The sequence below is a fragment of the Schistocerca gregaria genome, chromosome 11, assembly GCF_023897955.1.
Source record: "Schistocerca gregaria isolate iqSchGreg1 chromosome 11, iqSchGreg1.2, whole genome shotgun sequence".
Lineage (NCBI taxonomy): Eukaryota > Metazoa > Arthropoda > Insecta > Orthoptera > Acrididae > Schistocerca > Schistocerca gregaria.
Genome location: NC_064930.1, coordinates 66,573,613 through 66,817,405, shown reverse-complemented (window position 1 = coordinate 66,817,405; position 243,793 = coordinate 66,573,613). Strand labels below are relative to the sequence as shown.

At 41.6% G+C, this 243,793-nt stretch overlaps 2 protein-coding genes across 5 annotated transcripts; one reads left to right on the top strand and one right to left on the bottom strand.

Annotated features, from left to right (window-relative positions):
• Positions 1-224: 224 nt before the first annotated feature.
• On the bottom strand, positions 225-16,510 carry LOC126295107 (superoxide dismutase [Cu-Zn]). The gene is made up of 4 exons (XM_049987364.1): positions 16,057-16,510; positions 15,882-15,978; positions 7,780-7,967; positions 225-1,433 (listed from the first exon to the last, which is right to left on the bottom strand). Exons 1-4 carry the CDS (start codon positions 16,123-16,125, stop codon positions 1,323-1,325), a joined length of 465 nt encoding a protein of 154 aa, XP_049843321.1. The 5' UTR covers positions 16,126-16,510; the 3' UTR covers positions 225-1,322.
• A 433-nt stretch (positions 16,511-16,943) lies between these two features.
• On the top strand, positions 16,944-172,996 carry LOC126295106 (coiled-coil domain-containing protein 50). Of its 4 annotated transcripts, XM_049987362.1 has the most exons (10): positions 16,948-17,199; positions 98,191-98,253; positions 139,907-140,036; positions 141,825-141,939; positions 150,010-150,143; positions 154,029-154,218; positions 154,606-154,740; positions 161,789-161,997; positions 168,537-168,685; positions 171,882-172,996. In XM_049987362.1, exons 1-10 carry the CDS (start codon positions 17,112-17,114, stop codon positions 172,025-172,027), a joined length of 1,359 nt encoding a protein of 452 aa, XP_049843319.1. In that variant the 5' UTR covers positions 16,948-17,111; the 3' UTR covers positions 172,028-172,996. The 4 variants fall into 4 exon arrangements, with proteins under 4 accessions (XP_049843320.1, XP_049843319.1, XP_049843317.1 ...); XM_049987363.1 differs by lacking the exon at positions 98,191-98,253 and having other exon boundaries at positions 16,944-17,199; XM_049987360.1 differs by lacking the exons at positions 16,948-17,199; positions 98,191-98,253 and adding an exon at positions 132,891-133,788.
• The last annotated feature ends 70,797 nt before the right edge of the window (positions 172,997-243,793 follow it).

The window sequence follows — 243,793 nt, the reverse complement described above, 5'->3', positions numbered from 1 at the left end:
GAACATCCAAGCAATTTCAGGCCGGAAATTCCACAGGAACCAATTTCTTCACGAAGGCATCTTCACAGTACTAAAAGTTTTTGACAAGTTCAAAAACTTTAAATCAACCAGTCTCCCTCAATCCACCACATCGATTATATCCCATCTAATACGGTGAGTATTGTTTATCACAATCAATATTTTCTTTATTTCAGATAGTATTCGGTCATAAAAACAGCACAGACTGCTTTGAGCAATATAGTTTATTGGTTCATTATAGGTATCTTTTACAGGAACACAGGTTTTATACATCTTAAGCAAACAGCAGTCTCATTGAAGGAATGGCTGGAGGCCCACACCAGATGAGCTGATGTGTGAACACAAAACATCTTCACTGGCTTTATTTCATTCAAACTCAACATTCTCTGATAACAGCCAGAACCAATGAAACCCTCTCTACCTACACAATAACCAACAAAGTCAATATATTGTTCCCGATATCAAATCATTTATACCTGAACATAAGGCATAAAGAGTTACAAAAAAAAAATTGGATACAAAATAAAGAATCATACAACCGGCTTACATACTATAACCCAGCACTATACAACAAATGAGGAATTTAACAACTCACAAAAGTTATAAAATGATCAGGCACATGAGCCACTGAGTTTATTCGACTCAGTGTGATGACACAGAAGGCACCTCAGGAATGAAATAGAAACTATTTTCCGAAGAGGAACCATTAGCTGGCAACAGAGATAACTAAAACAAACCACACTTATTGCAGGACAAGCTTTGCCAATTTCCATTATCTTCTCTCCAACTTTGGGAACTCAGTGTGGCTCCGAGCAGCAACAACATACATCAGGTACACACGTTCAGTTCATATGGCACAACAGCCGTAAAATTCTTTAATTTTGTTTATATATGATATGCTGCACTAAAACATATAACCCCAACTTTGTTGCTAGTATCTTTGGTGGCTTGTCACCAAAGATATAAATAGGAGGAGGAAAAGCAGCATTTTAATATTTCCTATTACTAGTGTATCTCATGTAAAGAACGGCTTTTGTGAAATCTTGCCACGAATGATTGCTTAAACTAAGTAGTGTGGCAAAGAGCAGGGTGCCTCACAGATCCAACACAATGCTACACACAGGAAGACTAAACTGACATTTACAGCCAAGTTTTGAAGCAGAGAAACAACAACAACAAAAGAATAAACAGAGTGAAGGTCATGTGCCTGACAGACTCAATTCCCCCCTCAGCTAGACATCAGAGGGCTACAGTTTGGCAGCCACCACACTTGCTTCCTCTGAGAGGGGGACATCCGGACACCTTCATGCCTTCGCAATGCCGATCACCCCACAGGCAACACGTGCCCCGGCATTGCCAGTCGTCTTGCTCAGCTCGTGCCCCCCACGTCCCAGGTCGTCAGGATCAGCATGCACCTAAAAACCACAAGGAAAAATATTTAAGGAACAACATGCACAAGAAATAAATGTTGCAAGCAACTCTTTCTTATTGCCAAAAAACAACACAAAACAGCTGTACAAAAGTGCTAGTAATTTTTAAACTGAAATTACTACTACTATTTATTCTGTTGAAAATGACCCTGCTGGTTGTTTGTTAATCAGAAATGTACAAAGTGCAAAATTAAACTGGCCTGGTAAATGTAAGACTGGCACAGAATTATTCTTTTTTAGTGAACAGAACTGTAGCACAGAACACGTTGGAAGCCACAATTTGAAAACACAAATCTGTTGCCGTCACCTATCTGCACATGTGCATCTCCTACATACTCGGAACAGAGTACTCTGCTGTGCAATTATATTTGCGTGAGAGGTGCAGACCTGTTTCGTGCCCAGTTAAACAAAACGCAAAGTGGCGCTCACAACAAAACAGCGCAAGTTCATTGTCTAGTGTTATGCAAAGCCCAATTTGTGGAAAACTTGCTGAACTGTATGACAACAGTTTAAGACCAAGTTGATTGGGGAAATCGACAAATCTGCAATGCAAAACTTAGTGGAAATGTGGTGCAAAACTGAATCTGTAGTGAATAGAAATTAACTATCTGAATAGAGACAACAACAGGAAAGAGTGTCAGAGTGCAGGAAAATATGAAACAGTCCGACAAAATCTCTACATTATGTGTGCAACTGGGAATTTACAAGTCATGTCTAAACATTCCCAGAGAGTACCTGCATATGTATCTTTACAAATGCACTGCTGTGCAAGACAGAGTGTCTGGTAGAACTTGCGCACGCCGAGTTCTGCTGGTTGTTTCCGAGTGAATTTGAATTGGGACTTAAGATTCCTCAGTTTTTCATATCTTCCAATGAGCCTTGATTCAGTCTGTTAGTGTAGGTGAAGTTACATAACTTGCACCATTACACATACTAACTGGTATTTCCAGAAACTGCTTAATCGACATGTGGATCAACTCACAGGACATTAACGACTGTACGTATACTTTCTGCGAGACTGAGTAAAAACGCACACTGCCCTGACAACCTTGTCACAAGTGCATGAGGGGTGTGAGGAGAGGTGCAATTGCCTGGCCACTTCAATTGCATACATATCTCCTGGTGATTTCTACCTGTGCGCCAAATTGAAGTGACAGGTGCACTCAATCCTCTCACAATGAGAGAGCTACACCACCACCCTCCAGCAGAGCTGTTACACGTTCTAACATATTTGATCAGTCTAGCACAGTGTGCACTGACATCAACGATGGCCATATTCAGCATCTATTATGTTCACCAACAAGTGACAAGCCCAAGCTGGTCATCTTTGAAATATTTTTGCTTTGCCAACCACGTACAAGCAATCTGATTACGCCACAGCAGAGCATGGATTGCAAATGTAGCAAATTTTTTTCTCTAATAACTACTGGTCAGAAATTTAATATCACCAAACTACAGCCACAAAATGATAATCAGCAAAGAGCACAGTGAAATATTTCAGTATGTGGACATGTTCAGGTATGTCTAGCTGTGCTGTTTTGTTCAACTGTGTTAATTCTGTACTTTCAGAGGTAAAAAAAATAATGATTTTAGAAAAAGTGTTTTAAAATGTGATTCCTGTTTTCCTTACCTCAGTTTACACCAACCATCAGAAATGGTGAAAACTTGTGGCCTTTGCATTTCATTATTAACAATATTAAATCAGACAGTATCGTATCTACTATCTTACTGCAGTACATCTTGTTACCTCAACAAATTAATACTGTATCTGTAGCGTGGCCGATTCAGTCAAATTTTATCCAGTTAATATCACAGAAAATTCCCATCTAATGCAACCAGCCATGCATAGTAATTTAAAGTTTGCTTAGGTTTAACTGTTCACCTACAACCATTACCTTCAACGAATTTAATTGGGAACTGCACAACAATGCTGTCAGTGTGAACACAGCTTCTCAATATACACTTCCCCTCCTGTTATTTGGAAAATTTTGTTGAATTCTATGATTAACATTTTCACTTTTAAAATCTTTTGGATCACTTAGTAGCTGTTACTAATCACTTGCCATCAAATACGGGAACAGACAAGGTTTGATCTAATACCATTACACTTTGACCCTGTTGGCACCCAAAGAACAGTGGATGGCATTGTCCATATCAAGTCAGACAGGCTAGTAAAAAAATAATCTTACCTTCCTAGCCTCTGACAATTTAGCAGGTGTTAAAATGAAGGACTAAGTAAGGAACATATTTTTGTCTGCCCCCCCCCCCCCAATTAAAAAAATAAATTAATTAATTCCTGTTCCGAGATAGCCCTCCAAAGGCAACACTGCATATACCATTTTGAAGATGTGAATTTTTGGAAAAAAAAATTTAAAATACTGTATCATCTCTGGAACAGTTCTAGATATTTTGTTGGGTTTTTTATTTGAAAGATAATTGCTTTACAATTACAAAGAACACTTCCATCTGGAGATATTAGTCAAAGTTCTGAACATTTTATAGTTTATGGAATTTCAGAAATCCCAATCCATAAATTTGTTTTTGTTTCTATTGGTTAGTACCATATATTTCTACATTACTTGAAAAGAAGAGCTTCCACTTTTAGGTTGAACAAGTTTTCTAAACAATTGAAATTTCTGCGATACATAAAACCAGTTTTATTACCACATAATAACATAACAGCCTCAAAAATCTTAACCTAGCCTTATTTAACATAATTTTAGTTCTGTTAGAAGAGTAGAAGACTTCTGCCAAGCATTTTAAATGGTTCCAAAATGCATGTAAAAGGTCCAAAGACAGATGCTTCAATTCCTACAACTTCTGTGCACTCTGTTTTGTACAGAAATTAGCCAGGCAATGAACTAAAACTGTGTTCCATTGCTTCAGTATCTTCCTTTGGTATAGAGTGATGCCTTCAGTTGAACCAACAGAAACTGGAGCAATGACGATGTTCAAAACATTGGGAACAGGAAGTGAGCACTGTTGACATTGTCACTGTCCTCCAGCTGGAAACCTATATCCAATTTCATTTAACTCTTAACTGGTATCTATAATCTCTGCAATCCACCAGTCACAGTCATACAGACACCACAAACATCCCACTTCTCAGTTTGTGAATCTGGTCATCATTGTGCTGTTCCTGAGGTGTTGGCTGAATGAAATTTCTTCTTTCTTACTCTTTGAAGTGTATGCAGTATGAGTTCACCCATCACTTTGAGTCTAAAAATCCATTTCTCAATTCCTTCCACGGGAGTAGTTAGTTTGGACCATTCTTTTATTTCCTCTTTGGATAAAAGAATGAGGGCTGTGGCTGTGTAAGATTTCACAACTCTTGTAAAATCCTCAACATTCTGAGCCACAGCTGTATTTGCTCTGGAAAGATCATGTTTCCAAGGATGGTGCTTCAGCAGGCCTCCTACACCATCACAAGGCCCCTTCCCGTGACCAGTAGCACTGTATACTCAGTCAATTGGCACAAGCAACTTACTCAATTCAAACAGCTGGTAACAGTTTTTAAAGTGACTAGGAGCACCATCAGAAATAATGATGACCTTCTCTGCCCCTGTTTGGAGTGGGAGGATTTTGTGCATTGCTAGCAAAGCATGTGCCGAGTCCTGTCCTGTGTCATCAATTATAACTGCAACACCTGTAATCTTGTTTTGGAAATATGTCACTCCTGTAAAAAATTGAAACCTGGTCATTAATCCACTGACACCCTTTTACGTCTTGTGGGAGAATTACAGCCCAGTTCTCACCAAAATCACAGTGAAGCACTAAACATAGTTCTTCAGTTTATACACACCCTTTCACTTCTGCAATGTGTTGTTGCTATTTCTTCAGATGTTGGTGTGTTACTGCTTTCACTGACCATTTACGAAGTTCATCAATGAAACTGTCAAAGGCAACAGTTTTCTTTATTCGTTTATATTCCTCCCATGTCGCATATGTAATTTCTGCAGTTATCTGCAAAGGCTTCCAGGTCAAGTGTCTTAAAGACAGGCCTCCCTTTCCAAGTCAGTCACCACATTCGTGAAACAAACCAGTCTCTTGCTTCGCATGCCCAACTAATATGTCATCTGTCACATGCTCCAGTAAGTTCCTAAAAGTTACCACACAAAGGTCAAAATTCAAGCAGTACCCACATATGCAGACATCTCTAGGTGGGTGTCGAACTACCCACTTACGTCTTGGTGTACAAAATTTTTATCTTCCAATATGTGAAGTTGTATAGTTGCTCTTATAAATTGCAAAAGTTTCTATATTACTGCTAGTCATGCGCCTCTTCACTTTCACAACTTTCTGACCTTCAACTGTTACGGTTATAGTTTCTTTTCGTTGGCACTCTGGTGGGGGAAAAAAAAAAAAAAAAAAAAAAATTAGCTCTGAGCACTATGGGACTTAACATCTTAGGTCATCAGTCCCCTAGAACTTAGAACTACTTAAACCTAACTAATCTAAGGACATCACACACATCCATGCCCGAGGCAGGATTCGAACCTGCGACCGTAGCAGTCCCGCGGTTCCGGACTGCAGCACTAGAATCGCACGACCACCGCAAAATGACCATTATTTGAACCTGAGCTGCTTCTACAGGATGACCATAATAGGGGTCTGGTCTCCCAAACACTTTTACAGATCTCACATTTCTTAATTTGTCTACCATGTACTTTGATACTGATGGAATGTGGTTCAAAATTTTTTCTTTGAAAATGTCTCTGGAATAATAGTTAAAACCAGCACCTTTCTCACTGTAGGATGCACAATATTCAACAACTGAATAGATATTTGTGAAAAATTCCTGAAGAGGTGCAACAGTATTTTGCTTCATTTTCTTCTGAAGATGGAATATCTACTTTGAAGAGAGTGATCAGTTTTGTTGTACTGTATTGATCCATAGCTTAATTTCTCTGCACTTTCTTGATGCATAGGGCTTGTGACTCAGCTTCACTGATCATGGTTTTTTAACAGGACTAACACCTACCTCTGTAGTTGACTGAATCAGAGGTATTTAATTCTTCCTCTACTGATGCAAAATCAGTATCATCTGCACCATGGGAAGCTTCACCTTTTTTCAGATACTATCGCCGTTCTTCTGTCAAAAGATTTAGAACACAAAAAGTCGTCACTGGAAACATCTTCACTTTGAAGCGGACTTTTTACCTGAACAAAGTCTGTTTTTGTTTGTCTTATATATCACACTTATATGGATATGCAAATAGTCAGCACATTTCACTCTCCTGTGGCCCCAGTCAGAAGACATTTCAAACTGTCCTTTTCACAAAACACACTGCAACTGTCGACTGGCTAATTCCTCATGAAAACCCAGAACTCATTGGGTGGTCTCAGATTTCTTAGAAGCCTCTTCAGTAATCAAATTATTATTGAAGCTGAGCAAATACAATACAGAAACCTGCAATGAACAACCATGACAAAGAAACTGACAAGAAACTACAATAAAGTTTAAGAATGCTTGAATCCCTAGCAGCTAGACCACCTCACCCCTCAAAAAATGGTCATATTAAAGGATGTGCATAACAGTAATCCTATATCGTCTAGATATTTAAGATATTCTTTGCACAATGGCAATTTTGTTTGTTGTTTCAAGTTGCAAGTGTCAAAGCTGCATTTAGTTTCACTGGAGTCTTACTTGATTTATACTCTGGGAGGAGTGGGGGAGAGAACCTAATCTCTCCAAAAGGAGAGAAAACACACACACACACACACACACACACAATATTTTGAAATCTGGTAGTATGTATCAAAATAAGAAGAAATGTTCAGTAAACAGGGGCTCTAGAAAGCATACCTGAAAGAGCTATGAACACTTCCATATTCACTACTGTTAAACATCTCTTCTTCCGCAACCTCTTTCACTTCATCTGCCATTTCCAGTGTGGAACACACTTCCACTGTACCAGTAAGTGCAAAAATAAAAACATATGATTATTTCATACACTCACCATGAGCTGGTTCCATTAGAACTCTCATGTGCTGCATTCAGACATAAGTGAATCCAGTTTACACTGACATGTTTACTGCATGCTGTATCCATGGACAATAGAGAAATACGTCCTTATTTGTTTACTGTATTCTGCAGGGTATCCATAATAGCAAACAGTTTGCAGCAGAAGAGTGTTTCATACAAAGAAGAAAATTTGCTCCTCTCAAGGTACGCATTTAGCTCGCATTTACTGGATTTTTTTGTCTTCCCAAAATATAAAATATTTTAACATAATCTATAAACATATAACTTTACACTGCTGCTTTTCTCTCTCAGCACTATTTATGATTTTGAAAAGTTTTAGGACCAACAATCTCAATTTAATCTTACCACTAGAGTGCGGCCAATGACGTTGTGATCTCCAGTCAGTGAGATGACCTTGTCAGTGATGTTGACTTTGGCAACTCCGTCTCCACCTGCCTCTACGTTGCCCAGATCACCAACATGGCGGTCAGCGTCCTCGGGACCAGCGTGGTCCTTGCTGTGGGGGTTGAAATGTGCACCAGCACTCATGCATCCTGAAACCATTTGCAATGGAAGCTAATGCCAGTGTCCAGATGTTGGGCAAAAATCTGAAGTCACACGTATGAGGAAATGAAAATGATGCTGGTTTACTGAAAAGTATCTAACAAAAAATAAATCAGAAGGTGGGAAGGAGAGGGGGAGAATCTCTACAATTTAAGCTTTTTGATGCTTGCTTCACCGTTCCAACAATCGAGCTCAGAACTCCACGTGCATTATGTGGGGCTTCAAAAGTAACTTACACTATCGTTTCACGCTAAGTCTGTTCCACAACAAAAAAGGCGCATTCTCTCCACAGATTACAAGTTCTGGGTGTCCTGAAGACAACAGTTCTGTTGCAGTATGAATAACAGATGCACCACAGTAAAATTCTTGTGGGCGAAATGTCTAAATTGCACACAGATCAAATTCAGCGTCACGTCCTGCTGTAATGAAATGGTACCAAAATGTTGATTAAGTCCGCACAGACAAGGGTGGTGGTGATCAGAAAGACCAGATTTTGCACCAAGCAGTTTCCGCCTTTTAGGTAAGCTGAAAATTTTCCATTTCTGCACAACTTCAATCTCTCTTACTAAAGGCACTTTATTAGGAAAATAAACTGCAAACAGTAACAGGTTTGAAGGCCAAACAGCAACTTACATGGGGTATAAAGGACCAAGCTATAGCGTCTTAAGTCCTCCCGCAAACAAGTCTCAAGGTAAAACAACTCCCAAAATTAGTTCAAGATAGTAGTAGGGCATAAAAGTAATAGGGGAAAAAACAATGAAAGAGGAAATGAAGGAGAAAATGAAGGAAGCAAACAAAGAGCAGAAAACGTACACCACAAGGAAAAGCAGAGGAAGGTATCAAAATCATTGAGGAGATGGCCTGGGCTGGCTGATCACAAGAATAAAAAAGGATTAGCCACCCACTCCGCACCACACTAAAATTACCAGCCTAAGAAACAAGGTAAGATGAACACACAGCAAAAATATGAACATCAAGGCAAACAAAATGCAAAGAAATAGTGACAAAGAAATAACATGGAGGGAGGATGGAGGCATTTAAAAGAAGGCTAGATGCCCATCCTTATATTGCATGATAAAAACTACCATCACAAATAAAACATAAAACAATCGGCCATTGAGACATTGTCAGCCAGCATCGCAGGTAGGATGCTGAGAAGATTAAAAGCCCACCGCAGAGCGGCTATAATTTGACAGCCCAACAAAATGTTGACGACTGTCATAGGGGAACCACAGCGACACCAAGTGGATCCTCACGACACAGAAGGTGACCATGTGTTAGCCACATATTGCAAATACGGAGCCGGCAGAAGACAACAGAGCCCCTGCAAGTGACTCGCATGGATGACCACCACACACTCTGCGTCACCTTGGTACCGTGGAGTTTATTTAGTGTACTGAGAGTGCACTACCAGATAGCGAAAACTTTGCAGCAGAAGACTGATCGCAAATCAGCCTCCAGCAGGCCAAACTCCAGAATTGGTCTACTTGTTACATGTGTGGCCAGGCAGTCAGCACGTTCACTGCCTTTTATCCCGGCATGTCCTGGGGTCCAAATGAAGGTCACTGAACATCCACTTTTACCAAGGGTACAAACAGACTCCTCGATAGTCATTACCAAAGGACGTCGAGGGAAGCAGTGGTAGAGAGATTTTAAGTTGCGTAAGGAGTTGCTACAGATGAAGGAGCAGATATAGGCAAGAGCGTATCTATCACGCTACCAATTCAGCAGTGAAAACACTGCGGCTATCTGGCAAGGAGCACTGCTCAGTATGTCAAATGTGAACCGCAGCAAAACCATCAAGACCGTCTACATTTGATCCATCGGTGCAGACTATTTCTGAGCCCTAGAACAAGAGAAAAATTGCCAGTAGAGTTCCTCAGGTGGAACCGAGCCTTTTCGGCCTTGCAATAGGTCCAGCTGAAGCCGTGGCCAGGGTATGGACCATGGAGGTGTACATAAATTGATTCGCAGGAAAGGTGCTAGAGGGGAAGCGCCAAGTTCAGTAAAGAAGCAACTTTACACAGCTGTCAAAGGGATTCCCAGTTCTAGGCTGCTGTTGTGGGAGAAGGAGTGCCATGTTAGGGAAAATAAGACGGTAATTTGGATGGCGACACAAACTATGAATGTGGTCAGAATAATTTGCAAGCAATAGTTGCTGCTGGAGGCATAATGGAGGAACGCCAGATTCTACGAGGAGGCTGTTCACTGGGCTCATTTGGAAACTTCCTGTCGCAAGCCAAACTCCAAATTGGTGGACAAGGTCCACCAGACGCAGTGTGATGCTGAAACATAGACCCCCCCCCCCCCCATAGTCAATACATGACTGTATGAGGACATTGTATAGCTCCAGCAGTGTAGAATGATCAGCATCCCAGTCCGTGTGGCTCAAGCATCGAATAATAAAGATGCCGCCAGCACTTGTCCTTAAGCTGATTAAGATGGGGAATCCAAGTTACACGGACATCTAAGACGATGTCCCAAAAATACAAGTCTCCACTACATCAAGGAGCTGGTCATCAAGGTAAAGTTCTTGATGGGGCGAACAGGACAAATAAGTGCACAATGCAAGTCTTGACAGCCAAAAACAAAGCCGTGAGTGAGAGCCCACGACTGCCTTCCATATAGCTCCCTACAACTAGCGTTCAGCCACACCAATAGAGGAGGAACAAAAGGAAATACAAAAATCTTCGCCATACAGGACGGGAGATACTGAGGACCCTACTGCTAATGCGAGACCACTGACTGCAATTAAAGGGTGGGACACTCAGGACAGAATGCTTTGGGACCCCATTCTCTTGTATATGGAATGCACTATGGGAAGCACAGACGAACTCAAAGTGCAGAGTTTGAAAATGTTCTGTATAAAAATTGGGAGCAGGCCCTGGAGACGCAACTCGTGCAAAGTAGTGAGGATATGAAGTCGCCAAGTGGTATTGCAGGTCTTTGCCAGGAAAAAAAAAAAGAAAAGAAAAACAAGAAGAAGGGGAGGGAGAGAGAGAGAGAGAGAGAGAGAGAGAGAGAGAGAGAGAGAGAGAGAGAGAGCGAGCAATAAAGTGTTGTGACTGGGAAAAGGCTGATCGAATGGCAGACTCCAGGTGGACCATGTTGTCGATGGTGGAGTGCCCTTTGCAAAAACTGCCCTGGGACCGAGCCAGAAGAGCTCAATACCCTGGGAGCCAACCCAACTGCCAGCTCACCATACATTTCAGCAGCTTGCACAGAATGTTTGTGAGGCTGATAACTATCATCAACATCTAGTGGGTTCTTCTCAGGCTTTAGACTGGAACGATGATCATTTCTCACCATGCGATGGGAATTAGTCATTGCTCCAGATGCAGTTTTAGATGGCAAGGAGAGGGTGCTGGTAAGCTGCCGACAGATGTGTACGCATTTAGGAATGGATGCGGTCTGGGCCAGGGGATGTGTCAGGACAGTCGGCAAGGTCACTGAGAAATTCCCACTCACTGAAGGAAGCATCGTACAACTCGGGGTAGCACAAATCAGAAGAATGGTGGTGGTGTTCCGCCCACCGTTTGTCGAGACGAAAGGCGGGGCGGTAATTCTGAGATGCAGATGTGGGAGCGTAGTGCTTGGCGACACACACTGCAATTACACCTGGATCAGCAGATACAGTTCCATGTGTAGTAATTCCAGGTACACCTAGAGGCACCTGTTAGCCATAAAGTCATTGGAGCTTGGTCCAAACCTGGAAAGAAGAGGTTTGTGTGCCAGTGATGGAGACATGGTAGTCCCAACACTCCTGCTTCTGTCATCTGGTGACTAGGCTGACCTGGGCACAGACCCGTTTGAAGGCAATGCGGTTCTCCAGCAATGAGTGGCACTTATGACATTGGAGGGCCCACCTACTGTGTGTAATGGCCACAGTGACTTCCGCAGACAGTCAAGAACTGACTTCTATCGGGGGCAACCTGATGAACACGAGATTGCCAATTCAACTACAGCAACAATGGTAGTAGTGATGTTCAGGATCATCTCATTGATGTTACCAAGCAACTGAGAATAAACAGTGGTAGCAGAGGTGAAAGCATCTCTTGTCAGCCTTGGGAAGATACTATCTGGGCAAGTGTCGAGATTAAGAATCCTGGGGTAAGGACAGAGAGTGGAAAGTGGTCATTACCACGCAAGTCATCGTGTGCTCTCTAGGGATAGATGGCAGAAGCCAAGAAAAGCAAACAGAGATAAATGGTCGAGTATGTGCCATGGGCCACACTGAAATGTGTGGGAGCACCTGTCTTTAGGATGCAAAGATAGAGTTAATACTTGGGGTGATTCATCACCACCTGAAGGGAGGTACATGTTACAGATGCTAATTTCCAGTGTTGTCCTCACCCTAACAGCCACAGCTTCAAAAAGGTGTTTGAAGAGACACAGGTTTACTACAGAGGTAAGAACAAAGATACTAACTCCAACTGATTGCCAGTCAAATGCAGGGGCAATTTTTGTAGTATCCCAGATAGCCACAAAGGGGTGTCCACTTAGCAGGAAACCAGGTTTCCTGAAGGACAATGAAAAGAGTAGGTGTAACACGTGAAAGTTGACAACTCAGCCTGGTGAGAAAAAAAAAAAAACGCCAAAGTTCCACTGGAGAATGACGCTTTCTGTCATCGGGGAAGTCACGAAGTGACCAAGGAGGCAAATTACACCTCAGCATCACCTGATGCCACTGGCTGAGTGTAATCATCCAGTACTTTTGCATTGGCGAGACATAGGTCCTCAGGGGGTGCCAGAATCTCGGACAAACAGCCATGGGGGAGTGGTGGTGCAGGAGCGACTGGAGGCTCCCGTTTGTTAGCCGACTATTTCTTTGATGGTTTGTGCCCTCTCGCCGCTCCTTAGGGGCTTGCTAGGAGGGCTTCTAAGAAGTAGCTTTATTAACATTAACAGTGGAAGATCAAGCCCTTCGACCAGCTGCTAGTGGCTCTTTCAGCCACTGGCTGAGGTCCACTTGACGTGTGTGTGTGTGTGTGTGTGTGTGTGTGTGTGTGTGTGTGTGGGAGCTGGAGGTGACTGTCCAGGGTCTTTTACTCCATTACTCCATAACTTTCCACTCCTTTCGGAGTATTGGGCAGTCAGGTGAGCAGAGGGATGTACTCTCCACAGTTGGCATGCATTGCTGTCTCTACATGTGGCACTATATGCACCAGAAGGACATGTGCCTGAATTTCCAGCACTTAAAGCACCACAAAGGGGAGAGAGATAAGGTTTGACATCACAGTCGTATACCACCTTTACCTTTTCAGGTAGCAAATCATCCTCAAACGCCAAGATGAAGGCACTGGTAGCAACCCTATTTTCTTTAGGTCCCCTATAGACGCACCGGAGGAAGTGAACATCTGTCGTTTCAAATTGGCACATAGCATTTAGCTAGACATCCAACTGCAACAGAAGGTCGCATTGAAAAAAATTCCCTGGACCATGTTCAGCCTTTATGGTGAATGACTGATTAGAATGCCCAGGACTGGGTTGAAGATGCCATCTGAACCGAAGCCAACCCACTGTGCATTTTGGACAGCACTGTCACTTGCCCAAAATTATCCTTCAAATGATTTGGTCAATTTCATTGCAGGTGATCCACCTGACGCCAGCCACTCTGGTAAGGAGCTTTCCCCACAGGCGGCACCCAGCCAGAGCAAAGGCCACCTGGCATGATGGTCGTTGCCAGGAGTCCTGATGCCCAAAGAACATGGACATCTACTCCTTGGCATATGTGGGGAGTTCGCAGCTCTGGCGGCAACAGTGCATCCCTCTGTTGTAAGGGGGTTATCACTAAATGGGTACATGACAGCCCCACCACAACAAGCTGGCCCAAGAAATCCCGTATTTTCTTAGGGCAAAAGAGGGCAGTGGACTATGGAAGTAGATGATGTATTCTTAAGGTGTCCTTGCCCAGATAACTGGATTGTAGATGGAGTTCCAGATCCAGGACAATATCAGGTGCAGATGGACTAATTGCACACTGGATGTATGGCGCCCATCCTCAAATGTCCCACACTTCGAATAATTTTGAAGGAGATTTAGGTCAAACCCTGAAAGGGGATCATAACTGAGTCGGTCAAAAAGTGGGAGACCCCTTTTAGTCGCCTCTTATGGCAGGCAGGAATACCCCGGACCCACAACTGAATGAGAACACTACATGTGAACATTTAGTTTTAGCGAGTCAGCTGATTTAAGTAAAAACTGAAAGGCATTAGAGCAGTCCCTATTATCTGGCCCCTAAGCCTTATTTCACAACCACATCATTCACTTAGGATGGGGTAGAATGTGCTATTATTGAAGGAAAGAACTATGCCAAGTAGAAGTTATGATTGTTTAGAAAGTTGTTTATCTTACTCACATAAAGCAACCACACCATATACAGAAAGAAACATGAAATTCACTATCAACACAGACTTAGGGGTCCTGACAGGCCAAGATGTCAACTGACCATGACAATATAGTTTCACAATGGCGGCCCTGAAAATGATTACTGCACTACCACTGTTCACCCTCACCAGTTGGGCTGTAACTCCAACATTTTGAGTGATGTTAAAGACCATTCGTTAACTCCCTGAATCTAAACTTGTGTTAAATTTCAGCTTGGTGCTGAGACAAAGGCAACAAATTAGTTTTAAGTTACTGTAACAAGCATTGTATTACTATTACTGTAGATAATGTACTCCTGATCCAAGCAATTCAGTAGTAACTAATAACAACCATACTTAGTATGTTGACATGGTCCTGAACAATACACACATTATTCCATTTTATTCTAAGTTGTCCTATTATGAGAAGTGTTTATTAAATTTAATTCACTCAGTAAATAAACCTTTAAAGGCATCCTAACAGCTCTTTAAGCAAACTGTACCTCCACATTGTTATTCGTATTATTGACGGAGATTTTTTTTCCTGTTTAGTTTGGTTCCGATCGAATAAAAATTCTTCACTTTTCTGACAACTATTTCTACGAACCTATATCAGAAGCAAACATGGCTGAGGCAACACTTTACCACATATCTGAAAGACATTCAATTTCAAAGCGATCAATACTGGAGTACGATAACTTTATTCCGCGACACATATCATGAGGATAATTTACAAAGCTTTAACAGAGTTTCACGCACTTCCTATGTAACTAGGATTTCCATAGAAAACTTAAGCAATGCAATTTTTATTTCTCAGACTCTGGTTACGCTGGTAACATTACTACTTAAATTCTTGATTTAATTTCGTAATAACATTTTTTTAGCGCCGTTACACAGGAGCTCGTCAACACGAAAAGTCGCTTACGATCAGTATGATTCAAAACCTATCTGCACGAGCCAAGGCCGAAGTAAAAATTTCTTTACACGACGACGGTCACTATTTGTGTGTACCTGGCTCGTGTGAAGTCATTACATGTTTTGTATTTATATTATTTATCAAATATTCAACATATAACAGAAAATCTTTTTTACGAACGGAAACTGCTTTGCCATAGTCTTCACAAATCGTTTTTACTATCTCCTGACAAAACAGTCACGCTGCGACAAGATAAACTTGCCTCGGGGTAGAAAATTTAATGAGCCAAATATGTTGACCAGCGTCTAATGCTTAAATCTGTGCCATCGGTTGTGCTATGGCTTTCTGCTATTACATAATGCAGGTTGATTAAAAGATGCTAGTCACTGTAGGAACAGTGACTTAGCAGCATTGACAACTGATACATCTTATAGCTATCTAGATATTTCGGCAACTGTTTTGCTTTCCTCTTTTACTGCTAAGGCATTACGAGGTCACCTCAAATAGATTTACGCCAACGCCCCACGAAACGCCTTTTAGTCTTAAAACGAACGCTCCGTACGCTAAATAGAAGTTTCCTTGAGCATCTACAGCATTTATTGCTCATAGTGCCCCGAACTTACCGTTCGTGTTATCGCCAAATTCGTGCACATGGAAGCCGTGCAAACCCTTTGTTAAGCCCGTTATTTCACCTGTTACCTTGACGGGAGAATTTGCACCCTGAAAAAGAAAACAGAAATTGTCCATGTTCTTGTCTACTTTCTACAGATTTCTTTGCTAAAAATTAAGGATACAAACCTCCTGCTCAAAGTGAACTGTTCCTTTCACCTGTTCACCGTTCAACACGCAAACTGCTTTGATAGTCATATCTGCAATACAAGTTGTCGCTAACTAGGTAGACCACAACCCACCTACCGCTCAGCTTTTTCCTAACTAACAAACCGGCAATGAGTCCGCGGAATGTACTAGAATTGACCTTCAGAATTATCAATTTCTTTCCCTCCCATGAAAGATATACAGCAATGAATCAACCAAGTGCCTTGCTCTCGCACTTGATCGATAGCTATAATTTTCGGTATGTCAGAACTTCGGGAGATTTTTTTTGTTAAATTTTACCATTCCATATTATTTACTCGTTTCGTCGAAAATGTTAATTCATCAATCACAAATGTATGTAAGAAACTAAAATGGGAAACTCAATACGTTTATTTTGTTACGTGGTTTAAAACACTTACAAATCTTCTCTTTGACTCTACATCTAAAATAGAAATGGCACGGTGGAAGAACCTATATGAAAACTGCCCGGTTGGAGAAATATGCATTATCCACAGTATCATTGTTAATTAAATCAACGACTGGAGATGTCACTGGAAATGTGTTTGACAGTTTTTGGTGCACAACATCTTAACTCACTTTTTGTGCTTTGATTATAGCTCTGCCGTTCCTCGTCGTCAGGAGTACGTTTTAATGCTTTATAAGACGTTTTGATAAGTCACATGATGATTTAGTTCTTACCCACAGTATTGTTAATTTTGGTTCAATTTCAATTTCTTGCACCCCGTAATAGAATTAAAACTCTATTGAGTTATTATTACTGTACTGTAAAATCTTTGGTTGTAGTGATTAATCTGGAAACATCTTTGGTGACGCTCGGAAAAAAAGATCTATGCATCATAGCTTACAGCTTTGTTCTCATTGGAAGTATCATGGTAGGAGAGGTTAGAATGTTGTCTGTAGTATCAGCGCTTCGAAATGTAAAAATGTTTCTGTAGGATGATCTGCGTATGTGACTGACTGTATTAGCAGCTTTCCACACTGTATAGGATATTTTTACGATTGGACACAGTATCACGATGCAGTGTCAGGTGCGCGGCATGGCGGATGTGGCCGAAGGGGCGCAGCAAGTTGACACGTTGCCGAAGCCAGGCCGTGTGAATGAAGGTATGGGTGTTGTCAGCTAATTGAATAACATAGGTTTCTAACAGTTGTCATATATAAATAAGGCATGTTGGTCCATAGATTTCCATGGTCATATATGTGTACTGTTTTCAGTACCTCTTACCAATGCAGACTTTACCAAGCTAAGATACAATGTTGGCTATGTTTCATGACCTACATTTGAGAGTAATAGTAAAATCGGCAATTTACGTAGCATTGGTATCGATAAACACCGTATTAAACTTCCAATTGTGTCGTTGACAATACTATGTTTGCCCATCGATACTTTACTTGGTTTGTGTGTTATTCACTTGAAGACTGTCACACAGTAGTGGTTAGCGTATTACCGTTCATGTATTATCTCATTCAGCATGAAGTTACATGACTACTAAAATTTGTGTAGCTGGAAGTAGTTCAGGTAGGCATATTGCTGCTGGTTAAGGACACTTTCAAAATTCCGAACTAGTCTTGAAATACACGTACGCCGAATCACCCGCCACCTGATGGCATTAAATTGCTTCTTATCTCTTGTCTCCGGGGGGGGGGGGGTTAAGACTACTCTATTTTGGGAACTGACATTCTGAGTCAGGCTCGTTTTTGTAGTTTTAATTGCCCTGTGGGTAAATTTTTTTTCCCAGATCTGTCGACTTTCAAATGTTGGTGGCTGTATACACTTGAAAACTTTCCGGAATTTACAGCAGCAAAATAATTTTTAACTGCTGCAGCTCTCCAGGCCAGTTCTTGGAATGCATCGACCCCGTAGTTATTTTTATGTTAAGTGGATACTGCTCAAAGCACCTTAGTTACAATGGTTATTAAACGTACGCTTTGACTTGTGGTATATACGTGTTTTGCATTGACAGAAGTGATATCCTTTCACTTGATCACTTCTGGAGAGAGTAAAAGGAATGTCGTGAATGCTTTTACTGTACTGTCAAGTGGGCACCGCTAAAATTTCGTAGCATTCGCTTTTCTTTTACAAGCGATGTCATAGCTATTTAGTGGTGTTCGAATATGAATTTTTAGATCTTGCTGGGAGTAAAGTGATACGCGTGTCGATAGGATTTTTCTCTTTCGTTGATTTGAAATGAGGCTTGTTGGTTTAGATACTGGTACGTATCCTGGGTGCGCAAGTAAAAAAAATCAGCGAATTTATAATTGATTTTTGTTCTAAACAGTTATCTTAAAATGACACAGCTCATAATATTCCTATAATGCTTTCCGACTGTTTGAAGTTTCTCAAAATAAGAGTAATAGAGGTTAATTCCGTTTTGTACTTAAAACTCATGAAAACTGATAAGTTCCTTCCTCGGCTTCCGTTGTTGGAATTCAACCAAATATAAAATGGGATTCACATTCGTCTTAAGTGTACATTACGGCTGTCAATTCACTCGCATGGAACGATCGTTATAGCATTGAGTGAAACAGTAATTCCAGTTAAACGATCATATTTATTCTTCATAAAATTTAATATTAAATTGTGTTGATACACTGAATGTGAAGGTAAAACTTTTGCCATATGGCTGCGCCGTGCTAGATTGAAAAATGTTCCGGGACTGTGACCTTCCGGGGTCATTACGGAAATGCCTAAAAACGTTATTATAACACTTCTTTTCGTCGGATACCGCTATGGCGTATTGGCGCATACTGTCCCAAGCCTACGTACGTTGAAGCATCTCCGCCGCCCAGTTGCCTGTGGTTGTTTACCATCCATGATTTGACCCTCAGGTCTATATAATCGATAAAACTTGTTAAATTCGATATTTCCTACCCAGGGATTTGTCGAACAAGAGCGCAGACGTACCAACGGAGTTTGTCAAACTTAACCTGACCTTTGAATCGGCTGTCGCAAAGTTTATCGACACTGTGGGAACCTGCTGCAAATGATTTATTTCGTGCATTTCTTTATAGCACTGTATGAAGTGCTATGGGCCAGGGAAGAATTAAGAGAAATATGCCCGTAAACATCTAATAAATGTCCATCGGACAACATCGTCCGTGCCAGAATCGGAGAGCTCTGATAATTCATTGCGCCATGCGCAGAATAGATTTTTCTGCTTAACGCCAGCCTGCGAAAAATGGATGGAAAAGAGGCAGCTTGGTATTTGCCGGCGCTCTTTTGCTTTATTACGTATATGGTAGTGAGAATTTCTATCGCTAAACATGCGCCGCGAACCATCGCATCGAACGACGTGCAATGTCTTGTCAATTCAGTAGGCAGTCAACATTTCTCTCAAACCGCGTCAAAGCTGCACACTGCGTAATTTACCAAACTAGTTAAGTTTGATAAATCGTTTAGTGATCGTTAGTTTCATCTTTTAAAATGTCATATGTGCACAGTGCAGTATTCTGGAAACTATACACATTTTTGTGTAAAGATCAGCAGGCGGTATTGTCATATACACTGTCATAAAGATTTAAACTGACTGTAGTTGACGCGCGTGAGTAGATAAAGTATTTGAATGCAGATATATCTTGGCCTTGTTGCCACAATTTCAAAATCAGGGAATGGGAAGGTTATTACAATTAACTATATTTTTGATGCCTTGTTGCAAATCATGTAATCAGTTTACTTAGCATGGCGGAAGTGAAATAGCCGCTATTTGCTGTTACCCTGATGCGTAAATGGCTGGGCAGTTTGCAGCATTAGATCAGCGAAATCTATCTGCAACAAACAGACGTTCTGGTGCAGCTTGTGGACCTGTTGGGACTATTTCTGGAGCATGTACCATTGCACTATAACCTTCCACACCGTCATAGGGTTCTACTGAACTCTGAATCGCAAGTATAGGAAGTTAAGAGCAATCGACCGCTCATCGTAAGTTCACGGTTTAACGAAGGATTACATACCTCTTCTGCTGATATTGCCGGAGTTCTCCACAGGAAATAGTGCAAGCATATCCAACAGAAGTAATTATGTATATTACCAATAAAAAAGAGCATAATCATTTAATAAAAACGCCGTCTATTAACTTCCTGTAACTTTGTAATTTACCATACGTTTTTGAAACCAGAAACCTCATTTTGTGCTTTAACAGTGCGTTTAGAAACAGACTGGAACGGCTTTGCTCAGTGGCCGAACGTGCTGTGCTGTCACACAACCGCTTCGCTTTTGAGAACGTAATGTCAGTCGGTAACCTGACATGGTGGAAGTATAAAACACACAGCACTTTAATTTTGTGGTACACTGAATATAAATGGCGGGCATTGCTACCTGGAAGCCATCTTCATGGTGCCTGCTCTGCCCCGCGATGTGCAGGGAAATGAATCAGTGTGGGGTAGCGTACGTAATCCACATTCCTACATTCGCAAACTGGAAATTTTACTGAGGCGGTGTTCGGCGACATTTATCCTCAAAGGGTATACACTAAACATTACGTAAGTAAGGAATGCATGTGAATTGACACGCCGTGTTGTATGGAAGAGTTAAAATTCCGATGGTAAAATTCCGGGAAGTGATGATACTAGCAGCTTCCTTCACTCCCTGATGACTTCGCATGTCTGACTTGGGTGTGCTGACTATCGTTGAGCAGAAACCCCGTAAGCTATACTGCTCAAAAATTTAAAAAGTCCACATTTCATATAGGAATTAGGTTAATGCCACGCTTTTACCTACACGGGATGCAGCTATTTCAGGGTCTTGCTTCAAAAAATATTTAGATAGCGTTGATCTCCGCAAATTCAGACATTGTTCATTCATAATATAAACATTTAAAAGTTAATTTGGTAAAGTTTCCGTCATAGTTCTGTATGTTTTATTGGTAACAATACAGAAGTATTGCGTTAATTTTCCAATCTATACTCTTTGCTCTGGCTAAAGTATTCGAAAAAACAATTTGTTGATGCATTACATAAATATAACAAATGTTGCGTTATTAGAATTCCGGTGGCTTATTCAGAATTCGATAAGCACCTTTAGTTAATAAACCTACATGTACGTATTCCGCAAGCCTGTTGCACCCGCAAATAGGGTTATATGCCTCCGTGCGAGCCATAATTTATCTAGTTTTTGTTGTCCTCATCCAACATCTACTTTGGCAGCAGTAGTCATTCTGCAGTCAGCTTCAAATGGCCGTTCCCTAAAACTTCTGGATTGTGTTCCTTGAGAAGACCAACGCCTTCCCTCCAGGGATTACCATTTGTTCCGAAACCATCTCTAGCGTGTTGTTCGAGAAAGGGTCGCCGTAGTGTTTGTTCTGTATGCGGTCGCCTTGATACATGGGCCATACTTTCCTAAAATTCTCCCAATTAACTGAAGTCGACAGTTTGGCTTCCCTACTACATTCCTTAAATGCTGTTTCCATTAAACATCCAGGGTTAGAAAATGAACGCGAGTGTTCAAACCTAATCACCATTGAAAACGGTTATATGGCTCCGTGATGTAAACCTTAACAAATTATGCCATTCTATAAAAGTTTCTTTTGCAGGAGTCATTAGTACAGCTTGAAGTAAGAATCAACGACACGGAACGCCGATTAAATTATCAGAATTGAAGCAGATTGAGGTCACGCTCGTGACCTGGAAGTTCCATGGATTCAGGGTGATTGAGGAACAACTGAAAAAAATTGATAGCTTTAAAGTATCTTGGAAGTGTAGTGAAACAAAGACGTTACGAGGAAGTCAGAGCCAGGGCACACGTTTCCTGTGAAGTGTTAGCTTCATACTGAACTGGCCAACGGAATAATATTGTAGGCTATATCAGTTGTATATCGTGACCTGTGCTTCAGAAAACGGATAGTTTTGTTTCGTAATTACAGGGGGCAGGCAATTGGTTTTCAGGGCGTTACTTTAAGGTCCTGCTCAATCCATTCGGTGGGCGTCCGTGCTCTTTTCTGTTCTGTCAAGTGCTGTACTTATGTCATAGCTACGTTGAAATTGTTGAACTGAACACAGATATTAACAGGTCGTTATGCAGGTTGCTCAGGAGAAATGGTAAATAATTCAGATATGACATGAGCGGTCATTAGAAGCAAAAGTCTAATATGCATACCTCAAGTGCTTCATTGCTGCGAAACATCACTTCTACTGGCGAAGTGGTCACAGCTCTTAAGGTATGCACGTTTGAACTCGTTTGACCTTTCCGCTTCCATTATCGTTACTGCCATCCGTGAATACTAATGAGTAGATTGACAGGATTTGAAGTTATTAAATTCGTCCAATAATTAAAGTGAAATACTGAAAATAGGTCTTTTGCGCCTACGTTGCGACTGGTACAGGGTTCATGGCAACGTGATCGCAATGGTGTTGCCGGTAACATTGCTATGCAATGGTAGGTGCAATACTAGACAATATTGTGGTATGGCCAGACAGTATGAGGGAGCGGACTGTTGCAGGTAGCTGCCGTCTTGTGTTGTATCTTCAAACGACCATCATATGCTGAGAATGGCTCCTTCAAAAACACCATGAATTAATTTCCTTCTCCAACCTTGTAATAGGACTACGTGAGTTGAACGTTACTGTATTCCCCTATCCACTGTGGTATCCCAACGACATCGAACTTGACAAACAACATTAAATATAAAATTCTAATGTGACCTTGCAGCCTTTCTTTTGACAAGCTGTATTTCTCCAGTATGCTCCCAATTTGCTTCTACATATAACGGAGCCTGTAAGATTCTTCCACTTCGTATGCCCTCACATTTTTAACTGACAAGTGTTTGGCTAACTGTGGTTGTATTTTACCAGCATATACCGCGTTCCGAAATCTTTTGTCGTTGCTACTGTCTTAAGGGGACCACGCCCTGCCTATCTAACCCATTTTAATTTAGGCAAGTATTGGACCCATTTCTGAAAAAGCTATTTGATGCAGGACCTTAATATTTTTACTGTAAGTTACATGCTCATAGTCAACTGTACTATAATCTACTATATCCATTTTGTTGTTTTTAAGAAATACTTTTTGAATTTATTAACAGAAATATTAACTTCTTCTGCAGAAAATATTTTCTGAGAGCTTCCTAATAGGGGAATATTAATGAATGTAGTACCAGAGGTGGCTTTTTGTTATGCAGTGTCTCTGAAAATTTCATTTATCTATGATAGTTTTTGATATAATGGGCCATATGTACTGAAAATTTTAGTTTGTGGGGAAATTGACTTGAAAGAAACTTTGAAACTGGTTACTTACAGTTAATTAAAACTGCCCTGCTGCATATGATGGCCCTTCTTTGACCTCTAGCGGGTCTTTCAGCTTGTTTTTCACCTTCCTGGATGTTTGTCGCTTTCTTGACCATATTAGATGCAGACGTGTCTGCATCGTCTATCCTCATTTTATGACACTGCTGCAGCCCAGTGATCATATTTTCACCAGGATTAATTACCAGCTTTTTCAGTACCTGACACTTTCCAGTGTTACCACAATTGAATGTAATAACAGCATCATGAACTCAGTTTCATTGTATGCATGCCTAGAAATACAGTTTTAGGAAGGTGGTTCAAAGTTATGCTGTTAAAACATTCATTTGGGTTCTGTGTCTGCCCCTGCAGGAATTTCCTTAGGTCAGGATGAGCCAAGTCCCTCAAAATAGAATTAATTGCTGTAATAATAGCAGCTTGAAGAGAATGCTGGTGAGAGTAAGATTCTCCAGTTGCCTGAGTGCTATTGTACTTGCTATTGTATTTTCTCCTGATGGACACAATCCATGACATGGCTTATCAGTAGAAGACTTACGGAAGAACATAGCCCAAACATCTCTCTTCATTGCTTCCAGATTTACTTTTTCTCCTAATTGCCAGCCCATAGTATACCTGCAAGTTTTCTAAGCAACTACTCGCAATCGCACCTGAGCAAAACTAACCGTGTGTTTGAAAGCGTGTTTACAAACAGCAGAAACAAATAACGACCGTTGCATTCCAAGGATAGTAAAAACACTCTGAAGTTAAAAAAAAAAATCCCTAACGTGCAATGTAGGGGATATAAAGATCTAAAATATATATATGCAGAAAAGTGGGCGTGGCACATAAACACGTTATAGGAAAATGCTCTGTAAATGCTCGAAAAACTTTTCAGCAAAATCCTTTTCAGCGTACTTAAATAAAACCTTAATCCGTCGAAATATGATGAAAAATGAAAATAGGTTTTTCGACCTGAACCACGGTGTGATCCCCTTAAATTGCGTCGCGCCGAACGCTGTTATTTGGCGACTGTAGCCGCGTGAATCTTACTCGAACCCACACCGTAAATCGGATTTAACCTCACTCGTGTAAGGTGATAAGTGTTTCTCAAAGCTTGCAGTGCCACAGAGGTGAAGGACATGGGCCAGCCGACTGATGTGAATTGCGGGAGTGATTGTACAGCGTTCCGTGGGCAACGTAACGTGAGGCGAGGGATGTGATGACGGGCAACTAACGGAAAGCTGTATCCTGCCCCTTTCTAGAGCGCTGCTAAACAGAGCGCGACACACCCGGCCGTCGGTGACCTTCATTCCTGTGAACTGCGTGCAGCGCCGAATCTTGCCCCATATGACCGATCCGGAGTAGTTTTAAAGCTGAAGGCCCCTGTAGACGACGAGCTTCGTCTGTCAAGAAATCGCGGATATATCAAACAAGCGCGCAGGCGTACCATGTTTGTCAAACTGAAGCCCACTTTTGAAGCGTAGCCAGCCTGTGCGTATCGTATCGCGAAGTACAGGGTGTTCATAAAAGAAAGCCCCGCTTTCAATTGTATAATGGGTCACTTTAGGGTATTTACAACTAATAACATGAAACTGAACGTAAACTAACAATTTTTATAAATATTCAGTATATACACACGTATGGCACACATCCAACCTGAAATAATTTCCTCTCACACTTAGTCTGGAGTAATGGACGCGATGTCTCCTCAATTTTATGATTAAATTGTCCAAATCATTCGTGGCGGAACGTAGACACTAGCTATTCAGAGACCCAAAGCAAAAAATCGCATGGCGTGAGGTGAAGTGAAAGTAGAGGCCAGCGGGAAAAGAGCGAGCGAACCAGCGTTCAGAGACATTGGACTACTCCCGTACGGAGATGCCAGTTAGGAAGTGCGCCATCTTGTTGCAAAATAGAGATAGAGCTGTTATTGCATCCAGATAGCCACCCCGTTTACGGTAGCTTCAGCGAGATAGAACGATCCGTACCCTTGACATCTGGACAGAGCACATGAAACGTTAGTTTTCCGAATCTGTTAGGTACTCTAAAAGTTCATGGGGGTGCAGTAATACAAAGATATTATGGGTATTTACCTTCCCTTTTCGACGAACAGTTGCATCGTTACTGAACATTACGCACACCACCAAGAAAGTCGTAACACTTCACCTGAAGTGAAGACGTACAGCGTTTTCACCTGGGATTAAAACCAGTCTGTATCTTTGTAGGGGGCAAAATATAAAAAATGCTCATAAATATTCTTTGGAGTGTACTTTATTAGACATACCTTTTCTAAGGGCATTGTGCCATTAAAAGCTTTTAATATTCATTTACGTTAAGGGCAGCACTTGTTGCTACACCCCCTTTGCCCTTTTGTCAACTTCTTGAACTTCAAAAACCTAATTTGCTGATTTGTGAAAATATTTCGTGCTCACTGTTGGCTGACTCGTTTCGTGCGCCACATTCACTTGGTCCTTGTCCTTACATAGCCGAAAGGAATCCTTTGTCTTATGGTCTAGAAGTCCTAAAACAGTATTTGTAAAGATACATGGAATTTGGGTGTTTATGATACAGTTCATTTCATTTAATGATAGCAATGTGGGGAGAGTTAGGCTGCTTCAAAAGCTAGGCATACAACCTGGGGAAAATATGGTGATGGCATGTTCCGAATTGGATGCTGTCCGTGTGAAGAAAGGAGGTAATGAAGTGACTGATAGCTAGGAAGGCAAGAATACACTCAAGGAATGAAAGAGCCAGGGTGGACGAAGAAAATAAAATTGACCGGGATATGGTGCAGGGATATTTTAAGCTCAGTAACACTGTATATCTATAAAGCCATATTCCTGAGATTTTATTTTTGTAATGATTAGGTACATTTTTCAGGAATGTACAATCATATAACAGTGAAACTTACAGAAAATGGGCCGAAAATCAATGCATTTTTAAAAATTGTTTAATCTAGAAATTATGAATCAATAAATCTTAAATATGTGGAGAAAATTTTACAACTTGTAAAAAATTCTCCAAAAAATAAATTATGCAAGCGACTTATCTACAAAAATAGGTCAATGGACTCTTCCTCCACGATCCATTAAAATTTTATAACATTATCGTGAACAGTCCACAAGATAAATGTACCGGAAATTGACATTTAACAATGTAAGTACATAAGGTACAATCGTCCCTCAGGGCATGTGACGACGATGGTAAGATTCTTACACAGTCAACATTCTCTGCACTATTGCTCATCAAGTGATCTTCGCTTTACACGTCCGGTAGTTTCGAATTGACCATATCATTGGCGGATGTTTTGCCACATGTATTCGACGGATATTCTGCCGCATGGGAGGTCACAAACTTCAAACAAAACTAACGTCGAACTGTAGAACAAAGCGCTTCACTGCTTGTGATCTCGGACCAACACACAATGCTTACCGTTTATACAATCAGTCATATCTGGGACATTTCTTTTGTGGAAGCCCAATATTTTGGCACTAGGAGAAATGTAAGAGGTGTAATGCAGAATAGAAATTTTTAAAGCTTACTAAATTGGTCGAGGTGCCAGAGATATATATATATATATATATATATATATATATATATATATATATATATATATATATATATATATATATAGGCGATCAACTGGCTGTTGACAAACGCTTGTCAAATTGATCGTCAATTAAAAATTCCTACAAACACGTCCGAACAGCTCACTACCAAATAATGTTTCAAACTAATGAAGTTTGGTATCATTATTTTGGGTATTAGGCCGAGTCTTTATGAAACTCTAAAACTAAAATGTCGGCTTTGCAGCGGTCCTGCCCAGTCGCCACGGAGAGGACCTCAGTCTCTTCAGCGTAGTCGGCAGGTGAGCACGAGCGAACAGCACTTGACCGTGTTCGGTTAACATTCACGGTTGCTTGCAAGCGTTCTGCAGGCTGTCGCTCTTTGAGGAAGTTCGCCAGGTCTCCGCTTCGGCGCTCGCAGCACAGAACATTCAGTTTGTTTCGGTCGCGAATACCTTCAGTAAACGTGACGACGGAGCGATCAGAAAAGATCCTAATGTAGCTAGCGGAACGTACGTGTTTGTTGGTGCTTGTAGAACCAGATCCGTAGCGCAAATGCCGAAGGCAAAAAGTGCTCTGAAACAAATTTACGAAGCTCTGGAAGGGTCCAACTGACCTGCTTCCATCAGGGACGAAATAAACGAAGTGAAAGCTTTTGTTTCTATTAAAAAGGAACACCGCAATAATTATCTATTTTAAACGTACATAATTTTTATTCTGTTCAGTGTGTGTTACTTAGCTAGAAAGTTCTTTACAGATTTCGCGTCCTGCTCCGCAACACAGGCGTATTATCGCAGTATCAGCTTAATGAAAGCCAGGTACGTAACCGATACTGTCTAGTAGAACGCACTCACGCTAACCATTTAACACGGCGGGACGAGCCAGCCTTCAGCACTATAGCGTGGCTGTCGTATCACCTAAACTGTTATCACCTAAACTGTTTCAAAATTATAGAATTTTGTACGTACATTCAGTAGTATATATGGATAGCCTGCAAATTTCTTGCGAATAGTTCAGAAAGTGGAAGCAGTATATAGAGGGTCTATACAAGGGCGATGTACTTGAGGACAATATTATGAAAATGGAAGACGATGTAGATAAAGATGAAATGAGAGATGCGATACTGCGTGAAGAGTTTGACAGAGCACTGAAAGACCTGAGTCGAAATAAGGCCCCCGGAGTAGACAACATTCCATTGGAAATACTGACGGCCTTGGGAGAGCCAGTCCTGAAAAAACTCTACCATCTGGTGAGCAAGACGTATGAAACAGGCGAAATACCCTCAGATTTCAAGAAGATAATTATTCTAATCCCAAAGAAAGCACGTGTTGACAGATGTGAAACTTACCGAACTATCAGTTTAATAAGTCACAGCTGCAAAATACTAACGTGAATTCTTTAGACGAATGGAAAAAACTGGTAGAAGCCGACCTCGGGGAAGATCAGTTTTGATTCCGTAGAAATGTTGAAACACGTGATGCAATACTGACCCTACGACTTATCTTAGAAGCTAGATTTAGGAAGGGCAAACCTACGTTTATAGCATTTGTAGACTTAGAGAAAGCTTTTGACAACGTTGATTGGAATACTCTTTCAAATTCTAAACGTGGCAGGGGCAAAATACAGGGAGCGAAAGGCTATTTACAATTTGTTTTGAGTCTAGGGACATGAAAGGGAAGCAGTGATTGGGAAGGGAGTGAGACAGGGTTGTTGCCTCTCCCCGATGTTATTCAATCTGTATATTGAGCAAGCAGTGAAGGAAACAAAAGAAAAATGCGGAGTAGGTATTAAAATCCATGGAGAAGAAATAAAAACTTTGAGGTTCGCCGATGACATTGTAATTCTGTCAGAGACAGCAAAGGACTTGGAAGAGCAGTTGAACGGAATGGACAGTGTCTTGAAAGGAGCATATAAGATGACCATCAACAAAAGCAAAACGAGGATAATGGAATGTGGTCGAATTAAGTCGGGTGATGCTGAGGGAATTAATTAGGAAATGACACTTAAAGTAGTAAAGGAGTTTTGCTATTTGGGAGCAAAATAACTGATAATGGTCGAAGTAGAGAGGATATAAAATGTAGGCTCGCAATGGCAAGGAAAACGTTTCTGAAGAGAAATTTAACAGAGTATAGATTTAAGTGTCAGGAAGTCATTTCTGCAAGTATTTGTATGGAGTGTAGCCATGTATGGAAGCGAAACATGGACGATAAATAGTTTGGACAAGAAGAGAATAGCTTTCGAAATGTGGTGCTACAGAAGAAAGCTGAAGATTAGATGGGTAGTTCACATAACTAATGAGGAAGTATTGAGTAGGATTGGGGAGGAGTTTGTGGCACAACTTGACCAGAAGAAGGGATCGGTTGGTAGGGCATATTCTGAGGCATCAAGGGATCACCAATTTAGCATTGGAGGGCAGTGTGGAGGTTAAAAATCGTAGGAGACAGAGATGACTATACTAAGCAGATTCAGAAGGATGTAGGTTGCAGTAGGTACTGGGAGATGAAGAAGCTTGCACAGGATAGAGTAGCATGGAGAGCTGCATCAAACCAGTCTCAGGACTGAAAACAGTAGTTTAGAAAGTAACAACCTGAGATGGCGCTCCTCAAAGTGTTAATTCTTTCCTTTCCAAATTTATTATCCCTTGAATGCCTCTAAATAGTATCAAATTTCAGAAAAAAATAAAATTGAAGCTTCCTGGTAGATTAAAACTGTGTGCCGGACCGAGACTCGAACTCGGGACTTTTGCCTTTCGCGGCAAGTGCTCTATAAACTGAGCTATCCAAGCACACTTAAATGACTGTAAAAATGTTACGTAATATAAATGAAAAGTTTCAAATGATTTTTGCCTTAAGTGTCGGTTTAAACATAGCGGTCCCAGTGACTCCACCTCGTTGTACATACAGATGATACCTCGCGCGTTAAAGGTTTAGATATGATTCTAAACTTTGGGTTGAGCTCATATTAGCATCAGATTTTAGTGATACTATACAAGCTTCATGCGAATCTGTTTCCTAATAGAAATAGTTGATATCACTCTTTAATATCCTTCAATTTAGGAAACTCGTTAAATCTTGAATTTTGTCAGGAAAATCAACCTTTGTCAAAAACGAGGAGCCCATATTTACAGCTTTTCCTCTCCCTGGGGTCGAATCTACCGCGAGGATTATCGTTCTTCTTCCTTTCTGAAGAAAAATTAGTTTTGCTAGGTGAAACATTAAAGACGAGCCTGTAACGCAGTACAGCCAGAATTCTAGTCAATCGTCTTGCACTGACGCTTCTGCTCGTAGGCTTTCACTGTCTTACGGTACTTGGATTTATCGTAAAACTTTGAACTTAAGTCTTCTCAGGAACACTTCAGAAACACGCCGTACTGGAGCTGTACTTGTTACATCTAAATTCTACGGCGATGTTAAAGATCAGCAAAATAGGTCACACTGCCATATGCGGGATTTTATAGTTATGTACAGTTGTATAATTTAACGGCATTAGATATGAATAAAACGACGCAGCATTTAATATGCTAGAAAAACTGCAAGCTATGTTAAATGAGGCCAAAGTGTAATTTAGATAAAGCACAGAATGGCTATAAAGTCTTTCCTTCATTAGAAAAAAATTATTTCGAAGAAACTATGCTGTATGCAGCTACAGTTTGTTACAAATGCCAGCTTACTTCATGAAGTTTATGGATACACTAACACATGTACTTAGTTTGTTGCGCATAATCTGGGCGGTACTACTATGTCTTTACCAACATCTGTTGCCCTCGCACTGCCTGTTCGGCATATCGTATTTGTGACGTAAGAATTTGCACAAAGGAAGTTGTCCTGACCACTTAAACCGTAACGTAACCCCACAAGCATGTAAATATCGGTTATGTCTGGTAAACGTGATATGTAGGAATCTTCTCTAGCGACCCAGCTGTCCGGAACTCTTTCAACCTAAAACTTGCGAACAGATAACCTCCTTGTGTGGCTGGGCGTCATTTTGTTGATACGCTACCTGTGCTTGAAATTCCTGCATCTGAAGTGCAATTCAATGTTCAGACGTCTCGGTAAAATTCTGCTGTAATGGTAAGAAATGGTCCAATATTTGTGCATAGTCATACCACACATTCACTCACGGACTGTTTTCTGCTGTGTCTCAATTTGGGGGTCTCCAACCCTCCATGTGTTTACTTTCCTGAGGTGGGGTAACCCGCTTCATTGGATTAGATTCAACACGTCCGCGTCTATCATCTCTACAAAGCTTGCACTCTGCATGAAAGTGCAGCCGTTTGTGTGGTCTTCGTCACAGAGCTGTGACGTGTGTTTCTCTGGAAACATGACGTAGGTTTCCGCGCACAGCGTCGAAATGGTGTACGCATTGTATGTCACGTACTCCAGGTCTGCCGTTTATTCCCTCGTCACCAGCACTGCTAATCACTGAATCATTAGGAGTGATTTAAAATGGACTGATCATACAAAGTTGATCGTCGGTAATGCAGATGCTAGACTGAGATTCATTGGAGGAATCCTAAAGAAACGCAATCAGAAAACAAAGGAAGTAGGTTACAGTACGCTTGTTCGCCCACTGCTTGAATAGTGCTCAGCAGTGTGGGATCCGTACCAGATAGGGTTGATAGAAGAGATAGAGAAGATCCAACGGAGAGCAGCGCGCTTCGTTACAGGATCATTTAGTAATCGCGAAAGCGTTACAGAAATGATACACTCCAGTGGAAGACTCTGCAGGAGAGACGCTCAGTAGCTCGGTACGGGCTCTTTTTGAAGTTTCGAGAACATACCTTCACCGAGGAGTCGAGCTGTATATTGCTCCCTCCTACGTATATCGCGCGAAGAGACCGTGAGGATAAAATCAGAGATTAGAGCCCACACAGAGGCATACCGACAATCCTTTCCACGAACAATACGAGACTGGAATAGAAGGGAGAACCGATAGATGTACTGAAGGTACCCACCGCCACATACCGTCAGGGAGCTTGCGGAGTGTAGATGTAGAACTTTGCGTAGCATCCTTTGATGCTCTTTGCATCAGGTGGATATCTACCATAGAGCGATATAGAGGACAGAATGACCTCAGTACCAACCAGGGTGTATTTCGAAAATATCGACATGTGAAATCCCACTCGCACTTCTCACATGACATACTGAAAGCTTTGGATAAAGGCAGTCAGATATGTGCAATACCACACCTACGCGTGTTGAAAGTACGATCATATAGGGTATGAGGTGAAATTTCTGGTGGGATTGTGGACTTCTTGGCAGGGAGGACAGCATGTTTACCTTGGGTGGAGATTTGTCAGATCTACACCTACATGGATGCTCTGCAAATCATTTAAGTGCCTGGCAGAGGGTTCATCGAACCACCTTCACAATTCTCACTCCAACCACGTATAGCACGCGGAAAGAACGAACGCCTATATCTTCCCGTACGAGCTTCGGTTTCTCATACTTTATCGTGGTGCTTTGCTTCTCCCTATGTAGGTCAGTGTCAACAAAATATTTTCGCATTCTGAGGAGAAAGTTGGTGATTCGAATTTCGTCGCAACGAAAAAGGCCTTTAAGTGGCCAGCCAAAATATTGTAGCATTTCAGCTACTGTCCGATATTTCGCTATAATACGATACGTAATGCCCGTCTTTCAACTTTTTCGGTGTCTGTCAATCCTACCTGGTAAGAATTCCACACCGCACAGCAGTATCCTAAAAGAGAACGGAGAAGCGTAGTGTAGGCGGTCTCCTTAGTAGATCTGCTACATCTTCTAAGTCCTGCCAATAAAAAGCAGTCTTCAGTTTGCCTTCTCCAGTGTTTTCTGTGCGTTCCTTCCTGTTCAAGTCGTTCGTAATTGTAATTCCTATCTGTTTAGTTGAATTTACGGCCTTTGGATTTCAAATGGCTCTAAGCACTATGGGACTTAACATCTGAGATCAGTTCCCAAGAGTCAGAGTAACGTAAACCTAACTAACCTAAGGACATCACACACATCCATGCCCGAGGCAGGACTCGAACCTGCGACTGTGGCAGCCGCGTGGTTCCGGACTGAAGAGCCTAGAACGGCTCGGCCACACCGCTTTCGATTTGGTTGCTTTATCGTCTAACCGAAGTTTATCGGATTCGTTTTAGCATACATGTGGATGACCTCACACTTCTCATTATTTGGGGTCAACTGCCAATTTTCGCACTGTGTGTGTGTGTGTGTGTGTGTGTGTGTGTGTGTGTGTGTGTGTGTGTGTGTGTGTTCGAGCATTTAGAAAAATGTATCCATAAGACATTGATTCGCTTGCAACAAATAGCAAAGCTGCATCTAGTACGTCTCCTTAGAAACAAATTTCTGTAAACGGGGAAGGACTTCATGAACAGTCTGTACTTCAGCGCTGAGTGGCAACGTTAGCTGAGCAATAGGGCTGGAACAGCGTTGCCAGACTGTGGCATTTAGCTCAGCTCTAAGATTCATAGCGGACGAGTTTGGCTATAAACATGAAAGCAAGATGTGGAATATCGCTGAGACGAGCTTCTCGTAATACGCTATTATCTCGGCACGTTAACTCTGCTGTTTTGAAATTGCCTAGCCATTTTCTAACCTCTTCGCTGTGCCATCTGCAGAACCCTCGTTTCGACGTATTTTGCCATTTCTGAAATATAAGGTCGTTTTAAGACATGAGGAACAGTTAGATATACATAAGATACCAAGATTGCTGCACGTCAAAGCGGAAATACTACTTCGGCCTTCCCAAGAACTTAAAACGTTAAAGGTCCATAATAGCTAAGAGGTGTCATTTGTGCGTCTGTTAACAGATATGTTCCGCAAAATGTTGAAAAAATAGACGCTAAGTAATGAAACTGAAATGGCAATAGCCGCGCCGATGGAAGGAGACGACTTAATCTTCCTTTGTATTATTCACACTTCTCTGCAGCTCTTTAATTATCCGCCACGGCAACCTCTTTATAGAGTTTAGATAAGGAATTCATTTTAATCCTCAGATAAATCGGAGCGTATCTGTCTTGATACAGCTAATCTCTCATATTATATGTATAGGGTGATTGACGAAGATAAGCAAATATTTTAATTTTTTATACAATTAAAACTAAGGAAAAAATCCGTATAGACATAGCTGTCAGTGTTCAGTTGCGGAGTTAAGGCTAGTAAGATTTTGAAACGTCCTGACATATTAAAACAATGTGCAAGTTCGTAAGGTAGGAGACAAGGTACTGGCAAAAGTAAAGCTGTGAGGAAGGGCGTGAGTCGTGCTTGGGTGGCTGAGTTGGTAGAGCACTTACCGGCGAAAGGCAAAGGTCCCGAGTTCGAGTCTCGCTGCGGCACGCAGTTTTAATCTCCCACGAAGTTTCATATCAACGCACACTCCGCTGCATAGCGAAAATCTCATTCTGCTAATAAGATTTTGCCAGAAATTTAGCAATTTCGCTAATACGAAGCCATCGCAAAACTCTAAGACGTTAAAGTACAGTTTCCAATTTTTTCTTAATCTGGCGAATAATAAAACGTGCCCCAGGCGTGTATCTGCAGTAGTTTTCAGAACATCGTAGTTAGAGGACAGTCAATACACGTAAGGTATTACTTCCTCGCATATGAATGCAATAGACGAAATGAACAACCCCTATGAAACTGAAATAAGCAACAAAATCTGTTAATACACGTACAGATAAATGCATTCAATGGGATACATTTTTGAACATTTATTGCGAATGTATTGTGAAAGTGTGTACAGTGTAAAACTTCCTTAACATTCAGCTTTGTTTTTTCCAGTTTAACATGAATTCACATGTGCTATGGTATTAATAAAAGCAGACTGACACATTCACATATTTTCAGTTAATGTTATTACTAACATTTTTCCAAAATTAAATTGTCCATAACCTCTGTTGAAAAGTTTGTGCAATTGTCTGGAATTTAAAAAAAACTGGGCTAAGTAGGTAATTAAAAAAAAGAAATTACGTCTTTGCGTCTCTGGGTGTTCATATTCACCAGACCACTAACAAAATAAATGGAAATCTTGCTTTACTTTAACCTCGTACAGTTTTGCGATGACTTCATATTAGGGAAGTTGCTAAACCTGAGGTAAAATCTATTAGCCGTAACTCCATAACAAAACATTTGCGGACGTACGTTTATATGAACTTTTCTCTTTCGTTTTACTTGTAGATTAACATATTAAAATACTTGTATATATTCGTGAATCACCCCGCGTATATACATCGTACACAAGTGCAGTCAGGGTAGTCTGAGATAGACGTTATATCATTCAACACAGTGCGTGAAAATTTACTTACACTAAATACTACCCATAAATTTAAATTTTCATTTTACTTTCCAGTTAAGAATTTGTTCAGAACTGCGAACTACAATTGCAGATCATGTTACTTGATTTAACAGGTGCACTGTAACATTCGCAAATGTGTTGAGTGTAACAACTTAAACGATGAGAATTCTATCTCAAAGATAGTCTCTATTTTTGGTGTGACTCTCGTAGCGATCGGTATAAGCTCTAGATCTAGACAACTAGACTGAAACTGCTGGAGCAAAACTCAAACCCGGAAGCCTTGGCTTTCTCGGACAGGTGGTCTACCTACCAAGCTATAAGAGCATGACACGCCGTCCGCAGAGGTCTCCAACTCCAGAGGGAACGAAATACTAATGACTTCGTTGATTAATCGCTAAATCCCCTTCCCAGTGAACCAAACAGTCCGGGCTCGTGCCCCTGGCATACTGAAACTTCGGAGCGTCAGTTTCAAATCACGGCACACTCTGCTGCAGTGATTATTATTAATGTAAATATACCTGGTAATAACTAAAGTTTCGTATACACCCTCGAGCCACCGTATAGTGCATGCTGGAGGGTACCTTATACAGCCACTACTCATTTTCTTTCCTGATCTACTCGCAAAATGAGCGAGGCTAGAAATGACTGTATGCCTCGAGAGCCGAATTTCTCTAACCTTGGTTCCACGGTCCTTAGGCAAAATGTGCCTTGGAGGCAGTAAAAGCGTTCTGCAAGCAGCTGTAAATACTGTTTCTCTAAATTTTCTCAACAGTATTTCGCCAAAAGAACGTCCTCCTCCACGGACTCCCATTTGAGTTGACAAATTAAATCCGTAACATTGGCGTCTTGAGCGAACCTGTTGGTAGCAAGTCTAGCAGCCCACAATGGGGCGGCGGGTAAAATAATCTTAGGAGTCAAAAAGAGCCTGAAAACTATTTTTGCCACCAGGCGGAAAGTGGTGGAAAGCATACTGACCATAATTTCCAATCTGCAAGTCCACATTACTCTTCGAACTCACTTCCTACTTGCTATTTACTCAGTGGGATCAGAAAACATGACTAAAAACAAACGTTTATTAGTAGTTCAAAGTAAAATAATCTATCACCCTGACTTACAATCAAAAAAGTTAATCACTCGCCTTAAATTGAAAGATAATCTCGCCATTACCCCGCGGTTTCGTCAACATTACGGGCGGCACGCAGTTACTTCCGTGAAAATTAAGCAGATTCAGAACTGTGTACTGCCCTCGCTAATTCGCTTCCAACTTTCGCTGGAAAGTACGTTTGGTAGCTGGCAGATTGTGACGTCATCCGAGGCATAGCGCTCGCGAGGCGTTTGATTGCAGGGGCAATTTGATATCTCGGTGCGAAAGTTTTTCTCACCTGCCTCTGCGACTGTATTTGTGTATGGGCGCAGCTGCTGTGAACTGCTTTAGGCTTAGGTAGCACCATGTAAATGGTCCCTTTCTTGGAAACTTATTAATTTCTATCATGTAATAATTTACAATCTTCTCAGCTTTTATACACTCCTGGAAATTGAAATAAGAACACCGTGAATTCATTGTCCTAGGAAGGGGAAACTTCATTGACACATTCCTGGGGTCAGATACATCACATGATCACACTGACAGAACCACAGGCACATAGACACAGGCAACAGAGCATGCACAATGTCGGCATTAGTACAGTGTATATCCACCTTTCGCAGCAATGCAGGCTGCTATTCTCCCATGGAGACGATCGTAGAGATGCTGGATGTAGTCCTGTGGAACGGCTTGCCATGCCATTTCCACCTGGCGCCTCAGTTGGACCAGCGTTCGTGCTGGACGTGCAGACCGCGTGAGACGACGCTTCATCCAGTCCGAAACATGCTCAATGGGGGACAGATCCGGAGATCTTGCTGGCCAGGGTAGTTGACTTACACCTTCTAGAGCACGTTGGGTGGCACGGGATACATGCGGACGTGCATTGTCCTGTTGGAACAGCAAGTTCCCTTGCCGGTCGAAGAATGGTAGAACGATGGGTTCGATGACGGTTTGGATGTACCGTGCACTATTCAGTGTCCCCTCGACGATCACCAGAGGTGTACGGCCAGTGTAGGAGATCGCTTTCCACACCACGATGCCGGCTGTTGGCCCTGTGTGCCTCGGTCGTATGCAGTCCTGATTGTGGCGCTCACCTGCACGGCGCCAAACACGCATACGACCATCATTGGCACCGAGGCAGAAGCGACTCTCATCGCTGAGGACGACACGTCTCCATTCGTCCCTCCATTCACGCATGTCGCGACATCACTGGAAGCGGGCTGCACGATGTCGGGGCGTGAGCGGAAGACGGCCTAACGATGTGCGGGACCGTAGCCCAGCTTCATGGAAACGGTTGCGAATGGTCCTCGCCGATACCCCATGAGCAACAGTGTCCCTAATTTGCTGGGAAGTGGCGGTGCGGTCCCCTACGGCACTGCGTAGGATCCTACGGTGTTGGCGTGCATCCGTGCGTCGCTGCGGTCCGGTCCCAGGTCGACGGGCACGTGCACCTTCCGCCGACCACTGGCGACAACATCGATGTACTGTGGAGACCTCACGCCCCACGTGTTGAGCAATTCGGCGGTACGTCCACCCGGCCTCCCGCATGCCCACTATACGCCCTCGCTCAAAGTCCGTCAACTGCACATACGGTTCACGTCCACGCTGTCGCGGCATGCTACCAGTGTTAAAGACTGCGATGGAGCTCCGTATGCCACGGCAAACTGGCTGACACTGACGGCGGCGGTGCACAAATGCTGCGCAGCTAGCGCCATTCGACGGCCAACACCGCGGTTCCTGGTGTGTCCGCTGTGCCGTGCGTGTGATCATTGCTTGTACAGCCCTCTGTCAGTGTCCGGAGCAAGTATGGTGGGTCTGACACACCGGTGTCAATGTGTTCTTTTTTCCATTTCCAGGAGTGTATGAATGAGGCTAAGTTTAGTTACTGAAAAAGTTTCAGCTCGGCTGCATTTAAACTTCGCGGTCTCAAATTTTTTGGAGCGGAAGTGACAGTTGAACGTGACCTGAACTGCATCTGTAATATTCCTGTTAATGATTGGTATTTACAGTAAAATCTTGAAACTTAGTACAGCTGGATTATTTCATCACTGTAATAGAGTATTGTAGTTACAACTGTGTATAACAAATACAAATGATAAATTTAGTATGAATAGGGACATTTCCGTTCCAAATTCAGCTTTTAGTAAATAACTTGAAAACTAATCCAGCTAATTTGTATTTGTTTTATATCGAACAGAGGCTACATACCAATTTTCACCTGAGTGTAGTATTAGATCTTCCAATTTTTCGTAAAAAAACACTGATTGTAACCAAAATATTGCATCGATCAAGTTACTTATCCTTTAGATTGGACATTTGCACATTGTGAACAATTTTTAGCTTTCTAACTTCATTATCCAGCGCTACTTTCTCTTAAAACATATTTAGGAACTATATCAATTGCATCATTGGACGTCAGTGTAAACATTAATATACTGAAGCGTACACTGACAAAATCTGGAAGAGTTTCGATTTTTTACTTCACTCTTAGATTATGGTAAAATACTTCATGTACCACGTACAGGCGCGTTATAACGTCGGAGGTAGTGAACTGGGGTAAAAATAGTCCCGGCACGCTCGTTCGTCTCTGTGCATCTCGGAATGATACAGCGCTTGTTTCGCCATACTACCTATGAATCGAATTGCTACGGAATCTACCTTTAATCCGATCAGGTGTGGATGTCACACTAGCAGTACAGACGAATGGGTCACAACAGCGTTTTATACGCATCTCCTTTAGACCAACCACTCTTTCCCACAATTCTGCCAATAAATTGAAGCCCACAGTTCGGCTTACCCACCACAATCGCGCCGTGCTAATTAATGTCGCTTTGCAGTATTTAACCGTCGTAGACTGTCAAGCAGAACACTAATAATGTTGTATTCGAACCTTACTGGTTTGTTCTTCGTACTGATCTTTAAGTTAGTGTTGTACGTTTAGAGCAAGCTGCCATTCATCATATAACGAAACTTTGTCATCCTCCGTACTCCTGCAGTCGCTCAGCGATACTTTATTGTAAATATCAGCAGCAAACAGTAGCAGAATGAGCAGATACCTTAAGTGTTCGGAAAGGTTGCTATCGAGGATCCACCTAAAGAAATCTTACCTTTTGCAGCTCAAACGTCCGCATCCAATACACTGGAAGTAGGAATACGCCTTCACGCGCAAATTTTTAAATATACGATGAAATTCTGGGCCCTGTGGATCCATCAGGTGTGAACCGGCTAATACACGATGGATTTTTGCTCGTAAATGAGGCGAAATTAATTTTCCTGTAATAAGATGATTTGATATTAAGTAATGAATTTCGTGAGCAAACGCGATAAACGTGCAATACAGTGGAAAAAGTGTAACCATACAGAGCTTTTTAAACTTTTTAGCACCATTGCACATTGGCTTCTCCATATGCACTTCACTGAAGGACACATTTGTACGTGCATTTTTGTAAAACCTGAAGATGTTGTTCAACAAGGTCATCAAAGGAGGAATCTATTTGTAGTGCCAAAGTTCTAATCATTAAACAATTGACATACGCAGGGAATAGCTTTAGAATGGGTCATTCAATTAATAAAAAAGACTTTTATTGGGGTATATCACACAGTTCGAACAGATTTACCAAATACATAAAATTCAAAAACAGTGGAGTGTACAACGTATCACATCCCAGTTGCCTTTCCTACTATGTAGGAAAAACAGGCAGAAACTTCGAAAATAAATTATTGCGCAACATGTTGGAATGAAATATACCATCAATCCAGAATACAATTTGGTAGTACTGCACAACTAAGCCAATGGTAAGGCCTTAAACCTTTCAGAACTGGAGGTATACAGTCATAGAAACCAGAGTGGACAGGTGTTAAAAGCCAGTTACTTCAGTAATTTTGAAGACTTTATCTAAATCTATTCCCTACAGGCGTCTATTGTTCAATTTGATCTCTAGCACTATGAATAAATTCATCTTCGATAACAGAATGGTGAACATTTGTGAAGTGTTCGAAAAGTGTGTAAAAAATATCTTCAGTTAAGTGATAAGCATGAACAGGATGGAAAAACATTTTTCGACTGTTTGCCAATGTTTCCTGCATTTGGCTTCTGACAGGAACACGCAAAGTATAAGAGCGTATTAAGACGATTCACACTTGATAAACCGAAATCCAACGTGTATTTAATGTTGGGGTATTCAGTCCTGAGACTGGTTTGATGCAGCTCTCCATGCTACTCCATCCTGTAAAAGTTTCATATCCCAGTACCTACTGGAACCTACGTCCTTCTGAATCTGTTTAGTGTATTCATCTCTTGTCCTCCCTCTACGATTTTTACCCTCCACGCTGCCCTCCAATACTAAATAGGGATCCCTTGATGCCTCAGCCACATGTACTACCAACCGATCCCTTCTTCTGGTCAAGTAGTGCCACAAACTCCTCTCCTCGCCAATCCTATTCAGTACCACCTCATCAGTTGTGATATACCAATTTAATCTTCAGCATTCTACTGTAGCACCACATTTCGAAAGCTTTTATTCTCTTCTTGTCTAAACTATTTATCGTCCATGTTTCACTTACATACATGGCTACACTCCATACAAATACTTTCATAAACGACTTCCTGACATATAAATCTATACTTGATGTTAACAAATCTCTCTTCAGAAACGCTTTCCTTGCCATTGCCAGTCTACATTTTATATCCTCTACTTCGACCATCATCAGTTATTTTGCTCCCCAAATAGCAAAACTCCTTTACTACTTTTAAGTGTCTAATTTCCTAATCTAATTGCGGCAGCGTCACCCGATTTAATTCGTCTACATTCCATTATCCTCGTTTTGCTTTTGTTGAGGATCTTATCTCCTCGTTTCAAGACACTGTCCATTCCGTTCAACTGCTCTTCAAAGTCCTTTGCAGTCCGACAGAATTAAAATGTCATCGCCGAACCTCAAAAGTTTTTATTTCTCCATGGATTTTAATACGTACTCAAAAGCTGTTTTGTTTCCCTTATTGCTTGCTCAATATTTAAAACACGAAAATTTGAAGGTTCCTATTTATACTTCATGTATAAAGAAAACATGTAAAAAAAATCGGCGATGTACTAATATTTTCATGAGCATTTTACTATAGTAGAGACCGAAGGTATAAGTTTTAACTGTTAATAAAATATTGGGAAGTCATTGGCCCAATCGAGGCGACTTACTTTCTTCCTTTGTTGGGTCAGTCTGCGTTAATGGCCTATAATGTAATAGCTGTTAGAAAAAGGACAAATGTAGAAACCTCATCTTTGAATATAAAACATTCATCAAAATACTTACAATCTATTAGAAAACATAATGAAAACCATTGCTCAAATTTTTTTCGTAGTGGCCTACATAGGCCTAAGGTGTGACTCGTTAAGCACAACTCGCACGTCATTGTTTTTAACAATCTCACTGCACAGCACGTAACTCTATATTGTGAACATGAGGAAATACTGTGAATGGCTGGCAGTTGCCAATGATGGCTACAAACATTTAATCACGGTTACCAAATCTGGCACTTCAATCATTAATATTGTTAAATTGCATGAACAGTGAAAGTATTACCTTTTTCATTGTTGCATCGTGGAGCAACTCCCGCAAAGATTACGAGTCTTTGGTAACACGGTGCACACTTAAAAGTTAATATGGCTAGCATGCGCCGATTAATATACAGTCGTCCCATAGATCTATGGAAGAATAACGCAATTGCACTTCACTGGGGCACGCCTGATATTAACTTTCCTGAAAGCTCGCTGTCAATGACAGCGTATTAGGTTCTATAAAGTCCTGAAGCCACTCGCATATTTGGGAACCTATTCCGTATGCCCACATCTACATCCATACTCCGCAAGCCACCTGACGGCGTGTGGCGGAGGGTACCTTGAGTACCTCTGTCGGTTCTCCCTTCTATTCCAGCCTCGTATTGATCGTGGAAAGGATTGTCGGTATGCCTCTGTGTGGGCTCTAATCTCTGATTTTACCCTAACGGTCTCTTCGCGAGATATACGTAGGGCAATAGACTACTCGACTCCTGGGTGACGGTAAGTTCTCGAAACAACAACAAAAGCCTGTACAGAGCTACTGAGCGTCTCTTGCAGTCTTCCACTGGAGTTTTATCTATTATCTCCGTAATGCTTTCACGATTACTAAATGATCCTGTAACGAAGCATGCTGCTCTGTTGGATCTTCTCTATCTCTCCTACCAACCCTATCTGGTAAGGATCCCGCACAGGTGAGAAGTATTCAAGCAGTTGGCGAACAAGTGTACTGTAACCTCCTTCCTTTGTTTTTAGACTGCATTTCCTTAGGATTCTTCCGATGAATTTGTCTGGCATCTGCTTTACCGACGATTAATTTTATATGGTCATTCCATTTTAAATCACTCCTAATGGGTACTCCCAGATAATTTATGGAATTAACTGTTTCCAGTTGCTGACCTGCTATATTATAGCTAAATGATAAAGGATCTTTCTGTGTATTTGCAGCACATTATACTTGTTTACATTGAGATTAAATTGCCATGCACCATGTGTCAATTTGTTGTAGATCTTCCTGCATTTCAGTAAACTTTTCCATTGTTACAACCTCTCAATATGCTACAGCATAATCCGCAAATAGCCGGAGTGAACTTCCAATGTTATCCACAAGATCATTTATATATATTGTGAATAGCAACGGTCCTACGACACTCCCCCCATGGCAGACCTGAAATCACTCTTACTTCAGAAGACTTCTCAATTGAGAATGACATGCTGCGTTCTGTTATCCAGAAACTCTTTAATCGAATCATACAATTGGACTGATAGTCTATATGCTCTTTGTTCATTATGTACTATGTATTTGTTCTATGTACGTAAAGTTATCCAGACAAAATAGATGAGAACAGCTTGGTAAGGTGTTTTCTTAGTGCAGGTTTGTAAAACGTAAATATTTTGCTTTCAGGTACGCAAAAGTTGGTGATCCAGGAAAGATTTTCATACTCCAGTTACGGATTGGGCCAGGTAATTGAGATTCCTGATCTCGAAGATTTGTCTCGATGTGAATAAAAATTGGTCTAAGGTGTTCAAAATATTACCTAGTGCAGGGGTCTCCTGACTTATTAGTCCGCGGGTCACATTGACTCTTCCACGAAGTCATAAGGGCCAAGATGTACATAGTGGGATTAAAGCACCCTAGCACTCCACAATCAACGTAATGTAAGGCTAAAGGAAAGATCAAATAGCAAAAATCTAAGGTTGTGGGAATTGCTAGCACTGAAACGAACTACGATTTTTATTTAATTACATAGTTTTGATTGGTGGACGTACCTGACAGAAATTCTGGCGTATTTTGTTCTAGCGAATTTCACAGACGAAAAAGTGTCACTGCACATTCTTCACGAAAGTGCGCTGCAAAGTTAACGAAATCTCATCGTTAGCAACACTATTACTGCAAGACGTAACAGAGGTAGTATGTCAACGCATTATTTCAAGCGGCGCAACAGTAAGTTTAGTTATGTATTCTTGTAGCGAGTATCAGAGCTGATGTCGCGGTGTATTGGTCGCGATAGGACTCGAAACTCAGTTGTTGGCAGTAAAGGTATCGCCTCAAATATTTGGCGGGCCGGATACAGGGTATGTCCGGCCCGGGCCCGGTTTCGGGCCGCGGGCCGTAGGTTGCAGACCCCTGATCTAGTGCAATCCGTAACTCCAATATACAAAAGGCAGTCAAATCAAAGGGGAAAAGTGAACTTCATTGCTTCAAAAGTAACCGATATAATGTGCCAACACACTTACCCGACTTAAAACAGTCAGTGCCGTCATGGCAAAAGGTTTGCGGATATCTACGGAAACATGAGGTACCGGGCGCGCACTTGTTCTTACGGAGCAAGTCGACGGCAGCCCATGTCTTAGCAAGGATGTTCCGAGAACGTTGCAATTGTTCGGTTGTAACTCCCTTACACACCCTCCATATATCTTCCTAGGATTTCCATGTCTTTGGAGCACTAAAGAAGGGCATTTAGTGGCCATGGGTTTGCTTCGGACAGTGTGTTCACTTGGATGCAGTCGCGGTTCTGTGGGCACCCGCAGTCATTTTCCATTAAAGCATTGACGGTCTTCTCATAGTGAGATAAATGTGTTGACACTTACGGCGATTGCTTTTGAAATACACAACTGGCCATTAAAATCGCTGCACCAAGAGGAAATGCTGATGATAAACGGGTATTCATTGGACAAATATATTATACTAGAACTGACATGTGATTACATTTTCACACAATTTGGGTGCGTAGATCCTGAGAAATCAGTACCCAGGACTTCCACCTCTGGTCGTAATAACGGCCTTGATACGCCTAGGCATAATTAGAGCTCGGATGGCGTGTACAGTCTGCCCATGCAGCTTCAACACGATACCACAGTTCATCAAGAGTAGTGACTGGCATATTGTGACGAGCCAGTTGCTGTGCTGCCTTTGACCTGATGTTTCCAATTGGTGAGATATGGAGAATGTGCTGGCTATGGCAGCAGTGGAACATTCTGTATCCAGAAAGGCCCGTACAGGACTTGCAACATCCGGTCGTGCGTTATACTGCTGAAATGTAGGGTTTCGCAGGGATCGAATGAAGGGTTGAGCCACGGGTCGTAACACATCTGAACTCTAACGTCCACTGTTCAAAGTGCCGTCAGTGCGAACAAGAGGTGACCGAGACGTGTAGCCAGTGGCACCCCATACCATCACGCCGGGTGATGCGCTAGTATGACGATGACTAATACACGCTTCCAATGTGCGTGCACCGCTATGTCGCCAGACACGGATGAGACCATCGCGATGCTGTAAACAGAACCTGAAATCTTCCGAAAAAACATTTTGCCACTCGTGCACCCAGGTTCCTCGTAGAGTACACCATCGCAGGCGCTCCTGTCTGTGATGCAGCGTCAAGGGTAACCGCAGCCACGGTCTCCGAGCTGATAGTCCGTTCAGCTGCAAACGTCGTCGAACTGTTCGTGCAGATGGTTGTTGTCTTGCAAACGTCCCCATCTGTTGACTCAGGGATCGAGACGTGGCTGCACGATCCGTTACAGCGATGCGCATAAGATGCCTGTCATATCGATTGCTAGTGATATGAGGAGCACGGCGTTCCGTATTGCCCTCCTGAACCCACCGATTCCATATTCTGCTAACAGTCATTGGCTCTCGACCAACGCGAGCAGCAATGTCGGCATAGGCTACATACAATCCGACCTTCATCAAAGTTGGAAACGTGATGGTATGCATTTCGTATGCATTTCTCCTCCTTACAGGAGGCATCACAACGTTTGACCAGGCAACGCCGGTCAACTGCTGTTTGTTTTTGAGAAACCGGTTGGAAACTTTCATGTCAGCACGTTGGTGTCGCCACCGGCGCCAACCTTGTGTGAATGCTCTGAAAACCTAATCATTTGCTTATCACAGCATCTTGCTCCTGTTGATTAAATTTCCCGTCTGTTGCACGTCATCTTTGTGGTTGTTGCGATTTTGATGGCCAGTAGTATATTTACTTACATCCGGTTGTAAAAATAAAGCCCTCGTGAAATCTTCGCAACGTCACGAAACTAAAGCGAGCAATTAAGTTGTTACGGCACACAAGCCAGTGTTCCACAGTGAGTTGTAAATGCGTATACGGTTCGCACGATAGGTGAATTTAAGAAAAGCAGGAGCCTTTCTAAGGGGACTGCCATGATGTATTGCATACATCTAACTGGGATTTTGTAGTGTACGCTGGCCGTGGTGATAACGTTCAGTAAGCTGGCCGGTTCGTTTCAATGGAGACGTGGCTCGGCGGCTGGCGGCCATGTTTTGTGGTGACGTGTATCGCGTTACGGCCGGGGCTCGGCCTTCGCCGGCCACAGGAATGTTTTTCTTGCCTCCTCTGGCTGCTGCGATCCGTTTTTTCCCGCGTTGTCGCAGCTGCGGCGTTGCCTCTAATCCGCACCTAGCGGTCAAAGCGCTGGTTGCATCCCAGCAGCGTTTGAAACAACTTCGCTTCCTTCATTCCTTCATCTTCATAAATATGCATTCTCTCTCTATAAAACACACACACACACACACACACACACACACACACACACAGGTGTTCCAAGGAGTCGGGCAAGATAAAAATTCTCAGCCGCATTTCTCGAGAGGATAATGAAGGTAAAATGGAAAAAATACCCGATACAAAGGCTTACCTCAATCTTCTGCAATCAAACAAGAGGAAGTGACATCGTAAACGTCCTCCGCCACACACCGTAAAGTGGGTTGTGGAGTAGGCTATATACGAGGGTCACTCTAAAAGAAATGCACACTGTCTTTCTTAAAATTTATCTTTTATCTTTTATTCTACATGTTTGAAAGTTTTACAGTGTGTAGATACATCCTTTAGGAACAATATTTTCATTTCTCCGTATAATTTCCATCCCTCTCAACTGCCTTACGCCATCTTAGAACCAGCGCCTGTATACCCGCACGGTAAAATTGTTGGAGCCACTGTTTGGCAGCGTGCACAAGGGAGTCATCATCTTCAAACCTTCTTCCACGAAGAGTCTTTGATTCCCAAAGAGATGATAGCCACGTGGAGCCAGCTTAGGACTGTAAGGCGGGTGTTTCAGTGTTGTCCATCCGAGTTTTGCGATCGCTTCCACGGTTTTTTGACTGACATGTGGCCGTGCAGTGTCGTGCAACAGCAAAAGGTCCGTCGAGCTTGAAATTTCTTCAGTGTCATCACATATGCATCAGAATTTATGGTGGTTCCACTTGGCAAGATGTCCACAACCAAGAGTCCTTCGGAAAATAAAAACCATAGCTATAAAATTTCCAGCAGAAGGTGTAGTTTTGAATATTTTTTTTCTTGGATGAATTTGCAGATGTCGGTCCATTGATAGCCTCGTTGTCTCTGGTGAAAAATTATGGAGCCATGTTTCATTACCTGTCACAATTCTTCCAAGAAATTAATCTCCACCATTGTCGTACTGTTCCAAAAGTTCGCTGCATACCGTTTTTAAAGTTTGTGAGCCACTGTCGACATCCTCGGAACCCACCTGGCACAAACCTTTTTTAACGCCAACACTTTCAGTATTCTGCAAACACTCCCTTCCCCTATCCCAACGTAGCGTGACAATTGTTCACTGTGATGCGTCTGTCAGCAGTCACCAATTCGTTAACTCCCTGCACATTGTCTGGAGTGTGTGCAGTAAGAGGCCTGCCGCTGCGAGGACAATCCTCAATATTGCCGTGCCCGCTTTCATCGCGTAACCTGGTCGCCCACCGACCAACTGTACTGCGATCGACAGCAGCCTCTCCGTACACCTTTTTCAACCTCTTGTGGATGTCTCCCACTGTCTCTATTTCACAGGACTTCTATGACAGCACGTTGCTTCTGACGAATGTCAAGTGTGGCAGCCATCTTGAATGCTTGCTGTGACGGCTCCGCTCACGGGAACAGGTTGAACTAAGTTCGAAAACAATCTCGAAGGATGCATCACACACTGTAAAACTTTCACACATGCAGAATGGAAACTGTATTTTTACAAAAATAGTGTGCGTTTCTTTTGGAGTGACCATCGTGGATGTAACAGATGGGTCACTTCTAATTCTTACTAGGAGAAATGTTCCCTAGTAGTCGCTGAAGGGAATTTCCTTCTTTCGTCAAGGAAGAATTGGCAGGGCCCCGCCAATTCTCCGTAAAGTGCCACCGTGTGACCGTTACAGCGCGAACTTTCTAAATGATGAAATATGTCGTGGTTCTGCGAAGTAGGCCGCTAACTTCTTGCTGGTGCTTCAGCATTTAGTCGCTTTCTTACGTCGCTACGCAGGAAAGTGTTGAAACATTCAGCGAGATTGTAATTGGTTGCGAAAAGCAATATTTCCTTCGCTGGTAAGCGTAGTATAAAAGTTACAGGTGGTCCCTGTAGAACGTAAGAGTAATGTAACATCTTATATTACCTTTGCGCTTCAATAGGACTTGCATTAGTTTCACCTTTCAAATACGCTAGTCGAAAACAATAAGGAAAGCTTCATTGAACAGCCTTCGTGGCTGTTTCCAAACTGCGCAGTAAACTTCGTTGAACTATTTCCAGAATGAGATTTTCACTCTGCAGCGGAGTGTGCGCTGATATGAAACTTCCTGGCAGATTAAAACTGTGTGCCCGACCGAGACTCGAACTCGGGACCTTTGCCTTTCGCGGGCAAGTGCTCTACCAACTGAGATACCGAAGCACGACTCACGCCCGGTACTCACAGCTTTACTTCTGCCAGTACCTCGTCTCCTACCTTCCAAATTTTACAGAAGCTCTCCTGCGAAACATGCAGGTCCCGAGTTCGAGTCTCGGTCGGGCGCACAGTTTTAATCTGCCAGGAAGTTTCATATCAGCGCACACTCCGCTGCAGAGTGAAAATCTCATTCTGGAAACATCCCCCAGGCTGTGGCTAAGCCGTGTCTCCGCAATAACCTTTCTTTCAGGAGTGCTAGTGCTGCAAGGTTCGCAGGAGAGCTTCTGTAAAGTTTGGAAGGTAGGAGACGAGGTACTGGCAGAAGTAAAGCTGTGAGTACCGGTCGTGAGTCGTGCTTCGGTTGCTCAGTTGGTAGAGCACTTGCCTGCGAGAGGCAAGGTCCCGAGTTCGAGTCTCGGTCGGGCACACAGTTGTAATCTGCCAGGAAGTTTCGTAGAACTATCGTTACAATAGCTACTCGGAACTACGATACTGCTCATAAAGAAGTTAACGTAAAGCTCATCGCAGCGCCCAAAACACTTCACCTTAGTTGCACGGCTTCTTCTTAACCAGTATATGACGTTGTGGTCTGCTACCGTATTATCAGACAGAAGGGATACAATTTAATTTGGTCATATCCGAAGCAGCTTTAAATTGAAAGTGCATATTCCTGTAACAGTCCCATTTTCACTAAACGTGTGTTACGTATGATTACAACTTTATTCAGGTGGAATTACATACTTGGTTTTCTACTACCATGCACTGGCCTGCGAAGAGTTGTAAATTGGCATCACCACTCTGGTCTAGTCGAAAGTTGATTTATTTATTTCGAAGTAACGTAATGGTTTGGGCGGCAGGTCACATTTTCAAAGCATTTGGCGCGCTGATATAGTGACACTGCAGAGCGCTAGCAACGGTAGATCTTGAATTAAGTTTTTACGATACTGGCCTTCGTTGTTGAAGGCTGGAGGCTCGTAGTACATTCTGAAATGCATCGTGGTATGCTGGTCTAGAGGACACTGGTGCTCGGCTTTATTTGGTTAAAAAATACGAATACTGGTGGGCATGATGCTGTAGAATATATTTCCTAATGTCACTTCACTATACAAATTAACGCCACCCATCATGCTAATGCTACAAACATCTCTCATCTACGAATTTCAAACTCGTACTACGGACTGCCGAAAGATGATTTACCTGTAACAACGTGTAGCAAAGAAAATATCATATATCGATCTCTTATTGTAAAGTCACCTTTGAAAGATACATCTCAAAAATAAAGTATAACTAATCGTTCTTTTTTATGACGTCCGTAATCATTGAAATAATTGTTTATACAGGGTGATTCGCGAAGATATGCAAATATTTATTCTAAAAGTGAAACTAAAGAAAGTTCATATAAACGCAGGTTCGCAAATGTTTAAATACGGGGTTATGTCTGATACAGAATTTTGTCTGAAATTTAGCAACTATGCTAATATGAAACCATTGCAAAACTGTAAAAAGTTAAAGAAAAGCACGATTTTAGTTTTTTATTGGTATGCTGAATCTAATAAACCACGTGATAGACGTGTATGTGCAGAAAAGCAAATATTATGCAAGCAAATCTTTTACTTTCCATTAAGAATATAGAAACGTTTGTCGTTTATTTCCTAACCTTGAAACGAGTAGTTCTCCGTGAAACTGTATGTACACATTAAATCTTACGTAAAGAAAGCTGGCCTGTTTTCCGGTTAGACATGAATTCACGTGTGGTACGGTATTAATAGTCAGATTATCTCACACATTCATACAGATTCATTTAACGTTATTACCATCGTTTTTTCCAAAATTAAATTCTCTGAAACTTCTGTTGTCTGGACTTTGAAAAACAAATTGGCCCAAGCTGTTCAAAAATTTTACCAAATTACTTATTTGCCTCTCCTGGGTGTTCTTGAAAACTTCTGCAGGTACACGTCTGCGACATTTTTATTACAATCACCACATTGATAAAAAAAATGGAAATCGTGCTTTACTTCACTCTTACAGTTTTCCGATGGCTTCATATTAGAGATGTTCCTAAATTTCAGGCAAAAGCTTTTATTAGCTGTAACCCCGTAATTAAACATTTCCGGACCTATGCTTACATGAACATTTTTCTTTAGTGTTAATTGTACAATAACAAAATATTAGCAAATCTTTGTGAATCATCCTGTGTATGTTGACATTAATACTTTTTCGTGTAGCTACGTGATAGTGCATTTGAGTTTTGAGTCTTGGACTTGGGAATCAGTCATTTCATATGATTAAATATAGGTTAGTACACATCTCGCCATTACCAGTTTTAATAAAACACACAATAAAGGTTGTTCAAAGTCTCGCTATAATTCGTCATAATTTAAACCACTAGCTCAGTCGTTTCGTGTGTAAAACTTTCAGCAGCCTTCAGTATTTTCCCCTGTTAATGTGAGAAATTGTCGCCCTCTCGTCGCTTTCAACAGTTGACGGCTTCATTGATTCGCGCCCGAAGGGTAGCAGCGTTATCGACTGGCGTCGTATACGCACGAGCTTTTACGTAAGCCTACAAGAAGTCTAATGCGTGACTTTGGTGGTGCGGGGGGCGCATGCTATGAACAGCCACGACCCATGAAGCTCTCAGGAGTCAGGAAATGCGTCATTCAGCACATCCTGCACGTTCCAACTCCAGTGTGGGGCCCACCGTCATGCCAGCTGGGCGACTGCAGCTATTCCACGTGTCGTAGCACCAACCGTTCCAGCATATGTGCATCAACATTTCTTGTTATTGTGAACGGTGTTTTCTGCTAAGAAAAATGTTTCTATCGTTACGTTGCGCATTCGGCCACATCAAACACTAAAGCTTGCGACTATCACAGCTGTGTTCCCGTCTGTTGTGGGATTTCCAAGCTCCAAATACTAGTGGCGATTCACATCTCCTAAATGTAGAACGTTGCTCCATGTGAAAACTTGTTACTTTTTCAGGTAGTTTACGATGGAACAAGAGAATGCACAGTGAGCCTGTTCATTCTTAGAACTATCGGGAATCAGATGTATCGATATTTAAAAATAGCACTAAATTTCCTCGGTATATTGATACAAAGTATCGATGTATCGAAATGTCGGAGAAGAGTTATAGACATATCGGTCTACAAAAATATTGGGTGTACATTGTAAATACACTGCTGGTCTTAAATATGCAATTTTAAGTATTGATTTCTTCTTAGATTTTCTGTACATGAAGTTAGCACACCCTGCGTATCCCCTTTAGAGCAACCAAATTGAAAAATTGTAAATTAATAATGGGACTCTGTGCAGATGAAAATCTTATTACAATACTTTCTTGGTAGATTTTTGTCGTTAACTGTGTACACTGGTGCATTGTCATGCAATATTTCCTTCCAGTTCTTAGTCATTGGCTACATGTCGAAAGAACCCTTTTTTTTCCACACTGATGTAGGAGAATTGCGCAGTTCGTTTGTAGTAGCGAACGCGGATTACGTCAGCATTTCCGCCTCACGTAATCTGGCGCAAAGACCAATGTAGTTATTCAGATTTTTGTTCATTTTCAGTAGTTGTTATCGGAGATTGCCGATGTGAAGAAATAGCGCACTAGTTAGGTTAAAAATTGTTTCTATCGCAACTGGTGTGGTATTTCTTCACATCTAATACCTTGTTATTCCGTTCAGTCGCCTCCCATTGCAATCGGACTGCTTGTTTCGTGCCACCTATACTTGATTCATACAGGCGAAGAAACTGGACGCAATGAAAGCTCAAATAGTAGTAACTCCTTCACACGGTGAAATTAAGTTTTCTCCTAAAATTTCAAAATAACAATGTCAGATATTTACAGAAAATCGTGAAAAAATTAAACGTAATAAAAATCCCATATAGGGATCAATATGTTCTTGTGGTCTTCAGTCCTGAGACTGGTTTGATGCAGCTCTCCATGCTACTCCATCCTGTGCAAGCTTCATCTCCCGGAATCCACTGCAACCCACATCCTACTGAATCTGCTTAGTGTAGTCATCTTTTGGTCTGCCTCTACGATTTTTACCCTCCACGCTACCCTCCAGCACTAAATTGGTGATCCCTTGATGCCTCAGAACATGTCCTACCAACCGGTCCCTTCTTCTAGTCAAGTTGTGCCACAAACTTCTCTTCTCCCCAATCCTATTCAATACTTCCTCATTAGTTACGTGCTCTATCCACCTTATCTTCAGTATTCTGTAGCACCACATTTCGAAAGCTTCTATTCTCTTCTTGTCCAAACTATTTATCATCCATGTTTCACTTCCATACATGGCTACACTCCATACAAATACTTTCAGAAATGACTTCCTGACATATAAATCTATACTCGATGTTAACAAATTTCTCTTCTTCAGAAACGCTTTCCTTGCCATTGCCAGTCTAAATTTTATATCCTCTACTTCGAACATCAGTTACTTTGCTCCCCAAATAGCAAAACTCCTTTACTACTTTGTCTCATTTCCTAATCTGATTTCCTCAGCGTCACCAGACTTAATTCGACTACATTCCATTGTCCTCGTTTTGCTTTTGTTGATGTTCATCTTGTATCCTTTCATGACACTGTCCATTCCGTTCAACTGCTCTCCCAAGTCCTTTGCTATCTCTGACAGAATTACAATGTCATCGGCGAACCTCAAGGTTTTTATTTCTTCTCCGTGGATTTTAATACCTACTCCGAATTTTTCTTTTGTTTCCTTTACAGCTTGCTCAATATACAGATTGAATAACATCGGGGATAGGCTACAACCCTGGTCTCACTCCCTTCCCAACCACTGCTTCCATTTCATGTCCCTCGACTCTTACAACTGCCATCTGGTTTCTGTACAAATTGTAAATAGCCCTTCGCTCCCTGTACTTTACCCCTACCACCTTCAGAATTTGAAAGAGTATCCCAGTCAACATTGTCAAAGGCTTTCTCTAAGTCTACAAACGCTATAAACGTAGGTTTGCCTTTCCTTAATCTTTCTTCTAAGATAAGTTGTAAGGTCAGTATTGCCTTTAGTGTTCAACGTTTCTACGGAATCGAAACTGATCTTCCCTCGAGGTCGGCTTCTACCTGTTTGTCGCGTTAGTATTTGTCAGCCGTGACTTACTAAACTGATAGTTCGGTAATTTTCACATCTGTCAACACCTGCTTTCTTTGGGATTGGGATTATTATATTCTTAAAGTCAGAAGGTATTTCGCCTGTCTCATACATCTGATGTTTGAGACAGGGATCAATATATTGGTGAGAAAAATATTGCCATTAGCGAGAATAGCGATATATCGGTATTTTATCAGCAGTGTAAAATTTGGCTGCAATGCTTGGACCATTTGTACTTCGTACGAAAGAAGGGATATCGGCTTATTACCGCTTTAGTCAGTTGATCTCGCTGCTTGGTATTTACGTGATAAGTGGCGAATTGATTTTGGGGGACTGCGTTCACATGTCAGCATGTGCTTCACACATGAAGACTATTACTTGGAGTGTCTTAGACACTTCAGTTTTTGAACCACATTTTATTTGGTTTCGTCGGTGGTGCCCTTTCATACTGGCGTCGTTAATTCTGCAGTGCTCTTGTCTGATTCTGGTTCTGCATCAAGTCGCCATAAAACTTGGAGAACAGTGGAACATTCTACAGCGAACTATTTTATACCCTCTGCAATACTCCCAAAGTCCATCTTTAATTATAGCTGCGCTTTAGTAGCATCCCGTGTGCCCCATGGCATATTATGTCATGTCTTCTGACATGTTACGATGTGCGCCCCCGCCCCCCTCCACGAATTCCTCTCCTGTGTCAACCTGCGTAGCAGTTGCAATCTTCGTCCCCAATTATTTGCTGAATGTATTCCAATCTGTCTCCGTCTGGTTTTAGCCCTCTACAGTTCCCTCTTGTACTATGGAAGTCAGTCCCTGATGTCGGAACAGATGTAATCATGCTGTCCCTTATTTCAGTGTTTTCCACATATTCAACTGAAATTGCGCCCACAACCTTCTCGTTCCTTACCATACCAGTCCACGTAAGTTTAAACATTCTTTTGTAGCACCACCTCCCGGATGCTCCAATTACCTTCCTTCGTTCTTGGTCGTCCACCCTTGGTGTTCCCTCTTGTATCTTGTACATACTGTACAGTACTCCTTTCTCCCTATAGCTTACCCCTATTTTCCCCAGAATTTCGAACATCTTGGACCATTTTACGTTTTCCAAGTCGACAAATTCTTTGAACGTGTCTCGATTTTTCATTAGTCTTGCTTCCATTATCAAAAGCAACGTCAGAAGTGCCTTTCTGGTGCCTTCACTGTTCTTAAAGCCAAACTGATAGCCACCTAACAGAGCAATTTTCTTTTACAGTATTCAGTATAATGGTCCTGTCAGCCTGTTGGATGCGTCAGCTGTGAAACTGATAGTACAATAATTCTCGCACTAGTCAGCTGTTGCAGTCTTTAGAATCGTGTGGATGATATTTTTTCCGAAAGTTTGGAACTTACATTCTACACATAAGCGTGAATAGTCGTTTTATTGCCATTCCCCCCTATGATTTTAGAAATTCTGATGGCATGTTAACTGATAAAATTCCGCCAGAAGGAATCCATAACGCGTACTACAGTTTAATAAATGAGACTGGCTAAAACAATTTTATTTTCAACTAGTAAGTCAATCTTTGCGCGCACAACCTCAAACGTTAACATTTAAAATGAAGAAACGTTAAATTTCGAAAGCGTTAAATGCGGTGTACGAAGTAAACGATACGGCGACATGTAGTATCCACTGTTTAATATAGCGCGGTCATAAATATTCTCCCTCGTCCATCATACTCCAAAAGTGGTAACTGTAGTTCTGTGCGGATATCATGGTTGGTTTCTTCTGAAGAACCATCTCCGATTCTTTCGCTCGAACTCCCGTGTATCAAAATCTTCAAACGCGTGATTACGTTACAAATGAGTAAGTCGTAATTGCAGAACTTACATGGTTTAAGACGCAAAACCGTGATAATGGTTTTATTAGCTTCAGACTGTTCCAAGACTTCTAAAGCTTGGAAGGGCTTCGAAACTGTTTAAAGTTGATCTCTCATTTATCAAACACTGCCTCCAATAGACTGGGTAAATAGCGCGTTACGCTGCCTTACGAAACTTGGTAAAAAACATATCGTGTTCGACATTTCATATAAGATTATACCTCTTAATCAGTAAATTAGGCAACTTACCAAATTTTTAAGGTACTACTACTACTACTGCTGCTGCTGCTACGAGGGTGATCTCAAAAGTAAGGTCTCTTATTATTTTCACGTACATAGACCTGTTCATTTCTACAATGGTTTACTTCAGTTTACCGCTTGAACGTTCAGCTATTTTTTTCGACATAATCATTTCTGTCGATGCATTGTTGTAGACGCTGTGGCAGTTTTTGTATGCCCATGTCATACCAGCTCGCCGCCATGCTGTTCAGAAAGTTATGAACCTCTTCTTTCTCCTCGTCGTCGGAGCTGAACCGCCTTGCGGCCAGATGTTCTTCTAACCTAGGGAACAGGTGATAGTCACTGGGTGCCGAGTCAGGACTGTAGGGTGGGTGGGTGATTGTGTTCAACCGAAACTGTTGCAGGAGAGACACACATGCAGGAGAGCAACTCTGCGTGGGCGAGCTTTGTCATGGCGAATGTGTACGCCCTTGCTCAACACTCCTCTCCGGTACTGATTTGCCCGTTTGAGTTTTTTTCAGTCTCACAGTACCTGTCAGCGTTAATTGTGGTCCCAGCGGTTCAGCTCAAAGAGGTGAAAGAAGAGGTTCATAACTCTCTGAACAGCATGGCGGCGAGCTGGTATGACATGGGCATACAAAAACTGCCATAGCATCTACAAAATGTGATTGTATCGGAAAGTAGCTGAATGTTCAAGATGTAAACTGATGTCAATTATTGTAGAAATGTCTATGTACTTATGTCAAGACATTACTTTTGAGATTACCCTCTTACTGCTGCTTCCCTCTGCGTCTCTTCTTCGGTTCTCCGTTGCCTCACCTCGATTCAGTACTTCCTTACACTGTATTGGTTACGGCAGTGCGTGAAAGCCACATACCCCGAGTGTGGTGGGTATGTCCGGTGAGCCGCGCTGCGAAAGTAAAACACAAATCCAAGCGTCCACCTAGCTGTCTCACCGTTGGTGACAGTGCATTGCGCTTTGTAACAGAACGGATCTGCACTCAGAAAAATAACACCTTCTGCAGGTGAAGGTGTCGGGATACAAGAGGGCTGAACTGTCGTATACGCGCGGTTACAAGGGCACTTTACTAGAGTTAAAAAATAGCTGTAGTTGTTGTAGTCTTCGGTCTACACTGGTTTGATGATGCAGCTCTCCATGCTTCTTTTTTTGCAAGTTTCATTATTTCCTAGTAACTACTGCAACCTACATTCTTCTGAATCTGCTTAGTTTAGTCATCCCTTGGTCTTCGGCTGCGATTTTTACCCTCCACGCTGCCCTCCAGTACTAAATTTTTAATCGCTTGATGCCTCAGAATATATCATACCAACAGCTCCCCCTCCTAGTCAAGTTGTGGCACAAACTCCTCCTCTCCCCAGTTCTGTTCAGTACCTCATTAATCACGTGAGCTACCCATCTGATCTTCGGCATTCTTTTGGAGCACAACATTTCGAAAGCTTGTTTTCTCCTTGTCTAAACTGTTAATTATCCGTGTTTCACTTCCATACATACATGGCTATACTCCATAGAGATTCTTTCCAGAAAGACTTCATGACACTTAAATCGATGCTCGATGTTAACAAATTACTCGTCATAAACGCTTTCCTTGCCATTGCCAGTCTACATATTATATCCTCTCTACTTCGACCATCATCAGTTATTTTGCTCCCCAAATAGCAAAACTCCTTTACTACTTTGTCTCATTTCCTAATCTAATTCCCTCAGCGTCACCTGATTTCGTTCGACCACATTCCATTATGCTCGTTTTGCTGTTAAATCTCATATCCTACACCCAAGAAACTGTCCATTCCGTTAAACTGTTTTTCCAGTTGCTTTGCTGTCTTAGAGAAGAGCAATGTCGTCGGCAAACCTCAGTTTTTATTTCTACTCCCTGAATTTTAATTCTTACTCCAAATTTTCCTTTTGTTTCCTTTACTACTTGCTCAAAATCCAGGTTGGATACCATCGGGATAGGCTACAACCGCGTTCTCACTCCCTTCCCAACCAATGCTTCCTTTTCATGTCCCTAGACTCTGGCAACTACCATATGGCTTCTGTACAAATCGTAAGTAGCTTTTCGCTCCCTGTATTTTACCCCTGTATTGCAGCCAGCATTGTCAAAAGCCCTCTCCAAGTCTAAAAATCCTAGAAATGTAGGTTTGCTTTTCCTTAATCTATCTTAAGTCGTAGGTCATTGCCTTACGTGTTTTAACATTTCTAAGGATTGCAAATTGATCTTCTCAAAGTTCACCTTATACCAGTTTCTCCATTCGTATTTTTGTCATGACTACGCTGTCAGTAGCTCTAATGGAATGTTGTTTATTCCTGGGGCCTGTTTTGACTTAGGTCTTTCAGTGCTTTCTCAGATTCTTCACGCAGTATCTCTCCCATCTCATCTTCATCTACGTCCTCCTCAGTTTAAGTACATTCCCCTTGTATAGACCCTCTGTATACTAGCGTCTTCCTGTTTTCCCAACTTTGCGTAGGATATTCATACATGAGGTTCTCTTTTCTCCAAAGGTCTCTTTAATTTTCCTGCTGGCAGTATTTATCTTACCCCTAGTGATATACGCCTCTACCTCCTTAAATCTGTCCTCTAGCCATCCCTGCTTAGCAATTTTGTACTTGCTGTCGATCTCATTTTTGACAGTCGTATTCCTTTTCGCCTGCTTCGTTTGTTGCATTTTTGTATTAAATTAAATATCTTCTGTTACCCAAGGATGTCTGCTAGTCCTCGACGTTTTACTTGCTTGATCCTGTGTGGTCTTCTCTATTTTATCTCTCAAAGCTACCCATTCTTCTACTTTCTTTCTCCTGTATTTGTCAATAGCTCCTTAATGCTATCTTAGAAACTCTGTACAGCCTCTGGTTTTCAGTTTATCCAGGTCCTATCTCCTTAAATCAGTACCTTTTTGCAGTTTCTTCAGTTTTAATCTAGATTTCATAATACAATAAATTGTGGTCAGAACCACACCACGCCCTGGAAATCGCAGCATAAATAACTTGTTTTCTCCGCAAAAAGTCAATGTTACATTCTACACACAGAAGGGGAGAAATAATTGCAACCAGTCCGCTAGTGTGAGGTTGAATTTTTATTGTACGATGACGGATCTTAAGTCGTTTAGCGTCTAGTTATTTGGTACAGCTTTGTTGGTGTTTTGATTATCGTTTCATACACATAGAAAGACAAGAAAAATCTAGGTACGTCGAACTGAATGAGAGTTATCTGGAACTAAGACCGACGTAACTTTACCACAGGTAGAGGCACTCATGTGGCGTACAAGATGTGAACATAGTACCTCGGCCCGCTAGTTCTTACATCCTTCAGATCTGTTTTGCCCCGTCTGTCAGGTGACGTCACCTTGGAACCACCACTGGTCCTCCCTTCGTGGGAACAAGCTCAGAGAAAGTAAACATCTCGGCTCTCTCGCTGTGACATTTCAGCTAGGTTGCGTATTGGGCTCTTTTCGCCAGGCATGTGATGCATCCCCACCTTGTGCTCAATGCCCTCAACGTTAGACAGTTCGTAATTTCCTGACAAAATGCCTTTGTTTTGACCGTTGGCGTTGCAATTTTACCGTGGATTATCGCCCGTTGCAGAGAACGAAGCACGTGCTGTTGCCACGTTTTACCTTTTATCCGTCGTAGCAATATGGCGAAGGGCATTTAATCTTTGGCACAGGATCTCTGTTTCTCTATGGCGTGTTTTATGGACCTTACTCAGTGCCGTTTTTAGCTGCCTTTTCTTCCGTCGATCGGGCTTAACGTGTAGTCGCTGTTAACTCCTTTTGTCTTCGTGTTAAACAGTTCTGAAGTATGCGCGTATGACTTTTTGCGGCATAAAAGTGTGGCGTAAGCTAACGGTAAGACCGTGAGTCGTACATTTTATTTGGTAAAAACTTGCTTCTTTAAAAGTTAGGCAGCAGTGACTGTGAATATAAATGTACAGATTTAAATAGTGAACCAAATTTGAATAGGGTATATATATCAGTATGCGCCTCGGAAGTGCAAGTGTTGATCGAAGGTAATCACCACCAAAATCTTTGAACATTAAGTCACAATCTTCGCTTTGTTCACATCGTGTGAACCACGCGCAGCTGATGTGTGCGGCAGACTTGGTGTGGCACTGTCCAGTCAACAGAGTGGAAAAGACTCAAGTTTTTCAAAGTAATATGCGCGCACAAGTATTAATGCTATGGATGCAGATATCCAAGTAGATAGATACATCGTCACGTGCTTACTATAGATTTATCTGGTCACCGCTTTACAAACGCTGCCGCAATACTAAAACTCTATAATTAAAACAGTGTACCGCCAGAAGAGTCGCTAGGTTATTTGAAACCGGCCATGGTATACAAATTTAAGACTGGTTGCAGCTATTTCTGAAAGTATTCATCACATTCGCTGTATGCCATATCCGTAAGTGATAATTTTGAGGCAAGTGTTCGCACCATAAGAAAGACTAATACCTAGAACGGTATTGCTTTACCTCGAGCGATTTTCCACTCGTGAAACAACGTTGGCGTGAATCCCTGCTGTTTGGAATCCACACGCAATTCTCAGATTACATACTAGGTGTGTTGCTTTCAAAGTGGATTGTCGATCTTGGTACTTCAGGGAGCAAATCTGACCCCTCTGGAATCTGGAGTACACTTTAATTCATTACAGAATTCTCACCCACTTCTACAAAACTTCGTTCTTTTGGAATGAAAAAGTCTAGAGTCTGGTAGCCTCTTTTACATAAACACGAGGGTGGTTTGAAAAGTTCTCGGAAAGAATTGGAAAAATTACTTACATCACTGAAACTTTGTTTTTTCAATGTAGTCTTCTTGTAGGTTAACGAACTCCGTCCAACGATGTTCCAGTGCCTTGATCCCATCTCGGAAATGAGTAGCCTCCAGGCCTGCAAAATAGTTGTCAACTCCGGCGGTCAATTCTTCGTTTGAAGTGAATCTTCGGCCACCAAGAAAAGTTTGTTTCGGGAAGAGATAGTCTGACGGAGCCATATCAGGTGAGTAAGGCGGGTGTGGCAACAATTCGTACCTTAGTTCGTGTAATTTTGCCACGGCGATGGCATGAGTTTTCGATCCAGCGTCGTCAGTCGCGGCACCCATCTTGGCAATTTTTTCACTTCTGGTCCTTCAATTAAAATGTGATACACCCTTTCAGATCACATCTGCGAAGTGTGAGCAGTTTCACGCACTTCCAATCGGCGATCCTCCATGAACACTTTGTACACTTTGACAATGATTTCTGGAGTGATACATCTTAACCGACCACTGCGCGAATCATCCAAGCTCTCCCGACCAAATTTATTTATTCGTCCACTTGGCACCCGTTGTATATGAAGGAGCAGTCTCCCAGTGTATTCTGGAAATCGGCATGAATGCCCTTTGCTTTCATAACTTTCTTTACGAATTATTTAATCACTGCTCGAGTCTAGATTTTTTTCCCCATCTTCGCAAATCGCTACGCGGAAACAACGGAGCCATGTCACCACTACAGCTCTCTTCAAAGAGCACAGACTAGCACGTGTTTACGGCAACGGTCCAATGAATATCACGTAAACTCGATACGCACTCAGCCGAGCGCCGTAACTGCGTATAAAGATCTGCCACGTAAGAATGTGAACGATAAACTTTAATTTTCTTGATGACTGAAGTAGAAATGTCCGTACAGGTCCCAAAATACCGGATTAATCAGCACCCGAATCGCTCGAGTTAATATTCTCCACAACCAGCTTGTTTCTCATTGGCTCTGCACGAGTTGGTACCTATGTTCTAAATAGCGTATTAACAAAACCTCCAATTGCTTGTAGATGCTATCTCCTTTCTATCGGCTTTCTGCTAATTTCACCATATGTTCCCTTCTACAGCGGCGCTCTCCTTGAACCTGTTGGTACTTCAGTTTGGTGGTAGGTAATGAATACTATACTCACCGTATTCACACTCTATTCATTATTAGACGATTGATCTTCCAGGGTTGAGATCTTAAGCTAATATCCACCCAAAGTACGTGCGGTCTGCTGAGCTTAGTGTAATTTTATTTCACTTGGCTGCAGTTTTGTAGTGCAGCCTTGTCCTGAACCAGTTGAGTGCAACGCTGAATAGCCACATACTCAAAGTTGAGTATGCCTGGTGAGCCGCGATGCGAGATAAAAATCCAAACAGTCTCGGCACTCAGTACTGAGGTGCGAGTGCGGGCGATTTATTTGGAACAGTTGCCTGTGATACCACTCCAATAGGGCATCGTAAGTTTCCTCAAAACTTGACTGACATTTCTCCATTCAAGTTTTAGGTAAATTAGGTTACGGAAGCTGTTCTGAGTACGTGTGCTGCCATCAATAGACGGGAAAAGTCTTCCTCAATGTGCAGGTGCATTACGTGGAGTAAAAAATGTACGCTGCTACCAGTAATTTATTAAAACGAAATCACATGCTCGAGACATTCTCATCTTTATCTATGATAATGAATACAGGCCGAAACAATGAATTAGTTTGTACCAACACCGGGAGCCGAACCCGGGTCTCTGCCCACTAGGCGAATTCAGTAACCAGTTCGCCACCCTGACAGTGTGGCAAATACAGCTGCGTGGATAATCCCAGTAAATCTCCCTCCCGAATGCAGACTCCCAATTTGCACCTCAGTCCATCTTGATCCCCTTAACTCTGTGTTGCAGAGGCTCTCTGACAGTGCAATAGCACCTTAGCATTCAACAAAATGGCGATAATGCTGCGTGTATTCATTATTATAGATTGTGTCTAAATGTGTGTGTGGAACATTTGATTTCCTGTGCTTAATGTAACTCCATCTAAGTTACAGTCAGGGTTGTCCCAATTTGGTTCAATGCTAAGGTGCTATTTCAATGTTAGAGAGCCTCTGCAATACTGATACGAGTTAAGAAGGGGAACATTAAGAGGAGCTGAGGTGTGGCGTGTGTGTGTGTGTGTGAGAGAGAGAGAGAGAGAGAGAGAGAGAGAGAGAGAGAGAGAGAGAGAGAGAGAGAGAGGGCGGGTGTTAGGTAGTGGGGTAATTCGTGCAGCTCTGTTATAATCCATCATAAGAATAAATCTGATGTAAATAAACGCAAACGCTCTTGATAGTAGGTCGTACTGATGTATTAGATAGCTTATTACTAAGCTACGTTAAATGAAACTTTAAGATGTTCAAATGTGCTAACAGCCATGAACGTTTCTTAATCATGCTTTACCTACGTAGTTATTACTCCAAAGACCGTGTAGTCACAGGCTCTGCACTGTCTTCCAGGGTATCGTGTCATGTCCCTCATACAGTGAGTGCCGAGCTTTTAAAACTCGGTGCAGTGTAATGTGAGAGTTTGTTTTAACCTGAACTCGTATAATAGAGGGTAAAGTAATAAGTTCATCAGCATTCACAATAGAAGTAATGGACTGGCACCATCCACATGAGTTAAATTTCTCAACAGATGTACTGAAACACGCGCATGGATCACGGTTAAAAAGTGCCGAGAAATAGGCTGTTCTAAATGTTTTTCATAAATCTACGAAGAAAATCGACTTTCAAGTTTTCCCATCGTTGTATAAAATGCAGCTGATAAGGAACCCGACATTGAACCTGTAGCGCAGTAGGTAGCGTGATGGAATGTAAACCAAATGCGGTTATTCGTGCGTTAGTTCAGATCTCCCGAGTATAATTTTTTCTCGTTAGGTTTAAAATTCCTAGATCTCGTAATCGTAAAACTCGCAGTTTTTATGACTAATGCACGTCTTTTTGTTTCTAATTACATATTGGACACGCTCCTGTTTCCATTACAAATAAAAATTTAGTTACCGATCTGTTATGAAAGTGTGTTCATAAGTTGTTTAAGTAAAACATAAGCATTCAATTATTTAAGGCAAAAATTAAAAATTTAATCCTCTTTATTTGGACTATGTCCATCGTTTTATAACACAGAGGTAGATAAGTAGTATAGAAACATGAAAAAATTCACAGCATCACACATACAAATGCTAGCACGCAGCTTTTTCACATGTCACTACTGAACGATGGCAGGTTATATAGAACGACTAGTCATAAAAGAGAAATTGGGGCGCCTGGTCTTTGTAGAGTCTGTTGAGACTCGTTATCAACACAGTAGGTGGCACATCCAGAACTGAAATGCATTTCTCGGATTCGGATAAGGAAGGAGCTGAGAGATTACCAGGCGACTTCAGTGGCCTCAATATTTAACACCGTGAAATCCTTCAGTACTCTACGTTACACACAGCTTATGCAGAGAAATTAGTCTATGGTTAAGTCAGGGACTTTAATCATTGTTTTTTAATTACAATACTACTTTAGCTAAAAAGATAACTTGTTGTGGTTTTGGTGTAGTTGTCTAAAGAGCGTATTGTGGGAGATATGCAGTGTATTATTTCATTCTGCTTAAAAATTGACATTCGAAGCTGTGTTGCTCCTCTGCTCGTCTCTTTTTACGTGTGAACTGCAGCTGGCCACGCCACTGCAGGCTAGCTGTACCAGCTGACCCGGCCAGTGCTGTCGAAGTTAAATGTGCCGCTAAAGCTGTGTTGTCCCGTATTATCGCTGAGTAGGTGTGCACGTAGCACACAGCACAAAACATACCCTCATTACCGTACTTGACAGTACTCGAGACAGCTTGGGTGCAGTGCCACGTGAAACTGAAGTCCAATGAGGTTCCAGCAAACGCGGAAGAATACGTGGTGTATTGTTTACATCAGGTTTATTCTTACAATGAACGGATTATAGCAGGGGTGATGCAGTGTGGTAAGGGTATGTCTAGTGAAACGGATACCTGGCTTCGAATCCTGCCTTTATTACATGTTAATTCATTGCTTTGGCCTGTATTCTTTAACAGTAGAAAGGCATTTGCAGAACATAGTCTCAGTTCCCTTAACATAGTGTTGTGCGTTAGTGTTTTCCAATTTTGCTGATTCTTTTACTATGATTGTGTGACTTCGCGTTCAACAAAACGCCCCATACCACAGAATGCGGAAACACGCATACATACCAGTTGCAAAGAAATCGCGGCATCTTACACACTACCTGCGAAAGTTCGTTGCGTATTTCACTAGCAGCTGTAAACGTGAACGAAAGATGGGTAATGTCGTTCCAACGTGGGAAAGATAGGACAGAATTGGCTTCAGTACTGAAACCAGGAATTTCCGTCCGGTTTAAAGTATGAAGCTAATAAAAGAGAAATTGGCACTTGTCAGTCTGTTGGCTCAACTTGTCAAGATACATTCCTGAAGAACAGCCTGTTTCCACACCAAAGACAGGTTTGTTACACCTCTCCATGCTAACGTAACTCCTGCGCGAGCATAGTGACCAATGCAATCTACATCCTTCAGAATTTGCTTAATGTATTTCTCTTCGTCTGCCTCTGATTTCTACCCTTCACGGTGTCCTCCAATACTAAATTGGTAATACCTTCATGTCTCAATTTGACCCCCTCTTCTAGTAAAGTCGTGATGCAAATTCTTCTCCCTAATTCTATTCAGTACGTCGTTAGTTACCTAATCTGCTCATCTAATCTTCAGCATTCTTCTGTAGCACATTTCGAAAGCATCTGTTCTCTTTTCTAAAGTGTTTCTCATGTTCCACTTCCATACATGGCTACACTGAGGAGTAATACTTTCAGAAAGACTTCCTGACCCTTAAATCAGTACTCGGTCTCAAATTCCTCTTAAACTCTTTCCTTGCCATAGCTAGTCTACCTTTTATATCCTTTCTACTTCGACCATCAGTTATTTTGCTCCCCGAATAGATGACACTTAAAGTAGTATAAAATTCTCTCAGCATCACCTGATTTAACTAGACTACATTATGCAGGATTTTGTTGTTGTACGTTACATTAATTTAAAATGAACGAAGTTTCACAACTGATGGCGGCCAAACAGCTGCGCCGATTGAAATCTATGGTGGTAATTCGACGGAAAAATTAATGATCTTTCAATTTAGTGACAGTAAAATTTTCAGTAGGATGCATGTTTCCTAATAAGCGAAAACGCGAAACCGTGCCAATTTCTTTTGTGACAAAGTTGTCCCAAGGGTTTTGCAGGTCGAAAACTCGCAACTAAAGGGACAAGACAAAAATAAAATGTTTTTTTTTTCTTTGCAAGCAAAATGTAATCAGTTACTGGATGTTTGTCAACGTCGTTTTAATTATGGAATATTTCAGGTTCTTAAATTTCTCAAATTACGAAACTGCACACTGTTAGTAAGTACTCAGACGGAGCGTAGTGTAAGGCCTGGCGGCAGTGTGTGGTTGTAGTACAGGAGTTCAGGAGAGCTGGCTTTCTCCACGCCCTGCGCAGTGGGTGTGACCCCGACCCGTATGTGTTTGTGTATAGTGGAAGGGGCCCGTTATGATCGCGTGAGTGTACCACCACCAATAATACGCAGACCCGCATGTCGGCCACGTGCGCGCCGTGGTGGCTCTTTAAATTGGGCCAATGATCCCACGCGAGCATGCGGGCGGCGTCCACGACGCGCGGCCCGTCGAATGGGGCGGTCAGAGTAGCCAAGAGTGACTCACGTCGCCGGGCAGTCTAACGGGACAGCGCAGAGGGGGGAAGTGGCGGGGAGAATGTGCCGTGGTGAGACCATTCTGACGCGGGCCTTCATTTCGGAGACGCGTTTGATGCGTAACTACATCCACTGCAAGCCCCACATTGTGTAGCTACTGCAACTCTGTTCAAAACTTAATCATCCGCATGCCCTATCAACCTACCGTAAAAGTCCTAGAAAGATGTTCCATGAAGCTCCTTGCCGCCCCCCTCCCCCCCCCCCCCCTTATATGTGGTACCTCTCCACTAGAGGGTTTGCGCAAAATCTGGAAGCACGGCGTGAAATGAATGCCTGAACATAAATGCAGATGCTAGAGGAATGTGAAAGTTGCGCTGTTGTATTTGAGCAGAAACTGCACCTATGCAGCGCCTCACCAATACGTTGGAAGCCTAAGTCGGCCCGAGGACAGCATTCTATGAAGTTGAGCGCATTACGTGTATTTTAACTTGCGCAGGAAGTTGGTAACCGAGGCAACCGAACTGTTAGGTGTTGAAAGAACCACGGGAAAGAAGAAAGCAACAGCCGATAAAGCCATCAGCACAAGGACCGCCCTTTTGAACGTTCACGCGCTGCTTAACGCCCAGAAACGGAGCATACGGCACGTGTCTCCAAACGGTGTAGACGCGATCGCAGCGCTCCAGCGGCAGTTGTCGGTTGTATCTAGCTCGTAAATCACAGTTTACGAAATCGACGTGCGTAAAATTCTTAAGTCAGCTGTATTGAAACACACACTTTCTCGCTCGTCTATTGTCTGTAGTACACGTAAATACCAACTTACATACCCTTGGATATGTTCTAACGCAAAAAGGAAAGTATCATGTCCAGTGATCAAGGAAATATGCGTGTAAAAGTTCAATTACAAATGGTGCGATACAAATTTAAAATAGTTCTCCGCTTAGCTGTATGTGATGATTTCTTGTGGGGTTTATAAGACTTTGTGCCTCCGTTGGCAACAACGACGAAGCATATTGAACACTTACGAAAAGGAGTGGAAAAATCTTTCCATCCCATTCATAAACAGTCACCGTGTATGTTCCATAGTTTCAGAAATATGGACGTGCCAAATGGTTCAAATGGCTCTGAGCACTATGGGAATTAACTTAGAACTACTTACAACTAACTAAGCTAAGGATGTCACACGCATCCATGCCCGAGGCAGGATTCGAACCTGCGACCGTAGCAGCGGCGCGGTCCCGGACTGAAGCGCCTAGAACCGCTCGGCCTCACAGGTCGGCTATGGACGTGCCAAATCAGATGATTTTCTGATAACCCTGTGTTCTATTGCCTGGAAGTTCCGCACTGTTAAAAGTATGAGATATTCTTAAATTCAACCACATTGGAAAAGAATTTTAGTGACTGTTCAGAATGGAGACTGGCCTTCAGCGAGCTCAGAAGCTTCTGGTTATCGTGTCCGCTGTTCCAAATTTAGATGGCTAGGTCAGTGTGTCGCAACTGCGGCGTAGATACGGCAGCTTGCAGCGGTTGGCACAACGTGGCCAGCTTGTACTCGCTTGTAGCGTGCTGTGGCCACAGGAGTAAGAGACCAGCGCTAAGCCACCGGCGCACTGATCGCGCTTTTGAACGTCAGCGTTAGCCGTCGGCACACGGACCGTGCTGTCGAACGTAAAAGTTGATCGTGCCAAGTTCAACGTGCTGCTGAACGCCCAGGAACGATGCGACTTGTGCATACGGTATGTGGGCCCCAACGTGGTATACGCGATTGCAACGCACTCCAGCGGCATTGAGGATGTTTCTAGTTCGAAATCACACTGTTTACTAAACAGGCGCACATAAAATTCCCACGTTAGCTGTATTAAAATGCACATTTCCTTCGTCAACGAAAAGAAAATTACCATGTCCAATCAATCAAGAACACAGGCTTCTAAAAGTTCCATTGCAAACAGTGCGGTGCAAATTTGGAATACTTCTCCGCATAAGATGAACACTATCATTCCCACATTTTAGTAAAACCCCAATGTCAGTCTTACTTGATCACTGTTTCAACCCTGTAGCAGAATCTTTGCAACATGTGAATTACGAAGCGTAAAACAAAAAGGACCAAAACATATTTATACAAGTTAAGCCAATCGAACAGTCACCCCTCAGAAAAAGGTTAGCTTATATTTACATAACACCAAATATTATAATATATACTTACATTAAACAATATAATAAAGTATCATAACCTAATAAAAACGCGAATGTTAGGAAAAGAATTTGGAATTGACAGGACGCGAATCACCGGTCCCCAACAAAAACTAATTACTGTACTGAGACGCTACTCATTACGTTAAACCAACAACACACTCAGTGTTCTAATGGTATTGTTAGCCGTTGCTAAAAACTTTAATCGTAGATAATTGTTACTAATTGAAATATAATTATAACAAATTGTACCAAGAACAATGCCTTCTGGGTGGATCTTCAGTGTGTCGCTTCCTTCAAATAGCATGCACTCATAATACACAAGTTAAAATGATTCTTTTGCCACGAATGTGAGGTTTCTCATTTTATTGGGACGAATAACATAACTAACAATGGGTTTTCCAGTGATTTTCAATTTGCTCAGAAATGGCATATGTACGTATAGGCTTGAAATGAATGCCAATATGGCGCCTCACAACTCCGTACTGAAAGGAGACGGCGTGCGTTTGAGGTGGCGTTGTCCATCCCATTGGCCAACGCTCAGACGCACGGTCAGAATATTGCTCTGCACGTTCGGAAAGACTCCCGAACGTGCCATTCCACGCTATGACGTCAGAAACTCGGCACGCTCAACGTTCGGATTCACGGTCCGTGTGTCGACGGCTTTAGCGTGCCGTGTTCAGCGTTCAGTCGAATGCACAGAAACTGAGACTAGGGTACATGGTACGTGGGCCCCAATGTGATATACACTAGGACTGCTGATATTTTAAAAAAAATATTGGGGAAGCGATACATCGATATTAAAAGGATGTCATTAATTGCTCTCGATGTTTCGAAAAGAGGTATCGATATATCGGCGGAATAAAAATCTGTTTCCTGCCCAAAAATATAGATTGCACATTGTAATTATGCTGCCGGTTTCAGAGCTGTATGTTTGAGTCAATTCATTATCTGGTATTCAGTACGTAAACAAGCCAGCAGCCTGCTTATCCCACTTCGAGCAAGAACTGAAAGGAAAGCGATGGGCGTTCACGCTTGGCGATAACCACTTTGCTGACAGCGTGTAAGTGACAGTCGAAGGTGCCTGATAAGTCCATCGTGCGGTTTCGTCACATCGGGGGTTTGTTTGGAACACTTCATGTCGACGCCAACAACCTGGCAGCTGTAGTGTCAAAATTGCGTGCTGAAGCTAAACGTTGCTGTTTCTGTTGCTACATCAGCATTATCCCTCGCAGGTCTCTGCTCACCGCAGAGACCACTCTTGTCATTCAGATTTATCGTTTTCAGCAGCTGTTTTGAGAACACCGGTATGAAGAAATTTCACACTACCTATGTTAAAAATGGTTTTTAATGAAGCTGGCGTGCCGTTTCTTCACATCCGTAATCTTCTTCCATTAACACCGCCACACGCCAGTGCAATCGGAGTTCATTTGTGCCAGATTACGTGCTTCGCACAGACTTTGGAAGCGATGAAAACTCAAATAGAACTGAGACTCTTTAAAGCAGTGAAAGTAAAATTTGGTTTCTATAATAATCACTATTTAAGTCTGCTACATTTATTTTACCTAATTTGTTTTTATCAAATTATCTGTATATCGGGCGAAAATATATCAGAACGGCAGTATCTAGTACCGGTATTTTTATTTTACACCTTTTTCACAATTTTGGGGAAAAATCTGAAGTTCATGTAGTATCTATTAAGGGAATAAGAAAGTGTCAGATACTAATAAAACGCAAAGGTCGGTGGGAAAGATCGGATGTTGATGAGACATAACTTCACACGTTGCCTTCTTAATCTCTGACGCTTCTGACGGCGCTAAACTAACCACTCTGTTGTGATAATACCTGGCGCTTTCCGAACTCCTGAGAGCTGTAATCTGGTTATGTTACTAACTGCAATTAACAAACAGTACCAAGAACAATGCCGTTTAGATGGCTCATCTGTGTCGTTGCCTTGAGACGGCATACACTTATAATACGCAAGCTACAATAATTCTTTAACCACGAAAATGACCTTTCTCGTCGTTCGATTACAACGAATCATACAATTAACGACGGGTTTTCGGGATATCCTCAATTTGCGGATGCTCACACGGAACCTACCCATCCCCCCCCCCCCCCCCCCTCAGATTTACCTTTAAGTTAACACAGTGGATGGGCCTCGAAAAACTGAACACAGATCACTCGAGAAAACAGGAATTTGTGTGGAACTATGAAAAAAAAAGCAAAATATACAAAGTGAGTACTCCATGCGCAAGATAGGCAACATCATGAACGGTGTGAGATCAGGAGCCCCGTGGTTAGCGTGAGCAGCTGCGGAACGAGAGTTCCTTGGTTCAAGTTTTCCCTCGAGTGAAAAGTTTATTTTCGGAGAGTTATATGTCCGTTCGTTCACTGACGTCACTGTTCACTTTGTTTAGTGTCTGTTTTGCAACCGCACCGCAAAACCGTGCGATTAGTAGACGGAAGGGCGCCCCTCTCCAATGGGAACCGAAAACATTTGATCCCAAGGTCATAGGTCAACAGATTCCTCCAAAGGAAACCACGTCTGATACATTGTATAGACACTGGTGACGGCATGCGCGTCATATGACAGGAATATGTTGTCGACACACTTGTACACTTGGCGAATGGGTAGAAAGATTCTTCTACCGTGCCTGATTTAGGGTTTGTTGTGGATGTGGTCACTCCCAAAAAAGTGAAGACATAAGAGTTTGTCACATAAACTGCAACAAATGAATGCAACAGTTCCACAGTCGCACAATTTCCCCTGTGCTCTGTCAAAACATAGGTTTTTAACGTTTTCAATTTTTTCCGTGTGTAGACCGTAAAGTCCTGCATATATCCAAGCAAATCTGAACATGTCCTGGAATTTTGGAGAGCGAAGTTGATTGTGTGTGAATGCCTGAACTTCGATAATTGACACATTGTCACGTAAACAGTACTGCTCTGTGTACCTGTGCAGCTTCGCAAAATAATTGAAAATAAAGAACGTAAACTTTTCACTCGAGGGAAGACTTGAACCAAGGACTTCCCATTCCGCAGCTGCTCACGCTAACCACGGACCACGTCGCTCCTGAGCTTACATTATCCTTTGTTGCCTATCTTGCGCATGGACTACTGTTTGTATATTTTGCTTATTTTTTCATAGTTCCACACAACTTCTTCCTGTCTTCTCGAGTTATCGGTGTTCAGTTTTTCAAGGCCCATCCACTGTGCCAACTTACAACTAAATATGAGGGGGCTTCCATGGGGAGGTTCCCTTGTCATACACGGCGCATATATTAAACAGAAAGCCAGTATGGCGCCTCAGAACTCAGTACTGAAGGGATGACGTGCATTCGATGTAAGAGGCATATACCACCTCATTGGTCAACGTTCAAACGAACGTTCAGTTTGACATGCTACATGTTGCTTCGCACGTTCAGAAATTCTCCCAACGTGCCACTCTACCCTATGACGTTGGCACCTCGCCCCGCAGCTCGTGGTCTAGTTGCTGCCTCTGGATCACGGGGTCCCGGGTTCGATTCCCGGCGGGGTTGGGGATTTTCTCTGCCCGGGGACTGGGTGTTCGTGTTGTCCCCATCATTCGTTGGACCGTGTAGGTTGACATTGTGTGGGCGCTGGTGACCGCGCAGTTGACCGCCCCCACAAACAAATCATAATCAACAATAATTCGCCCGGTCAACGTTCGAATGCATGGCCCGTGTGCCTGTTGCTTTATCTCCTGCCTACTGCGTGCTGACTCAGGTTCAAACCAGCTCTTACTTATCCGACTGACTGGGTACTGACTCTGCTGGTGAGTGGCTATGGTTTCTCGAGCTGCCATTACGCGTCATCGCAAAACCATAGACTATTTCACCAACGCGCTATGTTGTATCTTAGGGTCACCTGGCCGCTGGATAAGCCATTACTATTCTAGAGGAGGGAAAACTACGGCTTTCCTTTCGAATTTCAGAAATTTTAACCCTTACCCTTAACCGGAATCGTGAGTCATTTTGGACCCACCGACAACAATAAAACCGTCTAACAATGGAAACGCGCGGAGTTTGTTTCGCGCGCCAGTGTAATCTCAGTACAATGTGAGGTGCACCAGGGGCCGTGAACTCGCTGCTTGAAATTTACTAGAAGTGTCGTCGCTGGGTCAAATTTGACCCGCGATTCCAGATAGGGGATTTTTGAAGTCAGCGTATACCTATTTATTTTGTGGTGTTTCAGGCACTTTATTTCCACAATGCAGTGGGGCCTCACTGAAAAAGAAATCTGAACCATTGCTAGACACAGAATCTTTAAGTGATTTTTCAACCTTGTCATTGAGTGAACATAAGTGAAAATGAAAATACACAAGAAATTTCTTCTGATTCAAGTAATTCATCTGATGATTCAGTAGTGAGAGATTTCTGGCTGTCAAGTAGTGCATATTTTCATGGCAAAAAATAAAGTGGTCTACTCATCTACCAACTAGGTCCAGAGTCAGAAGCCACATCGTAATCAACTCACCTGGCTGGTCTCATCGGTACAACTAGTGAAAATCGGAACATGTCACCAATTTAATCATGGCAGTTGCTGATATCAGATGAAATTATTGCAATTATTTGCACTCAAACTAATCAGAAAATAACAGAATATTCGGAAAAGTATAACTAATGCTACTTACACTAGCCATGTATTATGAAAATGAAAGCATTCTTTGGGTTGTTGCTATTATCAGGTGTATTCAAATCTGGCCATGAAGATGTAGAAAGTTTATGGGTAACTGATGGAAGTGGCAGAGATATAATCAGAATAACGATGTCTGTAAAGAGATTTATGTTCCTGTTACCTGCTTCGAGATTTAATGATGTGAATTCTAGGGAAAAAAGAACTACTAATGATCGCGCTGGTCTCATCTCAGATATTTGGAAATTTCATTCAGAACTGCCAGAAATACTATAGTTGCTCGGAATATTTGACAGTTGATGAAATGCTTTGCCCTTTTAGGGGGAAATGGTTTTTTCAGGGTTTATATGAAATCGAAGCGTGCTAAATATGGCATAAAGATTATGTGCCTTTGCGACGCTAAAACACACATCATACAATGCTTTTATCTATACGAGCAAAGCTATCACTAATAAAACAAGCCAACTCTGTTACAACACAGAATGTACTGCAGCTTGCAGAAACTTTATTTGGATCAAACAGAAACATAGCTGCTGATAACTGGTTCTCTTCTGTGGAGTTGGTTGACAAACTGATTGAAAATGGTTTGACCTATGTTGGAACGATGCGCAAAAATAAAAGGGAAATACCACCAGAATTATTAGCCAATAAACGACGGGTATTAGGATCTACGTTATTTCCTTTTGTGAAGGATAAACCATTGGCATCGAATGTCCCAAAAGAAGAATCGAAGTGTAGTGGTAATCTCATCAATGCACCATGACAATTCAGCCAATGAAAACTGTGGAAAACCTGAGATGATTGAATTTTACACGAGAACAAAAGGTGGTGTTTGTACATTAGATGAGAAATGCGCCAATTACTCGGTCTCTAGAACAACTCGACGATGGCCATTTTCAGCAATATTGAATATTGCGAGTGCAAATGGATTCGTATTACGGATTAAATCAAATAGTGGAAAATGTATGAAACGTCATTACATAAAAGAAATAGGACTGAATTTGATAAGGCCATTTATCACAAAGGAAGATGGGGTATTCATTATTTTCAGTAGACTTGAAGAGTAGAATTGATAATTTTCTAGGGGCAGACGATCAACCACAAAGTGACCTACGACTAGAAAATTCATCTTGCAATCAAAGTAGCTCGCGAAAACGAGGAAGATGTTATCTATGTGGTCCTAAAAGTGACAGCAAACAATCACAAAAATGTGCCTGATGTCTTTAAATTCGTCTGTAAACGACATACAGAAAGTGTTGTGTAGCAAGTGCCATTCCTAGTTCAGCTACTGATATAACATAACATTTGGACACTTCAAAGTTTCGTTGTCATTCTTGTTTGAGTGATGGCTTAAAGAATCCCTGTTTATGTTAAGGGAAGTTGAGAAACCCCATGCTATATCTAGGTTTTTTAATCTAAGCCTTTTTTGTAATCGTGTAGCATTCCAGAGTAAGGTACTAAAAATTCTTGTTAAGAGACATAGGACTTCAAGATTAAAAAATACTACGAAAAAGTTTTCTCAAAAATTGATTTATGTTTGAAACAAAACTAACATATTTACATATGACTTGCATCTTTTATGGGGTTTATGTTGAATTTTTATTCAAGGGTCCATTTGGACCCGCGATTCCGGTTGTTAGTCAAAATATCGATTCCGGTTGAGGGTCAAACAAGAGCTATTGGCCCCGTTTTAGCTGTTGCTATCTTTACACAGAAAACTTCCCGGAAGATGTATGTAGATGCCTGAGCCCGTTTTGCTACAACGTTCAAATATCGGTTTCCCGGTCGTTATGTGGTTCATACAAATGGTCCCTATATGGAATTTACGCGACGTCACAAACGCGAAGATTGCGTCCGCCATGTTAGTTATCTCAAACATGTTTCGGGTGGAAGTTTCGATAAATACCAGCTTGCGTCTTTTATAGGTTAACTACTGTAATTATTCTGATCAGAGAGTAAAGGACCGACATTTCACTCACAAATGGACTCATTCGAGCGACATTCTTTTTTATATACGAGGGGACCCAGAAATAACCGGAATTTTTTTCAGGTTGGCATATGCTTTGTTTTAAAGTTCAACCTTCATCTTCTTCAAAGTACCCTCCACTAGCATTAATACACTCGTCCAAACGTTCATTCCAGTGTTCGAAGCACTTTTTAAATTCGTCCTCTTCGATACCTGCTAGCACTTTCATGACATAGCGTTTTACCGTTTCCACATCTGCGAAACGCTTCCCTCTAAAGTATCTTCGTCCTCTGGAATAGGAAGGAGTCAGAGGGTGCTAAATCCGGCGGTTAGGGCGCTTGAGTCATGGTCGTTGTCTTCGTTGAGGCCAGAAACTGACGAACGCCGAGAGCCGTGTGTGCGCGGGAGCGTTGTCGTGATGAAGGAACCACACGCCAGAATCCCACAAAGCCGGACGTTTTCACGACCAACTTCTGCGAAACTGTTTCATAACCTCCAAATGGAAGTGTTGGTTTACTGTCTGGTTTTCAGGGACAAATTCAGTGTGGACAATCCCTTTGATGTCAAAAAAAAAAAGCAGATAAACATCGTTTTCACATTCGATTTCACTTGTCGAGCTTTTTTTGGTCGAGGAGAACCAGGTGACTTCCATTGTGATGAGTGTTGTTTACTTTCTGGATCGTACCCATAGCACCATGACTCATCACCTGTAATTTTGTTTTAAACATGTGGATCATCTTTGAACGCGTCCTTCGTTTCGAGACAGGCTTGAACGCGGCGACCCCTCTGATCTGCGGTAAGAAGCTTCGCCACGAATTTTGCTGCCAGTCTTCGCATCCGCACGGATTTTGTCGATGTCGCCCTCGCTTCGAGCAGTTGAATGTCGACCGGAACGGGGCTGATCTTCAACCACCATTTCTCCCCTTTTAAACCGAGAAAACCATTCGTACACTTGCATTGCACTAAGAGCACGGTCTTTGTAGGCTGTCTGAATCATCGCAACAGTTTCACTGCGTTCCTGCCGAGCAAGAAACAAGACTCCACTGCCGCACGTTGTTCGTAAGAACTAGCCATTTCCTCGTGTCACGTCTGCGCTGTACGCACACTCAAAGAACTGCCAAAGAAACCACACTTCAGTTGGGTGGCGCCGCGTAGCAGATGACTCAGCAGAGATCCCACTATAACCCTCTGGCGGCGCAACCTGCTACTACAAGTACACGACGTGCACCATTAAGATTCCGATTACTTTTCGGTCCTGGTCGAGCGGTTCTAGACGCTTGTCCGGAACCGCACGACCACTACGGTCGCAGGTTCGAATCCTGCCTCGGACGTGGATGTATGTAATGTAGGTTAGGTTTAAGAAGTTCTAGGGACTGTTGACCTCAGAAGTTAGGTCCCATAGTGCTCAAAGCCATTTGAACCATTTGAACTTTCGGGTCCCCCTCGTACATGAATTTTGGTTGCACTGATAACGTTTACTAAACTTCCATTTCAGTCCCCTGACTTTGGATTTCCTGTCAGTCCAAAAGCTCTCTGGATACTGTGAGGACGGATTAGAAACCGCCCAAACATAGCAAAATATGTTTTCAGTGCTTTTCGGGGATCGAACGTGTTTCGTCGGTCCGTGTAAAAAAAACTGCTGAATTACAAAACAGCCTTTCTACATTACATACCTCTCCTTGTTCGCTCGAAACGTGTAACAATATCAAAGTTAGCTAACGAGGTTGTGCATAGTATTACTAGATCAAATATGCGTTTAAGACACTCTTTTTTTACGAATGCGGACACTGTTAACATGACTTTTGCGTGCAGACAATTGAAAATAGGACCAAGACGCAATAGTAAGTAGACTACTGGCCATTAAAATTACTACACCAAGAAGAAATGCAGATAAACGGTATTCATTGGTCAAATATATTATACTAGAACTGACATGTGATTACATTTTCATGCAATTCGGGTGCATAGATCCTGAGAAATCAGTACCCAGAACAACCACCTCTGGCCGTAAGAACTGCCTTGATACGCCTGGGCTTTGAGTCTAACAGAGCTTGGATGGTTTTCACTTGGTGAGGGATCTGGAGCATGTGCTGGCCAGGGCAGCAGTCGAACATTTTCTGTATTCAGAAAGGCCCGTACCGGACCTGCAACATGCGGTCGTGCATTATCCTGCTGAAATGTAGGGTTTTGCAGGGATCGAATGAAGGGTGGAGCCACGGGTCGTAACACATCTGATACGTAACGTCCACTGTTCAAAGTGCCGTCAGTGCGAACAAGAGGTGACAGACGTGTGTAACCCATGGCACCCCATACCATCACGCCAGGTGATACGCCAGTATGGCGATGACGAAGTGTGCGTTCACCGCGATGTCGCCAAACACGGATGCAATAAAACCTATTTAGAGATTTGACAAATCCTGAGCTACTTAGGAAGACCCAGAATGTCAGTCCTTCAATAATGTTGTGCAATGCTGTGTGCCTGAAAAAATATTTTTTGGTCTTATGACTCTAAAGTTAGCAGTGTCTGATGTAATCACGTTAATGGTGGGAACTATGAAATACGAAAGGTTCTGGAGAAGTTTGTGGTAAGAGTTGGACACAACACAGCTAAAAGAGAGCAGAAACTGGGTGAGCTTCGTGTACGTGTAGCAGAGTTAACTGCTCAGCAAATGACAAAAGAAGTAAAAAAGAGGCGGCGGCAAGCATCGGGCTGTTGTGACGCTGGAGAAGACTATGGGCCAGGCAAGTCCAGTGCATAAAAGACGCAGAAATGTCAATCTGTGTAAGAGTTTGTAGTAAAAAAGTTTTAAACATCTCTGAACTACGTTTTTTGCAATAAGTGACACGTTTTCAAAAAAGCACTGAAGGTACAGACGTAAAATTTTCCCAGGATGTCTAGCGAATCAACACAGGTGGAACTAGAATAAATAAAATATCGAATTTTTTAATGTTTAGTTATGTACAAAAATCTGTCAAAATTCTTTGAAAAAAAGTGTCACACAATACAATTTTAGTAATAATTCTAGTTCAGTGTATCCAGAATGGTGCATTCATAATTATGGAAAATTGTAAGTTGGTGTCTCAAAACGTTTCCATCATAATGGGTTACAAAATTAGATAATTTAACATTGGCGGCATAAGATACACAATGTCCTCTTAAAGTTCCTCTTAAAGCTGCTCTCTTCTGGTGAAAACTCGGGGGATATAAAACAGTTTGCTTCAGCTCGCGGCACACCGAATGGCCGAGACGTCGTTCTGTCTCGATAGTGAACCGGATGTTTCGCAACACGGCATAAAAGCTCTTTAGCAACATCCAGTGAGACTGTAACCATGTCGTAAACATAACGATAAAATGGTAGAACAGGGGAGCCAAGTTAATACGCGTTCTTTAAAATGTTCCATAAAGTTGCCTATTGCTGGCGATAACGGATAACCCATAGCCATTCCGTCAGTCATTTCATAAAATTTACCGCCGTACAAGAAGTCGGTGGTCGTCATAACACGTCGGGACATTATTTTAGTAGGAAAATGCTATAAACCATTTCAATGTGCCCTCCATAGGAACTTCTGTGAATAGACCACTTTCAGGCTGATTACAACGTCGTTTGCGCCAACTTAATAGTTCAATTTTCCATTGTTTCGTGAATTGCATATCGTCAACGTTTCGCTTACATACAAAACGAAACAGCAAACAAATACATTCAGAAGTAGCTCCGTGACACATCCGTACTGGATGTTAACAAATTCTTTTTTCCGAAATGTTTTCTTGCCATTGAGTCTACATATTATATCCCCTCTATCTCGGCCATCAGCAGCTGTTTTTCTGCACAAAGTAGTATCACTGACTTGCTTTGTGTCTTGTTCCCTAATCTAATTCCCTCAGCATCACGATTCCATTGCTTTGCTTTCGTTGTTTTTCCTGTTACTTCCTGCAGACACCATCCGTTCTGTTCAGCTGCTCTCCAAAAGCCCTTTGCCGCCTCTGGTAGAATTAAAATATCATTGAAGACTTAAGTTTCTATTTCTTCTCCCGGACTACTTAACTAAAGCTCCATATTCCTGATTTCTGTTTTTGTTTGCTTATCTGGAATAGGTTATAACCCTTTACTTACCTTATCAACCACTTTTCCTTTCATGACCCTCGGCTCTTAAAATTGTCATCCGGATTTTGCACAGGATGTAAATAACCTTTGAATACCTGTTTTTTTGACCTCCTGCTACCGCCAAAATTTCGTAATGTGTATTCGTCAAACATAGACGAAGTCTGTCAGTCGACAAAGGCTATAAACAGAAGTTTGCCTTTCTTCAACGTACCCTGTAAGATAATTTTCTTCGTGTGGAGTACCATGTATTGAGATGTACTGATACGTTCCACCACGGCGGGTTTTATATAGGGTGGTGGTTGTTGTTGTCGTTGTCTTCAGTCCTGAGACTGGTTTGATGCAGCTCTCTATGATACTGTCCTGTGCAAGCTTCATCTCCCAGTACCTACTGCAGCCTACATCCTTCTGAATTTGCTTACTGTATTCATCTATTGGTCTCCCTCTACGATTCTTAAGCTTCACGCTGCCTTCCAATACCAAATTGGTGATCCTTCGATGCCTCAGATGTCCTACCAACCGATCCCTTCTTCTAGTAAAGTTGCGCCACAAACTCCTCTTCTCCCCAATCCTATTCAATACTTCCTCATTAGTTATGTGATGTATCCATCTAAAACTTCAGCATTCTCCTGTAGCACCACATTTCGAAAGCTTCTATTCTCTTCTTGTCCAAACTATTTATCGTCCATGTTTCACTTCCATACAGGGCCACACTCCATACAAATACTTTCAGAAACGCTTTCCTTGCCATTGCCAGTCTACATTTTATATACTCTACTTCGACCATCATCGGTTATTTTGCTCCTCAAATAGCAAAACTCCTTTACTACTTTAAGTGTCTCATTTCCTAATCTAATTGCGGCAGCGTCACCCGTTAGAATTCCACTACATTCCATTATCCTCGTTTTGCTTTTGTTGATGTTCATCTTACATCCTCCTTTCAAGACACTGTCCATTCCGTTCAACTGCTCTTCCAAATCCTCTGCTGTCTGACAGAATTACGATGTCATCGGCGAACCTCAATGTTTTTATTTCTTCTCCATGGATTTTAATACCTACTCCGAACTTTTCTTTTGTTTCCTTCACTGCTTGCTCAATATACAGATTGAAATAGGCTCTTAAAACTGCCATCTGGTTTCCTACAATACATACGACTGTTGTTAAATTATTGCATCAAGAACTTTTCTCTTTAATATCCTAAATCTCTTCACTTCTTAGCTTCCCATCTTTGCTTACTACTGGTTTGCCATCTGAGTTCTTTTCTTCGTAAAAGTCTTTCATTTTCCAGTGGTCTTCATCTATATTTCCCCTAATTTTGCATGTTTCTACAGCCTTTCATTTGCTCTCTAGCCACTTTGCTGTCGACAAGAGCTAGAGAGAGAGATATATATTCTCAAGTCACGTGTACCGTTTCATCGCGCCCACCGTACTTCATAGACTACGTGGAACACATTACGTGATTGATTTGTGCTCAGTTCATTACGTGGTTGCATCTGGTACGTCGTAACGTCTTGGTGCTAATTAAACAGCTCTGTTTCGAGAGTACAGTCAGTGAATCGCCAGTGATTGTGCGTGGGAACAGAGCAACCGGCTGCTGCTGTTGGTTGCACGACGCGGCTGCGACCTGAATAGAAAAGGGCGCATGATGTTGCGTGCTGTAGGAGCGACGGGGGGGGGGGGGGAGGGGGGGGGAGATTCTGGGTCAGGTCGGGCAGCGGTACGTACAGAACCTCGGCCTCAAACACGGAAACTAGCTGGCTGGCTGCTAGTCGGAACTCGACACGAAAAGTCCGCGTTTGCTTATTCACGTCCTTCATGCAGAACTACTAAAAATTAGACCAAAATTGTCTAGCGCAGGAAAATGTGCTAGCAGACGGCATTTCCCGATGTAAAGGAAAATCGACGCAAGTGCAAATAAACATTCTTAACGAACTATTATTCGATCTAAACGCGAAATGAAAGTAACTTGTTACAGACCACTGTTGATGCTTCACGTCAATAAAGCGAAACTCGTCTGGTGACTAAAATCACGCATTTTAGTAGTCACAGCGACAGATCAAAAACCCTCAAGAATTGTAAAGTAATTACGGACACTATGGCCACACAGATCAAGAATGTACTGTCGACTTCGCTGCCTGTTTCTTTATACAGACTAGGAACTTCACAATTATAGTCCACTTTATGAATCATAACGGGCAACGGCCTTGCCGCAGTGGATACACCGGTTCCCGTCAGGTCACCGAAGTTAAGCGCTTACGGGCGTGGTCGCCACTGGGATGGGTGACCATCCAGGCCGCCATGCGCTGTTGACATTTTTTTTTTTTTTATTCGGGGTGCACTCAGCCTCGTGGTACCAATTGAAGAGCTACTCGACCGAATAGTAGCGGCTTCGGTCAAAGAACACCATCATAACGACCGGGAGAGCGGTGTGCTGACCGTATGGCCCTCCTGTCCGCATCCTCCATTGAGGATGACACGGCGGTCGGATGGTCCCGGTAGGCCACTCGTGGTCAGAAGACAGTGCTTTTTTATGGAACACAATCAATATTCTTCACAATTACATAGAAAATAAATTAATGAACTGCGTAGTTGCGTAACTACTATAAAAGTTCACAGTTAAGTCCAAATAACAAGAGATTGCTAATACAGTTCCTAACCGATCCCGATCGCAGCAGACATGCGTGCCCTCGCACAGACCAGCACTGATGTCCACTTCACCCGCCATCCAAGTTAGGCACGATACGAATATCTCCGAAGTGCTTAATCTGCCTTTACGTTTAGCTATTTATTATTCTGCTGGTTATTAATACTTGAGAAATAATGGAATGATAGCGGGCTGTTGAGAAAAGCTTTGAGATGAAAGTGAATACACCGTTCAGTTTCCTATTGTAAACAGGAAATTAATTTTGGCGCATGTTGACAATTCTCATGGATGTTCAAACTATTCTAGTTCGGGCACACAGTTTTAATCTGCCAGGAAGTTTCATATCAGCGCACATTCCGCTGCAGAGTGAAAATCTCATTCTGGTATTCTAGCAAAGATTGAACACGTACTGTAGTTCCAAAAGCACCAAAGGAGCAAACTTCCTCATTAGTGTGAAAGGAGCTGACACACGAGTATCGTATCGCGACCATTTAATATAACCTTAAGATGGCAATCACGCCGAAATAAACCTATAATACTATTCAGTATAATCAAACACAGCAGAGTCTTGATTACGTGACGTATTACATACCTGTGGGGTTCAATTCTATTTCGTCTTTTTCGGATTGCGTTCTTTCTGCTTATAGCTCGAAATCTTTCTTTGCGTTATGTTGTATGCATCATTGCTAAGACAGGTACGGGAGCCGAAACATCTGAAACGAACTTGCACGATTACTTCTCAATAGGCGTATTTAGTTACAGTGATACGTGATCAAAAGTATCCGGACACCTGACTGAAAATGAGTTAAAAATTCGCGGTGCCCACCATCGGTAATGATGGAATTCAGTACGGTATTGTCACACCCTTAGCCTTGATAAATTTCCACTCTCCCAGGGCATACGTTCAATCAGGTGCTGGAAGGTTTTTTGGGGAATGGCAGCCCATTCTTCACGGAGTGCTGCACTGAGGAAAGGTATCTATGTGATTGGTGAGGCCTGGCACGGAGTCGGCGTTCCAAAACTTCCCAAAGGTGTTCTACAGGATTCAGGTCAGGACTCTGTGCAGGCCAGTCAATTACAGAGATGTTATTGTCGTGTAACCAGTCCACCACAGGTCGTGCATTATGAACAGGTGCTCGCTCCTGTTGAAAGATGCACTCGCCATCCCCGAATTGCTCTTCAACAGTGGGGAGCCAGAAGATGCTTAAAACGTCAGTGAAGGCCTGTGCTATGATAGTGCCACGCAAAACAAAAGGTGGGTGCAAACCCCCTTCGTGGAAACAACCACCACCACCACCACCACCACCACCACCACCACCACCACCACATTTTACCGTTCGCACAAGATCCGTTGGCAGATGACGTTCAGCGGGCATTCGCCATAGCCACATCCTACCATCGGATCGCCACATTGTGTAAAGTGATTCGTCACGCCACACATTTCTCCACTGTCAATCCTGCTGACACCAAGCGCGATGTCGTTTGGCATTAACCGCCGTGATGTGTGGCTTATTGGTAGCCGCTAGACCATAAAATCAGTTTCCGCACCTCCTGCCTAACTGTCATAGTACTTGCTATGGACCATGATGCAGTTAGGAGTTCCTGTGTGATGGTCTGGATAGATGTCTGCCTATTTCGTATTACGACTGTCTTAGTGTCAGCGGTCTGTCAGTTAAGATGAGGTCGGCCTGTACGCTTTTGTGCTGTACGTGTCCCTTCAGGTTTCCACTTCACTATCATATCGGAAACAGTGGACCTAGGGATGTTTAGGAGTGTGACATTATCGAGTACAGACGTATGACACAAGTGGCACCCAATCACCTGACCACGTTCGAAGTCAGTGAGTTCCGTGGAGCGCCCCATTCTGCTCTCACGCTGTCTGATTACTGAGGTCGCTGATACGGAGTACCTGGCAGTAGGTGGCAGGACAATCCACCTAGGATGAAAGTGTTTTGGGGGTGTCCGGATACTTTTGATCACGTAGTGTTTTCCCAAGCTGCTGTTATTCAGATACTCTGAAATCAGTGAATTGGTAACAGCAGACCAGAATTTTATGGCAAGCGGATTGCAACGTTGTCTTCTGCCTCCCGTGCAACTAAATCGTCAACACAAGCAGTGATCTGTAATATCCATAATGAAATTTTTAGTTTGCTGCGGAGTGTGTGCGCTGATAAACCTACTGGCACATTAAAACAGCGTGGAGGACCGAGACACCAAATCGTGACCTCTGCCTTTGGAAGGTAGGAGCTGAAGTACATCTGCGAGGGCGGTTACTGAGACGTGTTTGGGTGGCTCATTCCGTAGGCAAAGGTCGCGAGTTAGTCTCGGTACCGACATTTGTGACAAATATTCAAAAACTTACCATCGAAGCTTCTAAGTTCATAGCTCTTGTATTAAGAGTTGACAATGAAGCTGATACTCATAAATATCGGGTTTTTCCTTGCAACTATTTTCCTTTTCTGGGAGTTAGGGCTGATAAATCTTCACTTCCGACAGAAATAGCTTAAAAGGGAGACTTTAAAATTTCCGTACGGTATAGAAATTACTGCATTCATGTTTTCAACCAGCAATTAATGTTTCGTCCTAAATAAGAGATGCTTCAGGTTTCCCATTATGTAGCTGTTGGTGTGGAATGTCTTTCTTGCAGCATTAAGCAAAACAGTAAATCACTAATTTGAGAAACATTAGCCAACTTTCACCAACTGTTTACGACTGACCCTCCAGGCAGTGCGCTCAAGTAACATACTTAAACTTCTGTTGACTCCATTCATTGGTGAGACATGGCTTTGTAACTGCATTGCAAAAGTTACGTGTTATAAACTGCATTGCAAAAGTTACGTGTTATAAACTGCATTGCAAAAGTTACGTGTTATAAACTGCATTGCAAAAGTTACGTGTTATAAACTGCATTGCAAAAGTTACGTGTTATAAACTGCATTGCAAAAGTTACGTGTTATAAACTGCATTGCAAAAGTTACGTGTTATAAACTGCATTGCAAAAGTTACGTGTTATAAACTGCATTGCAAAAGTTACGTGTTATAAACTGCATTGCAAAAGTTACGTGTTATAAACTGCATTGCAAAAGTTACGTGTTATAAACTGCATTGCAAAAGTTACGTGTTATAAACTGCATTGCAAAAGTTACGTGTTATAAACTGCATTGCAAAAGTTACGTGTTATAAACTGCATTGCAAAAGTTACGTGTTATAAACTGCATTGCAAAAGTTACGTGTTATAAACTGCATTGCAAAAGTTACGTGTTATAAACTGCATTGCAAAAGTTACGTGTTATAAACTGCATTGCAAAAGTTACGTGTTATAAACTGCATTGCAAAAGTTACGTGTTATAAACTGCTTTGCAAAAGTTACGTGTTATAAACTGCTTTGCAAAAGTTACGTGTTATAAACTGCTTTGCAAAAGTTACGTGTTATAAACTGCTTTGCAAAAGTTACGTGTTATAAACTGCTTTGCAAAAGTTACGTGTTAGCTCCGTGTAGCACGTATCACATAAAATGAACCAAACGTAAATCATCAACGACCACATTCTTCACTCGAAACCTATAAGATTTTATGCTGCTGAGTACTTGGAAATTATTAGATCTACAACCTTGCTTCCGCCGTTTTTGCAAAAGACGGCAGCAGCGGAAAGTAGGGTGCAAGCCGTTAATCGTGTAATACGGTAGGCTTAGGCATTTGAGAACATAAGGCCATAAAAAATCAGTCTTTTTGATTGCACCATAAAGTTCTCTACTGAATACGTAAACTTGAGTCCAGTTCTCGTCATAGCGGGAGGTTTTAATTATCCGCCTTGATACGAATTCAGCGGCTAAGGCTCATAAAGAGGTGGGTAAGACCTATAACACGCCTGTTAGTGAAAGAACTTAGCAGAAAATAGTTTCCGTGCTTAAAACAGTGGGAATTTTTAAGTTGAAGACCGGCGTAGTTGTGAAAGAGAGCGAGCTTTCGATGCGACTGCAACCGACGGGAACAGTCACAGGAGACCGTTATCGAAAGCAATTGATGTGTTTCAGCCGAGCACTGAAATACAAACGGCCACACTACAGCGATAGACATGAAAAGATTATTTTGCAACATGACGTTGCACGACCCCATGTCGAAAATCTCGCAAGGACAAACATGGAAACGTTGAAATAGGAAGTTCTACCCCATCCGCTTTATTCTCCAGATATTCTTCCTCTGTCACGTTTATCTATTACACACGCCCTAGCTGACTAGCGCTTGCGGTCATGTGAATAAGTGCAAAATTGGATCGAGTCATGGCTCCCCTCAAGATGCCCAGTTTATACACTGCGGGATTCGTATGCTGCCCTAAAGCTAGGAGAAAGCAGTGGCCAACGATCGCAAGTACTTTGCGAAAACTTCAGATTTACGATTCAAAGTCTGTAACTTCCAGAAAAAACAGCAGAATCGAAGTTGTAGACCTAATTCATCTGTGATATAAAGGTAGGAATGAAATTTTTATGCGTTAGTTGGTTTCTTCAGAATCGAATGATGTATTTCATAAATAGCGGAGAAAACGCGCAATTACGAACCAAGTCCTTTCTAATTTTTTAGAGGAAAATAGTCCACCGAAAAAACAGTTGATGTAGCGTCGCTTCATTTACATTCATTTTTACTGTTCAGTGAAGTTTTATTGACTAAGATAACGTCGGTAAAACTCATTTTTCTCACGCGGTACCATCAGCCACTTTGTGAGAACCACTCGTGACTTGGTGTAGCCTCCTCTCTTTCCTGTTGCCGATTATATTTACAGTGCATCGCCGCTCGGTGTCTTGCTTTAGCGTTCTCACTGCCCGCGCACGGGGTCAGGTATTTTTCCTGCCTCGAGGTGACTGGGTGTTGTCTTCATCATTCATCCCCATTACGGTTGGAGGAAGGCAATGTCGAATGACCTCCACCTGGTCCTTGCCTAGTACGGCGGTGCGTCCCCAACGCTCCTCTTGAGTATGGGTCATTATCAGAAAACTTTTCGCTTGTACGTAAGCCTAACAGCTAAAATAGATTTAGTAAAATAAACCATATCCCTTCGTCTTAGACACAACTGCTTACTCGGTAGAATTTGCGCGCGCGTTAGGTTTGGCGCGCGCGTTAGGTTTGGCGCGCGCGTTAGGTTTGGCGCGCGCGTTAGGTTTGGCGCGCGCGTTAGGTTTGGCGCGCGCGTTAGGTTTGGCGCGCGCGTTAGGTTTGGCGCGCCATTCTGCATACTCCCTATTGTGCGTCTGCACTTCTGTCATAAGAGTGAGCATTTTTGATTTGGTACCTCTAGCTGCATCACAGGGCACTGCGACCCAGGGATTTCAATGCGTGCCAGTGAGGCAGGCATGTGCGTGTGGACAAGAACTACGCAACTTAATATCTGCAGATGCTAATTAAAACGTCCACCTATAGTATATGATTCGTAAGAAAGGTGCAGTACTCAAAAGTGATTAGTGAGGAGGCAATTTACGAAACTGTTGCGCTGTTATACAGTAGGCTTCGCAAGTGGGGGTGCTTGTGCAATTATATTAGGGGAAAAGGTAGTGGAACTCGAAAAGCAGTGATACTATTTTAGTTGTTAGTCACCGTGAGATGGTGAAAGAAGTGTTAAACGCTCTGCGTTGTGAGGCGCTGTGATAAAGCCGTTGGGCATTAGGCCAGAGCTTACTCTTAAATTCAGAAAGCGTAAGTTTACCGGCGTGCCAAGCGTCGAACCGATTGCTTAGGCATACATCTCACGTACACACACCAATGCTGGCACAGTCAGTGTTTGTACTTCGGCGCAGCATTCACAAATGGGTTACCAGAGAAATAAGTGAATGACGCGAGGCACTAAAATGTACGCAAACCGTCTGATGGCATAAGGGGTACACGGTCGGCGAGTTTCCAGTCTACAAATGACATAAAGCAGTCCGCGATCGCTGTTACTGGTCTCTCCTAGTTATACACTAGATGGCGTTTCGATCGCAGCCACCCTCTGAATCACATTTCAGATCCTTACAATCTGTATCTTCTCAGTTCTCATGTACACTTCGGTGCCGAAATTTTAATCCTAGATTACTAATCTCTCGTAACATTTAAGATTGCAGTTGGTACCAATTCGCGGTTCCCGCCAGTCTAAATTCAGAAAATTGTTCTGAAACCCAGCTGACTCTCTCATGAAGTAGTGAGCGCTATCGACAGGGGACATAAAATTCACTCCATATTTACTGGTTTTTAGAACCCATTTGACGATGTTCCTCACAAGCGACTTATAAATTGCGTAACTGTATTCGTTGTTTCCTGTCAAAGGTCACAATTAGTAAAAGCCGGAAAGCCGTAGAGTAAAATAGAATATCTGGCGTTCCCCAAGGAAGTGTTACTGTCCCTCTGCTGTCCCTGAGCTACATAAGCGATTTAAGAGGCAATCTTAGCAGTCCTCTTACATTGTTTGTAAATAATGCTGTAATTTTTTCGTCATGTAAAGTCGTCAGATATTCAAAATGAATTGCAAAAGGATGTAGAAAAGATAGGTTTATGTTGCAAAATGCGACAGGTGACTCTAAAAACGAAAAGTGTAAAGTCGTCCACATGAGTGCTAAACAGATGCCGCTAAATTTGTTTCGCGATAAATTTCGAGCATCGAATGGCTGTAAATACAACTGGAATTGTTAGGCATTCAGTTAAGAATAACTTAAACTGGAAGGTTCACGTAGATAATGTTGTGGGGAAAGCAAACACTGCCATGTATTGGCAGAACATTTAGAAGGTGCAACAGATCTACTAAACATACTTAACTATGCTTGCCCGCCTATTCTGGGGTATTGCTCTGCGGTGTGGGATTCGAATCAGATAGGATTGATAGAGGACATCGAAAAAGTTAAAAGAAGGGCAGTTTATTTTGTATTAGCACGAAATAGTGTGCCAAAGCTACGATACGAGAACTGGAGTGGAAGTCGTTAAAACAAAGGCGTTTCTCGCAGCAGAACTTTCACATGAAATATCAATCTTCCACTTTATCCTCAGGTTCCGGAAATATTTTGTTAGCGCCCACTTAAATAGGGAGAAATGATTTTCATAATAAAAAAGAGAAATGCGGTCGTGCGGGAAGATTTTTCTTTTTGCCCGCGCGCTGTTGGAGAGTGGAACGGTAGAGAATTAGCTTGAAGGTGATTCGTTGGTCTCCCCTCCCCTCCCCGTCAACTCCCTTCACTTAATCTACATGATTACCCAGCAATTCCTAATTATCAGTATTAGGGATATTATAATTCCAATTAACTAGTGCACAAACTTCCTTCGAATAAGACATGGAGTAGTGGAATTTACTATGGTTTCATAACAACGAAAATTTTCCTCTCCTTTTAGTGGCCAGTGTTAAATGTGGTTTTTAGGGAGAGTTGTGGCCAAAATACTTGGAGTTGTAAAATTAATGGAAGTGAAACCGCTAGCACGAAAGTAATCACTATGTAATTCCTGCATTACACGTATTGAAGCAAAGAGTGGTAAGGAAAATAGGTTACGGGCAAATGCAGCCTTCTCGCTAGCCAGGAGTTCAGCTTACCACGGGGCAGTTAATGAGTAAAACATGTTATAGAGCACACGTTGTGTGTTACAAAATTTGTGAAATACTGTTCGGTGACGGTACACTTCGGATAAGTTGTAAATTTAGATTTCTGGCGTTGGGATAAATAAGGGAATAAAGGCCCAAAGGAAATAGCTATTATGATTTTGGTCGTATAGAAAGTGTATTTGGTTGGTTGGTGCATAATAGTTCTGCAAATTATTAATCACTTGAGACCCAGCAGATGTAGTAATGAAATAAATAGCTGCTGAGAATAGTATGGATGTATGACCAGAGGCATTAAAAACATTTTTATATATTTTGTCTGCCACACTCGTAAATTGACCAAAATTTACTTAACGCATTGGCGACATCGTATAGTGTGTCAACTGGGTAAACGGGACTTTGGAAGTGTTTACAGTACGGTGTGACCCATTGACACTAGCGAATATTCATGGTGGCAATTCTTGTGGGAAAACCTGTTATTCTCAGGGATTTTGATTTGACATGGAAAATCGCAAGGTATTCTTGCGTTTTTAACATAAAATTGAAATTTAATTTTATTGTGTTTATAATCAGTGCTAATTAGATGAGTTATTGAGGTTTAAAAACTGTGTGAGGTGTAAATCAGCAGAGGAAAGAAGTCACTGTGGTAGGCTGTCTCCCCCACCCCACCCCTGCTCACCGTTAATTTATCGGAAGCTTATTGACAATCTTCCTCCTCGCCGCACCTAGAAATCTCGGATTTGTCCTAAGTTACAGTAGCTACTCAGATATTGCTTTGTTACAGACCGAGGAATAAAATTTCCGCGCTAAGTGTATTGTAGTTCATGAAACACAGGAGTAAAATAAATACGTAACCAACATATTGGTAGGTCCAGCACTCCAACGTTGTGCAGTGTATTAAATGGTTTTAGGGCAATTTATCGCCAAATCTGTAAGATTCGGTTACCAAGTACAAACGTCTGAATCTGAAGACCTACAAGGGATAGTTTGTTTGGCGAAAGTATTCACGTGGAGCACTGGTAGGGATTGAGCGGGAAACTTGTAAGATATCGACCCTAGCTTCTAATGTTACGCAATCCCGTGGTGTGACGTTGTCAGTCTTCGCCGGCAGCAGTCAAGGAAAGTATTTAACCAACACGATTGGATTGAAATTTAATTTCGAAACAGCGTTTGAGCCAATGATAAAACCTCCTTCACGGGTTCGCAACAGTCAGTGCGTTGTTCTCCTGCAACGTTTCAGCAAGTTTCGTACTTCCTATCTTCAGGCGAAGACTTGCCATCTTCGCCTGAAGATAGCAAGTAAGAAACTTGCTGAAACATTGCTGGACAGCAACGCATTGACTCGGCTGTAAACTCGAGATTTTATCATAAATTCGCCGAAGAGTCAGCATTATCATAGATCGTTTGAACCATTTTCACAGCGGTGATACGAACTGATACGTTACTTAATGATTCGTGGATTCTTAGTTATGGAGAACAATTCATAAAGCTGACAGAAGAATTTTACGGACTACTAATACTAAAACGGCATGGGTTTGTGGTAGTCTTGAGGTGTTGGATTGATTCATTGCATCGAAAAATGTAAATAAACATAAGACTTTCCTGAATTCATAGAGAAATCTGGTTTGTTGCTGCAGTATTTTTCTGCCTGGCCATTAACGGATTGCTGGAGCATACCATACAGGAGTCCCTACCAGTATCGCATAGTAGTTAAATGTATAGAAATGTGATATCTTGCCTACCAACACTATAACTGGAAAAAAGCATTTCCTCAGTTGACAGTGTTAGTCTTAACAAGCAAGCAAATTGTCGGTAACTGCTCACTTCATGAAGTACTGTAAAGTTTCACCAAAAATCAATACATTCGCTTTATATCCCAATTGTTTTACTTCATGAGCGTTGTGCAATATTCCACTTAAGTACAGTAACACTTCAAATTATGGAGCAAATGTATTATTATTATTTTTCAACATAATCAAAAGTTTCTGAATATTAAGTAGATTAAAGGCTTCACAAAATTATGGGAATACAGCTATTTTAAAATTCTATTATTCAGTTTCTTACTCCATATTGGCAGACAACAAATGTAATTTCTTGCATGTGTAAGTAATATAAATAGGGATTGCACACCTGTCTTACCTACTGGCCATTTTTTATATCTACCAGTAACAAAAATTTCAGACCACCCTCCGGTTTCACAGTATTTGATTCGTAAATAAGGGAACTAACCTTACAAAATTTATAAAGCGTTGACAGCATCATAAAACGTGTGACAATTACTTACCAATCACTTGAACTGAATTTTATGAGATTGTTTTTAAAACCTTACCGCCTACTGTCCTGCGTGAAAGCTTGAACACCCGTTAGCGGGACCAGAAATTCTCTAAAAGGGTCTACAGATTTGCGAAGCTAGGAATGAAGTCGTTGTTCCTGTCACCCAACAGACCCTGATACATAAAGGTGCCATGAACATGGGTCCGAAAATGCATCATTGCCACTGGATGGCGCTGACGAATGACGATCCCTGACCACGTACCGTGCGTTCCTTGTGTGTGACTGAGGCACCGTACTGTAAGCAGCAGAATGGCCCTGTATTAATGTCTGGAACAAGGAGAGATGGTGTTCGTGTACGATAGACGGTAAGCAAGACTATACCAAAAAAAGTACTCACACCAACCAAATCACTCTACCTTCAATGTCCTTTGTGGGCGTTTGTACGATCATGGGTCCTTTCAGACATACGGTCGTGCAGGGAGGTGGCGGACTGTGTATACACAGGATTTGGAATACAGATGGAAACTATCGATACAGCAAGGCTATACAAAGAAAGTACCTTCAGGCACCAACTATATCATACAATATTTCAAGTCCTTTTTGGGCGTTTGAGAGGTCATGCGTCCTTTCACACAGATTAACGTGCAGGGAGGCGGCAGGATGTGCGTACTCCAGATTTGGAGGACCGGGTTCTAATTCTCGAACGTTTCCATCTGTTCTGCCTTACACAAGCGCCAACTCTGCTTGTTCCCGACATGAATACCGGACCATTCAGCTGCTTACAGTACGCTGCGTCAATCGCACAACTTGCACCACACAGAAAACAAGACTCGTGGTCTGAGGAACTGTCATTTGCCAGCGCGATCAGCCATGGCGATAATGCGTTTGCAGACGCATTTTTAAGTATGTATGTAAGTACGTCTCCGCCTTAACAGTTATTGATGACGAATCGTGCAAGCATTATACTTTTGTAGATACTTTAAATGTTGTGTACAAATTAGTAAGTTTTAAAGTTCTTATTCAGTGCTGCACAAAACAGTCGTATCTGAAGTGCTGCAAAATAATAGAACGCATCATCTTAAGTGTTCAGTATTGTTAATTGTTTGGTGTCAGCATTGCCTTGTTTCCTTCCAGACAGGTACGTATCACTTGGTAAGTTTTATATACTTGCGAACTAGAACTGCTTTTGATGTTTCATGCTTCTGCCCTAGTTAATTTGTTGAATTATTTATATGCATTTCATTTCGATGTTATTCATACCAAAATTACAAATGGCTTCAACATTGTTGGCGTGGCCCTGGCCCTTGAGCAAAGAACGCGAATACTAAAAGGTGTCTACAAGAATTCGCCGTGATTTCGCAGGTGGCAGATAATTCATGAACGAATGTCAGAACAGGAAGTTGATTGGTGGGAGGGGGGGGGGGGAGGAGGAGGGAGTCTGTAGCGGTATTTGTTGGTTTTTGACACCTGCTAGTGACAAAGCAGGCAGATTTGCTCCCTGGTCTTACAGAGGGAATTCCTACCCATGTCACCTCTAGCAGTGCTTTGCGTGAAAAAATAGTTGGAATTGTACATGAAAACTACGTACAGGTACGGCTAGTTTGCATGGTACTGTGGTACGGGGAGTAAAATACTAACAGAAGCACGGAAGGAATAGTCTTCCAGTTTAAATATATCATAAAAGTTTGCTGATTAAAATTACGGAATCAAAAGCTATATTGGGTTTTTCAAAGCGGCGCTTTCATTTTGATTGGAGGAAGCCATTTGTAATTTTTTATTTTAGTTAATTGCTGTCTGCAGTGTTGCATGTGCTGTTGTGTACCCTTCACATCCCCAGCTGATTGTCTGAACAACATCCCCTGTCGCACTGCCCATCCGCTCAACTGCCAGGGGGTGACCGCTACTGGTTCCGAAGGAGAAGGCCTGTTGCCAACTTCTCCGCGTTTCATGCAGGCGGCTGCACAGTGTTCCGCGTTTTGGTAGACTCATTTCACATATGTAAAGGCACCATAGCGTAAGTTACTCTAATTCGCTGGAGACGGCAGAAAAAACTGACAGTTTAATTCCTCAGTTCTTTTACAATCCTTGTCTGTATCTAGCATCGATGGTTTGTCACTGAATAATGGATGCCGGGCATGTATTGCTGTGCAGACAGTAAACAGCTGGAAATATTATGAAATATACAAACAGCCGAAATCAGTTTGAGTTTAGTCACTTAAGCTACTCATTCGTGGGGAATCGTTGTGTAACTGTTAAGCCAGGCGCCCGTGTCCAGGGTCGGACTGCACCCCCGAAAGAAATCTGGCTTCTAATTGATGTCCATTCGGTCATTACGTTCTAGTAGCCTCACCCTGTTGTTTGAAACACGCATTCGTAACTAAAATTCCTGTTGTATTGATGAAAAGGACGTTCCGTCCTCCAATCAATGAATAGCATTAAAAAACTTTCATTTTATTGAATATTGAATCCTTTTATTAGGAGTGAATGATTGAATACTGAAATGTTCTGCAGAACATGAGTTTACATTTCGTATCCAAGAAAATTTTCAGCGTAAGTGCACCATGTTGATCCTCGGATTATTTCGCCATGACAACGTGGAGATATTTTACAGCTTAACAGTAAAGTTCTTTACAACAGTTACTTTTAGGGTATGTGGAAAAATCCTTGACACCGCATATTTTATAACTCAACCATTACGTTCCATCTGTTGACATTGAGAAATAACAGTAAAGTGAAGAAAGTTGGTGGTGGAAGCAAAAAGAAAATACTGTATGGCAGCAACATGGGGTACTGCAATGATACGAAACTTGGTTCAGTTGCAAACGACAGATGGTAAATGCATAGCAGCTGTACGGCAAGTTAAAAAGATATAGACAGCATAGTTCGTGTTTACAAGGTTCAAAAATTTTCAGTTAGTAATTATTACTTGAAAATTGAAAGCCATGTGTACAGGCAGTAAAAAGCAATTTCTCCTGTTAATTGATAAAAAATGAAGCGCCAGCTGTTACCAAGCTGGGAAGTAAACAGGCTTAAACCACAATGTGAATACCAGACTTACTGTCGAACAGTAGATTTTCTATTGGCGTGGATTATAGATCATACATACTAGAACAGAGATCATCCGGCTGTCAGTCTTGTACGTCCTCATAGTTAAGCTACGTGACGTCCAGAACTGAAGCAGAAGGCACCCGGATCATGCAACGCGAAAGTTCTCGCGAAAACACTTTGATAATTTCCGAGGAACTGTAATTTGCTAGAGTTAAGGCAGTTCGACGACAGTCGCGTGGCTCATTCTATAGCGTCTGAGTAAGGTAATCAATGGATTGCTTGTTCGAATCCCGATATTGTCTCTTATTTAAATTTGAATAAACAATAGTTACACGGTATGCTAATAAACACGTAGTATTTAATGTTCATTTATGAAAATGTCTTGTTTCTGATAATATATCCCATGTATTTCAAATACACGTTCTCAATTATAGGTGTTTTATAAAATATTGTTTAAATTCCTTAGCCATCTTAATTATTAATCTTATGATAAAATATCGATGACTTAGAATTCATATTCATGATTAAAACTACAGTTACGCGTGAGATTTGTCATTAAAGATGGACATGTTTTCATTAAAATTGGTTCAGACGTATTAATTAGCATATTAGATGAATTAGATATTAGAACCAGCACCGCTATTGATTACTAGATTCATTGCCCACTGCTACTAACCAGCCACGCGGTCAGTCTTGAAAAAAATTTTTAGTGAATTACTGTTCCTCGAAAATCTTAAGTCGTTTCCGTCTAATTTGGAGTTGAACCCAACTGCTTCCTTGGACTGACGTTTTACTTCTGAACATCATTTAAGATAACTACTGCGGTAGATAAAAAAAATTAGTGACAATACCTGTAATTCGTAGCTGACCTCATTGACAGACGTTCACCATGTAACACGCACTCAGTATAATTGCCCCTCATCTCCGTCTGCTTGGCCCCACACAGACCTAAGGCATACTGCAGTCAGCTCGTTCATCTCTCGAGGACCGCCCTGCGACACGGATGCTGTCTCCTCTCGCGTTGCCGTACCGCATGCAATGACAGGTGCAACAGTGGCAGCGGTATGCTCTCGGAGTGGAATTGCTCAGTCGCCACCACAGTGAGGGTGAAGACTGTGTTCATAACATCCTCACTATGGACGAAACCTGGGCTCGGCCGTACCAGAATCGTTTTTGTAGCATACGATATCCGTTGTTTAATCGTGCATCACGCTATACCGCAGCGGCAGACTCACTGCAGTCTACTGTAGCAGTTTGTTGCGACTTAACCTTCGTCACGCCCTGAGCAGAAACCGGCGCGGCGCCATCTTCTGCCACTGCATCCCATCGTCCTCCGTGGCAAGGCAGGATGGCAAACGGCGTGCCCGTGCAAAAGCTCTTATGTACGTGGGGGTGGGAGATGATAGAACATCCGCCATATTCACCCGATATGAGTGCAAGCGATTGCGACCTGTTCGCCGAAATGAAGACGCTTCTTCGTGGCACGTGCTGAAACATAAACACTATGTGTCCTTTTGAGATATCGACAGAGATGGACGCTTGGACACCTTCCTTCTATGTGATACACACACATCAAAGTGTTTCGCATCACCTCGCTTCAGAGTGTTCCGGAACCTGTACAGAAAATTGGAGTAGAGATCAACATAAACATCATTTCCGCCCTTATTATTGTTCGTGAAAAACATTGCATGTTGCACCACTATACAGCGAGACCTCTAATACCCAGTAGCACGTCCTCTTTTGCGTTGATGCATGCATGCATTCGTCGTGGCGTACTACCCACAAGTCCATCAAGGCACTGTTAGTCCAGATTCTCTCCTTAATGGCAATCTGCCGTAGATCCCCCAGAGCGATAAGTGGGTCACTTCGTCCATAAACAGCCCTTTTCAATCTATCGCAGGCACGTTCGAAAGGGTTCATCTGGAGAACATCCTGGGCACTCCAGTCCAGCGATATCATCATGAAAGAAGTCATTCGCAAGATGTGCACGATGGGGGCGCGAATTGTCGTCCATGAAGGCGAATGCCTCGCCAATATGCTGCCGATTTGGTTGCATTATCGATGGCAGGACGGCATTCACGTGTCGTACAGCCGTTACGGCGCCTTCCGTGACCACCAGCGGCGTACGTCGGCCCCACATAATGACACCCCGAAACAGCAGGCAACCTCCACCTTGGTGCACTCGCTGAACAGTGTGTCCAAGGCGTTAAAGCTATCCGGGTTGCCTCCAAACGCATCGCCGACGATTGTCTGGTTGAAGGCATATGCAACACTCATCAGTGAAGTGGATGTGATGCCAATCCTGAGCGGTCCATTCGCCATCTTGTTGGGCCCATCTGTACCACGCTGCACGGTGTCGTGGTTGCAAAGATGGACCTCGCCGTGGACTTGGGGAGTGAAGTTGCGCATCATGCAGCCCGTTGCGCACAGTTTGAGTCGTAACACGACGTCCTGTGGCTGCACGAAAAGCACTATTCAACATGGCGGCGTTGCTGTCAGGGTTCCTAAGAGCCAAAATCCGTAGGTAGCGGTCATCCATGGCAATAGTAGGCCTTGGGTGGTCTGAGCGAGCCATGTCTGAACATCGCTTTCATTCACTCTGAGACGCCTGGACACTTCCCTTGATGACAACCTTTCCTGGCGCAAAGTAACAATGCGGACGCAATCGAACCGCGGTCCTGACTGTCTGGGCACAGTTGAAAACACACACACACACACACACACACACACACACACACACACACACACACACACACACACACGTGTACCTCTTTCGTGGTGGTATGACTAGAAGTGATCGGCTGTCGGACCCCCTCCGCTTAACAGGCGTTGTTCATGCATGGTTGCTTGTCTTTCGGCGGGTTTAGTGACATCTAGAAACAGTCGAAGGGACTGTCTGTGACACAATATCGACAGTCGATGTCTCAGTTCTGGGAACTGGAGTGATGGGAAACTTTTTTGGTGTGTGCAGAAACTGGACGATTGCGTTGTGGGCATGAAATACGGTGAAAGTCTGTGTGAGGTCAGCTGTAACTTAAAACACGGTTGTCACTATTTTCTAACTCACGTACAAAACGCGCAAAGATCAGATTGTCGGGTGTTCCCCTTGTTAATAAATATAGCGTCCACGAAGGCTACTTAGCAAGCTCGTATTTACGTAACCTTAAAACGCGCCGAGTTCATAGGATAACGCAGGGCTTGCAGGGATGTGCGCAATCGTTCCCACCGTCCCCTCCGTTACCCCCTAAACAGCCTATGAAAGGATACAGTACCCTCTGTTACGGTGCTTAAAAAGATGAAATGTTAAGCTCACACGGTTATTCATAGAGCAGCAGATGAGGGTAGACTGTGCTCAATCAACCAATGCTGGTTCGCATGTGCCCCCCCCCCCCCCCCCCTTCCCCAGGGTAGCGCTGTTGTCTCCTCCTCCTCCCCACCACCTTGTCCTCCCGAGCTTCCCTCGGCCGCATTTAACCTCGTGTGTGTGTGTGTGTGTGTGTGTGTGTGTGTGTGTGTGTGTCGCAGCAGCTCTGCATGTCGCTCGCACGCACGCCCGCTTGCTGGCTGACGTAGCAACCCCCGCATGTTTCAGTGTGTCGCGAGTGGCTGGTGAAGGAGGACGGCGCTCTGGCGTACAGGCTGCAGTCGGAGGAGAGTAAGTACAGCAGCAGCGAGAGACCACCCACTGTGGTGTTGTACAGTTATAATTAGTGCCGCTGCCCACTGAGACAAAGTATATTTACGTCTACTATGTAAATATTCCAATGCTTCAATGCTGAGCTGGTTTACTCTGGAAATAGTGCTTTGGCCACCAGGTGCAAATCTGGCGTTGTGAATGCAAGAAAGGTGAATAGAAATGTTTCCGTGTGTAATAAAATGGGAACGAGATGTAGGCAGAAGTCAGACAAGCGAGAATGGCGTCGCGTTGACTCCCTTGACCGCCGCTTGCACAATGTAAGTATGAGCACCAGAGATGCTGTGCAGCGCCAGATATGCGTATGGTGGCCAAAATGGGAGCTAACATTTTCCGGCGTACATTGGTGGAGCAGTAACGCATTGGAAAAGCTACAAAGTTTCGCTGCCATACGATAATTAAACCACACAGTGGACCTCTGAGTAGTTGCACTTGAATTACAGCTGCCTCAGCTTTCCCACCTTTACAGCAGATAGATTTGAGAGATCTTAAGCCGGTATTACACAATCATATTTCTTTTTCAAAGCTGATATGTTAAATATTCGTGTCAAAGAAATTTGATGGTGTAGTAGGGAACTTCGTCAAATCTCGCCTGTCGTCAAATATGATCAAATCTAGGGCCTCGCAGTACATTTGATTATAAGTCTCTTGTCTTCTGTTCACTGCAGTGTGTGAAACGTTACCACTAGGAGCGCTGCAGCGTTCTGTCACCAGTAGTGTGGTTGTAAATATGGCTGCGAAGTTTAGTTTGTGTGCCGTAAACTACAAAATCAATAGAAATTAAGCTAAAGAGGCGCTTTACAACTTAAGGCACCGTGGGTACAAAAACAGATTAAGAAGACTGGAGAGAGAAAAATTGCGTCGGTCATTAGCCGTGAGATACGGCCCAGGCTCACGGCTGACGATACAGAAAAGAAACTAAATGGCCTCCGCTCAGGCTATTTTCACGAGAAAGCCAAAGTACGTGTAATGTGTGTGTAGATATATATCACAAGACCTATCTATTTTTGCACTCAGGATGCCCCACATTTTAAAGCGTCTCATCAGTTTCGTACATTTCGATGAATTAGGTAGTCGTGGGACCCAAAGTATAATTACTACTATAATCTATAATAAAATAATTCTTAATGCGCATAAAGTGCATTGAACATTTACTTTCAGATATTGGTCCTTCAGTGCTTTATAAATTGCTTCACACGTTTCAGGTATTATTTTAGTAAATGTGCACTGTGGTGGTAGTGCTGTACTGCAAGCTACAGTAACTCTCCTGTAGCAAGAAACAAGAATCTTAGTGTGTCTTCCGCGGATACAGCAGTTGTTACGTGAGTGTTGTGGTTTGTGATACCACGACACATCACTGAGCAAATAATGAAATGTATGCTCATACATTCTTCATTTAAGTAAAACTTTTGTCCTCCACTAGAAGCTCACGTAACAAATTTTGCTCAATGCTTTTATCGTTTCGTTGTAAAACCCACTGCTTCACCCAGGTATTTTTTCCGCTTCTCTTCCAAATGCCCACACAGTACTATGAGGTATATAAAACTATATCTGGGAGTGTGTGTGCGTGCGTGCGTGCGGAACGATTTGAAGTGGACTGACGATATAAAATTAATTGTTGGTAAGGCGGGTACCAGGTTGACATTCATTGGGTGAGCCCTTAGGAAATGTAGTCAAACAAAGGAGGTGGCTTACAAAACACTCGTTCAACCTATACTTCAGTATTGCTCATCAGTGTGGGATCCGTAGCAGATCGGGTTGACGGAGGAGATAGAGAAGATCCAAAGAAGAACGGCGAGTTTCGTCACAGGGTTATTTGGTAAGCGTGATAGCGTTACGGAGATGTTAAGCAAACTCGAGTGGCAGACTCTGCAAGAGAGGCGCTCTGCATCGCTGTGTAGCTTGCTCGCCAGGTTTCGAGAGGGTGCGTTTCTGGATGAGGTATCGAATGTACTGCTTCCCCTTACTTACACTTCCCGAGGAGATCACGAATGTAAAATTAGATACGAGCGCGCACGGAGGCTTTCAGACAGTCGTTCTTCCAGCGAACCATGCGCGACTGGAACAGAAAAGGGAGGTAATGACAGGGGCACGTAAAGTGCCCTCCGCCACACGCTGTTGGGTGGCTTGCGGAGTATAAATGTAAATACTGCGCGTAATAAGTTGTCAGCCATCTTCGCGCTAAAAAGGGTATTACGCTGTCATTTTTCGTCAAGTCAGACATCTTTGTGAAACAAATATGACGAATCTTTGATAATCATTGTTCAAATCTTGGACAAAGGAATACGATAGTGTAATGCCGTCCTTACCGAATGGCCCTCAGTAATTTTCTTCATACTCAAGGGCGTTATAGTCACTGCCCGCACACAGGTTACCTGTTGGTGCGTTTATACGGGCGACATTGTACGACGTACCGCGGCAGTGTTCCCGATACAGCAGGCTGTTGTGGGCAGATGCCGAGGTGTTGGGAAGTTTTGTCCACTATGGCCGGGCTGGTACATACTCCTATCCTTGTCTGCAAATGCTTCCCTCTCGCTGCCTTGCTTTCATGTCTCACCGACAGTGCTGCCGTGAGTGAAACGTAATCAGGGAGGCATTATCCTCCCTAGAGTCCTTACCAAGCAATTTTCTGGTGAGTTTCCTTACGATCTCGACAATTTGGCAAATGTTGCTTGTGGCTGTGTACTGTAGAGCTGTGAAGTGTAAGCGGTATGCTAAATTGTATGAAAAAATGACAGGCTGCAGCTCGTCGAAAGGGTACTGGAAAACTAGGTTGGCTCTAAAAGATATTGCATACATATTTTGCGAATGCTGCTGGAAAACTGCTGTGGAACCCACATCAGACCTGACGACCAGGGACATAAATCAAGTGAATATGCGAATTATGTGCCACTTTTTCACAAAACGTGTTTTCAGTGCTGTTGTGTTCTTGGCATTCCGCTGCATGTCCTTACACGTGTTATGAATGCCATATCGTGGAGAAAACGTTTGACATTAATTACTAGATGTTTCATGAGTACTAAGCAGTGCTGCTTCGCGTGTTCAAAGTGACAAGCATAGAGGTCTCACCCATTCACTTGATGCACAGTCCATGAGGTGAAGGCTGAAACAAAGCTTTTGGATGTATCTGTAAAACATTTTGGTAAGGGCAGGGGAGAGGTTCAAAAGTTACTAAAGACATGGTGCCTGGAAGATGCTAAAAAAAGCAGTTTCTTCGGAAGCATAGGGAGTTGTAAGATAAACTTCGCAATATCCGGTCCAAAGAATGGAGCAGTCTGGGAAAGAGAGTTAAAGCCACCCGAAAAATTTAAAATTGTTAATTCTTGTTTGAATTATAACATGTATGAAAGTATCGTCCATAACGTGAAACTACCTTTTAGCCTACTCTTACAGCAACACCGACACTACTTCGTTAACGTGCACTACTAACTTCGTCAAAAACCTAAAAAAATGCAAATTTAGTTCATTATTACGAAAAGATACGTTCGCGTGTAAGGTCTTCAAGCTAAAAATATTCATTGCATTAGGTGGGGAAAGTGACACCCGCTACTGATACTTGGATTTTTTTGGTTAAGTTCTACTGCAGAATTTGTATTCTACTACATTGTTTTAAAATTTTTCTAAATTTTAAAATATGAAATAATTGACTAGATGAAAATATTTTCAAAAGGTCATAAAGTAAGCCACCACCCTCCTGGTATTGCGATGGTGAAGAATCAAAATTAACATACGTCAACTGTTCCACTTAAACACACAATTTAAGGTTACAATCTAGGTATAAAATTTCAGTACAGATTTTGTCAAGGTTGCAGACATCATGCATTTAAAGAATGTAAAATATAGATATATTGAAAAGTCGCGACAGCCAAGGTACATGTGGAAGTATTATCAAATTAAGTTTAAGAAAACTTGTGGTTTGCAAAAAAAGTAGCGATTTCAGACGGAAGGTCGACACATCTCGCCCTTACCATATTTCTCACCCTCAGGATTCCACAGACTGCTCGTAAATTTTAAACATCGAGCGCAGTCAGCGTTTTGAGTGTAAAAACATGTCAAGATTCGATTGCAAAAGCTTAGCTGAGTGTAACTTGTTTGCCTACTATGTAGTGAGTTCGGGATCGATTCCCGTCGGAGTTTTTCTCCGCTCGTGGACTGGGTGTCGTGCTGTCACCATACGCAAGTTGTCCCTTGTGGCGTCACCTGAAATTAACCTGCAACTCTGTGGCCGAACTCTTCCGGATGAGGGCCTCCCGGCCATCAAAGCCACATTTAGTTTTTTTGTCTTCAGAAAGTTTTTGCGGTAATGTGGGCGGAGCCAACCGACTGAGGTATCAAGCCAGTCTCTACCCGGTCTCAAAAGCTTATTCCGCCAGTATCTTACAAACTAAACTACTGGCCATCAAAATTGCTACACCAAGAAGAAATAAAAGGTTATTCATTGGACAAATATATTATACTAGAACTGACATGTGATTACATATTTACGCAATTTGGGTGCATAGATCCTGAGAAAGCAGTACCCACAACAACCACCTCTGGCCATAATAACGGTCTTGATACGCCTGGTCAGTCAGCGTGTACAGGTACAGCTGCCCATGCAGCTTGAACACGACACCACAGTTCACCAAGAGTAGTTACTGGCGTATTGCGACGAGCCAGTTACTCGGCCACCATTGACCAGACGTTCCCAGTTCGTGAGAGATCTGGAGAATGTGCTGGCCAGGGCCGCTGTCGAACATTTTCTGTATCCAGAAAGGCCCGTTGCAGGACCTGCAACATGCAGTCGTGCATTATTTTGCTGAAATGTAGGGTTTCGCAGGGATCGAATGAAGGGTAGAGCCACGGGTCGTAACAAATGTGAAATGTAACGTCCACTGTTCAAAATGCCGTCAATGTGAACAAGAGGTGACTTTATGGGGTGCCATTGGTTACGCCTCTCTGGGTGATACACCAGTATGGCGATGACGAATACACGCTTCCAATGTGCGTTCACCGCGATGTCGCCAAACACGGATGCGACCATCGTGATGCCGTAAACAGAACTTGGATTCATCCGAAAAAACGCCTTTTGGCATTCGTGCACAGAGGTTCGTTGTCGAGCAAACTATCGCAGGCGCTCCTGTCTGTGATGCAGAATCAAGGGTGACCGCAGCCACGCTCTCCGAGCTGATAGTCCGTGGTGCTGCAAACGTCGTCGAACTGTTCGTGCAGATGGTTGTCGTCTTGCAAACGTCTCCATCTGTTGACTCGGGCATCGAGACGTGGCTGCACGATCAGTTACATCCATGCTGATAAGATGCCTGTCATCTAGACTGCTAGTGATATGGAACCGTTGGGATGCAGGACGGCGTTCCGTATTACCCTCCTGAACGCACAGATTCCATATTCTGCTAACAGTCATTGGATCTCGACCAACGCGAGCAGCAATGTCGCGATACGTAAACCGCAATCGCGATAGGCTACAATCCGACCTTTATCAAAGTCGGAAACGTGATTGTACGCATTTCTCCTCCTTACACGAGGCATCACAACATTCACCAGGCAACGCCGGTCAACTGCTGTTTGTGTATGAGAAATCGGTTGGAAACTTTCCTCGTGTCAGCACGTTGTAGGTGTTGCCACCGGCGCCAACCTTGTGTGAATGCTTTGAAAAGTTAGCCATTTGCATATCATAGCATCTTCTTCCTGTCTGTTAAATTTCGCGTCTGCAGCACGTCATCTTCGTGGTGTAGCAATTTTAATGGCCGGTAGTGTACCTTCCAGATTTCGCAGTTCTCCTGCATATTTTCCGGGACTTGCACTGCTGGAAAAAGACAAGATACTGGCAAAGCTGTGAGTGTAAGTCGTGCGTGGACGGCTGTCAGAAGAGAACTTACTAGCGAAAGCGAAGGTCCTACGTTTGAGTCCTGGACTGGCACATCGTTTGGCAGAAAGGAAGTTTCTATGTTAATATACTCAAGTCAACAGAGTGCGGAGAAATCTAGACACATCTTAAAGTACACAGGACTGAACAAATTTCGATGACCCTCAGAGCGTAGAGGCAGACGGCATGACAAAACGATACTTCATTGTTAAGCGTTCTCCCTGCCCTTCGAAGTGTAACGATAAGGTGCGTATCGCAAATTCCTTCCACGTTTCCACCTAGACTGGCACTTAGCATCTATTAGCGGCCAGACAATTTACTCACACCGGACGACTGCTGTGCCATGCATGCTACTCTATCCTGTGTAAACCTCTTCATCCCAGAGCAAGCACTGCAATCTGCAGCTTTCTAAATCTGCCTAATGTATTCATCTCTTGATCTCCCGCTACTATCTCACCGCGCGCGCATCCAGTACTAAATTGGTGATCCGCTGATGCCGCAGAACGTGTCCTACCAACCGATCCCTTCTCAGTCAAGTTGGGCCAAACATTCCTCTTATCCCCGATTCTCTTCTGTACCTCATTAGTTGCGTGACCGCTCCATCTAATCTTCAGCATTCTTCTTCGGCACTATCTTTCAAAAGCTTATGTTCACTTCTTGTCTAAACTGTTTATCGTCCATGTTTCATTTACATGGCTACACTCCAGACAAATATGTTAAGAGACTTCCTGACACTTAAATCTGTACTCGGTGTTAATAATAATTCTTCCGAAACGTTTTCCTTGCCACTGCCAGTCTAAATTTTACGAGCGTCACTCCAAAACAAATGCACACTTTTTTAATCCACCTTTAATCCACACGTTTGAATGTTTTACAGTGTGTAAGGCATCCTTTAGGAACAGCATTTTCATTTCTCCACATAATTTCCATCCCCTCTCAACCGCTTTGCGCAATCTTGCAACAAGCGCCTGTATACCAGAACAGTACAATTCTGGACCAACCTGTTCGAGCCACAGTTTGGCAGCGTGCACAATGGAGTCATCATCTTCAAACCTTGTTCCACGAAGAGTCTTTGTTTGCCAAAGAGATCATAGTCACGTGGAGCCAGGTCAGGACTGTAAGGTGGGTGTTTCAGTGTTGTCCATCCAAGTTTTGTGATCGCTTCCGCGGTGTTTTGACTGACAAGTGGCCGTGCATTGTTGTGCAACAGCAAAACATTCTGCTTTTGCCGATGTGGTCGGACACGACTCAGCCGAGCTGGAAGTTTCTTCAGTGTCGTCGCATATGCATCAGAATTTATGGTGGTTCCACTTGGCACGATGTCCACAAGCAAGAGTCCTTCGGAATCGAAAAACATCGTAGCCATAACTTTTCCACCAGAAGCTGTGGTTCTGAATTTTTTTTCCTTGGGTGAATTTGCATGATGCCACCCCATTGATTGCCCCCTTCGTCTCTGGTGAAAAATGGAGCTACGTTTCATCAACTGTCATGATTAATAAAATTCTTTTCCGGGCTATTATGCCGTGGTCTGATGGATTTCGCATTGTAACCCAACGTTTCGTCCCCATCTGCGGAGGACATCTACAAGGGGGTTCGTGGCTTCTGTTAACTTCCGAAACACACTGTCTCACTACTGACTGCAGCAAATTTTTGTTTTCGCGTGCTCCCTCGCATAGGCGTGACGTCACATGTTTTGAATACGCGAGCGCAATTGGCCGCTGTCGGTCGCCGCCGTCCGCTGTTGCTATCATCCCATGGCGGAAGACTGGTACACGTCTTCTTCAGCACCGGCATCCAGATGTCATTCATTTTCACGCCCTCCTCCTTCCTATTAAAATTCCTGGGGTGTTTCATAATCTCTATGGCCTCTCTGTAAAGCCTTTCATGATATCCGCTTGTGGCTGCCAGTACTTGAGTTCTATCAAAATAAATGTGGTGGTCTCCTGACTGCAAAGCGTGTTCCGCAACAGCTGATCTATCAATCTCTCCCCTTCTACAATTGCCCTCGTGCTCTTCTAGTCGTTTTTTGACCGTTCTTCTTGTGGTACCCACATATACCTCCCCACAACTACACAACAGCTGGCAACTGAACTCCCCAGACACGCCTGTTATTGAGCGTATCTAGGACGCCTTGCAGCTAGCTGTGCAGAAGAGAACTCCACCTCCACGTACTCTTACAAATTTGTTGACAGCCCTGCAAGATTCATGGTGTCGGTTCCCTCCAGCACGAGTTCAGACATTAGTAGAGGCCATGCCACGACAGGTTACGGCACTTCTGCGCTCTCGCAGGGGCCCTACACGATACTACGCAGGTGTAAGAATTTTTGTCTCCTCAGTATACGATAAATACGTAATACATAATAAATGCATAGTAAAAATACATGGAATAGTCTCGGCCATGTGAGTGGATTCATAATGCCCTGTCGTAGTAGTCACCTAGCTTGTCGTAATTGACGGAAAGTCTTAAAGTGAAACGAAAGTAATTTCTGGCGTTCCTCGGGGTAATGTTATAGGCCCTCTGCTGTTGCTTACTTATATAACGGTTTAGGAGACAATCTGAGCAGCTGTCTTAGGTAGTTTGCAGATTATGCTGTCATTTGTTTATACTCAACAGAAGTTAAAAAAATTGCAAAACTATATAAAAAGGATATCTGTATAGCACGAAAATTGGCAGTGGGCCTTAACAAAGAAAATTGAGGTTATCCACATGAGTGCTAGAAGGAATCCGTTAAACTTGGTTACACGATAAATCAATCTAGACAGTAAATTCAACTAAATGCCTAGTCGTTCCAATTATGAATAACTTAAATTGGAGAGAACACACAAACTGTTGTCGGTAAGGCAAACCGAAGACTCAATTTTATTGAAAAACAACATTGAAAATGTAAGATTCATTGAGAGTGCCTACACTACACTTACCTGCCCTCTTTCAGATTATTGTTGCGCGTTATGACATATTTGCCAGATACTAGATCGAGAAAGTTCAAACAGCAACAGCATGTTCTGTATTATCGCAAAATAGGGGAGTGTGTGTCACTGAAATGATACAGGATTTGAGGTGAACATCATTAAAACAAACGAGTTTTCCGTTACGGCGGAATCTTCTCACGAAATTTCAATCACCAGCTTTGTCAGAATGCGAAAGAGTTTTGTTGACGCGCATATACATAGAGAGAAACGATCACGATAAAAAAATAAGACGGTTTCTCCGCATGCTGGTAGAAAGTTAAATGGAGAATTATTGTGAACGTAGTTAGATGGTTCCGCTGCACTGTCCATGTGGACGATCCCTGTGGACAAGCAGTGGTAAATTCAAAAATCGTGTCGTAACTACTGCTATTAATTTCTGATCGCTGTTTACAAACGATGTAGTTTGACACTTGACCACACGTCACCCTACTGCCCAGTACAATTATTTACGGTTTGGTTATATTCAATCAGACACAAATGAAATGAGCGTACGGCATTGTTGGCCATGAGCCCCCGTTCGGGAGTTCAACCGCTGAGTGCAAGTCTTAATTCCAGTCGACGCCACATTGGGTGACTTGCGTGCCGGTGATGAGGATGAAATAACAAAACGTCCAGTCCACGAGCGGAGAAAATGCTCAACACGGCCGGGAATCAAACCCGGGCCCGCTGCATCGGAGACAAGCACGTAGCCACGCATCTAAGTTGACGGCCAATCACATAAAAAGCCTTAGGTGCTCCGCAATCATTGACGCATAGTCGCGGCTCCTACTCAACAACAAAGGGGCACAGATCAAACTTAACCGCATTTTTCTGATGTCACTTTTTGTTAGGGGGATAATGTTGTCGGGATTTGTTTAAACTGGGTGAGAGTAAGAGGCGCTGACTCGACTGTGAAAGTGTGTTTTAATCAATCGTTGTTCAAAAGTGTTGCGTCAGGCCTAACATTATTACACACATTGCATTTCGCAAATTTTCACGGCCACAGAGAGTAACATAAAATTGTTCGGTTTGGTCCACTGTAGTCTTATGGGACCCATGCTTCGAAGTGACTTCATCCGTGAAGATGCCTTCGGCAGACGGACGAAACAAAGGCTTATCTAACACATACCAGAACACCACGGCACAATAGACTGGATAGTTTTAATTTCAGGAAACTGCAGTTTAGACAGTGAGTTCCACATGTTCAAAACGACACCCAATTTTAAACGTCAGGTTGATAAGGTACAATTGTGGACTAATAGGCGAGCGGGTAAGTGTCGTGCCGTACGTAGCACTTGAAGCTGATAACATGGATAGCCTCTTTCCAGGAAAGTCATAGTTGGCCATTCGGTCCTTCGTGTAAAACTGATTTCAACGAAATGATGCTGCACGTAAAGGACTGAGAACTAATAGAAGACTTGCGCTGTACGTTACGTTCAAGTACTAAATCTCGACGACAGAGCGCACTGTCTTCGGCTGTAGGCGGGTACTTGCTGGATAGTGCTCCATAGATGGCGTTGGCGCACGTGCCGGTTCGTCAAATGGGGGTTTCGTGGCACGGCAGAATATGCTTGCGCTATCTCGGAGGTAGCGCTTGAGAGGCTGTAGTAGAGGTTAGTAATAAATAACTGACATTACTTTTAAAATATCTTAGTGAAGTTAACTCATTCGGTATGGCCGAAGAGAGTACAAAAGTTTCCGTTAGCCGTAGACTTTGTCTGGTAGTTCCGACGTAGCGGTAATTACGTATCTCGTCATCAGCGCTATGATTGTTTTGTAACGTTTTATAGGCAGATAGTCATTTCTAAATTTCGGAATCTGAAACCCAGCTTGAATTATCAAAATTATCAAACCCAGCATACTCTGCTCACACTTTTGTAAGACATAGCGGCAGAATATACAGGTCGTTTCAAAGTAGTTTTTTATTACGTTAACGTAGGTTCACGAAGTCAAACAAAACAGCATATTGCTTAGACTGTTGCCCAGTGGCAATTCCCTTTCGGAACAAAAGTGTGTACACGAGCCACATTACGATCGTGAAATTGACGAAAGTGAGCGGTAGTGAGTGCGACTCGATAACCTTTTTTTATGGTGAAGTGGAAATGGAAGATACAGGAATTGGGGTTTGCGGACGTGTTCTTTTTAAAGTAAAAGAACGAATTGCGACAAGTGTAACGCTGCGTCTGATTGTGGATACATAGCTTTTTCCAGAATGCTGGAACACTATTTTGAACGTACCATTTAAAAGGAATTTGCCCGCAAATTGGTACGAACGATACTTTTATGAACGACTGTGTGTCACTTTGCAACGAGACTGGCGATCGGACTACAGTTTTTGGCTAGTAGAGATTCAAAAATGGTTCATATAGCTCTGAGCACTATGGGACTTCACATATGTGGTCACCAGTCCCCTAGAACTTAAAACTACTTAACCCTAACTAACCTAAGGACATCACACACATCCATGCCCAAAGCAGGATTCGAACCTGCGACCGTAGCGGTCAAGCGGTTCCAGACTGAAGCGCCTAGAACCGCACGGCCACACCGCCGGCAGTAGTGATTAATGCGGAAGTTTGGAGTACCAATTCAAAGCCACTTGCCATTGAGATGCCTCTTAGTACAAGGTGTATGCAACGCTTGGATAGATCGCGAGGAATTTGTTTGAAACAACAATCTGTTACTTATGTTAAAATTTTGAGGTTGGCGGACTGTGTGTGTGTGTGTGTGTGTGTGTGTGTGTAATGGCTGAAAACCGAGACTTTGTACTAAATCTTTACGTGTCGTTGCTAGGACGATTAAAGTGGTTTGCATCATTGAGTTGACCAGTAGATTGAGACATCTTAAATTACTAAATTCGATCTGTAATTATATGAAATACTCCAAAATCAGTTGTTGCCGGAGGAAATCGTTAGATACGCAGCCTAAAACTCACTGGATGAAAGTATTATCCGTTTAGTAAAATATTGGAATACTCCCGAACCACCACCCCAGATTTCGTTAGTTATTGGTAGCCCTGTACGTTGCATCTCTAAGCAGTGCGTTCGTCCCGATTTGCCGCGTGAAGCAAGGAAGCAGCTGTCGCGATTGTGTATTTGATCAGCGCTGAACGCCGTTCATCGCAAGAATAAAAATGGCAACGAGCACTACGCGACTTCGCAGGTCATCAGTCACCTAGACATTACAAATACTTAAACCTAACTAAACCTAAGGACATCTCCTACAACCATGCCCGATGCAGGATTCGAACCTGCGACAGTAGCGGTCGCGCGGTCCCAGACTGTAGCGCCTGGAACCGTTCGGCCACCCCGGCCGGCCCACAATAAACCTGATGTAAACACTGCGCCATGTATTCTTCCGCGTTTGTTTGAATCTCATTGGATTTAGTCACGTGAAATAGAAAACTTACCTCCTTCGTATCCGGATACGAGAAATAAACTTCGGGACTGGAACTGCCATCTGCTACGTTGATAACGAATGGATAAACTAACGGAATGCACGAAGCCACCCGGGCGCCGCATTTTCTCCTCCTTTTGTATGACCTGCATTCTACTATATATCCCGCCAGCGTTAGTGACGTGTGAAAAAGCTGTGCGCGTTAGTTACAGCACCTCTGGCAGCCTAAGTCTTGTGATTTCTCGGGCCAGATCCATTAACTTGGCTCCAGATGGGTTCATATAGTAATGGTACAGTGGCAAATGGAAAAATGCAGCATTTCTGTGGTGTTCTGGATGCTGCGAAAATAATTCGTTCTCATGTTTCTACGACGCATCTTGGGGATAAAACAATGGGCATAAGCCAAATAACAAGTATTTAGTTTCTGACTAAAAAGTTTTCTTAATTTAACCAACTTTTGACAGGCTTAAATGAAATATCATGATTAAGAATTTATATTTGAAAACAGGAGTTCGGCATGCACTATGTAATTAAAAATGATGTGCATCATTCATAAAATGAATTTCATGGTTGCGAAATGTAGGTAATTCATATTGAACGAGAAAAAAAATTCTCTCGGACGAGAATTTAACAAGCGAACCATGTGCTGCAATAAATCACAAAGCTATTTCGCGACCGATTCCGCTGTACATTAACTTGCATTTGCGTTGCGACTGTGTAATACGGTCCCTCGGAAAATTTCAAAGCCGGTTATCTCGGTAAATTTATGACAAACATTAAGGACAACGTGCTTTTAGGTTCTATTTAACCCTGTTCCACACGCCTGTTTCGCTACGGAACAGGAAGCAACCTCAGCCATGTTCATACTGCGTATTGACAACGCGACAGTCAGAGCACAACAGTGTGGAGGCGGTGACTGTACATGATTTTTGAAATAAAAGCTAATTAACCGAAGCGTAATGAAGAACGTTTTGACTGTTAATACTTCTTAATCTTAGTTTCATTTAACGTAACGTAAGAATAAGACAATACGTAAGTAGGACGTACGTCAGAGCGTAACACTAGTGTGTGTTACGGCTTCAGACCAATTGTCGCGTTTGTGTTCGTTTACATCAGGTTCATTCTTGTGATGAACGGATTATAGCAAGCGGACTTCGTCAGAGCTGAAGTGATTGTAAGGGGTGAAAACACGCGTATTTTCTGTGAAGCGGTATGAAAACACGAATTTTGATGTTGCACCCTTAAATAGCCGTGCGATGGTCAGAAGTGACTCACTTAAAAACCGTACGTGTCTTAAATCCTTGAACAGTCATCGTTCAGTGGCAGACCTAGTTAACCAACCTCTGATAGGGAAACAGTAGCTAATGTAAAATATAGAATATTTAGTGTGCGGAGTGGTCTTACGTGGAATGATCACGTAAAATGTGCTAATCGGTATAAGAATTTGTGATCCAAATCTGTTTTATAGGACTAATTTTCGCCACAACAAAAAATAGAATATTTCATGTATCAGATACGTCACGTGACATTTGCTACATAGCATTTGTAACCCAACGTAAAGTTGGTGGGTGCCTAATTATCACTCCTTCGTATGTGTAGAAATAACTGGAGATTTGAAATCTTAAGTTACATTCGCATTTCAAACTGGAAAATGAAAATAACTCAGTGATAGCACAACAGGTTCGTGTGAGGTAAAACAGTGAATTGTCTAAGGCAGAATGTATCACAAACTGATTTTTTGAAATAAAAAGGCTGAGTGCCAAAATCATGAGTATGAGGAAAAAGTTTAAGTATACTAAGTAATTGGCCATAATTCCACTATTTATGTGTGTTATTTGAAAGTTAGGCGTAGTCTGGGTCTGGTTTACAAAGGAAATTCCAAACGTTGCATTGTTAACAGTATTTAAAATTTACTCAAAGTGGAAATTCAATGAAAGGCTCTGTGCCATAGTTTCCGTCAGCAAAACGGAGGTAAAAGTTGAGTCTGCTTTTGTAAAACTATATGCGGTCTTCTTTTGTCAGGTAATGCTTAAGTTGACATCTTTCTTCTCTCCTCGGATTTGGCTTGTAGCATCAATGGGTGCTAGTTATACTTTCTTAATTTCTCGTATTCGTAGACCTTTCTTCAAACTACGCATAGCTTCCCAGGCCGCAATTCATTTAAGCTTCTCCAGGTCGTAGGCTTACATTGTGTAACCATAGCTGCAATAGTTTGGGTATGTTTAGATTTGCTGTGTTTGATGTACTGCAGTCTGCTGCTTCCTTGAAATCTAAGAAATCGGGCGCATTAATGTTCGCGACGGTGTACAGCTTCATCCTGAACGCTGCATCATGCCATTTACATCTTAACGGAATAAAACATTTGGTATATCAAGAAAAACTTCGTCTCCTTGTGGTGCATGTTTGCGATTGACTTGCCTCTTCTGGCGGCACTTACTCTCGTGCGGGAATACTTTCATTGTTTTAAGTGTTCATTGTTCAGTTTTTTCCTCATTGCTTCCACAGTCCCACCTCCTTGAATTTGTTACTTTCCACTCAGTGCCCCTCTTCAGGAACCTCACGTTTTCTGGCCTCATATGTATCGCTGAGGCATGCAAGCGTTCCCACCAACGGCAAGGCCCATGGTTCCAAAAATCATGTCTTGAAATGATTAGTTGTGCAAAGTGTCCGAATATTATAGTAACGTGAATATAAGACCGATTTCTACTTAAATAGTATTATAAAACAACGTGTGTAAGTTATGGTGATCAAGTTTATGCAGTTATTTAGAAGACATCACGTAATAAAATATTTTTTTTTGTTACGAATGGAGTTATGCAACATGGTTAACATATGTCCAGATATTAAGATGATTCACTGTATCTCAAATAACATAAGTTCAGATATATAAAAATCGGGTGATCGTTCTCCTTCAACCTGTATTTAGTCTTCAGCTGCGAACAGTAGATGTGAGACAGGCCAAATACCCTGAGACTTCAAGGAGAATATATTAATCCCAATCCCAAATACAGCAGGTGCTGACACATGTGAAAATTACCGAACTATCAGTTTAATAAGTCAGCTACAAAATTCTAACGCGAATTCTTAACACACGAATGGAAAAACCGGTAGAAGCCGACGTTGGGGAAGATCATTTTGGATTCCGCAGAAATGTTGGAACACGTCAGGCAATACTGACATTACGACTTACCTTAGAAGAAAGATTAAGGAGAGGCAAACCTCCATTTCTAGCATTTGTAGGCTTAGAGGAAGCTTTAGTCAATGTTGACTGCAATAATCAATCAAATTTTAATGGTGGCAGGGGTAAAATACAGGGAGCGAAAGGCTATTTACAATTTGTACAGAAACGAGATAGCAGTTATAAGAGTCGAGGGGCATGAAAGGGAAGCATTGGTTGGGAAGGGAATGAGACAGGGTTGTAGCCTCTCCCTGATGTTATTCAATCTGTGTATTGAGCAAGAAGTAAAGGAAACAAAAGAAAAGTTCGGAGTAGGTATTCAAATCCACGGAGAAGAAGTAAAAACTTTGAGGTTCGCCGATGACATTGTAATTCTGTCACAGGCAGCAAAGGACTTGGAAGAGCAGTTGGACGGAGTTGACAGTGTCTTGAAAGGAGGATATAAGATGAACGTCAACAAAAGCAAAACGAGGATAATGGAATGTATTCGAATTAAGTGGGGTGAATCTGAGGGAATTAGATTAGGAAATAAGACACTTAAAGTAGTAAAGGAGTTTTGCTATTTGGGGAGCAAAATAACTGATGATGGTCGAAGTAGAGAGGATATAAAATGTAGACTTGCAATGGCAAGGAAAGCGTTTCTGAAGAAGAGAAGTTTAACATCGGGTACAGATCTAAGTGTCAGGAAGTCGTTTCTGAAAGTTACTTGTATGGAGTGTAGCCATGTATGGAAGTGAAACATGGACGATGAATAGTTTGGACAAGAAGAGAATAGAAGCGTTCGAAATGTGGTGCTACAGAAGAATGCCGAAGATTAGGTGGGTAGATCACATAACTAATGAGGTATTGAATAGAATTGGGGAGGAGTCTGTGGCACAACTTGACTAGAAGGGATCGGTTGGTAGGACATGTTCTGAGGCATCAAGGGATCACCAATTTAGTATTGGAGGGCAGCGTGGAGGGTAAAAATCGTAGAGGGAGATAGAGATGAAAGCACTAAGCAGATTCAGAAGGATGTAGGTTGTAGTAAGTACTGAGAGATGGAGCTTCCCCATGAGAGTAGCATGGAGAGCTGTATCAGTCTCGGGACTGAAGACCATAACTACTGCTACTGCGAAAAGTATTTGCGTTAGATTCTGGATTTCGCCTACGAGGCTGTTCTGTCGCCGCATAAGCTAGCGAAATAATTTCAGGGTAGGTTTCTTGCACTTTTGTGTGGCTGTGTTGGCAGCACGGTAATGCGTGAGTCGGCGGGTCGCCGTGGGAAGGCTGGAGTTACCCTGTAATTGACAACGCTCCCCCCACGAGTCAGGTGACGCCGTGCCAGCGACCACCTGTGCCTCTTTGTCCGCCCCAGGGGAGGCGCGGCGCACCTGGCCACCGTGCGTTCCGCAAGTCGCGGGGACGGCAGTGCAACTACTGGCAACTCTGCCTAGCCGCGCCGTACCGTGCCGTCCCGCTCTAAACCGCGATTTCAGTTCTGTGAACGCTACTTTTCGGTAACCGCGATTTGTCACCGTTGCGATTCAGAACTTGAATCCCTGCAATTACGCGCTTAATCGCCGTAGATGCTAGCTACCTTCTCATTAGTCCAAGGCAAGGACTGAACTGTCAATGCAACAGGGAGGTGTGTTCTCGTGCCTGTGTAGGTGACTATTTGCGAGGCCCTAATGTAACTTTTCAGTAACCCAACTGCCAAAAAGTTACCTGAAATGGTAATACTACGAGCGTCACTCGCAATGAAATGCACACTATTTTAAAAAAAATAGTTTTCATTCTGCATTTGTGAAGGTTTTACAGTGTGTAGATACATCCTCCCCGCTTGTTTTGAGTTAGTTCAACCTGGTCCCGTGAGCTGCGCCGTCACAGCATGTCTTCAAGATGGCTGCTACACTTGACGTTCGTCAGAAGCAACGTGCTGTTATAGAAGTCCTGTGAAAGAGAGACAGTGGGAAACATCCACAAGATGCTGAAAAGGTGTACGGAGATGCTGCTGTCGATCGCAGTACAGTTGGTCGGTGGGCGAGCAGGTTACGTGACGAAAGCTGGCACGGCAATATTGAGGATTGTCCTCGCAGCGGCAGGCCTCTCCACACAACGTGCAGGGAGGTAACGAACTGGTGACTGCTGACAGACGCATCGCAGTGAACGAATTGTCACGCTACGTCGGCATAGGGGAAGGAAGTGTTTGCAGAATACTGAAAGTGCTCGCGATAAACGTTTGTGCTTGGTGGGTTCCCAGGATGTCAAACGTGGCTCTTATCATTTTCACCAGAGACAAAGATGCAATCAATGGAGTGGCATCATGCAAATTCACCCAAGAAAAAAAATTCAAAACCACACTTTCTGCCGGAAAACTTATAGCTGCAATGTTTCCAGATTCTGAAGGACTTCTTCTTGTGGACATCGTGCCCTGTGGAACCACCATAAATTCTTATGCATATGTGACGACACTGAAGAAACTTCCAGCTCGGCTGAGTCGTGTTCGACCACACCGGCAAAAGCAGGACGTTTTGCTGTTGCACGGCCACATGTCAGCCAAAAAACCGTGGAAGCGACCACAAAACTCGGATGGACAACACTGAAACACCCGCCTTACAGTCCTGACCTGGCTCCACGTGACTGTCATCTCTTTGCGAAACTGAAAGACACTCTTAGTGGAACAAGGTTTGAAGATGATGACTCCCTTGTGCACGCTGCCAAACTGTGGCTCCAACAGCTTGGTCCAGAATTTTACCGTGCAGGTGTACAGGCCCTGGTTCCAAGATGGCGTAAGGCAGTTGAGAGGGATGGAAATTATGTGCAGAAATGAAAATATTGTTCCTAAAGAACATATCTACACAACGTAAAACTTTCAAACGTGTAGAATAAAAGATGGATTTTAAAAAAGAGTGTGCATCTCTTTTGAAGTGACCCTCGTAATACCTCTGACGATTCTTCCTCAGTTGTTGCATGATGTACAAAAAGTAAGATTGCCCAAGGCACAAAAGTCATCTCAGCAAAACAGTAGTATTATGTTGTACCTGTGTTCTTTCTTTGACTTTAGTTGAAATTAATGGAGCAAGTTAGAAAATATCGAAAGTGTGATTCTCAAATCACAACACAAATTACCACACAATACCATGGTTTATGTTTAAAATATGGATTATAACCACACGATATGTAATATCTGAACCACATTGTCAATCATTCGATATAGTAATAATTCTAAATACCAGTGACAGCGGAACTAGAAAACCTGCCACAACGCCTTTACACTGTCTTCGTCAGAAGTAATGTCAGTTTACAAGTTTGTAAATTAGCGTAAGGGCATCGTTGATGCTAAGTATGAGACCTCCCCCCACTGAACTGATTTCATTACCAGAAACATTAGCAGCATAAAGGTTTAATAATCATAGAGATTTTGCAAACGCAGTTCCCATTTCAATTACGGCTGTTCTATGTTCATTTAGAACAGTCGCGAAGATTCAAAATGATCCAAAAAATTCGCGCCGTAAAGGAGCCATGATTGATAAAATGTGTGCAAAATGAGTATTGGTACAGTGTCGCTAGTCATATGTGATGAAATGGATGATAAATAAATGTGAAGTTGTACTTGTGAAATAATGGAACGATAGCCCGGTATTGAGAAATGCTTAAAGTTGCGAGTAAATACGCTGTTTAGTTTTTTCTGTAGTTAACAGAGAATTGGCGCGCAAGTCCGGAAGCAGCAGCCAGTCGCATTAAAGGAATACCATGTAGGATGTGTTTCTCGCGATACCCGTAGCAAAGAAATGTCATCGGTACCTCACACTACAGTGTCCTCTTACCAATGTTACCTTCTCAACTGCTCTAAGGACAACTTCTACCTCAATAAGATGGCTGCAAAGGCAGTACATCGGCTTTAGTGCGACAAGGTCTGCACGTAATTAAAAATGGCAAAAATTTTGCACAAGCGACGGCCAATTGTTTGTATTTTACCCGGATACATGGATACTCTACAAATCACATTTAAGTGCTTGGCGGAGGTTTCATCGAACCACCTTCACAATTCTCGTATAGCGTGCGGAAAGAATGAACACCTACATCTTTCCGTACGAGCTGTGATTTGCCATATTTTATCGTGGTGATCGTTCCTCTCTATGTAAGTCGGTGTCAAATATTTTCGCATTCGGAGGAGAAAGTTGGTGATTGGAATTTCGTGACAAGATTCCGTCGCAACGAAAACGCTCTTTTATGATGTACAGCTGTAATCCTGTATCATTTCTGTGACACTCTCTCCCATATTTCACGATAATACAAAATGTGCTGCCTTTCTTTGAACTTTTTCGATGTACTCCGTCAGTCCTATCTGGTAAGGATCCCACACCGCGCAGCAGTATTCTAAAAGAGGGTGGACAAGCGTAGTGTAGGCAGTCTCCTTAGTAGGTCTGTTACATTTTCTAAGTGTCCTGCCAATAAAACGCAGTCTTTGGTTAGCCTTCCCCACAACATTTTCTGTGTGTTCCTTCAAATTTAAGTTGTCAGTAATTGTAATACCTAGATATTTAGTTGAATTTACGGGTTTTAGATTAGATAGATTTTATCGTGTAACTGAAGTTTGAGTTCCTTTTAACACTCATGTGGATATTTAGGGTCAGCTGCCAATTTTCGCAACATTCCGATATTTCTTCTAAATCGTTTTGCAGTTTGTTTTGATCTTCTGATGACTTTATTAGTCGAATAACGACAGCGTCATGTGCAAACAGAGGACGGCTGCTCAGATTGTCTCCCAAATCGTTTATATGGATAGGAACAGCAGTGGGCCTGTAACACTACATTGGGAAACGCGAGAAATCACATCTGTTTTACTCGATGACTTTCCGTCAATTACTACGAACTGTGACCTCTGACAGGAAATCGCAAATCCAGTCAGATAACTGAGACGAAATTCCATAAGCACGCAATTTCACCACGAGCCGCTTGTGTGGTACAGTGTAAAAAGCCTTCCGGAAATCCAGAAGTACGGAATCGATCTGAAATCCCTTGTCAATAGCACTCAGCACTTCGTTTGAATAAAGAGCTAGTTGTGTTTCACAGGAACGACGTTTTCCAAACCCATATTGACTGTGTCAATAGACCTTTTGCAGCAGAGGCCAAGCGAATTCCGAAAAATACAGGTTATTCAGAACTAAAATACCGGTATTGGTTTTAACTGGCTGGTTCCTCCCATCCATAGCCTGGCCTCAACGTGTCCCCGTTTTTATACACCAACGACGTGCTACCAGTTGGTCAAAGACTCGTTTGACCACGGTGGGAGCGTCTACGCCGGCCAACAAGTTTGCATGTTATGTTTCTGTCGTCACAGGACATGCATCGCTGCAGTGCTGTTCCCCTTCAGATGCAGGAAACGAAACACCCTACGATAGTCCACTTTACAGTGGACTGCACTATTCTGCGTTAACTCGTCTCCCGCCATGCTACGGCACTGTGGCGCGGGGTTTAGCTGTACAGTGCTGTCGATATAACGAATCTTCCAAAAATAGCAATATGTCGCCGATATTCTCGCCTGGTACACTACTATATAAATACCAAAATGGCAATGTAGAGTGCCGGTATTTTTATTTTATATTTGTTTTCAGAAGATTGAGGTTATTCTTTTGAAATTGTAGAACATGACTTTACTTTCACTGCGTGGAGTGTTACTGCTTTCTGAACTTTGATTACGTCTAGTCCCTCTGTTTGACTCTGTGTATATGTGGCAGAAAAGAACTGCAACTGCAGTGGTGGAGAGGTGGGAGGAGGTGGGTGAATGTAAAAGCAGTAGCACACCAGTTTGAAAACAAAAACTGCAACTAGCGTTTTCGCATTGCCATTCTTCAAAAACAGTGCTGAAAATGAACAAAAATCTAAATGGTTAGATTGATCTTCACGGAGGGTGGTGACGTATGAGGGGGGGCTGAAGTAATCAGCGCAACGTTTTTCACCACGCGATTTTGATTTTAACACAACTGCTAGCTCTGATATTTACACAATTAAAAAAAAAAGTGAAGTCGACAGGAAGTATTCCAAATTACATATGCGACACCTTTTATTATTGGGCGGTATCGCGCAGTTGCCATTGTTACCAAAGTGGTTATTGCCAAGCGTGAAGTTCCAGCATTTTCCTTCAAATTTTATAGGCAGATACGTAGACATTTGTTCAGCCGATATATACCGGGTGATCAAAAAGTCAGTATAAATTTGAAAAACTGAATAAATCACGGAATAATGCAGATAAAGGTACAAATTGACACACATGCTTGGAGTAACATGGGGTTTTATTAGAACCAAAAAATAGAAAAGTTCAAAAGTCGATACTTTCAGATACGTCGATACTTGATTCTGCTTTTTAACTACATATATCAGGTTCCCGAAATTTTTAAAAATGCAATGTCCTACATGCTATGGTCCTCCGGCGCGGGAGATTCACGGTGTATCACGGCTCCCGATACACGCCACAGAACAAATATAAATACTGATCCCCCTAACATCCTTTCTTGTGTGTTATAACACAGGGTGTTTCAAAATGAATATACGGGTTTTGAGGCTTTGTAATACATATTACATTGACCTTACAATTACAAATAATACTCCAAATGAGACAGATTTCCTTAAAATTATCAAATGTGAGCACCGGTCACACATACAGTAGATAGTTGTTCCGAAAACTTGATCAATGTGCCGGTAGTGACTGTTGCAATAACACTTGTTTCTAAAGTCGGATAGATTACCCGGTATCAGAGACACACAAATCGCGTCAGATCGTGTTTGAACGTGGTCATGCATTAAATGCTTCAACCGACCCTTTGCACAAAATTCGCCGATCGGATACGTCGACGTTTAACCAGTCGCGTACTGAGGCGGCGGTCCATCTTGCTCCCAAATAAAGATGTTGTTCAGCTTCTTCCCACTGAGGCACAGGCCATAGCTGTAGAACATAAAGATAAGGAACATCAGCTACAGTAGATTAACCGAAAAAGAAAGGCCCATAAACTTCAACGGAGATAATCCTTAATGGGGCTAAGCGTGAAGGCTCTCACTCGTTCAACACGTTTTTCAGTCTCTGTCATTCCATACTCTTCCCTTTGCGCACGGGTATACACAAACAACTGAGTTTGTCTTCCATTTACTGTATTTTTTACAGTTCTAAGGTGAACGTAATAAATGCTACGAAGCCTTAAAACCGTTATGTTAATTCTGAAACACCCTGTGTGTACCCTGACAGCGTCTCGCATTGGGATTGGTATAAAATAGAGATGGGCAAACTCGTTCATCCTTGGGAACTAGTTCACTGCTGATAGCTCCTTTTTGGGAACCGTTCATTTTTACTCGTTCACCGTTCATTTGTGCTTGGTATAAGATTCTTATGAAAAACTGAAAACTAGCAGTGTAGGTGACTGAAGGATGGAGGGCACCAAGAGGGGGCACTTACTCCCCCCCCCCCCCTGGAGTACAGTTTTGATTCATTACAGAATTCTTACACACTTAGGAGCAATTTCCGTGATTCTGCAGAACCTCTCGTTCAGCCAACTGTACCGTTGTGTGGCTGATCGCAGGGAAATAACATAGGGTGGCGCACGGAAAACCGGCCCCGAGTACAGGCTGCTCGCCAATTACGGACGATGTGTTGCCCGTTAGGAGCAGATACAAACAAACATGTAATAATTAGGCAGTAAAAAAAAATAACAAGCTAATGCAAGCAACAATGGCGAAACAATCGATGACAATGTATAGAGAGCTGGAGAACATGAAAATCTCACGCGACGCGCATAGGCTATAGCACATGTAGTCCTTTAAAGCTGTTGGTGGCTGTTTGCCAACTTAATAAACCACAAGTGTCTTGTATAAAATTCTTCGTTTCGACTTCCGCAATAATCGTTTGCACTCTGTATACACTTCACGTTGACTCTGAGTTTGTAGGCGAAGTAGACTTTATGGAAGCATAAAATAAAATGTGGTTTTTTCTGATGCTTGTCACACACTTAGTAAAAAGTAGGTTTTTATGTTGCGTTATTAAAGTTAATGCAGCAATAATTAATAATAAAGTTGGCAGTAATAAAGTTTTTTGCTTGAAAACTCCTTCTGAACAAACGTTTTTGAGATAAGTAAATACGATTTTATGGCAAACTAGGTCTTTTCAAATCGAGGCACCGCCTCTGCTACTGAGCCAAAATCACCCACAACCCACTTTCTTTCACCCTTCCTAAATGTAATGTTTTGCATATGAAAGATACATAAAAATCGTTGTATAAAATTTTCTTACACTAAAAATTAAGCAAATTATTGAAAGTTAGTTGCTAAATAAAGTCGATGAAACCAACAAATGACTAACAGAAAATTTTTCTTGTTAAAAGTATGTCTTCTGCTGTTCATCGATATAATGAAGTGAGCTGATATGCCCTTTTGTCACCTGAAAAGACGTACCTATTACATACGTGATTTTTATGTAATTTACGTAACTATAAAATACTTTTCGATTACCGATCGTGGACGCTGAATAGCCAGACCCAAGTGGAAGAACAGTTTAGAACACACATAAAATGGGCGAGCGCAGTCAACGAAACGAACAGCTGGATGCTGAACTAACTAGGAGCAGTCGCCAGTGGAACTGAGACAGTCGGTCATGCTAAGAAAGAGTGCGGCTGAGACGAGCACGTGACCGGGGCTGGAACGAGAACTGCCGAATTGTCAACTATGGACCGATCGTTCCTCGTTCCCGGAGCTATAAGTAGACCGCCGCGACCGAAGTGAACCATGAACCGATCGTTCCTCTGCCCTTCCGTTCCTCTGCCCTTCCGTTCCTCTGCCCTTCCGTTCCTCTGCCCTTCCGTTCCTCTGCCCTTCCGTTCCTCTGCCCTTCCGTTCCTCTGCCCTTCCGTTCCTCTGCCCTTCCGTTCCTCTGCCCTTCCGTTCCTCTGCCCTTCCGTTCCTCTGCCCTTCCGTTCCTCTGCCCTTCCGTTCCTCTGCCCTTCCGTTCCTCTGCCCTTCCGTTCCTCTGCCCTTCCGTTCCTCTGCCCTTCCGTTCCTCTGCCCTTCCGTTCCTCTGCCCTTCCGTTCCTCTGCCCTTCCGTTCCTCTGCCCTTCTGTTCCTCTGCCCTTCCGTTCCTCTGCCCTTCCGTTCCTCTGCCCTTCCGTTCCTCTGCCCTTCCGTTCCTCTGCCCTTCCGTTCCTCTGCCCTTCCGTTCCTCTGCCCTTCCGTTCCTCTGCCCTTCCGTTCCTCTGCCCTTCCGTTCCTCTGCCCTTCCGTTCCTCTGCCCTTCCGTTCCTCTGCCCTTCCGTTCCTCTGCCCTTCCGTTCCTCTGCCCTTCCGTTCCTCTGCCCTTCCGTTCCTCTGCCCTTCCGTTCCTCTGCCCTTCCGTTCCTCTGCCCTTCCGTTCCTCTGCCCTTCCGTTCCTCTGCCCTTCCGTTCCTCTGCCCTTCCGTTCCTCTGCCCTTCCGTTCCTCTGCCCTTCCGTTCCTCTGCCCTTCCGTTCCTCTGCCCTTCCGTTCCTCTGCCCTTCTCTAGTATGAAAGCCGGCGCACTAGGAACAGTGTTGTCGTAACATGAGAAATCCCTGTGAAAAGGCACTGCGACTGAAACATGGTGTCGCGTTGCCTAACTGAGTAATCGTGACTCACCAGAGCTGCAGACACGGCAGGAAGCAGATATCATCCGCTTTGTCTGCTCTTCCGCTCGCACAAAGTACGGAGCTCTGGCAATTACTCTGTCCACTTGTGCCAGCGTGCACGCAGGCTTTCGCGATCGTACGCGGGAAGCGGAGCTAGATGTCGGTGCCAAGAGTTTACTTAAGCCTAGAGTTTACACCACCACACTGACTTGCGGCAGTCGCTGCGTGAAACGAGCTGAATGCAAATGGTTTCGTATGTGTAAAGAGACACGCTGCCATCTGTGTACAATTAAGTTTTCGTCGTTTCAGTGCCGTATATTCTTGTCTAAGATGAAAGAAAGTATTGGCAGCTGCACGAGTTTTGGCGGAGTTAATGTTACTTTGCGTGAAATCGCTGTGTAACAAGGAAGATAAAAAAAAATTGAGATACGTGTTTGGGTTCGCGAGTGGATCAAGAATACATCAGGTCGTCTGCTCTTAGACATTGCTAAAAGAAATTCTAGTGGAAGACCCAAGAAGTTACTTTAATCACCTTCGAATGACACCAAACCAGTTCGCGTATCTTTTAAATACAGTCAGCAATGCAATAAGGAAAAAAAAAAGATAGTTTAATGCGTGATGGCGCCAGAGCTAAAATTACAAATTACATTGCGTTTCCTGGAAAGTGGCTATTCATTTTCTTCACTACATTACCTGTATCGTGTTCCTAAGTCCACAATTGCCAAATTTGTTCAAACTGTTTGTGATCCCATTTACATGGGACTCGCACAATACACGGTGAAGCATAATACTGTTTACTTCTTTTTAATACTATTAAATATCAAAAAATACATATGCAGTAAGACCGCACCATTACGACTTAATTCATTGTGGCATTTTAGTAGTTTTTGGACAGCCCTGCAGGGCCATGCTAAGTTTCCTCCAGCACTACTTCAGACAGGACGAGTTCATGGCACGTCGTTTTATGGCACTTCTCCGTTCTCGTGGAGCCCTACACGATATTAGTCAGGTGTACCAGTTTGTTCGGTGCGCTAGCATCTGCATTTGTTCCACAAGCATTCCTCGCAATGTTACAATATTTTGTCAGTCTCGTCCGTATGAGGTGTGATTAAAGTTGCAGGACCCATTTCTGTCGAACACGTTGGCTGAGGCAACATAACGGTTTTTTTTTTTTTTCAACTCTTCAGGCAGTTTTGGGACGACGTGGCTTCGGTTTCGAGATCATACTGGTATAACCATGTTTAGTCACCCGTTATTGCCTTTCTCAGTTCTGGATCGTTGTCTGCTTCGCGACATAGTTTTTGGTCGAAATTCATAAATTTGGGAACAATCTCTGCGCTTACATGCTTCATGCCTAAAACATCCAAAAATTTTTTTGGCATGAGCCGAAGGATATGCTGTTACCGAAATACTCTGATGGTGACTCGGCGATTTTCCAGAATTTTCTTTATGACTTCGTTATCGTCGGTAGTGCTAGAGCTAATATGGCGGTCGTAGACTAAAATGTCTTCTCGATCCTCTTCGAAGCGTTTACATTCGTAAAATCTTGTCTTAATCATACGAGTGTTGTCCACAGAGTAATGCACCGCATTTTTCTCTGCTGAAAACAATGGTACGAATGCCGGACGTAACGTATTATTTGTAGTCTCTTGAGTGAGCGCGCTAAGTTTCCGTCACTTACGACATGTAGCGTGGCTGCAGGACATCTTCAAAATGGCGTCTGTAGGTGATGTACGTTACAAGCAACGTACCGTAATTGAATTTCTCACTGCAGAGAATATAACTGTGGAGAGTATTTACAGACGCTTGCGCAAAATGTGTGTCGACAGAAGTGCAGTTAGCCGCTGGGCCCGGAGGGGTGAGGCCATCAGAAGGCGGTTCGGCGCAGCTCCACGATTTGCATCGGTCGGAGAGACCGGCTGTCACACCTGATACGTTGCAGCGAGCCGCCCCCCCCCCTCCCCCCTCGTAATTGCACTTGGTTGCGCCATTAAAGGGTGCCTTTTGTGGAATACATGACGAGGACTATAGTGAGGTGATTCACACAGGACAAGGGTTGATACCGACAGAGCATACACGCCTTTTTTCGCGCTGAGGAAGGCCATAGAACGGGATGGAGACAGCGTGGAAAAACAGGGTTTGTAGATAAGACTACTTTCGTGTGTAATTCTCATTATATTCAATAAAGAATTGTTAAAGAAAAAACGCGGTGCGTTATTTTCTGGGCAACCCTCGTAGATTTGTCGAAAGCCCCAGGCAATATTTCCAATGCGGTGCTGCTCCTTATTCCGTTTTTCAAGAAAAATTTAAGGGGATATTGTATGTCCCCATGCCGCCAGTGTTAAATTATCGAATTTTGTGACCCATTATCTTCGACACTTTTCAATACGCGAACTTAACCCAGATAGTCCTGAATTGTTTTTCAAAATTGATTTATCTGCAATGATTCACAAGGTTGTAAGGAAGAAAGTAAAAACAATTTTGAGTTTTATTATTTAGTATTTCCAAAAAAATGGGCGTCCTTCCAGGAGGACAGCAGGACAATAAGGGAACATCTTTTTAAAGTAAGACATTGCACAATTAACTTGTTTGGTTTTTATACTTTCAAATAAATATAAATACATTTGATTTATGGGCTAAAACCGCTAATAAGTACAAAAACATAGAAAACAACCTACACACATTTTATGCACTAGTGTGATAAGACAAAGCAACAAACATGAAGTGGTTCGTCACATTTTACGCACTTAGTAGTTTTTTTGACAACTTCTACATTTCAGCTGCTTTTTTATTGTCTCGTCCGTTGATAATTCAGCAACCTTATGTTCTCTTCCATCAAATCTAGAATCTAGTTTTGCCCTCTTACTAAGACATCCTCTGCTGGTAGTGACTCTTCTGTTACTTTTAAGAATTGCAGTGGCAGTTCGTCATATGATCTGTGTGTTCTTCGTTGTGTGTGTAAAGAGCCCAGGCATTTTGCTCTGCAATAACTATAAAATGTGCAATGATCGGGAAATACCACTTTTCCCTCTTACAGAGCATCTATATAGGGATTCATTTTGGTCAGTTCGATCTATGCCTCACATATGAATATTGTAGGAGTGTAATAAGTTAGGTTGAGGCACGCTAATCCTTTTTTGTTCCTTGCAAAATCTTGCTACAGAGCGTAGTGGTTGCACTCTGTCAAAGTTCGTGGCTACAGTAACATTGTCATTCCAACGTACAATGGAAATCCCGAATGCTGAGTCAGAACAAACTTTATATGATCCTCCATCTTTCATCATTTTGTCTGTAGATGATACAGTACAATTCTTACCTGTTTCCTCTTACTGTTCCTGTTGCTTCCACACCTCTCTTTAGTTCATGTAGTAGTTCAACGCTGCTAAAGAGATTATCAAAGTATATTCGATATGGAACATGTGGAAGTAACTAGTCAACGTAAGTCATTACCACACCGTACCCCATACTTTCCGTTTCGTAATCCTTACTAAACGTGCCAGCGTTAGTTATTTCCTTATCTTTTGATTCTAACATGTCCAAAAGTTTCATCAGTGTAAATCATTTTCTGTGAATACAAAATGACAACATATTACCCTGATGTCCTTCTGGAAGGACGGTTGAAAACATTATTGAATTACAACTAACGAAAACTTTCAATCGTAATATGAACCCGTAAATAATATAGGTTAATTCTTGAAGATATTATATGACAAGTTTCAGAATTATTGATGCAGTATGAAAGAAGATACGCATTCAAATCAATAACAAGGTCGGCCAGTTGGTCCATGGTAAAATATGCCCTATATTCAAGACAGTTTCTCACTCACTATGAACGACAGCGTCAAACTGACTGTCGTAGCGCGCAACTGACTCAGCCTACTTCATATAACAATGCGTCACAGTCCGTTGCAACAATGCGTTATTCGCAAAAATAATTTCAACAGTGAGTGACGCCGTCCTTCCAGAAGGAAATCAGGGTTATCTGGGTTAATTTTCCATAATCATTGCATACACCTTTCTAGGTACACTGAACCAGAATTATTAAATTGTATTGTGGGCATGGTTTTTCTCAATTTTGTAAATAAATGAACATAAAAGCCAAACAACTCGGCATATTTTAATTATTGTAGTTCCGTATGTGTTGAATCTCACACTTGGCATGCTGTGAAAATTTCATGTCCCTACCGTCAGTAGTACTTTAGAAAACGGGCCATTTGTTGCAAAAAATTTAGTTCAGGGATGTTGAGGTTTAAAACTTTTATTACAAATTCTTATACAGACTTAACATTTCTGCGTCTGTTATGCACTAGTATTGCCCTGGCCCATACTGTCTTCTTCAGTGCCACAACAGCTCAGTTCTTGCACCTCCTTTTCTTTCTTCTTTCTTGCTTATTTCGTCACTTGCTGAGCAGCTAACTCTGCTTCACGTACACAAAGCTTATCCAGTTCCCGCAGTCGTTCAGCTGTGTTGTCCAAATCTTACCCTAACTTCTCCAGTACCTTTTTTAAGTCAGTGGTTCCCACCCGTAAACGTTATTTCAGCATCAAACACTGCTAAATTTAGGTTCATAAGGCCAACAAATACATTTTTAATCTCACGGCACCACAGATTATTATTGGACTCATTCACATTCTGGGTCTTCCCACGTAAACACTTTAGTAGCTCAGGATTTGCCAAATATCTGTAAATAGGTTTGATTGCCTCAATTACTGGGAAAAGGAAGAGAATGTGTATGTGTAAATTCATGGACGTTGCCAGAAAATTCAGCTTGCCTCTATTTACACAAAGTGCTTGGAGGTGGACACAGAGCATGACATGACTTTTCATCGGTTAATAGTCAACGAAAGAAAGTGCACCATACAGCTCTTTTCATCTTCTCTAAATTGTTAGTTACCTCTAATGGCCTTCGCATAATATTCCTGTAATTCATCACTTTCCTGATACTACTTTTCGTTGAAAGTAGTGTGGCTATTGGCTATTTTTGAAGTAAGCGAGCATAGGTTGCTTTTTATACGCAAAGAAAGGACTGATTGGTTTATTCATAATTCCAACATCGCAGACGTAGTAATAGGCACAGAACAAAGGAATTAACAGCCTTCTAGGATGCGTAATGCCAAATATAGGACTACTCAACTGTTGCATTATATGGGTAGCCGCGAAATTTGAGTCCCATGTCAACATCCAAAATATTATTTCAAAGTCTCAAAATTGTCTGACGTTAATGTATTATATAGCAAAATGTTTAGAAAAGTCATATTTCAGCGAATTTCACGTGCAATGCAAATTCTTTGATACTTCTTGGAAAGTAAAAATTCCCCGATACGTGTAACCTTGTAAACTGTCAGCTACAAGGTGTAAAACTTTGCTTCCGTAGTTTGCCGATAGGTGGCGACAACGGTAAGTAGCGGTCGAAGAAACAGATCGCAGACCTCAGGCAGTTAGCTTAGACCTCGTGTGTGCATCATAAAGTTGTCATTGATTGAAAATGTCAGTTAACGAGCCTAATTCTCGTCATTTTTGCGGGAGGCGTTACTCTTTTGTTTAAATATGAAAACAGCGGCCGAGTCTCATCGAATACTCAAGAGTACGTATAGTGAGGTCGCTATTTGTGAAAGAACATGTCGTGAGTGATTGCAACGCTTAAAGAACGGTGATTTTAACGTCGTAGACCGGTGTAGTGGTGAGAGAGAATGGAATGTTTTCGAAGATGCTGAATTGGAGACATTTCTGAGTGAAGACTCGTGTCACTCAAGAATTGGCACGATTAGTGGGAGTGACAGAGCAAGCCATTTCAAAGCGTCTCAAGGCTATGGGCATGATAAGACAGAAGGAACTTGGGTTCCGTGTGAGCTGAAACAAAGAGACGTTGAGCGGCGTTTGTTTGTTTGTGAACAGTTGCTTCAGAGGCAAAAACGGGATTTCTGCATCGCATTGTGACAGACGAAAATGGATTCACTATGATAACCCTAAACCCAAAAAATCATGGGGATATCCCGGCCATGCTAGCACGTCGACGGCCAAACTGAATATTTATGGCTCCAAGATCATGCTCTGCATTTGGTGAGACCAACTCGGCGTCGTGTACTGTGAGCTGTTAAAACGGAGTGAAACAATCACACAGGTGCTCGTTAATGCGTTTGAGCAGAGCATTAAGACAAATGGAAGGGCACGATAGTGATTTTGCAGCTCGACGACGCTCGACCCCACGTTGCAAGAGGTCAAAACGTGCTTGGAAACGTTAAAATGGGAAGTCCTACCCCACCCGCTGTATTCTCCAGACATTGCTCCCTCTATCACATATTTAGATCAGTGGCGCATGGTCTGGCTGACCAACAATTCCGATCTAATGAAGTCACAAATTGGGTCGATTCGTGGATCGCGTCAAAAAATTTTTTCGACGCGGGATTCGTACACTGCCCGAAGGATGAACGCACATTGGAAGCGTGTATTGGTCACGCAGTACTGGCGTATCACCTGGCGTGATGGTATGGAGTGCCATTGGTTACACGTCTCGGTCACCTCTTGTTCGCATTGACGGCACTTTGAACATTGGATGTTACATTTCAGGTGCGTTACGACCCGTGGCTGTACTCCGGATTCGGTCCCTGCGAAACCCTACATTTCAGCAGGATAATGCAGGTCCTTTACGGGCCTTTCTGGATACAGAAAATGTTCGACTAGCAACTGGCTCGTCACAATACGCCAGTCACTACTCTCGATGAACTATGGTATCGTGTAAAGCTGCATGGGCAGCTGTACCTGTACACGCCATCTAAGCTCTGTTTGACTCAATGCCAGGCGTATCGAGGCCTTTATTACGGCCAGAGGTGGTTGTTCTGGGTACTGATTTCTCAGGGTCCATGCACCCAGATTGCGTGTAAATGTAATCTCGTGTCAGTTCTAGTATAATACATTTGTCCAATGAATACCCGTTTATCATCTGCATTTCTTCTTGGTGTAGCAATTTTAATGGCCAGTAGTGCGTTATTCTCTGAACGCTTCGCAATCTGGACACGTATGTCCCGTCAAAGCCCTACGTTACCATAAATCTGTACGAAGTTGTCGAATATGACCAGTTCTGACTTCAAAATGTTTCCTGATATTTCATTGCGGACTGTCGCTCTGCAATAGGTTTCCGCTAAACACATTCGTACTAGATATGAGTGTTTTTAATTACATTTGAAATGAGGTGTGTTTGTGACTTTGTGTATAAATGAATGTATCAGAGGCGTGTTGAGACCTCCCCAGGGATGTTGGTAGTGCACAAAGCCGTAACGGACTCGGGTTACCTCCGTCATGTCACACCACACGCTCCCACTGTTCGTTGCCGGGAGTTGCAGTTTTGCCTCGACAGTGCGAGGAAAGTTGTCGTCGCTGCTTTATCGCAGTTTTGTCCGTTGCTTTCAGTCGAAGCGATCACATGCGTTGGTACAGCAACGGTTCAGAACAAGTTATTTTTATGTGGTAGTCGCGTGTCGTTGAGAGATTGGTAAAGTGCTGCTGTCAGTCACATTTGATTATAACACTAAAGTTCCCTAGGAAAACGCGGTGGTGCATCTGTCAACAATTTGGTCGTAGGTGAAGTGTGCAGTCCGTGTCCTTCAAGCTGGATTAAGATTTCAGCCCTGTATAGTGATCTTCCAACAAATGTCGTTAGATTCTCGTTAATGAATTGCTACATACTGTGCTGCGTAGCCATTTTATAGTTACATCAACGACAGACTATAGTGGAATATTGGCGTTGTTGTCCTAGCGTGTTAGCATGTTCATAGATGAGTATGGATTGTTTGTTTGTGAACCATAATTGACAGCAAAGAGGGGAAAGTGCTGAACTGGTCAGTTAACTAGCCCAGTTTCATTTCTCCTTGCGGCTGGTTTCTAAGATACCGCCAGCAACAACTGTGCTATCTCTTGTTGAAAATATTCTAGCAGTAGGCGCAAGTTGAGTCACTGAGCCTGTTTCGAAATTTTAGACTAGTGTCTAAAATTTCGTTGATTCGTCACTTAGGAAGGTGACGTGTCGTTCTCGTGGTAAAATTGCGATGTGTTAGTTTTCGGCGCTTTGGTTACGGGACAGAGTGCCCGAACGTGAAGTATACGTAGTTTTGCTGAGAGATTTGTGCTGGAGGTGCGCCCAAGTTGGTTGTTGAAGCAGATGGGATAGGAAGCAACGTTGGCGCAGTGGTTTCTCAGAGCAGGTAGCCTTTCCCCCTCTTGGGGCACGGTACAGGGTGTCCGTAAAGTGCAGCTGCTCTGGCCGGGGCCACCGAACCGCAACAGATAGACGTCGTGCGTAGCGGAAGTTTGTGCCCTTACCGAACATTACCAGGGACTTCGTTGGCTCCTAAGTTTTCGAATTTGGCAAATGTTACACGTGGGCGCTGCTGAATAGACAAGACTGGCCGAATCTCCAAATTCTGAGAGAACGTTACGTGATATTTGTACTCTGTTTGTTGAAGCGGTTTTGGTAAACGGCAAGGAAATAATGTACTGACGGGACGAAACCTGTTGGTTAGTGTTCGTGGGTTTCTCTAGACATTTTAAAGGCGTGGAGAGCTGAAGTTTGCGGGGACGTTTGTAGTTCAGATTATGGAGACTGGATAAGAAGCAATGTTGCCACAATGCTTTGAACTAAAAGTTAAGAGCTTATCAGTGTGTAGTACACCTGTAATTTCCATTGAAATCTCCAGTTCGTTACCAAACCATTAACGTCGGAGCTCGCCTAAACTACGTTGCAAATGTCACCAACGAAATAAAGCATACTAAGTTGTTTCAGTTTATGTCTGAAGACGTTATTTGGGAACATGTACGGAACCCAATCGGCAGGTCGCTTAACTTATTAGGATAGATTGAGCTTAGAAGGGAATAGGTACTAAATATCCCCCGTGGGCTGATATCGCGATAGTACTTAATATATATTCGATTAGCCCTTTAGCAGAACTCCTAAAATCTCCATTTCAATTCATACTGCGTAAGTTTTTCTTCCTCTCCTCCCACGTTGGTTCATATGGTCTCATCACCGCTTTGCAGCTGTTCGCTGTTGAGTTTGTCTACTGTTCCTGTTATGTTGACAGCATTTCTACTTTGTCATTTAGTGTGTATAAACAATAGTGGTTGTCTGTAGAGTTTCAAAATTTTAGTACAGATTTGGTTCGTCAGTCATCGGCTATTGTAGCTAAATGTCTGAATAATGTCCTGCTTTTGAGGCCTGCGTATATTACGTCCTGTGCGCATTGATATATTTTTTTTAGGTCGCGACCTTCTGTCAGTGTGTCTAACCAGTGTCATTTCTCTGCTTGTTTTGGTTTACGCGACCTTTCTCCGCTAGCGCTAGTGTTACACACCATACACGTCTTCGGACCTCACTACTCATGTTTTTTGTCCCCCACGCTACAGCCTTCTTGAATGTTTCTGGTGTTGTGAAATGCAGTGTAATGTCATTTGTTCCATTGTACTTCCACTTGTGTATGCGTAAACACTCATTTAAATATTTAAATCAAGTGACTCGAGTGTTCAGTCGAAAATTTTTAGCGCTATTGGGGTAAGAAATTTGCAGACTGCACTATTTATACCTTCGGGGAATAATTTGGTGCGCTGACTTTGCGTTAAATAGTAAGTTCGATGTTGTGTTGCACCGGCAAGACCGCCGCTAAGCTTCCTGCACGCTGCGGCGCGGAGCCGGAGGTCCGCGGCATTGTCCCGAGCGGGGTACAGAGCGTTTCGCGCACTCTCGCTGCTGCCGAGCTGGCTCGCAGTTCGTTGCCAGGCAGGGGCAGTGTCCGCTCGGAATCCGTCCGTTGTGGCCGCGCCGCGGGAGGGAGAGCACTGTCCGTAACGGCCGGAAAGCCCCAAGGTCGCGCCCTCGTAGTGGGGGGAGTGGTGGTGCATGCGCAGTCGGGCGGAGAGCCAGGGGTGGGGGCCGGCGCGCGGCCGCAGATTTCGGCGGGTGGGCGAGATTGCAAAGCGCTTTGGGCAGCAGGTCCGTTGGGAAGTGGAGCTGCAACAGCGCCGGGCCTTTTCGAAGGATGTTCCACCGCGTCTTCGTTGCCGTCGCGGGGTTCCCCCACCCCCGATTTCATCCCCGCGAGTTGGTTCGCCGGGGCAGACTCGCTGCGGAGGCGAGTGCTGACGAAGCGCGCAGCTGCTGCTCTCTCGCGGCCGCGTACGGTGAGCGTGGAACGCTGGGCGTCGGCCACGTTGCCACAGCAGCGCGCCGGCGAACGGCCGAGGCGCACGCGCTCAGAGCCAGCCGCCCGCGCCCGCCAAGGTCACACGGCCGCCGCCGGTGGCGCGCTGCTGCCCTGCGCCATTTCGGGCCTTTGTGCGAAGTGCGGCTCTCCGGTGTTGGCTGGCAGCCGAGTGGTGCAGCGTGGCGGGCGCTTCGGGCACCGCAGCGGCGAGCCGGCGTCCGCCGCCAGGGAGAGGCGGCCTTTGTGGCGCGAAGTCCGGAGGCTGCGCAAGGCTTTGGAGGCCCTGGACATCGGGGCCGGCGGAACGCGCGCAGGTCTGTCTCCGGCGCTCTATTTGTTCGCTCCGTTGTTAAGTACTACGTAGCCATCTATTAAAACTGTCTCAAGACACACACGACGGCTAAAGTGCACCCACGTGACCCTCCACCCTGCATTTTTTTCGTAACTTACGTACAATGCTGTTGCTTAGAGAATGGTGTACTGCTGCTCTCCACGCTACTGTATCCTGTGCAATACTTCATCCCAGAGTAACTACTGCAACCTCCGTCTACTTCCACCTGCTTACTTCATTCCGTGTCTTGGCATCCCACTTCACCCCTCCCCCACACTTCGTTACTAAATTTACGTTCCAGGATGCGTCCTATCAACTGATCCATTTTTCAGTCAAGTTATGGCAAAAAATTTTCTGCTTACTTCTAGTAACTACCTTGCTCATTACACTCCCCTTCTAATCTTAAGAATTACTCTGTAGCACCACTTTTCAGAAGCGTGTCTGCACTGCCTATCGTCCGTGCCTTACGCTTAAACCCGTATCCCATGTTAAATGTCTCATCAGAAACCGGTTTCTTGCCATTGCTTTCTATATTTCATATTCCCTCGTGCGCATAATATACATAAAAGTGCTGATCGGAGTCTTATGTTAATTATTGAATGTAGAGAATTTTCCTAGCAGTTCTAGTTTGTCCGTTGGAAGTAGCGCTAGTCCAAACATAATGTGATCACGACCGTTATGTGCCGTTGACTAGTTGATGTCGCCGGTTATCACCTTTGAACCTGACGTAGCTGTGCGGTACATGCAATTAGCACTGGTAGTTTATTCGACGGAAGAAAGACTAACCCCCACGAGCGTATTCCGTGATATTACACGTTATCTGATAGAATATCAGACTTCAACAAGACAAAATTACACACCTGTGTAACTGTAGTTCGTAACAGCGTCTAGTGCGTTCGAAGACGTAACTGTGTTATCACAATTTCTTCTCAATTGACTTGGAACGGTCTTCCGCCGACCACGTTCATAAGACGTGGGTTTAAAAGAAGGAAAATGTACTTAAATTATCAATGCCGCAGTACTGTCAGAGTATGCTTCGAAGACAGATCACACGTAATGGACAAGTCTAAATACGTACATATATGTGTTAGAGTAACAATCCTTTTGCCCGCGGCCCTTCTGTTTCGTGGTGCTCTTGACAATTCGTTAACGTTGAACGTAGCCAGTGTGGTGATAGTATGCGGTAGCCGAACAGTCGATCTATCTTAAGTCTAGTTGTACGAAAATTTTGCCTTTTTTTGGTTTCTCGGGATGTCGGGGATTTCAGAGGCGCTGGTGGAATCGTGTTAGCCTGCCGTCGGTCATCCTGCAAACGTTTACGAACATTGCACGCAACGGAAACGACGGCTACACAGTTACGTGCACTTTCACCCAGACGTTCATTGCCATAGAGCCACGTGTTACTTGGAAAGTTTCCCCCTTCCTTTAGCTGTGCCATTCTCTGCGACCAGTGGTATCAGTTGCCCGATTTTCTTCCGTACTCCATTCAGTCACCATATGGCCTAAGTTAGTAAGCTAGCACGCCTTCATAATTTTGTTCTTGATAGTTTTAAGATTTGCATTTATTTCATGTGACTCATTTCTCGCGGCGACAAACTGAAAAGGCTATAAACTATGTTGAATATTAACTTAAATTGTAAACATGTTACTCTACTCTCCTCTCATTATAAAGCAGATAGGGTCGGTTGGGGTTATTTCAGTGTGATATAATTCTTAACCTAATACCGCACATGATCAAATTCTAGATATATTCTGCATTCCACAAGAGGCTATAATATGGCGTTGATTTGTGTTGGCCAGTGTCGTGATACAATAGCTAAACTCAAATCTGTATACATTAACACGTTTTAAACCAAATTTCAATAAAATTAGTAATATCACTAATAATTTGAACGTAAATTAAAGTTTATGCGTGTGGAGATGTTGTTGCCTTAAGTCTAAAAACTTGTTCAATGCAGCTCTCCACCATGTGCAAGCCTCTTCACCTCCCAGTAATTATTGCAGCCTACATCCTTCCGAATCTGTTCTGCGTATTCATCTCTTAGTCTCCTTCCGATTTTTACCCTCTGCACTTCCCTCCAATAATAAATTGGTGATCCCTAGATGCCTTGGAATGTCCTACCAACTGATCCCTTCTTCTAGTCAAGTTGTGCCACGAATTCCCAGTTTTATTCAGTACCTCCTCACTAGTTATGTGCTCCACCCATCTAATCTTCAGCATTCTTCTGTAGCACCACATCTCAAAAGCTTCTATTATCTTGTCCAAACTATTTATCATCCACGTTTCACTTCCATACATGGCTACATTCCATACAAATACTTTCAGAAACGTCTTCCTGACGCTTAAATCTATACTCGATGTTAACAAATTTCTCTTCTTCAGAAACGATTTCCTTGCCATTGCCAGTCTACATTTTATATCGTCTCTACTTTGACAATCAGTTATTTTGCTCCCCAAATAGCAAAATTCTTATTTCCTAATACTATTCCCTCAGCATCACCCGACTGACTTCGACTACATTCCATTGTCCTCCTTTTGCTTTTGTTCGTGTTCATCTTATATCCTCCTTTCAAGGCACTGCCCATTCCGTTCAACTGCTCTTCCAAGTCCTTTACTGTCTGACAGAATTGCAATGTCATCGGCGAACCTCCAAGTTTTTATTTCTTCACCATACATTTTAATACCTACTCCAGAATTTTTCTTTTGTTTGCTTTACTCCTTGCTCAATATACAGATTGAATAACATCGGGGAGAGGGTACAACCCTGTCTTACTCCCTTCCCAACCACTGCTTCCCTTGCATGTCCCTCGACTCAAAACTGCCATCTGGTTTCTGTACAAATTGTAAGTAGCTTTTCGTTCTCTGTATCTTAACCCTGCCACCTTCAGAATTTGAAAGAGAGTATTCCAGTCAACAATGTCAAAAAGCTTTCTCTGTCTACAAATGCTAGAAACGTAGGTTTGCCTTTCGTTAATCTATTTTCTAAGATAAGTGGTAAGGTCAGTATTGCCTCACGTGTTAAGACATTTCTACGGAATCCAAACCGATCTTCCCTGAGGCCAGCTTCAACCACTTTTCCATTTGTCTGTAAAGAATTTACATTAGTATTTTGCAGCTGTGACTAAACTGATAGTTCGGTAATTTTCACATCTGCCTTATTTGTGATCTATGTGATTCCTAGTGATACATGCTTTTACAACCTTACCTTAATCTTTCAGCTACTCCCACTTAGCTAGTTTGCAATTCCTGTCACTCATTTGTGAGACGTTTGTATTCCCGGTTCCATCCCTTTGACACTGAAGAAACTGCAGAAAGGTAGAATTTAATCTATAGTTCATAGTCGATAAACTGTGGCCAGAGTCCACATCTGCCATGGAAATGTACTGCAATTTAAAATCTGTGTCCTAAATCTGTCTTCACATTATATAATCTGAAACCCTCCAGTAGCTCCAGGTCTCTTCTATGTATATAATCTTCTTTCATGATTCTCAAACCAAGTGTTAGCTGTGACTAAGTTACGCTCTGTACAAAATTCTATCAGGTGGCATCCTCTCATTCCTTACCCCAGTCCATATTCATCTACTTATTTTCCTTCTCTTACTTTCCCTACTATCGAATCCCAGTACTTCATGACTGCTAAAGTTTCATCTTCCTTAACTATTCAAATACTTTCTTTTGTCTCTCAATACGTTTCTTAAATCCATTCATCTGCAGAGCTAGTTGGCATATACTAGCACTACTGTGGTAGGTGTGGCCCTCCTGTCTGCCATGGCTACAGTAAAGTGTTCACTATGCTGTTCATAGTAGCTTATCCACATTCTTATTTTTTTTATTAATTATCACAACCACTCATGTTGCACCTATCTGATTTTGTATTTATAACCCTGTATTCCCCTGACCAGAAGTCATGTTCCTCGTGCCACTGAACTTCACTAATGCCCACTATATCTGATTTAAACATTTCCTTGCTTAAAGTTGTTTGCATTATCTCCACAGCAAAGCTGTTTTGGTTAGTGTTAAAAGGCCAGGTCAGTCAGTCATCCAGACTGTTGCCGCCGCCCCCTCCCCCCCTGCAACTATTAAGTCTGCTGCCCCTCTCCAGGAGCCACATGTTTGTTTGGCCCCTCAGCTGATACCCATCCATTGTGGGTGCACTTACGGTATAGTTAACTGCATCACAGGGGCACGCAACCCTCTCCACAAACAGCAAGGTTCATGGGGGAGATTGTAGGGTATGGTGAGCAATGTTCCCTGTTTTCCTTTCTAAAGCATGCCCCATATATTGCGAAAGACATACTGCACGTATGATTAAAGTGATCTTCAGAAGATCAGAGAAGTGAAAAGGGAATGTCACCATATGCTGTTCTAAAAATTGCAATATTCCATACGAAACACAGGCAGTCATCACTAGACCCAGGGACGGAAGGGATGAAACAAGACAAACAAAAACCTTCTTTGTGCTACAAGAATGGACTCGAATTCAGGAATATTGACTACAATGCATTAACAAAATGACTGGTAAGATAGTGCAAGGGTACTGGGGACAAATAATAGCATAAGATCTACACAAGTGAAACCATATTCAATGTAGTTTCTATCCATACACGCAGGGAATTGTCATTGGTACATTTCCTGTAGATGGATGATGCAGAATGGACTGATTTAGAGCAAGTAATTGAAGTGTTTCTTGCACCTGATTTAATGAGACACTACAAATTGTTTTCAATGGTGTGTAGTAGATTTTTTGGTCATGCAATTAACATTGTTCCTCGTTGAGCTTCTTAGGAACTTGGATATATACTTTCATTGGTTTCATGAACCTGTACTTACATATGATTGGGGTAATTGTAGCATAATAAAACATTAAAGCATGTTTCACTTGAATATTACAGTGTATACCAACATTACTACAAAAAAAGGGGGAAAACTGGGTGCAGTTGAACTCTGGGTTATTGTAAGAGTCGTCATACTTGAGGAAAATTCAGTAGGAAAAATTCTAAAATATTGCATTGCTACTATATGACGAACTGACAGGAGAATTATATTGTGGTTAAAAGCCATTAAGCTTAAAACGTGGTTCTTTATACTCAAATTACTCCAATTGACCCTATTGTAAGTAATGCCATGGATTAATAGAGACTCTTACATGACAACTGTCAAGTTTCAGAAACGTAGTTCATTGAAAAGGAAAGTGAAACGAAACATGTTTCAGTTGTGCAAATAAATTTGGCTTTTGTTGTATGTCAGCTAGAAATCCTTAATGTTTTGCATACAGCTGCTCTAGACTTTCCTTGAATGTCGTTCACATTTTAAATTTTTTATACTAATCAAACAAGATGTACAGTATTCACACAGGTAAGGGAACTTTAATCTTGGTTGTATAAATAAGAAAGTACATACCTAATATGATGGTGAATATTTTCGGAATCTGGTGCAGTGTGCAGCTAAATTTCTCATGGAATGTCATTTCAAACTGTATTTACAAAGGCCACTCTTGAACCTCATTATCAGAAATGTTTACTTTTGTGAACATGTAGCATGTGATATTGTGATGAATAAAAAGGATTGTTGAACAGATTTGTTGGAGAACTTTCTAACTTGGTTTTGAACATAATACAGCACACTTTCACCAGTAGATGATAGATTTTATTACTCATGCATCAGTTAAACTCTGTAGCTTTGACCTTTAATGCAATCTTGACTTGTCAAGCATTTAAAATTCCTGTCCGTTCCATTGAAACGCACTGTAGTGTTAACACACAGCATTAATACTTATATTGACCTTGCACTAAAGACATCTTGGAGAAGAAAATTTCTAGTTTTGTTATAATTAGCCAGTGGAAAACCCTTAAAATTCCAATTAGCTTTTGCCACTACCCTTCGTAAAAATATTTGCTGTAAATTAGTCGTGACAGCAAATAGCTAAAAACGTACGCTCAGGCAGCACCTCTGTCGTTCTGTGTCACTGTAATTTCCTATTTTCTTCATTGTTTGAACAGCCTGTAGTAAATGGAAAGTTGTGCGTGAAATTTGCATGTATGTTGCTTTGTAGAATTCATGTTAAGGCCTCACTAACTCGCCCTTCTAATCTGTTTTGCAGTTGAACATCACCTGTCCGGTAACCGGTGGCGAAATGCAGTGGTGCGCGAAGATTTCCCTCGTGCGAGAGACGAACAGCGCCGTGAACAGGAGCTGGCAGAAGAAATGCGGCGGCGTCAGGCTTTGGAACAGTGAGTGATTACATGTATACAGTGTTGACTGTGTGAAATTTGACAGCAGTTTCTGGGTGAAAACTGCTGCAGTAGCACAATTGTAATTTTTCCTTTGTTTCCACAAATGTTTTGGGCCCACGAGTCTTGTGAACTTAGGTTGACATATTTCAAAGAGTATATAAAGTGGTGACAAGTTAGGCAAAGTAATAAAATTTGATTGGTGCCGTTGAAATATATCTGGGTACTTCTTTTCGTATTGGAGAGCTTCTGTGGAAAAGTCATTAGGTGTGAAACTGTGTGGGAAAGGCAGCAGTTCATACTGGGTGGTTATGATTAAACTGTAGCTGGTTAAGGAGGTAGCGGTGTGCTGTAATTATTATATGGTAGTGACACTTGTTAGATAGGCTTCTGCATCAATGTGCAGCTGATCTACACTGTAAAATTTCATCCACTAGGCACAGGTGTGGTTCCTACAGCATTTTGTAAACATCTCTGGTGCTTGTATTGAGCAAATTGTGTAAGTGGCTGTTAATAAAATAGATTATACAGTTCTCATTTGCTTGATGTTTGCTGCCCCTGTCCTGATCCTAATTATTACAAATAGAAACATTCCTGTATCTTCTTGCATTCAGTGCCAGATTTGCACCTGATGGCCAAAATTGGAAGTAGTTCTTTTTCTTCAGCATTAATCTGTTTTACACAAACACATGAGATATGTGCGCAGTTCCACGGCTGTACGATAATTACAGCCTGCACTGGACCTGTGTGAGTAGCTGCACTTAAGTTATAACCACTTAGTATTGTAATTTATTGGGACGGTCTTGAAAATAGATTTGTGATAGGAAGTGAAAGCTAAGGATGAGCCTTGGGTGATGTCGCCATTGTGGACACAACTATTGATAGTACAGTTCTGCTTTGTCTTCAGATGAGTCAGTCTCTCTCTCCTCTCTCTCTCTCTCTCTCTCTCTCTCTCTCTCTCTCTCTCTCTCTCTCTCTCTGGAGTAGGGTTGTAAAACGGATTTGACTGTGGTGTATAACATAGTTTTTCTGAATTCTTCACGTCATTGGCTAGGTGGCTAAAGTTACATATTTGAACTCCGCATCCCCCACCCGACCCCAAAATTTTGATTATGGCGACACTGATCTGTAGTGCAACCCAAGGTCCAGGTTAGTCTGGAAGGTGACGGTTTGATTGAGAGTTTGTAGATCCAATAAATGTCAAAGCAGAAAATCTTGTTGTGATAACTTCACTGGTAAGCGAACCTAATATTTACGTCTGCACCTTATAGAAAAATGAAATTCATTCTAAAGAATCACTTTTTACTCCTGGCAAATAAGTCACTTTCAAATTAAAATATAAAATGACCTCCATTTATTCCAGTATTCCAAAAATGTTGTAATTTACTCACTCCTATGAAGCCAAATATATATTGGGCTGGGGCAGTTAATTTCATAATTGGCAAAGCTAGCAAATGTAAATTGAAGAAAAATGTGTGTTCAGTCTTTCAGAATGAATTAAATCATCCTATGTACCATATGTGAGAGCACAGTGGCAGTTCTATGATACCCCATGTTGCTGAACAGGTGCCCTTCTAGCTTGCATTTTTGTGGATCTGAAATGCTATGTTGATGGGTTTTAGTGTGTAAATTTGCAACAAAATATGCCCCTGTGGTGTAGCATCGCATGAGACACAGATTCTATTGGGATTTGTTGTAAAGGACTGCTGAAGAATGTGACACATAAGTAACTGAACTCACTTATTTGGGGACATGCTTACTAACAAAGTGAACCTTCCAATTTTTTAGGGAAGAGTACGACGCACGTGTTGCTGCAGAGCTTGCAGAGCGGATGGAGCGGGAGGAGGCAGCAAAGAGAGCTGCCCTGGAGACGCAAGACCAGCATGTCGCTTGGCGGCTACAGGTCAGTAATCGGTGAACTACTTCAGTGGTATGCTTGCGTGAAAATTCATTTAAGTTCTAATTAGCTACAGACTTCATAAAATCCAGCAAATCTATATACACACATCAAACTTGAAGAATGGGTTTGGCTGTGTAGTCCATAAAATGGGGGGTAGCTTGCATAGGTATTTAAAGAATCTCAATTAAATTTTTGTGCATAGTGGTGCATAACCATGAAGCTTCCATGTGATGAGAGAGTTTTAGGAAAGATTTTTTAAATGTTAATATCAACACTGTTTTATTGAAGCCTATGAAAAATTGTTTACTAAATTTAATCAATTCTCTTCAGCCCTCTTGGTTGGAGGATTATGCTATCTTCTGCGAGGTAATTAAAAATGTATTGCCATGCATGGATACGCTCTGAAAGTGTCGGTCCACTTCTCGCTTAAGTTTAATTTCTTCACTTTTCCACTATTAATGTAACGTGCAGTCCATCAGCACCTGCACGAAAAAGGTTGCTAATAAATTTGATTCTTTTTTTGCTTTTAGAGGAAAGATTACTTGGATTGATTAATGGTTTTTGTATGTTGATAAATGTGGCATCGGAGTTAAATTGCAAAATGTTGATGTTCTTGCTAGGAGATTCATGAGAAACTGCAATTTTTTGGCAGTAAGACACACAGCTTTAAAGGTTGTGAAAATTATTAGGAGTGATAGATTGTTCACTGTAGTGTGCAGGGTGATAAGTTAAACCATCAAACCACTGTAGAAATGACATCAAATTCCAACGGAATATTATCGGTGAAGGGGGAAAATGTATAGCAGAAGAAAGTCACAAAATGTAGCAATTTAATAGTGGTAGACTAAAAATGACTAATGAATCATACAACAATGCCGAAGGCGTAAGTTTGACATTAAAAAAACTGTACTATCCAGTGTGCATGCGTGTACAGGTGCGATTTTGGTTACGTAAGCCCATCCACTACACTAAGGTCATATTACATCGGATGGAAAAATGGGTTTTTAGTGGTCCTGGAGCCTAAAACTGTAAAAAGCATCAGTAAAAATCAAATCTGTTTAGTCACTTGTGTGTGACTGACACAAAATGTATTCAATATGCTAACCACCATTTTCAACAAGTTGAAATTGAGAAAAGGCGTGTTCCACAATTGAAGTGTTTCTAGGGTCACGTTCAGAATGTGTTGCACATTGTGTGCCTTCAATGCAGCAAAATGGGTGCTTCAGCAGCTGCTTAACTGGATTTGCAATGTGCAGAGGTGCACTATCTTGATGCCATTTTGACCAGTGGTGTTACTTCTGCAGCATTTTGAAAGTTTATCTAATCACCTTGTACTTAGACATAAGTAATTACATGCATGGTTAAGGTGAATTCTTTGCTGTTGACTAGCTGTGAAATGCTCAAGCAATTAAAGGTTAAATGTGGTGATATTTACCCATGTTGAAACCATTAACTTCTAAAGTTTAGTGGGAGAGTGATTAACCCTTTGTAAATTTAACTTTGGCTTTGAGATACTGAATTAGCAAATTTTCCAAGCATGTACTATAGGGAAAGTATCATGATCATCTCGTTCTATAAAGACTGCCCTGCATGTGGTGGTGGTGGTGGCTTCTTCTCCCTTACTTGTAAACCTTATCTGGTAGTGTACATGTCTGCTGAAACAGCATAAATTGTTTTTGTGCCTCATGCCTAGCTTAGGTTTGTCTCTGCACTTTCTTTTTGCACGCCAGTTAAGCCCGCTCTTGTATTGCCAAGGGAGTGAGTGAGTCAAGCGTGCTACAGCATTGTGCCAGCATGTAATTTAAGTGTTCTCGACTCTCTTAGTCAGAGCTGATGCGTTGTTGGTTACAAAGATTTTTTTTTCCTTTCTGGTACTATTACTTCTATTTTGGTGTTTAGTTAAGGTCAGCCATTTTGGCTTTGCATGCATAGATGTGGGTACTAATAGATAACAACTTCAAAGTACATGCACATAGGTGTATTTGATCTTGTCATTGGTTTAAAACAAATTGCTTGCTGTAGGTTTAGTGTATTTAGATATATTGCTAACTATTTACCTTTTCCACACTGCTTAAATGAAGGAGGGAAAAGTGCAACTAGAATTACAGGTGGAATGGCAAGAGTCTTGTTACACTATTCACTTGGTGCATCTGCCCCAGGGACTGAAGCCTGTCTTAGTTAATTTAGTTTCTTGGCATCCCAGTTTTAGTATAAATGTCATGTTTCTTAAGAAGATGCTGTTTCTGTAGAAAGTTTCATTTGGCCTCCCAGTCACAGTGTGCAGTAAGCTGTTTAGACTCGTTTTCGTGTGCGTGCAGGCAACTGGGATGTGGCCTGTGTGTCAGCACGAGCAGTCGAGGGCGACAGTGGCTCATGCATGTGTGGGACACCTGCAGTAGGGCAGTGTGGCAGGTAGCCTCCACTGCAGCGAGCTGATAGGCTCTCAGAGCATCTGTGTCCTATCATTCACTGTTGGAACAGTCAGGTGCACATTGTGCACTGCAGTAAAAAAAAAGTGCTTGAAATCAGTCTGAAATGCACTTTCCTTGAAATGCTTGAATTGTTTGGGATGACTGGTGTACAGATTTTATAATTTCTACTCCTGTTTATTTACTCATGTGGCTCACATGCAGTTTAAAATACAGGTACGAGGGCTATCTAAAAAGTAAATTACGTTTTGGAATTAAAAATAAAGTATTGGAAACTTTATTATATACAGATGAAAGCCACACTTAAATAATACAACTTTTCTACATAGCTGCCATTTAAATTAAGGCACTTATCGTAGCGATGGTAGAGCTCGGAAATTCCTTCGTTGTAAAATTCAGCCACCTGCGCCTTCAACCACGTGGTTACCTCTTCTTGAAGCTGTGCGTCGTCACCAAAACGCTGCATAGCCAATCACTTCTTCATTGCTTGGAATAAGTGGAAGTCATTCGGTGCCAGGTTGGGACTGTATGGCAGATGTGGAAAAAACTCTCACTTAAAAGATTAGAGAACTTAAAGAGTGGCATTTGCCATGTGGGTCTGGGCGTTGTCGTGAATCGGCAAGATCTTTGAGCCCACCTCTCCCCTGCGCTTGTTTTGTATTGCTCTTCTGAGGTTGTGCAGAGTTTGGCAGTACCTTTGAGAGTTTATTGTAGTGCCTGTTTCCAGGAAATCCACACAAATCGCACCTTTTCTGCCCCAAAAGACAGTCATTACGTGGTTGGAGGCGCAGGTGGCCGAATTTTACGACAAAGGAATTTCCAAGCTCGTCTATCGCTACGATAAGTGCCTTAATGGAACTATGTACAAAAGTAGTATGTAAGTGTGGCTTTCATCTGTATATATTAAAAAAAGTCCAATACTTTATTTTTAATTCCAAAACCTACGTAGTGTACTTTGTGGATAGCCCTCGTATATAACATACGACAAAGATGCAGTAACTTTCTCATTCAGAAAGTCGTGGTGTGTTGATACACAATTAACACACGCATACACTCGTTCAAGCTTTCCCAACCCAAGGTTGCTTTATCAGGAAACAGGGAAGGAGAAAGAAAGACGAAAGGATGTGGGTTTTAAGGGAGAGGGTAAGGAGTCATTTCAACCCTGGGAGCGGAAAGACTTGTCTTTGGAGGGAGGGAGGGAGGGAGGGGGGGGCGTGGAGGAGAGACAGGTATACACACGCATGCATATATTGCTCTGCGCATATACACAGGCAGACATGTGTAAATGCAAAGAGGTTGGGCAGAGATGTCAGTCGAGGCGGAAGTACAGAGCCAAACATGTTGAATGGCAGGTGAGGTATGAGTGGCGGCAACTTGAAATTAGCGGAGGTTGAGACCTGGTGGGTAATGGGAAGAGAGAATATATTGAAGGGCATGTTCCCATCTCCGGAGTTCTGATAGGTTGGTGTCAGTGGGAAGTATCCGGATAACCCAGAGAGTGTAAGACTGTGCCGAGATGTGCTGGCCGTGCGCCAAGGCATGTTTAGCCACGGGGTGATCCTCATCCCCCTAAGGTAAGTCTTTCCGCTCCCGGGACTGAAAAGACTCCTCACCCTCACCCTCTCCCTTAAAACCTGCATCCTTTAGTCTTTCCCTCTCCTTCCCTTTTTTTCTGATGAAGCAACCTTGGGTTTCGAAAGCTTGAATATTTGTGTGTTTTTTATAGTGTCTATCAACATACTAGTGCTTTCTCCTTTACGAAGTTACATCATCTTTGTTTTTATATAATTTTTCCCACGTGGAATGATTACCTCTGGTATATAACATTAGTAATACTAAATATAACAAGAATATGAAAATACAAAACTACATATAAAACTGTCAATATCGAAGTTCTTAATCCATATAAGAACCGTATCGTCAGCTTTCGTAGGGTAACTCTGGTTCCCCTGGTAGGAACGCAAGGGGCGTTCATCTGTAACATGCTAGATTGTCTGGTTCAGAGCCTGTCACAAACTGGAGATTCTGTAGCACCCTGTTCGTAAAGTCTCTGTGCATCGTCAGTGTCCGGTGCGAGCACTGTTCGGTAAGACCCATAGTCTCCCGTGTAGTTATGTTCAAGCAGTCAGTTACTTTCTGAACCACTAACACACCTCGCAGATTTTCTATAAGCTGACAGTTCTGATTGCGCAGGCTTCTCACCCTGGTATGACAGACGTCTAGCTGACCTGCTTGCTGTAACAGTGTGTGTCCTGAACTGAGTCTCCAGTCATACTGGTTCTCCTGTAGCTGGAGGTATTCCCCAAGCAAGGCCTTGCTTCTGCAGGTTGGGGGTGGATACGTGTTGTTCAGCAGAGCGACGCCAGTAAATCGCTGTTGGTAGGATTGCCCCAGTTACTACCCGTATAGTGTGGTCCAGTCAGTTGTTGATAAAGTTGGTGTAGCAGCTGTTGAGCCACTCCGGGGGCAAATTACTCTGCCGCTGAGAAGACGAGCGCAATGAACGATGTGCGCAAGGTACCGGCTGAAGCTCCTCTCGTCATTCCACACAACTTTTGAATAATATTAAGAGATTTTATCTTGGCAGCAGTATTTTTGTGATGTTCTCAATACAAAAGGGTGTTGTGAAGTATTGACACAAAAGTACTTCATGTCAGTGTGTTTCCGCTAAGAATTCCTGTAATTAACATAGAAATTGAATGTAGATTGAAATATTTTGATTCCCTCAGTTTCAAGATACATTGAATCAAAATATAAAATAGGCAAATAAAAGAAAATTTGACCTGTCCTCTGTTCACTGCTTTCCTCAAAGTGACAAGTTGTTTATAACTAGAAACACGAGCATTCTCATTTTGACTTTTTTTTTTTGAAACTGTAAACAAATCGTGTTCGTAATCAAGAATTGTTCCAGTATTTTGACATCGCAGAATAGTCTGTGTTAGAGGGTGAAAACTAAAGTTGAAGAAATTGTTTGTCCGTTTTCAGGCGGTAGGAGCACCAGATAAAGGTTATGTAGATGCAGGTAGATCAGCAGCTTTCTGGTTTCAACTATGAATGAATTCTCCAGAATTAAGTTTGTTTCTTATGTGACATTGCAAGTTTGTTGTTTCTCCTGTTTTTAATCTTACAAATCAAATGGAGCATTGTACCTCATTGATGCTGCACTTAGACTTGCAGACTAGGGATGGTGTGTTAGACTTGCAGACTAGGGATGGAGTGTTAGACTTGCAGACTAGGGATGGAGTGTTAGACTTGCAGACTAGGGATGGAGTGTTAGACTTGCAGACTAGGGATGGAGTGTTAGACTTGCAGACTAGGGATGGAGTGTTAGACTTGCAGACTAGGGATGGAGTGTTAGACTTGCAGACTAGGGATGGAGTGTTAGACTTGCAGACTAGGGATGGAGTGTTAGACTTGCAGACTAGGGATGGAGTGTTAGACTTGCAGACTAGGGATGGAGTGTTAGACTTGCAGACTAGGGATGGAGTGTTAGACTTGCAGACTAGGGATGGAGTGTTAGACTTGCAGACTAGGGATGGAGTGTTAGACTTGCAGACTAGGGATGGAGTGTTAGACTTGCAGACTAGGGATGGAGTGTTAGACTTGCAGACTAGGGATGGAGTGTTAGACTTGCAGACTAGGGATGGAGTGTTAGACTTGCAGACTAGGGATGGAGTGTTAGACTTGCAGACTAGGGATGGAGTGTTAGACTTGCAGACTAGGGATGGAGTGTTAGACTTGCAGACTAGGGATGGAGTGTTAGACTTGCAGACTAGGGATGGAGTGTTAGACTTGCAGACTAGGGATGGAGTGTTAGACTTGCAGACTAGGGATGGAGTGTTAGACTTGCAGACTAGGGATGGAGTGTTAGACTTGCAGACTAGGGATGGAGTGTTAGACTTGCAGACTAGGGATGGAGTGTTAGACTTGCAGACTAGGGATGGAGTGTTAGACTTGCAGACTAGGGATGGAGTGTTAGACTTGCAGACTAGGGATGGAGTGTTAGACTTGCAGACTAGGGATGGAGTGTTAGACTTGCAGACTAGGGATGGAGTGTTAGACTTGCAGACTAGGGATGGAGTGTTAGACTTGCAGACTAGGGATGGAGTGTTAGACTTGCAGACTAGGGATGGAGTGTTAGACTTGCAGACTAGGGATGGAGTGTTAGACTTGCAGACTAGGGATGGAGTGTTAGACTTGCAGACTAGGGATGGAGTGTTAGACTTGCAGACTAGGGATGGAGTGTTAGACTTGCAGACTAGGGATGGAGTGTTAGACTTGCAGACTAGGGATGGAGTGTTAGACTTGCAGACTAGGGATGGAGTGTTAGACTTGCAGACTAGGGATGGAGTGTTAGACTTGCAGACTAGGGATGGAGTGTTAGACTTGCAGACTAGGGATGGAGTGTTAGACTTGCAGACTAGGGATGGAGTGTTAGACTTGCAGACTAGGGATGGAGTGTTAGACTTGCAGACTAGGGATGGAGTGTTAGACTTGCAGACTAGGGATGGAGTGTTAGACTTGCAGACTAGGGATGGAGTGTTAGACTTGCAGACTAGGGATGGAGTGTTAGACTTGCAGACTAGGGATGGAGTGTTAGACTTGCAGACTAGGGATGGAGTGTTAGACTTGCAGACTAGGGATGGAGTGTTAGACTTGCAGACTAGGGATGGAGTGTTAGACTTGCAGACTAGGGATGGAGTGTTAGACTTGCAGACTAGGGATGGAGTGTTAGACTTGCAGACTAGGGATGGAGTGTTAGACTTGCAGACTAGGGATGGAGTGTTAGACTTGCAGACTAGGGATGGAGTGTTAGACTTGCAGACTAGGGATGGAGTGTTAGACTTGCAGACTAGGGATGGAGTGTTAGACTTGCAGACTAGGGATGGAGTGTTAGACTTGCAGACTAGGGATGGAGTGTTCCTGTAATAAAACCACCATATAGACCAAACGGGGGAAATTGTTAGACATTGCGTGTACGTGAGTACCACCTAATGAGCCATGCCACAGAACTGGTACACTGTCTCAGCAGTGCCGTACCAAGTATTATCACACGTGTTGGTTGCTCGCGTCCGTCGCCATTGTTATTAAAATGGCGCTCGTCGTTTTTTCCACTTTGTTACAATGCGGTATTTCAAAGCAGTGCAGATTTGATGAACAAAAGTTACTTGTTCTTTAAAGAGTTGTTTAAAAATGAAAAACTTCGGCACTATTGGTATGGCTAATTGATTTAAAATTCCTTACACGTTTATCAGTAAAAAATAAGACTGCTATAACTGAGACCAAACAAGTAACGAAAAATAAGTGTTCAGAATGAAAATACTGGTGTTGGTTTTAACTGGTTGGCTCTTCCCATTCCTAACACAATAGTAGTATTACAAAAATGCTACCCACTCAATCTCTTAAGTTGCTTGTGTAGCAAATAAGCTCTAATTTTTCTGTTCTCCTTTAAATTGTATCATGATAGATGTTAGTCGCACGTGTGCATGGTACGTAGTGATTTACGTTCTTCAGTCTTGCATGGTTCTCAGTGCCTCATTCATATTGTACAATTAGGTTATAAAATTTTTCTTGGCACTACTGCACCACAGTGAAGTGGTGGTTACCCGTTTGCACGTACAGCAGTGTGGTGTGTGTGCTTTAGGAGAGGGAGAAGCAGCGCCTGGGCCCGCCGCCCTCCCCCACACCGCCCTTGCAGCTGCTGCAGCCAGTTCTGGATCCGGACCCAAACTGTGTGGGCCTGCCACCCCCACCTGATGACCTCTCTGCCCGGATGAGGTGAGGCTGCTCTGTGTGGGGTGGGTTTTTAACGACTTCCATATTGCCAGATGCAAATGCAGCTTTTTCAATGTACCTGTTATTTATTAGACAAAGGTAACTTGATTCGCATTATTGGTTTCAGCACTTGGTTATCACCTTCAGATAAAACTAATTTGCCAGCAGTTTTGGCAAGGTACGTAACAGTTCCAGTTAGCAATCTCAATATCACAGTCAGATAAAATAAGTAGAAAAAAAATTCTATTAAGAAAGATTAGCTGGGATTGTTACGTGTAGATGAAGCTGTTAAAAAATTAATCACATCTGAATTTGGTAGTTGTGCTGAAACTGGTAATGCAGGTGTTGCAGTTTTTAAGCAAACTTGGATGTTTTTCATATTACATATGAAATATGTGGCTGTGTAATGTTTCTTTTCTTGGTTGGGGGTTCCATAGTGTAGTGTACTTTCGCAGTTGACTTCTGTACCTGAACCAAGATTTAAAGGAAAAGTTATTGCCAGTGACTATATGGTGGCCAGCGAAAAAATATTATTCATGGAATAGGTGACTTGGGGGTAGGGAGTGGGTGGCTGTGTTCACGTAAGGTTTATGTGCTCCAGGAAAACACAGAAATTTTTTTATCTGGGAGAAAATGGGAAAAACTCAGGATTTTTAGAATTCCAAGCATTTTTCATTTTTTAGTCTAAAGTTAAATTTTTATTGTGACTGGTAAGAACTAATAGTATAACAAAGAATTTTATTGTATCCTGCTACTACGGAATAATACTGCAGCAATAAAATGTAAACGAGAGAATAAACGAAAAGCAAAATGTGCCAAAGGCTTTAGGATGAAGACTGGACTACTTCGCGACAGCAAACTGCTTCAGAAATCACAGCTGTTTACATAAAGTTTGTTCTTAAGTAGTTGCCATCAGGCTTGTGTGCATGTGCAGTTGAGTTGCATATGAGCAATACCTTCTCCCATTTCAGTTTACTTAGTGTGGCTGCAGTAATAGCAACAAGCATTCGTGCTTCAAACAAAAAATTTTCTGGCACACCCAAGCTAGATATTTGCTCATATGCAGAGCAGTTGGGTCATAGTGACAGGGAGTGGTGGGGCATCGTGAAATTTGCTTTTCCTCTTGTACAATTCACACGTCAAATGAAAGGAAAATGGCTGAAATGTTAGTTTTCTGGTTTTTATTTCCAGGTTTGTGGCAGTCTAGCATTAATCGCCTTGCACAACAACAAAGTTATTTTTGTTGGTTTACCAAATTTGGCTTTTATTAATCTTCCCTCCAGATGCAGTCAATTTATAAGAAACAGTGCATTATTGCTCATATGCACCTCAACTGCACACTATTGGGTAGTTTAAACTGTTCAACATTTTCATCTTGTGGCTTGCATTTCATTATGTCATAAGGAATCAAACTTGAGACAATACAGTACTGGTACTCAAAGAAAATTTGCATCCCGAAAAGCGCACTGAGAAGCTAAATATCATGTGGGGGCCTACTTCGTTGTGAATTTAGACTTATGAATGTGTCCTTTAAGCTGACTTATTCGTTTTGGTATAGTTCACAAAAATGGGGTATCTTCTGTCATTTCTTTCGCGTCAAGAAAAAGATCACTCAATGCTAAACTGTATAAACATAGCAGTTTCTATATCATTGTCACTGCCCATGTGCAGTAACGCCTGTTTTATGCCGCTCTCTGGCAGCTGCTGAAACGAACCCACGTGTAAGAGGTCGTGGGAAAGTATTGTGAATGGTTGTTTGAAAAATGTTTGCATAGGAAATCTTCTTTTATGCTAGATGAACTGTTGTGTGTGAGAATGTTTGATAGAATCTGCAATGAATTTTTTAAATCAGAGCATTTGACTCTTATTTAAAACTTTTAACACTTTGAGGACCAGTCGCTTAAAATAATTTCGAGCCCAGAAAACCAGACATTGTCATACTTTAAAATTTAACTGGCTCGTCTGTAACATGTGAAAGCTTAGCTTTTCTTGTAGATAACATATGTACATTAATTTAAACCATTAACTATTCCTATTTGTGTGATCTTGCTACTTAATTGTTGTTGCTATTGGCTGACTAAAGTGCCCTGTAGTCTGAATATCTGCTTTCATTGGCCAGTGAGATCACAAGAAACAAGCTATGATTGGCTTACAAAAGCACGTTGTAATCTCATATCTCATATTTCAGTGCTTTAGAAACAAATGTACTGTGTTTGATGAAATTTCGTAATACGAAAATATGCAGTGTATCACAATACGAAAATAAGCGTAAGTGTTGCTGCACGTCAGAGACCTTTCCAAAACTCAGCCCTCCCACTCCCCTACACTGCTGAGTTTAGTTTCCTGAGTGTCAGGAAGTTCTTCATTGGTGTATAAAATCACCATTCAAAGGACTGATATTTTTACAGCTCTGAGGGAAAGTACACTGTCACTTATGGAAAAAGTGTATTTTCACCTTGGAAGAAGTTTATTTTCCTATGGGGAAAGTCAGCTGTCATTTGAGGTACATAATATGTAGTCTTAATATTGCCACTCAACCCAGTACTGAATAGTGAAACTTGTGTAAAGGACAGCACATCTTCAAATATAGTTGGAATGCCATAGCAGTGATGTTCATAAGTAGCGGAAGCAGACTCGTAGCGAGAGATTTTTCTAGTGCTGCATGGAATTGGGATAGGAAAAGTATAAAAAATACTAGGAATAAAGGAGACAATTCACAAATGGATGTATTGAGTGGTAGATAAGCACACCAAGAGCTTACATTATTTGGTAAAGTTGTCTCCTTTACTTTTAAATTTCTGCCTTTTATCAAGACAAAAGTACCAAAAATATACTGAAGTATCACATTTGCCTGAGAAAATTCAGAAAAGACCAGCAAATACATTTAGAAGGCAGTAAGTATTGTATTTCCTTTATCCTGTATGCTCTTCATTTCTCATGGCTTTGTGACAAACTATTTTTCTCCTTTATCTGGGTAGGCTGATTTCTGATCAGGCAGTTTGCATTTAAAAAAAACTGCTACAAAGAATCTGTTTTTATTTATGAGAATAATAGTGGTGTTCATAAAGTTCTTAAAACCCTAAATAAATGCTGTTTTTAGGTGTTAGGGTTGGTTAGCTAACCTGCTGCGTCTCATGATATCGAGACATGCAGAAAGATCCAAAACACAGCCAGCAGTTAAATTTGATAACATAAAATCCATTACTATCAACGTACTTCAGCACACTGGCTATTTGGTTCATAGTGCATGATCCCATTTGAAGGTTGCCTATGACTTCCAGGAGTAACAAAATATATATTAAATACTTTCTATAATTACTGAAAAAATTTAAATTGCTGCAATGTGCTGCTCATTAAGTCACAAACTGTGTTAAATGTTAAACATATTGAGACAACTATTAAATTTGAGAGGGGCAGAGAGAGAGAGAGAGAGAGAGAGAGAGAGAGAGAGAGAGAGAGAGAGAGGGGGGGGGGGGGGCTGTTTTATAGAAGCTAATCCGATTGCGACGTTGAATGTGACCTCTGCTAGAAATTTAGAAGTAAATAGTGCAGTTGGTGACAATGAAAAGAATTAAAATGCTAAGAAATGACAATCCGACAAGAAATTGTATGCACTTACAACAATTAGTTTTGTCACTGCCTGGCCAAGTCACCTTAAGAACAGACAAATATGGTTAAAAAGAGAAGCTGTTCAGAGAAAATTGTCAATCCACATTTTAAGTGTCCCAGGTTCCCATTAGTCATAGACATTGGTAATCACAGGCATTTTCTCATCAAAATTTCTCTCAGGCTTCATTGTGTTCTGAGCTTTCTGTTTCTCTGTTTGGAGGCTCTTGCTAGTACTCATTAAGTCACTCTTGCCATTAAAATGAATACTAACATTGACAGGGTTCTGAGGATCCAAGGTGCTGGCCGTGCAGAAAATCCTATGCCTCGTAGTCCCAAGGGTCTGCCCCGCAGCACTGAGAACTTAGCGGATGTCGATGCAATTGAAGATTATGTGGAGGATGAAGAACTGGGAGATACAGATGCTCTGGACGAGGAAGAGGCACGGAGGATACAAGAAGAGAAAGATGCTGTAAGTTCTTTATCCTGCTCTCTATTCTGCTTTGTAGTAAAAGGCTCTCACATGAGCTCAGAATTTTGAGAAAACAGTTTTGTCGCCCTGCGTGCTACTGATAAATGAACCCTTATTTGTTGTCACTTTCTTTCCGATCGTCGAAAACATACCTCGCCAGTGGCGGTATCTGTAATGTGCAGAGTGGCTGTGCGGAGTGACCGTGCGGAATCCCATGTGCGGGTGGCGGTGGACGGGTGCACTCTTGGTCACGCTTATTAAATGAATGTCGTGACTAGAGTGACACTCGTCAACCGACGCTTTGCTTTGCTGCAGATCGCAGGTAAAAGATTAGCCGTAATGAGCTAATGGTCATCAGTTTCTAATTTTGGCACGGTGGCATTGTAGGAGCTGGCGCGCATGCTGCAGGAGCGGGAAGCTGCCGAGGCGGACCCGAGGAGACACCTGTCGGATCTGGACCGCGATCGCTTGATGGCAATTGAAGCCCAGGACAGGGAGCTGGCACGCCTTCTGCAGGAGAGGGTGAGTGGCAACTGTCGTACATGTGTTTCTGGTACTTGCTCCACACCGTCTCTTTAATCTGTTACGACCTGATACTTTGTTCCTTGGCTATTCTCAGTTTCTTGAGTACTCGTAGGTTTGAAATTCTTGTACTAAGAAGAAAACTAGAAAATACATTTCTGTGGACCTTTCAGAAAAGTACTTCACAGTTCTGACAAACCATAATGGTATAGTCAGTGACAAAACCTTATTTCATGAGACTTACTGATGAAAATATTCTCATTGATACACAAAAACACCTTACATTATTACTTAAAATCCGTTTTTGTTCTGAAGAGAGTTTAAAAATGTTTGTCTCAGCTGGTTTCAAATTGAATTTCTTGAGATGCTGGAAAGTAAATAGAAATAGTTCGTTGGTTGATACACTACTTGGTATCATTCATAGTTTAGTCAATCAATTCTAGACTTAATTCTTCAGGAATAAGTATTATTTCAGAATCTCAATTTTCATCATCTAGTGTACCAATAATCGAGGGAAAATACTCTTAAAGTAACTCGGATATCTCGTGATCTTGAAACTTCCTTGCCAAGAACATAAAGTAATAGTCATTGCGGGACTTAAAAGTACGAAACTTCTGAAGCTGTAGACTTTCCAAAGTAAAGTATTTTGTCAAACTGTGACAAGGCCCCAGGAGAAGACAACATTCCATTACAACTACTGACTGCCTTGGGAGAGCCATCCCTGACAGAGACAGGCGAAATACCCTCAGAGTTAAAGAAGTATATAATAATTCCAATCCCAAAGAAAGCAGGTATTGACAGGTGTGAAAATTACCGAACTATCGATTTAATAACCCACAGTTGCAAAATACTAACCTGAATTCTTTACAGACGAATGGAAAAACTGGTAGAAACTGACCTGGGGAAGAGCAGTTTGGATTCTGCAGAAATGTGGAACACGTGAGGCAATCTGACCCTACAACTTATCTTAGAAAATAGATTAAGGATCGGCAAACCTACGTTTCTAGCATTTGTAGACTTAGAGTAAGCTTTTGACAATGTTGACTGGAATACTCTTTTAAATTTTGAAGGTGGCAGGGGTAAAATACAGGGAGTGAAAGGCTATTTACAATCTGTACAGAAAACTGATGGCAGTTCTAACAGTCGGGGGTATGAAAGGGAAGCAGTGGTTGGGAAGGTAGTGAGACAGGGTTGTAGCCTGTCCCCGATGCTATTCAATGTGTGTATTGAGCAACCAGTAAAGGAAACAAAAGTTGTGAGCAGGTATTAAAATCCATGGAGAAGAAATAAAAACTTCGAGGTTTGCCAATGACATTGTGAGACAACAAAGGACCTGGAAGAGAAGCTGAACGGTATGGACAGTGTGTTGAAAGGAGGATATAAGACGAACATCAACAAAAGCAAAATGAGGATAATGGAATGTAGTCAAATTAAATTGGGTGATGCTGCTGGAATTAGATTAGGAAATAACACTTAAAGTGTTAAAGGAGTTCTGCTATATGGGGAGCAAAATAACTGATGATGGTCGAAGTAGAGGATATAAAATGTAGACTGGCAATGGCAAGGAAAGCGTTTCTGAAAAAGAGAATTTTGTTAACATCGAGTATATATTTAAGTGTCACGAAGTCATTTCTGAAAGTATTTGTATTGAGTGTAGCCATGTATGGAAGTGAAACATGGGCGATAAATAGTTTAGACAAGAAAAGAAAAGCTTTCGAAATGTGGTGCTACAGAAGAATGCTTAAGATTAGATGGGTAGATCACATAACTAATGAGGTATTGAATGGAATTGGGGAGGAGTTTGTGGCATAACTTGATTACAAAAAGGGATCGGTTGGTAGGACATGTTCTGAGCCATGAAGGAATCACCAATTTAGTATTGGAGGGCAAAAATCGTAGAGGGAGACAAAGAGATGAACACACTAAACAGATTCAGAAGGATGTAGGCTGCGGTAGGTACTGGGAGATGAAGAAGCTTGCACACAGGATAGAGTAGCGTGGAGAGTTGCATCAAACCAGTCTCTGGACTGAAAACGACAATGTGAAAATGCTTTGCTGCGTGTGCTTGTTTTGACAATGCCATTACGGATTTATCACATTACAATATGGTGTAGCTTAGGCACCTTCACCTTATTTTATCTGTACATTCCCGGTTTGCATCAGTGTATTGTGGTAGGAAATACTTTGTTTTGAGAGAGAGAGAGAGAGAGAGAGAGAGAGAGAGACTGACTGCCCACTAGTTGTATTTTTTATATTGTAGATCTGAAGATGTCATTACTGACTGAAACTGGTAATTGTCGGAGGATTTTATATTGTGATCAAAGACTGAAATCAAAAACATAGGACAGTACCTGGATCACTGTATTCGTAACTGTCACAGCTTGTGAAGCCAATATTTCGTGGTTTGAAACAACTGTTAACACAAATATGTACCACTATATGGGGGCACTAAGTAAGACGTTGGCCACTAGTGTTTCAGAATTCGTTCGTCAACCCAAGAATATCTGTTCTAACACTGGAAGTAAAGCATCTTAAGGCAACTTTTGTGAACTGTCATGCTCCCACGGAGAAGAGTGACTGTGAAGTGAAAGAAGAGTTCTATGCACAGCTAGAGGCAGTGATGGACGCTATACCAAATGGACACCTGAGGATCCTCCTTGGTGATACGAATGCCAAGGTTGGGAAAGAACAGATATTCCAAGACACAACAGCTAGGCACAGTCTACACGACCTAAGCAATGACAATGGAGCTAGGTTCATCAGCTTCGCTACATCAGGGTTGTTCATCTCCAGCACAAACTTCCAGTGGAAAAACATACGTAAAGGAACCTGGGTATCACCAGATGGGAGAACTGTAAATCAAATAGACCATGTTCTGTTGATGTCAGAGCCAAGAGATTGATGTTAAACGTTAAGACAGTGCGGGGTGCCGAAGGTGGAGTGATCATTTCCTGGTCAGAGGCCATTTATACACACAGTGTAAAGGAAGAACGGGGCCTAAGTTAGAGTGGAAAGGTAGCATGTGGAGAAACTGAAAGATGAGGCAACGAAGACCAGATACCAGTTGCAACTTAGTTACTGCTTTGAAGTGCTCAGTGAAGTGGACGCGAATCAGGACCTCGAACTAATGTGGGGAAACATCCAGAGCTCAGTTAGGATACAGCAAAGGAAACTCATGGGAAACCCAGTGGGCAAGATGATCTGGTTCGGAAAGGAATGTACAGATGCCCTGGAAAGGAGAAAGGAAGCCAGGAACAAATGGCTGAAGGGGACAAATCTGGCACAGGCCGAAGCAAAATTTGAGGAGATGTCTGAAAGACTACACAAGAAATTCTGAGAAGAGCAAAGAGGAAATACATAAGGAGTATCATCACTGAAGCAGAAACAGACTTCAGAGGACAAAAGACGAGGGAAATGTTTGAGGGTGAAGTAGCTCTGCAAAGGTCACCAAGCCAAGCAGAAATTTGTCAAAGATTGCCATGATAAGATCCTGACGAACGATAGGGACATAGCTGAGAGATGAAGAGTACTTCCGACAGCTGCTAAATTGTGATGAACCTCAACTGCAGTTTGATTTCCAGTACCCAATTACAGCCAATGCAGACTATCCCCCACCTACCCTGGATGAGATAAAAACCAGAATCAGACACCTTAAACAGAATAAGAGTCCAGGTGAAGATGGAATACAGGCTGGAGGAGAGAAACTCGCAGAAAAAATACACGGACTGATACAGGCAATATGGACCAAAGAACAACTTCCCGGAGAATGGAAAACAGCTCTGATTTGTCCAATACATAAGAAGGGTGACAAACTGAAATGTGACAACTATTGAGGGATCACCCTGCTTAACGTCTGCTATAAGATCCTGTCCAGTTGCCTCATACATAAATTTCAGCCAGTGTCAGAATCTGTGATTGGGGAGTACCGGGGAGGTTTCCGGCCAGGACGGTCAACAGTAAATCACATCTTCAGTCTCCGGCGGCTCACTGTGAAACTGGGTGAATATGGTAAAGATTTGTATATTTTATTCGTTGATTTTAAGAAGGCGTAAGATTGCATACATCGCAAGAGCCTGCTCAGCTCTTTAAGGGAGTTTGGCATAGCAGAGAAACTCATCAATCTGATAATGATATGTCTGAATGAAACACACGAAAAGGTGAAGATGGGAAATCGTGTAACTGAGGAATTTGAAATTGTGACAGGACTCGGGCAAGAATATGGGTTGTCCCCTACCCTGTTCAACTTTGTCCTCTAGAGACCTTCCACGAGAACGAAGGGATTGAAATCGAAGGAAAGAGACTGGCATACTTAGCCTATGCAGACGACATCTGTTGACTCTCTAGGTCGGAAGAGGAGTTGGAGCAAATGACCAAAGCACTAAAGGAGGCTGCCAGCAAATTTGGGCTAAACATAAACAAGAGCCAAGACAGAGTACCTCGTTATGATGCGTGGATATTTGTCAGACTGCTGATCAACTACAATCACTGCAGGTTGGGGACCATTCCTACAAGTGTGTGCAGGAATTCAAATACCTAGGGGCACTTTTGACTGAGAACTCGTCATGTGAAGCAGAGATAAATGCCAGAATACAAGCAGGAAACTGATCTTACCACAGCCTAGCACAACTGCTTCGGTCCAAATCTCTCTCCAGACAGTTCAAGATTCGACTGTACAAAACCCTGATCCAGCCTGTTGTTTTATATGGCTGTGAGATGTGGAGTATCTGGAAACATGACTTCCATAAGCTCCTTGTTTTTGATAGGAAAGTGCTTCGGAAGATCTTTGGTCCGGTTCTGGATGCAGATACAGGGGAATGGAGGATCAGATACAACCAAGAGCTTTAGGAACTATACCAGCAGCCCAACATAGCAGGAGCTGTCAAAGCTGAACAATTGCAGTGGGCCGGCCGTGTGGCCCGGATGGAGGATCAGAGATGGCCGAGGACACTCCTGGATTTCACACCTACAGGGAAGAGACCGCCAGGGAGACGCAAGAAGTGTTGGAGGCATGGACTCCATGAAGATTTAATCAAAGTGTCAATAGATGTGGACGGATGGCAGATAGCAGCAATGGACAGAACACAATGGAGGAGGAAACTTGTAGGTGCGTGCGGTCCACTGGGCCTGATCACATAGTATTAGTAGTAAATGAGGGCAAAAATGATCAGATTATCACAGTGAACACTCAGAAACAAATGCAGAATGACCCACTTCCAACTACATGCAGCCAGTAGGAGAATAAATTTTGGTGGAGTCAGCAGGTAATAGAGCTATGGAAGTACTGTGATGTGTTAACAATGTCAAAGAATAGAGGATACTGCAGTCATGTTAAGCTTCAGACAACAGATACTATTAAATGCTCTTGTTGTTTTATAGTATGTCTTGGAAGTATGAGGTAATCAGTGCTAGACTGAACTGAAAAGTGATATTTTATGTTCCCTCCGGGACCGATGACTGTAGCAGCAATCTGGTCCCTTCAATCCCACACACCAACCAACCATAATTCCTCAAAGACAGAGAGAAATGGTTAAAATGTAGGTGTGAGTTCAGGGATGGGGTTAAAAACTGAGAGGAAAAATTGGTTATAGGTAACAGGTCTGAGTAGTTGTAATATCTATGCAGAGATGGAAACGTGACAGGCATAGGCTGGTGAGGGAAAGTTGCATCCAGTGTCATCGAATGGAAGAGCTTGCCAAATTGTTTGAAGAGACTGAGGACGGAACCTTGGTACTTATCGTTTGTGGTCTGATTTTCTTGCCACTGACTGTATTTATCAACTGAAAGATGTTTTTCAAAAGTACCATTCAGGAAATGTAAGATTGTTTTATATTTGCAAATTAAACTATTGCTGCTGAAATTAGAGCAAGTTCCACAGGTTTGTCAGTACTTCAAAGAGAGAGACACAAAATGCTTAAAGTTATGGGGCTGGAGATTTAGGAATTTTCCAAGTGCAACCATTGCAGAAATTCAAAGAAAGTACTGGCTGCTGCATTGAGAATGAGAAGGGTGAGGCTTGCACTAAAATGCAGATAAACACTAGGCTAGTGACTTTCCATGGCATTTGACAAAAAAATATATATATGTTCAGTTTCATTAATCAATTTAAGAAAACACCGCAAATATTTACTAGAGCATATGTGCAATGCTAATTGACTGCCTGTTTACTATGTGGTGGTGGTGGTTGGTGGAAGAATAGTGACACTACAGAAGACTGCTTTAGCAAACACACAATGGAAACCACTGACCATTCTCAATGTAATTTCTCCTTACATTATTACAATGTAGACAAAAATAAATGGCTTATGTTTTTGCAATAGGACTGGGAAGTTTTTAGGCAAACACTTCATATCAATAAAACTATTTCTAACTTTGATTAGTCAGAATATGGTAAAAATAACTCTCTAAAGGAGTGTAAAAAATGCTGTCTTTCAGTCAAGTAAGTAAACCAATGAGCATATGAAAACCATAAAATATAAAATTCAAAGATGAACCACAGAAGTATGTTGTTGAACTTCAGGTTGCCCCTGTAATTATTTAGGTATACAACAAAATGGCCTCGTATCTGGGACTTAGTTGCTTTGGGGAATTAATGGTCTGTTAGACAAGCTGATGGCTGCTAGTGTGTGCTTACTCACCTCAGCATTTGTTTCTACAGTGTGTTCTGCCATTCTAAAAACAGGTTCACCTGTCAATTCAGTTTTAACAATGAGTGCTATAACTTTTTCATTCACCTTAATTTGGAAATTATGTGAAACGTTTTTAGAGTAGCAATTTCCAAATGCTTCTCTCAAAATAAGTTTTCAGGATAAATACGATGTAAGGTGGAACCAAATACAAAGCATAATGTCTCCTTTCTTCTAAAGTGAATTCTGATCAGTTGGGATAAGTAAGAAAAGATAATCCTTTGCTAAATTCAAATTTTTACAAAGTAGTTAAATTTTCCATAAAAGAAGTTGCCGTAAACGAATATAGAGTTGCACTTAACTTCTGTACATGTGGTAAAATACTGTAGGATTCAGACTCTTATGCTCTTATTCCTATTTTACAGGAGCGAGCGAAGGCCCGCCGTGCAAAAGAGCGGGCTCGGCAACGTGCGGCCTTGAAGAGGCAACAGCAGCTGGCCGCAGAGGCGGATGCGATCCTGCCCGCCCCGCCAACCCCGCTTTCTCCTTCGCCGCCTCCGGTGCCTGCCGTCCGTCCTACGGACCTAGACGTGTCTCCAGTCTACAGGCACCCCGGGACACGCTCAGACTCGGGGTGAGCTGTCTTTCAGGTACTCAGATGTGTGCATGTTTCGGATGTCGGTTTCCAGTAGTGTCCAGTCGGTTACTGGTCTTGTACTTTTGGCAATGTGTTTGATAACTGAAGAACTTACACAGTAGTATGTGAACAGTGGCCGAATTTGTAAACTTTGCACTTCTGCGGTATTGCGCTAACCTGGGTATGCTCAGTTGGAATCTGTCTCGTATAGACAATTCCTGTACTTACCAGTCCCAAATAAAATGATTCCGGTATTGCACCCCTTTTGGTCAGGTTGTAAGATGTAATACATGTGATGGTATACTGTAAAACATAACCATACAAATGTGAGCAATTGGCAACAGTGTTGCCCAAGGTGTAGTGGAAAACCTTATAATGGCTTTCATGATTCCTAAAAAAATTCCCGTTCGCCAGTAAATAATCGCCTTCTACATTATACATCTGCTGCTGGCCAGGTCTGTCTGCAACATAAGCATCACTATAGTCTTCTGCCCCCCCCCCCCTCTCTCTCTCTCTCTCTCTCTCTCTCTCTCTCTCTCTCTCTCTCTCTCTCTCTCTCTCTCTCTCTGAATGGTCAGATTTCTGTCTAAGACTGCATTGCTGCCACTGGTCTGCACTGACTCAGCAGATTGCATTGTCAACGAAACGTCATTTTAGGAGGAAAAAGTATGTGTGCAAAATCTATCCTGGCCGAAAATTTGTTCCATAATTTTGATGGTTCCAACTTGACTTTCTGAATATGCAGCTTCCTAATTCCATTGCACACCAGCTGTCACTCATTCTGCCGTGCTGCAGCTGCCTAATGACAGAGTATAAAGTACAGCACAGTGGAGTGACAATCAGAACATTCATTGGCCGGGGTGTTGAAGATGGGAGAAGAGAAGGGGCAGTGAGACGCATGTGTGCCAAGCATTTGAAAATCCTGTTAAGTCACATGTTACTCTGTGACAGATAAACAGATAAGAAATTACGGTGTGGACCATAGTTAGCCTCATGAACATACGCATTGAGTATTTTACCCTTAACTTGATAGTTGTGGTCTCTCGGATCACGTGAAAATTTTCCAACTCGCTCTTAATGGACAGTTGCAATGGAATACTTCTATACCCCCCCTCCCCTACTGTCCGTAAATTGCCAAGCCTACAAATGTTTTGTTGTCGGTCGCATTATCGCCTGCTGTGTTTATTGTTGACACTTAATTTAATAGGTGTAAGTCACCTAGACCAAGCATCATGAACTACGTATCTGTTTCCTTTAGTATGGTTCCAAATACGCCATATGATAGAAAGTATCGAGACACCTGGCTGTAAATGTCTTAAGTTCGTGACACCCTCAATCGGTAATGCTGGAATTCAATATGGTGTTTGCCCACCCTTAACCTTAATGACAGCTCCCAGTCTCTCAGGCATACGTTAAGTCAGGTGTTGGAAGGTTCGTAGGGGAATGGCAGCCCGTTCTTCAGAGTGCTGCTCTGAGGAGAGGTATCGATGTCGGTCGGTAAGGCCTGGCCTGAAGTTGGTGTTCCGAAACATCCTAAAGGTGTTCTGTTGGATTCAGGTCAGGACTCTATGCAGGACAGTCCATTACAGGGATGTTATTGTTGTGTAACTACTCCGCCAGTGGCCATGCATTATGAACAGGTGCTTGATTGTGTTGAAAGATGAAGTCGCCATTCCAGAATTGCTCTTCAACAGTGGAAAGAGAGGTGGTGCTTAAATAAATAAACCAGGCCTGTGCTGTGATAGTGCCATGCAAAACAAGAGGTGCAAGACACCTCCATGTAAACTCTACCACACCGTAACACCCTGGCCTCCAAATTGTACTGTTGGCACTGCACATGGTGGCAGATGACATTCGCTTGGCATTCACCATACCCACACCCTGCCATTGAATTGCCATACTGTATACTGTGATTAGTCATTCCACACAACATTTTCAAACTATTCAGTTCTCCAATATTTATACTCATTCCATCAAGCGAGGCATTGTTTGGCATTTACTGATGGGATGTGTGGTGTCTCAGTAGCCTCTCCACCATGAAATCAGTTTTATCACGTCCCACCTAGCCGTCATAGTACTTACAGTGCATTGTGATGGAGTTTGGTATTCCTATGTGATGGTCTGAATAGATGTCTGCCTATTACAAAATGACCCCCCTCAACTATCGACAGTTTCCTGTGAGTCAACAGACAATATCGACCTGTTAGCTTTTATGCTATACGTGTCCCTTCAGGTTTCTACTTCGCTATCACATCAGAAAAAATGGACCTAGGGATGTTTAGGAATGTGGAAATCTAGTGTACAGACAAAAGATGCTAGTGAACCGAATCACCTGGCCCCATTCTGCTCTCACGATGTCTAATGATTGTCCAGGTCTCTCATGGCAATAGGTGGCAGCACAATGCACCTGATATGATAAACATACATTTTGGGATGTCTGGATACTTTTGATCACATAGTATTGCTCAAAATGTGTTGGCATGAATGTGTTACTTTTAACTTTACTGAGTTTGATGAAATTGTTAGTCTGTCTATGAAGGAAGTGTCAGTGATATAGATAAAGAAATAGACTGTTATATTGACCAATGATCACAGTACTGCTAACAACGAAGTGCAGGGAAGTTGTGATAGAGATCTGTCCATTTCTTCAATGAAATTCTTAGTGTCTGTTTAAATAAAATGTGTTCTGAGTAGTGATAAGAAAATGTAGTTCCCAGCAATGGATGTAAATTTGAGTGACTTTCTTTTTGTACCTATCAGCTGGAATTTTTATGTGCAAATTTAAATGTTGGAGTTTAGTTTTATTTGGAAATTTATTTGCTACAGAGATTGTAAAATTTTTGAGAATGTAAAATTCATAACTCTGACGTCTATTTATGTGTACTATTTAAAAGAACCACACACAATTATTTGCTTCTGTGTGATAAATAGTAAAATGCTGCAGGCTTTGTTTAGTGCAATAAAATAAACAAGAAGCACCTAAACAATATGTAACTGAGGGTAAAAATAAATGATATACAGCATAAATTAAACATTTCAAATGATTTTTGCCTTAAATCTCAGTTTAAACATTTTAACAGTGACAAAGACTAAACAAACAAAGGAGCTAAACTTAAATATTCACGTCACTCACTCACTCACTCACTCACTCACTCACTCACTCACTCACTCACTCACTCACTCACTCACTCACTCACTCACTCACTCACTCACTCACTCACTCACTCACTCACTCACTCACTCACTCACTCACTCACTCACTCACTCACTCACTCACTCACTCACTCACTCACTCCCCACTCCCACTCACTCACTCACTCACTACTGATGCTGGCTGAAATAAACGAAACAGTGGAATGTTGGGAGAGTCCACTTGAAGGGAAATAACCCAGGCAGGCACAAGTGGATAACAATCATACAGCTCTGCGGAGAAACTTTTTGAACAACGTGTAGTTGGAGTTAGATGCATGGGATGCTACATTTTGGAAATTGATGGGAATTCAGTATTCAGAGATCGTCAGTGTCGAAATACCAAATTTTTGGCATTACCTTTCGCCACAGCCAATTCAGTGGCAGAGGTCATTCACTCAATGACAGGCATCAACAATGTTTGTGTAGAGGTGTCTGTGCTAACAGGTAAGCAACACTGTGTGATATAACTGCGGAAATCAATGTGGGGCTGAGAATGAAATTTGGCACTAACGGGCTGCAGTAGCAGACGAATCCTGCAAGTGCCTTTGCTAATAGCACATTGCCTGCAGCGCCTCTCCTGGAAGGTGGTTTGGGGATTTCATAGGGATGAACTAAAAGGTTACCAAGGTTAGGAGGATGGCGGAAAGACACTCTTGGAGTGGGGAGGATTCGGTGAAGGATAGATCTCATTTCAGGGCACGATTTGAAGAAGTCATATCCCTGCTGGAGAGCCACATTCAGTCTGATTCAGTCCCGGAAAGTATCCTGTCGCAAGTGGGACACTTTTGGGGTTCTTCTGTGAGAGGTTCTGGGTTTGAGGGGATGAGGAAGTGGCTCTGGTTGTTTGCTTCTGTACCAGATTAGGAGGGTAGTTGCGTGATGCGAAAGCTGTTTTCAGGTTGTTGGTGTAATTGTTCAGGGATTCTGGACTGGAGGGAAGGGACCGTTTGATATGGAATGGGTGGTAGCAGAGAGTATGAGTATAGGACAGTAAATCTTTGACGAGGGCTGCTTGGTTGAATCCGGGAGTGGGGCTGAAGGTGAGGCCTTTGGATGGGACAGAGGTTTCGGATTTAAAGAGAGGTTTGGAGGAAAGATTAACTACTGAATTACAGTGATGTGGTTCTAGATTGTTTAGAATTTTGAGGTTTTGGGGGGAGTGGAGCTGGAAGTGGGAGATTGAGTAGATGGGAGAGACTGGGTCTATGTGCAATGAGAGGAGGTTGAGGTTTGCTGGAAAGGTTGTGGAGGGCGAGTGAGTTGCCTTTCTGGAGATAGGAAACCAGGTGATTGGGTAGTTATTTTGAGGTGGAGGGTGGCATGCTGTTGTAATTTGCGGTTGGCCTGTACGAGGGTGCTCTGAACAGCCGGTGTGGATGTGGGAGAGGAAAGAGTGAGGACTTTTATTAAGGATAGGAGTTGACGGGTGTGTTCATTGGCTTAGTTGATGTGTAGGTGAAGGATTAGGTGGCTGAGGGCAATGAATTGTTCAGTTTGGAACTGGTATAGGGACTAACGGAAAGAAGGGTTACAGCCAGAGATGGGAACTTTGTGTGATGCCTTTGGGGGTGATGCCAAATGTCAGACAAGCCTGAGTAAATAAACTATGGGAGCGTAATATGGCTAGGACGAAAGTATGTTAGTGAAGGGAATATAAATAAAACTTATTGGGGCTGTTGTGTGAATGCTGCAAGGGTGACATAGCATTAGGTGTAAAGTGTAACATGAGGCTTAAATAAAAATGAAAATAAAATTATATGGGGAGAGATGAAGAACTAGAAAGCAACTGGAGATCTGGTGTGAAAAAAGTTGAAAAGGTGTTTGTTAAAGCTGAGCTATGTTGATCCTGTGGTGAACTTGGGTTGGTAAACAACGATGTGCACAAAGGTTAGGTGGTTGTGTTGCCGCCAAAACACATTAAAGGGTGGAGAAATTTAGGAAAATTGCGAAAAAAAACTGTGTGTAAATATATTAAAAGGAGTGGTTTTGTGGTGGCAGATTATGAAAATGAGGCTAACAATTGTCTGACAAAGAAATAATGTTAAAACCTGTGGGAGCAGCTAAAAAATGATCGGTGATGTGGAATAAATGGAAATGGAAATATAGCGAAAGTTATTAGAACTAGCTGAAATTGTTGTTTAATAGGTGAAAGGAACTGTTTGTGAACTGGGAACGGTGGATTTTTTGGAAGTAAGTTACGTATTATTGTGTGTGTGTGTGTGTGTGTGTGTGTGTGTGTGTGTGTGTGTGTGTAAGTGAAACTACTTGCACAAACAAAAAGAGAAAGATGACAGAAAATATTTGGAAATGCAACAGTGACAATAACAAACATAATTGTTGTTCAAATTAATGATATGAATATAATAGAGGGAAACATTGCACGTGGGGAAAATTATATCTAAAAACAAAGATGATGTAACATACCAAACGAAAGCGCTGGCATGTTGATACACACAGACATACACACACAATTCAAGCTTTCCCAACAAACGGTTTCTTCATCAGGAAAGAGGGAAGGAGAGGGAAAGATGAAAGGATGTGGGTTTTAAGGGAGGGGGGGGGGGGAGATAGAAGGAATCTCCTTTCGTCTTTACCTCTCCTTCCCTCTTTCCTGAAGAAGCAACCGTCGGTTGCGAAAGCTAGATATTTTGTGTGATTGTTTGTGTGTGTTTTATTTATTGTGCCTTTCTACCGGCGCTTTCCCGCTTGGTAAGTCTTGGAATCTTTGTTTTTAATATATTTTCTCATATGGAAGTTTCTTTCTATTTTATTTACATCAAATAGAATTAAACATGAGAATACAGGTTGACACTAATAGTTTTCTTCTTACTGACCATTCCGATTTTCACCAAGACTATTTTCCATCCTAATTTATAATTTACAAATTCTGCCAGTGTCCTGAAATAGACGGACAACTCAGTTTCATTAACAGCTCACAACATCGTCCAGAGTATATATTACATAACATGGATTCCATTGACAACGGCCACTGGAAAAGTTTTTGATTTCAGCTTTTTGGTTTGCTCAGTTTCTGCTTACAGTACTTCATTGTTGAACATTGTGTGTGTTCTGTATTGCCATTGTGTTGAAATAACAAAATTCTTGTTCAGTTTTTGTTCAGTTAGACCTCACTTGACCTAGGCGATTTTGTTGACAGTATGCTATTGATTGATGGTATAGATTAACATGCCTTTGGTGATGAACCTACTTGTGTATTAAAAACATGTGAAAATAGAATGTATGTGTTTAATTTTAAGTTCTGTATTTTCTGAAAAACACGTACTTGTCAGGCTGTGCTCGAGATAGGTTGTGCCAAAAGACAATTTTTTTTTTTTTTCCTCTAGGTTGCAAGCTGGCTACCAGTATCCAGCTGAGGAGGAAGAAGAGCCACATGGTTACAGAGGCTCTCCGAATTCTATGTCCCCTACAAACATAGCAGCAGCCATTGATCCGACCTACAGAAGAGGGTCTGCACACTCACCGTCCCTTATAGGTGATTCCAGAACAAGAAATTAGTTGTTTAAATTTGCAATAATACATTTCAGTTTGCAATAATACATTTCAGTATTTAAGATATCTTTGTGGCAGATTAAAATTTGTGGCACTTGTACATACTATAAAATTGGTTTCTTAGAAAGGTCTTATGATTTGACAAAATTTGGAAAATCTATTTTAAAAAGGTGCTTTATTTTGGCTTGCAAGGGAGATGACCTCCTGGAGGAGGTCAGAATTGTGTGTTAATGGCATGATTTTGAAAACCTTAGGGTTGTATGTTAGGCCCAACCATCGCAATGGAAACTAAATGAAGGGCAAAGACACAAAAGATTGACACCTTCAAACGCATATGAAGGGTCTTCATTGTTCTTAGATTACAATAGGATAGTGCATAGTGTGTTCCTGCCATGCAGTGTCATATGGTCGATAATGAATACTATAGTCTGATAATGAACAATGGCGATTATTCGTGCAGCTAAAGACATGGCTGGGGACCTCATTATTGCCAGTTCCAAGCACAGTTACAGTAAGTGCACCCGCTTGAAGAAAGTGTGTATTCTGTAATTTCTCTCAATTGCTTGTGCAGAATTTGTCCATTACCACCAGTCAACCTTCAAAACTTGCACAAATGGAATAAAAATTTGCGAAATAACTCAATAGGATTGCGTTTAATGAGCACACTGCCTATGAAATGCACAGCAGAGTGCAAAGAACAAAGTTGAACACTCATTGACTGTCTCAGAATGTGTGATGCTGATGCGCAGAACGAGGCTAAACTCAACTGCCATCATATGTGACTCCAGCTATGGCTGTTAGTTTTATGCTATCTGTGTGAAGCAATCCACAGAAAACAAACAGAATTGTACACAACCATTTGGGGAAAACTGCACCATAATAATGTTACCACTAAAATCTTGATGCGTGCTTACGTGGCGAAAAAGTCATGTTGCCTTGGCCACCATATTTGCCAGACATGACATCCTGTGACTTCTTTGTAAGCCTGAAGCTGAAGGGAAGTGTGAGAGGACATTGCTGTGCTGCTGTGGTGGTGGTGGTGATATCAAAACAGAATAGCTGAGTGACAGAACACTGTAATGAAAAGTGAGTTCTGGAAGTGCTTCAGAGCTGGCAAGAGTGTGTGGCACATGATGGAGATTATTTTGAAGGAGACAGTTGTTGATAAATACATTCTTTAAGGAGAATAAGAATTACCATTACTTACTGATCACACCTTGCATAGTACAGGGTGATTAAAAAAGAATACCACAACTTTAAAAATGTGTATTTAATGAAAGAAACATAATATAACCTTCTGTTATACATCATTACAAAGAGTATTTAAAAAGGTTTTTTCACTCGAAAACAAGTTCAGAGATGTTCAATATGGCCCCCTCCAGACACTCGAGCAATATCAACCCAATACTCCAACTCGTTCCACACACTGTAGCATATCAGGCGTAACAGTTTGGATAGCTGCTGTTATTTCTCGTTTCAAATCAGTGGTGGCTGGGAGAGGTGGCCGAAACACCATATCCTTAACATACCCCCATAAGAAAAGATCGCAGGGGGTAAGATCAGGGCTTGTTGGAGGCCAGTGATGAAGTGCTCTGTCACGGGCTGCCTGGCGGCCGATCCATCGCCTCGGGTAGTTGACGTTCAGGTAGTTACGGACAGATAAGTGCCAATGTGGTGGCGCTCCATCCTGCTGAAATATGAATTGTTGTGCTTCTTGTTCGAGCTGAGGGAACAGCCAATTCTCTAACATCTCCAGATACTGTAGTCCAGTTACAGTAGCACCTTCGAAGAAAAAGGGACCAAAAACTTTATTGGCTGAAATGGCACAGAAAACGTTCACCTTAGGCGAGTCATGTTCATACGGAGTTGTTTCCCGCGGATTCTCAGTGCCCCATATACAGACATTGTGACGGTTGACTTTCCTGTTAGTGTGGAAAGTTGCTTCATCACTAAACACAATCTTTGAAACAGAAAGATTCATCTGTTTCCATTTGAGCAAGGATAAAATCACAGAAATCGAGTCTTTTAATCTTATCAGCTGCAGACAGTGCTTGAACCAATTTCAGACGATAATGTTTCATAACTAACCTTTATCGTAGGACTCTCCATACAGTTGATTGTGGAATTTTGCAGCTCTCTGCTAGCTCTGCGAGTCGATTTTCCTGGGCTGCGAACAAATGCTTGCTGGATGCGTGCTACATTCTCATCACTTGTTCTCGTCTGTCCAGAACTTTTCCCTTTGCACAAACACCCATTCTCTGTAAACTGTTTATGCCAACGTTTAATACACCACCTGTCAGGAGGTTTAACACCACACTTCGTTCGAAATGCACTCTGAACAACTGTCGTCGGTTCACTCCTGCCGTACTCAATAACACAAAAAGCTTTCTGTTGAGCGGTCGCCATCTTAGCACCAACTGACGCTGACGCCTAGTCAACAGTGCCTCAAGCGAACAAATGTACAACTAAATGAAACACTATAGCTCCCTTAATTCGCTGACAGATAGTGCTTAGCTCTGCCTTTTGTTGTTGCAGAGTTTAAAATTCCTAAAGTTGTGGTATTCTTTTTGAATTACCCTGTATATTTAAGGGTTTCGGATATTGTTGCCAACTGGTGAATGCTGTTGCCATATATTGAAGTGTGTGTGTGTGTGTGTGTTTGTTTGTTTGTTTGTTTGTGTGTGTGTTTGTGTGTGTGTGTTTGTGTGTGTGTGTTTGTGTGTGTGTGTTTGTGTGTGTGTGTTTGTGTGTGTGTGTTTGTGTGTGTGTGTTTGTGTGTGTGTGTTTGTGTGTGTGTGTTTGTGTGTGTGTGTTTGTGTGTGTGTGTTTGTGTGTGTGTGTGTTTGTGTGTGTGTGTGTTTGTGTGTGTGTGTGTTTGTGTGTGTGTGTGTTTGTGTGTGTGTGTGTTTGTGTGTGTGTGTGTTTGTGTGTGTGTGTGTTTGTGTGTGTGTGTGTTTGTGTGTGTGTGTGTTTGTGTGTGTGTGTGTTTGTGTGTGTGTGTGTTTGAGTGAGTGTGTGTTTGAGTGAGTGTGTGTTTGAGTGAGTGTGTGTTTGAGTGAGTGTGTGTTTGAGTGAGTGTGTGTTTGAGTGAGTGTGTGTTTGAGTGAGTGTGTGTTTGAGTGAGTGTGTGTGAGAGAGAGTGAGTGACACTGTACATGATACTCTTGGTTGTCGTACAGAGTGCGTAGACCTGGAATCGCCGCCCAGTCCTGCCCTGCCGTACATGCCGATCCAGGGACAACGCCGTTGCCCTCCCCAGCCGGACAAACGAGCCAGCCGCAAGGAACAGCAAGCTGGGAAGCGAGATGCTTGCCGCCAGCAGTAACTGGAGAACATATTGTATGATCCAAAATTTCCTTGAGCAAATTAATAATCTGAAGGCTTCTTCTGATGTGTGCACAGTTTCCTAAGTGCGAAAAAGGAGCCTTCAGAAAGTGACAATTAGTGCAACATCCCTAGAGTTTATTTTTTGTTGTCACGTAGTGCACTGCAAAAGCATTCCTCTTTCTCTCCACAGAGTTAACTTAGACTAAATAAAGCAGCTATTTATTTTATTGTGGCGGTATAAAACATGATTTCATAGTGTAGTGTTTCCCATAAAAGATCTGAGGGACCTAAAGTATTGGTTTACCTTTGTTTTAATAAAACTAAAGGATTCAGGATCGGAACATTACTTTCAGGTTGGGTTGACAATTAGTACATTTTTGCTTCAGAAAAATGTTTCAAATACAGGTTACACGGTATTAATAAATAGCTATAATTGGGAATAACACTGAACTTATGACTCTTGTTCTCACTGGGTGAGATTAGTTACATGCTAGCTGTTCCAGCCATATATTCTGTTTCAGAATCTTGTATCGTATAATCACTCTACATTGTTTAATTTTTAGTAAATGTACTTACTGTGTGTGTGTGTGTGTGTGTCTGTCACGTGTGGATATTTATTGTAATGTAGCTTTCACTCAAACTGGCTTAATTTTGTGTAAAGATAATATTACTTAATGAAGCTTTTAATCAGTAAGTGTTCGTGTTGCTTGTCACATTTGTAGCCAGTGACTGGTGTCAATTTCATGTAGTGTATCAGTCCTCAGGAATTTTGAAAATGAAAAGTAAATAGTTTAAAAAATTATTCGTAAGTATTTTTGTAATTCTAGAGTTTGTGGGTGCGTGTATGTGCTCCACACATAAACGTGAATTGTTACTGTAGATATTTATGTATGTAAATTGGAAATGTTTATTTTATTTATCCTGACTTTTTTACAAACTATAAAGGATGAAAATTGTCAATGTGAAATTCTAGTTGATTTAACTCTGCCCTTAAATTTCATCTCTGCTCACTTCTTTCCTGCTTATGACACCTTGAGGGTTTTAATTTGTTGCACATGCATAATCACTAACAGCAAATTTTAAAAGGATATCGCAAACAGAACCTAAAATAGTAGCAAGATTAAGTTACTAGTGTTATGGTGTACATCTGCCCTGACAAGATGCATTAGGGACAGAGACTGGAAAACTAGGTAGATTATTTCAGCTGCTAAGTAGTGCAAGTTGGTATGCCTTTGGCACTTTAAGTGGAAAATAACTTTTTCACCTGAGCTTGTGACCGACAGCTGTAAGACAGGCCCGTGTGTTCTTGTAACCCACTGTGCAAGGTAGTACTTAGTGTCGCCGGATAATGGAAGATATTGTGAATTTTATTCCTAGCTTCTGGTTGTCGTCATTGGTCACAATTCGATGACCCCATTACAGGTCCCACCCCAATATTAACCAGGATGATGGATAATGAGAATTCAAGCTGCCAAAATGAAATCACTGTAAGGCCTATAGAAGAAAAAATTTTTCATTAAATATTTTTCAGCATATATATTGTCAACAAAAGCAAAAAAGGATAATGGAATGTAGTTGAATTAAATCTGATACTGCTGAGGGAAATGACTCACAAAGCAGCAAGAGTTTTGATATTTGTGCAGCAGAATATCTGACCATATAGTGGAGATACAAAAGTAGGCTGGCCTTATCAAGAAAAACATTTCTGAAGAGGAAAATATGTTACTACCAAGTGTAGATTCACGTTTCTCCTGAAGGTGAAACTTCCTTGCAGATTAAAACAGTGTTGGAGCAAGACTGTAATTCGGGACCTTTGCCTCTCGTGGGCAAGTGCCCTACCTACTGAGGTACCCCCCAGAATGACTTGTATTCACAGCTTTTTCCTCCAGTGCCCTCATCTCCAGCCTTCCAAACTTCAGTGCTCCTGCAAGAAAGTGTACAGTGGAGACGCGGTGCTTAGCCACAGTCTGGGATATTTTCAGAATGAAATTTTCACTCTGCAGAAAAATGTAAGAGATAAGGTACTGGCGGAAGTAAAGCAGTGAAGATTGGTTTAGTCCTGCTTCAGGGGGGAGCTCATCCAGTAGAGAACTTGCCCGCAAAAAAAGTGAAGGTCTCGAGTTAGTCTGTCAGGCAAACAACTTTAATCTACCAGAAAGTTTCAGATCAACATACACTCTGCAGAGTTAAAATTTCATTTGTCTTCAGTGTTTCCTTGTATGGGGTATGGAAGGAAAAGTGGGACACGCTACGGGAGAAAGCTGAAGATAAGGTAGGTAGATCACATACCACTGAATAAAATTGGGAGAGAAAAAAATTTGTCACTCAAACTAAAGGAAGGTATTGGTTGATACAATAAAGTACAGTCTGAGACATTAAGGGACAGTTTAGTATTGGTGAAAAGTGATGGAGGGGGGGGGGGGGTTGGGGGCGGAAGATAAGAGAGGGGGGGAGAGAGAGAGAGAGAGAGAGAGAGAGAGAGAGAGAGAGAGAGAGAGAGAGAGAGAGAGAGAGAGAGAGAGAGAGAGAGGGGGGGGGGGGGGAGAGAGAGAGAGATAAGTAGACTAAGATTGTGGATCATGTAATTTGCAGCAGTTACTCGTGGAGGGATATTGTAAAGTAACATGGAGTGGCGTGTCAAACCAGCCTTTGGACTGAAGACATGTTCAGCAAATTTGGGGCTAACTACCATAAATTATGGATGTTTGTAATATTTCACTTATGTGCCTGTAATAAGCTATAGTAAATGTGCTGAGAGGAGATAAGTGACAGTCGGCATTGAACTACGAAGCGCAAATGGCTGCGATAGGCAGTGCAGTTAAACCCATTTTTTAAGTTTTTGTGGGATTGAGACTTGAAAATCATAAAATTTAGGAAAACGTAAACAGCTCCAAAATACAAGCCAAAAGGTATAATTGGCATATGTGATTAAAAATCGTAATCACCAGATGTATAAAATAGGTAAAAGTGAAAGACATTAAATGTACAATACAATCTTAATACAGTAATTTCTGGTAATGAATTTCATCAGTCGGTAAAAATCAGATGTTCAACATAAAGCAAACTTGTCAAAAGTATAAGTTCCCCACTGGGTGCAATGTGATAGCTATTTTCTGCATTCTAAGACCATAAACCACACATAAAAATGTGTATTTTTGAGACATATTCCCTTTGAGTTGACTGAGAATCAAAAGTTGAAGTTGATGGTGAATTGAACTGAAAACTACGAAGTAAGCGGAAAGGTGTCTGAATTTAACATGAGGGTTTTCCCCATTCTGTAGCCAACGTCGGTCGGTGTAATTTGGTCAGGTAGACTACAAGCCACATACACACTAAGCTTGAAACTTGTTTTCTTCGAGAAATGTTTCTGGCTACTTTGTCACTGGTCAGAAAAACCTTTTGAAACAAGGTAATGTATATCCATAGCAGTGTCATTACAGATCAAAGAAAGTTTCAGGCCAGCTACTGCATGGCGCAAGTGTATGTTGTCGTGTAGTTGTTTTTTCTCTTCCTTTATTAAAAAAATGCAGTAGATAAAGCGCTTTAGAGTAGTTGTCGGCGTACCAGGTTGACATCTGCTTGTGGAATATATGATGCAAGCAGTAGAACAAGATTATCTGCAGAAAACTGCAGCTACATTTGGTAGAAAACTAAGACACTGTAGAAAAAAAATAAGTTTGTACTTCATAGCTAGCTTCGAAACATGAAATAAATACTCTAGGCCCTGGAATGATTCTCCTGTTAACAAAAAAACTAACAGCATGTCTGTCTGTGATTGCCTTCCTGAAATTTCTCTTTTTCTAAGAAACTGATACCATATTTACCAGGAATTCAGGTCATTCGATATCAAAGTGAAGTTATGGAAACTAGAACTGTTTCCATATTCCGTTTCCAGTTCAGTTTCCCTGCCAGTTCATAGAATCCTTTTGCTCACCAAAGGAGACTACGCAAACTGACTGATTTCTTACTAATAATAAGATTTAATCGACCACTTAAAAGTACTACACACTATCTCCATCAAATTGTCATAGTTGTAAAATCAATTAAGAAATTCTTTGATAAATGCAACCTTATTCCATAAAAATACAAAACTGAGAGATACTTACAGCCTCAGTCACAAATCACAATAAATAGATTGCCTGATGACAATGCCGTCTGTGTGTTTGCGTGCTCGTTTGAGTATTAATGATGTTGCATTATTTGTATTGTCTACCACGTCACATCTACACACAGTGACACTAATACATGCCACTACAAGTAGCATTGTAGATAATTGAACACACTGAGAAATTTTTGCTGCCACTGTGGACAGAAACATGCACATGAAACGGACGATACAGAGCAGGAAATAACATTTCCAACAGAATAGCATTTCCTCTCTGCAATGGCATAAAATGTTCCCTAAATTCTGCCATCGCCCATGGTGAGAATTCTTCTGCATACCCATATCCGTTGTTCGTAAGAAGGAAACGGGAAAGTTGAAGGAGACAGCGAGCAAGAATGTAGAATAGAGTAAATCTTACTAAGAAGAAACATAAAGATGGAATTTTTACCATTGATATTATCTAATTTTCCACGGGCTACAAATTTATGGTGTAGAATTGCGAAAAATGTAAAATTGAGCATATAAAATAGTTCTACTGTAGTTGCAGGAACACTGACATGCTATAAGGCTGTAATGAATTTAGCTCCAGATCGCAAAATTAGTTATCAGTGTAGACTTAAAACTGCATTTGTAATATGAAGTGTGTCTCGGCACCCACATAGTAAAAATTAAATTGTTGGATGAACACCACCAGTCTACTGTGAAACATGCACTCCAAATATCTAAACAGTTCTGTTCGTATCAAACTAGTTAAAGAATCTTTGTTCGATTCAAAGTATTTATTTGTCAAAGTATGGAAATTCCATATAGGAGTATCAACAACGTAGGATAAGACAGTTTCCTGTAGGGATTAGAAGAATGCACACACACCAAAGGTAAGCACATATCGGCGAATCAGAAAATGGACTCCTTGTCAAATGGAGCTAGGCTGTTCAAGGTTTCATCTTCTATTCACAATAAACATAATGTGACAGCTACTAGGTCTTGTGACCTTATGCATTGTATGAGGAATGAATCTTATTTCATTTGAGTGGTATGTACTGGAAGTTTGTTCAGTGCCTCCAGAGACCATTGTTGACAATTGCTGGTGACTTTGTGTTTTTATGGAACAGGTTCTGCAAAGGTTAGCAAATTACTGGAAACTCAAACTGAACTGCTTGGGAAGCACTGGGAGCATCATATGCGGCCTTCTGGGTTTGGTTCCATTATTTTTTTGTAAATAGGTACTCCTGTCCATGGTAACCCATGTATAAAGTCAAAACAAGTGCCATGGTGAACAGATAACCCTGCCATTTTGAAATGTTTTGCTTCCTCACTGTTGAGCTATGTCCATTTATCACTGTGAACCAAAATCGCAGCAGTGGTGTTACATTGAAATATGGAATTGTATGCGTTTTAATTGAAAATGCACACACACACTACATTGCTGTTTATGGTCTCCTCATTCCCACAAAATAGTAATATCAAGGTCCGAAAAAAAAGTTGAGCAGTAAGTGTTCTGTCCTGCCATTGATTGGGGCTGTGACGTCATGAAGGAACCGTTGCTGCCTCGGCAACAGTGCTACAAGACGCAGCCACATTTAAGCGATGTATTTGTGGAATGTTTGTTTCTACAGAAATAATAAAGTGTAAATTGTTATTGTGCTATTTTTAGAATGTTACTGCTATATCCTGTAACTTGTCCAGCTTTTAAACACACAGCAGAGTGCCGACTTTAATAAAATCAACCATCTATAGATCAAAATATACAAAAATAAGTGCAAAACAGGTTGTTTTGCAGTTCTCTACAAGTATACGTTCAAAATGAGCATTCAATTTTCTAACTTTGGCACTGGGTAAAGTGTTGTAGACAAGCTGTATGTAACGCCCATTTATATTCTGATTACATCATGTCTACAAAAACTTCAAGTAATAGATGGACACGGTAGTTTTCACTCAAATCAGGCATCTGCTTTATTTACACGAAACATTTAAATTACCTAACTGAAAAATCTCTCTCTCTCTCTCTCTCTCTCTCTCTCTCTCTCTCTCTCCCCCCCTCTCTCCCCCCCCCCCTCTCCCTCCCTCCCACCTTTGGGTTTTTTTTTTTTTTTTTTTTTTTTAATCAAGGTGAATGTATAATGTTGGACTAGTTAAAATTTACTTATATAAAAGGGCGCATCATCATCATCATTTAAGACTGATTATGCCTTCAGCGTTCAGTCTGGAGCATAGCCCCCTTATAAAATTCCTCCATGTTCCCCTATTCAGTGCTAACATCGGTGCCTCTTCTGATGTTAAACCTATTACTTCAAAATCATTCTTAACCGAATCCAGGTAAATTCTCCTCGGTCTGCCCCGACTCCTCCTACCCTCTACTGCTGAACCCATGAGTCTCTTGGGTAACCTTGCTTCTCCCATGCGTGTAACATGACCCCACCATCTAAGCCTGTTCGCCCTGACTGCTTCATCTATAGAGTTCATTCCCAGTTTTTCTTTGATTTCCTCATTGTGGACACCCTCCTGCCATTGTTCCCATCTACCAGTACCTGCAATCATCCTAGCTACTTTCATATCCGTAACCCCACCCTTGTTAAGGTAACTTGAATCCACCCAGCTTTCGCTCCCATACAACAAAGTTGATCGAAAGATTGAACGGTGCACAGATAATTTAGTCTTTGTACTGACTTCCTTCTTGCAGAAGAGAGTAGATTGTAGCTGAGCGCTCACTTCATTAGCTTTGCTACACCTCGCTTCCAGTTCTTTCACTATGTTGCCATCCTGTGAGAATATGCATCTTAAGTACTCGAAACTGTCCACCTGTTCTAACTTTGTTCCTCCTACTTGGCACTCAATCCGTTTATATTTCTTTCCCACTGACATTACTTTTGTTTTGGAGGTGCTAATCTTCATACCATAGTCCTTACATTTCTGATCTAGCTCTGAAATATTACTTTGCAAACTTTCAATCGAATCTGCCATCACAACCAAGTCATCCGCAAATTCGAGACTGCTTATTTTGTGTTCACACATCTTAATCTTGCCCAGCCAGTCTATAGTTTTCAACGTATGATCCATAAATAATATGAACAACAGTGGAGACATGTTGCAGCCTTGTCTTACCCCTGAAACTACTCTGAACCATGAACTCACAACTCTAACTGCTGCCTGACTATCCATGTAAAAGGTCTTTAATTGCTTGCAAAAGTTAGCCTCCTATTCCATAATCTCGTAGAACAGACAATAACTTCGTCCTAGGAACCCGGTCATATTCCTTTTCTATATCTATAAAGCATAGATACAATTCCCTGTTCCACTCATAACATTTCTCCATTATTTGCCGTAAGCTAAAGATCTGGTCCTGACAACCTCTGAGGCCTAAACCCACACTGATTTTCATCCAATTGGTCCTCAACTAATGCTCGCACTTTCCTTTCAACAATACATGAGAAGATTTTACACACAATGCTGATTATAGATACCTCTGTAGTAGTTACAAACCAATCCCGACTCCCAGGCCATTTAAATTATACTGTGTAGCCATTTAAGACCTGACATTCCACTGTATTTGATGAGTTCTGACTTAATTTCATCCACCCCAGCTGCTTTATTGCACTGCAATCTATTGACCATTTTCTCCACTTCCTCAAATTGATCCTATTTCCGTCGTCATTCCTACCCCATTCTACCTCGAAATCTGAAACATTGCTGATCGTATTTTCACCTACATTGAGCAACTCTTCAAAATATTCCCTCCATCTGCCCAAGGCAACCACAGGATTCACCAGCCGTTTTCCTGACCCGTCCAAAATACTTGTCATTTCCTTCTTACCTCCCTTTCGAAGACTGCTAATTACAGTCCAGAATGGTTTTCCAGCAGCTTGACCCATAGTCTCCAACCTGTTTCTAAAGTCTTTCCAAGATTTCTTCTTGGATGCTGCAATTATCTGTTTGGCTTTGTTTCTTTCTTCAACATAACTTTCTCTGTCTACCTGAGTTCTAGTATGTAGCCATTTTTGATACGCCTTTTTTTCCTTTTACAGGCTGCCTTGACACTGTCATTCCACCAAGCTGTTTGCTTCATCCTACTTTCACACACTACTGTTCCAAGACATTCTTTAGCCACTTCTAGTACTGTGTCCTTGTACCTTGTCCATTCCTTTTCCAATGACTGTAATTGACTATATTAAACTAACTGGTACCTTTCTGAGATCGCTGTTATGTACTTGTGCCTGATTTCCTTATCCTGAAGTTCCTCCACTCTTCTCCTCCTGCATATGGACCTGACCTCCTGCACTTTCGGCATCACAATCCCAATTTCACTGCAGATTAAATAATGATCAGTGTCATCAAAGAATCCCCTGAATACACGTGTGTCCCTCACAGCCTTCCTGAATTCCCGATCTGTTGTTATATAGTCAATGACAGATCTGGTTCCCCTGCCTTCCTAAGTATACCGGTGAATGTTCGTAAGTTTAAAAAAGGAGTTTGTGATTACTAAGCCCACACTGGCACAGAAATCAGTTTTTTTTTCCCATTCATGTTGGCCTCCATATCCTCTCCAAATTTACCCATAACCTTTTCATACCCTTCTGTTCGATTTCCAATCTTGGTGTTAAAATCACCCATGAGCAGAACACTGTCCTCGTCCTTTACTCTAACAACTACATCACTGAGTGCCTCATAAAAACTATCCATCTTACCTTGATCTGCCCCTTCACAATGCGAATATACTGACACAATCCTAATTTTCTTTGCTAGACAGTGTCAAATTTATCCACATCAGTCGTTTGTTTACATACCTTATTGCAACTACGCTGGGTTCCATTTCTTTCCTGATGTAAAGCCCTACACCCTATTGTGCTATTCCTGCTTTGACTCCTGACAGGTAGACCTTGTATTCTGCTACTTCCTCTTCTTTCTCATCCCTTACCCGAATGTCACTAACAGCTAAAACGTCCAGCTCCATCTTACTTGCAGCCTCTGCCAGCTCTACCTTCTTCCCAGAGTAGCCCCCATTGATATTAATAGCTCCCCATCTCATTACCATTTGTTTGCCAAGTCGTATCTTAGGAGTCCCTGCTTTGTCAGTTGGAGGTGGGACTCAGTCACCTCCAAAGGTCCAAGGCATTTTGCTCTGATTGTTGCCAGCATCATATTTAAAGTACCAGGGAAGTAGGTTGCTAGCCTTACTTGCCCAGAGTCCCACTGGGTATTACCCCTAACGGTTGAGGGACTAACTGGTGTATTTGGTAGTCTTTGCTGTATGAACACAAAGGTGACCACGACTCAGAATGTCAGAGATGCCCAGCCTTATTCCAGAGTAACTGGTATCCCGACTGCCGGGACCACTTACTTGGCCACTCATACGTTCCCCGTGGTTCATGAACTAGGACATGACCACAGGAACCCACACCATGAACCACAGAATAAAAAAAAGTGCTGCAAAATTAAATTTACAGGAAATAGTGGTAAATTAACTTAGTCCGCCGGTCAACAAAGTTGGTTATGTGGTGTGGGAAACAATAAGCCAATCCTTGACGCTGTGAGGGTAGTCTTGATAGTTGTGAAACGAGCACAGAGGACCTTAACTTCTTCTATCACTAAGTTTATATAATATTTAACTTTCATGAATATTGTTTATTTACATTCTAAATTGATGATAAATACCACTTCCTTGTTTTCCAATGCTGAGCTGCATCTGCTTTCTTCGACTTCTCATTCGCAGACAGCCAATGCAGTCGGATAAATGTTCTCGTCCTGGTGTAAATCTTAATGAGTTCTAGGTGAATAGTGGGGAATTGCTCCTTACGTACAGCACACAGGTTCTTGATGACACCAGTTTCCCTGGACAAAGTGTTGTGTCCATGGATCTGGGCAAAAATTAATTCAAATTTGCTAACTGTTTCGAGCCACATTTTTGAAGGCAGAAGCAAACACCCCCTCTCCCCCTCCGAGAAACCATGCCCAGCTAACCTCTCGATGTCTCCTCAGGCAGTGTCAGTAACTGTCCAGTGTGTTACCTGTGATCTGTCATACTGTCTGCATCGATAAGCTACATATCCAGCAAGATATATATTATCCTTCAGTGCTACAATCGGAAGCCAGTGACATTGGAGGCACATCGGATTCTCCTCCTCCAAAATCTAAGTCTTGTATCTCCTTCAACCATTGCCAACACCTCAGACATGACAACCAGGATATTGCCAAAAACAGTTGCAGTCACGAATCTTCCTTCTTCACCTAGCTCAATAGACGATGCATTTGAAAGAGGAATATCATGAGGGCAATTCCATAGTTACGGGTGTTACATGTACACACCTTAAAATCAGGAAAAATAATACATGGAAAAATATTTATTGAATTTAATATGGAAAACTTTTAAGGCTTACATTATATTTCATGTTAGAAATGTTGATACTGGAATTGTTCTCCTGGTTAGTAATAAAACAAAAAGTATTGTTACGGGTGTTACCAAAAGTAGACCTGGCCCGTACAGAATTGCCAGCTTTAGCAACCGATGGTTGCTTCTTCAGGAAAGAGGGAAAGACGAAAGGGTGTGGGTTTTAAGGGAGAGGGTAAGGAGTCATTCCAAACCCAGGAGCGGAAAGACTTCCCTTAGGGGGAAAAAAAGGACAGGTGTACACTCGCGCGCACACACACCCACACACACACACACCCACACACACACACACACACACACACACACACACACACACACACACACATATCCATCTGCACATACACACAAGCAGACATATTTAATGTTTTAACTTTGGCCGCCTCAGTAATAACTGACAAACTTGTCATTAATGACTCTGCTGTTTTTGAAACCAGCAAATCTGTTGTGTTAAAAGGTCAAAAGTGATGGCAGCCCTGGATTTTAGGAATTGCTTATAAATTTTTCCACCTTTCATCCAAAATAGGAATGTTATGCTCCACTGTTATATGGACAACCCATAGTACGTTAATTTTAGAAAAATTCTTCAGAGTGTAGTCATAAAAGTCAATTGCGTTGTTAATAATAACTTTCCTAGATCTAACAGCTGTTCACACGCTGCTCTTCAGTGAATCTCCAATGTCATCAATGGCTCCTTGACCATGTGAACTGGCAAAAAAATTCCACTCAACTGTCAATCCAAAGTCTCTATCAAAATAACATAGATTGGACAAAGTATATTTATTTTTGAACTGCCCAGCACAGTTGTCAAAAAATATAAAAACTCTCTTAACTTTAGGAAATGCTTTCTTAATCTCCATTATAACAGTTTTAAAGAAAAGTCCACACAGAATATTTTGTGAGTGAAAGGTCGTCACTGATGACTGCATAGGACCTGACTTCATGGTTTGCAAACCAAATGCAGAAAGTGCAAATAGTTATTGTGAATGCGCCCAGTGTGCACTCTGTACCCCATCTTGTGAAATTAGACCATAATTCTCTGCAAAGTCCATTTGAAGAACACATTCTTCATCACCAAGGCTGTTTTTCTTTCCTGGGAGTTTTTTTTTTCTTCTTTTTTCTTTTCTTCTGAGGCAATTTGTTGACCAGCGATGATAAGGCATCATCGCAGCTCCCTGAATGTTCTAAGACAAGGACGATGTGTTTCGCATCATTTTCCCATTGCTTCCAGACAATCCTTTTGGTTAAGTCAAAGCCTTCTGGGATAAATTTGCTCAATTTAATTTGGCATTCCTGCCATGACCCAAAAACATAGTCTTCGTTCTGTGAATTACAACTTAATTTGTTCAATAATTCCTTGTGATTGCTTGGAGCAGATGGAACAGCTTCGCTCAAAGACTCAAGTATGCTTATAAAATTGTAGTGGTGGATACGCACACATACACTGTGTGGTGTATATTATGATAGAACAAAAGGTGGTCGCAGTGAATAAAATGTGGACTTTCCTACAGAAATACCTGGATGGAGTTTTTTTTGTATTCCTCATAAACCTCTCCTATATTCAGAAATAAGTGACGCTTTTGGAATTTCTGTTTACATTCTCCCTTTTTCCATACAGTTAAAACATCTTTACGCCCAGGAGATTGGCGGCTAATGTCGTCCCTAGTGAAGAACTTGTGAACTTTTAGTTTTTCCTCTTCACTTAAGACTGGAGTTCTGGTATGTTTTGTATCACATACGAAAGTTTCAGGACCAATTATATTGGAAACTATCTTTTTAATAACAGCAGATTTTTTATTGGGGCTTTTTGGAAGTACCTTCAACACTTTCATCACAGCTTTACCAAATGTCTGTTTACACTTGTAAGTCCCAATAGGAGAAGATTCATTTGGAACTTTTGATCTTGCGAGTTCTAGTTTTTCTTCTTTTTCTGAGTGCTCTCTCTTATTTTTCTTCGATTTTTATCTCTAAGACATTTTAAATTTTTCTTTAGCCTGCAATTTTCTTAATTTGTCTCTTTGTCGTTCTTTCTTCAAGTAAGCTTCTCTGTTTTCTTTCATCTTTTCTCGGTGCTTCTTCACTCTTTCCCTTGCTGGTACTGGTACCATGGTCTGTGAAGACAGTAATCCTGATAATGTAGGCTTATTTATGTATAAACATAACACTGTGCAGAGAGATAAAAGTAAAAGACATTGTTAAACATAGGCTCTTATCAATGACTAGAATTTGCCTCAATAAGCAGTTTACTGGGCCTATATAAAATTTAAAACTGAGGTTAGCAATATTGTTGTTCTTGGAAAAGTTTGAATGGAAAAACATAAACTATATGTAATCTAAAGAATTTTGGGCTTAATTAAATTTTTAGGAGAATGTCAGTTGAGTCAGGTTAATGCCCTAACTAATTTTTATAATGTAGATGTAGTGCTTAAACAAATGTATGCAGAGGAATAAAAATTTGTTTTCATGCTTAAAACTGTTGTAGTTAAAAAACTTTTTTCATTCATAATATCGTTTGGCTATAATTTAAATGTAGGGCCTAGGCCCACTAAAGATGAAGGTGGCATTCTAATTCAAGTTACGGGTTTTACGCATGTGTTAAGTAACACCCGAAACAGCTCTAAGAATGTTAAATACGATTTCAAAATGTCATGTAATGGTATGGTATTGTAAAACATGCCGTACTGCACAGAACAAATTTACTAGATTACAAATTAAACTTTTGTATCTTTTCTGTTACGGGTGTTACAAGCTACTTATATATTATAAAACTTGCAATACAAAGAAATGCAATTGGCTTACCCCAACGAAACGAATTATTATGAGCTTTAACAATTCTTTGCAGCAATAGAACAATCAGCCATAGATAACACAACTAATACTCATCTGGAAATAGCATAAAACATACCTCTCTGTGGTGCCATAGAGTAGTGCACTTTAAACGCTTAGTGAAGGTAGGAATTAAATTTTTTTCATATTTATGATTATTTTGTAAAGAACAAATGTATTTGGCATTTTTAAGGTTAAATCTGTAATATTGTCATTTTAATATTTTTGTTACAAAGTCTCTAACATGGAATGACCCATGAGTGTTTGCTTCCAACAACAGTCTTTACCTCGACTGGCGATGGATGATCATAAAAATGCCGAAGGCCTCTTATAAGAGAAAAATAAGTTCTGCAAGCAGTCTTGATTTAATCTTACTGTAAGAATATATTCAATATTATAAACAGGTAAGTCACTGAACAGACCCAAAAGTGACCGAACAGTTTTCAAAAATTCTTTCTGAAATGGTAGATGCTTTGAGGTGCCAACACGCATCTTGTCACAACACTTATAAAATTTACGTAGGCACTGTTCTTGGGCTTGAAAACTGACACGAAATCCAAAGGCTAGTGATTTATTACTTTCTTTTGTTCTTGAATTAAGTACATCGAAAGTCTCATCCACCATCTGTATGAAATCACTGGCGTGTCCTTCGTCAGGCATCAAATACCGAATCGCCTGTGCAGTTGTATTTGATAGCAGCTGAGCGTACTCGCTGTCGCTCTCTGCCCTTCACTATAATGTGTCGCTGAGATTACTTAGGACATATTTTCATCTCGCCACTGTCCAAAACTAACAGTTTCTCGAACACAGTTTTTGTCACAGCCTTGTTTCCCAACATTATTCCTTTATACAGCAAGTGGTTCCTTAACGAGTTTGAGCAAATGGGGAACGTCAGCAAACACCCACACACGTCTCAGAGAATCACACGGGTGTGGAAAACAAGTGTTTACACGAGTAACGCCAAGCTCCTTCCAGACAGAACTATTCTTTACCCCCATGTCTGCTACTGCAGCCACAACATTGTAGCAAATGCTGAACAGGGAAACAATTACTTCGTCATCTGAATGTCAAAATTGAAATACATAGGCTGCTTCCACGTTGCAAACAAGCCTCGGACCATGACAAAAAGGACATTACTGTGAGGTCCAAGAATCCTGTCATCTTGCTGATCGTAACAAATTCTGTCAATGTTCATTTCATCAAATGACAAAACACAAATACGTTCCCTGTCAGTCAGTGTTGCAGCCTGCATTTTCATTATCACTAAAACATCCTTCAAAATTCCTCGTTGGCAACTAAAACTGTGGTTTATCCAAGAACGCAAGGTTGACACTGCAGGTAAAGGATATCCGAGTTTTTCTCTGAGGAAATTGTAACTCTTCTGCGAAACAGAACGTAAAGTAATAGACTTACAAACGTCCGCTTTGCCCCATCGAACCCGTTTTGAACCATGCAACAAACTTCTAATTTGATTGGGTGAAAATATTTTGCCCAGTATTCGATTAGTTTCACGAGTCACAAGTTACTTTTTATTAAATTATTCTTCGTGCAGACGTCGTTTCATTGAGGACAGCTGACTCTAAGATCTTTATTACGTGCTCGCAATTTCATGCACATGTTGGATGAACATGTCTCCTCTGTAGTGACGCTACATAATTCTGTAGAGTGACTTTATGTCGATCACTACAAAGAACTTCATCTGTAAATGTACACTTATCGACATTCCTCTTCAGTGGTGAGGGCTTCTTTAAAAGTCTCTAGGCTGCTTCTGCGAATTTCACCTTTGTTATTCCTTTCTTCTATTGCGCTACTACCACAAGGCAAATTGCAAAACATCACTCTTAAGGATTAGTTTCCGTGGTAAATTTAACAGTTCTGAACGTAAGTCCCGGAGATAGCCCGTTTCCTTGAAATGGCGAGACCATATTCTTGCGCTTCCTACGTTCAAAGGATCTTTCCTAAACCATTTTGAAAGCCAAACCTTTTGCAGACTTTCACCACGTGGGAAACAATGCAACACTATTTCAGTCCCTTTTTGTTTTGCGATTGTGAGAATTACAGCCAACAACAGCACAACCTGACATTGCTTCCACTTACTCAAATACTTTGGAAAAACACTCACTGCACGAAGATAACCAAACGCTAACAACACGCACGAAACACAACAGCGCAAAGCTCAAACGTACACTTCGTGAGCGCCAAGAGCTGTTCCTTCGTGACGTCAATGCGCAGAACTTCAAAAATAGGTTTTCTTGTGCGCAGCGGTTACTGCTCCGATGTGTGTAAAAATACTGATGTCGGGTAACTCACAAATAGTGTCACAGAACCCATGAAAATACAAGAATGTTTTCATGGAAATTCTTATTTCTAGTTTTCAGTTATTTTTGTAATTATGACTGGTAAGAACTGACATACTAAAACCTCCTACAGTAGCAATAAAACATCAATGAAAGAATAACAACAAAATAAAACTTTAATTGCAAAGCAAATGTATTATTTACAACAAAAAAACCACAGGGCACACACAGGTGTCTGCGGAGTGCAGTGTGGTTCAAATGCTGTAGGACAAATACTGAAATACTTAGTAATGACAAACTGCTTTTGGTGAGTGATGTCATAACCGGTTACATTTCGTGGGAAAATATTCAGAATGGTGTTTTGAGAAGTTACTTTCAGAGCAAATTTCCTTTCATCCAAGATGAGTGTGTGATACATTTCTTAAATCGTGGAGCATTTGAATATCAATCAAAACTTAACACACAGGACCAGCCATTTAGGAAAATTTTGGGGCTCAGAAGACCAGCCATTACTTAAAATTTTACTGGTAAATTTGTTTGATATATCTAGAGGTTAACACATGCTAAGAGAAACTAATGTTATATGAAACATTAGCTTTTCTTGTTGATATACTGTATGGTTATGAATTTAAATCATAAACTTCCTCTATTTGTGTTTTCATGGCAAGTAAGTTACGCTATTAGCGGACTAAATAACTCCTGTGCTTTGAACAGCTGCTGTCATTGGCTGGTGAGATCATGTGACATGAGCTGTGATTGGCTGACAAAGGCATATTACAGTCTACATTTCAGTGCTTCGTGTGCGACAAAATTTCGATGCCTTACTACAGAGCTGCCATTTATAATTTATGAAGCCCAAGTGTAAATTTTGAATATTTCCCTTGAAATCCAAAATATGGGAAACCTAAGAGGATCACTGTGTCCAGAAAATTGTGGGTCTCGATATTATTAAAACAAACTTTTACAAGCATTACAAGGTATAGGAGACTGATGTCTTGAAATTTTATCTTGATCAATGGATACTTAAGATAAATTTATTGCTTTAAATCTGGAACAATCGGTGGACAAAAAGACTAGGTTATCAGTCCGTAATATTCCATTGTAAAGCATTTTTCTTGCATAATAATGAATTGATATCTTTTAATCTTATCTCCTGGCATAATGAAGATGTGTGATTCACAATGTTCAGAATAGGAGAAATAACTGTACAAATAAAAATATGAAATGCTCCATCATGTGGAAAAGTTGAGAAGTACGTGTACACTTACAGTGCAATCACAATTCTGTAGTTACAAGGTATCATTAGACTCAGAAATCTTAGTGTCTCAAATAATGAATTGACAAAAATAACATGGGCCACAGATGTGTGTAAATTTTGGCAAAGGAAGTGAGATCACTTGATATTTGTTGCTATAGCAACCAACTTACTAATGAGCCAGTGTATTGCGAGTTAACTGAACAACATAGCCACACAACCCATGCAAACACTAATATGCTTACCACGCTTCACGACTTTTTGGGTGGACTAAAGCAAATCGTGATGAGAAGAGTGTGAATAATAATGTCACGTCATGTCTTCTCTTGAGATGCTGTTCTGTCACCTCAGTTTTGTTTGTAAACTATCCTATAAGGATTAGCACTGGCTGTCTTCAGTTTTTTCACATTGTTAAAAGTAATTTTTGATGGAAAAATTTCCGATACAGTCCTTTCCACCTGTATGTCAAAACCATACATGTGTAAGCATTGCTTCTAGAGAAGTTAGTTAATTGATAACTTATTTCAGGAGCATTAATGATTTTAAAAACAAAACATTTCTGCATCAAATAAGAACAAAAATCTGTTGCAATTACAGCAGCTATAATGAAATTAGTTTACATTTACTGCTCGGTTGTTCATTATGAAACCAATTTATTTCTATTAATTCTTGATATTTTTTCACTTAATGTTATTTTATACAACATTACATGGACTAAGCTGTCAGTTATTATCTTGGTAGGTACATCTTACCCCAAATACTGGTTACAAAGAAGGGAGTGTGAGATACAATATGTAGTAAATAAAATTACAGAGGTGCTTTTTTACTAAGTGTAAGTAGCAATCTTAGGAACTGATAAAGCCTTCGGTGGTATAATCCTTTTTTTTTAAACGTCAGAACAGTGTACTTGTGGGTTCTCGGCAGTGCTGCAGGTATGGAGTGTTGTCCGTCTGCATCCCCGCTTACGTAGAAAAAGATAAAAATGGCTGTCTGCAGCTCATGTCTCATATTTAACATGTTCGCTATGGCAGACGATCAATAAACCAGTGCAGGTAACACAAGTGGTGCATTCGCTAGCTGAGTACTCAGTTTAGATTGTTCGGATGTGCACTCGTGTTAGTACAAGCAACCAATGAAATATAACGTAACGTTTTGCTGTCTGTAGTAGTGTGTTTTAGTCATGGAGGTAAAAATAAGAGTTGTCATGACGTCACAAGCTTGAAGCCGACCCAAGTGAAGATCCGCCATGTTAGCTACACCAAAACATTCGCTGTTGGTGGTTTGATTCCATGTAGTCGTGAAGTGTTTTGATACAAAAAAAAAAAAAAATGCCGGCTTGCGTTGCTTACGGGTGTACTAATCGTTCTGGTTGTAGTCTAAAGTTTAAAGAAATTACATTTCATTCGTTAGAGGACCTATTTAAGCGCTATTTACTTATATATATATATATATATATATATATATATACACACTTGATTATTTTGATGCAGTGCAAAGTTTTATTGTATGGTTTTATTTCTGTGATTTGACATTAGATTTCCTATAATCCAATGTGAAGAGCTCTCTGGAGACAAGCAATACACTTGGCTTTCATTGTTTGGTTATTCCCAAGTACCTGAAAAGTCTTGGCAAGAAATATCCTGGAAATGGGCACTAATGTTTTAAAATGCAATGACTTAATATAAAAGTAATGTAACTACATGTAGTTAATTAAATATTCACTAAAATGTATGGAACACCTGTTACAGTGGTTATATTATAAGTACTTAAAGGGTTACATATTTGTTAAAGCAAAGTTCCCCATCTAAGTCCAGGCTATTTAGATCATTACATTAATCACTGTGTTGTCGTGTTACCCTGTAAATTGCTGTTATTTGCCGCACTGAATGTCACTTTCGTACATACAATTTAAAAACAAAGCAGATGCGTTAACTACAATTGGCCTGACGAACTGAAATTCAGTTCTTTTCCTTCGTAATTTAACGAATCTTTCACTTTGTTGACATGACGACTGGCTTGTTTATCACATCCCTGCATACATCTGTGGGACACCAAAGGAAATAAGGTAAGCTTCTTGCAAACTTGAACATTTAAAATTTGCATTTGACTTGAAAATGCAACGAATACAAATCGATGCCTCTGAACTATCAAGTCGTCAGTGTTCTCGTGAGTATGCTAGTGAATTCATTGAAATACACTCCTGGAAATGGAAAAAAAGAACACATTGACACCGGTGTGTCAGACCCAACATACTTGCTCCGGACACTGCGAGAGGGCTGTACAAGCAATGATCACACGCACGGCACAGCAGACACACCAGGAACCGCGGTGTTGGCCGTCGAATGGCGCTAACTGCGCAGCATTTGTGCACCGCCGCCGTCAGTGTCAGCCAGTTTGCTGTGGCATACGGAGCTCCATCACAGTCTTTAACACTGGTAGCATGCCGCGACAGCGTGGACGTGAACCGTATGTACAGTTGACGGACTTTGAGCGAGGGCGTATAGTGGGCATGCGGGAGGCCGGATGGACGAGCCGCCGAATTGCTCAAAACGTGGGGCGTGAGGTCTCCACAGTACATCGATGTTGTCGCCAGTGGTCGGCGGAAGGTGCACGTGCCCGTCGACCTGGGACCGGACCGCAACGACGCACGGATGCACGCCAAGACCGTAGGATCCTACGCAGTGCCATAGGGGACCGCACCGCCACTTCCCAGCAAATTAGGGACACTGTTGCTCCTGGGGTATCGGCGAGGACCATTCGCAACCGTCTCCATGAAGCTGGGCTACGGTCACGCACACCGTTAGGCCGTCATCCGCTCACGCCCCAACATCGTGCAGCCCGCCTCCAGTGGTGTCGCGACAGGCGTGAATGGAGGGACGAATGGAGACGTGTCGTCTTCAGCGATGAGAGTCGCTTCTGCCTCGGTGCCAATGATGGTCGCATGCGTGTTTGGCGCCGTGCAGGTGAGCGCCACAATCAGGACTGCATACGGCTGAGGCAAACAGGGCCAACACCCGGCATCATGGTGTGGGGAGCGATCTCCTACACTGGCCGTACACCTCTGGTGATCGTCGAGGGGACACTGAATAGTGCACGGTACATCCAAACCGTCATTGAACCCATCGTTCTACCATTCCTAGGCCGGCAAGGGAACTTGCTGTTCCAACAGGACAGTGCACGTCCGCATGTATCCCGTGCCACCCAACGTGCTCTAGAAGGTGTAAGTCAACTACCCTGGCCAGCAAGATCTCCGGATCTGTCCCCCATTGAGCATGTTTGGGACTGGATGAAGCGTCGTCTCACGCTGTCTGCACGTCCAGCATGAACGCTGGTCCAACTGAGGCGCCAGGTGGAAATGGCATGGCAAGCCGTTCCACAGGACTACATCCAGCATCTCTACGATCGTCTCCATGGGAGAATAGCAGCCTGCATTGCTGCGAAAGGTGGATATACACTGTACTAGTGCCGACAATGTGCATGCTCTGTTGCCTGTGTCTATGTGCCTGTGGTTCTGTCAGTGTGATCATGTGATGTATCTGACCCCAGGAATGTGTCAATAAAGTTTCCCCTTCCTGGGACAATGAATTCACGGTGTTCTTATTTCAATTTCCAGGAGTGTATATAGATACCACCCATGTTTGTGGAAGATTAAAAGTAAAGAATATAGTGACCGAGACAAAAAGACAGCACCACACAATGCTCTAATTGAAAAATTGCGGGCAGTTGACGCATCGGCAAAGAGTATTTAAAAAAAAGAGAGTCATAGCGAACTGTTTACAGAAAAGAGTTATCCAAAGTTCAGAAATCTAGAAGATCTGATATAGGAGTAGATCAAGTATACCAGCCAACGTTATGGTATTTTGATCTGCTTGGCTTTCTGAAGTAAATTTATGTGAGAAAACTGCTTTCTCTTTAGCAGCCACTGTCTGCACCATTTTGACCGCTTTCTCTGTTTCCTGCGGTTGGTCTGAATGTTTCTTGCAACACAAGTTGCGAACACAGACCACAACATAACTTACTCCATTTCTATATTTCAAAATAAATGAATTAAATTTTTGATGTTCACTGGGAGCGTAGTCGCTTGCGACTCATATTTCTTTTCTACACCGACAGATGGCGGGCGAGTAGTAGATTGGGGTTTGTGTCGTGTGAACACACCACATTTGCAGCGATCTTTTGCATGTACAGACTTCTGCGCCGATGTCTGCGCACACTGATCGTCGCGTGTGGACCGGGCTTAAGTCTGTAGCGCCATCTCCCCGTATTCTACGCCCATGGTTTTAGTCTTTAGTCATCTGTGTTGTGCACTGTTTGCAATGTCGGCGAATCAACCGACACCGGGGCCTACTAACCCGAAAAAGAGGAAGAGTGAACAATATACTGACCACGAGTTACTGAGTGTGTTAGAAGATAGTGATGTTTACCTCAGAGGGGACGAACCAGAGGATGGCGGCTGGAATTTGGAGACTGCAGAAACATACCCTAGTGGTGACAGTGTGGAAGCAGAACTGTCGTTTATGTTTTGACACGGTTCGGAATCGGACGACAACAAAGACCTTGTAAAAAATAACTAGACTCACTGATGGCGCTGCAGTCGCGGAATAATTTGAACCTTCGCCTGGACGCCATTATAGTGGTTGTAGTCTGATGTGTTGTGTAGTATTGTTGTTCATGAAGACCCTGATTCAACGTTGTATATTTGTTGGGGCCAACATACAGTATTTGTTACTAGCAATTCTACTGTCTGTACGTTCCAATCAAAAGAAGTACAATGGTGAAGAGTTGTGCAGCGATTAATCGTACAAATAAATTCGAGTTAGGAACGAATATTACATTTCACAGAGTATGTGAATATTATAAGTTGTTTCGTATGTCAGTGCACTTGCTTAATAAATGTTTTTGTAACACGGTATTAGCATAATGTCTGTGCATCTATTTGCAGGTTTCCTTTCTCAAAACCACAGCTGTTACAAAAATGGTCACACGCTGTCAGGAGGCAAGATTTCCGACCGACAGAATACCATTTTATTTGTTCTGATCATTTTGAAGATAGTTGGCTGATCATTAGTGTTTTCATGGTCTAGATTAGGTTGAAACTTGATAATTTGATCGTGAGTTGCCAAAGCACTATGCCATATATAACGCACTTCTCGTCATAAAATCTAAAGCAAGGTAGAGTCAGAAAATATCTATTAATATAGTGGGGAAATCTTCGAGTATTTTGATGCATTTTGCGTAGATCTATCGTAAATGAACTACGAAATGTGCTAGGGGTCCAGTACATAACTTTAAGCTACGGCAGATTCCATGTAGTACGTAAGATAAATTCATAAACAGTGACTAGTTGCTGTTTGTTCATAAATTATAAAGTATCTTGTAGTAAGGTATTGTAATGAGGTGTTATGTTTGTGACCTAACTCAAGGGAAGGCATTTTATAACCAAAAGCGATGTATAAACATTCGAACTCGCGCGTCACTTTACCTCTCTAATGGCCGCCGCCCAGCAATTCAATTTGTCCGCTCTTTACGGTCGACCACTCGTGCTGTCGTGGGGGCCTGGACGACAATGATGAGAAAATCGCTGACGATAAATAACCTGCACTGCCAGAAGTTAGCAAACAAGGTGCAACTCGCCGTGAAGAACCACATGGGATGCAGTATCATCCGTATACAAAAGCAGAATGTTTGCAGATAAATCCTGCTGGCAATACACCAATGGGTTTCTTTACGCTACTGGTTACAGGTGACATACTGCAGCTCGTAGTTTATGAAACAAACAGTAACGTATACAATATATTTGCGAGTGTAAATACGAAAGAGGGCTCTAGGATTAGTAATTGGGAACCTGTAAGTATGGGAGAAATACTAGTCTTCCTGGGTATTTCATTACATATGCGTAATGTCAAATATGCCCGATTACAAGACTACTGGAAGGAAGACCCGCTCTTCGAAAACAGGGGAATAGTGATGAGCACAGGCAGAGACAGATATTTGCTCATCTTACATTTTGCGAAAAATCCAGTCAGGACAACTGAAACCAGATGGACTATACAGGGTGTTACAAAAAGGTACAGCTAATCATTCCTCACACACAAACAAAGAAAAGATTTTATATGGACATGTGTCCGGAAACGCTTAATTCCCGTGTTAGAGCTCATTTTAGTTTCGTCAGTATATACTGTACTTCCTCGATTCACCGCCAGTTGGCCCAACTGAAGGAAGGTAATGTTGACTTCCATGCTTGTGTTGACATGCGGCTCATTGCTCTACAGTACTAGCATCGAGCACATCAGTACGTAGCATCAACAGGTTAGTGTTCATCACGAACGTGGTTTTTCAGTCAGTGCAATGTTCACAAATGCGGACTTGGCAGATGCCCATTTGACGTATGGATTAGCACGGGGCAATAGCCGTGGCGCGGTACGTTCGTATCGAGACAGATTTCCAGAATGTAGGTGTCCCGACAGGAACGCGTTCGAAGCAATTGATCGGTGTCTTAGGGAGCACGGAACATTCCAGCCTATGACTCGCGACTGGGGAAGACCTAGAATGATGAGGACACCTGCAATGGACGAGGCAATTCTTCGTGCAGTTGACGATAATCCTAATGTCAGCGTCAGAGAAGTTGCTGCTGTACAAGGTAACATTGACCACGTCACTGTACGGAGAGTGCTACGGGAGAACCAGTTGTTTCCGTACCATGTACAGCGTGTGCAGGCACTATCAGCAGCTGATTGGCCTCCGCGGGTACACTTCTGTGCATGGTTTATCCGTCAATGTGTCAAGCCTCATTTCAGTGCAAATGTTCTCTTTACGGATGAAGCTTCATTCCGACGTGATCAAATTGTAAATTTTCACAGTCGACATGTGTGGGCTGACGAGAATCCGCACGCAATTGTGCAATCACGTCATCAACACAGTTTTTATGTGAACGTTTGGGCAGGCATTGTTGGTGATGTCTCGATTGGGCCCCATGTTCTTCCATCTATGCTCAATGGAGCACGTTATCACGATTTCATACGGGATACTCTACCTGTGCTGCTAGAACATGTGCCTTTACAAGTACGACACAACATGTGGTTCACGCACGATGGAGCTCCTGCACATTTCAGTCGAAGTGTTCGTATGATTCTCAAGAACAGATTCGGTGACCGACGGATTGGTAGAGGCGGACCAATTCCGTGGCCTCCACGCTCTCCTGACCTCAACCCTCTCGACTTTCAATTATGGTGGCATTTGAAAGCTCTCAAATGTAGAGACTCTTCGTGCTCGTATTGTGGACAGCTGTGATACAACATGCCATTCTCCAGGGCTGCATCACTGCATCAGGGATACCGTGCGATGGAGGGTGGATACACGTATCCTCGTTAACGGAGGACATTTTGAACATTTCCTGTAATAAAGTGTTTGAAGCCACGCTGGTACGTTCTGTTGCTGTGTGTTTCCATTCCACGATTAATGCAATTTGAAGAGAAGTAATAAAATGAGCTCTAACATGGAAAGTAAGCGTTTCCGGACACATGTCCACATAACATATTTTCTTTCTTTGCGTGGGAGGAATGTTTCCTGAAAGTTTGCCATACCATTTAGACAATATGTAAAGAACAAAAGGAATAAATATGGTGTAAAATTGTACGTGCTAGATAATCCAAACTGTTTCGTAAATAAATGCGCTATGTACACGGGGATGTGCGGCGTTACAGGAGTGGTGGTGGTGGGGGGGGGGGGCGGTGGCGAGAAGAGGAAGGGCATGCTGAAAAGATAGTATTACATTTGTTGGAAGGGAAGCTGCACGTTGGCCATCACATTTACATGGACAAATTATAGAACAGCTTTGCTATAGGTGAACCTCTGTTGAATGCAAAAACATATTGCACCGGGACAGTACGGGTAAATAGGAGAAATACCCCTAACGACGTGGTATGCACAAAACTGGGGAAAGAAGACACTATTGCACGATATTCGTACAGCATTATGATCAGCAAATGGAATGTTAGACGAGAGGTCTCCTATGTTTCCACAGAATATCCTAATACAATGGGATGTGTGCCAAGTGCACGCCAGCAAATAGTCTAGAAACCACTGCCAATTATGAAATATGGACAGGACCTGATGTTGTCGTATTATTTATGTGAACGGAAGACTATCCGCTGGCCAAAGAAACTATTCTTCCATGTAGTCGACATGCTAATATTCTATTCACATTACCTATGTACAGTAATAAATACTCAGATTATAAAATGATGTTGTGTGATTATAGCATACAAATAATAAAGGGAGTGCTTCCACCAAAGGATATTACAAAAGGTGTACATAACAAATACTGTAAAGACACACACATTGTGCAAAAGTGGGACACAAATGTGGGGAAGAAGCAAGTTATGAGGAAGCGATGTACAATGTGTATGTAAACGGCCAAGCGTACGGATACACCATATGTGGGGTTATAATGTGTCCAATCATAGCTGGACACTTTTTGAATTGCTGCACAGTTATACATCCGTAGTGTAATGTAATGGGATGTCATGTCTTGAGAGGAAGATCTGTTTGTATCTGATTTTTAAAGTGTTTGCATTTGTTAGCCAAGTACCGTGTTGTTATATTGATTGCACAGAACGTAAGGGTTTCTGTACAGTGTGTGGATGTATTGTGGTTTGCGATAAAAACATCACCTCTACTCCTTCCAAACCTATGTTATATGGGATTGGGTTTCCATAGCACCATGTTACAGATGAGTCCCGTTCCATTTTCCCCGTTTGATAAATCTTTTGTTTTCAACCTCAAATTCTTTTTCAATGGAGCGGATTTATCTCTTGTTTGAATTGCATTTTCTTTCCAGATTGCAATGAAATCAGTAAATCAGACGCATTGTTAGAATTGTTTGCAATAAATGTATATGACACTTATAAGTGTCGGACAACATGCAGCATTTATCACATGATCGGCATGCAGCTAAAGTGTACTTGTATTTCTATGCATAGCACCACCTCCTGCGCAGATGTTATATTCACTGTCAATATTACGTACGTGCACAACATGAACTTACAGGTTTTGCAGGGGTACGATTTCAGCGCAAGTGCGCTTACAAGTGTTCGCCTAGACCGTTAGTGGCGCACACTGGTGACCGCAGTGAATGTGTTAAGGGTTATGTTATTACTGAAAGTAAATCTTCCATGAGCATGTTTTTTTTTCTTTTTACAATTGAGTAACATAGTTGCAAGGTCAGTGGCGGAAAAACAAACATTTAAAAGTAGGAACTGTAGATAGTGATACCAATTGAGTGGATTGTAACCTTACAAAAATGGTTCAAATGGCTCTGAGCACTATGGGACTTAACATCTGAGGTCATCAGTCCCCTAGAACTTAGAACTACTTAAACCTAACTAACCTAAGGACATCACACACATCCATGCCCGAGGCAGGATCCGAACCTGCGACCGTAGCAGTCGCGCGTTTCCGGACTGCGCGCCTAGAACCGCGAGACCACTGCGGCCAGCTTGTAACCTTACAATACAGCTCTAGCATGTTAATGGTCGGAATATATATGTGCAACATTTGTTTATACAATCGGTTGTTAAAATTCCAAGAGTGTACATTGCTGGAAGGGTTAACTGGTATATTGCGCCCCCTATGTATATCTTACGAAAGTTCCTTCTAGACAAAATTAGATTCGAACACATATGTAGGTGTACTGGCAATTGTTCTTACAACACTGGAGCAGAAAAGGGAAGTAACAGCAGTACACAAAGCACTTGACCCCCCACCCCCGTAACCAATAAGGTGGTTTTCAGAGTATACATGTAGACCTAGATGAAATATTTAAGGACTCAGCAGTGCTAGTCAGAAATTTGTATGAGTGGAGTGGAATAGAATGAAGGTACAAACATACAGCATTCGTTTCACAAAGGAGATTCTTGTACTTTCTTCAATACTGTAATTATTTTCATAACCAATTTTTTTATGTGTTTTGTCAAGAATTACACTTAAACTACTCAGATATTCAACTGTTTAACTAGTAAACTAATACATACTACTCTTCATTTGCATATACTCAACCAAAATTCATATAACCAATTAACTGTCAAGAAACCACACTACAGAAAATGTAGGGGTGTACTATATATTTTGCATACAAAAGACATATGGAACTTCCACTACTCTGAAAAAATCAGTCACTGTGGTATCCACGAGTATTTTTAATGTTAGTGTATACAATGTTTGCTCGGTAAGTGATCGCTGACAGTCCAAAGCAAAACTGTAAATATTGTATCACTGGTTCAAGTCAGTCACCCAGTGTTTGTCTTTTAATGATGCGGGACCATTTCACATTCATTATTCATTTTTTTCTGACTTGATTCTTTGCAGGAGTAGGGCACACAGTTCCACTGCTCCCATAATAACACATTGTTAAGTAGAAAGATTTTGTGGTGAGGTATTGACTCAAAAACAAGTCTTTCACGAAGTATTGTGTGCCATGGGAAGACAAATCAAAGAAGGTAAATTACCCACACATTGAGCCTACATTTATAGTACAATACTTTTGTCCACTCATTGCTATTGATCATTTTAATTCATCCTTATTAGGCTGCTTTCTTATCTATTTGTTCCACACAAATTTGCAGTTGATTTCAAACTAACTTCCCTACAAGCTAGGGACATGAAACTTTCAGTATCCCTCAGAACTGGATGCCAGTGCTATATTAATTCGCTTCCTTCTTTGTTGTGAGATGGAGGGCACTTTGCATACAACTACCATTTCGTCCTGTACCTCTTTCAGTCAGGAAATTGTCATGGCAAGAACGATTGCAGGTAAGACAAGGTGTTTCCTCAATTTTGTCCGATTTTTACCTTCACGGTCGCCTTACGAGATATACATAAGACGAAACAATGTCTTGGTTGACCGAAGTGAAGAGAAACTGCAATAAGTCTGAAATTTATCATGTGCGTTGTAATCTCATGAAAGAGTTCAAAATCGTTTGATAAATTTCACACGCACAAGAATATAAAGCAGCAATTATTTAAATAATAATCTTTTTAATATAAGTAGTATTTAAAAATGAACAACAAGTATAAAACCGATTCTCTAACCGCCATGCAGATAGCCCTGAAAATCTGTGCTTGTGACTTTTTTTATAGGTACGACAATTGTTGCAACTCTTAAAAGCCGGCCAGTGTGGCCGAGCGGTTCTAGGCGCTACAGTCTGTAACTGCGCAATTTCGCAGGTTGGAATCCTGCCTCGGGCATGGATGTGTGTGCTGTCCTTAGGTTAGAGAGTTTTAAGTAGTTCTATGTTCTAAGGGACTGATGACCTCAGAAGTTAAGTCCCTTTGTGCTCAGAGTCATTTGAACCATTTGAACTCTTAAAACAAAAAAGTGAAGCGTGTGCAGTAGGTAATATTAAGGAGTATGGAGAGCAGCAGTCATCATCATCATTATCATCAGTGTGGCAGGTCTTCAGATGTAGTCCTCCATGCAGTCCTGTCATTCTCTACACTCTTCATTTTTCCAGAATTGTTTTCTATCCTTATGCCATCCACCATCTGGCATCTTCAGTGTCCTTCTCTTCTTCTTTTTCTTTTTTTCTTCTTCTTCTTCCCTCCATGGTTCCTCCCATAGGATACATCAGCAAACAATCTCTTCTTGTCCAGTGTCCAAGCCAGCTGTATTTCTTCTTCCCGATTGCCTTTAAAATATCTCTCTCTTCCCCCACCCTTTTCAACACCTCATTTCTCACATTGTGTACTCATTTTATGCCTTCCATAATCCTACAAGTCTGCATGTTAAATGCTTCTGTTCTAGAGTGCATCTCACTGAGAAAAATCACACAATAGTTCTTATTGTTTCCAGTGCAATAAAATTACTAGTTACTTATGTGAACTATTGATGCATCAGTTATCTGCTGCATTGTTGTTGTTGTGGTCTTCAATCCTGAGACTGGTTTGATGCAGCTCTCCATGCTACCCTATCCTGTGCAAGTTTCTTCATCTCCCAGTACCTACTGCAACCTACATCCTTCTGAATCTGCTTAGTGCATTCACCTCTTGGTCTCCCTCTACGATTTTTACCCTCCACGCTGCCGTCCAATGCTAAATTTGTGACCCCTTCATGTCTCAGAACATGCCCTACCAACCGGTCCCTTCTTCTCGTCAAGTTGTGCCACAAACTTCTCTTCTCCCCAATTCTATTCAATACGTCCACGTGTTTCGTTTTAAATTTTACTAGTTTTGTCATAGCTATTAAAAATTCAGGAGGGCAATTTCACAAGCCTGTCGCTGTGCGGTTAGGAGTCTGCACAGCAGAAATTATTTTTACTTCCTTGTCCGATTTAAAAAAAGTGTTAAACTAAAAAGTTTTTATTTCAATAATTGTTTATACGTTGAAGTGTTAAACACAGAAAGTGTTTTGAGAATTATGCATACCATGAAATCATGACTAAAAGTTACTATGAAAGTAAGTAAACAACTATTTCCCAAATTTTTCCATCCACACAGAGTTACTGAACTGTCAGTAATCAGACATTCAACAAGCCCACTGTTGGAGATACAGCTTTCTTCTTTACCATTATTTATATTTTGAACTAATTGTCTCCATCATTACACTATATTCTAATTATACATATATCCCCCCATGAACCATGGACCTTCCCATTGGTGGTTAGGCTTGCATGCCTCAGCGATACAGATAGCTATACCGAAGGTGGGACCACAATGGAGGTGTGTATCTGTTGAGAGGCCAGACAAACGTGTGGTTCCTGAAGAGGGGCAGCAGCCTTTTCAGTAGTTGCAGGGGCAACAGTCTGGATGATTGACTGACCTGGCCTTGCTGTGCTGGTACTGCGAACGGCTAAAAGCAAGTGGAAACTACAGCCATAGTTTTTCCCGAGTATGGTTAAATGATAATGGCGTCGTCCTGGGTAAAATATTCCGGAGGTAAAATTCAGATATCCGGTCGGGGACTACTCAGGAGGTCGTCGTTATCGGAGTGTGGAATGTCAGATCCCTTAATTAGGCAGGTAGGTTAGAAAATTTAAAAAGGGTAATGGGTAGGCTAACGTTAGATATAGTGGGAATTAGTGAAGTTACGTGGCAGAAGACACAAGACTACTGGTCAGGTGAATGCAGGGTTATAAATACAAAATCAAATAGGGGTAATGCAGGAGTAGGTTTAATAATGAATAGGAAAATAGGAATGCGGGTAAGCTACTACAAACAGCATAGTGAACCGATTATTGTGGCGTAGATAGATACGAAGCCCAAGCCTACCACAGTAGTACAAGTTTATATGCCAACTATTCCCACAGATGACGTGGAGATTGATGAAATGTGTGATGAGATAGAAGAAATTATTCAGGTAGTGAAGGAGGACGAAAATTTTAGTCGTGGGTGATTGGTATTCGATAGTAGGAAAACAAAGAGAAGCAAACGTAGTAGGTGAATACAGAATGGGGGTAAGGAATGAAAGAGGAAGCCACCTGGTAGAATTTTGCACAGAGCATAACTTAATCACAGCTAACACTTGAGACATGAATACTGAAAAAAAGGTTGTATAAATGGAAGAGGCGTGGAGGTACTGGAAGGTTTCAGATAGATTATATAATGGTAAGACAGAGATTTAGGAACCACGTTTTAAATTGTAAGGAATTTCCTGGGGGAGATGTGGACTCTGACCACAATCTGTTGGTTATGAACTGTAGATTAAAACTGAAGAAACTGAATAAAGGTGGGATTTTAACAAGGTGGGTCCTGGATAAACTGACTAAACCAGAGGTTGTACAGAGTTTCAGGGAGAGCATTAGGCAACGATTGATGGGAACAGGGGAAAGAAATATGGTATAAGAAGAATGGGTAGCTTTGAGAGATGAAACAGAGAAGACAGCATAGGATTAAGTAGATGGGAGGTAGTAGAATTCCTTGATTAAAAGAAGATATATTGAATTTAATTGATGAAAGGAAAAACTCGCAGAAGCCGACCCGAGGAAGACCAGTGCGGATTCCATAGAAATGTTGGAACACGTGAGACAATACTGAGCCTATGACTTATCTTAGAAAATAGATGCAGGAAAGGCAAACCTACGTTTCTAGCATTTGTACACTTAGAGACAGCTTTTGACAATGTTGACTGGAAGACTCTCTTTCAAATTCTAAAGGCGGAAGGGGTAAAATACAGGGACCGAAAGGCTATTTACAATTTGTACAGAAACCAGATGGCAGTTATAAGAGTCTAGGGGCATGAAAGGGAAGCAGTGGTCGGAAAGGGAGTGAGACAGGGTTGTAACCTCCACCCGATGTTATTCAATCTGTATATTGAGCAAGCAATAAAGGAAACAAAAGAAACGTTCGGTGTAGGTATTAAAATCCATGGAGAAGAAATAAAAACTTTGAGGTTCGCCGATGACATTGTAATCTCGTCAAGACAGCAAAGGACTTGGAAGAGCAGTTGAACGGAATGGACAGTGTCTTGAGAGAAGGATATAAGATGAACATCAACAAAAGCAAAACGAGGATAATGGAATGTAGTCGAATTAAGTCGGGTGATGCTGAGGGAATTAGATTAGGAAACGAGGCACTTAAAGTAGTAAAGGAGTTTTGCTATTTGGGGAGCAAAATAACTGATGATGGTCGAAGTAGAGAGGATATAAATTGTAGACTGGCAATGGCAAGGAAAGAGTTTCTGAAGAAGAGAAATTTGTTAACATTGAGTATAGATTTAAGTGCCAGAAAGTCGTTTCTGAAAGTATTTATATGAAGTGTAGCCATGTATGGAAGTGAAACGTGGACGATAAATAAATTAGACAGAAAGAGTATAGAAGCTTTCGAAAGTTGGTGCTACAGAAGAATGCTGAAGATTAGATGGGTAGATTACATCAGGGGCGGGCCCAAGGTGGTGGGTAATTGCTCCCCCCCCCCCCCCCCCGGTGCCTGACCGATATTTTTTTTTCAGACTGCCTTAGGGGCTGATTACGTCGGCCTATCTAGTATGTTTTACTTGAAGTCGAAGATGTAAACAACGGCACGCAGTGTGATGTAACAGTTCAAACAGAGACCTTGAAGCCTCTTCCATTTAGCGAATACACTACAGAAGAAACAACTATACTTACGAATAAAATGATAATATTAGTTGAGGAATGAGCGATCTGTGTCCCTTTTTTAGCACTTTCCCTGCAGTGCGTATGTAAGATTTTGTCTCTAGTGGCAATTTACAAAGAGATGGTGTTGATAATTAAGCGATGAACACCGAAAGAATTGTTGAAAATATTCTCTTTAGTTGCAAATAGTGAGAACCTTGCGACAATCGCTTTTATTCTGCAATTGCACGTTTTCGATCTGGACGAACGCGTCTCCCCCATTTTGGCTTTCTTCTCACTTTTGATGCGGAATGTGAACAAACATTAATTAGCCAAATGTAATAATCCACACGAAAATAACGTCTGTGGATTCATTCACAATCCATTCTCTCGTACAGTAAGAATGTAAATGTTACGGTCAGCAGATTCAAACAGATACCGAAATCTAGAAAACTCAGATTCATTCCTCTTTCTCCAAAGTGCAGAGGGCAACTCTTCCAAAGACTGAGGAAGATGCGTTTGCCTCATCAATATAATTTATTCTGAGGTGCTAAGCGTATGCTTCTATCGCAATCTGAAAAAAAGCATGAATTTCGTAACAGTGTTAGAACTTACAGTTGTGGCTTTGCTCTAAACTGTTTGCTTATTTCGGAAGTCAAAGCTTGAAGAAACAAACTGGTGTTTGGAAATAGGCAAGGAAACCGCCGGAGTAGAAGGAAGAATCTGCTCTCGAGCTTGCTAAACTGTCAGAACTGTATTTTAAGAAAAAAATGAGCTCCTGTTGGTAGTTCATGAATTTTTTTTGTTTACGTCCTGTTTCTGGATCCTATATTGCCATCATTCCCCACCTGCTTTCCTCCCACATGATTTTATTGATAATATATGTTTCGCCACCAGTCCATAAGTATTTCACAGGACTCTGAAAACCCAATGGTCCTCGGTCGCTGTAGCGGAACAGCTCTAGGCGTTGTCATGAGCCGCGTGTACGCGAAGACTGGGTGCGTGTCCCCCCTTGGGTATCGGTGACTGTAGATTAAGCTACAATAAGTTGGCACTAAGTTGTCTCAAATGACCACATTGTCAACAGGACGTGAAACAACAACGTAAAAAAAACGTAGGCTTCGCATTTTATGCTTCTGAAATTCAGTGAAACACGATAGTGATAATGTAAGTCACCACTGTAGTAGGCCTAGAAGCGTGATTTGACTACTGCGAACCGCTGAAGTCAAGAAGGTTGTTTTGAGATGCGGTTTGACACCTATGTTAGAAGGTGTTGTCTCAGTCTGACATGTGTCGTGCCGGCTTATGTCTGAGGCAGCTTACAGGACTCCCCGTTATGTTGCTACCTGGTAGTCTACGAACACGTAGCGTTCCGCGTGAATGCAGTAGTCTGGACGCACTCTGCAGTTGGAAGACGTTTGCAGTTGCTAACTTTCGCCGTTTCTGTTATTTGTGGAAATCGTTGGAAATAACATGATGAGAGAAAACGAAGAATATCACTAACAAAAAACAGAATGCTTGGGTCACAAAAGGCAGTAAAATTCATCAGAAAAGATAAGGCTGCTGCACAGACTTAGCAAACTGGACAGTGGCAAATTGAAAGAGTTCAAGGTATACTATTTAAATTACAAAAACACATACAGGAGATTTATCAAATGAGCTAAAAAAGTTCATAATGATAAAACAATTAGGTGATCTTCCAACAAATGTAAGACCGTCTGGGGTATAGTAAATGAACAGACTGAAAGAAAATTAAGGTTAGAGGATAAAATCACACTAAATATACAAGACCAAAAGATTGAAAATGCACATACAATTGCTAATAAATTCAACAGCTGTTTTTCAGAAATATCCACAAATCTCCTAACCAACTCTTCAAATACTGTTCACTCTCCTCCCACAAATCTCCTGATTAACTCTCCAAACATTGCACACTCTTGTCTCAAAAATAATACTCCTCTGAACTCCTTTTTCCTATCTCCTACAACACCGTTTGAAATCGAAAATATTATTAAAATAATAATAATAATAATAATAATAATAATAATAATAATAATAATAATATCATCATCATTTAAGACTGATTATGCCTTTCAGCGTTCAGTCCAGAGTATAGCACCCTTAGAAAATTCCTCCATGATCCCCTATTCAGTGCCTCTTCTGATTTTAAGCCTATCACTTCAAAATTATTCTTAACTGAATCCAGGTACCTTCTCCTTGGTCCGCCCCGACTCCTGCCCTCTACTGCTGAACCCATGAGTCTCTTGGGTGTAGCATGATCCCACCATCTAAGCCTGTTCGCCCTGACTGCTACATCTATAGAGTTCATTCCCAGTTTTTCTTTGATTTCCTCATTGTGGACACCCTCCTGCCATTGTTCCCATTCTACTAGTACCTGCAATCATCCTAGCTACTTTCATATCCATAACCTCAACCTTGTTGATAAGGTTACCTGAATCCACCCAGCTTTCGCTCCCATACAACAAAGTTGGTCGAAAGATTGAACGGTGCACAGATAACTTAGTCTTGGGACTGACTTCCTTCTTGCAGAAGAGAGTACATCGTAGCTGAGCGCTCACTGCATTAGCTTTGCTACACCTAGCTTCCAGTTTTTTCACTATGTTGCCATCCTGTTACAATATGCATTCTAAGTACGTGAAACCGTCCACCTGTTCTAACTTTGTTCCTCCTATTTGGCACTCAATCCGTTTATATTTCTTTCCCACTGACATTACTTTCTTTTTGGAGATGCTAATCTTCATTCCATATTCCTTACATTTCTTATCTAGCCCTGAAATATTACTTTGCAAACTTTCAATCGAGTCTGCCATCATAACTAAGTCATCCGCATATGCAAGACTGCTTATTTTGTGTTCACATATCTTAATCTCACCCAGCCAGTCTATTACTTGCAACATATGATCCATAAATAATATGAACAACAGTGGAGACAGGTTGCAGCCTTGTCTTACCCCTGAAACTACTCTGAACCACGAACTCAATTTACTATCAACTCTAACTGCTGCCTGACTATCCATGTAAAGACCTTTAATTGCTTGCAAAAGTTTGCCTTCTAGTCCATAATCTCGTAGAACAGACAATAACTTTTTCCTAGGAACCCTGTCATATGCCTTTTCTAGATCTATAAAGCATAGATAGAATTCCCTGTTCCACTCATAACACTTCTCCATTATTTGCCGTAAGCTAAAGACCTGGTCCTGACAATCTCTAAGAGGCCTAAACCCACACTGATTTTCATCCAATAAATACTCGCACTTTCCTTTCGACAATACCTGAGAAGATTTTACCCACAACACTGATTAAAAAGATACCTCTGTAGTTGTTACAATCTTTCCTGTTTCGATGTTTAAAGATTGGTGGGATTACTGCTTTTGTCCAGTCTGATGGAACCTGTCCTGACTCCCAGGCCATTTCAATTATCCTATATAGCCATTTAAGACCTGACATTCCACTGTATTTGATGAGTTCTGATTTAATTTCATCCACCCCATCTGCTTTATTGCACTGCAAGAAATAGCCAAGAAGATTTATTCTGAAGGGCATGATCTGATACCCTGCTTCTTACTTCCTAAGCGTTCAAATTACATCAGTGGACCCCTGTCAAATATCATAAAGACCTAAAATTATACCTCTCTACTAGAAGGGAGAGAAAACGGACATGACAAACTATAGGCCAATTGCTATACTATCTGCCTTCTCAAAAATATTTGAATACTGTATGTTAAATAGATTAGAAATATGTTTAAATTCTAACAACATAGTCACATATTCCCAATAGGGATTTAGGAAGAATAGGTCCACCACACATGCTGTGTATGCATTTCGACAAAAGTGCTCAAGTTTCGTGGACGATAAACAACCTGCTGTGGGTATATTTCTTGATCAGTCCAAGGCCTTTGACATGGTCTACCACAAGCTGTTTCTTATGAAACTTCATAAGTATGCGATTAGAGGTGTAGCCCACAATTGGTTCCACAGCTACCTTAATCAAAGAAAGCAATATGTAGAAATAAAAAATCAGGGACATTCAGGCACTGCAGGTGAGATATACCACATACAACAGATGGCGTCTCTCAGGGATCTGTCCTTGGACATGTTCTTTTCATATTGTTCATAAATGATCTCCCAGATCGTATACCAAATGACGGCTCCTTTCTGTATGCGGACGACACAAATATCCTGATAACCAGTAGAGGTGACAAATTGCAAGATGCTGTTAATGAAACTACTTGTCATTTACAATCATGGTTTGAAGCAAATAGTCTACTCATAAAAACTCAAAAAAACTGTAAGTATGAACTTCCATACTAGATAAAATCTAACCCCCTTCAACGCAGTTATAGTTGTTGGCAAAGATGACATTACGAACAGGCAGGACAGCAAATTTCTTGGAATTACCATCAGTAACACACTAAATTGGAAACCACATATTGACGCATTGTCACAAAAGCTTAGTAAAACCTGCTATACATTATGATCATTAAAAGACACAGCTAGTGTAGATACCTTGATGCTGGTGCACCATGCCCTGTTTGAGTCTGTCTTGAGCTATGGCCTAATCTTCTGGGGAAAGAGCTCTGACTCTCTCACAGTTTTCAAGTCACAAAAACAAGTAGTAGGAATAATGAAATGTAAAAAAAGAACTGAACACTGCAAACCACTGTTTCAACAGCTACAAATCCTGCCACTGCCATGCCTCTACACTCCTGGAAATTGAAATAAGAACACCGTGAATTCATTGTCCCAGGAAGGGGAAACTTTATTGACACAGTCCTGGGGTCAGATACATCACATGATCACACTGACAGAACCACAGGCACATAGACACAGGCAACAGAGCATGCACAATGTCGGCACTAGTACAGTGTATATCCACCTTTCGTAGCAATGCAGGCTGCTATTCTCCCATGGAGACGATCGTAGAGATGCTGGATGTAGTCCTGTGGAACGGCTTGCCATGCCATTTCCACCTGGCGCCTCAGTTGGACCAGCGTTCGTGCTGGATGTGCAGACCGCATGAGACGACGCTTCATCCAGTCCCAAACATGCTCAATGGGGGACAGATCCGGAGATCTTGCTGGCCAGGGTAGTTGACTTACACCTTCTAGAGCACGTTGGGTGGCACGGGATACATGCGGACGTGCATTGTCCTGTTGGAACAGCAAGTTCCCTTGCCAGTCTAGGAATGGTAGAACGATGGGTTCGATGACGTTTTGGATGTACCGTGCACTATTCAGTGTCCCCTCGACGATCACCAGAGGTGTACGGCCAGTGTAGCTGATCACTCCCCACACCATGATGCCGGGTGTTGGCCCTGTGTGCCTCGGTCGTATGCAGTCCTGATTGTGGCGCTCACCTGCACGGCGCCAAACACGCATACGACCATCATTGGCACCAAGGCAGAAGCGACTCTCATCGCTGAAGACGATACGTCTCCATTCATCCCTCCATTCACGCCTGTCGCAACACCACTGGAGGCGGGCTGCAGGATGTTGGGGCGTGAGCAGAAGACGGCCTAACGGTGTGCGGGACCGTAGCCCAGCTTCATGGAGACGGTTGCGAATGGTCCTCGCCGATACCCCAGGAGCAACAGTGTCCCTAATTTGCTGGGAAGTGGCGGTACGGTCCCCTACGGCACTGCGTAGGATCCTACGGTCTTGGCGTGCATCCGTGCGTCGCTGCGGTCCGGTCCCAGGTCGACGGGCACGTGCACCTTCCGCCGACCACTGGCGACAACATCGATGTACTGTGGAGACCTCACGCCCCACGTGTTGAGCAATTCGGCGGTACGTCCACCCGGCCTCCCGCATGCCCACTATACGCCCTCGCTCAAAGTCCGTCAACTGCACATACGGTTCACGTCGACGCTGTCGCGGCATGCTACCAGTGTTAAAGACTGCGATGGAGCTCCGTATGCCACGGCAAACTGGCTGACACTGACGGCGGCGGTGCCAAATGCTGCGCAGCTAGCGCCATTCGACGGCCAACACCGCGGTTCCTGGTGTGTCCGCTGTGCCGAGCGTGTGATCATTGCTTGTACAGCCCTCTCGCAGTGTCCGGAGCAAGTATGGTGGGTCTGACACACCGGTGTCAATGTGTTCTTTTTTCCATTTCCAGGAGTGTATTTGATAAAGACCACTATATCTCAGTTAATTTTATGTATATATTTCTGTATACAGTGTTGGCACATAAAAATTCGAGCCATTTATCAGGGTATAAGTGTATATGTGGATGTGTGTGTGGCCACTGTATGACAGGATAATTATATGTTTTTATTTTTATGATTAAATTTTTTATGATTTTGTGTGGGGTGGCTTTAAATATTGTGGGCTAGTATGAGACTTTTAACTAACTTATACCTCAATAACACTCGTATGGACATCAGCTGCCTCAAAGTGCGTACGATATAATATTTTTTAAACACCATGAGCATCTCACTGCCTTTTTTCCATTTCGAGGAGTGTATATATTGGAACTAGCTTGTTTTATAGTACAGCACACGGACGCACTCGACAGAAATGCAGATCGCTACACACATGACACAACAAAAAAAACACAGTTACAAATTACAACTCGCAATACAAAATTGTAGGCGAATGGGGTTATGTGTATGGGCATTAAAATATACAACCACCTCCCAACAGATATAAAAACAAGCAAAAACCCGAAAATAATGAGAATAAAATTAAAGGAATCGCTACTAAATCACTGTTTCTATTCCATATGTGAATTTCTTGAAACAAAATTTTAGTTACTTGCAATAAGCTGTTTATTCAGTTGTAGATGTTTCTACTTAGTAAGATAATTTAATTATTATATCTTATCTATATTCTGTTTGTATCTCATATATGTATTCTGATGTGTGAACTATGTACCACAATATGTTAATTACTTGTAATAAGCTGTATATTCACTTGTAGATATTTCTACTTAGTAACATAATTTAATTATTGTATGTTACTCATATTCTATCTGTATCTCTTATATATATTCTGCTATGTGTAGTATGCACCACTGTCATCCCTCATCACACACCACCTTTTTTATATTTCCTCTCTACATCCTATATGTATTCTGCTATGTGAGTTATGTGCCACTACTGTCATCTCTCGTCATATACCATCTTAACATAATTTTTGAAATTGACTTGTCCTATATCATGATGTGGTTTACTGTACAAATTGTATGATCTACAAGAACAATAATAAATCAAATCAAATCATAAACATTATTAACTTTTTGTAATGAAGTTTGGACAGCGTGTGAGTGACCGCATTTCATTAGATTACTGTTTGTTTGTATTTGCGACCCAATTGATTTTAAGTGCAGTGCAAATTCGTTATCGTTACCTGTAGTTTTCAATGGGGCATTATTTTTATAGAAACGCCTTGAAGGTGTGGGAGTACAGGCAAACACCCCCATACTTATGGAAGTACAGGAATAGGAAGTTATCTAGTTGCTCTAAAAGACGTATAGTATGCTTTCTCATCACTTGACCTCTCCTGTGCAAATGATTGTATCATTACTTTATTGATTATATGAACTAGTATAATTTTTGCTGCTGGAAAGGATGTCGTACATGACTTATGGGTTTGATAGTGTGCTATTGATAAAGGTGACAACTACGACATCCAGCTCGGTCATTTGTACTATTTGCCGTACAGTAGCTGGCCTCAGGTACCAGGGTGATTGCCATTCAAAAACAATCGTTTTATTTTTTTTCATCTCCAGTTTAGTCTGGCGGTAAAAAACATCGAACTCGAACAAAAATTTAAAAAAATTGTTAACCCTCTCATGATTTTTAAAATTTACAATAGCAAAAATTTGAACATTTTTCCAGTTTCTAAACGCCCTAAATGTGCTGAATATGATTGTATCAAAAAGCATAATCCAAAGTTTAGGTAAAGTGCCCAGTCATCCCGTATTGAAAGGGATAGTCCCGTTTTTCAACCTGTTCTCCCAACAGATTTTCTTATGAAGAAGCATTCGTACTTTATGCTCTACTACACTCCTGGAAATGGAAAAAAGAACACATTGACACCGGTGTGTCAGACCCACCATACTTGCTCCGGACACTGCGAGAGGGCTGTACAAGCAATGATCACACGCATGGCACAGCGGACACACCAGGAACCGCGGTGTTGGCCGTCGAATGGCGCTAGCTGCGCATCATTTGGCACCGCCGCCGTCAGTGTCAGCCAGTTTGCCGTGGCATACGGAGCTCCATCGCAGTCTTTAACACTGGTAGCATGCCGCGACAGCGTCGACGTGAACCGTATGTGCAGTTGACGGACTTTGAGCGAGGGCGTATAGTGGGCATGCGGGAGGCCGGGTGGACGTACCGCCGAATTGCTCAACATGTGGGGCGTGAGGTCTCCACAGTACATCGATGTTGTCGCCAGTGGTCGGCGGAAGGTGCACGTGCCCGTCGACCTGGGACCGGACCGCAGCGACGCACGGATGCACGCCAAGACCGTAGGATCCTACGCAGTGCCGTAGGGGACCGCACCGCCACTTCCCAGCAAATTAGGGACACTGTTGCTCCTGGGGTATCGGCGAGGACCATTCGCAACCGTCTCCATGGAGCTGTGCTACGGTCCCGCACACCGTTAGGCCGTCTTCCGCTCACGCCCCAACATCGTGCAGCCCGCCTCCAGTGGTGTCGCGACAGGCGTGAATGGAGGGACGAATGGAGACGTGTCGTCTTCAGCGATGAGAGTCGCTTCTGCCTTGGTGCCAATGATGGTCGTATGCGTATTTGGCGCCGTGCAGGTGAGCGCCACAATCAGGACTGCATACGACCGAGGCACACAGGGCCAACACCCGGCATCATGGTGTGGGGAGCGATCTCCTACACTGGCCGTACACCTCTGGTGATCGTCGAGGGGACACTGAATAGTGCACGGTACATCCAAACCGTCATCGAACCCATCGTTCTACCATTCCTAGACTGGCAAGGGAACTTGCTGTTCCAACAGGACAATGCACGTCCGCATGTATCCCGTGCCACCCAACGTGCTCTAGAAGGTGTAAGTCAACTACCCTGGCCAGCAAGATCTCCGGATCTGTCCCCCATTGAGCACGTTTGGGACTGGATGAAGCGTCGTCTCACGCGGTCTGCACGTCCAGCACGAACGCTGGTCCAACTGAGGCGCCAGGTGGAAATGGCATGGCAAGCCGTTCCACAGGACTACATCCAGCATCTCTACGATCGTCTCCATGGGAGAATAGCAGCCTGCATTGCTGTGAAAGGTGGATATACACTGTACTAGTGCCGACATTGTGCATGCTCTGTTGCCTGTGTCTATGTGCCTGTGGTTCTGTCAGTGTGATCATGTGATGTATCTGACCCCAGGACTGTGTCAATAAAGTTTCCCCTTCCTGGGACAATGAATTCACGGTGTTCTTATTTCAATTTCCAGGAGTGTATATAATAGCCGCGACTTCGTATGCATAGCAGATCATAATGTCAACAAATGCTATACTCACAGAAAAATATCACTTCTGTGTGACATTTTTAGCACCAGATAACGATCACTTATAATACGTAACAAAGTGCATTGTAGACTTTCACTCAATAATGATATGGCTGCTATGTGGGAGCTCGCAAAACATTTTTGCATACAGGTTTCCAACTGTATGAACTAAGGTATTTTGTACTCCTGGATCTGACTGATTTGCGAATAGTACCCTGTTTCAAATCGTGCTAAAGGACTATGTAATAGAGAAAGCCGTGGTATGGTGTGTTTGTACATCTGCGTCTGATTCAGTGATAGTAAACCACAAATAATTAATAATGGAACACATTTTTTTCTAAGTTTCATTTCTTTTCTGTTTTTGAAAACATAATTTTATGTCCAAAATTTGTCAAGGACCCAGATGTTTGCATGCTGTATCCAGTGTTGTCACTTATTTGAAACAAAAGCTGTTTTTCCCAGTTATCTCATAATGCAACCAAACGTTTACAAATGATTTAAATCTTATTCACGTTTTCGTTTTGTCAATTGAGTCTGAAATAAGACCCTCACATAATTCAAATGTTTTATTCTCGACATATCAGAGCTTGGTGCGGATATAATTTTTAGCTAGCTATTTCATTTTCTATAGCAGGCTATTACAATATGATGAAACACATAATGAAGCGTTTGGAGACCCGTGTTCAGTCCTCAGTTGGGCCATCAAGATTTGGATGTCTGTGGCTTCGCTTATCGCACCAGGCAACTTTTGGTATGTTGCCTTGAAAAGTCTACGGCCAGTTCCTTCCTCTCCAATAATCTAAAACCTCAGATCGAAAGTTCTTTCTTCAGTAACCACAGCTTTTGACAAGACGTAAAACATCAAGCATTACTTAGTTTGCTTTCCAGAGAACGTTTTCGGCTTTCTGCATATTTATAGCTCAATGTCAGCATTTCGAGGTTCTAGTTTGAAAACTCCTGTTTCACTCAGCATTCACAAAAGTTTTACCGCATGTAAGCTAGAAGTCAAAATCTGTTCAACAAAGGGTGGGTGCCTCACGAGTCCTCCATGAAACATTCAAACCAAAAAAACATGGCAACGCGGCCTGTAGCGTGATAAGAACAGACAAAGAAACAAATAAACAAATGGTCTTAGAGTTCTCCCAGAATCATCATGTCTTCGGAAATGGCTTATCGGTCACATAAACACAACAAATTTTAAGAAAAGGCAATTCTGCTACAAGCATAATGATATATCAGTCAGATCAACAGATTTTTATTTTTAGATTTCTATATAAACACAACAAATTTTAAGTAAAAGCAAATAAACTTCACGCCTTATCTTTAACATATGCCACACATGTCATTGGTAACTCGTTGTGTTCCATTTACATTTTCAATTAGCTTAAATAAAAATGGATTTTATATTGCTGCTAGTGGTTTACTTCATTTATTATGGTCTAGAATCCTTGAAATCAGTTAGTAGCACATTGTACTAGAATTGGTAACTCATTGACTCAGATATTTGTTTTATTTAATTGGTCATTACAAAATTAAAATTTAATTGTATGAATTAAGAAATCGTCCACTTCTATTGCTGCGAGTTCCGTTCTGCTTATGCCCTCCGCGTGTCTTTCCTTTCTTCTTCTTGAATATTGAACTACTTACCCCTTTTTACACTACTTTCCTTCATCCCACAGGCAAATCAACGACCAAGGTTGTCAGTGAAACGAACCTGAAGCATCGCTTCATTTTTTCAGCCTGTCCATAAGCGGGCAGTTTTAGCTTGTACTCCAGCTCCTGGACCTCGGCTTGATGAGGAGGAAAGTACTGAAGTTGTGACTCCTGTTGCTTCAGCTTCTTCTCAACCCATCGAGTCTACTGCATGTGACAGTTTTAGTAATGTGCCGGGGTCGCTTACTTCTTCTGAGTCTAATTCGTATACTGTGTCTATTATCCCTTATGACACTTGAAATTTCTTACATAAACATGTTGATGACTACACAAAGTATCAACTGTTATCGAATCCTTGGCAACCGAAAGATGACTATGAGTGTTCATTTTCCTTACACATGATGAAAGGTAAAGAGGTGAAGCGATATTTTGAGAATAAATACCTCAGCAGATACACTTGGCTTGTCTTTTCACATGCAAGAAGAGGTTTATTTTGTAAATACTGTCCGTTTTTTGCTACTGGATGCGTTGGCAGAGGTCAAAAAACTTTTCCGTTGCAAAAGCTTGGAAACGCTATTTAAAAAAAAAATCAATGTAGTAGTATTAAATGATGAAAATACGTGTATAGAAACAATTATATTTCGCTGCTCTTGTGCCAAGGCAACTGAAAAAGACGATGGTTTTAAACTGTTACTAGCATATTGCATCATTTGCCAACGTTTTTTTTTGTACTCACTGCTTGGATGTGTCAAATGTTGAAGCCACTGATGTCAGCTGATGATTATATTATAGCTTACGCGTTCAGTCCTCGTCATTTCCAGGTGAAAATATTTACAGTATTAGCCCTACACTGCAAAACGCTGGCGCACCTGTAAAAAAGTTAAACTGCCAGCAATATTTGACGTTGTCTGGAACAAATAACTCGTCTTCTGAAGAGTGACAGCAAAATCAGTGGTTATAGAAATTACGAGTGGTTGGATGAGGTAGCAGTTCCTCAGCACTCACTGCACCGTACTTGGCCCCCACATCAATAAGAAACTGTGCCGTCTCGAGAAAGCCAGATCCACACGCAACTTCGAATGGTAAAAAGTCTTTGCTGACAAGATTGATAAGTTTGTCTGTCGCGGCTGTCTTCAAATTTGGCGGAACTTCAGGAACTTTCACGTCTCTCTTGGTATTTAAATAAGTAGTCATGCTACTTTGTTGAGCCTCACACGAATGTTTTAGCAGATTTGAAGTTCCATATTTTGTGTCCAGTGTAGCAATATACTTTTTTACATGCAAAACAAGCCACTATATCTTTTATCTTTTCGTTTCCATCAAATACGTATGCGAATTTTTTCCAAATCGGAGATTTCAATTTGTTTTCGGTCACTAATGTAAAATCACTTTTTTTCACTTTACACGAAATTGTATCCATCGATATGGTGTTCATCTGAAGAAAGAACTCCCACTGATATTTGGTACGATGCACTTTGTCACTCGGTCACTACAAAGCGCTAACTGAAGTCAGCGGAAAACTGCAACGGGCGCCTGTCTGGTAGAGAGTGGGCAGGTTTGCCACCCAGAGACCACTTCACAGGCCACACAAAAGACTCGGTCGCGGAAACAGATTAGGCGCAGGTCTCTTGGGTACAGCTGCGTCGGTCGTAGCCAGGGGCTGAGGACAACAGACATCCGCTCTACCCGGGCCCTGCAAGATTCCTAGAATGTCAACAGACTTGAAGTTTTCAACTAACATTGCAACATACGTACTGGGCAGATGACTTGCTCATTATCCGCAGATGACCCGCGGATATCCGCGCCGGTCACGATTTTATCCGCCAAGTAACAAATACCGCGGATATATCCGCGGATATCCGCATCCGCGCAGACCTCTAATTATAACTGATTTACGAGGAAGATTCTCTGCTGAAACTTTGGAAGTGTTCAACCTTTCTGTTTTCAGTTCAGAAAGTATTGTGAAGATCTCTGCAGGTAAAACTGAGAAAGTTGCAGAGTCACTCACCAACCGCTTCGGTTCGTTGCTTGATGTGGACAAAGGCATTGCTTCTCTTATGTTACGGGATGAAATGTTGTTGAGGTGAGAGAAATGGAATCGAGAACAGCAACGACAAAAAGAGCTTCCAACCATCGCCCTTCACATATTGGCTAGATGTGACAAGGAAGCATATCTCCTCTAATACGTGAGCTTCCATTGGTCCTGACAATGCTTCCAGTGACAGCTGCATCTGCTGAAAGATCGTTTTCGTCGTTGCAGCGCCTGAAAACTTATTTAAGAACATCGATGAATGAAAACCGCCTCCTTGGTCTTGCACTTATGCATTTTCATTACCAGATTCCTGTAGATGTAGAAAAAGTAATTACAAGATTTTCAAAAAGTGGGCGTAGAAGGAGATTAGAATTTAATATTTAAGAGCACTATTGTGAATACACACATTTAATATTAAATTTAATTTAATTTATACCTTTGCATTTTTATTTTATTTCTTACTTTTTTTTACAAGAAGAAATAAAGAAATTTCTTATTGTTAATATTTACATTCATGAGGAGAAACAGCTTATTATGAGCACAAAATGACGTAATTAACAATATAAAATAATTTCCTGAACACAGTCAAATACCATATTATAACTTTTCGCAGTCGTATCGTCATTGCTGCGGGAATTCGATGGCAACATTCTGTCAAATGAAAGCGATTGGTGAACTAATTTCGAAGATTTAAAAATGCAAACAAATGAACTTTAGCATTATTATAGATTATTTTACATTAGCAGACAAACACAGACTTTTTCAAGTGCACGTGTCGTATTTGAAGAATACTTTTTAGGCAATGCAGTAAGTTATTTCATTAAACACACTTAACACATAGCGATACACAATTAAACTTAAAAACAGAATATTACACACACACACACACACACACACACACACACACACATGCTCTAAGCACTTCAGTTTACATCACATGCGATTTCCACCAACCCCTGAACAATGAAAGAAAATGGTATCATACCCTTCAATTGACTTATAATACACCTCAAATGAGACAGGTGAGTCCAATCAACCCTCTGACATACAAGGAAATATTACGGAAAAATATTTTAACCCATAAAACACCACTAATTGGCACAATACAACAAAAACCATCCACACCTATCATCAACAACAATAGTAACTACACTACAAAAATCTTTTGCAACCTTGCTTGGCTCCCAAAACGGCATAGATGATGGGAGGTATCCCCTGCTTCAACTGACACTAATTTTAATACAGCTGAAAATTTACTTAACTATAAAACTACAGTGTAACTTACATTAATAGCATTAGAACAGTTTCCCAACTGACTTTAGTTCATGGCTGCTGTAGTCTTCACACCTTCTTACTTTACTCTTTCTATCAGTAGCAAGATGTCTGCCTTTGATGAACCAGGAGCATATATAGTCCAAGGGCTGGAACAACATCAGTGGAGGACCAACCAACTTTATGAACATCAGACTGCTTACTGTGGAAAGATGAAATGAAGCTCTTGTTTGGCGAGATGATCACATTCACTCGTTGATATAGGAACACATTTCGGAGCATTCAGAAGAGAAAGGAGGGACGCTGGAATTTTCTTCTCCATCAAATACTCCCGAAATCCTCTACATGATTCTCTCTCTGGAAGAGCAAAACGACAACATAAAGTTTTGATATTTGTTTCACTATATGTTATTCCAGGATTCTTAGGCCAATTTGATGAGTCCAAAACTTTCGCACATCCAGAGATTGCAATATCCTCCTGTCTGCAGAAGACGATTCTCCATCCGCTGTTTCAGACAATTGTAAAATATGCTGGGCTCAAGGTAGTTGCCCCCTTTTCCAGTCGAATTCTCTGAAGTTCAGATCTTGGACTGCTTTGAGAGCTTCACAGTAATGCAGACCTCAACTCACTTTTCTTTCTTCAAACACCAACAGCTAATCTCTGATCTTCTGTTGGGCAGAATGCAGTGTGGTGTATCTTGACTGTAGCTCAAGACTTAATTGTGATCATTCTTGAAGGGCATCACACATTAGAGCCAAGTCGAGAATGACGTCAACTGTGGTAATATACTTCAATAAACCACCGTACATACCTCTGTCAATTGATTCCCTGTATTCATCATCTTTTGCAGCTGAGAAGTGAACAACCAAAGCTTTATTTTCCACAGTGAATCATAAAGGATATTGGTAGCGGGACCGCAGAGACATCTATTGGTAGCTTGGTGTTTGAGTGTACGTTTATCCGTTTAGCACTACCATCACCAACTATTAGTGGGCGAGGCCACTACATGCTTGTCGAACTGGTTGCCAGCGATTCAGTTGTTGGAGAATGGTTGCCACTGCTTCGAAATGCTTGAAACAGTCAATGTCATCACTTTTCCCACCAGAAACTGCACTGGTATAGTTTGTATTGCAATTACCAACACAAAACAATGAAATAAAAAATTTACGTCCATGAAATTAATTTTTGGCACTCTTCCAAGTTCTCTACATTGTAAACAAATCACTTTGCCAACGAAAAAGTTTAGGGGAACGCATCCCCCAGCGTTTCCCCAGAAAAACAGCACTGCATGTAACTGTGACTTGAAGACAAATGTACCTAACTTAGTCATGCAAACATGAACACTTAAATAATGATGTAAGACGGTAGTGAGACTGTACATAAAGTAGTGAACCACATTAAGTGCACCCTCACTAAGGGGCCCATGTGACGGTACGTCACGTAAATGGACATTTGCAGAAATGGAAAAGAAGTTTTTGTTATGCGACATATGAAACATAAATTAACTAAAGTCTAAGTACGTCTGTGCGATGTATAACAAATAGTAAAGAACGTAAGTTATTATTATCAAAACACAAATATCGTACAAATACAGTTTTTTTGGTATAATCTCTGTGTCACATAGGCCATGAAGATCATTTCTCCTGTTTTTATGTTTTGTCTAGAGGTAGGCCGCCATTGTAGCGCTGGATAATATTTACTGTAAGTTTGGTTGCAATTTAGTAAAGTATATTTATAATTGTTATTAGAATGTGTGTATTATTGACTTAGTTGTCACCTCTCATGATCGCAACCATTAATTATAATTAACAAAATTTTTACGGAATTTGTAGTACAGGGAGCTCATCTCCCTTTGCAGGATTTAGTCGGCCATTACGCCGACTGTGTTTTTTAATTAAAATTTGGTATCGTAATGTTAAATGTAAATGCCAGAGACTTCTCAATTTTGATCTTTCATTAATTTCAAAGTTAAACACAGTAGTGATAAATTTCATTTACTAAAGTCCACAGCACTGAATGAGTTCACTTTGTTTCATTTTGGCTGCCTGACAGCAGATGAGATTATCTCCAGTTTAACCTTGCAAATAATGAGCAAGAAATATTGAAAATCAATATATTCAAAAAGCTCCACAATATCTCAGTTAATCTTTGTGACATTTGGTACATAAATAACCAGTAGCCCCTGAGACTCAGGTTAATAATTACAGTTTACGTAAGAATACACATATTTTCCTTTCTAAATAGCATTGCTCACGCAAACTATTTATTAGAAGGCGGTGAGTTGCTTATTGTGTTCAAAAAATATTATATCATACGCACTTTGGGCAGCCAATGCCCATACGAGTGTTATCGCGGTATAAGTTAATTAAAAGTCTCATGCTAGCCCACGATATTTAAAGCCACCCCACCCAAAATCATTAAAAATTTAATCATAATAATAAAAATATATAATTATCCTGTCATAAAGTGGCCCCACACACATCCACATATCCACTTATACCATGATAAGTGGCGCCCAAGAACGTTGAGCTCGAATTTTTATGTACCTATATACAGAAATATATACATAAAATTAACTGAGGTATAGTCGTCTTTATCAAATATTTTACAAAGATTGTAGTAAATATTTATATGTATGTATGATGTGTATGATGCAAGAACTTCACCATTATGTAACATCGTTCCGTGTACCCAATATATAAAACTTTCACCTGTACGAGATGGAGGCAGTGAATATTTATGGACCTGAAGCTGAATCAGTACATACAATTGTCTCAACTGAGATATACTCAGCAGCAAGCAATACTAATTACCAAAGATAAGGGTAAAACTGCATGTGCTTCTGGGCTGGAACCGAGAATAGGAAGGAATCTGGGGGCCATGAACTGCACTAACTTTTTTGGCACAAATTTGTCATAATATTGTAGATAAAGTGAGACCCGCCAGGGTAGCCGAGAGCGCTAATGCGCTGCTTCTGGACCCACACACATAGATATACAGTTATATCGTAATATAGTCTGAAACATGTGTATGATGAACCTGGGTGTCTCTAGATGGTTGGAGGTCTTAATAGCCCATGTTTGTCTGATCGCTGTTGCTAACACTTGGTACTCGAAAATCTCCCATGAGCGGAAAGTCAGTGACAGATATGTACCTGAATTCGGAACTTTTAAAACATTCAAACACTCCTCGTTGGATACGCTGATGTGAGGCATTTTCCATATTATCTTATTGATTGTGATCATATTCTCCTCTTGAGCTCCTTGAATGTATGAGTTATTGTCCGTCAGACTCCACACCAGAATGAATTCTTGTTTAGCTTTCATAATAATCTGCCTCATGTCCTCAAAGTATCCCATAAGCATTTTATTGGTATGCATACAGTAAATCGCCTGTACTCTTCAACTGCTCTATCCTCTGTATAGTCTATGAACCAACCTGCATTTTCCAAACTATGCTAATCTGTTGGTGATATCGAGATATATGTTATAAGGGTTGATGTTATTCCGACATTGCGTGTATGGTCGATCTCAGACACATTGAGTTCATAGCATATCTCTTGGAACAGGAATGCTAAAGCATTACCTGTCATCTTGGATCCCACTATATCTTCCCCTGAATAGCATCGACCTTTTCAGTTAAGTTGGTTACTTTCTCACTGACTCATTCAATGCAGTCACCATTCTCAGAACAGTCTGGTAATACGTCTCTAGTTCCCTACACATACACACAACTTTATGGGCCATAGCTTGAATTTTTGCATCCAAGTACAGGCGAATGTTCAGTCTGTGTACACCCATCCTCTCAGGTTGAGAGGTGGACATACGCGCGAATTTGTCCATGGTGTAGCGTAGACTGATGTGTTAACCTCTCCTGCCGGGCTGTATATGCAAAAACTCCTGAAAGTTTCGCTTGTACCTACCATCATTCAGTTTTCTTCTTTTATCAATAACGAGAAAGCCATACTGTGAATGATTCAAGCAATCTGCACAAATCTTTACAAAATCATTGAATAACATGTCCGTTCTGACATGTGCTTGGTAAATGTTGTCTTGTTTGAAGGCTATAACGAGGTTTGCGGTGTGTTTGGGAATTCTGGTATATGACTTATATAAAATAAATCAGCACCCATATGTCGACTGAAACAGAAATATTTTCGAATTTGATCTTGGTTTTCCACGCCAACATCTTCAGATATGAAGACTGTGTTTGGTTTTGCTTTCTCAGGTGGGGAGATATCACCGCTTTCACTGAATGTCATGTATGTAACACCATCTACACCACGCAATATCTCTTGCAATAGCTGATACTTGAGTTGAAATAATGTTTTTGAGAATACACAAACATGTTCAAATCGACCCCGTCTGCATATGTTAGTAGAGTCATGAGGACATTAGTTTCCCCACAATTATATTGGCCTACAGTAATTGCTCTTATATTATCGCGAAGGAGAGTTCCGTTCTTCTTGTTCTTCTTCTTCGGCTCTTCACTTGAATCTTCACAAGACCAGTCACTGACATTGTAGTCCTTGTGGCGAGTGTGCTTCACCCAGCATCCCATGATACTAAATGCATCAGGTACAGATATGTAGTTGGCATATATATAGAAAATAGACTTTAAAGGATAATAATAATAATAATAATAATAATAATAATAATAATAATAATAATATTTGTGTGTAGCTAGTATAATTCGATCAGTTAACCGATTGAGCTCTATTGACTACAAGAAGAAAAGAAATATATATTTTAGTCATGAAGAGTAACATGATCATAATGTCAGTAACTGGTATAGCACTGAAAAAATAATTGTAATACTTTGATTATAATGAGAAAGTAGCATGAAATGAAACACATACACGAGTTGACATTAGACATAAATTATTAATTTAAAAATCGTACTTTGGATGTAGGATTTCAGGGCTATCAGTAGAATTGGAATATATCTTCGTAGCACCTGTTCAATATCAACTAAATAATGCTTTTTGGTTGGCAATAAATTCACCATGTATCTCACTCAAGCCAATAGGTGACTCGCAGTAGTCTGGTTTTTGACACACGCATTTCATCTGCTTGTCTTAGGTTTAGCGTTCATATGCGAATGAAGGTTCTGCTTAAGATCGTCAATATGTATACTATTCTGACGTAGGGGGTTTACAACATTACTGTATGTGGCCTGAATGCTAGGCAACCAACGATTCAGTCTCTCGAGCGCAAGCCGTATGGCAGAGTCTAGATCGTATAACTTCATAACTGATTGGCGTCTTAGATAGACCTGATTTCATGCATAAGGTGCAGTCATCATATACCATAGTAATAGAAAGTGTAGCACCAGTAATACGAATGTCTGGGGGAGAATGAGATGGATTATATTCGGTGGTCATTTTCTGGTTCATGTAGCGCTCTGCACTGCACATCTCATCCCAGTTGAACTCGGTTATTAGCACATTAATACATCTGGAAACATTTTCGAATTTCATTATAGCTTGTATACCCAAGACACGATGCACGTCTATAGCAATATTCACACGTTTTGAGCCATTGGGGTTAAATTGCAGGTGGTGGTGAAAAGCGCTGCTGCACTCGACGTATTATTTTTATCTACATAATCTAAACTCTGTGGATGCCCAGCACAGGGATGTTCGACTGGAAAGAGTCATATGATGGCGCCCAGTACTGACCTCCATCTAGTTGCTGTTTAACACTGCCAGAGGTAGTATTCGATGTGTCGTGTGCAGGTCGTGTGTGCTCAGCACACAAGTTGTTGAGTGGGACAGAGAGCAGCAAATCCTAGTCCTCTTCCAACAAGTGGGCTATGTGGGCTGCATGATCCCACGTGGACGCTACTGGGTCAGATGAGATATGAGATGGGTGCCGTTACTGTAGGTCTCGACGAAATGGCGGTCAAAGCTGATGCAGGTCCTGTGGAGATAGGCATCTTGTCGCTCGACCCTGTAGAACAAAGACAATGAAGCATTAGATATGAGCCAATATGTGAAAACTTTAAAAATAATAAGGCTACCCAGTGAGATACAATTATGTGAAGTATGATACTTACTTTTCTGTTTAATCCTATTCTGCATGACTGCACTGGAGTTCGACTGCTGCTGGCGCTTCATGGTTCTTCTTCTTCTCCTGCTGACTGACTAAGACTGAGGTCCCAGAGCTGCTGAGCTTAACCTGTATCTCCTAAAATGACAGCATTGGATACTTCAGAAATCGAACACATGGCTTGATTAAGGGCACATATTGGATCCTGCCATTTCCCCCACCCCAGAACATCATCAGCTGACTTCATGATAGGGCCCTCTGGTGGCGACGATATGAACTAGATCCGCATCAGGTGGTGGATACATTGGGTGCAGCCATCTCGAATGATGGTGCTTTGGAATGATCTGACATTATGGTGGCATCCTCTGGTGGCGACGATATGAACTAAGTCAGTTGGGCTCTGGAGCTTGTGGTCGACACACTGGGTACCACCATCTTGAATAACAGTACTTGCATCATCACCTGACGTCATTGTGACGTCCTCTGGTGGCGACAATATGAACTAGGCCAGTTGGAGTCCAGACCCAGTGGAGAATTCACTTGTTTGAAATTGGTTAAATAATAAAGAGAAGTACTTTATTCCTGCCACTTTCTTTGCTTAGTACAGATAATCAGAGTGTGGTACATTATCCTGCTGGAATTTGAACTTTGTGCCATTTTTCTGGGGGGGGGGGGGGCGGGGCGGGTACTTTCCCGCCAAAATTCAAACTTCCTGCGAAAATCCGCCCTCTTGGATGACATCATTGCCGCCATATTGGATGACCTCATCGCCGCTGTCTTGGATAATGGTACTTTGGGGTAGAATCAGTTTTGTTCCAATACTCTTATACTGAGGTTCAACTGCTTTCTTGTTATGCCTACTTACTCTTTGCTGGGCCTTTTCAACTAGATTCTTAGAAACTATTGCTTGATTAGGTTCAAAATTGCTCTGAGCACTATGGAACTTAATGCCTGAGGTCACCAGTCCCCTAGAACTTAGAACTACCTAAACCTAACTGACTTAACCCTTTCATGGTTGATGGGTCATGTATGTCCCACTAACTTGGAGCGCCAGTTCGAGTGACTAGATATATGTTACCCAGCTCTGCACGGTGCTGCCATATAGGGACGACTGTACTGAACCTAAGAAAAAAATTGGGACTGCACTGCAAAGGCAATAGAGAAGCGGCAACTACTTTTGTTGACTGGCATGTATATATGGCAGCTGCAATGCCACTTATTTGTGTCATTCTTCAGTTTTCATCATTTCTCACTTTTCGATGTCTGAAGTAAGTAATTCATCTTATTATTAACTTAATAATAATTTTTTAGTACAAATACAATCTGGAATGTACTTCTCAGCGACTGTACTATGTTATAATCGAAATAAAATTAGTGGGACACATGTGTCCCAGCAGACATTATTTGTAAAGATTAGCAAGACTATTGATTAATGAGTATTCATCCAGGAAAAAGAGGGGCTCAATGCCCACTTTCTTCCCAGCAAAGAGAGGAGTCTCTAGTGTGTCACATGTGCGTCAGCCTCGTGAACGTAGCAGACATGTACCGAAAGACAGTGGCACTAGGAAGTGACGCAGATCCTGCAGCACAACTCTAAAGAGAAGAGAACAAATGTTGTTTGCACTGCTTGTGGTGTACCACACCATGTTTTTCCAAGTTTCATGGCATGTAAAGTTTTGTATGTATTGATCATGTATCATGAAAACTGAAATGTAATGAATATTTTTTACACTGGCTCTACACAAATAAAAAGATTACATGCATGTATAATTTGTAGTTATTTTATTCTCTGCAGAATCCTGTTTATGGCAAAAAAAATTATAAAATCAGTCAGTCAGCAGAAAAGGTATCTTGCGTTGGTTCATGGGACTTATGTGAGCCACTTCCTGTTGTGAAAAAATGGAGAAGTTAAAAAATATTTTGGTGGTGAAAATATAATAATGGGACTGAAAAGAAACTGTTATCACCTTAATATTTTAAAAATTGGTAAAAAATGAATTTTATCCATGAAAGGGTTAAGGCCATCACACACATCCATGCCCGAGGCAGGATTCGAACCTGCGACCATAGCGGTCGCGCGGTTCCAGACTGGAGCGCCTAGAACAGCTCGGCCACTCCAGCCAGCTTGATTAGGTCTGAAATCAACAGTAGGCTGTCCAGGCCAAGTAAAACATTTAATGAGAGGTTCTCCTACAAAGGGTTTGCCTGTTACTTCTAAAGGTGTTAATCCAGTTGATAAATGTGATAATTCGTTTAAAATAAGTTCAAAGTCTCTAATTTTCGTTGCCCATAAAGTATGCTTTTCATTGCAGTAGCTGCTACATAATTTCCCAATTTCTTTCATAACTCTCTCACACGGATTCGAGGATAAATCTCTCACATGGATTCACGGGCTATAGTTGGATATTAATGCTTGACGAATATCTTCCCAAGCTAGAAATTCTTTAAATTCATTACTGACAAACTGTGGTCCATTATCTGTGAGAAATCGTTTGGGTTTTCCTATGTCCAGAAAGTATTGTTGCAAACAATGTATAACCATCTGTGTATTTGCTCTTTTAATAGGATATAACTTAAATACTTTGACCAGCACTCTATGACGACAAAAATATATGACACTCCTACCTTTCCTTTAGGAATTGGTCCAAAAAATCTGCTGCTGTATGATCGTGTAATGACTTAGGAATAATTCGATACATTTTGTATTTAACATGAGCGTTATTCTCTTCTACCTTCTGACAGATTTCACAGGTCCTAATTAAAGATGCTACTTTATGACCTAGCTTCTTAAAATAATAGAAGTTATTCATATGAGCTAATTTCTGAATGCATATGCGTGAACGTTGCGATGTTATACTGTCTCTCCAAAACAAATTATGCCCTATAATCTTCCACTTTCCTGCTTGATTTGTAGATAAGGAATTCCTGATACACATAGCACACATTACTGTAAAATAGGGATCATGTTGGATGTTTTCTGTTATTCTTTGAACCATTTCTTGTACCCTGGTGTGCGTATATTCTACTGTCATAAAGTTAATTGCAAAACTTACGCCAGGTCCTTCCGTATGTTTAAATTCTCCCATACCTATAGGTTGGTTGGTTGGTTTGGGGAAGGAAACCAGACAGCGTGGTCATCGGTCTCAGTACCTATAGGTAACCTAGACAAAGCATCTGGTACTATATTCTCAGAACCTTTTACATATTGTATCCTAATGTCATAATCCTGAAGGAACAACATCCATCACATTAATCTACAATGTAATTATCGGCCATTCATTAGAAAAGATAAAGCTTGATGACCTATACAGATATGGATTTCTGACCCCCACACTAGTGTCTGAAATTTCTGGATACTCCATTCAATTGCTAACAAATCCTTTTCAGTAGCCATGTAATTTAATTCATGTTTATTCAGACTATGGCTAGCAAAGGGTATGGTTCGATGCTCTCCATGACTTAGATCCCACTTTCCTTGCGATACCATAATTGGATGCATCTGTTCAAATTTTAAATTGCTCGCCCATAATCGGATGATGTAGTATGGGTGATTCTACTAGCACCCTCTTAATGTTTTCAAACTCATCATTTGCCTCTTGATCCCAAACCCACGGTATTCCCTTTCTTTACAAACGTATATATTTTTATTTATTTACGTCTTACACCATGGATCCAACTGTGAGAATTTCACATGAATGTAGTGTGTGTCAATTTTTACATTGTTCATAACAGGTACTTATAAATTATGTTTGTGAGTAAAGATTAGAAAGTTACGTAATTACTACAATGATCCATAACACAACATGATGAAATGAGAAAGCTTAGGCCTACAGATTACAAAGAATAAAACATAGTAAATTAAATATGAAAAGGTCATATAACCCAGAGACTTAAATATAAGCAGTTAACACTGAAAGAGTTACATATGTGAGAAGAATGTACAGCTTAATGTTCAATTTATATGATAATACATCTTATTTCTTTTAAGGCAGTTTCTCACAGTGTTTCATAAATTCTTCGAAACTGTAAAATGACATGGCTAAAAGAAATTGCCTCAGAAGCTCTTAAAATGTAGATTTGTTGGCCATTTCACATTTGATTTCTGTAGGAAGAGCATTAAATATCTTTATACCAGTGTGTGGTACACCCTCCTGCACAACCTTCAAATTTTTACCTTCAGGGTGGAAATCATTTTTCCTCCTTGTGTTGTATTGATGGTATTCACTGTTACATTTGTATAAATCAGTGTTTTTATTTATGAAACATATATGTGAATATATGTATTGAGAAGAAGTTGTAAGGATTCCCAGATTCCTGAATGGGTTTCTGCAACTGCATCTTGGGTCTAAACCGCATTACACTCTTATAACATGCTTCTGATCAATGAATAGTTTCTTTGCAAGAGGTTGATTTCCCCAGAAAATAATTCCATATGTCATCAAAGAATGGAAGTAATCATAGTATGCTGTATTTTTAATGCTTAAGTTTGTAGTGTCAGAGATGATTCAAAATTGAAGAGCTGCGTCTCTTGTAAAGATCTAAAATGTGATGGGACCAGTTTACTCAACAGTCAATCTTCACACCTAGAAACTTTGTTACTTCCACTCTTTCTATGAGCTGTGGGGAATATTTAACAGTCATTTCTTCCTTATCTTTTGCAGTTGGGAGGAACTGAATATAATTAGTCTTACTAAGATTTAGTGAAAGACCATCTGCAGTAAACCATTTTATTAGATCTATAAGAATAATATTAAAAGACTCCTGAACATTTTCACATTTATGACCCTTAACCATTATGTTAGTGTCATCTGCAAAAATGGCAAAATTACACTGAATCATGGTAAAATAAGGTAAATCATTTATAAATAACAGGAACAGTAAAAGACCAAGAACAGAACCGTGTGGCACTCAACAATTTATGCCTCTCCATTCTGATGAAGTCATTCCACCACACAAACTGTCTGACTTATTGAAGACTACTTTCTGTTTCCTTTCTGTCAGGTATGACTGAAGCCAGTTATATGCTACACCACTTATTCCTAGATGGTCTGCCTTCAGTAATAGTATTTGGTGGTTCACAGTGTCAAAGGCTTAAAATAAATCACAAAATAACCCTGTTGTTACCATTTTCTCGTAAAATTCTTGGGTCGTTCAGTTCTTGACTTCGTATATATCGTTTATAGAATCCGGCCATTCCTATAAATCTCTTCAATTGCCTTATGTTTCTAGGGGGCTGACATTCTTTAATTGCTTTTAAGCGTTCAGGATCCGATATAATCCCCTGCATCCCTACAATATGCCCCAAAAACTTAAGCTCTTGCTGCACAAAGGGCGATTCAGACAATTTCACTGTAATACCTTTTTCTTCGAATTTTTTCAGGGTCTTACTCAAAGTTAGACAATGTTCTTCCCTGCTAGCTGAGATTATATTATTAAATCCATTAACAACTCTCTCCCTAATTCCTCGTCCTAAAATAAACACTGATACTGATATATTAAGGAGAGCCGGAACGATGAAAATGACAAAGTTAGCGTGTTTTGTTTTTTCATTATAAAATTATTTGAAGTTTTCTGAATAAAACAAATCAAGTTTCACCCTTTTAAGTGAATTATAAGTGGTTTTTTTTATCGCTGCAATGTTGACACGCTGTGTAAACGGTTGTAGCGACTTTGTGTGTCACCTCTGATGGCGCTGCTGGCTGGCTTCAAGCAGGGTATCTTTACAGAATTAGACAGTGTTTTGTTTTCCACCATTGTATGGCTTTATCTATATGATAAGTGACTGTTCATATCGGTAACCATAAACGCTATACCGTGTGTGTTGACTTGTGGAGTTTGCTTTGTGTTATTTAACTGTTCAATTTCGCCTATTTGACGAATTTTACTCGTACTTCTTTTACGAATTTGGTTTGTGGATATCAATATGCCCCGTTTCAGCAATCGAATGTTTAAGAAAAGGCACAATGAGTGGAAGAAGAAATCTTTTGTTGTTTCGAAGGGAGATGCTGCTCAGACTGCTGCACCGACTACTCCAAATGAATGTGGCAGAACTTCTTTCAGCAAGAAACTTTGTAACAGCAAATAAAAATCTGAAAACTTTGAAAGTGACAGTTATAATGTGAACTACAAAATTAACATTTCCTTGCTCTCTAATATTTTGAAACATAACGTATTATACGTACCGAGTTTGCAAAGAAAGAGTACTGGAATTGAAAATAACTTCAGACATTGATTTGGCGTGTAAAATGTTATTGAAGTATAACAAATGTGCTGCAGAAGTTTCGTTTTCTAATTACAACATTATTCCTCGCAGAGATAATAGTAGAAAGAAGGTGTATGATATAAATGTTATGGCCCGTCCACACGCAACGATCTGTCTGCGCAAATGTCTGCGCACATCATATCTGCGCAGGCAGATCGTTGCGTGTGGACAGAAGATTTGCACCAACCTGAGGTGTGTGCAAACCTGGAAGTTGGAGTTGGAGGTTTGAGCGAAACCTCTCAAATCTGTTGGTTCAAACCACATCTGTGCAGACAAGTTGGAGGGTGTGGACAGGAGATAGCCGCAAATCTGGCGCGAAACAGCTGTTTGCTCAGTCTAGTGTTTGTATTTGTGCGCACAGCGCATTAAAATGGCTGATAGTCGTCGGTGTTCTCGAGAGTTTGTTAGTGAATTCATTGAAATGTATAGAAACCACCCATGTTTGTGGAAGACTAAAAGTAAAGAATATAGTGATCGAGACAAAAAGACAGCACCATACAATTCTCTAATTGAAAAAATTGTTGGCTGTTGACTCCTCAGCAAACAGAGAAACAGTAATAAAAATAAAAAAAATATAAATCGTTGCGAACTGTTTACCGAAAAGAGTTATCCAAAGTTCAGAAATCTAGATCTGGTGTAGGAGTAGATCAAGTATACCAGCCAACGTTATAGTATTTTGATCTGCTTGGCTTTCTTAAGGTTCACCCTGCAAATCTCGCAGTAAATTTACTTGAGAAAACTGCTTTCGGTTTAGCAGCCACTGTCCGCACCATTTTGACCGCTTTCTCTGTTTCCTGCGGTTGGTCCGAATGTTTTTTGCAACACCAGTTGCGAACTCAGACCACAACAGAACTTCCTCCATTTCTATATTTAAAAATAACTGAATTAAATTTTTGACGTTTACGGGGAGCGTAGTCGCTTGCCACTGATTTCTTTTCTACACTGACAGATGGCGTCACCATATGGATGTAGATGTAGAGTACTAGATTAGGGTTTGTGTCGTGTGAACACACCACATTTGTAGCGATCTTTTGCATGTACAGACATCTGCATTGATATCTCCGCAGACACATCGTTGCGTGTGGACCGGGCTTTAAGCTAGTTTATGGCTTGTGTTGCATTGGCAAGGGCAGTGCTGCAGGGACAATCTCACGTGGAATTATGAATTTGACGAAACCATCAACCAAGTTTGGATTTTATAATGAAATGGTGGGATCTTATGCTGAAGATATTGCTCAAGGAACAATGAAGAAAGCAGTTGAAGAAGCTGTAACAGTTAATGGGAATTGTAGAGATTTAACTGTTGATTTAGATGGATCATGGCAACGTAGAGGTCATAAATCTCTAAATGGAGTTGCGACAGCTACCAGTGGAGACAGGTGCAAATTAATTGATGTTGCTATTCTCTCAAATCATTGTAGATCTAAGGTCAATACCAAAGATGGACATAGTGAAAGTTATCAAGCAAATTTTCAAGGCACGAGTGGAGCAATGGAAGTAGAAGGAGTGGTATAATGTACGATACACTAACTATCTAGGAGAAGGCGATTCTAGAGGATATAAAGCTGTAGAGGAACTCAAACCTTATGGCAATGAAATTCACTTTACAAAACAGGAGTGCATTGGACATGTGCAGAAGTGCATGGGGGCTCGCTTGCACAAACTATAGCAGACATTAGGATCCCACCAACTTAGTGATGGTAAGGCGGTTGGAGGAAGAGCAAGATTGAGAGATGAAGCAATTGACAGATTGCAGAGGTATTATGGGTGTGCAATTAGGCAAAATACAAGAAGCATTGAGCATATGAGGAGAGCAGTATGGGCATTATTTTTTCATACTGCATCAACAAATGAGCACCCACAACATGTCCTGTGCCTCACAAGTGATGACTCACTGTGTAAGTACAAATCAGGAAAGGAATATGCCTAGAAAAATAGTTTGCCAAATGCTGTAATTGATGTAATTAAGACCATGTTCAGAGATTTGTCACAGCCAAGTTTATTGGAAAAGTATTTATATGGGAAAACACAAAACCCAAATGATAGTGTAAATTATTTAATTTGGATTAGGATTTCAAAAAGAGTGTTCCATTATCGGAGGGTATGATGCAGGGGCAACATACAATGAAGGAAACATTTTCAAATGTGATGTGCTGAAACTTTTAGATTTCCAACCAGGACACAAGACCATTTCCACACTGCGCCTAATTCATGAAGAAAGACTAAGAGGTGCAGGAAGAAGAGACAAAAGCCTACAACATGCAGCAAAAGAGAAGAAAAGACCAGTGAAATGGAAACTAACACTGGAAAAAGAAGAGGGTGCTGATAGTCCATCATATGGGGCAGGAATGTATTAAAACACTTTGGAAGCCATTTCCTGTAACTTTAAAATTTTCATCTGTGAGGAACATTTTCTCAAAAACTGCTAACAGTATATCAATGAAATTTATGCACCATATTGTGTACTTCTTTTCCTTCATTTTTATAACAAATTGAAAAAAAATTGTATAATTCAAGAGTTATAGAAAAAATGCAAAATTTTAGAGAAAAAAATAAGCATCTGTTTAAAAAATTGTAAAACAATAACCAATAAATATCTCTTAACACGGCATTGTAACTTTGTAGAGAAATATTCACTGAACATGTAGTTCAAATTTCAGAACAATATGTTTAGTGGTTTTAGAAAAAATGTTCCTTCTATTTGCAAAAATTAACATGGAGGAGATAGATCGTTCTGGCTCCCCTTAAGTCCAAATGGCAACACATGGTATACCAATCAGGTTCCTTTCAGAGTATGCAGACACAATAGCGCCTTTCTTAGTAATCATGTACAATCGCTCACTTGACAAACGGTGTCTTCCTAGAGACTGGAAAGTAGCACATGTCACACCAATATTCAAGAAAGGAAATAGGAGTAACCCATTGAATTACAGACCCATATCACAGACCTCAATTTGCAGTAGGATTTTGGAGCATATACTGTACTTGAACATTATGAATCACCTTGAAGAAAATGACTTATTGATACATAACCAACATGGATACACAAATTGTCGTTCTTGTGCAACACAGTTAGCTCTTTATTCCCATGAAGTAATGAGCGCTGTCGACAAGGGATCTCAAATCATTTCCATATTCCTAGATTTCCAGAAGGCTGTTCCTCACAAGCGACTATTAATCAAATTGCGTGCATATAGAGTACCGTCTCAGTTGTGTGACTGGATTCGTGATTTCCTCTAAGAGAGGTCACAGTTCGTAGTGATAGACGGTAAATCACTAGTAGAACAGAAATGATATCTGGCGTTCCGCAAGGTAGTCCTGATTTATATAAATGATCTATATGATAATCTGAGCAGCCCCAATAGATTGTTTGCAGATGACGCTGTAATTTACCGTCCAGTAAAATCGTCAGCCGATCAATTCCAATTACAAAATTACCTAGAGAGAATTTCTCTGTGGCGCGAAAAGTGGCAATTAGCTCTAAACAAAGAAAAGTGCGAGGTCATCCACAAGCATACTAAAAGAAATCCGACAAATTTTGGGTATACGATAAATCGCACAAATCTAAGGGCTGTCAGTTCGACTAAATTACCTAGGAATTACAATTATGAGTAACTTAAATTGGAAAGACCACATAGATAATATTGTGGAGAAGGCGAAACAAATACTGCGCTTTGTTGGCAGAACACTTAGAAGATACGACAGACCCACTAAAGAGACAGCCTACATTACACTTGTCCATCCTCTGCTGGAATATTGCTGCACAGTTTTGGATCCTTACGAGTTATGATTGACGGAGGACACCGAGAAAGTGCAAAGAACGGCAGCTCGTTTTGTGTTATCGCGCAAAAGGGGTGAGAGTGTCACTGATATGATACACGAGTTGGGGTGGCAGTCACTGAAACAAAGGTTTTCTTTGCGGTGAGATCTATTTACGAAATTCCAATCACCAACTGTCTCTTCCGAATGTGAAAATATTTTGTTGACACCACCTATGTAGGGAGAAATGATCATCATAATGAAATAAGGGAAATCAGAGCTTGGACGGAAAGATTTAGGTGTTCCTTTTTCCCACACGCCATTCGAGAGTGGAATGGTAGGGAAGTAATATGACAATGGTTCCATGAACCCTCTGCCAGGCACTTAAGTGTGAACTGCAGAGTAACCATGTAGATTTAGATACGAGTTACCATCCAACCGAAACGCGTTATACTTCTTTGATTCAGGATATAAACTAATTTGCAGTCAGGTCCATCGTGCTAAAAAAAACCTTGCTTTCTCACATTTGGATAACTATTCATCGATGTTAATGGGTCTGTCTCGTTCTGTCTCTATTTGCTTATTAAATGTAAGCGCGTCTAGCACAAATCGCACACCTCATGTAACCTTTTTTACCACTACTTAAGGCTTATTCATGACGCTAGAACTACGTTCTATTACATTGTTGTCAATCATTTTGTCAATTTCCTCGTTGACTGCTTCTTTCAAACTTACCAGTGTTCGATATGACTTTGCTAATTGGTGTACATCATCGATCTCCGGTGAGAGTTTTGCTGTAGCTGTCAATCGTACACATTGACTCTCAGTTTTCAGTTGGTTGTTTACCAATGTAGCTGTCTGTGAGACACGGTACCCAATATCTACTGTCCCCTTTCCCAAAATGGAGAAGATTTTCCTCAAAATTTAAAACGACTTTAAATTGTAATAGCCAATTAAACGCAAATAATACCTATCTATTTATATTTTCTACTGTTAACATTGTCTGACGAAACAAATTATTTTCAATGTGGCAGTTCACCTAGGTTTCGGCTGTCACAACTTTGCTATTCGTTTCTGTTATACCAACTATGTAAACTCCCGTTACTGGTAACAGGGGTAGGTGATGTTTCGTTTGTAATAAGTTAAAAAACGCTGTAGAAATGAGTGACACCTCATTCTGAGTCTATAAATCTGTTAACTCCAGAAGCCTCTACAATTCCTTCTATTACTGGTTTGGGATTATTGGTGTTTAAGATTGGTTCTTCCAGTAACAACCATTCTTTTGTAGATGTTTTGTGTGTGAAATTAACATATTTATTATGAATCAGCCCTCCTAGTGTGTCTCTACGACCTGGGTCCCCGCCCTGGATTCAGATCGCACTGCGTTTTCCTCATTATTGGTAATTACTGGTTGGTTACCAAATCGGGATATTACGTTACCACTTTCTACTCCTTTATTACTTGGCACAAATTCCTGCGTAGTTACTGGCCCTAAATTCGAAGCTGGGCGGGTTCTTTTTCTGATACTTATCGTTACCATTGTTACTATTATACTGGTGTACTCTAGCCAAGTTGGCCTAATGTGTGGAAACAGCACCGGTGAACAGTAACTGCTGGTTTCCGCATTGGTGTCGATGTGCGGATGTAGAATCAGCACTGGTTAGCCGAAACTGGTGCCGTTGGTATCAGATGTGGTCTCCACGTCTGCATCCGTGCATGCGTGTGAGAGCTGTACACTCCCCACACCGAATCTTCTTAGTTGGATTATCGTTGTCGTGTCTCTTCTTAGTCTAATACGTCGAGATCTTCTTTCCGTTCTTTTGATGTTATTACTTTTATACGTCTTTCACCCTGTTGCATTCACAATTGTTTTATTTATTTTTGGACTTAATCCAATTACATAGCGGTTCTCTTGTCTTGTTATATCTGGTTGCTATGGAAACATATCATATCTTCTGCTTAGATTTCCTCCCAAAACTCCCATTTTTTCGAGTCCTTTTCGCTTGTGGCCACATTCTAATGCTTTAGAGGACATGATTAGTGCAAAGTTTGACTACAAAATTCACACCTCTCTCACATCAGTTGACTTAACTGATCTGCACAGCCGATCTTCTTCTCTGGATTGCCAGCTCTGTCGATCTCCAAAACCTTCTCCAAAGAATAATCCTGCTTACGGGAATTTATAATACTCTCTCTATTTTTGAAATAATTTAGTACTCGAATCTTCTTAGTGTATTAATCTCTCGGTCACCCTCTACAATTTTTTCCCTCCACACTTCCTCCCAGTGCTGAATTGGCGAACCCTTGATGCCTCCGAACGTGTCCTACCAACTGACCACTTCTTCTAGCCAAGTTGAGCCACAAATTTGTCTTCTCCCCAATTCTATTCAGTAAACCCTCAGAGTTAAAGAAGAATATAATAATTCCAATCCCAAAGAAATCAGTTCTTGAGAGATGTGAAATTTGCCGAACTATCAGTTTAATAAGTCATAACTGCAAAATACTAATGCGAATTCTTTACAGACGAATCGAAAAACTGGTAGAAGCCGACCTCGGGGAAGATCAGTTTGTATTCCGTAGAAATGTTGGAACACGTAAGGCAATACTGACCCTACGACTTATCTTAGAATAAAAATTAAGGAAAGGCAAACCTACGTTTCTAGCATTTGTAGACTTAGAGAAAGCTTTTGACAATGTTGATTGGAATACTCTCTTTCAAATTCTGAAGGTGGCAGGGGTAAAATACAGGGAGCAAAAGGCTATTTACAATTTGTACAGAAAACAGATGGCAGTTACAAGAGTCGAGGGGCATGAAAGGGAAGCAGTGGCTGGGAAGGGAGTGAGACAGGGTCGTAGGCTCTCCCCGATGTTATTCAATCTGTATATTGAGCAAGCAGTGAAGGAAACAAAAGAAAAATTCGGAGTAGGTATTAAAATCCATGGAGAAGAAATAAAAACTTTGAGGTTCGCCGATGACATTTTAATTCTGTCAGAGACAGCAAAGGACCTGGAAGAGCAGCTGAGCGGAATGGACAGTGCCTTGAAAGGAGGATATAAGATGAACATCAACAAAAGCAAAACGAAGATAATGGAATGTAGTCAAATTACGTCGGGTGATGCTGAGGGAATTAGATTAGGAAATGAGACACTTAAAGTAGTAAAGGTGTTTTGCTATTTGGGGAGCCAAATAACTTATGATGGTCGAAGTAGAGAGGATATAAAATGTAGACTGGCAATGGCAAGGATAGTGTTTCTGAAGAAGAGAAATTTCTTAACATCGAGTATGGATTTAAATGTCAGGAAGTCGTTTCTGAAAGTATTTGTATGGAGTGTAACCATGTATGGAAGTGAAACGTGGACGATAAACAGTTTAGACAAGAAAAGAATAGAAGCTTTTGAAATGTGGTGCTACAGAAGAATGCTGGGTATTAGATGGGTAGATCATGTAACTAATGAAGAGGTATTGAATAGAATTGGGGAGGAGAGGAGTTTGTGGAACAACTTGATTAGAAGAAGGGATCGGTTGGTAGGACATGTTCTGAGGCATCAAGGGATCACAAATTTAGCATTGGAGGGCAGCGTGGAGGGTAAAAATGGTAGAGGGAGACCAAAAGATGAGTACACTAAGCAGATTCAGAAGGATGTAGATTGCAGTTGGTACTGGGAGATGAAGCAGCTTGCACATGGTAGAGTAGCATGGAGAGCTGCATCAAACCAGTCTCAGGACTGAAGACCACAACAACAACAACCTCCTCATTACTTATGTGATCTTCAGCATTCTTCAGTATAACCACATTTTAAGAGCTTCTACTCTCTTCTTGTTTACACTGTTTATTGTCCATGTTTTAGTTCCATATATGGCTACACTCCATACAAGTACTTTCAGAAAAGACTTCCTGACACTTAAATCTATAATCGCTGCCTCTTCTTCAGAAACCCTTTTCGTGCCATAGCCAGTGCACATTTTATATCTTTGACTATCATCAGTTATTTTGCTCCCCAAATAAGAAAACTCATTTACTGCTTTAAGTGTCTCACTTCCTAATCTAATTCCGGCAGCATTACCTGATTTAATTTGACTGCATTCCATTATCCTTCTTTTGCTTTTGTTGACGTTCATCTTATTTCCTGCTTTCAAGACACTGTCCATTCCATTCAACTGCTCTTCCAGGTCCTTTAGCGTCTCTGGCAGTGTTATAATGTCATTGACAAACCTCAAAGCTTTTATTTCTTCTACCTGAACTTCAATACCTGTTCCAAATTTCCTTTGGTGTCTGTTACAGTTTGTTCAGGGTACAGATTGAATAACACAGGGATAAGCCACAACTTTGTCTGACTCCCTTCTGAACCACTGCTTGACTCTAACGATTGCCATGTGGTTTCTTTTCAAATTGTAAATAGCCTTTCGCTCCCTGTGTTTTACCCCTGCCACATAAATAATTTGAAAAAGAGTATTCCACTCGATATTTTCTAAAGCTTTCTTTAAGTCTACAAACGCTTTAATGTAGGTTTGCCTTTCCTTATCCTATCTCCTAAGATAAGTCGTAGGGTCAGTATTGCCTTTCATGTTCCAACATTTCTACGGAATCCAAACTGATCTTTCCCGAGGTCAGCTTCAACCAGTTTTTCCATTCACCTGTAAAGTATTCGTATTAGTATTTTTCTGCGACAACTTATTAAACTGATAGTTCGGCAATTTTCACACCTGTCAGCACCTGCTTTCTTTGGAATTGAGATTATTATATTCTTTTTGCTCAATGGCTGGAAGTGTTTTGTCATGGCTGGCTCTCCCAAGGCTATCAGTAGCTCTAACAGAATTATGTCTGCTCCTGGAGCCTTGTCTTGACTTAAGCCCTTCAGTGCTTTGTCAAATTATTCATGCAACATATCTCCCTTCTCATTTTCATCTACATTCTCTTAAATTTCCATAATATTGCCCTCAAGTATGTCTCCTGTGTAGAGGCCCTCTATATACTCTTTCCAGCTTTCTGCCTGTTCTTCTTTGCTGAGGACTAGTTTTTCCATATGAGCTCTTGATATTCATACAGGTAGTTCTCTCTTCTCCAAAGGTCTCTCTAAATTTTCCTGTAAGCAATATCTATCTTACCAATAGTGAGTGGCAGATACAGAAAAACCTCAAGGAGGGGGCACTAAGGATATCCTTAGCTACCTTTACTTTTACCATAATAAAAAATAATCAAGTCACATGCAAAGTTTAAGAAAATTTTATGTAAACTGACTATACACGTGTGTGTGTGTGTGTGTGTGTGTGTGTGTGTGTGTGTGTGTGTGTGTGTGTGTGTGTGTGCGTGTGTGGACGGGGGGGGGGGGGGGGGGGGGGATGACTGAACAGGTCAAGGGAAGGTTCAATTTCTGTAGATTTTGTATGTGTGCGTTTTGGAATCGTGGTGTGTCTTTTTTTGTACTGTTATATTTAGCTTGTCCCATCCCTAAAACTCCCAATTTCCTGCGGCTGTGCCGTTACTTTGATTGTATTTTTGGAGGGAGATGGTATTGTCTTATTTATGCTTTTTTTCGTGTTTGTTGCCATGTGTATGTAGTGACATCATAGGCATCATATTGGAAATGCTTAGAATAGCCATTCATGCCATACTGATTGCGTAATGGGTCAAAGCAGATGGGTGGAATTGGATACATCCATAATCCCCTTATATTTGTTCTCTAGCCATTCCTGCTTAGCCATTTTGCACTTCTTGTTGACCTCATTTTTGAGATGTTTGTACTCCTTTTTGCCTGCTTCATCATCATCATCATCATTATTTAAGACTGATTATGCCTTTCAGTGTTCAGTCTGGAGCATAGCCCCCTTATAAAATTCCTCCATGATCCCCTATTCAGTGCTAACATTGGTGCCTCTTCTGATGTTAAACCTATTACTTCAAAATCATTCTTAACCGAATCCAGGTACCTTCTCCTTGGTCTGCCCCGACTCCTCCTACCCTCTACTGCGGAACCCATGAGTCTCTCGGGTAACCTTGCTTCTCCCATGCCTGTAACATGACCCCACCATCTAAGCCTGTTCGCCCTGACTGCTACATCTATAGAGTTCATTCCCAGTTTTTCTTTGATTTCCTCATTGTGGACACCCTCCTTCCATTGTTCCCATCTACTAGTACCTGCAATCATCCTAGCTACTTTCATATCTGTAACCTCAACCTTGTTGATAAGGTAACCTGAATCCACCCAGCTTTCCCTCTCATACAACAAAGTTGGTCGAAAGATTGAACGGTGCACAGGTAACTTGGTCTAACTCTAATCTAACTCTAACCTCTAACTGACTGCTTCATTTACTTCATTTTTATATTTTCTCCTTTCATCAATTAAATTCAATATCTCTTCTATTACCGAAAAGTTTCTACTAGCCCTCATCATTTTGCCCTCTTGCTCCTCTGCTGCCTTCACTAATTCATCTCTCAAAGCTACCCATTCTCCTCCTACTGTATTTCCCCTGTTCTTGTCAATCGTTGCCTAATGCTCTCTCTGAAACACTCTACAACCTCTGTTTCTTTCAGTTTATCCAGGTTACATCTCTATAAATTCCTATATTTTTGCAGTTTTAATCAACAGTTCATAACAAATAAATTTTTATCAGTGTCCACATCTGCTCCTGGGAATGTCTTACAATTTAAAAACTGGTTCCTAAATCTCTGTCTTACTATTATATAATCTATGTGAAATCTTCAAAGCCTCCAGGCCTCTTCCAAATATACAACCTTCTTTCAAGATTCTTAAACCAAGTGTTAGCTATGATTAAATTATGCTCTCTGCAAAATTCTACCAGGCGGCTTCCTCGTTCATTCCTTGCTCCCATTCCACATTCACCTACTACGTTTCCATCTCTTCCTTTTCCTGCTATTGAATTCTAGTCAGCCATGATTATTAATTTTTCCTCTCCCTTAACTGTCTGAATAATTTCTTCTATTGCATCGTACATTTCTTCAATCTCTTTTTATTATCTGTGGAACTAGTTGGCGTATAAAATTGTACTACTGTGGTAGGCTGGGGCTTCTTGTCTATCTTGGCCACAATAATGCATTTGCAACACTGTTCGTAGTAGCTTATCCATGTTTCTATTTTTTTTATTCACTATTAAACTTACTCCTGTACTACCGTTATTTGATTTTGGCTTTATTCACCTGACCAGAAGTCTTGTTCCTCCTGCCACCAAACTTCACTAATTCCCATTATATCTAGCTTTAACCTATCCATTTCCCTTTTTAAATTTTCTAACCTACCTGCCCAATTAAGGGATCTGACGTTCCTTGCTTTGATCTGCAGATCACTAGTTTTGTTTCTTCCGGTAACAATATCCTTCTGAGTAGTCCCTGCCCAGAGATCCGAGTGGGGGACTACTTTACCTCCGGAATATTTTAGCCAATAGGATGCCATCATCACTTAACCATACAGTAAAGCTGCGTGCCCTCGGGAAAAATTACAGCTGTAGGTTTCCCTTGTTTTCAGCCATTCGCTGTACCAGCACAGAAGGCAGTTTTGGTTGATGTTACAAGACCAGACTAGTCAATCATCCAGACTGTTGCCCCTGCAACCACTGAAAAGGCTGCTGCCACTCTTCAGGAACCACACGTTTGTCTGGGCTCTCAACAGATACCGCTCCATTGTGGTTGCATATACGATACAGTTATCTGTATCGCTGAGGCACGCAAGCCTTCCAAACAATCGCAGGGTCCATGGTTCATGGAGGAATATGAATCGTTACCCCCAAGTATTTGTATGAGTTGGCCAATTCCAAAAGCCAAGGTCTGACTGAATATTTATGCAGCTTCCTTCTGACAGTACGTCGTTATAGACAACTGCACCAAAAGAAAAAAAAAAGCATGTGTAAGGTAGTAGTTATGATGTGTTACTTAGTAAAGTAGCAGTAAAAAAATATAGAACTGATAGATATTGCAAATTACATGGATTGTGTTCCAGAAATGTTCCTAATTAGTTTCTTATATTTTGGAAAACATTTTTTTTTCTTTTCAAAATTACTTGTCAGTATGTTCAAGTAACCTCAAAAGGCAATCTATAACCTGTTTCACTAAAAGAGAAATATTAATGCAGAAAGTACAGTGCTGTTTTTTGGTTTGACTCATGTATAGCCTACTGTGCAGAAAGGGGTTAACAACTCCTTTGATACCATAGAGGAATTCTTGAGTGGAGATAAATCACCATGAAAAAACTGTAAATATTCTTTTGCTTTTGTATTTAGTTGTATATGTGTTTCAAGTTTTTTCTGTTGACATGTTCCACATCATAACATTTATTGTGAAACTGATCTATTATAAATTATTAACACCACCTGATTAATACTAACAAAATAAAAAATATACTACCATAGTTAGTTAAGTATAACAAAATAGAATTTTATGTAGTCTGTACAAATGCTGACACAAAAGACACACAGCTTAAGAGTTATTGTCATGTTGACTGATTGTACTAAAGTAAACAATACTCTAGTTAAATGGATGTAAGAAAATAAAATGTATGAGGGGGACCCACAAATAACCGGAATTTCTTTCTAGAAAGCATATAAATTACTGTTTTCAAATACAACCTTAATCTCCTTCGAAGTACTCTCCATTAGCATTAATACACTTGTTCATTCCATTGTTTGAAGCACCTTTTAAATTCGTCCTCTTTGAGACCTGCTAGCGCTTTCATGACATTGCGTTTTACGTCCTCCACATCCGCAAAACACTTTCCTCTCAAGTCTCTTTTCATCCTCGGGAATAGGAAGAAGTCTGAGGGGTGCTAAATCCGGTGAATAGGGCATGTGGGTCAAGGTAGTCATCTTCCTTGAGGCCAAAAATTGGCGAACGCTGTGAGTCATGTGCGTGGAGCGTTGTCGTGATGCAGGAACCACACGCAAGAATCCCACAGAGCCGGACGTTTTTGTGACAAACTTCTGCGAAGCCGTTTCATAACCTCCAAATAGAATTGTTGGTTTACTGTCTGGTTTTCGGGGACAAATTCAGAGAGTACGATCCCTTTGGTGTCAAAGAACAGATCAACATCGTTTTCACATTCAAAAAATATATTAAAAACAAAGAATACAAGACTTACCAAGTGGGAAAGTGCTGGTAGATAGGCACAATGAATAAAACACACAAACACACACACAGAATTTCGAGCTTTCGCAGCCGGCGGCTGCTTTGCCAGGAAAGAGGGAAGGAGAAGGAAAGATGAAAGGATGTGGGTTTTAAGGGAGAGGGTAAGGAGTCATTCCAATCCCGGGAGCGGAAAGACTTACCTTAGGGGGAAAAAAGGATAGGTATATACTCGCGCGC

What these genes read in the sequence shown, in the direction of transcription:
- LOC126295106 (XM_049987360.1), top strand. Translation starts at nt 132,906, where the DNA reads ATGTTGTGTTGCACCGGCAAGACCGCCGCTAAGCTTCCTGCACGCTGC. An exon ending in ATGTCGCTTGGCGGCTACAG is followed by an intron (nt 141,940 to 150,009) that starts GTCAGTAATCGG and finishes TGTGTGCTTTAG; the next exon opens with GAGAGGGAGAAGCAGCGCCT. An exon ending in CACGCCTTCTGCAGGAGAGG is followed by an intron (nt 154,741 to 161,788) that starts GTGAGTGGCAAC and finishes CCTATTTTACAG; the next exon opens with GAGCGAGCGAAGGCCCGCCG.
- LOC126295107 (XM_049987364.1), bottom strand. Translation starts at nt 16,125, where the DNA reads ATGACTATCAAAGCAGTTTGCGTGTTGAACGGTGAACAGGTGAAAGGA. An exon ending in CAGTTCACTTTGAGCAGGAG is followed by an intron (nt 15,979 to 16,056) that starts GTTTGTATCCTT and finishes TTTCTTTTTCAG; the next exon opens with GGTGCAAATTCTCCCGTCAA. An exon ending in ATTTGGCGATAACACGAACG is followed by an intron (nt 7,968 to 15,881) that starts GTAAGTTCGGGG and finishes AAATGGTTTCAG; the next exon opens with GATGCATGAGTGCTGGTGCA.